Consider the following 288358-nt stretch of genomic DNA (forward strand, 5'->3'; position numbering starts at 1 on the left):
AGCAAAATAGTGCTTAGGATCATCCAACGCAGATTAGAGCCTTACATGAAAAAAGAGATGCCAGATGTTTAAGTTGGCTTTAGAAAAGGTCGAGGAACACAAGACATTATTGCTGATGCACACTGGATAATTGAGAAAGCCAAAGAATACCCAAAAGAAGTCAATATGTGCTTCATTGATTATAGAAGGCCTTTAATTATGTCATTCACATCAAGCTGTAGAAAGTGCTCAGAAAAATGAGAAACCCAGAACAACTTATTGTCCTCATGAGAAATGTATATACAGGTCAGGAAGCCAGAGTACAAACAGAACATGTGAAACAGATTCATTCCAGGTTGGCAGAAGAGTGCAACAAGGCTGTGTACTCTCCCCTTATTTATTTAACCTGTACGTTGAATATATATTAAAGGAAGCTGGATTGGATGAGTGTGTTTTTAAAATTGGAGGAAGAAACATTAATAATCTGTGCTATGCTGATAACATTATGATAGCCAAAAATGCAAAAGATCTGTAAACCCTAGTAATAAAAGTCAAGGAGCATAGTGAAAAAGTGGGACTAAAATTAAACATAAAGGAAACCAAACTAATGACAACAGGTAGAATAACCAGCTTTAGAACTGACAGTGAAGATATCGTGACAATGACAATGAAGATATCAAAGTGGTGGATAGTTTCCGCCTTTTAGGATCAATCATCAACAGTAAAGGAACAAGCAATTAAAAAACATACAACAGACCAGCACTTAGTAGAACAGCTATGGAGATCTTGGGAAAGATATTCAAATGCCATGATGTCTCTATCTTTAGAAAGCTCAGAACTGTGCAAGCCATGGTATTCCCTCTGACACTCTATGGAAGTGTAACTTGGATTTTGAAGGGGCAAGAAAAGAAGAGTATTGATGCTTTTGAACTTTGGTGTTGGAGAAGACACCAGAGAATACCACAGGCAGCCAAGAAAACAAACAAATGGATCATTGAACAAATCAATTCAGAGTTCTCACTCAAGGCACAAATAACTAGGCTCAAATTATCCTATTTCAGACACATTATGCAAAGTTCTAGCTCTCTGCAGAAGGCTGTAATACTGAGAAAGGTGAAAGAAAAGTGACAAACAGGATAACCAGCAGCAAGGTCGATGGACTCAGTTGCAGTAGCGATGAGTGCACTGTTGGAAAACCTGGAGGACCAGGTTAGGGACAGATCATCATGGAGAAAATCTATCCATATGGTTGCTAAGAGTCAACAATGACTTGATGGCATGTAATCTTCAATCATCATCATCATCATCATCATCATCATGCCAGCCTTCCTTCCCAAAGCAATCCAGTTTAATGGGGATGCCAGTTTACTGTCAAAGGACTTCTGTTCAATTCTGATATACTGCAGAAGTCCTGAATGAAGTAGATTGGTATCATACGTAAGTCCTAAAAGATAAAACACCATTAGAATTGTTATGTTGTTATTTTTTAAAAATAAAACTAGATTAAGGTTTTTAAAACAGCTAAACCTTAGCACCAGACATGTTTATATATAAAGTTATGGATCATTGAGAAAGGTCTATCACAGTTTAATGAAAGCTGACATCATCCTTGTGCTAGATACATAGTGGCAGCAGCAGTGCACTGAGTTATTTAAAACATGATGTTTAAATACAGTTTTATCCTTGCCCACATTTTCCTTAAACACAGTATGGCAAATCCAATCACATCAATGTAATAGTCATCCCAAACAATGGAAAATTTGGCCCTGTCAGCTGCAGGCATCTTAAATTGATGAAAGCTCAGTATCTGGCATGCTCAGCTTTCCATTTTCAAGTTTTTATACATACTAGATGCATTGAGTGACTCAGATAACACTAATAAATTACACAATGACATAACTCTGTGCACATAGGCGTTGAAAAGCCAAATGAAAAAGATGTGCCACACAGCAGCTTAGCAATTAATGTTATGGCAGGAGGAAAAAAAAAGGGAAAAAGAAAGAAAGGAAACCTTCACGCATACTTAGATAATACAGGATTTAATAAAGGAAATTAAGTGTTTATGTTTTTGCTACCATCAATAGAGGCTTTCAAAACCAGAAAGGGTGATAGCAGACTATAAACAATGAGTTTAGCAAGAGCACGGTAATTTGCACATACTTCTTATATAAACCTACTCTTTCCTAAGTAAATGTTATGCAATTTATGCCTTCAGTATGCTTAATTTGATTTCGTCCAAAATAAATTTGCAATGCAATACCCCATTCTCCATCCCTCAGTTCTCATAGTAGCTGGAAAAGATTGGGGTGGGGGGTTGGAGAAGAGAATGGAAGGGAAAGAGAACAAACACAGAAGAAAGTAAGCCAAATTACCCAGCATACAAATTGTTCTGCATAAGAATCTATGGATGATACTGCAGATGAATTTTAGAAAACTTAAAATATAAGCAAGCTAGCATGTTTTAGATATGGGCCTTTTGGGCATATTTTCATTCACAGGAGGTGCATAGGAAGCTGGAAACTTTTCTTTCTTTAATGAAAGTTGAACATTTCTGTACAAGGAACTTTGTGAGGAAATGGAATGCAGTGGCATGTGGCTGATTAGGGTTTGCTGGTATTAGGGATGCTTGAATTAGAGAGAATTAAAGGAGAAAGAATGGAGACCAAATGGTATGTAAAGCTGAGTTGTGTGTATCTCTTTTGCATTAAAAAAAAAAAAAAGATGTAGCCTTAGAAGGCTGCCATCTGGTGTACAGGACAGAGAAGAAAGAGAGATGCATTGCTTAAAAAAAATATTTTGCAGGCATTCTTGTCCTGACTATAGAATTAAAGAAATTCCAGAGGCCTCCCATCCCCTGAGATCTTCAGAAGATTGAGGGAAATAACCTCTGCTGTCTGCTCAGAATTCTGCCTTCTCTATCCATGCTGAGATAGAGAATGCTCAATGCTGAGAGATTGAGGAAAAGGTCTAACGCCTCTAAGGAAAGGTATCTGTGGATTTCTAGGGGCAGCAAGGAAGTGGTAGATGCTTGCAGCCTGTTCAAAAGGCTGCTGGTTTAGGAAGTTGTTTTACAAGAATACCTTCTAGGAACAGTTTCAAAATGGGTTGAGAAATGACAAAAAAAGAAATCAAACTGTTGTTTCTATCTCCAAAGGAAGAAAGGGGAAAGCTTTGAAACAAGTGGGTTAGTTTGGAAAAAAGGCTGCCATCACATTGATAGGCTTGCAGAGTGTAACATGGCTTTGTAGGCAAACAATGGATAGGTTAGAATGTGTAGAATGGTATAGAGATTGAATGGAAAGTCTCTTTTTTCCTTTATTTTTCCTTTGAAGGATCATTTATTTATGGGGAAACACAGATCTATTGATAAATGGAACCCAAGCATTTATATCATTATAGAAAACTTGCTTGCTTGCTCATATGTGGTCTCATCCCAGTCCTTCTTTTCTGTTAGACCCAACTTTCTGTCCCTCCCTGTGCCATTCCATATGAAAGTAAGCCAAGGGCTGAAGATTCCTTACCACAGGGAGAGGAAACAGATTTTAATATCTTTCATAAATCTATTTCTCATCTAATCAAGAACCTCGAGTTCTCAATGCTGCTGTGTCTGACCCTGATAGAATCTGAGTGCAAGACTTATGGAAAATGAATTAAGACAAACTTACCCTGAGTACTAATGGCTCTGAATTTCAGAATGTAAGAAAGCATTCATTTGTTTGCTTTCAGAGGGCAGGGCTAAGTCGCAGAAGGCTGGGCTTTGTAAAATACCTTTTGATTACTGCATTTTCCTTTTCTATTTTAATGGAGTTTCATGCCTTGGTTTGTTAGCTGTAATCTCTGACATTCATTTCTTCTTCATTATTATATAAATGCTGTATTGACCATGATCTTGCAATAGCTACAGTCCAGTGAACATATAGCATATATTTAAAAAAATATGATGGGGCTTTGCTGTCTTCCTTCCTATAGACACTGAGAAGTGGATATGCAGAAGATCATTATGTATTCTTCACCAACGGTCAGTTGCTTAGCTACCAGTGAAATAGAGTACTGCTAATAAACGTATGCAGGAATGCTGGCAATGTTTGAGCAGGACATTGTCCTTAGAAATAGTAGCGTATATAAATGATTCTGAAAGTCAACATCTTTAAAAAAAAGGAAAAGCTTGCATGGCATTAACTTGTTTCCGCAGTAATTCAACATCTAATCTTCTTCTTCTTCTTCTTCTTCTTCTTCTTCATCATCATCATCATCATCATCGTCAGTTAAATAGTCCCAAATTCAACTGATCACTCATGAAATTATCCAATGATAAATTCACTTTACAAGAGAAGATGTAGCTATTCTCAGCAAGATAATATGCTGCAGTTATACTTTTAAATACAATCACTGCTCATGTGGCTAGAGTAATTTTCTGTTTGCATAGCTCTGGAACATTTCCGATTGGTTAATTGCTTTGAAGGATCTACCATTTAAGAGGTACAGTTATTATACCTCTGAGGAGGAAACAGCCACCCCAGGATTAGTGGAGGTAGCATTGTCTCCAGTGAGTGCTAATTGCTCAAATTGTTTTATTCAGTTCACATCTTGAGCCAAAGATCAATTTTTAAAGATAATTTCTTTCTGTGAAATAAAGACTATCTGAAACACTAAAGCTCTTTCTCTTCTTAGCATCCTTCAAGGTAGGTGGTCTACTTTCTTTTATTAGGCTGCATCACAACTCTAGGGTCTCTCTGAATCCAATAACGACCTTTTTTTGTTTGTTTCTTTCTTTCCTATATAAGGGCAGTTTCCTTTGCCTGGGTAACAATGTCTAGCTATTCTTCTGCTGTGCACATTGGGTATTAATGCATTCTTTCCTTCCATTGTTAAGGTCCAATGTGAAGTTCCAATCTTTTTGAAAGAGATACTGAGCAGCTGTAGGACCTTTCTCAGAGTTCAGTGATCAACCCTCGATGACAATGTTGATTATTTAATTAAATTGCAGAGGAACAGCTGTGTTTTTCATTGGCAGTACATTTTGTGTGTGCAACTCAAGGTTCTGGTCATTGTTTTTGAAGCCCTAACTCTCTTAGGAACTGTGTTTTAGAATGGCTATATTTTCCCACGCATGCTTTTATGTCCTTCAAGATCAGTCACGGGACTCCTCTTACACAGGTTATTACCTCCAGAGGCCCAGATGATAGTAATGTGTAGGAGGGCTTTCTCGGAACTGAAATGCAGAAACTAGTGCTAGTATAGCCTGTATTTTACAGACACCCCCAAGTTCAGTGTAAAAGCAAAGAATCCTTGATGCCATTAAAAAAAAATCACTTATTATATATTTTCAGCATTTTAAAATCCGTAGATCAGCTGAAACGGAATACATAGAAAGTTGTACTTTGTTCTTTTCAATAGCTTTTTTATATAGTTCCAAGGACACATTAGCCTGCTTAGTCACAGCTCTAAGCTAGGAGCTAATACATAAGTAGATTATCTCCCATGACTTCAATATTTTGAGGAGCTGCTCCTTTCTGTGTAATTCTCTCTAGGCAGCCACTCTTTTCCCATCAATGTAAAATGTTCAATGTGACTATCCTATATTAGTTTGTAGTAGGATGACCAGATTTAAAAGAGGACTGAGTTTCCACTCATTTAACACTTGGGTGGCAGAGGAAGCAGATCTGATTTGGAAGAATAGTACAGAATGTGACACATATTATTTCATAGGCTGAATGAATGCAAGTAAGGCATTTGTGAACTTGAAAGAAAGCATCTTACACTCCTTTGTCTGATATCTGGTGGCACTTTGACCATGAACCCAGAGCTAGGAAGAAGCAGGAAATGTAAGGCATCAAACTCATTATTTTTTTAATGTGTTTCTTAGATAGCTGGCATTCAGAAAAGATCATTAAAAAGGGAACGATAGAAGGCAATGCAGAGAGATCTCAGATTTTAGGAGCATGATCTGTGCTGATCAATTACCATAATAACTAAATTAACTGCATTAATTTACGTCAGCAATGTAGACATTGATAAAAATGTCTCATACAAGAATATTTAATGATTTTGGAAAGAAGAAGACATTAACTTGAGTTATTTGTCCATGACTGTCAAACATGAAATGTGAAGAATTAAATACAAAAGAATTAAATAAATAATTGGGTTAGAAAAATGATACTTGGGGCAAAGCTACTTCCCCTATCCAAAAAAGATAGCTTAATTTCTGTTTTATATGTGTAATTCAAACCACCTGGCAATATATTTAATATAAATCTTGATATAAACATGTTACTGATTTCATGAGACGAATACATTGCTAATGCATCTTTGTAATTTTGGGATACTACTTATGGCATTCTTCTCAGAGAATAATTTAGTGATAAATACCATGTTTCTAAGACCTTGGGAGAAACATTTCTCAGACATGTTTTACCATGGATTTGAAAAGCTCAAACTGTCCAATAACTGATCAGCTAATGGCTTAGTTAGATCAGAATGACACTGTGTGAGATTTTTGCATATAAAGCAACAGCTCACAAAGAAATTGTCCACAGCTATAGCTCGTCATGCAAACTATAGCTCCCTATACTTCATTGTTTTTGGAATCTAGTCACCCATTTGGGAGGAAGAGTGAAAGTCTGAATAAAACAAATTTTGAAATCAGGACTGAAAATGTATTTCTTTGGTGTAGGCATATTACTGATTCCAAAAAGGCTAATGGCCCCAAAACATCACATAACAGATTCCTGTGTCCATATACCTCATTTCTCATCTCAGTCTTTTCTTAATACAAGGTTATAGAACTAAAGGTGGGAACCAGTATAGTGCAGGAGTTAAGGTTTTCTACTAGGAACAGGGAGACCAAGGTTTTCAGTCCACCTTCTGTCATGAAACCTTACAGAGTGATTTTGGGCCAGTCATTTGTTCTCAGCCAACCTACCTAATTCAGCTGTTGATGTAGAGAAAAATACGTCTTGTATTATGCCTAGATGAAAGTGCATACCACATGAAAATACTAAATTCTAAGTGCTTTCATAACAATAATATAGCATTGCCTTCATTAACCCTTTCTGGAGAACATAGATTCTAGCATCTCATAAAAAAATATCATGAAGTTCACCATGCATTTTAATACTGTGACCTGCCAGAGCAGTTCTATGAGGGCAGAGGAAGGAGAATATAAAAGAAATATGGTCACTTTCAAAGCCAAGGCAGGCAGAAGATATGAGAGACTGAAATATGATTATACCCGCTGCAAGGCTGTTGTTTTTGTAAGGAAATTAGAGGGCGTGTAAATATTTTATTTTTTAAAAAAGCCTAATTTGATCTGATTCCAATCACATGTTCCTTTTCTCCTATCTTCATGGGATCACCAGTGGCAAAGAAGGGCAATGACAGAAGCTACTCCTGCCCCAATGAGAAATCTACCAGCACAAGCCAATTTTTGTCAGACATGAAGAGAGAGAGAAAAAAAATTCCCCTATGGTTTTGTAGAAAACCATACCCTAGCTACTATAGTTATGCAAACTCAATGGCATTCTCAATGTCAAGAGATAAAGTGGTTATTTCAATTAACATTTCTCACTGTGTAATATTATTATTTTCCATTATACAACCAGGGCTGCTTTTATGCATAGTATGGCTTTTTAAAATTATTTTTTGGAGCAGGTGTGCCTTCAAGGCATTGTTGACTCCTGGCAACTGCTTGGACAAGTCCCTGAAGTTTTCTTGGCAAGATTTCAGAAGTGGTTTGCCATTGCCTTCTTCCTAGGGCTGAGACAGAGTGACTGGCCCAAAGTCACCCAGCTGGCTTCGTGCCTAAGGTGGGACTAGAACTCATGGTCTCCTGGTTTCTAGCCTGATGCCTTAACCACTACACCAAACTGGGTCTCTTATGGATAAATTTATAAAGAATCCCCCCATGGGGGAGAGATGGGTGGTGAATAAATTTACAAATAAATAAATAAATAAATAAAATTAGTGCAACATCAAATTTCTGCACATCTGGAGATATAACACTTGTCAGTGCTATAGTTTACAAAGTATTGAAATAACCTGCTTGCTTACCAATTTTGTGGAATTCAGAATTCAGTAATATTAATGACTTCTTGCTGTGGTTTATGCCTGAAAGGATTTGTGTTCTACCCATTATCAAGAAAGGACATGTGATACACCACAGGGATATTTACAAAGTATTTTATTATCCCCAGCAGCTCCAGTTTTCTTTCAAGGTATAATACCTCATTAGCAAATCTTTCCTCCACTAGTTTATCCTTTACTTTTATTAATCATACATGCACACTTCAGGTGAGATGTTCCTAGCCAATTTTATAAACATATGGAATTCTGAGATAGGTTAAAATAAATCTAACTAATCCAATATACATTATTTTCTATCATAGGAGAAAAGAATATATATTTTGTACCTGCTCTATGATTTGTTCTGTTTTTCCTTTATCAGCAAACCATTGCAAGATATGAAGATTTTATAAATGAATGTCCTATAGGTAGAAAAGTGAGAGACAATTGTAAAAATAAAATAATGTATACATTGGAAAGCCCCACTGTGCATATTCTGCTAGCTAAACTTCCTCTGTTAAGTAATGCCCATCTCTTATACCTTCACTTGACTTATTATGACTCAAGATCATTCAAGATGAATGTGCTATAACACTAAAAACATGATAGATGATATTCTGCAAGTATATCACAAGAGCAATGAATTCAAGGACTGGTGGGAGGTTAAGTAGCCCACAATGGCTAGATAGTAAGCTGGCAAAGCTGTAGGGTAAAATTAGGTTTGGACCAGATTGGGGAGTAAAAGCTACTCAGCTCTGATCCTCAGAAATATGCTTTTAACTAAGGAACCCTTTATTAGTTGTTAGATGTCCTCTCATCAGAATGACTTGCAGTAGATTAAAGTACATCAGAGTTTTATGGGCCATGTAACGAGGTGCAAAATTTCTCTGATCTATATATCATATACCCTCTCCTATCTCCTACAAGCATGCAGGAATTGATATATTTCCCTTGTTGCTCTTCTATATCCTAAACTTGCTGGTGCGTAGACAGCCTAATAATTGCTTTGCAAGCAAGGCTATTGGTATGCTAGATTTTCCCTAAAAACTAGATATATGATCAATAGTGTTGTACAAATCTTCAAAGAGGTGCTTCACTTCAACAACAGCTTGGGAAAATCTACCCTTCCAAGCAGTTTCATTGAAGCAATAAGATTCCCTGTTTCTTCATAGCAAAGCGAAGTGGCTGGGTTGCTTTGCTCTGCTGTGCTCTGCTGTGCTCTGCTTAGAGGAGACAGACTTTGCCATATGCACAGTAGCCCATTTCTGGCAAAGAGATGCAGCAAAATAGATTATTTAGCACTTCAGCAGAGAAGCACTGTCCCACCTCTACCTCAATAAATGTAGGCAATGATTAGCTTTAAATGTATATGTATCTAAAATCCAAGACTTTTTGTCTTCTACTCAATATTGTCTACTCAAAGTTTGCAAAAGCCAAAGAATATCAAAAAAGAAATCACTATGCTCTTCAGTGATTATAGAAAGGCCTTTGATTGTGTCAATCACATCAAACTGTGGAAAGTGCTCAGAAAAATGGGAAAGCCAGTACATCTCATTATCTACATGTGAAACCTATATACAGGTCAGGAAGCCACAGTATGGACAGAACATGGTCAAACAGACTGGCTCCAGATTGCCACAGGTGTGAGACGAGGCTATATATTCTCCCTTATTTATTCAACCTACTGTATATGTTGAATATATATTAAGGGGAGCTGGATTGGAAGAAGATGAATGTGGTTTTAAAATTGGAGGAAGAAACATCAATAACCTGTGCCTTGATAATGACACTACTCTGATAGCCAAAAATGCAAAGGATCTGCAAGCTCTAGTAATAAAAGCCAAGAAGCACAGTGAAAAAATGGGACTGAAATTAAATATAAAGAAGATCAAGCTAATGACAACAGATATAACAACCAGCCTTAGAATTGACGATGAAGATAGTGAAGTAGCGAAGAGCTTCTGCCTTTTAGAATCAACTATCAGCAATAAAGGAACAAGCAGTCAAGAAATATGCTGCACACTAGTACTTGGTAGAACTGCCATGAAGGCCTTGGAAAAGATATTCCACTGCCAAATGGAATGTACAAATATCAGAGTATGCAAACAATGGTATTCCCTGTGACACTGTATGGAAGTGAATGTTGAACTTTAAAAAGCAGGATAGAAAAAAAAATGGTGCTTTGAACTTTGGTGTTGGAGAAGACTCCTGAGAATATGTGGACAGCCAAGAAAACAAACAAATGGATCGTTGAACAAATTAACCCAGAATTCTAACTTGAGGCACAAATGACCAGGCTTAAATTATCCTACGTCAGACACATGAGTCTATGTGAAGACCCAGCTCTCTGGAGAAGGCTCTAATACTGGGAAATGTGGAAAGAAATAGAAGAGGATGACCAGCAGCAAAGTTGGATGGACCCAGTTACAGTGGTGATGGGTGTATCATTAGAAGAACTGAAGGACCAGGCTAGGGACAGACTGTGATGGGGAAAATCTATCTATGTGGTCACTACAAGTTGACAGTGACTTGATGGGATATAATCAGTCAGTCAGTCAGTCAGTCAAAATTCCATTCTGGCTTTGCTGATATAAGGTTTTGGCATATGTAATCTATCTTTGTTTCTACTCTCTGCCATGCCAAGGTCTCTGCAATTCATCCATAGGCAAGAGATAACGTGGGAACTTTTGTGTTTTCAGAGCTGAGGGGAGCAATCATTTTCTTCGTGTCAGAACAACACCTTTAAACTGACACTGATGGAGAACATTTACAATCAACAAATATATTTAGTCTATAATTTCCATTCGGAGGCTAGCTTTGAATGACAGACTTCATGGCTGGAACATCTGAGCAGTGATTGTATTTTCTTGCTTCTTCCCATGGATGTCCATAGGGGTGGGAGTGGGGTATAAATGGGAAAGTAACAAAATGTGTCTCCCGTCTTCATGATGGAAATATTGCATATTACATATTTGTGTCAGATATGGTGACTCACGTACCTAAGGGGGAATAGGATTTCTGTCATGATGTCATTGCATTCATGCCGTCATTTTTGCCTGCTGTAGAAGCCACTGTTGCTTCCTTTTTTTTTCACATTTGCTAGGTAAAAAGTTCTGAAGAAATTAAAGGTTGTATACCTTTTTATGCAAGCTTTTATGTAATCTTCCACTGGATAAATATTTTGCTCAGCGTTTAAATATTTGTTGCTATTGTTGTGGATCAACATGGCTATCATCTACAACTATCTAAATGCATGATCACTTTCCCTACCATCCTATCAAAGTTTAAAGTCTTTTCTCAGAGTTAAATTACAGGGATTTCTGTTGTAATAACAATATTATAAAATATGCTGCTGTGCAAATGCTAGGATCTGGCCTGCTCAATTTTGTCCATTTCCAAAATATCTGTTCAGTTTTATGCCTGACTGTTATGCAGAACAAATCACTTGTCCAGTTTTGTAAATGATATACTGTACATTATCACAGTGGAACACCTGCAGGACAAAAGACAGGTTAATTTAACTGCTAAGATGCAAAGGAGATCGTTATGAAGTCTGCAGCAACCAAAGTCTGTGAAATATCTGCAGTAGTCATTAACTTTTTGATACTAAAATTCATATAAAACTCAATTAACTACTACATAGCTTTTAATGACTTTTTTTTCAGATGAGGCTGTTGTTTACTAATATGGTTTTCCATCCTGGTTATCTATTCTTTTGTTTCCTTGTTAATATTTGAGAGCTGATTTTCTTCAAAGAATGTAGAACAGTGAAAATCACATTTGTTAAATGCTGTCCTTGAAATATGTTTTTGAAATGTATGCATCAAAACATTGCCTTGTAAAAGTCAAATATGGTCACAACATATAGAAACTGGATAGAATTTGGCCTGTAGGCATAGGGAAATTATAGATATAAAAATAATTTATGTTTAACATGCAGCTGGAGATGGAATCTAAATGTACCAACAATTGAGCATATTCACATTATAGTGGGTTTTACATATAGTGGGTTTTACACTTGGATCAACATCCAAGTAATGTGAGCAAATTACTGGGTTTACACCTTGTACTTAGATACCATGTATTAAGTTGGAGCATTAAAAAAAGTAGCTTGGTGTGTTAACCCAGCCATATGCTTTGATCAACAAACTAGATAACAATGGTTAGTTTTGTCGATTGGTACATTGGCCATTGTTCATACAGACCAGGCAAAATGCAAAATTCCTTTTTATACTTTTAACACTTGCATATAATGTGATGAACCCAAACACTTCTCTGATCTGAAGCCAGGCATGATTGTAGGAAAGGTTTAGCCTGGAATAGCAAGAACATGCTGCATATGCAGAGGGCAGGATCAAAAAAGTCAAGATGGTAGCTGTGGCCACAACTGATGATCCCCACCTTTTTTTACACAACCTCATTGCTGTGACCTCTGTCTTGATTCCCTTCCTCCCACCCCAGATACACCTGCACTTAGAAGCTACTTCCAAAGGATTCTCAGAACAGTTGTCATGAGTAAGGATGGCGAGCAGGGGGCTCCCATCCAGACTGTTAAGCGCATGCGTAGCACTGAGGAATTGGGCAGCCATTCAAAGAGGCACAGATCGGGACCGCCTTAACCCTTTGGGGTTTATATGTCTGGGTTTTTCCCATGCTTCTTCAGTTTGTTAGGATTCCTGTTATGTACAAGCAATAAAACATTAGAGACCAGTTCCTTGTCTCAGCGTGGTTCCTGGCTGTTAGGACAACAGTGACCACTGAGATCACACAAAAGCTTGCAATAAACAAAGGATTGTTACCTTGTCGTGGTGCTGGAACTTGAGCATCTCAATGATGCCATGAGCTAAACCATGAAGGGCCACCCAAGACGGGAAGGTCATGACAGAGAGGTCAGACTAAATGCGATCCCTGGGGAAGGTAATGGCAACCCACCCCAGTATTCTTGCCATGAAAACTAAATGGATCAGTACAACCAGAGATATGTCGGTATACCATCGGAAGATGAGACCCCCCAGGTCGGAAGATGGTCAAAATGCTACTGGGGAGCAACAGAGGATGGGTTCAACTAGCCCCAGACATGCTGACGCAGCTAGCTCAAAGCCGAAAGGATGGCTAGCGGCCGACAGTGCTGGTGGTGAACAGCGAATCCAATGGTCTAAGGATCAACACACCATTGGAACCTGGAATGTAAGATCTATGAGCCAGGGCAAATTGGATGTGGTTATTGGTGAGATGTCAAGATTAAAGATAGACATTTTGGGTGTCAGTGAACTGAAATGGACTGGAATGGGCCACTTCACATCAAATGACCACCAGATCTACTACTGTAGACAAGAGGACCACAGAAGAAAGGGAGTAGCCTTCATAATTAATAGTAAAGTGGCTAAAGCAGTGCTTGGATACAACCCAAAAAATGACAGAATGATCTCAATTTGAATCCAGGGCAAGCCATCTAACATCACAGTGATCCAAATATACGCCCCAACCACAGATGCTGAAGAAACTGAAGCAGAGCAGTTCTGTGAGGATCTTCAGCACCTACTGGACAACACATCTAAAAGAGATGTTATTTTCATCACAGGAGACTACAATGCAAAGGTGGGCAGTCAAATGACACCTGGAATTACAGGTAAGCATGGTCTGGGAGAACAAAATGAAGAAGGACATACGGTGATAGAATTTTGCCAAGACAACTCACTCTGCATAACAAACACTCTCTTCCAACAACCTAAGAGACGGCTTTATACATGGACTTCACCACATGGACAACACCAAAATCAGACTGACTACATCCTTTGCGGTGGCGCTGCGGGTTAAACCGCTGAGCTGTCGATCGGAAGGTCGGCGGTTCGAAACCGCGCGACGGGGTGAGCTCCCGTTGTTAATCCCAGCAAATGTGAGTAGATCAATAGGTACCGCTTCGGCGGGAAGGTAACGGCATTCCGAGTCGTCATGCTGGCCACATGACCCGGAAGTGTCTATGACAACGCCGGCTCCAAGGCTTAGAAACGGAGATGAGCACCGCCCCCTAGAGTCGGATTCGACTGGACTTTACGTCAAGGGAAACCTTTACCTTTACCTTACATCCTTTGCAGCCAAAGGTGGCGGACATCTATACAGTTGGTAAAAACAAGACCTGGAGCTGACTGTAGTTCCGATCACGAACTTCTTATTGCACAATTTAGGATCAGACTAAAGAGATTAGGGAAGACCACAGATCAGCTAGATATGAGCTCACTAATATTCCTAAGGAATATGCAGTGGAGGTGAAGAATAGATTTAAGGGACTGGACTTAGTAGATAGGGTCCCGGAAGAACTCTGGACAGAAGTTGGCAGCATTGTTCAGGAGGCGGCAACAAAATACATCCCAAAGAAAGAGAAAACCAAGAAGGCAAAATGGCTGTCTGCTGAGAGACTAGAAGTAGCCCAAGAAAGAAGAAAAGCAAAAGGCAACAGCAATAGGGGGAGATATGCCCAATTAAATGCAAAATTCCATAGGTTAGCCAGAAGAATTATTTTTAAACAAGCAATGCGCGGAAGTGGAAGAGGACAATAGAATAGGAAGGACAAGAGACCTCTTCCAGAAAATTAGAAACATTGGAAGTAAATTCCAGGCAAAAATGGGTATGATCAAAAACAAAGATGGCAAGGACTAACAGAAGAAGAAGAGATCAAGAAAAGGTGGCAAGAATATACAGAAGACCTGTATAGGAAGGATAACAATATCGGGGATAGCTTTGACGGTGTGGTCAGTGAGCTAGAGCCAGACATCCTGAAGAGTGAGGTTGAATGGGCCTTAAGAAGCATTGCTAACAGCAAGGCAGCAGGAGATGACGGCATCCCAGCTGAACTGTTCCAAACCTTGCAAGATGATGCTGTCAAGGTAATGCATGCTATATGCCAGCAAATTTGGAAAACACAAGAATGGCCATCAGATTGGGAAAAAATCAACTTATATCCCCATACCAAAACAGGGGAACACTAAAGAATGTTCAAACTATCAAACAGTGGCACTCATTTCACATGCCAGTAAGGTAATGCTCAAGATCCTGCAAGGTAGACTTCAGCAATTCATGGAGTGAGAATTGCCAGATGTACAAGCTGGGTATAGAAAAGGCAGAGGAACTAGGGACCAAATTGCCAATATCTGCTGGATAATAGAAACAGCCAGGGAGTTTCAGAAAAAACATCTATTTCTGTTTTATTGACTATTCTAAAGCCTTTGACTGTGTGGACCATAACAAATTGTGGCAAGTTCTTAGTGGTATGGGGATACCAAGTCATCTTGTATGCCTCCTGAGGAATCTGTGTAATGACCAAGTAGCAACAGTAAGAACAGACCACGGAACAACGGACTGGTTTAAGATTGGGAAAGGAGTATGGCAGGACTGTATACTCTCACCCTACCTATTCAACTTGTACAAAGAACACATCATGCAATGTGCTGGGCTTGAGGAATCCAAGGCTGGAGTTAAAATTGCTGGAAGAAACATTAACAATCTCAGATATGCAGATGATACCACTTTGATGGCTGAAAGTGAAGAGGAACTGAGGAGCCTTATGATGAAGGTGAAAGAAGAAAGTGCAAAAGCTGGCTTGTAGCTAAACCTCAAAAAAACCAAGATTATGGCAACCAGCTTGATTGATAACTGGCAAATAGAGGGAGAAAACATAGAAGCAGTGAAAGACTTTGTATTTCTAGGTGCGAAGATTACTGCAGATGCTGACTGCAGTCAGGAAATCAGAAGACGCTTAATCCTTGGGAGAAGAGCAATGACAAATCTCGATAAAATAGTTAAGAGCAGAGACATCACACTGACAACAAAGGTCCGCATAGTTAAAGCAATGGTGTTCCCCGTAGTAACATATGGCCGCGAGAGCTGGACCATAAGGAAGGCTGAGCGAAGGAAGATCAATGCTTTTGAACTGTGGTGTTGGAGGAAAATTCTGAGAGTGCCTTGGACTGCAAGAAGATCCAACCAGTCCATCCTCCAGGAAATAAAGCCAGACTGCTCACTTGAAGGAATGATATTAAAGGCCAAACTGAAATACTTTGGCCACATAATGAGAAGACAGGACACCCTGGAGAAGATGCTGATGCTCGGGAGAGTGGAGGGCAAAAGGAAGAGGGGCCGACCAAGGGCAAGATGGATGGATGATATTCTAGAGGTGACGGACTCGTCCTGACGACTGACAGGAAGCTCTGGCGTGGGCTGGTCCGTGAAGTCACGAAGAGTCAGAAGCGACTGAATGAATAAACAACAAACCTCTTTGATCTCCTCTCACATCCACTAAGATCAGAGGAGGATTGATCCCAGAGCTGCAGCTGTTTCTCAGAGTCTTCTCTGATTATTGTTGCCAAAAACTGGCCAGAGTAGTGCCATTCTGTCTCATGAAATACAGGAATAATATAAGCACCAACAGGTTTAATATAACTTGAAAGGGCAAAGAACTTCTCTCTCACACTTTCTCAAAAACAGGAGGGAAAAGTAGAAAGCACTGACATTGCTCCTGTACATGACATGGTGCCAACCACTTTGTGTCTTTGTCCTACCCATTACATCTCTTGTCTTCCTTGCCCAATTGCTAAGTCAGCCTTTGGAAACCTAAAGGTTGCTGATCCCTGACTTAAAATGCCTCTGTTTTCCTGACAAAATGACAAGAAACCTGAGTAAGTTCAGGTAACAATCCCAATTAACTCCACCTCACTAGCATGCCCTGGTAGCTGCTCTGGTTTTCACATGCCCTGGTGTCTCAGTTGACAGTATTTGCTACTTTTCAACATATGTTGAAGGACTTAAGTTGCACAACACTTGGGTTATGACTTCAGGGGCAAAAAAGCAGTCACATACAGTATGTTCTCATTTATTACCACACAGTAAAGTTAACTTTGAAAGCACCTGTGATATTATTGCTCATAAAAGGAAGGCAGCCAGAAAAAATAGACTCAGCATTTCATTTGCAATATTTGACACAGACTGCATTTAGCTTCTGCAGCCCATAAAGGCCAGACGTGTCAGGTAGTCTGTTATTAGCAAAACTAGATTTGAAAGGGGGCCTTGGAGTTATATTGTGCAAAAAACTCACAAAAACTATCAGGAACGTCACAAGAAAAGTAATGCAGTTTTAATGGTTTTGAATTCATATTAAATCTATATTTTATCCTTTCTTACTCAGATTTCTTCAAAACAGAGAGTTAAACCCACATTTTGTACCATATACAGCTGGATTAGAAACTTCAAATTTAGTTGGCAGCTTTTATAGTAACAAACAATTCCGCGGGAAATATTTGTACAGACAACAGAGTTGTGCAATCTTGTATTCGGCTGGAACTTGAGCTGTCACTGAAAATTTGTCTCCAATAAAAATCAGTGCCTCGGTATTTATTAGGATGGCAAGAGGGTGTTTAGATCAGTAAAAAATCTTAGAATTTGTTCACAATTTTAGTTACTCTTAAATCTGAAGCAATTCTAGTCATCCCGGTTCAGGCAAAACATTTCTGGAATCCTGAAAAATGTATGAGAATCAAAGGCTCAATCAGATTAGCAAGAGGAAGATTTTGTAACTCTTTTTTTATTTTTTTACCCCTGGAAATATGTGCTCAAATAATAAAATGAAAATAGCCATTTCTCGGATAGAAATTCTGATTCTGAACTGCATATTTGCAGATCTGAATCCAGAAAATGCAGGCTTATGACCTCACATTATGACTGATCTTCAAATATAAAACATGCATGAATTTCAAGTTTTACGTAATTAACTGATAAAGAAAAAAGAATGATAATCAAGAGTGTGTTTTATGTTTTAGGATTTTAAGCAGACTTATTTAAAAGGCAATGTTACACTTAGGAGACAAGGATGTGCAAGATGTGCAAAGAGGCAGGACAAAAGCCAGGGTACAGAAGTCAATCAAGTACTCAGTCATTGGATTAAACAGCAGAAAAACCTGACCTCTTTGGAGACTGGTACTGTCAGTGGTGTCTGCAAGATGTGGTGAAGAAGGTTGATATGGTGAGATCAAAATCTGCCTGTTTTTTACATGCACCTGGTTACTGGTTATGAAACAACACAATGACTGCATCTACATTTTGGTAAATATAGCACTGAAAGTCTGTGTAATCCAGGGACATAGTAGACTGAAGTGAGTCCTGAGGAGGAAGTAGAGATGGGCTGTCATGGCCTCTTGCCTTCTTCTTCTCTTCTGTCTATCCCCCACTTGGTGACTTTGCTGCAGAAAAACTCCCCAAAAGACCAAAGGGTGGAACATTCCTGGCATGCCCTTTCTGTCATCAGAGTCCTGTGCAAATAATATCATACACTGTCCATATTCTGATCCACAAACTGCAGCCTTTCACTGTGTTGAGGAGGTAAGAGCAAAAGCAGGCTATTTCCCAGCAAAAAAAAAAAGAAGGGGGGATGTGCCATAATAGTAGGCCAAACAGTGCAGTTATAGTTACTCCCCTGCTGTGTATATTAACAGGTAGTATTGAGACACAGTAGTACAACAGTGTGATTTTGAATAATTAATGACTAATTTTGAATAATTTTCAGAGGGCTTTTGGAAATGATGAGAACTTTTGAAAGGGGATGTCAGAAGAGAGAGAGAGGGGGGGGGGGAAACAGCAACTTGAACAGCAAGTACAAAAATTACCAAGACAGTTGACAGTTATTTCACTGCAGTGGACAGAAAGAAGCCTGATTATCAGAATAGTCAATCAGGCTCACAGCTACCATGGGCAGCCACCTCTCCTGATTATATCAGTGTGAATGACTGCTACACATGAGAAGGTTACAGAGCCTGAAATCCCAGTAGAAGAACATAAATACACAAAGCCCATTAATGATCTTGGTCTCAGGGGTTTCTTGAATGAAGAAGAGATTTCATGCTGGATATATATTTTAATGGTCTTGCATTCATATTAAATCTGTCCTTTTTTTTCTCCTTTGACACTCATATTTCATCAAAGTGCAGTGTTCTGAGGAAATATGATGCAGGGGCTTGAAACTAAATCCTATGAAGAACAGTTAAAGGAAATGGATATGTTTAACCTAAAGAAGAGGCTAAAGGGAGACATGATAGCAGTCTTCCAATACCTGAAGGGCTATTAAAAGGCTGTTGGGCTAGGTTATCTATTGAGCTCTATATATACAGTTGGTTTAGTTTCTTTTCCAATAGTCTGCTAAAAGCCTTTGTCACACTGTATTGTTTATGTGTGCTTAATTATGTTATTCTGGTTATAGATACTTAAATTACATTTATAATGCACTGTTAGCTGCTAGAATCACCTTGTTGAGATGGGCAGCCCAATCAATCAATCAATCAATCTCTATAAGGGTAGGACAAGAACCAAGGGGTGGAAAGGTTAGAGGAAAAGATCCAAATTCAAAACAAGAAGGATTTGATGAATGCCGTTAGAATAGCCTGCCTCCTGGGTTCATGGGTGCTCCATCAGGGGACATTTTAAAGCCAAGGTTGGACAACGATTTGTCTAGAATAGTAGGAGGATTCCTGCTGTGGGTAGGGGGGCTGGACTAGAAGACCTCAAAGATCCCTTCCAACTCTATGATTCTATGACTTGATGATTTGATGATATAAATTCCCTGAAAGTGTCAGCATTGGAACAACTCATTTGAAGCATCAATGAAGGCATACCAAAACCAGATTAAATATTGTTCAAAGAATCTATTTCATTCAAAAGAAGGTAAAAATTGTAAAAAAAAAAAAAAAAAAATACAGCTGGAAGTGGTTGATGTACTTCCTTACAAGGATTTGTATACAAGCCCTTCCCAGCAATATCAACAGCTCCACTAGCTAATGATGGATTTAATGAATGGCAAAGCCATTAGAATTCAAAATCATGAGATCTCAAGATCCTAGAAAAGCTTTGCTTATATATCTAACAAGGTCGTGTGGGTTAACCTTTGCACATGCTGGAACAGAAAAAGGAGTGAGAATACTGGGAACATGTTCCTGACTATGTTATTGTAGTTGTGTGCATATTACAAAACGTAGGTTATCTTTTCTGGGAAGCTGTTCTCAATAAAATCGATCTTTCTTGGCGTGAAGGAACTCAATGCTGAGTTTGATCCATTTCTTCCATATAAAGCATTCATGCCTTTCTAAAACAGAATGTGAAGAACTCATCTAGGTTACAGCTAACAAAGTAAGAGAATCCATTTTAGAGAATTTGAGAAAATGCTTCAGTTTTTTGTTGACCTTTCACATGTGTAGTGGAAATGCCAAAAGACTTGTGTATTTCAAGGAGAATATAATGGCATAGAACCAGTGCTGTTTTCTTGGCTGGACCTTCTGCCAGCTTTGCTACCCAGAACTTTTTTTTTTCCTTTGGGGAGGGGGAAAGCCTTACACCTGTTGCTTGTAAGGCTTCCCCTTTAAAGGGAAAGCACACAACAAAGTCATCCTTAAAGCACACAGCAAAGTTATCTTTCTCTGTGTGCACCATTATACAGGCTGAGAATTTAGGGATGATTACCTAATTATTATACTGGTCACTTGTTACTTGCTAAAACTTTTCTCCTTAACACTGAAGTAATGTACAGTCACATTCAAGTACATCTATTACTCAGATAGCATACAGATGGTATTGCTTAGTGTATATACTGTATGTCTACTGAAATTTTCCCCAAACTGAACCTTAAGTATATCTGAAGGTGCTCCATGTTGGTCACTGTTGTTCCCAAGATGGTCCTGATGACAGAAAGGAGATGTAAGGCATATACCTATGGCCCTGTAGGGAGCTTTTGATGCAAAGGTTTCCAAACACCTAAGGTAGAAAGCTATGCCAAATAAATGTTTATAATCTTCACCAATCAATGTTTTTCTTTCCCAGTCCTTTTAAAAGAATCACTGTCCTTTGGCAATACAACATGCAGATCACATAACTGTTATTTAAAATTTGTAATTTATATATCATATCATATATTACTATATTACACATATGGTATACATATCATACATACATACATCTCATGTACAATACATTGTTAGATACAATACATATCTAACAATGTATTGTACATGAGATGTATGTGAGATATAATGCATATATATGTATTATATCTCACATACATCTCATGTACAATACGTTGTTAGAAATGTATTGTAAGGTATGCCTATGAAGGGGGTTTTCTTGCTGATTGCTTTCTAACCCACTCAAATACCACAGCAGTGAAAGTGTGGCCAATATGGTGCTCAATTATCTATGTAAAGAGTGTAGAGTTGGCTTCAGTAAGAGCTGAGGAGGCATACAATAATGCTGCTAATATGGCAAACTTCTGAGAAAAAAGTATGCTATACATATTCCATGTAATGGGCATTCATTAAATCTTATTGGCCATTGACAATTGCCAAGATGGAGTATAGGTATATGTATTTTTGATATTATGCAACAACAACTATATGTATTTTTCCCTGCCTGTACAAAATGTTCTGAGTTACTCAGATCTCGGGTTCTGATTTCATAGTACCAAATGATTTCTCTGCCATTATGTGGAAAGCACACACAGTGGTGACTTCAGCCATTATTGAGAACTATGATTCAATTATTAGTGTTCTTATTCTTGTTTGTACTTGTCACCATGAGAAAGCTGGTGCAATGAGAGAAGCTGGCATTCTTCAGGATAAAATGGAGGAAAAGAGTTTGTGTTCATGCGACAACTTTGTAACTGCTTGTTAGATAGTTCCACAAAACTGGCAAAGCCCTACTGGATCCATGTTGTTGTTCTTTAGTCATTTCCGACTCTTCGTGACTTCATGGACCAGCCAATGCCAGAGCTTCCTGTCGGTCGTCAACACCCCCAGCTCCCCCAGGGATGAGTCCGTCACCTCTAGAATATCATCCATCCATCTTGCCCTTGGTCGGCCCCTCTTCCTTTTGCCTTCCACTCTCCCGAGCATCAGCATCTTCTCCAGGGTGTCCTGTCTTCTCATTATGTGGCCAAAGTATTTCCGTTTTGCCTTTAATATCATTCCCTCAAGTGAGCAGCCTGGCTTTATTTCCTGGAGTATGGACTGGTTGGATCTTCTTGCAGTCCAAGGCACTCTCAGAATTTTCCTCCAACACCACAGTTCAAAAGCATCGATCTTCCTTCTCTCAGCCTTCCTTATGGTCCAGCTCTCGCAGCCATATGTTACTATGGGAAACACCATTGCTTTAACTATGCGGGCCTTTGTTGTCAGTGTGATGTCTCTGCTCTTAACTATTTTATCGAGATTTGTCATTGCTCTTCTCCCAAGGATTAAGCGTCTTCTGATTTCCTGACTGCAGTCAGCATCTGCAGTAATCTTTGCACCTAGGAATACAAAGTCTTTCACTGCTTCTACATTTTCTCCCTCTATTTGCCAGTTATCAATCAAGCTGGTTGCCATAATCTTGGTTTTTTTGAGGTTTAGCTGCAAACCAGCTTTTGCACTTTCTTCTTTCACCTTCATCATAAGGCTCCTCAGTTCCTCTTCACTTTCAGCCATCAAAGTGGTATCATCTGCATATCTGAAACTGTTAATGTTTCTTCCAGAGATTTTAACTCCAGCCTTGGATTCCTCAAGGCCAGCTTGTCGCATGATGTGTTCTGCATACCAGTTGAATAGGTAGGGTGAGAGTATACAGCCCTGCCGTACTCCTTTCCCAATCTTAAACCAGTCCGTTGTTCCGTGGTCTGTTCTTACTGTTGCTACTTGGTCGTTATACAGATTCTTCAGGAGGCATACAAGATGACTTGGTATCCCCATACCACTAAGAACTTGCCACAATTTGTTATGGTCCACACAGTCAAAGGCTTTAGAATAGTCAATAAAACAGAAATAGATGTTTTTCTGAAACTCCCTGGCTTTTTCCATTATCCAGCGGATATTGGCAATTTGGTCCCTAGTTCCTCTGCCTTTTCTAAACCCAGCTTGTACATCTGGCAATTCTCGCTCCATGAACTGCTGAAGTCTACCTTGCAGGATCTTGAGCATTACCTTACTGGCATGTGAAATGAGTACCACTGTTCGATAGTTTGAACATTCTTTAGTGTTCCCCTGCTTTAGTATGGGGATATAAGTTGATTTTTTCCAATCTGATGGCCATTCTTGTGTTTTCCAAATTTGCTGGCATATAGCATGCATTACCTTGACAGCATCATCTTGCAAGATTTTGAACAGTTCAGCTGGGATGCCGTCGTCTCCTGCTGCCTTGTTATTAGCAATGCTTCTTAAGGCCCACTCAACCTCACTCTTCAGGATGTCTGGCTCTAGCTCACTGACCACACCGTCAAAGCTATTCCCGATATTGTTATCCTTCCTATACAGGTCTTCTGTATATTCTTGCCACCTTTTCTTGATCTCTTCTTCTTCTGTTAGGTCCTTGCCATCTTTGTTTTTGATCATACCCATTTTTGCCTGGAATTTACCTCCAATGTTTCTAATTTTCTGGAAGAGGTCTCTTGTTCTTCCTATTCTATTGTCCTCTTCCACTTCCGCGCATTGCTTGTTTAAAAATAATTCCTTATCTCTTCTGGCTAACCTCTGGAATTTTGCATTTAATTGGGCATATCTCCCCCTATCACTGTTGCCTTTTGCTTTCCTTCTTTCTTGGGCTACTTCTAGTGTCTCAGCAGACAGCCATTTTGCCTTCTTGGTTTTCTCTTTCTTTGGGATGTATTTTGTTGCCGCCTCCTGAACAATGCTGCGAGCTTCTGTCCAGAGTTCTTCCGGGACCCTATCTACTAAGTCCAGTCCCTTAAATCTATTCTTCACCTCCACTGCATATTCCTTAGGAATATTAGTGAGCTCATATCTAGCTGATCTGTGGGTCTTCCCTAATCTCTTTAGTCTGATCCTAAATTGTGCAAGAAGAAGTTCGTGATCGGAACTACAGTCAGCTCCAGGCCTTGTTTTTACTGACTGTATAGGTGTCCGCCACCTTTGGCTGCAGAAGATGTAGTCAATCTGATTTCGGTGTTGTCCATCTGGTGAAGTCCATGTATAAAGCCGTCTCTTAGGTTGTTGGTAGAGAGTGTTTGTTATGCAGAGTGAATTGTCTTGGCAAAATTCTATCAGCCTATGTCCTGCTTCATTTTGTTCTCCCAGGCCATGCTTACCTGTAATTCCAGGTGTCATTTGACTGCCCACCTTAGCATTCCAGTCTCCTGTGATGAAAATAACATCTCTTTTAGGCGTGTTGTCCAGTAGGTGCCGCAGATCCTCATAGAACTGCTCTACTTCAGCTTCTTCAGCATTTGTGGTTGAGGCGTATATTTGGATCACTGTGATGTTAGATGGCTTGCCCTGAATTCAAATTGAGATCATTCTGTCATTTTTTGGGTTGTATCCAAGCACTGCTTTAGCCACTTTACTATTAATTATGAAGGCTACTCCATTTCTTCTGTGGTCCTCTTGTCCACAGTAGTAGATCTGGTGGTCATTTGATGTGAAGTGGCCCATTCCAATCCATTTCAGTTCACTGACGCCCAGAATGTCTATCTTTAATCTTGACATCTCACCAATAACCACATCCAATTTGCCCTGGCTCATAGATCTTACATTCCAGGTTCCAATGGTGTGTTGATCCTTAGAACATCGGATTCGCCGTTCACCACCAGCACCGTCGGCCGCTAGCCATTCTTTCGGCTTTGAGCTAGCTGCGTCATCACATCTGGGGCTAGTTGAGCTCATCCTCTGTTCCTCCCCAGTAGCATTTTGACCATCTTCCAGCCTGGGGGTCTCATCTTCCGATGGTATACCGACATCTCTGGTTGTACTGATCCATTTAGTTTTCACGGCAAGAATACTGGGGTTGGTTGCCATTACCTTCCCTAGGGATCGCATTTAGTCTGACCTCTCTGTCATGACCTTCCCGTCTTGGGTGGCCCTTCACGGTTTAGCTCATGGCATCATTGAGGTGCTCAAGCTCCAGCACCACGACAAGGTAACGATCCTTTGCTGAAGACTGGATTCATAGATAACCCTTACATCTTTCCATGTCATTCTTTCACTTCTTGAAATCGCCCTGTGAAAGCTGAGATGGAATTGACTTGAAAGTAAAAGAAAAGCTGCCTGATACAGACTACCAGTAGGTGAATAAAAGAAAGAAGGAAAAGAAATGTGATGCACCTGAATCTACCAGAAGGCAGTCTGCAAGAGACAACTTTCAAGTGAAGTCCTTCATTCCTCCGTGATTGCCCTTGAAACCAACTTAAAGGAAAAAAAAAAACAACAACAATTATATATGAAAATGTTGCACAACCTTGTTCTTGTTTGGTTCCATTAGATGTTGCAGGCAATCAGTTGCATGAAGGCATAAAACCACTGATGAAGTAACACCCTGATAATGCTACTGTTTATTGGGGAAATAAAGCACGTCCATGGATATATCCAGCAAAATTATCCAAATAAAGATCATTTCCATGATCAGGATCTGTATCAAGTTCAACTGACTTTCCAAAATGTAGAAGTAATATGGTGGCTTTTTAGAAGAATGAACTGTGGACATCAATGCTTTTTAAAAAGCCCTCCTGCCCTAAACATTTTTACATTGAAAATTACTACTTTGTAATCTCTGAGTTGATAACACCATCAAAGACTTTATTTTCTAAAACTCACAAAAGAAAATATTTTTAACTTTTATGTGGAGTGCAAGGCAGATTATAGTGGGATTTTTTCAGTTTAGAAGTATTGAACTCTGTAACCATTCTTGTGCTAGTATCTCTGAAAAAAATTAAGAAATAGTAAGATTGTTTCAGCTAAAAGTGGTGTTTATAATGCAAATAGGGATTTGTCCAGAAAACTGTTTTGTTAGATTATTAGTTTTCCATTATACTTTTACCAAGAGTATGTGAGAAGGTTAAAACAGTATTGCTATTATTTCTTTATTCTTTATTATCTGTTAATTTTTTTAAAAAAAAATGCTATGGGGTTTCAAGCTTCACATAGTTTAAGACCTTAGCATATCTTAATCCAGTCCTAAATCCAGGAGCATCACTAAGACCTTTCTCCAGTAATGTCTTAAACTTGCCCTTTACTGCTCAGGAGCCAATCTCTCTCTCTTCTCCATAGCAATACAACCCTGAAGAATTTCTAATGGATGGCACCACAGCAAATAACTATAATCAAAGCTGCAATAAATAAGCAACACTGACCTAGAAGCTGGTTTTCTGACCTTGGAGTATATGATTACGTTTCCAACAAATGATGCTCTCAGTTTTGGAGCAAATGTGATTTTTTAGACAAGTAAACTACATAATACAGGGAGAGGAAGATGCATTCAGTTTCAGACACTTCATAAACCTTTTGTGTAAATAATATAAGGTAGTCCAACTGTTAATGGGACTCAAATGCTAATGATATTATATAAAATAAATTTCCTTCTCACCCATATGGGTGGTATGTGTCTTCCTTAACCTTGGGTACTCTACCAGAGGCCTGGAAGTATGAGGGTTCTGATCAGCAACTTAGCTGTTCCTAGTACTGCACTCTTCTGAACAGAGAGCTCTGATGGGTTCTGTTGGAGCCACTCTCCCAGTTTGGGGTCACTGCCCGGAGTGCTCCTACCACCACTGGGACACTTTGGCCTTCACTTTCCACATCCCCTCTAGATCGTCCTTCAGGCCCTGGTACTTCTCCAGCTTCTCATACTCCCTCTTCCTGATGTTGCTCTCACTTGGCACTGCTACATCTATCACCACTGCTGTCTTCTTGTCCTTGTCTATTACCACAATGTCCGGTTGATTGGCCAGTACCTGTCTGTCTGTCTGGATCTGGAAGTCCCACAGGATCTTAGCCCTGTCATTCTCCAAGACCTTCTGTGGAATCTGCCATCTGGACTTAGGAGGGTCTAGCCCATACACTGTGCAGATGTTCCTGTACACAATGCCAGCTACTTGGTTGGGTCATTCAGTGTATGCTGTTCCTGCCTGCATCTTATACCTTGCCACTATGTGCTGGACTGTCTCTGAGGCCTCTCTGCACAGTCTGCACCTTGGGTCCTGTCTAGTGTGGTAGACCCCTGAGGAGCTTCCAGCTCTTCACATCGGCAGCCTCCATGTCCTTCTTTAGTCAGCTCACTATACCAGCAGGGTATCTGATGACTGCCAGGGCCTACATGTTGATGGCATGGATCTTGTTCTTCCCACTGAGCTGGCTCTTCAGGACCTGTCTTATCCTTTGGTAGTACTTGGATGTTGCTGTCTTCCTTGCCTCCTTGTCGTGGCTCCCATGTTTCTGTGGGATAGCAAGGTACTTGTAGCTGGTCTGTATGTTTGCTATGTAGCCTGCTGGTAGTTCCACCCCATCAGTCTTAACTACCTTCCCTCTCTTTACTACCATCCGGCCACACTTCTCCAGTCCGAATGACATACCAGTGTCCTCACTGTAGATCCATGTCAGGTGGATCAGTGAGTCGATGTCTCATTCACTCTTAGCGTACAGCTTGATGTCATCCAGGTAGAGGAAATGGCTGATGGTAGTTCCACTCTTGAACTTGTATCCATGCCCAGTCCTTGTGATTATCTGGCTGAGGGGGTTCAAGCCCATACAGAACAGCAGTGGGGACAGTGCAACATAAATTCTGTAAATAACCTTAGAGATCATCTAGCTCTGCAGCGAAATCCACTATTTCATCATCATGTATAGATGACTATCCAATCTCTTTAAATGCCTCCAATGAAGAAGAGTTCATCAGTCTGTTTCATTTGGCTTTTACTGTTAGGAAATGCTTCCTGATAATCAACTGAAATCTGATTCCATGTAATTTAAACCCACTGTTTCTTGTTCTGTCTTTTTGAACAATTCTGCCCCATCTTCTAAAGGACAACCGTTCAGGTATGTGTTCTCTTCTCGTAAGATTTTATTTCCAGACTTCTTATCTTGGTTGCTGCCTTCTAGACACACACATTTGTCAATATCCTTTCTATAATAGAGTTCCCAGAACTAACAACCTATTCTTGGTGCAGTGTAACCAACATGAAACCAAGGAGAATGCAGTCTGGGACTGCATTTTTTCTTTGTTTGTTTCTGCTTGCTTGGTTGTTTTTTGTAGCTGCATTACACTATTGGGTCAAATTCTACTTGTGATCTACCAAGAGACCCAGATATTTTTCACATGTACTGATACCAAGTATGGTTCCCCCTCCAGCCCTATACTCATGTCTTTCATTTTCCCAACCCAGATAAAGGACTTTGCATTTGTCCCCCCTGAAATTCTCCCTGCTGGTTTCTGCCCATACATACATTGCATAGCACACATCCAGGAATGGATCTTTGCAGTATGCCACTTCACACTTCATTCCAATTTAACATAGAGCCATTGAAATGCAGTTACTGGGTGCAACAGTTCAACTAGTTCTTTATCCATCTGGTGGTAGCATAGTCCAGCCCAGTCTTTGCACAACCCCTCTACTGGAATCTCATGGAATACTTTGTTGAATGCCTGACAAAATGCACTATATTTTCTGCATTCCCATGGTCACCTGGTGGCTCCACCAAAATTAAGGAGATCAGGTTGATTTGGCATGATTTATTCTTGATAAAAACCCTGCTGGCTCCTTCCAAGCAATTCATTCTTTTCTAAATAGTCATAAACTAACTGCTTAATAATCTGTTTTGCCCAGCATCATGTCAAGCTGATAATCAGTGTTTCTCAACCTGGCTGAAGAATTCTGGGATTTGAAGTCCACACAACTTAAAGTTGCCAATGTAGAGAAACACCGATCTATAGTTAACCAGGTCTTCTCTCCCCCATTTCCCTTCACTGATCCTGCAGCACTTATACCCATCCTCCTTGATTTCAGAAAGATAACAGAAAGGGACACTGAGATGACATCCACAAGCTTCCTTAGGAATCTCAGATGTAATTGTAGTCCTGAATACTTAAATTCATTAATGGTACTCAGGTACTCCTACCACTTTACTTACCATGGGTCACTACCTCTCAGTTCCATTTGAAGACAGTTTCCCTTTGGGAGAATTAAAAGCACAGAAATATCATTTCCTTGTTACCTGTTATTGTCTTACTGTCTTATCCTAGCAGTGGGCCCAACCCTTCCTTTCTCTTTCTTTTACTCTTGGCATCGTTAAAAAAAAAAAACTTGAAACACAGAATGTCATGTTTTGCAGAGGTTTTGGAGAGTAAATTTCCTCAGCTGTCCTCAGGAAGAAAATAGAGTTTTGTTTTGTTTTTGTTTTTCCCTACCATATTTCACTCTACATTATTTCATAGCATTACCGCACACTTCTAAAATGTGTGGGAGCTGAATGAGGCAAGTCCAGATAATATGACAGATGAATATATTTTGTGAAGAATTGTTTTGGACCTTTTGGGGTATTCCAATTTCAGCCATTTCTTCCAGCTTAATAAAAATTCAAAACATAATTTGAAATTGGTTATTTTCAAAGCTCATGCAGCTGTAATTTGAAGTGTGGCCTCAGGGGTGAAAGGCCATTAAATAACTTACTGATCCATGAAGACAATTTCAAAATTTACAGTAGGTAAAGTAATATGAGATTGTTTCCGTATTTGCATGTTTAATTTGTCTGTGCTGAAAGGCATTATAGCAGATCATCTTGATAGAAGGCTGTGCTTGGCAATAAACTACAGTAGTTGAGTTTTCCTTTTATGTCTACCCCAAATTCACCTTGAATTACTCAAATATACCTATGAATAGCCATTCATTTATGGGATATATATCCTTGCATATTTTGCTATACAAATGTACAGTAGGTTTTTTTAAGATATTAAACTACAAAATAATTATATCTCAATAGCCACCAGTTTAGTTCTTTTTCAGGATCTATCTTATACTGCATGATAATTCAAACAAGAGAGAAAGACAGGTGGGCCATTTTATTCTGAGAGGCTGGGTGAGAATTCCTACTATTCCACAGGAGGTATGTAAGGTCCACTTTTCCGTGGCAATGGAGCTGTCTATTTTGACTTGCCAGCTTTTTAGAAATGACTCTTGAAGGACAGAAGAAGCATGCACTGTGAATCCATCGTTTTATTTCTATTTGGTAGAAGGAGCAAAAATTGTGATAAGGGGGAAGAAGCAGAGAGGCAGAAGGCATGTATGTGTCACTTTAAACAAATAAAAATAAAAACCAAAGCAAACCACCAGTTGCTTAGCCAAGGGTGATGTAAGGTGGTTGCAGTTGCATTGGGGCCCAGAAAAGGGCTTTCCCTACTCTTCATCACTGATCTGTTTTCTTCCATTTTATGTTCCTTTCTTAGGGTCACTGTCTCTCCTTAGGATATTTAAAAGTTACTATAATCCAGTGATAGCCACCAGCCCAATCTGTATCCAGCTCTGCTACCCTCACCCACTGCCTAGACCAGTGTTTCTCAACCTTGGACTTCAACACCAATTTCCCACCTCATTCTAGGAGTTGAAGTCCACACATCTTAAAATTGCCAGAATTTCCCACCACATTCTAGGAGTTGAAGTCCACACATCTTAAAATTGCCAAGGTTGAGAAACGCTGGCCTAAACCATAACCCTCCCTCCCATCTGTTAGAATTCAGGATGAGCTTTGATACATCCTGTACTGTGACCCTGAGCCCCCTGTTGGTACCACTGCCTTGGCTGAGGAGTGCTGGGTGCAGCTGATCCTCTGTCCATGGTACCTGCTGCCTGCTATGCCTGGAGTGGGAGAGAGAGCAAGGAGATGCTATTTAGCCCATGAACAAGCATTTAGACAGAGGCTGCATGTTTGGACTTCGAGATGCTTTTGACAAAGTCCCTTACCAAAGAAGTTTAATAGTTGTGAGCAAAAAGGACAGATCCTCTCATGAGTAGGTAGCTGGCTAAAAGACAGCAAACAGAGGGTAGAAATAAATGGATGGTAAGATATTACATCTAGAAGTGGGGACTCTCTCAAGTGATATTTTTTTCTTTGTTATTCTGTATGTGTCTCTCTGTGTGTGTAGCCTGAAATAGAGGCAATTGCTGCAGTAGGTTTGTAGAAGTGTACAGAACATAAAACAAGGAAAATAGCATTCCAAAAATGGAAGTCGTTTCTCTGTCACTAAAAAGCAATTGGGATTTTAAAAAGTGGTAAGACTTTAGATTTTGTATCCAATGCATTTCTTCTAGATATATCTTTTAACTTTTAGGGCAGTTTCTGTTGATGTTCCATTTCAAATACATAGTTTTAATATCTCATTTTGCAGGAATCCATCTGCATTGTTAAACAAGGGCTGTATATATATATATATATTTGTGGGGGGGTATGCTCTAAACCTAGACTTGCATCAAGTCCCAAAATTCTTTAAACCAACTCTACCTTTAGCCCTAGCATTGCTTCACAAACACATCACAATGTCTCAAATCTAAACTTTGCAAATATTTGCCACTTGCTTCCTTTTTCTATGTTCCTAATATATATGAAAAATCCAGATGCCTGGTAGATATGGAAATTCATGATTTCTACTACAGGCCTGTATGATTGGGTCATTGAATTAGAGATGTAGCTATTGCCATTTCTCTATAAGGCTGTAATTTCTTCAAGGCATCAAAGTCATTTGTAATATCTTCAAAGCATCAGTGTTATTAGCATGTGTTAATAAACAGTGGTTCCCAGATCACTCTGGAGGTCTGGGGGGTGCTACTAAATAATACAAATAGTGGTACCACCTGCAGCAATGGAATAAAATGACAGCTTTTAGCTGGTATTTAGGGAAGATATATTCAGCTACTTTTCCCTTTCATACATACAACTTGAGTTCTTCCTCTATATTAGATAAGCAGTTCCATAAGATATTTAAAATAATTCTTTAACAACACTCTGGTAGCAGAATAGTTTACCAGCTTAAAAATCAGAAATTTCCTTTCATAATGTTGCTTTGTATGACTCTATAAGCCAAAGGCTTTGTTTTTAAGATTAATTGTCCTGGTAAACTTTTAGAGTTGAACGGCCTAATTATTAAAATGAAAGGAAACCTTCACTGAAGAGAGGAGGCTGTTGGACTAGCAATATATATCTATGAAAAAAAGAGAGGGGAAAAAGCCCTGACTGTATTCCTGACTACAAATCTTTTACATGCATCATCTAGCAGCCACTCCTCTTCGTTCTCATCTGTCATCAATTTGTCAGCTTTCAACCCGTCACCTGCTTATCCAGCTGTGCCTTCGAAATTTCAAAGAATGGGTCCCAAGTTCTTTCAAACTCTGCCAACCTACTCTCTGGTGAAAAGGCCAATTTACTCAGTTCTGAATACTGCACATTCTTCACACAACTGAATCCCTGCAGAGATGCTCTGACAGAGATAGCTAGAAAATACAAAAGAATCGTTTTGCCATTCCTGTTCTTCTTAAGTGAAGGGCATTAACAATTGGACTCTGTTTAAGGTCTCAGCCATGTTTTATGCACAATACTGAATGTCTGCATAGTGGCGTTTAAAAAAAAAGAAAGAAATTAGGGTCACTATTATTTTGTCCTCACAGTTGGGAAAAAGTTGTTTTACTCTTTCTATCTTTTTACATCATGGACAGATCAACAAAATGTAAGCATATTTGTTTTCCAACAGAATGAAACAAGAACCTTCCCTGCAAAATCCTACTCCTTAGTAAACTAAAACATTTTTAAGGTGGCTCAAACTTCTTCATTTTTTTTCTGCAACTGATTGTTGGCTGAAGATTGCTGGATCAAAACATAGCTCCTAACTAAGGGGTAAAGGTTTCCCTTGACATGAAGTCCAGTCGTGTCCGACTCTAGGGGGCGGCGCTGATCTCCGTTTCAAAGCCGAAGAGCCGGCGTTTGTCCGTAGACACTTCTGTGGTCGTGTGGCAGGCATGACTAGACGGAACGCCGTTACCTGCCTGCCAAAGCGGTACCTATTAATCTACTCACATTTGCATGTTTTCAAACTGCTAGGTTGGCAGGATCTGGGACTAGCAACAGGAGCTCACTCCGTCATGCAGATTCGAACCGCCAACCTTCCGATCAGCAAGCTCAGCAGCTCAGCGGTTTAACCCGCAGCGCCACCGTGTCCCTAGCTCCTAATTAAACAAAACCATAAAATAACAATGCCTGTTAGGATTTAAAATGTTGCCCCATGTACAGGGTCATGAATAATTTCCTGCACATCTCAATGACATTATGAGTTATACTATCAGAAGGGTATGCACCCAGAAAGATAATCCATCATCAGCTGGTTACAGAAAATGGATATGACTAAATACAATTCACTGAAGTTGGAAATGGGGACCCACACTAATGCTCCGTCAAAATAACCAAACTGGCATTCACAGGTAGGAAAATGCCAACATTATACTGGAAGATGAGTCTCCCAAGTCAGAAGGTATACAGTGAGAAGGTAATTACAAGTAGCACCAGGGCTTATGATGTGGCTGGATTAAGACTGAAAGTTGGTCCAGTTGCTTTTGTGCATAGAGGCAAAAGGAAAGTTTGATGCTGCAAAGACATGCACACCAATGGTATGTAGAATGTCAGAACCATGACCAAGGCAGACGTAATGTTGCTAGAGAAGAAATGTTGATACTGAATAGTGGCATTCTGGGAACCAGCAAACTGAAATGGACTGAAATGGATCACTCCTCATTAGAAGAGCATTAAATTTTTCAGGGTGGGTAAGAAAAGTGTAAAATACATTTTTAACTAAAGGGTGTCAAGTCAATGCTTGGATATAACACAAGATATGGTAGAATGATCTCAAGACAAGCAGTGCTAGAATAATCCAAATCTACACTACAATCACAGATGCAGAGAAAGTAGAAATTCTCTGGCAACTTGTGATGACACCACACCAACAGAAGACGTCATAGGAGACTAGATTAGTAAAGCTGAAAGTAAAATAGAATTTGGCATAATGGCAAATGTGACCTCACTGCATGAATTAAAGCAGGAAGCAGACTGAGTTCTGCCCAGCAAATACCCTTTTTCAACAACCTTAAAGATAACTTGTACAAGAACATCACCAAATTTGAATATATATTCTGCAAGCAAATGTGGAGAAGCTTTATTCAGTCAGTAAAAATAAAACCTAGTACTGACTTCAACTCAGATCACAAACTCCTTGCCAAATTACAATTTAAATTGAGGAAAACAAATAATCAAATCTACACGATGCAGCCCCAGCAATAATTTCATGTGATTATGCAGTGAGGATAAAGAAGAGGTTTAATGGATTGGGTTTGATGAACAGAGTTTCTGAAGAACTCTGATCTGAAATTCATGACATGATTAAAGACAAAGCAAACAGAAATATTTTGATATGCAACAAGCAAAAGGCAAAATGGTGTTCTGCTAATACATTGAATATAGCAGAAGACAAAGAGAAAGCAAAAGGCACCAGAGACTGAGGAAAATAGGCACAACTGTACACCAAGATCCAGAGAAGAACAAAAAGAGACAAGAACTTTTTTTTTAAAGTTAAATAATGCAACAAAATAGAGAATTACAACTGAATGGGAAGATCATAAGATATATTTAAGAAAATTACAGAAATCAAGGGAATCTTTTAGGCAAAAATGGGCACAAGAGTGTAGACAAAGAAGATTAAAAAAAAACATGGCACAGCTATACAGAAGAACTGTACAATAAAGATCCCAGAACTGGTGATACATACAGAGGTTTTACTGCTGAACTAGAACATTCTGGAAAATGAAATTAAATGGCCCTTGAAAATATTGAGAACAACAAAACTGCAGGAATTGATGAAATATCAGTAGAACTGTTTAATATCTTACAACATGATGCAATTAAACTACTACACTAGAGTTGCTTGGAGTCAGACAGCATATACATTTAATAAATTGTTGTTGTTGTTGTTGTTATTGTTATTATTATTATTATTTTGTAAGCAGATATGGATAACCCAGCAGTGGGTAAGCACTGTGTATTTCACTACCAAAAAGACAATGCTAAGGAATGCTCAAAAATTGAACTAATGTACTTACCTACATGCTAGTAAAGAATGCTCAAGATTTTACAATCCAGACCTCAACAAAACATGGAACAAGAACTTCCACATGGAGAAGCTGGATTCAGAAGAAACAGAGGAATCTGATAACACTATCTCACATCCAATAGATAATGAAAAATGCTAGGGAGTTCCAGAAAGATTCTGGTTTTGCTTTTTTTTCATTATACTAAGGCTTTTGATATACAGACAACAGTTATCTGTAAGTAGCCATGAAAATATGAGTGCATTAGGCCATCTCATCTGCCCATTGAAGTATTTATATGATCGTCTGTAAGCAGAACAAAATGTGAAATACCCAGTTAGTTCACTATTGGGAAAGAAATGCACCAAGGCTGTATACATACAGAATATATCATAAGAAATGCTGGACTAGAAGAAATAGAAATGGAAATTAAAATTCCTGGGAGTAACATCAACAATCTCAGATGTGCTGATAGTACCACTTTGATGGCTCGAAATGAGGAAGACTTAAAGGATCTCTTGTTCAGAATGAAAAAAAAAAAAAGAAAAGAATGTAAAAGCTTGGCAGCAGCTGCTGAAAAATGATAGTTAGATAGATATTAGAGATAGAGATAGAGATACAGTAGGTATAGGTATAGGTATAGGTAGATACAGAGTGTAGATAGATAGATATAGATATAGATATGATATAGATGATGATATAGATATAGATAGATGAGAGAGAGAGAGAGAGAGAACAACCTAAGATATTTTATCATCAGACAATGCCAACTGAGTGCAAATAGGCAGAGAAAAAGTTGAAGTGGTACCAGATTTTATCTGCCTAGGCTTGTAAATTCACAGGAAATTGTACCAATGAAATAAAAGCACATCTGCTATTGAGGAGAAACTCTGTCACAGATCTAGACAAAATATTAAAGCACACAGACATCACAATGACAACAAAAGTATATACTGTCAGGGCCATGATTCTGCCAATTATAATATAGTATATAACTGTGAAAGCAGGACCATCAAAAAAGCATGAATAAAATTGGATGCTTTTGAATTGTAGTGCTGGAGAAAATTACTGAGTATTCCTTGGACCTCAAGAAGAACAAATAATTCAATATTAGAAGAAATAAAACCAGACTGCCCATACTTTAAGCTTAGGTATTTGGGATAAATAATGCAAAGCCAAAGTCAATGGAGAAGATTCTGATGCTTGGAAGAATAAAATGCAAATTAAAAAAGACTGACAAAAGACAAGGTGGCTAGATACTATCACCAATAACACAAGCAGGAGGATACAAGAAGTCAAAGAAGCAGTTACTGACAGGATGTCCATTGTGTCATGAAAAGTCCCAAACCGTTGAACTACTGAACAGTAGCTCCGTTTCCCCAGCTAGATGTCACCTATTTTGTAGCATTGTTGATGACATCTATAATCAGCAGGGAAGCCCATTGCCACCTCAGAAGCCCAGTGACCTTTGCATATCCATCTCAAACTGCCTAATTACACATTGTCAAGTACAGCACATTTTTTAAGATTTTCATATTTTTTTAGCTTCTAATTAACAATCTAACAATCTTAGAGGAAAAAAATATATAGAAGCACCATGACATAAATTTACATTGACGTATAACTATTAGAATGTCTTGCCTTCCATGTTACATTTAATTGGCTGCTGCTTTGGAGGCATATTTGATAACACATCTGGACTTCAGCTGTGATTTGTTCTAACCTAGATGAGATGATCAGTGGTGAACTGGAGGACCAGTTTTCTGTCAGTGCATTTATCCTTCACATTTCCCAAGAACATTTATTTGAAGTACTAAATTTGGTGTAGTGCCAACGTTTGATTTACGTTATATGCAATAAATGTATATGGTGTTACCTTACTTCTGTAAAACAAATGGTTAAAAGCTTATTCTAGCTGCTTGGTCTTGTTACTGTTATTGGAGTATATTTACATCAATGCTCACATTATATTTACAAACTTATAGCCAGTCATATCTTTAGTGAAGGAATGGATTAATAACCTTGTAGATTCTTAAAGATCACATAATGAACTTCGAAATAAATGTCCATATATTACTGTATCTCTTGAAATGCATAAAAAAATAGTTGTTAGAATTAACTATTGATTCAAGTGAATCAGGCAGCAGTAATTATTACGCAGTGCAACACATTTTTTTAGATAGTAATTCCAAATACGGAATTCAGAAGTATGATCCGGATCATATGACCTAATAATCCATCTCAACTGATGTGCAGCTATTATTTTTGAATAAATATTTCTCTTACAAAAGTCAAGCTTTATGTAACCTCTGCGTTGTCTGTTGTTTTCCTATCAGTTCTGTTATTTGATAGTGTTTCTGTTGTTCCATGAATATAGAGGATATTTCAGCTTTCATATGGGAACTTAGGACAACAAGGTCACAGATGCAGGGAAGTGGTTTAATGGCTGCTCAATAGCTTAGAAATTACCTTTCCCACAGCCTCTGCAAATGCTGAAACTAATGGAACCAGAGATCTTCATACAAATGGAATTACTGTGTAATTGCACACACTATCAAATGAAGAAACATAACGTGCAAATGGCATGATTATTCATACCATGATCACCAGTAGAACAATGACTTAATTTTAGCCTCTTGACATAGTGATCCGATGGAAGGGAATGGCTTTATAGGGCCATCTATATTAACTGGGGATAAGAATTGCTTTAGAAACTTTGGAAACATAATAAAATAACTATTGGTATTTACAGTATGTGCCTGTACATTCATGCATCCTGTGACTGTAATTTAAAGAAAAAAGATTGCTGCAATGAGTTAATCAGGACTCTTGAAGTTCATTATGACAATGTCAACTGAGATACTGGAGCTGGACTAGTTTTTCATTTCCCCAACACCTGCCAATCTTTTGAACAGTCACTTTGAGGGAGGCAGCTGAGCTACAAGTTCCTGGCTTTCAGCACTAGCTCCAATACCAGCCATTGGCAATTTCCATGTCTGTACAGTTTTTTCTGTCTTGAAAATTTCTGAAGGCAGCATCCATGATGGGCCAGTGGACCTATTACTTTTGTTCAAGTGAGCAACACATACTTCACAAAGATCAAGACTGCTTCTGTAATTAAATGCATGATGTGATCCAGTTCAAGGTTACAGATAGGTAATTTCAGATAAGTATTTAGTGCTGAACAATAGGCAAAAACTCCTCCCATAATTCTCAGGGTGTGTCTACTTATTAATGTATTACTTCCTGACATGTTTCATTGCTTCCCTGAGTCTTAGGGGTAGGCTCTTGTTATATATTACTATTTATTTTTATGAGCATATTGTGCAAAATAAATCCCCAAATATCACATGTACATCTCTGATTGGGGGTAAAGTACCATCTCAGTGCCCCTGATCTGCTCCGAATCTTCCTGACAGGCAATAACTAATATTTCATAACATAAGGCAACATTCATTTTGTTTTTCCCTGTTCCATGGGTTGCTTAAGCTTCTGAAGTACAATTGCTGCACTGCAGCGCACATTAATTTACAACTGAGTGTCACTAGATGCATTGCTCTTCATCTGGATGGTGCAATGAAATATCAGTGTGGAATGGAGAAAAGATGCAGCAACCTGTCCAGAAACCCTTTTCATTATCTTTCAGCACGTAATTGCGCTTAGACATTGCCTGGCACATTGTGCTATTTCCTCCTTACTCTAAATGTATACACATAGAGAGACACAGACACAGACACACACACACACACACACACAGGGCTGGCACATGTGTAATAACAACTCAACATTTTCACCACCCAGCAAGAAGAAACTGATGGATCAATTTCTTAGTAGCCTTAGTTGGTGCTTTGTTGTTATCTGTCAACAATGTGCTGCATTGCAGGCTAATGACTGTGGTTTGGGGAAGCGTTGCTCATGCTAATGTTCAAAGGCTCAGTCATTAGCAAGAGCTCTCAGAAACTAAGAGGAAAAAAGCCATTAATTGACCCCAAGAGGGTATTAAAGTGTAAAAATATTATCTTTGGGTTTGAGCATTGATACATTTCTACTAGAGCCTGTCAACAAAGCTGTCAACAAAGCTATTAACAGTATTATCAGGAAGAGTCTTTTTATTCAGCATCTTCCACAGAGACCAGAGACCACTCTTAAAGTAACAGAAACAAATGTGTCAGCCTCCCTTGGGGTGGGTGGAGGGACTGGGGACTTGTGCTTTTAATTCATGGACACTGCCTTACCTCTAATTGCTGCTGTTTTTGAAAAAAGAGGACACCTTCTGCCCTACAACTTGAATACACTAATAAAAAGAAAAGGTGAGTGCAGAAGCAAAGAAAAGCCTGTAACATGCCATAAATTGTCCACTGTTGCATTCTGAGTAAAAATAAGTCATACGCTGAAGTTCCCCAAAAAGCTTTCTAATACCGCATGATCAGAAAGTAGCATTAGTACCTTTCCCAGTTACTTTTCCTTATTGCTTGACCATCTGAGGGTTGATTCAGACAAACAGATGGGATAATGGCCGAGACAGTAAAACCACTTTAAATGTTATTTTGTTGATATGACTTTTCTGTATAGTTGTGTGTACTGTCTTTTTTTCTTTAATCTTTGCATTCTGCTTTTCTGCTGAACAGTGATTGTAAATCTGTTTATTGACCTTTCACCCTTTAGTCATTTTAGTCACTGCAGAATCTACATTTTTGTTCTTTGTTGAGTGTTAAGATTATTTAACACTATTTGATCTTCAAATTGTATGACATTATTTAACTGATTAACAGTACCTAGTTATTTCATGTTAAATGATCTTTCAGTTATAACTTCTTTTCTCAGAATTATATTGTGTGCACTGTTTGGCTTTCTGTTTGTTTTTGTATGGGACTTCCTATGATCTGGTGGCTCTGAATTTAGCCCAGTTTTCTTGATAATTAAAACAATATCACTTCTAAATCAGGGATAGGGGAACTGTGGTACTCCAGATGTTGCTAAATTCCCAACAGCCAAAGCAGGGCAGTCACTGGTTTATGATGCTGGAAGTTACAGTTCTGGAATATCCAGAAGATCACAAGTTCCTCCCTCCCTTTATAAGAACATATGCATATAACAATAGCCCTGCTGGACCAGGCCAGGGTACATTTTCTTCTTTACAATGGCTAGCCAGATGCTTCTGGGATGCTCACGACTAGGAGATTCAGACATACCACTCTTCCACAATTATTCCTATGCAACTGGTATTTGGAGACATGCTGCTCCCAACTGAACTTAACATTGGCTCTCAAAACTAATAGCCCTTGATAGATCTGTCCTCCATGAATTTATCCAATTCCCCTTTAAAGCCATTTAAGTTAATGGCCCTCACCATGTCTTGTGGTAATGAATTGCACAGGTTAATTATGCACTGTGTGAAGAAGTACTTTCTTTTGTCTCTTCTAAATCTCTTTCAGGTGAACTTCTTTGGAAGACTTCTGGACCTGGTATTTTGAGAGAAGGAGGGGGGAAATCTCCCTGTTCACTTTTTCCATTACATGCATGATTTTGCACACTCTGATCATGTCCTGTCTTAGTCATGTTTTTAATGAGTAAAGAGTCCCAAACATCTAAGCCTTTTTTCTTAAGAGGAGAGTTTAAGATCCTTAATGATTTTGGTTGCTTTCTTCCAGCTGTTTCCAGCATTATTATACTCTTGTTGTGACCAACCAGAAACGTATACACAGCATATTCCAGAATTGTACTGTATATTGACAGTATACTATAGAAATGTATATTGATGTTACAGGATTGATAATTTTATTTTCACTCCTTTTCCTATTATTTCTATTTATCTCTAGCATAAAACTTGCCTTTTTCACACTTGCCACACAATCAGTCAACATCTTCATATCAACTGTGGCCCCAAGATCTGTTTTTAGGTTAGTTACAGATAGCTTAGACCTCATCAGTGTACATGTGAAATTAGAGATAAGAGGATGTTTTGCCCCAATGTACCTCACTTCACTCTTACTTAAATTTGCCATTTGTATGACCAAATGTAAAGAGATTCTTTTGAAAATCTTTACAATTACTTTTGGTTTTTATGCCAAAACTCTAAATAGTTCTGTATCATCTGCAAACTTGCATTCTGGAGACAGTCCAGTGATATTCTGGAATTTTGAAATAAAAAGTGCTGGCTGAAAGAGCGACTTCTACTATATAAATATATGCCTGCACACACAAATGATTAATCAGGATATGGGTTCCCATATTTGCAAAATGAAAGAGTTGGCTATGAATCTACCTACCTACCTACCTCAGATAGATGATAGATAGATAGATAGATAGATAGATAGATAGATAGATAGATAGATAGATAGATAGATAGATAGATAGATCAGATATTTAAAAAATCCATTCTCACCCCAAGGGTAGTATGTGTCTTCCTCAACCTCGGTTCCTCTACCAGAGGCCTGAGAGATGGAGGGTTCTGCACACTATCTGAACAGAATATATGTATGTATGTGTGTATGTGTATGTGTGTATGAGTGTGTGTGTATATGTGTGTGTGTGTGTGTGTGTGTGTGTGTATCAGACAATAGCAAAAATAACAATTCAAAGAACACCAGTCATGGAAGGAGCAGCATTAAGAGAAGTCAGCCGAATAGTTGTAAACAGATTCATTTAATGACATGCCTAAAAGCATGAAATTTCTGCTCTCACTTGGTTGGACTTTTATCAAGATAGGTATTCTTATTGAACAAACCTTACTTCTAATGATTGCCCTTTTTCATACAGCAAAAGAATCTGTAGCAAGACAGTGCTGAATGAACCATACAAAAATGAACTTACGGGAGAAGATAATTCTTGAGGAACTCTGCTTTTAAATTCTTTAGCATTTTAAAGGTGAGTTTCACTGAGCACAGAAAAAACATTGGCAGGGAGTGCAGTTAAGGAAAATAGATACAATTGGTTCTGAGCCATCATTCTAGATAAGACCTTGGCAACTTTTTTTTTATACCAGCTGAACTTTCTGAACATTTTTCAAAAGAAGACCCACACTGAGATTATTACAATAATCTAATCTGGAAGTAATTCTGGCAAAAATAACTCTGGCAAGATCTGACATTGGCAGGAAGTATTGCAGCTGGTATTTCAGCAATAGGTCTGCCAAGGTAGCTTGATTTCATCTTGACAAGGCACTTTGCACTACAGAGGCAACACCAATCCTCTGGTTAAGATGAAGAGTGATGCAATTTGCCTTGATGAAGCATTTTAGTTGACTTCACAGCCTTAACATGGCAATTCCAGCTTCTGCTACTAAAATTGCCAAGTCAAGGCAACACTCAGTCACTTCACCTCACTTTTAGAAGGGAGAGTGTGTTGCCTCATAGATCTGCTTTGATGGAATGATTTGATCGAATAACTCTCAAACTGAATTACTCCACTGAAGTTTTGCACAGCCCAGATAAGCAGCAAATGAGGGGGGAAAAAACACCATGCCATCAGTGCCACTTATGGTTCTAATACAAAGTATAGCTGCACATGCAAATACAAATTAGATGGCCCAACCATCAACAGTACTTTCATCTGATAGTCAACCTTGTTCAGTACTCAGGGTAGATCCCTGAGATAAAACTGAAATATGAGAAAATTGCATTGACCACCTGCAGAAATGTAGCGAAACAGTTACATTAAGATCTCTTTGGAGATTGTGCCCACTTATTTCTCTATATAGGACAAGATAACAGAGCACATGAAACTCAAGTTTATACTACTTGTTCTGAAGAACTGTTATTCTTTTTATGCTGTTTACTTATACTTTTCAATTTATTTATGCAATTTATCTACTGCATCAATCCTCATGAACACTATACTTTTACATGTATTGTTTCATGCTTTGAACATTGCATATTAGCATGACAACCTAGGCAATTGTCAATTGAAAGTGTCCCACTAAAACATCTGGGGAGGTTTTAGCCCACATAATCAAAGCCCTCCTCATGGGAAGACAAAGTATGAGATAGCCTGAAACATCTGGTTGGTTCTTTGCTCCTTCAAAACAACAAGCAACTGATAAGACCCCTGTTCTCTAGCCAGTCTCTACCTTATTTTCTCTTCCCTTCCCTTCCCTTCCCTTCCCTTCCTTTCCTTTCCTTTTTTTCTTTCTTCTTTTCTTTTATTTTTTTGGGAGAATAAATCATCTCAATAATCCTAGTATTCATGGTCGGCTGCATTTTTCATCATTCCCTATCACATCTTGGAATCATACATAATCACATGCATATTTCATCCATAATGTAGCTAGATGTACATCCATTTCATAATCTTGTGATTACAGCCGCCTGACTAATTCTAAAAACAAGGAAATGAACTCACATGATATAAAGGCATATTTGGAGCCTGGCGTCAAATACAAAAGTCATTTAAATCACACTGATTTTAATGGATGGCAGGATTGAAGTTTGTATTTCTAGTTGCAAACCAGTAAGAGTGCTTTGATGCAGGTAAATTGGTCCCCTGTTGATTTGAACCAGACTAAAATGGTTGAACTGGTTTGTGAAACAATCAGAAAGCTGAAGTAGCTTTCTGCATAATACAGAAGGAGAGGAAAAAAGTGCACACTAAATTACACCACTGAAAGTACATGTTCAGAAATACATCTTTGTATTTTCTATTTTATACAAACCTGAAAGAATCAAGCTGTATGCTGATCATCAGGGTGGGATTGGTTATGAATAATACTTGACTAACTGTAGATGCATAGAAACAGGAGGGTTATTTCTAAATAAACAATGAACAGGGACTATAATTAACAACTGGCTCAGTTCACAGATAGCTCTTCTACATGCTGTACCCCCTACTGCTAGAAAAAGAGTTCAGTTACATTTTAATGGCTCTAGATACTCTCAGTAAACTCTGCCTTCCAGTCATTGTAAATCAATGTCATTCCACTCCCACTGAGCCATCTGAAAGCTCCATGCCTAGTAATGAAAGATGTACCCTTGGAATGATTCTGCAAGAATGTGTCCCTTCATCAGAAGGTTGCTTGTGTTATGGGGCATTTGTGGACAAGATGGGACATAGAGAGGGCAGGTCAACTGTGCTGGTGCCTCTGGATGGCCAGGAAGGTGAAAGAAACAATCAGAAGGAGATGCAGTTTGACACCACCATGGAGAAACATTTGACTGGATTTTGTTCTGTGTATGTCTGAGGGCTGCTGACACATGAATACTTGAGAATGTAAGATGTGGATTTGAGTTCACATCCTCTCTCTCTCTCTCTCTCTCTCTCTCTCTCTCCCTCCCTCCCTCCCTCCCTCCCCCTCCCTCTCTCATATAGAGCAGGAGGAGCAACTAACTTATTTCCTTGTAAATAATCTCCCTCTGGCAGGAGTCTGAATGAAAATGTGTTCTACACCTGCAAACTTTTGAGCAAGATCAAAAGTAGGATGTTCTAAACTGCAAGCGAAAGAAATTCATTCAGTAGAAGGTACTGGGACTTGGCAGGAACAGAGGCAGCTGCTTTCTTTTTGTTTTCTGGGCTTCATGGTCTAAACAACTTTTGTTGGTTCTCTTTGTATGTGACTGTTCAGGAAATCCTCCTCATGTACAATGTATCTTGTCAGCCATTTCCTGTATGTGCAAAATGTAATTCGTCACCATGCATCGCCTTGGCAGCAGCTTTGTAAAGGACATACTGAATTAATGAATATTTCATAAAGAGGTGATTTATTAGCATTCTTCCTCCTTTTGCCTTAAAACCAAGCTCACAAATGGCTACCTGCAGGTACAGGAATGAAACTGAACTCCCTGAAGGCAAATTCCAAATTCTTTAATAACCTCTGAGCCCCAAAGCCTTTGAAAGAGATATTCCACTAGTCTTCTATGAATATTTCAGTTGGCAGCACTGTAGTGTATTAAAGGACTCGCCTGTTCATGGCTAACAGAGTTATCTGATGCTCTGCTGTAAGATTCTGACTAATTTACATATTTTGGAGGCTTTTTTCTTACATTCAGAGTGGAAGAGAAAAAGGGAGGCAGAGGTATCTATTCCAGCTTGTCCAGAAGAATGGGCTTGGCTGCAGAATAGCCAAAACTACTAATAATGGTGACATTTTATACTCTGCCATGTTCAGAGATTAAGTACCTCAACAGTTCTGGACCACAAAGATCCATATGACCACTAGGTGACAGCCAAGAGTCTGCATTTCCTCTCTCTTTTTGCTTCTGTTTAGGGGTGGTTTGACTTTTGCAGCTCAGATCTGAGAGCCTTGATATCACCCTCTGTGGATTCTTGGTTTAGACTTAATGCTAAGTCAGGCTTTTTACAAGTATGGTTTGCTGAACAAACCACAGTGGCCTGCTTCATGAATAATGCTAAGCCATATGTCATGCTAAACCAGAGCAAATAGACCACAGCATGCTTTGGCTTTCTGTGTTGAACCATGCTAATTGCTGCACTCTGATCATAAAACATGGTTGGGGCAACCTAGTTTCCTCTGTATTCTGGTTAGTGTGGCCCTTTCCCTGAGCCAGGTGAAGTTCACAATGGTTGAAATATCATTTGAAACCTGGAAAAAAAGGCCAAATTTAAGGATATTTGGTTGACCATGGTCATAGCTTATGCAGCTTTATTCCAACCATAGTATGTATGTATGTATGTATGTATTTAATTTATTCATTTTAATTATTTATAAAGGCATTCATCACACAATAGTGACTCTGGGCAGATGGAACAGTAAACTCTAAATAAATACAAATATTAATACATCTTTCCTGTCTCCTCATCATAGTGCAAAAGGGAGAGAGGCGAGGGGGGGGGGGGAATACATGAGCCCAGAGAAAGCTGCTTCTTATCATGATAAACCATGCTTTCTTTGCATCATGATGAACCATGATTGTGACATCTGACTATACAAGCATACAGAATATGCCAATACCATATTATACCTTCTCCCTTTACCAGTAGTCTCAGATACAAAATGTGTCCAGACAGAAAGGCTTTGCAGCACATCCAAAGAATGCTTAATCCTAAATTTCCATTAGAACTTCCAATTTAATTTATTAATGTAATTAATTTAATTTAATTTAATTTAATTTAATTTATTATTAAATGTATGTGCTGTTCAACTCCTAGTGACTCTGGGTAGTTTGGAAATTGTTAAAAACATTTTAAAAACAAGAAAACAACCCAAAACAAAGAGGAACAAAGATGGCAGAGATAACAAACCCAAATGGAACAAAGAAAAGAAAAGAGGGCTTTATTCATGCTCTCCAAAGATCTGGGTGAAGAGCCAGGTCTTCAGGGCCCTTTGAAACACCAGCAGGGTGGGGGCCATTCAAATCTCAGGGGGAACCACATTCCAGAGGTCAGCTACTGCTATGGAGAAGGTGTGCTCCTAAGGTCCCAATAGATGTCATTGCTTAACCAAAGGAACCTGAAGCACACCAACCCTGCCAGAATGGATCACCTGGGATACTGTGGGAGACAAGAGAAACTGTTTTTAAACATTCCAGATTTTTTTAAAAAAGAAACCTATTTCATGCAAAGCCTTTATCTACCTTTATTTTTTCCCCAAATATCTTAAAACAAAGAGATCTGCTTTTTATATATTTCTACAATACAACCAAAGTAGTAAGATGCAGAAATATTGCTGAAAATTCTGAAGCTCAAGTCCACATCTGCAGAGGGCATTCAGATTGGGGGAGGCTGACTTAGTGTTTCCTTATGGTAGAAAACCATGACATTCTAGAATATCACAGAAATGACATTTTGCTACCTTTTTAGAAACTGGTAATAGGTTAATTATTATCATTACTGGTTGGACACATGAAAACTAAGAAAGGCAGCCCAACTTGAGACAAAATGATATATCAGTTTATCTGGAGAGCCTACAGCAACAGAGCTATTGTTAAAAATAAGTTATTTTCCGTTCCTTCTGAGATTTTAATTTTAATGGCACTGTGTTATACCTACATTTTTTTTTAACCTATGCTGTATTTAAAATCATTATGTGGGAAAAGAAGGAGGAAGAGGCTTCTACTTCAGACTGCAGATTTTTCCATATCTACCTATCTACTACACAGTGTTGGTGGCCTATCTATTAGTGTCTTCCACTGGAGACTCAGAAACCCAGGTTGCTGTGTTGCATAGCTGAAAAAGCAGAAGACTAAATCAAGTTCTGAGAAGCCTCTGCAGCTACAAAACCAAGTGTGGATAGCTTATATAGCTCAGCTGCTGAAGTTCAACCCATCAATTGTTGACAGACTCCCCAAAGATGAAGAACAAGAGAAGACAATTTGTCATATCCTCTATCTCAGAACTATATGAAAGAGCAATCAACCTGTTGTTGTCAATGATTTTTATGTAAATATTGGTCTTGGGATATTCCTTGAATACAGTGGAAACTGTTTTCTTCAGTTTGGATTCCAGGGGAATGGAAGGGTTTCTTTTCTTTGCATGATTACAAGATACAAAGGAATTTTTAAAAAAAATCTTTGTTTTGCTCCTGGTGGAATATCACAAAATACCAGCTTTTAGGGCCCAGAGGATTCAAGTGAAACATTTTCTAGAAGTGGGTCAAATGGGAATTAAGAAGTACTCCAGCTCTAAGGATACAATCCTCAGTTATAAAGAACTGTTTATTTTTATTTTAGAAAAATGTAGTAGATGAACCAAAACATGGGCAAAGTGAGATAGCTAGGGGGCAAATTATGGACACCTTGAAGATTAAGTATATTCCCTTAATTCAGTATAGCTTTACAAGAGCTATTATAGTCTTAAGATGTCTAACAACAACATTTCTAGCATAATGACAGGAGGATATCTGTCAAGGAAGGGAGAGCCTGGGTATGGTTAGGAATGGTCTTGCTACAGACCAGCTGTGTTAAAAATGGGTGGGTTAAAGGCAAGGCTGTCCTTACCAGAAAAAAGACACATAAACGTTATGTCTTCCTGTGGAGAGAATATGAATTATTCATGTAATAGGAAGTCATATTTGGGACAATACTGGGATGCCCACTATACTAAGAGATTCTCATTGTTTAAACAATAAAGTCAAGTCTATTTTCAGAACCCCACAATTCCAGTGGTATCACACTGTCCTGGGTTCTGTCTCTTGGTCATATTACAGTGTGATAAAATACATACATACACCATCAGATAATGTATATCTAATTTCCTTGAAAACATAAGCAGAGGTTTGGGGCATGCATAAGAACGTTTATGGATTGATACATACAGCCTTCTAGAAGCATATGCTTAACTGTATTTGACTGGGAGCAGTGGGACTTTAGGTGTGTTTAACTATTGCTGGATCATGCCTGTAGTTTAAATGTCTGCCTAGATGAAATGAGTGAGATTTACAGCTTAAAATGTTAGCTTAGAACTTTCAAGATAAAACTCAAACTTTAAATACATGACTTGCATCTATATCTACAGTATATAGTGTATATATATATATAGTATATGTGTCCTAACAGCCAGGAACCACGCTGAGACAAGAATAGGTCTCTAGTGTTTTATTACTGCTACATGACAGAAAATCCTAACAAACTGAAGAAGCATGGGAAAAACCCAGACATATAAACCCCAAAGGCTAAGGTGGGCCCGATCTGTGTCTCTTTGAATGGCTACCTAATTCCTCAGTGCTATGCATGCGCTTTACAGCCTGGATGGGAGCCCTCTGCTCACCATCCTTACTCATGACATCACCCTCCCCTCCAGATTCACATTCCATTTCGGCCCCCTCCCCTCCAGAGGCTTGATAAGAGTCGACGTCTCCTTCTAAGGTCCCATGGGAACTGGGCAAGGAAGGCAAGTCTTCAAAGGAAAACTCCTCCAAGGACGAATCAGTGCTGCTCTCCAGGTCTGATAACGCTTCTGGCCCTGGTGGCCGCTGCTGGAAAATAGCTAGATAATTAGAAGAGTTGCCCCCCTCCCCCCTGGGAAATGCGCGCCTGAGGTGGAGGGCTGTGGGGCTCCCCCCTCCTCTGTAACTGGAGTCAAGGCTTCAGGCGGGGGTGGAAGGTGCAAACTTACGAATTCCTCTGCCTGCTCATCCAAGTGAAGAATCTCTGGTAGAGTGTGAGGCTTGGGTTTGTGAGGGAAAAGCTGATGGAATCGATGAACCAGTGCTGGAGCACGTACATCTCTGGCATTCTCCCACGTGCGCTCTTCCTCAGGGTACCCTTTCCAGTGTATGAAATATTGGATGCCCCTTCCCCTCCTCCTAGAGTCCAGAATTTCCTCAACTTCGTATTCCTCCTCCCCCTCCACAATTACTGGAGGTGGGGGGCGCAGTTGCGATCGTAAGGCACTTGGGGGAGGGTCTTTGGCTAGCAATGATCTGTGAAACACTGGATGGACTTTCATGGATGCTGGTAGCTGTAAATGATAAGCCACTGGATTTATCTGCTGTACCACAGTGAAAGGGCCCACAAACTTAGAGTCCAATTTCTTGGAGGGTCTAGTAGAGTTCAAAAACTTGGTAGAGAGCCACACTCTGTCTCCTACCGCAATCTCTGGCCCCTCTTGTCTGTGAGCATCTGCAGCTCTCTTGTAAGCACTCTTTGCCCTGTTCAGCTGCTCCTTTAACAACTCCTGTGCAGCTTGTTGCTCTTTAAGAAAATCAGCCACAGATGGAACAGTTCCCTGCTGGGAGGAGGTGGGCAACACTCGAAGGTTAACCCCGTAGAGTGCCTGGAAAGGGGACATCTTGGTAGAGGACTGTACAGAATTATTATATGTAAATTCTGCCATGGGGAGCAGGGCTGGCCAATTGTCTTGCTGATAAGTGGTGTAACACCTGAGATACTGCTGTAACCTTTGGTTAATTTTCTCGTCTTGCCCATTACTAGAGGATGATGCAATGATGACAGGTGGATCTGGATGCCTAATGACTGGAAAAGGGCCCTCCAGAACCTGGAAGTGAACTGTGGGCCTCTGTCACTCACCAAGTGATTCACCATGCCTCTATACCTAAAAACATGGTCCATGAACAACTGCGCTGTGGCTTGTGCAGATGGGAGGCCCTTGCAAGGAATAAAATGTGCCATTTTTGTGAAAAGGTCCACCACCACTAGTATGGAAGTCAGCCCCTGGACTGGGGGTAAATCAGTGATGAAATCCATGGAGATTGTATCCCAAGGCCTACTGGGGGTGGGTAGGGGTTGCAAGAGTCCTGTGGGCTTCCCTGGGAGAGGCTTGGCTCATCTGCAGGTGTTACAAGAAGCAACGTAACCCTTTATGTCTGCAATCATCTTAGGCCACCAGTAGTCTCTCAGAGCTCTATGGAGAGTTTTGAAAACACCTCCGTGGCCTGCCGTTTGATGGTCATGGCAAAGTCTCAGTACTTCTTCCCTCAATGAAGGGGGAATATATAATCGCCCACTATGCCAGAGGATTCCTGCCTCCACATTGAATGGGGGGGCAGTGTCTTGCGGGCCCCTCTGGAGGTCATCCATCCTGGCCCTGGCATACGGGTCCTGTTGCTGCTGAGCTCTGACTCTTGTAAATAGGTCCTCTGCTTGTCTGCCTGCTGCTAAAATCTCTGTCTGGTTCCCCCTCATAGACTGCTGAAAGCTGTGAGGTTGCAATATAGTAGCCTGCACCTCCTGGTGAGTAGCAGGGGTTGCCTGAATGGATCAAGAGAGGGAATCTGCCAAACAGTTCTGCACCCCGGGAACATAAGAAATAACAAAATTGAAACGGGAGAAAAACTGGCTCCATCTGATTTGGCGTGGGGTGAGGGATCTGGTGTTTTGTAGAAGCTGTAAATTCTTGTGATCGGTGCAAACTTTCACAGGAAAGGTTGCACCTTCTAGCCAGTGCCTCCACTCTTGGAATGCTGCTTTAATTGCCAGCAACTTCTTGTTAAAAACATCATAGTTTCTCTGTGCTGGTGAGAGCATGCGTGAAAAAAAGGCACACGGAAGCAATGTATTCTTGGTTTTGTTTGTATATTGCAATAACACCACCCCAATGGCAATATCGGAAGCATCTGAATGCATTATGAATTGCTTCGTGGGATCAGGGTGTCTTAACAGCGGCTGGGATGCAAAGTGTTGCTTAAATTCTTGGAAGGCTGCTTGCTCTCTCTCCCCCCAAATGAATTTTGATCCTTTCTTCAAAAGCTGTGTGAGGGGTCTAGCCCTGTCACTAAAGTTTTTTATTAATTGCCTGTAGAAATTACAAAATCCTAGATATCTTTGTACTTCTTTAACATTTTGGGGAGGTGGCCAAGAGACAATTGCCTGGACCTTAGAAGGATCCATGGATATGCCTTCTGTTGATACCTTATAGCCCAGGAAATGTAATTCAGTTAAATCAAAGGCACACTTCTCTAGCTTGGCGAATAGCTTGTTCTCTCTCAGTCTTTGTAAGACATTATGTACATGGGTTACATGAGTTGTAGCATCCTCAGAGAAAATTAATATGTCATCTAGATAAATGACCAGATACTTATCTAGTAAATCAGAGAAAATTTGATTCATAAATCGGGAAAATATGGCTCCTCCATTAGACAAGCCAAAGGGAAAACAAGGTACTCAAACTTACCAAACGTGGTGTCGAGGGCAGTTAGATATTCGTGCCCCTCTTTCATCTGGATCAGACTATACGCATTCCTGAGATCCAACCTGGTAAAAATGCGTGCTTTCTGTAAGCAATCCAGCAGATCAGAGATTAGAGGCAGCGGGTAAGTTTCTTTTTTTGTGAGTTTATTTAAAAAACTGAAATCGTGGACCACTCTCATGGGTGTCTCCTGGTTTGCATGTGCCAATGGGTCAGGCTTCTTTGGTACGAAGAAGGTAGGAGCAGACGCTGGGGAAGTAGATGGTCGGATGAACTCCTTTTGGAGATTAGAGTCCAAGTAATCCTTTAAGGTGGCTAGTTCCTTGGGAGACATGGGATATTGTTTCCTTGCTGGCTCCTGGTATCAACTCAATGGTGCAATCACAGTACCTATGGGGGGGGGGGGGTAGTGCTGTGGCCTCTTGTTCACTGAAAACATCTGCTAAATCTGCATACTTGGCTGGCAACTGGACCCCCCCTGCTTCCGTGACTGCGTTGGCTGCTGGAGAGCGGAGAGCAACTTGAATCTTGTGGTGCTGGCATTCCTTAGCTGGGAAGGAGATTGCTCCCATAGTCCAGTTCAGCAATGGGTTGTGGATCCTCAGCCAAGACATGCCTAGGATTACAGGCACATTAAGCGATGCAGTAACATAAAGCTGGATCCACTCAGTGTGGTCTCCCATTGTCAGTTGCACCGGTTCTGTGAACCTTCTAATCGGCCCTGCCTTGAGGGGTTGGCCGTCAATGGTCTCCACTTCTATGGGACATGGCAATTCTATGGTCGGGATGTTGAAGTCTTGTACGGTCTGCACATCAATAAAATTGGTTGAAGCTCCGGAATCCTTGATGGCTTCTAGCTTGACCTGGTGCTCTGGGTTAACGTGCATTATTACTGGTAAGTAGTAAAAGGATTGCCTGGAATCCTCGGAATGAGCCCTTCTTAATTGATTGATGGTCTCCCTGCTGAGCTCTGTGGAGGGAGACTGACGGAGTTTCCCTGGTTGGAAGCAGAGGCGGAGATGGCTCTTGTTTCAGCTGCTTGCCTTGGGGGTCTTACTGAAGTTGCTTGGCCTCTTGCTGGGCAAGCTCTCACCATGTGCCCCTGGGCTCCGCAGTAAAAACAGAGGGCTCTCTCTCTCCTTCTCTGCCTCTCAGCCTCAGAAATAAGCCTCCTGCTCACCCCGATCTGCATCAGCTCCTCTGGTCCTGAGTGAGTGGATGCTACGGAGAGAGCTGGAAATCCTGGAAGCACTCTGAGGGCCCTGTTTCTCCCCAGCTGCATCTGTCTGAGCTCTTCTAGCCTGGCATCTATGACCACAGACAACTGATATAAGGCTTCTAGGTTAGCTGGTGTTCCCTGGCTCACTAATTCATTCTTAATCTCTTCATCCAGCCCCTGTTTGAATTGGTCTTTTAATGTACTCTCATTCCAGTCCAGATCTCCTGCTAACAGCTTGAAATCAGCAATGTAGATTCCCACCCTCTTGTTACCTTGCTTGAGCTTCCGAATTTCCTGGCTGGCAGTGACCTCTCTGATTGGGTCATCAAAGTGTGCTCGGAACCCTGCCAAAAAGTTCTGGTAGTTGTTGAGAATCAGGTCGTTGTTCTCCACCATGGGAATAGCCCATTTGGCTGCTGGTCCCTTTAGCAGACTTAGGATGAAGGTGACTCTGGTTCTGTCTGTGGGAAACTCTGCCGGTCTGCTGTCGAAAAACATTGTGCCCTGTGTGAGAAAGGTTCTCAACTGTCCTGCTTCTCCTCCAAACTTCTCTGGTAGACTGCCCTGGGATCTCAAGACTACTGTCGGAGCTGCTGCTGCTGCTGCTGCTGGCACCGGTTGTGGGTTAATTGGAGCTGGTTGTTGTAACTGCTGTAGCATGGCAGCTTGTAATGTGTTGACCTGTAGATCTACCTGTTGTTGGTGTTGTTGCAGGGCTGCTGCCAATTGTTGGATGGTGAGCCAAATTTCTTGGTTTTCTGAAGACATTTCCAAATGTCTCCCCTTTAATTTCTTTGTTCCTCCCTCTTTCGATGGGAGTAGGAGTTTGTTAGGATTGATGTCCTAACAGCCAGGAACCACGCTGAGACAAGAATAGGTCTCTAGTGTTTTATTACTGCTACATGACAGAAAATCCTAACAAACTGAAGAAGCGTGGGAAAAACCCAGACATATAAACCCCAAAGGCAAAGGCAGGCCCGATCTGTGTCTCTTTGAATGGCTACCTAATTCCTCAGTACTACGCATGCGCTTTACAGCCTGGATGGGAGCCCCCTGCTCACCATCCTTACTCATGACAATATGTAATATATATAGTCACTAATATGGACTACACCTGAATGTGAAGAAGACAAAGATACTCACAAATAGACCAATAAACAATGTCAGAAGAAATGGAGAAGAAATTGAAGTTGTCAACAATTTCAGTCTACTCGGATCAACAATCAATGCCAAGGGAAGTAGTAATCAAGAAATCAAACAACGTATTGTGCTGCGAAAATCTGCCATCAAAGACCTATCTAAAGTTTTCAGAAGTAAAGATGTCAGTTTAAAAACAAAGGTGCGTCTGACTCATGCCATGGTCTTTTCAATTGCCACATATGCCTGTGAAAGTTGGACATTAAAAAAGGAAGATAGAAGAAGAATGATGTATTCGAATTGTGGTATCGGCAAAGATTATTGAAAATACCATGGACTGCCAGAAGAACAAACAAATCAGTTTTAGAAGAAATACAACCAGAATGTTCCCTAGAGGCAAAGATAACTAGGCTTAGACTCTCATACTTTGGGCACATCATCAGGAAAGACCAATCGCTTGAAAAGGACATTATGTTTGGTAAAGTTGATGGCCAGCAGAAAAGAGGAAGACCTTCAATGCAATGGATTGATATAATTACCACAACAATGGATGCAAACATTGAACAGTCAGGCATATGGCGCAAGACCGAACAGCACTTCATTCTATTATACATAGGGTTGCCATGAGTAATAAACGACTCAACAGCAACTAACAACAACAACAGTCTATATCATCTATATCTATATCTATATCTATATCTATATCTATATCTATATCTATATCTATATCTTTTATTTTCTTATTCAAAAGTGTGTGGTACACCCAGTCTAGACTCTAGCAATAAGATAGAGAAGTTTCAGCTCTTTAACTTTGCCCCATCTTGAGGTATTATGGTCCAATGATGCTCCCTCCCCACCCACTTTCTTGGGTCAAAACTTTGAAAGTTCTCAGTTCTACTGGAGGCAATCCTTCTCAATGGTGGTCTTGGTATTATACAACAGCTTATCCTCAGAGGTTCATTAGATCCTTCAACTTGTTGGCTTTTGGGGAGACTATTAAAACAGTCCTATTATATCAATCATTTGGTGCTAGTGGTAGTGTACAGCTGTATTATTTTATTTTATTTTATTTTATTTTATTTTATTTTATTTTATTTTATTTTATTTTATTTTATTTTATTTTATTTTATTTTATTTTATTTTATTTTATTTTATTTTATTTTGGAGGGAGTGGTTGGTGTCATTGCAGTAAGAAATTTTGTGCTATTTTTTATTATTATTTTATGGAAGATTGAATGGTGCCTTTTCATGATCGGTGTGTATTTTATTCTATTTCTTCTTGTAAACCACTTTGAATCTATGTGATTGAGTGATTAATAAGTAGTTGTAATAAGTAAACTCTAGAACATAGTCTCTGGCAGTCCATGTTGCAGGGAAATTCTCATTAGATTCTGTTGTTACAAAACAACCATAGTCAGTTGTTCCTTATGGCTGATGTTCTCTTTGTAATGCACACTAACAAAATAATATCTTGATGACTTCAGATCTTTCACAATCTTTTGCTTGACTTTTGTTGCCAGTAACTGTATGATTTCAGCATGAATTGTTTTACTTGGATAGTGTTGTACATATTTTTGAGATGGTAATCCTCTTGGAATACTACATCAAATTCAGCCACTAGCTCCACAATGTTAAGGGAGTTCCATTGTTTGGCACACACAGCTGACATGAAGTGTCACGTAATGTTAGGTTTTGGGTACCAAGAATTCTCACAGAGGCAATGAGCTTTTCCAGAACATTTTCCAAGTAAAGTAAACATTGCATCAATTTCTCTTGATGGCCTTAACCCTGGCCTCATCCCAAGCTGCAGCTTTCTGGATTTTTTTAGCATATATGCATATCCTCTCTGCTTTGGGGATTTTAGGCCAATAAATTTGATGAGAACATCCATTTTTGCTATCTTTGGGGAACTTGTTATGGCCCAGGCAACAAAAAGAGGTTCCACAGAGTACTACCCAAGAAGGTTCCCAGCCCTAGAGCTAAGACTTTAGTTTCTTAGTCTTAAGGAACTAAACTTGGCAGCATCTCTTTCTTGGGTGTCTACTACATTCTTCTCTGATCTACATTTTTTTGCAGGAATGTGCATGGTTCTATCCATTTGAGATGGAGATATGGATGCTTTAATAGTTGCCAGGTCATTTGCACTCTAACTGATTGATTGGGCATCTTCTCATCACTCACATACTCACTGAATCTGGAAGGCTCACCATGAACACATGTCTCAAGAGTTATCTTTCCTGTTTCCTTTCTTTTTCTTAATGCTGCCTCAGGAGAATGTTTTCCTGTTTCATTCATCACTGCTATTCTGTGCCAACTACATAGGCTTTCAACCCACAGTTGAAAGAAACAAATAAGCAGGCTGGTAACGGCCAGAATGATGGAAGATATCAGCCTCTTAATGGCCTAACTGGTTCTTACTAGCATCTCTTCTCTCTTTGAGATGTTGACTGCTTGTTTTCTTCAAGTGGATTGTTTCTTGTTTCCTCCAAGAAACAACAGGGAGCAGGAAGTTCCTTGAGAATCTTGTTTTAATCAGACCAGGCTCCTGTGCATGCTAGAGAGGTGCAAATTAGACTCCTTCTTTTCTCTCTCTGTCTGCTGTACCTGCTGCTTGCTGTTATTCCAACTCATTTTCTCCTGCTTGCCTGTTATGTCTCTTGTGCACTCCTTCATCCTGATCTGAACTCCATCCAGATCAGGAGTACAACAGGGACCAAAAAGTATGCTTGTCTCTGATTTGTTTTCAAGCCCAACAGAACTTGTACACTTACTTCCAACTAAAAGACACTGTGACTGGCTGCTTCTTTAAAGTAAAACATTTAGTTTAACCTTTACAGAATATACAAGGGATTACCCACAGGTAATGTTTTATAGCCTAGTAATCTAAGGCTTGAGCCTTCTAACCTTAACTGAATGGGAGCCATATTGATTACAATGGGAGTTACTTTGGAGTTATTATTGTAAGTTTGTGTCCTAAAATGACTGGTTCTATAATTACATTCTATTCAATGGAATTTAAATATATGTCTGTCCAATGGCTGTGCCTTTGGACTGCATCACCTACTGCTGGCTTGGGTGAACAAACTGCAGTATTTTTGTGAACGCTTACTTGAATGATGGAGGTGAAAGTGGCATTTCATTAGTCTCCCAGGGAAACCTACAGGGCATGCAATCTTGCTAGAGGATGAAGCAAGTCCTTGTGTAAATATTTTGTGAACTCTACAAAATGTACTGTATACATGAAGTATACCACTTTTAGAGTTCATGTAACAACAGATAGAGCCATTTTTGAATACTTACCATGCAGCAAAGAGGACAAGCACTGCATGCCAAAAATCCAAAGTGAGATTTGAGATATTTCCAGGTGGAACAGAGAAAGGCTCCTCTTTAAAACCCTGGGGATATACTTTCAGAGTTGGAATAAGTTCTGTATTTACAAATCTTTCGGTGATTTGACCTGATCTCTATATGCCATATGCCATGCTTGTGGGCAGATCTATGTTCTGTGGTAAGCAATTGCTGCTTTTCTCACTACTTCTTACTATCATGGCAATATTAGTGCTTTACAAAGGGGTCTTATTGTTCAGATGTGATGAAATTAGGGCAGCTAAGCAAATCTCCAGTTTGGTTAGGGTTTGTTGTTTATTCAGTCACTTCCGACTCTTCGTGACTTCATGGACCAGCCCACACCAGAGCTTCCTGTTGGTCGTCAACACGCCCAGCTCCCCCAGGGACGAGTCCGTCACCTCTAGAATATCATCCATCCACCTTGCCCTTGGTCGGCCCCTCTTCCTTTTGCCCTCCACTCTCCCTAGCATCAGCATCTTCTCCAGGGTGTCCTGTCTTCTCATGATGTGGCCAAAGTATTTCAGTTTTGCCTTTTATATCATTCCCTCAAGTGAGCAGTCTGGCTTTATTTCCTGGAGTAGGGACTGGTTTGATCTTCTGGCAGTCCAAAGCACTCTCAGAATTTTCCTCCAACACCACAGTTCAAAAGCATCTATCTTCCTTCTCTCAGCCTTCCTTATGGTCCAGCTCTCACAACCATATGTTATTACTGGGAATACCATTGCTTTAACTATGCCGACCTTTGTTGTCAGTGTGATGTCTCTGCTCTTAACTATTTTATCGAGATTTGTCATTGCTCTTCTCCCAGGATTAAGTGTCTTCTGATTTCCTGACTGCAGTCAGCATCTGCAGTAATCTTCGCACCTAGGAATACAAAGTCTTTCACTGCTTCTATGTTTTCTCCCTCTATGTGCCAGTTATCAATCAAGCTGGTTGCCATAATCTTGGTTTTTTTGAGGTTTAGCTGCAAGCCAGCTGTTGCACTTTCTTCTTTCACCTTCATCATAAGGCTCCTCAGTTCCTCTTCACTTTCAGCCATCAAAGTGGTATCATCTGCATATCTGAGATTGTTAATGTTTCTTCAAGCAAATTTAACTCCAGCCTTGGATTCCTCAAGCCCAGCATGTCGCATGATGTGTTCTGCATACCAGTTGAATAGGTGGGGTGAGAGTATACAGCCCTGCCGTACTCCTTTCCCAATCTTAAACCAGTCCGTTGTTCCATGGTCTGTTCTTACTGTTGCTATTTGGTCGTTATACAGATTCCTCAGGAGGCAGACAAGATGACTTGGTATCCCCATACCACTAAGAACTTGCCACAATTTGTTATGGTCCACACAGTCAAAGGCTTTAGAATAGTCAATAAAACAGAAATAGATGTTTTTTTCTGAAACTCCCTGGCTTTTTCCATTATCCAGCAGATATTGGCAATTTGGTCCCTAGTTCCTCTGCCTTTTCTACACCCAGCTTGTACATCTGGCAATCCTCACTCCATGAACTGCTGAAGTCTACCTTGCAGGATCTTGAGCATTACCTTACTGGCATGTGAAATGAGTGCCACTGTTTGATAGTTTGAACATTCTTTAGCGTTTCCCTTTTTTGGTATGGGGATATAAGCTGATTTTTTTCCCAATCTGATGGCCATTCTTATGTTTTCCAAATTTGCTGGCATACAGCATGCATTACCTTGACAGCATCATCTCGCAAGATTTTGAACAGTTCAGCTGTGTCTCCTGCTGCCTTGTTATTAGCAATGCTTCTTAAGGCCCATTCAACCTCACTCTTCAGGATGTCTGGCTCTAGCTCACTGACCACACCATCAAAGCTATCCCCAATATTGTTATCCTTCCTATACAGGTCTTCCGTATATTCTTGCCACCTTTTCTTGATCTCTTCTTCTTCTGTTAGGTCCTTGCCATCTTTGTTTTTGATCATACCCATTTTTGCCTGGAATTTACCTCTGATGTTTCTAATTTTCTGGAAGAGGTCTCTTGTCCTTCCTGTTCTATTGTCTTCTTCCACTTCCGCGCATTGCTTGTTTAAAAATAATTCCTTATCTCTTCTGGCTAACCTCTGGAATTTTGCATTTAATTGGGCATATCTCCCCCTATCACTGTTGCCTTTTGCTTTTCTTCTTTCTTGGGCTACTTCTAATGTCTCAGCAAACAGCCATTTTGCCTTCTTGGTTTTCTCTTTCTTTGGGATGTATTTTGTTGCCGCCTCCTGAACAACGCTGCCAACTTCTGTCCAAAGTTCTTCCGGGACCCTATCTACTAAGTCCAGTCCCTTAAATTGATTCTTCACCTCCACTGCATATTCCTTAGGAATATTAGTGAGCTCATATCTAGCTGATCTGTGGGTCTTCCCTAATCTCTTTAGTCTGATCCTAAATTGTGCAATAAGAAGTTCATGATCTGAACTACAGTCAGCTCCAGGTCTTGTTTTTACTGACTGTATAGATGTCCGCCACCTTTGGCTGCAAAGGATGTAGTCAATCTGATTTTGGTGTTGTCCATCTGGTGAAGTCCATGTATAAAGCTGGCTCTTATCTTCCCCAGGGATCGCATTTAGTCTGACCCCTCTGTCATGACCTTCCCATCTTGCGTGGCCCTTCACAGATTAGCTCATGGCGTCACTGAGGTGCTCAAGCTCCAACACCAATGTTCAAATGGTTCAGCTTGCAGAAATATGGGCCAGATTGTTGTCTGGTGTTACTGTATGTCATATAGCAACAGTCCTCAAAAAGCTTTTTGCTTTCCAGCTTGTCTTCAATTCAAGTTTCAGGGTGCTGGGTCTTGCCTATTATGCCAAAAATAAGTTGAGTTGCAATATCTGATCTCAGTGAAATATTATCACAGATAACCATTACTTTACTTTAATAACTGTTGTAAACATTTTGCCTTTTTTCTTCTCTCTTTCCATCCCTTTACTTTCTATGTCAAGTCTTTTATCTTGTTCTGTTTGGTAATGTTTGGGCTAGACAAGAAAGCAAATTTGACTGACTAAATACCCCAAAGCAGCCACATATTGACAATTTGATTTCTAAGTTTTTTGTTTTTTTTCAAAATTGAATATTTGTACATAATCATCTTCAAATTTGTGGATTCAAAGGACATCTGACACTAATTCATCTATTTCCATGCTCCCAAGTATTCCAAGATGCTGTGTTATTTTAGAGAAAAATCTGGAAATGGAACATTTATACAGCTTCTCCCTTAATTGAGAAGAGATACTTATTTATTTTTAAATGGCTAAGGTACTTAACATGCATCTTGCTATTCCTGTTTGGGGTAAGCAACTTCATGCAATCTGCAGAAAAGAAGTAAATACTGATGATATATATCTTCAGACCTTTTATCTTTGGAAGTTATCTTCACCAAATCAAATACAGCTTTTGTTTGTTTTTTATACATTTCATCTCCCTCTTTCTAAGGATCAAAATGACTCTTTCCAACCATGACTTTTTTGGTCTTCCCATTCCTCCAATCCTTCTTCCTTTATACATTTGCTCTGTGATTCAATCCTTATTCATTCTCCAGTATGATCAAACCACTTCAATGTACTTCTTTCATACTGGTCACTCACTTTTGTATTCAATCCATATTCATGCGACTGCTATTCATTCTTGATTACTTCCTAGTTTCTCACACACATTTCTTAAATACCCATTTCTACTGCATTCAACATATTATATCTCTCCTGACAACTCCAACAAAATTGGGAGAAATGCACCCTTATACCGAGCCGTTTTCTCTTCTTCCAACAAGCATTCATTCCTCACAACAGAGCACATGCTGCAAGCCTTTTCACAATCTAAAACTAACTTTTGTCAACCTAACATTTCTGCATTCATTTCCCATCTTTATTAAGCTTTCACACACACCCGCACATGTGTGTGTTTACATATATAAAAGTCCTGTTTATTCATTCATTGATTAAGAGATAGAGAGTAATCAATGAATGAATAAACAAGAATTTTACAAATATGAAAACTGAATAAAATTGAATATATTAGATAAGAATTTTCACTATAGCCTTAGTTTGGTTTTATGTAGCTAAATCGCTTGTATCATTTTAAAAACTGCAGGTCATTATTCAAATCAAATTAGTATCCAAGTATCAACAATAGTAATCAACGCAGAATAAAATGGGAAGCAAAATAGGAAGTTACAGTAATTTCTGTTTAGTCAGCAAAAGATCTATACTCATTTAACAACTCATATTAAGATTTCACGTTAAGGGAAACTCAAGTTTTGGATGTGGTACAACAATCTAACAGTCACTGAAAATAATTTGCATACTTAACCAACAACATAACATCATCTACATACAAAAAGTACCATTATATTTTTGTTCTATCCAACATACCTCTAACAACATCACAAGCTTTCTTACATGTTTATGCATCCACACATTAAACAACAAGGGGGCATCACACATCTTTGACTTACTCCCTTCTCACTGTTGTACTTTTCGCTAAGCATTTCATTTAATCTCACACATGCTTTGTTTCATCATATACCATTCTTACAGCAACTGTCAACTCTTTATTTGTGCAAAACAAACCATAATTAAAGCCTATTCGCTTTATCATATACTTTCTTTAAAGCAAGACATGTACAATAAAGTTTCTTTCTTATATTCATACTTTTCTCTATGATCTGAACAGCACATCTGACCATCCTCTGCTGAACATAAAGCCATGCTGCCTTTCCCAAATTTTGCTTACAGTTACCCTTTCAATCAGAGTTCTGCCCAAGTCCTTCCCAGGCACTTAAGACACTCATTCCCCTGTAATTTTTGCATTCATTCTGGCTGTTTTTGTCTTTGTATATAGGAACAATAACGGCATTATTTCAATTGCCAGGCACAGATGCAATATTTATACACCCATTAAACAAGTTGCATAGACATTCCATGAACAAATTATTTCCATATTTTAACATTTTGCCAGTTATGCCATCTGTATTTGCAGCCTTATTATTTTCATTTTCCTGTATCCATTTTTCCGCGAGACCCATTCTTGACACTACCAGATAATGATCTCATCCCATCCATCCATTCATGTTACCTAACAGAATATTTTTTCTATTAATCTTGAATAATTTTCCCCCGTTTTTTTAATTATCACAGATCATTAGATTGCTACATACAATGATTGCCAATTTATGGAAACCTACTTTCATATACACGTAACACATTTTAACCCTTTCATTAATAATTAAGCCTATACCTTCACTTCCCTGCACGTGATCATTAATTGCTTTCCAGAATATCAGACCACATTCATTCAGTTCTATTATAAATTTCCTCATGAACTTAATTTCACAAGAAACGTATCTAGACTTTTTTAAAATTTCATTCCTTAATTCATGTTCTTTGCCATTTATTCCTCTTATATTTGAAGTCATAAATCTGAAATTTAGTGTATGCAGCATCCTGTGCATGTTTATACTATAAAAAGAGTTAAAATGGTTCATGTTTATACCAAAATGGATGGAATTTGGGGCAGAATGCTTTCCTCAGAACAGATAATTTATTTATAATCAATTGCAGTTCCTCACTTCTCTTTGAATATTAGAAAAAAAAAATACTTCTAACAGTAAGATCAATTTGACAGTGGAACCACTTACTCAAAAAGATAACAGGATTTCCTTAACTGGATATGTTCAGGCAAAGAATAAACAATCATTTGCTGAGAATACATTAAAATGGATTCCTGCACTGAGCAGGGAGTTGGATTCGGTGTCCCCTGCCAACTCTATGATTCCATACACCTTGAAATAGTTACTGAAGGACAGGAACAGAATACCAGATTGATAGTTCTACTTTTTGTTGTCTCATCACACAGCTGAAAATGTTGGGCTGCATGGAGGATCATCTTAAAAGATTTTAAAAAATGGGTATTTCTGCTTGCAGATTTCAGGTAAGGTGTTTGATTTGGTGCATTCTTTGATATACTGATACACAGTTGACCTTCCTTTTGTACCAAAATACTGAGATGACTAATCAACTAGTTTTGCTAAGACAGAACCACTGCAAAATAAATGCTTTCATGGCTAATTCTACTCAACTTGTGCTGGACAGTATTTGTTTCTGCAATATGAGTGTCTCTTTTAAAAGAAACTTTTCAAAGAGAGTTTAAAAGATTGCTATGGAAACCTTTTCTTCGTTTTGAAAAGCTTTCATCACCAGTCTAGCTGCTTTTCTTACGCCTCAAAGGCTTACAGCCATCATCGTGCTTTTACCTGTAGTTACCATTTTGAAGCTATTAATCCTATGTTCCTAAAAATAACTATTTTCTCACTCTCAACATTTTCCTCAGTTAAATGAAAGAAGGTAGGGAGAGAAAAGACCATATTGTTCTATGTTTGTAAAACTCCCTTTTTTCCTATAAATATTGGAAGGAAAAATATCAGCTTGAGTCAGTCATACTAGGTTGGCAACATTTTTTTTTCTCATTTCCCTCAGAATTGCGGTGAAGCGTTTGCCAGAGTCTCAAGCTCTTACCAATATGTCCTCTTTCAAGCTGCGTACTTCCCTCAGGCTGATGATGAATATAAATAAATGACATAAATGGTCCCATCTGCCTGCTGAAAGATGGTAAACCCCTGCTAAGGCCAAAAAATGATGGCTTACTGGACTGCTGTGCTGAGTCCCTACACAGCATTAAACCACAAGTGCTTGGCCTACATTCTGCAGGAAAGCACCTTCTGCCCTTGGATTTAAGGATAAACTGAAACTCATTGGGGATTTCCACCATGCCCACACACCCCTTCATGCATTGCCTTTTTTCTTTAAACTTCTCACCTCTTCCTTTTTGAGGAGCTAATCAGGACTGTCCAACATGACTACTTTGTTCTTCCACCTTCATCTTCACCCATTCATTCTTCCTTCATAAATTTGTTTTTGTGATAGGATCCTCATTCTATATGGTCAAACCACCTCAACATACTTTTTTCATACTGATGCCTTATTTTTGCACTCAGTCCACATACATTCATCATCCATTAATTATTGAGTCCATCTTTTCTTGCTTTCCTACTGAGTTCTTAAATATCCTATTCTCAGTCTATTCAATATACAGTACTTCAGTGTTTTTCCTGAGATATCCAATTCTTACTTCCATAAAACAAAGTGGACAGAAGCACGTTTTCACTTCTTTCAACAAATATTCATTCCTTGCAACAGATCACATACTAGTACCTTTCTACCACTGTTTGGATGTCTAAAAATTTCTCCATTTCTCCACTTTTAATAATCATTGTAACAAGGTACCCAGATTTATCTGCTTGTTCTAGTTTTTTGGATTGTTGTTTTATTTTGCCATTTATGCATAACATAGAATTGTTCACTCCATTTTCTCAAACATAACTACCTTGGTATTTGATGCACTCTTATCACATTAACAATCACATTTCACCTCCATATTTGTGCAAAACATTCCATGATTCAAGTCAATTCACATTTTTAAAACAAACAGACCTTTCTCTGATACTCACACATCACCATTCTCATTCATTACAGAAATATAATATTATAATACAATACAATACAATACAATACAATACAATACAATACAATACAATACAATACAATACAATACAATACAATACAATAATAATATATTCCCCAAAACTCATCCTTGATTCTTCCATTATTACCATTCACGGTATATATGCAACTATCACCAGTCCATGAATTCCTATTTTTATATGGACCATAACAACCTAGATACCAATTCTTAACTTCCTGACAGACAGCCCTTTCATTCATAATCAAACCTACACCTTCAGTTCCCTATATGTATTCATCATCTCTACTACAGAAGATCAGGCAATCTTCATTTAGACCTTTCTCTTTTCTTCTAGTTTCCAAGAAACATGACATGCCTGTTTTTCTTTCCTTCATTTCACTTGTTGATCCATGCTGTTTACTTCCTACTACATTCCAAGTTGCTATTTTCTGTAGCCTATGGTTTTCAGTAGATGGACACCTAGATAGTGATCTCCACTGCCTCTTATAGCTTTGGTCAATTGAGGCTTTCATATAATGTTTCCCATAATATACAGAAGGCATGAACTAGATTAGCAGCTTTGGTCATACCTGTGCAACATGCAGTGTTCCCTGCTACTGTTAAGGACAGTACTAGTAAGTTCTGGAATAATTTGGCCAGTATGCCACAAGTGCAAGCAAAGTTCAGTTTTATCCCAAGCATGTCATGCTATTCTATGCAAGCTAGAATCTCTAATCTAGAGACTACCTTCTTTAACAAGACACTATTGCCTGCATCCCACTATCTCAGAGATTCATGCAATGTCACACATGCAGGATGCAGCAATGAGCTCCTGTGATGGAATATAACACCTGAGACTATTACACAAATGCCCTTCTATTTTACTTTAAAGTTGCCTGAACTGGGGCTTTGATGATGAACCCAAAAATAAAATAGAAGGAAGGGGACAAAACTGTTTAGGAAAAGGGGGAGAAGCTTGCAGTTGCTACCCTTTCCAGTGGTTAAAAAGGAATTGCAAAGACTCAGATGCTGATGCTGCTACCACAAACCCGCCACCAAACATGGAACCGCACATGGAACTTGATGCTGTTTTCTGGGGAGAAAAGGTGGGAAGGGATACAGAGACTCCAACTGTGTGCTCCCTTTCTTCCCCCCAAATCTTTGATCAGTACAGATCACAAACAAGAAGGGAAATTACTGCCTCCAATTCATTGCCTCTGAAAGATGTGGCAAAGTAGAGGAGGCCATATCAGCCATACCCATCCAGCAGTGTGGTTGGCTACCAACTGTATACAGCAAGTGTATTCAATATTTGTGGCCTGTTACCCTTTTAGCAACTAACTTGTGAACTATACTAAAAAAACACCCCCAGGAACCAGATTACTAGAGAACTAGGTTGGGGGCATCCATGGTGTACTTGGGCTCTTGTTTCATGAGCAGCAGTCCTCATATATTTTGGCAAGCCTTTTTTGAAAGATACATTTCTTTTTACATAGGTAAGAAGTTGCCTGCATACCATGAAAGCATTTTTAATTAGGCATATGGTCTAATAAATCTTAAAGTTGTTCATTAGAACTCAGCAATCAACAGAGATACATGTGAGGTTTGTTTCTGAGTTATGAGGGTAACAAGCTGGCATGATGGAATCAGCTGAATTCAGCTTCTGAGTGGTGCATTGGACTACTGGATTAGAATTTGTTTACCGGTACCATGATATTTCAAATTGCATTCAACTCAAAGAACCCCCCAATATTGACAGATTTCTTACCAGAGCTGAATAATAATATGTTTGTGAGGAAGAGAGAGAGACAAATGCAGTTTCCAATAGACGATTTAATATATGCTTTAATGATACTTTAGTTCCTTATGTATTTGCATTGCTAAAATGAAATAATTTTGAGATGCCCATCTTTTCTGTCTTGCAACCCTTCCAAATTCAAATTCTATGTTCCTTTAGCCAACATGCTCAGAACTCAAGAATTGGTAGGTTCTTGGTAGGTCAGATCATTTCCTTCCAAAAGGAACACAGGAGCACTAAAGGCAAGGTTCTATTACACTGTCATGTCAGAGGCAGCATGGACTGCTTAGAAATGGACTCTCCCCATTGGCTCAAAATAACTGAGATTATCAGACCTTTGTGCAATGGCAAGCCTAAGGTACCAAATCTCTGTGGCAAAAATCCAGAAGACTACTATATAGCAGTGAAAAGACGAAGGGAACTAGATAACACCAAAGTAATGCTAGATGATCATCCAGATGTTTTGCAGCCAAGAACTCCTAGTGAAGATGTCATCATGAGGCAAGGGCAGAATTGAAACTCTGTTTCATCATTCCGTTGATGTATTGATGCTTTCCCCAGCCTAACTCTTTCCTGATGTGTCCCAAGTTGGAGAATGGAAGTTGTGAAGTTGTGAAAAGGTGGTTTATAATGACTCATTGATAAATACTGTCCTTCTAGGACTAGTTGTTTGCATAGTAGAACAAACCCTTACTGGATAGCCCCAAGTTAGGAATATTCACATGGAGCAATGAATGTCATGTTATCTTAACTGTGTGAGCAACAGTTAGCATTGACAGGGACAGGGACAGTGAAATTTTGATACAAGCCCTCAGTCCTTTCTAACAGGAAGAATGCACTGTCAAAGTGGCATACAGATATATGGAATTTCTGTGCACATAAGGATTTAAACATTTGGAGCTTTATATTCCCAGTTATTTGCATGGAGTTTAGGAAGTTTTCATTATCCCTTCCTCTCCTTGTCCTAAAAAGCTGCCTAGCCAACATTTAGCTCAATTGGCTGGGTTCCCACAACATGCTAGACTAGCTAAACTGGGATGGGGTAAATTGTGGTTCAGAATGTGATGTGAATCCTGTTATTATTTCTTGTAATGTTCAGTGAACCAAGACCACATTAAGTCATAATATGATGTACTGTATTCTTTGGGCACAAGATGGTATGTGAACAGAGTAATTACGTTAACCTAGGTTGAACCTAGGCATTCAATAGCATATCAGGAGCCCCTAATGCACACATCAGCTCCTTTTTAAAATGTCAGAAGTCAGGTAATTAGATAATACAGTCTAAACAAGGTTGTTAATTTTAAAATGTAAGTAAACACATGAGAGAGGAAAGCACCCTCAAAGTTTGAAACTGGTAGTAGGGTGAAGATATCTTTTGAGTATCTATTACAGGTTACCATCAAGAATGCTGCATTTGTATTCAACTTTTGACTGCCGTGAGAGAATGTTAAGGCAAATAGGTCATTAGGTTCTTATATTACAATACTTGCAGCATCTGATGATCATAGTTAGCAAAACCTCTGTGCTGTGTTTGTATGTGATGTGAGATCACCCCCCACAGGTTGTAATGCATTATAGCAGCATTCTTTAATACTGTGTGATGATTCCAGAAGTGTAGCACCCCAATTCTGAATCCCAGCCCAAGATATTTGCCTAGAAATAAATCTTATTAGTAACAAAAAAATCCTTGCAGGCACATAGGCTGGTCTTTAGAGTTTGTACCCTTCTAGCAGAAGGAACCTATAGCTGGCATGTATGGCAGTTGTCCAGGATTTCCCACAGAAGCTTCCTTTCAAAGAAAGAATGTATGGAGGGAAAATGTTTATTTCATTAGAGGTGAAAGGCCTCATCTTTCTTCCCTTGTGGCTTCCTATACAAAAAGTGATCTACAGAGACAGATGGATGCTTTCCAGCTGGCCCCTGTACACAACATTGTACATTGGCACAAAGCCCTGATGTTATTAATTAATTAATTAATTATATGATTTCTAGGTTGCTGGTTTCATTCTTTGTGGTCTACCAAAAACATAACTATAAACTTTAATATAACATGTGCACAGGATTGTTAACAAATATAATACAAAAATTAAAACGAACAACCTAATAAGAAGTTTTCAAACATATTTTTCTTCTTTAAAATATATTTTCTAACAAATCGACTAATTATGGTTAAAAAAATAAATATGGTTGGTATAGCTCTAATTTGCTCCAAGCTGAAAACTGTGTGCTCAATCCCATCCACTGCATCACCCATACTTAAGGCCCTTATGGTTTCCTGGAAACTGAATAAGGTAATCTTAATTTCCCCTGATGGTGTTCTTCCACTTGCTCAGTAAAAATCCATTCCTGTCTCTTATAATGATGCTGCAATGTTAGTTTTTTTAAAGGTAAGCTAAACATTTTATTCGCAAGTGTACCTGCCATGCATGCCTTGAGTTGTTTCCCAATATAATACGCCAACTAGTCATTAAATTGTTTTGACTCTCAAGGATATTTTGTTGGGGTGACTGTATTTTATTGAGTCATGTGGCTGTCAGAAACCAATGTTGATTCTGAAATGAAAAATCATTTAAGGTTTAAGCTCAAGTTGCACCTTCTTCCAAAGTAAAACAAAACTGAAAGAGGATTTTTGACCTCTCTGGGGATAGTTTGTTTTCAGCTAAGTGAAATATCCCCTGGAACTTGACCTGTTTCACTCAACAAAGAGGCTTGTTCTGCTGGAATGTCTTTCTGTCATGGTTCTTTCCCCTTGTTGCCCAAGTGAGCAGTCAGAAATGCTTCTCTGAGTTCCATCTGCCATAGATTATATGAAAGTAAGGACATTTGCTGAGTCATTCTCAAAGATCATATGAAACAAATAGCCACTTTGTCCGTGAGAGAGAATGATAGGGAACAAATATTTAACAATATATCTAGTTCTCAGTTAAATTGTTTCAAACTACTAGCCCTATATGGATATTTAAATCATTACATGCAGTCCTCATTTAATGACTGCCTCATTTAGTGACCATTTGCAGTAGCAACAGTGATGAAAAAGTAACTTTATGACCAACCCTTGCATTTATGACCTTCACAGGTCTGTAAAGCAAAGGAAAGCTGAAGTAAGATCATAAGCGCAATTGTGGGTTAACTTAGTGACTGCTTCACTTAATAAACAAGTTGCAGGTCCCAATTGTGGTCGCTAAATGATTTAAGTCGCATACAGAAGAGCAGGAACAATTGGGTTAGTTTTCGGTTCTCTGTTGTATCTTCATTACTAGTCCCTTTGTCTCCAGATGTTCATCAATAAGCAGATGAAACTGGTATCTACTTAAATTTTGTCAGCTTCTCATTGCATTCAGAACCCTGAAAGATCACATGGCAGAACACACTGGCAGCATATAAAAAGTGGTTTCCCAAAATATACTTTTATCTCCAACTTTCTGTGAGTTGTAAAGGTAGTAATGGACAAGGCAGAGTGAATGTGTTCTTCCTTGCTTATCCAATTCTCAGTGTGTAGGGCTTGAACTAGGGCTATTGTTTTGGTTAAAGTTTTGTTTTTAATGACAGCAGAAATTTAGACTCGTGATTCCAAAGCACAGGTGGGCAACCTCTGGTCCTCCAGATGTTCCTGAATTACTGATAAGATATTTCATATGGAAACAATATCTTCAAGGAGAGAGAATTTCAGATACGGTTGTTTTAAACCTAATAGCTGAAGACTTGTGAATCATAAAAAGACAATGTTTCCTTAAGCCTTAGGACAATTATAATAACTTTTCAAATTACCAGAAATTAAATTTAATGAAAGTAAAACAATATGTTTATTATGATTTTAGATTAATTTTCCTTAGTTTGTCAAGTTATGGTCAGAATAGAAAATGGGGTATTTTTTCATTTGCACTTTTCCAAAAATCATCCATGAAATCTTCTGCCCAGTTTTCTTGACACAAACCCCACTGAACTCAAGACGACTTCTTTTTGAGCAAATGACAGACATGGGACTGGGCTCTTAATTTATTCTTAAAATGCAGTATAAGGGCTGCTTTCATCATTGCCATTGTACCATACAAGTTCATTCATATAGCATGGGCATGAGCAAATTTTGCCACGGTAGCCATTACTAGAATCATGCACATGTTAAAATACATACCAATCTTATGTTCTGTTAGGAGGTAAAGACATTTTTGATGATGCTGAAACCTCTCTAGCAATTATAAGAATGGAAGCTCCTTGAACTCTATGGTCCTTCCTTTTTTAAAAAAAAGGTTAGCTTCAAAAGGAAAGTGCTTTAGCCACATTGAGATTCGATAAATAGATTTTCCTGCTTGAGAGCTATTCTTCCACAATGCTTGTCAGTATGTTACCTTTATCATGCTGAGACCTGCATAAAAATGAACTGTCATACTTTGATAACCCTCTAGCCACTCATACAGTTTATTTTTCTTGTCCACTGATAGCATTCACAAATTTAATAACTGTCTTTTATCCTTGTATCTATTCTGTTCCAGCTTTCTATTGAGCTTCTTTCTGTGACAGTTTGCAGGAAATTCCTCATCTTACATATTCTACAGCAGGGAGAAAAAAGAGATGAAAGGAGAAAAGAGGATATTAGCTACCATTTAGCAAAAGGATGAGAAGCAATCACTCCATATGAATGGTCAAATAGAAAGCAGGGGAAGAGAAAATTATTGTTATTCTACTGCATCAGTTATAGTCACTTTAGTTATTTGCAGCCTGTATTAATTGAGTAGTAGAAACTGAAAAGTTTATTACGAGTCTTATTATCTGCTGTTCAAATTTTGTAGAGGGAAAAATATAATTTATCAGTAATAAAAAATAATAAGGTTATTTGCAAGAAGTTGGGATAACCCCAGAACAATTTTTCAGCTGATTAAAATATATGACGATGAATTCTTGCCTCTCTGTTTTGATGCCTGAGATAATAATTAAGAATGACTTGGCAGGTCTTCACATGATCTTCAAATGACAATGATATTAACATCAAAGCTGGGCTTTATTATATGGCGATTATTCTCAGAATTTTTATAAGGCTGAATAAAATGAAGTCACATTTTCATTAAAAAGACACTTATCTGAAATGTATGCTTTTGTTAAGCCCTACAGTAGTCTCATGTGATGTTGAGGACTTGGTTGTTTTTTGTTTCAAAAGAAATATTAAACATTCTGTCAAATTGTCACTGGGTTGTACGCCAGAATCCTCGCTAATGGACTTGATGAAAGATACATGTGGACCGATCAAGGCACTGTTTTGTATGTGTACACTGACATGTCCTTAGCTGCTCAAGATATGACACTGTCAGCTTAGGCATGATGTATCATTTGTGCATTGCTGTGCATTTTGTTCTCAAGTCCAGGGTTAAAAATTAAAAGTATCCTAATATTGAAAGGGGGTCTAGATCCTCTTGCCATCCCATGCCCCAGTTTCCACAGAAACTGATTATTGGATTATATCTCAGCACAGAACTGCTGAATTTGCTCAGCCCCTGAGAGGGCAGATGTTGTCAAAGTATCATAAAGTTGAACAAGATATCAAGGGTAGTTCAAACCTCTGTTAATGCAGAATATCTACAACTATAATGTCCCAATAAGAGGGTCATCAACCACTTCTTTCTCTGGTAATCCATTTGATTTTTCAACAGAATGTGCCACCAGGAAATTCCACCTGATGTTTAGTTGAAATCCCCTTCCTTATCTTTTGATATATATATATTTTTTATTGTATTCTAAAATCATGGAAAAAAAACCCCTACCAGGTTTGCTCTATCATCTGTTTTATTAACCTTTGAAATATTTTAAGATAGCTAGTAGATTGCTAGGGAATTCTAGGGCTAAAGGCTATCCTGGGAAGTCAATGGTAATAGCAAACCAGTTATGAATTACTGCCAAGTAAACCACATGGTTATGTCCATGTAGACAACTGGAAAGTCAAGCTCAATTTGAGAATATTGTTATCATTACCTTAGTATCATATTGCCTCTTTAGTGTTCTGTTTCTTACTTCTAATGTACCCGCTTTTCACATTCTCCCTTCACAGAAGTTGTTCTTCATGCTCCAATCAGCTTTGTTATACAACTCTAGAAACCTTACAAAATGTTCTGAGAGATATGCAGAATATTTATTATTTTATTTATTTACCAAATTTATCACCACCCATCTCTCCTGCATTGAGGGACTCTGGGCGGTTCACAATAAAAATACTTAGCCACAATACAATATAAATAATAAACAATAATATCAATAAACAGTAAATTATAAACATATTAAAATATAATAGAATCCAGATGGCTAAAGTTCTCTCTCTGTCCACAAGCAAAACAGGGCAGCTCTAAGGAGCTAACCATCTCCAAGAGAAACTATTCTCTTTCCCACCCCAGGCATGTTGACAAAGCCAGATTTTTAATTTTTTATGGAAGTTCAGGAGCAAGGGGACCTGCCTCAACTCTGGGGGGAGAATGTTCCAAAGGCAGGCACTATTGAAGAGAAGGCACACTTCCGTGACCCCACCAGATGGAACTCTTTAGCAGATGGGATCCATAGCATGCCCTCCCTGCATGCCCGCATGGGACAGGTTGATGTGATGGAGACGAGACAGTCCCCCAGGTAGCCTGGCCCCATGCCATGTAGGGCATGAGTGACTGTTTGAAGGGCCTCTCGATCCAGCAAGGGGCGTAACTGGCGCACAACACGAAGTTGTGCAAAGGCCCTCCTGGCCACAACTGTCACCTGCTCTTTCAGCAGGAGTCATGAGTCCAGGAGGACCCCCAAGTTATGCACTGGATCTGTCTGGGGCAGTGCAACCCCATTCATAACTAAAGATGACAATTTCTCAGAAGCCAAGGAGCCATTAATCAACAGCCACTCTGTCTTACCAGGGTTCAGCCAAAGCTTGTTGTTCCCCATCCAGGTCCCCACAGCCCCCAGGCACTCGGAAAGGGAGGTAACGGCATCACTTACTTCACCTAGAATGGAGATGTATAATTGAGTATCATCCACATATTGATGATACCTCATCCCATGGTGATGGATGATCTCGCCCAGTGGTTTCATGTAGATGTTAAAAAGGAGTGGAGAGAGAACTGAGCCCTGCGGAACTCCACAAAGTAGTAGCCACATGGTGGATCTCTCACTCCTTATTAACACTGACTGAGACCAATCCTGGAGGAAGGAGGCGAACCAGTGCAAAACCATACTGCCCGCCTCCAGCTCCCTTTGTCGGTCCAGAAGGATACTATGGTCGATGGTATCAAAAGCCGCTGAGAGGTCAAGAAGAGTGAGGATGGATGCACTGCCTCCATCCGGCTCCTGCCACACATCGTCCATAAGTGCGACCAATGCTGTTTCCATCCCATAGCCGGGTCTGAAACCTGACTGAAAGGGGTCTAGATAATCTGTTTCATCCAGGATCCTCTAGAGCTGTAGTGCCACCACTTTCTCAACCACCTTCCCCAAAAAGGGGAGGTGGGAGACTGGGCGAAAGTTGTCCAGGATGATAGGGTATGCAGAGTATCTTTACTTTCTTTGTACTTTTCCCCACTTGGTTTCAATATGTAGGGCTCCAATTCTGGTTGTTGAAGTCTGTGGGAGTACTGTATTTTAAGAGGAATCATTTTGTGATACAAAGCCATCCTGCTCCACTTTGGATGCTGAATGAATGCACCATGCAATATAACCACAATCTAAACTATGTATGTAATTATGTGCAGCAGAGGGTATAGCTATATGTGACTGTTGTAACTATGTGTAACTTTGCAATCTGTAGGTTAGTCACAGTCTCCAAGGACACAGGTTTCAACCACCTTTGCTGGTCCATGAAGTCACAAAGAGTCAGAAGCGACTGAACAAATAAACAAGGAAGAATAAAGTTAAATATAGTTCTGCATGCTTGCTCAATATTAAGAAGAATCTTGTTACATTTTCACAAGTCAAAGCATAGTTTGAAGAAGAATGGCCTTCAAAGATGACCATTTTGGTATAAGAATAGGTGTTTATTACACAGTATAAATATAAGTTGGAAATTGCTCTTGACGCATTCTCTCAGAGGCCTTTGATTTATGTCAAGAAATCGCAGCAAGCCTCATTCACCTTTTTCTAATTGCTGTTCATTATCACACCTCTAGAGGGTACCCACACTGAGGAAGGTTGCCCTGGAGAATAGCTGATGGAACAAAATGGAGTGTCCTCCCCTCCATCCATTTTGCAGTCTAAGATCATCACTCTTCCAAGTTCCAAACTCATCTATATGAAGCTGCTACTGGGTGGAGTCATCTGCTAACATGGGATCAGGGATCATAAGTATACAGATCTCAATATTCATACTGCATACATCTCAATATTGGGCAGAATAGATGTGGCAGAGGTCCTGGCCTGGTACCTAGAGGCTGTTACAGAGTTTGCAAAGGGAGGAACAAGCTCAGTCTTAAACCCAGCAAGATGGAGTGGTTGTGGGTATGGAAACTTTCTGTTTCAGGGAAATTCCATCTTTGGTACTTGATGTGGTCATTTTTACTCATGCAGAACTGGTTCATACTCTACAAGTTCTCTTGAACTCACAGCTCCTGCTGAAATAACAGGTGGCAATTGTGGCCAAAGGGGCTTTTGCATAGATACACCTGGGGTGCCAATTATGACATTCCTTGACTGGAGTGACTCTTTAGTCTTTATCACCTCCTCTTTGGATTATTGCACCCAGAGATTTCAATTGATCCAAAACATAGCTGCTCAAGGAGCAATGGGAGCTTCAACAAGGTCCCATGTAACAACTCTTCTCTGAAAGCTGCACTGGTTATTAGTTTGCTTCCAGGTGCTATTCAAGAGACTGGTTCTTACCTTTAAAGCCCTACATAGTTCAATACCTTGATAAATATGGGATCACCTTCTCCCAGTGGCTTCTGTCTGCCCAATAAGATCAGGAAAAGTAGGCTAGCTCGATATCCCTTCTCTCTGGTATTGTCATATTTAGAGGCGACAGAGTTAGACCTTAGCAGTTGCTACCCCTCTTCCTTGGAATAGCATACCACGTGAGATCAGAGTAGCTCCCACCCAGGAAAGCTGTCAAAACTCTGCTTTTTATGAGAATCCTGAGAGTGGGAGAGTCAAGACTAGTGAACTCAATTATGAGTATTTGTTCAATGTTTGATTGTTCTTCAGGTGCCAAAGTTTTCTTACTAAAATCAGTTGTAATTGTCAATTCTTATGTAGTTATTCTATTTTTCTTGCTCTTTTTTTTAACTTTCCTGTAACAGGGGAGTGTAAGCTGCTCAGAGTCCTTTTGGCCTAGCATGAAATATAAGCCCTACTAAATAAATTGCTAAATATGCTAATTAATAAACAAATAATTTGTATTGAAGTTATTTTTTCTTTGATTAAGAAGCACTATATCTGATTCATATTGAAAGATAAAATTATTTGCACATCTGGAAAGATGTGTTCAATGTCCATTTCTTTAAACAATATCAAATACACCACATTACAGTACCTTGAACTAATTAGCTCTAATTTTTAATAAGTTAAAGCCAAAGTCTCTTGCCGAATATCACATGTCCCTCTCCCTGTTGCTACTGCTCCTTCTGCATCCAAAACAAGGAAACATCAAAGTTTAACATAGTGGATACCATGGGAATGGCTGCCAGTGGAATTAATTTTCTGCCATTTCCCATTCTTAGCATGTGTTACTCTGATGCTGAAACATAATGTCATTTTATGTAGTTGTACAAATCCCAGGATTAGATACATTTCATGTTCTTTTTAATAATGGTGACAAATTTCACATTTTTCAGCAGAAAATGGATTTCATACTTATTTAAGTAATGTTATGAGCCTGTGTTTCTTGGGGGGGAGGGGAAATCACATTAGATGAATTGGAGATGGTTTAAGCTTAACTCTTTTCTACTGTAAACATTGTGAAGAGACTAAGAGAGGCTACAGGATTTTTTTTTAAAATGAATTAATATGTTTGGTAAGTCCCTTTACAGCGCAAGAATGCTTTTATGAAGGCAAGGCGCTTGGCTGTGATGAAGAAGCTCCCCAGCAAACCACTTATAGTATATACACGTTCTGCAACTGATCTGAGTTGGAGCTTCAATAAACATGTCCTAATTCACAAGAGCTGACTTGTTTATTGCAGTGGTGCCATTCACAACCTCAACACATGATGCTGAACACAATGATCTAGTCCTGTTTTGTATGCTTTCAGTAGCTTGCCCACTACCCTATTTTCACAGATCTGAACTGTTAGCAAAATCAAGATTTTTTTTCAAGCCGTAACTGGCCATATTTGCATAGTGGGGCATAGAGAATGGCCTAAGCGCATCTTACAGGGCATTCTTGTTCTAGACCAACATGCAAACTAATGCAGCTGAATGTTGTGGCTACACACTTGAACCAGGAAAACAGAGATTCAACTCCACATCCAGGAATGGACACTCCTTGTATGCATCTGGACCAGTAGCTATCTCTTTTGCAAAGCTGTTTTACACAATTGTTTTTCTGTGAATACCATGGGAAGAGGGGGAAACCTAAGTTCGTGAAAGACAGAATGTGAATCTAACAAATTAATATTTGTGTTTCATGCTGAATGGGAATACTAGGAGTTGTGATTTCAGTATATCTGGAGGGCAGTTTAAAACTGCTGTAGCATCCATGGGTGTTTCAAGAAAACCTCCATGAGTTGCCTTATACTGGAGAAGATCACTGGCTACCTTTGGCTAGGATATTCCATTTTTGCTGGTATCGGCTGTCTAGGCTGAAGTTTTTTCTTGTTCTGATTCTTAAGGGGTTTTGAAGTGCTAAGTCCTTCATTCTTGCTAAGTATATACAGTTTTCCCTCATAGACTTCCTCCCCAGCTGGGTGTAGACTAGATTAAATAAGGCACTTTGTACATCTGTTTTCATTGAAGTGTGTTATTTCCAATTATGATTCCATCATGGTATCAGATTAAGGATGGAATAATCTTCTTGTGTCCCAATGTCATACCTTAAATTTCCTTCTTCTCCAGAACCAAATGTATTTGTGTCTTCATTCTTTCACTAATTCCTTAAATTGACAGTTATATTATGGATTTAGCCAACCCTGCATTTTTATTTCTCAGATAAAAGAATATGCTTTGTAAATTAAGGCTTTTGAGCCTGAGATAATCAAAATTCAGGGATCCAACAGTTGAGTAACTGAAAAATCAATTTGGAATTACATTATTTCTTGGGAAAGGGAGTTTGTTAGCTTGTTTGTTTACTCTTTGCTGGAGACATTCTTATCTAGATAAAAGTCCTTTTGAGAGTTGCAATTTGGGATAGTTATTGGTTTAGTATAATTTACAATATATGCATTTGAACTTTCTGAAACCAATAATATATCAAACTTATTAGAAACAACATAAAAACTCAGAGTTAGTTCCAAACATTTGATGACTAAATCAGCAAAGAAATGATAGAATCCTCAAAAACAGATTTCTATCTAGAACCATTGAGAATGACAGTACTGAACCAATATAATTTAATACTGGGGACATATGATGTCCCCTTTAGCAAAATAATCAAAGTAATCTTGAGATGGAGAATGTAATCAGGAAGATATCTAAAGGGAAAAGGACAGCATTAAAGTAGTAATGCTCACAACCACAGCACTGAGCAAACCCAGCTTCCTAAGAGTCACACCTGTGACATCAATTAAAGTCATGCTTGTGATATCAGCTAATGGTAGACATCTTCATGTACAGTGGGATTCAAACCACAGGCTTCATTTCCATACAGTCAGAAACCCCATATTGTCAGGATCTGGACTCACATAGAAGCTGATACAGGTATCCGTGTGTGTGTAAAATCCAACATAATGCAGTGTACATCCATGTGGTATATATGGATGCCAGTCTTTAACTGACATCATAGACGTGATTTATTCAGGAGATAGCACTACTCATTGCTGGTTATGTTTTACTACATTTAATAAAGCTTGAGTAAGTAGACTGTTAACCAGGGTCTAAAGTTGAAATCCAATGAAGAAAAATTAAGGAACCTGGTACGTAATCTTGAGATAAGACAATTGGGAGAGAGAGGAAATTAGCTGAAGGAGTGTCACAGAGAAGAACACAGCCTGCTTTCTATTGTTCTAGGTTGAAAGAAGTTGTTACCGGAAAATAGATTCTGATTAAATGTTAGGAAACATTCATAAATTTTGTTTATGAAGCTAATTCCTCCTGAAAACAAGTACCCAGGGATGGGTTGGGGTTACTTTCGCTGGATATTTTGAAGCAGATTCTGGAAAGCCATTTGTGGGGATACATAAATTTGGATTTCTGCATTGATAAGGGCGGGATTTAGCCTAAATGGGCATGTCCAACTTTATGATTCTAATACAGGGATTGTAGTAATCTCTGCTTGGGAAATATTATACCATTTGGAATTCTTCAGCCCTAGGGGGGAAAAGGTGGGGGGACAAATAAGAGTAGACAACAGAGATATACTGTATAACACTGTAAACCATGAGAAGGAAGTAAATATAGAAATGTTTCTCTTTGCTCATAACAAAAGAACTTGGAATGATTCAGTGAAAGTGCATGTGGGAGAACACTTCAGGTGAGATATATGAAATACAGAATGAAATTTACAACTGCCAGCTCCTGTGTCATGATGGACTGAATCATTCCAATAGCTATAAATTACGCACATTATCAGAGTGGTATGTCTCTAATTGCCACTCTGAACCATTTGGAGAGACTCTTCACAGTACGATTCAAATGTCTCCCTGAATCTCCTGCTTGAACCATCAAGGCACCACATTGTTGAAAGGTTGCTTCGAGGGCCTCCCCTCATCAACTGAGCAAGCTTGTTTGTGTACAGAAGACATTGATGCTGAGATGGTTTCCAAAGAAAAGTGGCAAAGGGAGTTATTAAAAGCTTTCCTCCCCTGCCCCATTAGAAATAGTAGAAGAAGCCACTTCAAATCAATGCTCGAGGACTTGCTGCAGAAAGGTGATGGCTCAGGCAGCATCCCACCAATGACATCATTATATGTGATGGTTAATGTTTAACACACACCAGAATGGCACTGGTTAAGGTGGTTCTAGCCATTGCTGTTCTTCTACTCTTCATCATCCTTTCCAGCTCTTTTCCACTCTCTTTTCTCCAAACAGGCACATAAATTGTGCTGGCATATACGTGTATTACAAAATATTTCCTTCCTGTGACATTGCATACAAAAATACATATATTGTGGGAAGTTGCATACTCTCCCCCTCCCCCCTGGGTTTGATTTAGGATTTTCAAAAACAGATGTATTGGAGATACTTTCCTGCAGATGTTATTATGAAAAAAAAATGCAAACATACTGTATTTTACATAGTTCTCTATGACAATGAATCTCTCTCTCTCTCTCTTTCTCTCTCTGTGTGCACATGCATGTGTGATTTAAAATGCACAAGTTGTCAATAACAGACTAATCTCTGACTTTGTGTCATTGATCAGGGTTAAAATAATCTGCACTTCCCTGTTTCTTTCCACCCTTCTCTTCCTGTTTTGCTTGCATTGTCTCATGGTCTTTCCCTGCTTTAATATTTGCCTCCTTTCAGGATTGGCTTAAAGAATTTAGGGGTTGGTACAAAACTGGGCTTGGAGCCTTTTGTCTCAGCCCTAGATTAACATCACAGATGGATTCCTGCAATATGAGATGGAGGAAGAGACAGTGTACTTTAGAGGAAATAGCTCTTTGCACTAACACAATTACCTGGAAACAGATAATTCACCATACAGTAAAAATCTGTTTATGAGAAAGACTCTCTTAGTCTAATCTACTGTAACAAAGAATGATGTTAACCTATGGGTAAACTGACCCACATGAAAATCACATCACTATAAGCCATCCATTGGCTAACATAGAACTCTGTTAGACTACATTTGGATTGCTGGTTTGAAAACCCATTGGCCCAAGATGAATGCAAGGTGCCTCTTCATCTTTGCACCCTTTTGCCCATAGCCTGTTTCATAACCATAGGCTGCTATGCTTATCCTTTTCTGGCCCTGGTCTGCAACCCCCTTAATCTGGCCCTACCACCACATTCTCTCCTCCTACTTTTCTGTCCCCCATGTTTAGTCTTTTCTGGATTTGGACCAGCATTGGTTGCCTCGCTGTTCCTTCATCTGATCCCACTCTTTATTTCTTTGTGCCTTTGTCCTGTTTCTGGGATGGGCTGGGGGAATGCCTGAATGGCCTCTAAGCAGCTCCTACTGATACTCATGGCTAACCTGGCTATTCCAGTTGAGACAATGTGCTGGCAAGGTGATTGTGGACCATACCGGCATGTACTGCTGACTCTATAGTGAGTGAGACCACATTACAAGGGTTTATTATTGAGCTGGAAAACTGAATTTCTGTGTGTGTGTGTCTTCATAAGATTTGCCTTACTTCATCTTCGTAATCTCCTAATATTTCCCAATTTCAGTAATTCTTTTAAAGAGGGGTGTGATGATTTTTGGTCACAGGAGAGGTTTTTTTTTAAAAAAAAAAGATTAAAGTTTGCTATAGAAAAGGATTTCTGCAGCATAGGTTAAGAGAAAACATAGTAAGTTCTTTTCCAGAAGCCATGAAAGGATAATGCAGATATTCTTAAATAGCATAACATGCTGACAGCAAGAATAAGATATGAATCTTTGTGCATAACATTATGTAAAAACATACCACATTACGTGTAGACTGCAGCAATAAGCTGTTGATCTGATGTGCTTACCACCATTTATACAACAGAACTACTCAGTATCAAAGGGTGGGGAACATAACACTCAATCCATTGAAAACGATAATTGGAATTGGTAAATAAAAAACATGGAAGCCAGCTGATGTATTGCAGGAACAGTTGTGTGTGATTCTTCCATCCATTCCCTGAAAGCTGCAGATTAATATTTTTCTTTCTCCTTCTATTCTTTGCTCATCAAAGATCACTTTGTTGGGTTTAGGAAGAATTAAACCTAATCAGATTTCATGGTAGGAGGATTCAGGCAACCTCTCCAATGTATTCAAAAAGTGCATGAAGAGGGTTAGGAAACAACAAGAGCTCTTCCTGTTTCTCTTGGCACATTCATCATACATCTCTTCATCAGCAGAAGCATCTGACTGTTCAAGGCATGCCTGCAGAGAAAGCTTGCTGAGAGTCCCTATCCTTCATGAATGGATAGGAAGGAACTGGGAGGTAATGGTAAGCATTTTCTGCAGGAGGTCCCCTCTTGTGGAACATACTCTTGCCCATTTAAGAACCTGCTGAAAACTTGGTTGTTCCAAAGACCATTCAGGAGAATGGAATCAAAGGTTGCACCTGTAATGAGTGTGGGATGCCACTAGGAGGAATATGGAATGTATTAGGATATTTTTTCTATCTGTATGGTATTTTATTGATTTCTGTTGTAGATGAGGTATATAGTTTGAAATGTTGCTGTATACCACTACCGTTGCTGTCATATCATTGAAGGGGCATAAAAGTACTTGAAATGAATAAACTCTGTTTGCTGAGATCCATCAGATGGCTGCCAAATGGCCTGGGGGCATTACGTGGGGTACCGATCCTTCTCTGTCCTGAAAAACTTGTGCAATAGTGTTAACATGCCTGACTTTTCTACACTTAACTGTTAGCCAATGTGTTATTACTTGGCTTTTGTGGATCACAGTCCACTTCAGCAGATAAGCTATAATCATTATTTTTTAAAGTCCTTAGGATGCCACAAGGCTCTCTGCTGTCTTTGTTGTAAAAGATTTACATGGCTGCACCTTTGAAACTGTTATTTAGGGACTTAGTACATGTTATGGCAGAAGATTAGTGTATAAACCAACCTCAGTTCAATAGCTGTAAAGCTGTCAAGTGGGAAGGTAATTTCATATTGAGAAATGGTGGCCAGGAGGAAAAGAACAGAAGACTTGCTTTGCCCACCCATTCTCCCCCTAAAGACTTTCCCATCTATTCTTCTCTACATTTCTTCCAGAAATGTAAACTCTCGTAATCAACTCTTGCTAATGCAACTTTCTCTAATGTACACTCCAGTTTTTTGGAAGTATCTGCTGCAGATACCTATTTATGGGGACTTTTGCTTGAGAATGGTGAACCCAGATGGTCATCTTCACTTCTGTTTCACTTCCTGTGGAGGCCAATCTGGCAAACTATGCAAATTTGTTCTCAAATAAATCCATGCTCAATTTCTTATACATTCTTTTCTTTTTTATTTTCTCTTGAAATCATTCCCATCCATCACTTTTATACCTGTTTGCTGGCAACCATTTTTGTTGCCATTCAGTGTTTGCTATGATAAAGAATTGTTAAAGTTTAAGCATAATGGTAGAAGAAAGTATACTTTCTTTGTCTTTGAATCAAAACCCACTACTTTGTAACTTACTAAGTTTATTGGTGGCTCTGGTGAATCTATACTCTGTTTTAATTATATTGACGTCCTCAGTTTACTTCCAAATACCATTGGAAGTCAGCCAAAGTTTATTAAACTAGTCAGCTAACATACGCTGAATTTCTCAATACATATCTTCTGGTGTCTATATACTATTGTTTTACTTTATTAAACTACATTTTTAACTTAATGTTCATTTTTACATGAAATTAGTTTAACCTCATGTATACTAGAATTTACAGAATTGCTGACCACATTAGGAAAATCATCATACTAAGGTTTCTTCCATATGTCAGTTTTCTAAATGATGCTACAGCAACAATAAACAGAAGATCAACTACTGTATAAAAAAGCAAAGTCTTAAATGTACCAAGTAGGATGGCAATGGTACTATATAATTTAAGGGTGATTTGGAAATGTTGGATAGTTTTAGGAGAAAGGCCAAGAAAACATTAATAACATATTGTGCTGCCCTGTCCTGCATTTTAATTGTTCTATTGGAAGCTCACAGTAGGTGAATCTGGACTGGAAGTATTTTCATGGGCTGAAGAAGTCTAATCCTCCCTTGCATCTTTTCTGTTTGTAAAAATTCTGCACCTCTTTACTCTGCTCGTGCACCAGTTTTAAAAACAATAGCTCCATCAGTACCAATAAACCTTTTTTTAACTTTATGCAGGGGTGGGCTGGTGAAGGATTAGGCTATCTCTGCTCTGTGTCACTTGATCCTGATTTAAATTGGCCCTCTGTGCACTTATGATGGAGTAAATAAAATAGGGATCAGCAGGATGGATATTTTCACTTATTATTTTATTGGTCCTGATGTTTATGATATCAAAGGCAGATCTTAATGTAGCACTAGTGTTAAGGTCTACCATTTAACCTAGTTTGGATTTTTTTTTTCAATACTGATTTTAAGAGAAATTTGGGTTGCAGTCTAGTAAAATTCCAAAAGCAAAATAAGAATACTTTTAATTTATCACTCACCCCATTGCCAAACACACTCCTTGGCTGAGCTTATAGGCATGGCAACATTAACTGTGTTTTGAACAAATTCCACTTGTAGTTCAGATTTCATGGCTTCTATAACATCCAGATAGTTTTTCCAGTGTGCATTTGTCTGTAATAAGCTGCACCATTACTTGTCTTTTTCACAGATCAATGCAATATTGATCCATTGGAAGGATTCACTCTTATAATGAATTATTTAATGATTAAGCTCTAAGCTTTAGGGATTTCATGTCTGAAATGGAAGTTTATGGTTTATTCAACAGGCGTGTTCATTGTCACCTTATAATACAAAAAGTAGTCATCACTGAGCACTGTCATGTGCAATGAATATTTGGAATATCCCACCTCAGTAAATTCAAAACCTCCTACTATTCACACATCTGCAAAAAGCTGCAGTCCACTTCTTTTCTCCCCTTGAAAATGGAGTTCATTTTGTCCTCTTCCTGCTTCCACAAATTAAATAAATGTGCACTCTTCCACTATCCATAGATCATTATTTTCTGATTGGAAAGACTCCCCAGCATGGCCTCCATCATACACCCCATGTCTGTCCCACCCAGGCCTCAAATGGTGTACCTCTAGCATGAAAGCCAACAAATGCAGCACTCCCAAGATTTTTAGGGGAAACCCTTCAGCACCAACACTCTTGTTGCACCTGCCAGACAAATGCACATACATATATGGTTTTAATTCGCATGTATTTTAAAGCGCATGTATTTTTTCTCTCTTTTATAAATTCATAAATGGCTGGCAGGAGGGGCAGCAGTAAAAATGGTAAGCATTGTCTCTGAGGAAGAGTGAACACTAGACCACTGGTGTCCTGTTCAGACTATGAGATGGCCAGGCAGAATTACTATTAAATTCTTTATTTACAAATAACTATTTACAACAATGAAAGTCCTCAGAATAGATTAGACAGTGCAGTTCAATCAAGTCCACCCAGGCAGTGGAGGATAACAAGGCAAGGCTGCAGACTCAGAAGTAGAAGGAGATCATGGCAACACAGCAAGGCAGAACTCAGCTAATCCTCTCAATGAGCAGCAAGACCCGGTGTAGCTAGAACACATGGCAAGGAGGAGGCTTGAGGCATGAGTGTCAGGCTTGGCACAGAGGCTAGACTAGGCTTGACAACAGAGGCTAGGCAAGGCTCAACTGGAGCATCAAGGCAAGGCTTGGATCTGGAGACAAGGCAGGACTTGGCTGGAGCATCAAGGTGAGGTTCAGATCTGTAGATAAGGCAGGACTCAGCTGGAATGGCAAGGCAAGGCTTGGAACTGGAAGCAAGGCTGGACTTGGCTGGAATGGAAAGACAAGGCTTGGTACCGGAAGCAAAACTGCTCGGCTCGACTGGAATGGCATGTGAAGGAAGCAGGTCCGTGATGGCAGGAGGAGCTGGCTCTGATTCCGCATCAGCTATAGGCTAGGCTCCTGACTCCAGTAAGGACTCTTTGGCAGATGCTGTGAGCTCAAAGGACCAGTTGTCTCCAGCAGCTTGCTCTTGGCATGTGTGCCCTTTAAGCGATCCTCTCTGCACCGTTTCTCCTCAGCAGGCAATCGGGCTGCCTTTTGCTTCACACGCTTCTCTGCTCTTCTCTCTCGAGCACTGATTTGTCCAATCAGCATCTCCGATTTCTCCCACTCTGCTGAGTCACTGGGTATACATCATTTTGGGAATTTGTGGCATGTAAAACACATTAAAATTATACTTAGGTATAGGTAGAAGTGGATAAAAAAGCTTCAACTTGTATTTTAACTAAGATATTTCCACCTCTTCAAAGAGAACTAGTTCATTTAACTTAATAGAATCAGCTGCATCTCTGCCTCAGCCCAACAGCTGAGGAAAAGCATCTACTTTTAGTGAAAGCTGTCAGGCATGATTCTGCCCTGGCTTCAAACTCTGATTCATGCTGTGCCCCGTTTAGCATTTCTGCTTCTCAACCCAAAGATGATATGTCGAGGAGGTTTGGTGTTTTTATGCCATCCGGATGGTGAAGTCCCTGGATGTGATGCACCTGAGAAGAGCCTGCCATTCCATTGGTTGTTTGTGAATTTGTTGTGCAGATGCCAAAGGCTGCAACTCCAGAAAATCTGGTGCATTTTGAATCAAGCCAATGAACTAAGACACAGGTTTACATCTTTCCAGCTAAGAACAGCATGAAATAGTTGAAAACATTTTCCCTAAATAATTGGAAAGGTATCCCAAACAAAATTCTAAAAATCATAGAGGCTCCCTCAAGTCAAGCTCAATTCCAAAAAAGTAAAGTGTAAAGTGTAGTAAAAAAAAACTTACTTAGATCCAAAATTCTGGCAAGTAACACTTCGAATCTACTCTCTGTTGAGATGTATTGCTACTTGGAGCAATTTTCTGCTTTCTGGCACTTTCATAACTACTTCACTGATACACCCACTGGGTCTAATTTTCCACCTTGAGAAGCCTTCTCATCTAGTCAACAATCCCATCTACATCTAAGGGGGACAGGCAGGAGCACCACTACAAATTACAGTCTGGTTCCCAACAGATCAAGAAACCTCTGTTCAGGAGTTTTTGTTTCCTATTATAGTCAGGTTCTAACCAAAGGATGGGGAGAAATGATTAATCAACAAAGCACAGGTCACTCAGCAACTAACTAACAAATGTAGACTGGAAGCTACAGTACACATGGTAGGCTGAATAGGCCCTTGCAGCCCAGGCTTTAACATCTTAATTGAATATAAGTGTCTTGGATCTGCTTTTTGTATTAAGGCTATTTCTATTAAAAGCAGCAGCAGCAGCATCAACAACAACAGCAACAACAACAAAAGACTGCTGGGGTATAAGGAGAAAAGCAGCTTTGGACTTAACTTAATAAAATTGACATTAATAAAACCACCTAGTACTATTATTTCTATCTATATTAATTTTAGACAGAAATAATAGTATTAGGTGGTTTTATTAATGTCAACAACTCCTTTTCTCTATCATCTGAAATGTTTTTGCCATTTTGTCCAAGACATTACCAAATTCCATTCATGTATAATTACCCACCCTAAGTCTACTGTAGTGGGAAGCCATAACAAGTGTAATTAAGTTAATTAATTAATTAAAAGTATGGGCAAGGTATTGCATGTTGTTCTTCCCCCTTGTCTCTTTCTTTACAGGTTTGTCTGTCAATGAATCCTATTCAGTGTTACCATAATTATTGGCAGTATTCAAAAACATTTTGCATCATCAATAGCTGATGAAATAACAAAATGAGGTTGCTAAATTAGAGCAATTGCTTTGTTCCTTTTTGTTTTGTTTTATTAAAAATAAAGGCAAATAAATAAACAAAGAAAGAAAGAAAGAAAAAGAAAGAAAGAAAGAAAGAAAAAGAAAGAAAGAAAGAAAGAAAGAAAGAAAGAAAGAAAGAAAGAAAGAAAGAAAGAAAGAAAGAACCGTAACTGGTCTGTAAATGTCCAGACAATCACTAGATGGCAGCATAAATATACAGAATTCCTTCTTTGCTACTGTTTGGTGGTCAACCAGAATTTGCAGCCAAGATAAATGAAATGTTTACTAGCTTTCTACAGATTCTATGTGTTTGTGTTGCATAAATATGAATGCACATACTTCCATAAATATCTTACACATACATGATATTTGACCTCAAGAAACAACTAGTTTAAATCCCTAACTGAGACATCAGAAAGTTATCATTATAATATTTCATTGGACCAACATATTTTTTTTTTCAGGAGCAAAAGAGCCTGACTGCTTTTGTATTATATCAATGAAATTCCATAAATCTTGTTTACATCAAAAGAATGTGCATAGGAAGTTCTTTTAATAATCTACTTATGCTCCCCATGAATTTTCTTTGATAGGAACCAGGGGATGGAGAATAAGAATATTAGGTATTTCTAATCTCAAATCCCAATCCATTGGCCAATGGTGAGGAAAATGTCTAAAGAACCATGACACCTGACAGATACGGTCAAGCACTATATATCAGAGCAGTACATACTTCAAAAATGATTTAGAAGACATGCTTTGGTCTCATGTGAGCTCAGCACTTCTGTGCTATTCATAAGAAAATATGTGACTGTTTTAAGAACTGCATTAAAAACACACTCTTTTAACATTTCAATTTATTAAAGCAGAAGCATCTTTTCTCAGGATAATATGGAGCTTGCATGAGGTCTGAAACACTTCTCCCAAATAACTTGTGAAGAGTGAACAGCCGGACTATACATATCCTAGCCCATCCACTGGCACATACACATACAGACAACCTGAACATAATTACTATGGCTCCATATCATAAGAAGAAATCTACAGGATCATATCTGAAGATATTATTTAAGCATGCATATTTGTTCTTGGAAGAATGGTATCCTAAATCAAATTTCTCTCAATAATAAACATACTTGATTAGGAATCACTAATATCTAGCTATGAACCATATATTTCCATGAAGCAGTACAAAGAGCACCAACTAAATGCTACATCTGGATTACTGAAATGATGGTCACCACTAAAGGAGGAGGTGATATGAACCTATTAGCCTGCTTGGAACTAATCCCAAGAGTGGTCTATTAAGAGAGAGATGCAGGTACAATTTTAGGTTAGGAAGAATCATCAAGTAGGAAGTCAAACCTATGAGTTCCAATTCTTTTTTGTTTTTGTTTTACTCTGAATAGCATACCTTTCTAGCTAAGCTACCTAAACAGAAAATTCTTCTCACAGCTAGTCCTTTCTGTGGTTTTATTCAACATACTGTACTGCCATCTCTGTTCATCACTGATAGAACTGGTATATAGTAGGCCAGCATTTTCCACTCAATTCTATCCCCCACTGAAAGGTGAGACAAGCTATTAATGCTTCATATGCTGCCATACTCTAGAGTATATGGTATGGTGTGTAACAGAAGCCTAAACAAAATGGTTGACAGATGTTATCAAGAAAGCATTTCATTTCCTTAGCTTTGTTTTCGCATTGCTGCATCTGTTCAAATAAATTTTAAGAATGTCATCTCATTTCAAAGAGGACAGGACTTTCTGATATCATGCCCTGAACATCTAAGATGTCTCCTAGTCATAGAGGTTACTGAACAAAAGTCAATTAAACTTGATAGAACTATTATATGCAGCAGCATCCCTGACACTGTTTTGTGTAATATGGTTACAAACAAGTAGCTTTTTATTTAGTTGTCATCTGAATTGGGAACCCATTTCTCTGAGTGTCCTGCATCATGACCAAGTTTCCCTATTTTGCAGCCAGACAAATTGTCATGTTTGGATGCCTTATGAAGTGTGATTTCCATGGCATATTGTTCATTTGCTACTAGTGGTATCCATCTGCCAAACTGAAGGGGATTAAGAAGACTTTGATAGGTACTTGTAAAGTTGGATTTGTCTTATGAAAGAAGATAGAGCATGAAGTGGCAGACAGCCAGGCAACAAAAATAAAGGGATTGCTTTTCTCAAAAATACTTTCCAACTCTTCAAAATCTCTATAAGTGAAAGGTTGTGCCTTTCACCTAGGGTTTACATAGCTTTTTTCCTACAAGTCACAAGTTTATATATTCTATTTTGTTGTTAGAATATATATATTCTACATTTCCATGGTTATTTCCAAAGTCTTTTAAATGCCTAGTTGTGCAATGGATATTGTTTACAAGTAAAAATTATTGGGATCAATTATTATATCTGCTTATTTGAGTTTCTGCTCATCTCATTTCTATATTTGTATTATGTTGCATTGTGTTGCATTACATTACACAATTGAATTGCCATATTGCGCTATGCTATACTATATTGATAGAAAAGGACAACCAAAACTACAGCAAGCTGACATGACACACATGTGGCAAAGTCACGACACTCTGTCACACTTGCATCCTGACACAAGTCCCAACAGTATCAGGATATATATGAGTCAGTGTGATGTTAGTGGCTAAGGTGCTGGGCTAGGAACAGAGACATTCAGATGCAGTCCAGATGGCTGACTTTGGGCCATTTACTCTCTTTCAGCCCTAGACTGGGAAGTCAAAAAACATCTATCTACCAACCCATACTGGAATATATATACAGAGGCCATAAAGGGCAGCAGTAATTTTGAAAACTATTTGGGTACTTTGGTGGATCACAAACTTAGCCTGAGACAACAGCGTGATGCAGGTGCAACTGCAGAAAAGAAAAATGCAATCCCAGACTGCATCAACAGAAGTATAGAGTTAAGATCACAAGAAGTCATTGTTCCTCTCTATTCTGTGTTGGTCAGAGTGGATCTAGAATATTGCAGTTCTTGGCACCAAATTCTAGAAAAGACAGTGACACACTGGGGCATGTTTAGAGAGCAACCAAGATTATAAGGAGCCTAGAAGGAAAAAAAAGCATGCAGTATGTAAAATGGATGGAGATAGCGGTATATTTAGCCTGGAGAAAAGAAAACTGGAGAAAGACATGACAGCTGTCTTTAAATACTGTGAGGGTCCTTTGCTTTCCAAGGACTGGACATACGACAGCATAGCAAATCTGCATACAATGTTTTATTGCAGCACACACCTTCCCCAACAGAATATTGCTCTGCACCCATTTAGGACTTGCAAGGTGATGTTGCCATGTAAATATGCCTTTAATACTCAGTTCTTTAATACTTAGTTCAAGCAAAAGTCTTTAAGTCTGTAAAGTGGCATACAACCTTCACCTCCTTCCAAATGTTCTTACTCTATTTGGGATGAGGTGCTGCTTCAGTGTGATTGTTCTTCTTCTAGTTGCTACTGAGCTCCTGACAAAGCTCCAAGCAGGACTCCCACCAGGATATGCTGCTCACCATAACTTGTGGTTCTGGCAGTTGAATGATAGCCTTCTTGCCTGCTTGGAATAGCTTCCAATCTCCAGACATCACCTCCACTTCCCCATCTGTATGCTGTTTGCTTATCACTTTTCCTGCTATACACACCTCCCCATTCTTTCTCAGCATTTGCTTTTGTAAGCTAAGAGCCTGGGTGGGTGAGGCTCTGGACATCGGCACATCCTTGAAAAGGCCAGGGTGTGGCTTAATTATCACAGGCAGCTGGAATGCCGGTGTGGATGCTTGTGAGTAAAGTTGTGAGTGAATAAATGAATTGATGAGGGAAATGGGGTGAGAAGTATTTCTGCCTGGCTGCAGCTACTTTTTCCGAGCATAGACAGCAACCCCAACTTCACTGCCTCACAAATATCTTGAAGGGCAGTCATGTAGAAGACATGGTAACTTTGTTCATTGTTGTTTTAGAAGACAACACAAGAGACAAAGCATCTAAAGAACAAAAGGTTTAAATTACAAAGAAGCAGATTTCAACTGGACAACAGAAAGAATTTCCTAATCCCAAGAGTTGCTCAACAATGGCACAGACTGTCTGGAGGTGAGGGTGAACTTTCCTTTATTGAAGGATTTGAACAAAGACCAGATAACAATTTGTTGAAGATGCTGGGTATGGATCAGATTACGTGATTTCCAAGATCCCTTCCAAAGCTTGCATTCTCTGATTCTTCAAGATTCCCAAAGAAATAAATTATTGGAGTGATACTTAACTGGAGGCAATTAATAGGAAAGTCAAATTCCTGTTTAATGTGCATTGTCCAGTTCACATGTTTTATTGTTCCAAATTCAATCATATTTTTTTTTTCTTAAAAGCCTATGGACACCTATCTCTTTGATACAATTCCTGCACCTCAAATGACTTTTTATACCTGGAAATACATTACTTGTTAATTTACCTTCACACAGTTATTCAACAGTATAGACATAATGGGATAATATTTCATCAGATACACAATGATTGATTATGTGCCATCAAGTCACTTTTTTTTACTCCTAGCAACCACATAGATAGATCTTCTCCATGATGATAGATCTTATCCCTAACCTGTTCTTTCAAATCTCCCAATGGTGCACTCATTGCCACTGTAACCTTGCTGCTGGTTGTCCTTCTCCTTTCTTCCACTTTCCCAGCTTTAGAGCCTTTTCCATAGAACTGGGTCTTCGCATAATATGTCTGAAGTAGGATAATTTGAGCCTGGTCATTTGCACCTCATGTGAGAACTCTGGGTTGATTATTTGATAATCATCAGGTTGTTTTCTTGGCTGTCTGTAGTATTCTCAGGAATCTTCTCCAACACCAGCATTCACAATACAGCCACCAAATTCATATATCTGCAAAAATCTGGATTACCATTAATTATGAAAAAGGATTTTGAAAACTCAACCCCTTAGCTGCCACTTAGTGATCATCCAGGTTTCTATAGGCCAGATCTTAAAGCCCTATTTGTAGAGTAAAACCTGGAATAGATGCCAATGTGCAATTCTATGCCCATCTATATGCAAGTAAGCTACAGTAAACTCAAAGGGATTTCTGAGCATTAGTGCTTAAGGCTGTGCTATTAATGAAGTGAATAAATAAATGAGCGTGTTTAGTCTGTGTCACGAAGTTACAAACAAGAATGTTGAAAAGCTGTTCTACATGGTTTTAGAAAATTGGTTCATCTCCCTTTCTGTTGCCTACTATTAGTAGACTTCTGAGGCCTTGTTTCTCATCACCTACAATTCTTCTTAAGTGTACATAAAAAAAGGACTTTATACATACAAAGCAGAAGGCTGAACAATCCAAATGGTTTTCTAAACTCTTTGGAAGAGTCCCCTACAGTTTTTATGGTAGTCCTGCTTAAGCCTTGATTATCACTTGGAACAAGATCTTTAGACAAATCATAGAGCTAGGTCAACTACTTGATACTCTGTGTTAGAACTGGATTAATGAATACAGTAAGGATGGGAAATAATTTCCCTGTGAATTCCTCTGACAGTGAGCTTCCTGGCAGGATGAGTACTAGCTAAAACTAATGTGTGACTATTATTTCTCATTCCTGAAACAAGAAATTAGGGAGGTGTGTGCTTAGTAGCCTGCCAAACCCAGTTTGAGCCTTATGCTCTGACTAACTTAACATTATAGTGGAATTCAAACTTGGAAAGCAACCTGGGTGCAATGTGGGGTTCAGATAATGAATTTAAGGAGTTACAATGTAACTGCCAATTGCCAACATGTTAGAGTGGGAATGTTTCCAGTTAAAAATTGCCTCTAGCATTGGAATATTTAAAAATCTTATTTTCAAAATTCTAATTGATAAATACTTGTTGACACATGCCAAATTAGATGTCCAAGAAGATAGGGAAGCATGAAAGAAGCAACTGGGACACACAAACACCAATGACATCTGTAAGCTATATTTCTATAGGACTAAAAGTAGGACTGCTGTTCCCATAACAGGACTTTTCTCTTTCTCTGGTACCTCCTGGAATATCCATGTGGCCACCCAATGTTGCACAGTCACTTAATCATTTGTGGACAACTATAATTTGCATTTCTCCTTAATTCAGAAAATGTACTCATGAGAGAATTTGTGTGAACAAATCCCATTCATGAAATGTGATTCAAATATTCCCAGTAAGTTCTTAGTTAGTTGTCTAACTTGCTCTTGCAAATAATGTGGCATGAAACTATGAAATATCAGTATAATCACATTTAGAAAGAGAGCCCTGCCAGTGCCAATTAGGGAAAGAAACCAAGAGAACTTCCAAAAGACACAAAGGAAAGAGAATGAAAAAGCAATTGAATGCTAATGAGCATTTAGAGATTTCACTTGGTGCTTGAGGTGCCATTGATTAGCCTTCCTAGCAAGTGGTCCTTTACTGTTCCCAGTTTGAAGCCAATTGGATTTTTTTTTTCTTTCCAAGAGAAATTCTCCAGGCTAAATTCTCATCTAAGTTACGCCAGGGCATATCAGGAAAAGTGAGCTCTGCTGTCTTTGTGAAATTAATCCCTCTTCAGATGGGAAGAAAACAGGGGCAGTAATTCAGCCTCTGAACTTTGCAAGAAGACATCAAGCTTGGAATGATTTAAAAAAAACAGTTTGAATAAATGAGCTTTTGGGTTGAAAACTGAAGAAAACTGATCTGTACAGAGCTGTTGCTTTAACTTCTATGTTTTTTTAAGGTTGAAAATATTTTAAGTTGACAAAATGTGGCATACTAAAATTAACAGTGTAACCTTTCAATTTTGATTACTACCTATTTATTGTTTATTTTAATCAGATAGGGGGAAAAAACATGTTATTTTCTGATTTCTGAGGCCAAAAGTTTAAGTTATGACTTTCTGATTTTTATATAAGCTGGCACAAAGACATTAAAATGTGAACAATTTCCAAAGAGCCTGTATTATCTTTCCTGGGCTGGGGGTGGGGAGAGAAAAGATAAATACTAAAATACTTTTGCTCTACTGAAAAGTCCTTAAGTCCTTGAACTTGGGGTAACAGCAGCATCTGGGAAAATGCATTTGACCAGGAATTTGAAAGTCCTGACAACTGTGTAGTTAATTCAAAATTAATATCTGAAGGCATAGGTTCCAAGAAATTGTATATCATGGTTAAGTTGCAGACAGAAGGAATTTGAAAAGGAGCACTGAGAAAGCCTAAAGGCTATTCTGATGTTTATGAGATTTTGTCAACAAGTAAACATGCATGGAATAACAATATTGGCACTTAGTCTCCTATTGTAACCATGAAATGCCAGTTCCTATTACAGAAAAGTAATTGCTTGAAAAACAAATAAGCAAGCAAGCAAAAACGAGTGATGGATTAAACCTTCAGAAATACTTTCTGATTCTGCTCAAAGGGATCATGCTGCTGTTCCAGCCAGTGACTTCAACAAGAAACCCAGTTGATGATCATGTTCATCAAATTATCAATGATGTGAAATTGCTCCAATTAAAATATAGCTACCATTACTCCCCTAGGCTGCACTTGCCCTGCTGTTCATTTTCATCTCTCTGCCTGTTGGCTTGCAAAGTGCAGATTTTGCTAATCTTTGCCTGTGGCATGAATAATACCTAAACTAATCTTTCCAAGCCAGCAATATAGTATAGGCTGACGGTGGTTATGACAGAACCTCTGTGCTTAGAAAAGGGAAAAGTGGTTGCTGATGAGGCCTCAGCTGACATTCAAATGATCTTTTTCACCTTAAGTGAAACACTAGAGACCATATTACTTTGCACTATGCCAGGGCTTTTCATCAAAGTTTTACACATTTGAATTAAACACTTCAGCATTCCGTTTTTGGTAAGAATGTAGAATTATCTCCATGTTACAGATGGGACAGAGGTAAAGATACAGACAAGGAAAGTGACTTACCCAAAGGCAAGACAACAAACAGAAGCAGAATTCATCATATGGATTCTTAAAAATCTATGGCCAGACTAATTGTAAAGCCATCAGATAACTGCCTGCCATATTTCATCTCTGAAGAATAATTAAAATAACTTTAAAAAGTTAGTGTAAAAGTCCCAAAAGCTCAGTTTTCCAATGTTTACGACACTGGTTCAATATCCCCAAAGCTCTGAAGAAGAATCATAGCTAAAACATTAACATCTAAAATTGTGATCTTATGAATATGAAAGACAAGATTTAAAAAATCTATTGTAGATTCTATCTATTCCCTCTATTTTATTCTCTTATCTCACTTTGTTCATGTGCTGAAATGGAAGATTTCTGGGATTGATTAAACCATAGATTCTTGTAACAGCTGAACTGGGAAACAGTGACTTAATCACCATCATGGTTATTAAAAGTGAAAACACATTAGAAGTCTCAAATCAGAGGGAATAAAAATCAGATGTTCAGATGAATAAACCTAATGTATTTCAGAAAAAAATATCCTTCACCTCTTCACATGTGCTCCTCCATTACAGTTCTCAACTCATTGATAAGCAAGCTTCAGTAGAAATTAAATCTCAGTTGAGATGGAGAATAAATTGCAGAAGCTTTCAGATCCAGTTATACAGGGTGGACTAAAGTGGATGGGGAGGTGTGATTATGTGCCATTCAGTTGATATCAACTCTCACAGCAACAAAAATTGATTTTATCCAGGATGATCTGTCCCCACTCTGGCCCTTCAGGTTTTTGAATGGTGAATTTACCTCACTGTTGGTTGTCCCTTTTCTCTCTTTCCTTCCACCTTTCCCAGAAGTATAGACTTCTCCAGAGAGCCAGGTCTTTGCATAATGTGTCCAAAATATGATAATTTGAGCTAGGTCATTTGCAACTCAAGTGAAAATTCTGGATTGATTTCCATTTGTTGGTCTTCTTGGCTTTCCATGGTATCCTCAGGAATCTTCTCCAACACCAAAGTTCAAAAGTGTCAATACTCCTTTCCTCCTCCTTCAAAGTCTAACTTTCTTGTCTATAGTTTGTCACAGGAAAAACCATACCCTGCGCTATTCTGAAATCTGTACACATAGACACATCATAGCATCTCAGTATCTTTTCCAAGGCCTTCATTGCTTTTCTAACCAAGTGCTAGTCTATGGTATATTTCTTGACTGTTGGTTCCTTTAATGTTGACAGTTGATTCTAAAAAGCAGAAGCTATACACCTTTTCAGTATCTTCACTGTCAGTTCTAAGGCTGGTTGCTATATCTTTTGTCATTAGTTTGGTCTTCCTTATATTTAATTTAAGTCCCCTTTTTCACTGTCTCCTTGACTTTCATTATTAGAGTTTGCAGATCATTTGCAACTTCAGCTGTCAGAGTGTGACACACATAAAAACTAGGTAGAGTGTCAATTGCATCATTGTGGCTACCATCTTGACTTCTTTATCACACCCTGTGGACACACCACTGTTTCAGATACTGTATAATTGCTTGTTGTCTATTCTAACAGATCTCTGAAATTCTTTGCTAAGTTCTTTCCTGAAAGGTTTGTCTTCCTTGGTTTTGGCTTCTCTTTTCTTCTTGACACTTCTCACAATTTTTTGTTGCCCTGACATCCAGCTTGCTTTCTTCTGTTTCTTCATCTTGGACAGTCTTTTTAACATTCATGCTTAACAACTTCTTTGATGTCATTTCATAGTTCCTCTGGTTCCCTATCATTGAAGTTCAGGATTTCCAAGCAATTCTTGATGTTCTGCTTGAAACATGTGGGTATATCTTCAAGATCGTTTGAGAACTGGTTGCCTTCTTCTTCCACTTTAGCTTAACTTGGAACTTGCACATAACCAGTTTGTGATCTCTTACACAATCAGCCCCTGGCTGTATCTTAGCTGTTATAACTCAGCTCTTTTACCCCATTGTATGAATGATATAATCAATTAGATTTCTGTGTACTTCACCTGGTGATGTCTATGTATATAGGCATTGTTTTAGTTAATTGAAGACTGTGTTAGCACTGAAGAAATCATTGGATTGGCAGAAGTTGATAAGTCATTCTCTTGCTTCATTTCACTTCCCTAGGCCATACAGTCCAGCTACATTCTCCTCCTCAATATTTCCAACTTTGGTCTGACAATTTCAGATTGAACTTGACCACAAAAATCATCCTTTTCTTCTGTATCAACAGATGGAACATAAATTCATCTTCTTCCAATCTAGCATCCCTCAGTGCATATTCAGCATATAATATGAATGTTACAATGGATAATGTTTACTTCACTGCACACAAGCATGCATACACACAGAACATAAAGGTGTCTTCACAAGACCACTAATATATACAAATATATTTGACCAGACTCTTGACACACAATCCTTTTTATCAACTGTCAACAGTTTACAGTAGTAACATCATCTTTCTGACCCCAACGTTATTGAAGAAGACAGAGATGATCTCACTAAAGATATGGTGTTTTTGAACTAGTAACAAAGGTTTGGCATAACATTTCCAACTAGGGTTTCTGCTTCAGTGTTAAGCTGAAGGACGCCACCACCTTCTCCATGCTGTGAAAATAGATTAATAAATGCACACCCACATCTTTTTACTTGTCAGGAATGTTACTACATGTCCTCAGGGTGTAATTTCATTTTACAGTTCTCATTCCCCTAAGCATTTGTGTGGTGACATTTTTTTGACAGAGGGACATGGTTGTGTGCATCTTTATGGGAATTCTCTGCCTAGATTGTAAAATCAATACTGAATCAAATGTAAATGTATCATCATCTCTGAAATACTGAGATGCTATGTTCAGTTTTCCAAGAACTGTCATTTGATAATAAATTGCCATTGACGGCTTTCCCCCTCCCCCAATCATTATTGTTTAAAATGTAAGAAAAATAATCAGTACTATTTTAGATGGCCAGTTAAAACAAACATAGTCTCAATGCCATGTTTGGCAAGCAATGTTGAGTTTTCTTAATTTAATCAATAAATCTGATGCCAGTTCTCCTGTGGGGTTATGTAGGACAGAGCTTGGCAAGGAATAGAACACCAGTGTTCCAAAATCTCCACTGGCTCCTTATTGCCTTCCTGGTGATATTCATGATGAAATTTTTGGAGAAAGGTGAAATCCTATTCATATTTTTCTTATAGTAAGTCCCATTTAGATTTGAGTGCGCATGCATAGAGATGGAGGCCCACTTTCCAACTCATATCCAGTGTGTATACACAGACATACAGTTGTTTCAAAATTTATTTTGTTACATTAAAATAATTCATATTATTTTCCTAATATGCACTCTTCTACAAGCTATGTAATACAAGTTTGTATGCATATATTGAGTGGCAAACTGCATTGCAAAATTTGGAAAAGCATGGATATCTACATATTGTTTTACGTTCAGAAGTGTTACCGAGGAAAGTTTGCATGAAAATGCAAAGCCAAAGAATGGCAGAATAAATGGCTTTTCTTAAGATGTGTTTCATGGTTCTTTCATACGATTGAATCCACCTTGATTTTGCGAACTATGCCTGGGATCTGAATAGGAAGATCATTTAGAGAAATATTTTCAGTTTTTGCTGTTCATGAAAGAAACTCCCTTTTTTCTGATAAAACTTGTCAGACATTCCAGAAGTGCTGTAAGTTTTCTTTGTTGGAAACAGCTGGAGTGATGAGTACTCCCCATCATCATGGGCAGTTTGTTTATTTTTTAAAAAATAACTTTACATTGCAAAAGTATATTGAACTGGGCTTCTTTTGCCAATCTTAATGGAAGCCACTTGGTTTCTGAACAGAGGAAGCTTTGCACCAATAATCAGCTAATCTATTTGCACAAAGGAATATAGGAGTTAGGGGTGCTTCACACAAACTCTTTGCATCACTTCCTTATCAACTTTAGACCTTCTATTCCCATGATCTTAGTGCCTTTCTAGACCTGACTCTGTGCTTTTCTGGTTCCAGGCCAGTTATGTAAAAGCAGAAGAAATCTAGAGGAATTTTTGTAGAACACTGAACCTTCATGAAAGTCTGCTGACTTTAGTTTTGTTTCAATTCATTCATTCATTCATTCATTTCATTCACATACTCAGTGCGTGGTCCTTCATGGAACTACATCTACATGGAGGGAAGTATGTAATGGGATACCTCAGGGTTCTGTCTTGGGTCCAGTGCTCTTCAACATCATCATAAATGACCTAGATAAAGGGATTGAAGGGGTGCTCATCAAATTTGCAGATGACACAAAGCTGGGGGGAATTGCTAACACTTCAGAAGATAGACTCAAGATTCAGAAGGATCTTGACAGAATTGAACATTGGGCCCTATCCAACAGGATGAAGTTCAATGGCAAGAAATGTAAGGACCTGCACTTAGGCAGGAAGAAACAGTTTCACAGGTACAAACAGGCAGTACCTGGCTCAACAGTATTGCCTATGAGAGGGATCTAGGTGTCCTGGTGGACCACCACTTAAGTATGAGTCAGCAGGGTGCTTCAACTGCCAAAAAGCCAATGCAGTCCTGGGCTTCATCAACAGAGGAATAGTATCAAGATCACAAGAAGTGATAGTACTACTCTATACCGCACTGGTGAGGCCACAATTGGAATACTGCATCCAGTTCTGAACACCACAATACAAAAAAAGATGCTGAGGCCCTAGAAGGAGTGCAGAGAAGAGCAACAAAGATGATAAGGGCTCTAGAGGCTAAATCCTATGAAGAATGGCTAAAGGAACTGAGGGGAGACATGATAGCAGTCTTCCAATACTTGAAGGGCTGCCATAGGGAAGAGGGTGTTGATTTATTCTCCAAAGCACCTGAGGGTAGGACAAGAAGCAAAGGGTGGAAGCTCATCAGAGGGAGATCCAACCTGGAAATAAGGAATTTTCTGACAGTGAGAACTGTTAAGCAGTGGAACAGCTTGCCTCCTGGAGTTGTGGGTGCTCCATCGCTGGATTGTTCAACAGAAGATTAGACAACCATTTGTCTGAGATGGTATAAGGATTCCTGCCTTGGGCAGGGAGTTGGACTAGAAGACCTCCAAGGTCCCTTCCAACCCTATGATTCTATGATTAATCATGCCTCCCTGCTCTGGCCACAACAAAGCCCTTGTTCAGCATCTACTACAATCCACCAAATGTTGGCAACTTGCCAAATTTTGGCACCAAAAATATCCAAATCTGAAAGGTTTGGAAGTTGAAATGCCCTTGTTGCTGAAGTAAAAACTCTCTTTTGAGTTCAGAGCAGCTTTTTCAACTTTACTGGAAGTGTTCCAGTGATCTTCAGACATTCTAGAATTTATTCCAAGCTCAAACAAGCCCCTTTGAACATCTAGATGCTTGATCCAAATTTGAAACAGGGCTGTTTAAAACTTGGAATACTTCCAGTAAAAGTCAGAACAACCCATTTTAAATAATCATGATGCAACCATTGTGCAAAGGATCTGGTTGCAAAAACTGGCATGATATTCTTCTGCTTCAGGCCTTTTAGAAGAGGTAGAAGTGGCTGCCACCATAACAACTGCTCATTTTTTGATTGTGAAAGGAGAAGGGCAAGTGTAGAAAGAATGTATGGTAAATGTGTGTGGGGGTGCTAGCCATTTATTTTATTTTTCCTTTCTGTAGAATGGGGAGTGAGTGGATTTTTGTTACTCCAGGAACTGTGACAACTCAAAGGGCAGGATGCTATTTGAGTCCCATTTTTGAACAATCTTATTTTAACAGCTGGGTGGAGAATTGATTGACTCATGATGCTCCTTGCCTATACTCAGGATTTCAGGGTTAATAAAAGTGAAGACAAGCAAAAGTTGGTTTCAAAGTGGTTCATGGGAGATCAGGGACCGCAAACAGAGTAAACCTGTGCCACATGGCCTTTAGCCCAAACTGTAGAACAACAGCAAAGTAAATAAGCAGCATGTTGTAAACAGATTTCTAAACAGTTGTGTAACCTCTGGAGAAGAAGCCAATATAGATCTTTTTCATATAGTATGCAACACAAAACTGTAAAAGCAGTGTAAAGGTACAGCTATTCATCAAAGAGTCAAAGCTGACATGAAGACATCTAAGACTCAGACTTCAGTAGAGTATTGATAGATTTATGTTCCATTTTTTTTCTGGCCTGTTATTCACATTAATCAGCTATTTATTTATTTTTTAAGCTTCAATATGTGTCCTTCAACAGTGTGTGTATGTGTGTGTGTGTGTGTGTATGTATGTCTGTGTGTATATATATATATATACACACACACACACACAGAGACACAGAAACATGCACAATTTTGAATTATTTTCTTACAAACTCTACATTTATAAATTCATGTCATCCCAATATTTTTTATTTGAAGTAAGAATTTGATTTTAAAATTTGGAGAATAATTTAGTAACTCAGTACCTCTTATTTTTTAATGCTCTCTTGTCAAATGTTGGCAATCTTGAGAAGTGGGTGGAGGAGGCCCTTTGCCTGGATTAGAGTCGGCTGGGTCTAGGGTAGGAATGCTGGTGCCTACAAAGCACACAGTCTGCTTCTTGCAATGCTCCTCTGTCCTCTTTTCTGGAAAATTGCTTTGGGTAATTTCTTGTTTAGTTTGCATCCAGCATACTCCCAGTCAATTCCTATATCCAGATTAGAGCAAGTACACAGGTCACTCACTAGTAAACTATAGCGATATTAATTCATTAAACATCAGCAAACCTCAAAACAAATTAACTGGCAAAGCATGATGCAGGCCAGAAAAAAACAGGTGGAGGGGAGAGAGAAACAACAGGCAAGAATTTATATTATCTGTATATGCCTCTAGAGAGCCAGTTTGGTGTAGTGGTTAAGGCACCAGGCTAGAAACCAGGAAACTCTGAGTTCTAGACCTGACTTAGGCACAAAGCCAGCTGGGTGACCTTGGGCCAGTCACTTTCTCTAGCCCTAGGAAGAAGGCAATGGCAAACCACTTCTGAAAAACCTTGCCAAGAAAACTGCAGGGACTTGTGTCAAGGCATTCACCAGGAGATAAGACTAAATTGAAGGTGTGTGCACACACACACATTTTCTCTCTCTCTCTCTCTCTCTCTATATATATATATATATATGTATATATATATAGAGAGAGAGAGTGACATTCATACATACACTATATGTTTGTTTGTTTGTGTGTGCGTGTGTATTCATATTCCACAACCACTGGAAACAATACTGTGGATAATTAGGACATTCTCAAAGGAATGGCCTTTCATTATTCCACTTTAACCCTTTTATATACATAACAGTAGTACAGTAAAGAGTGAAAGTAGGACACCGGATGATTCCTTTTTATTTTTCACCATTAAAGAAACAATCTGGAGGATGGGGATAAGGTAAACAACTTTCTTTCTCATCTGAAGAGGGTTTCTGAGACCATCCCATTGCACCCTATTTCCTTAATGCTCCACAGGGGATTGCTTCTGCCTTACATACTCCTTGTACAGCTAGAGGTCACCACACATTTCAGTTAATGTTTTTAATGAAATTATGGCCATAGTTTCTTATACATAGGTTTCACTTTTCCAGGGATATGACAATATAGTACTCTGTGTAATAATTTAAAAAAGATAATTTCACATATTGTGCTGTAAGCATGCTATGACCAGCTGCAGCTGGGCATGCTTTCTTAAAATATCCATAAAAATGTAAGTAATCTATTTCTGTGTAACTTCAGGATGCCCATATGGAGCCCTTCCCTTTTTTTAAAAAAAAATGTAACCTAGTTCTTGACCTTATTATTCCCTGTCCCACCTTAATAGTGATCAGTTTAATGTTGCTTAGCTTCTAAACCCAGACAAGATCAGCCAGAGGATTACACAGAGAATTTTCTCAGGGCAGCAGTTCAGATCCCAAGTATTCCATGAGTACTTTTCCACAATCATGACAGAATTGAGTATTTATGTTTTAGTGTTTACTTATCAAAGTCATATACCATCTCCCTTGCTTGGCATATTCTAAAACAGTTTTTCAAACTTGGCAACTTTAAGATGTGTGGGCTTTAACTCCCAAAATTCCCCAGCCGGCATGCTAGCTGGGGAATTCTGGGAGTTGAAGTCCACACATCTTGCCAAGTTTGATAAACAGTGTTCTAAAACAACAACAAGAAGAAGAATTTGCTTTGACCAACTGTCACAAATCTGTAAATATATCATCTTAAAACAAAGGACAAGAAAGCAAATTTATTTTAACCCTGTCCAGAATGCTGAACTCACAGATTTTATAAATATATGGTAGATGGCAAAGAAACGGGAGTCTATTTTTCCCTTTACTATTAAGATATTACAAGGTGTGTGAATGCCATGACTACATAAATAAATCTGTTCCCCAATGAGGTGTAAAATATGGGGAATTTAACTGAGTCCAGCCACCCTATGTCGAGCTATGAATCATGGTATGTGAGCTAGCACAGAAAGAATTGGTCTATTAAGTTTTCTGGGAGACTATGGAAAACCAACAAGCCACTTGCATTTTCACTCCAAGCTTTCAGGTGATTCTTAATGCATTGTTTTATATTTGTTTTGTTTTTATTTTTTTTTTAACTTGGGTTTAGACAATTCACATTTCCTCTGTAGGATCTTAATTTTACTTAGCTGTGCAAGAAAAGGTTACTCAACTATTAGTACCTTCTTTGCCCCCTCTCACTGCTTTTCTAGTATGTATATGTCAGGCCTAGCCCAAGAACGATATGGAAGCAATCCAGCCAAATTCCAATTCTTTATTTGCTTATGCTTATATATATATATATATTTATTTATTTTATTTATTTATTCTTCAAATTTAGTTACCGCCCATCTCCCCCAAAAGAGGGACTGTATATAGACAGAACCTTGCTAGACTAAACCTATACTACTGTAACCTAAAGGATATTACCTGTCCTAACAGTCATGAATCACACTGAGATGAGGAATAGGTCTCTAGTGTTTATTGCTGCTACATAAGACAGAAAATCCTAACAAAATGAAGAAGCATGGGAAACACCCAGACAGATAAACCCCAAAAGTTAAGGCAGGTCTGATCTGTGCCTCTCTGAATGGCTGCTTAATTTCTCAGTACTACGCATGCGTTTTCCCCCCTGGATAGGGGCCCCCTCCTGCTCACCATCAGTACTCATGACATCACCCTCCCCTCCAGATTCACATTCCATTTCAGCCCCCTCCCTTCCAGAGGTCTGATAAGAGTCCATCTCTCCCTCCAAGCTCCCATGGGAACTGGGCAACAATGGAAATTCTTCAAAGGAAAACTCCTCCAATGACAAATCAGTGCTGCTCTCCAGGTCTGATAACGCTTCTGGCCCAGGTGGCTGCTGCTGGAAAATAGCTAAATAATTAGAAGATTCTTCCCCCTTCCCCCTTGGGAAATGCAAGCCCAAGGTGGAGGGCTGTGGCTCTCCCTCCTCCTCTGTTTCTGGTCCCAAGTCTTCAGGCAGGGGTGGAGGAAAAAACTTACAAACTCCTCTGTTTGGGATTCCTCTGCTTGCTCAGCCAAGTGAGGAATCTCTGGTAGAGTGCGAGGCTTGGATTTGTGAGGGAAAAGCTGATGGAATCGATGAACCAGTGTTGGTGCATGCACATCTCTGGAATTCTCCCACATGTGCTCTTCCTCAGAGTACCCTTTCCAGTGTATTAAATATTGGATGCCCCTTCCACTCCTCCTAGAGTCCAGAATTTCCTCGACTTTGTATTCCCCCTCCCCCTCCACAATTACTGGAGGTGGGGGGTGGCATTTGCGATCGTAAGGTACTTGGGGGAGGGTCTTTGGCTAGCAAGGCTCTGTGAAACACTGGATGGATTTTCATGGATGCTGGTAGCTTTAAGCAATAAGCCACTGGATTTATCTGCTGTACCACAGTGAGAGGGCCCACAAACTTAGAGTCCAACATCTTGGAGGGTCTAGTAGAGTTCAAAAACTTGGTAGAGAGCCACACTCTGTCTCCTACTGCAATCGCTGGCCCCTCTTGTCTGTGAGCATCTGCAGCTCTCTTGTAAGCACTCTTTGCCCTGTTCAGCTGCTCCTTTAACAACTCCTGTGCGGCTTGTTGCTCTTTAAGAAAATCAGCCATGATTGGAACAGTTCCCTGCTGGGAGGAGGTGGGCAACACCCGAGGGTTAACCCTGTATAGTGCTTGGAAAGGAGACATCTTGGTAGAGGATTACACAGAGTTGTTATAAGTAAATTCTGCCATGGGGAGCAGGGCTGGCCAATTGTCTTGCTGATAAGTGGTGTAACACCTGAGATACTGCTGTAACCACTGGTTAATTTTCTCAGCTTGCCCATTACTAGCCAGATGATGCGATGATGATAGGTGGATCTGGACCCCTAATGACTGGAAAAGCACCCTCTGTCACTCACCAAGTGATTTATGATGCCTCCATACCTAAAAACATGGTCCATGAACAACTGTGCTGTGGCTTGCGCAGATGGGAGGCCCTTGCAAGGAATAAAATGTGCCTTTTTAGTGAAAAGGTCCACCACCACTAGTATGGAAGTCAGTCCCTGGACCGGGGGTAAATCGGTGATGAAATCCATGGAGATTGTATCCCAAGGCCTACTGGGGGTGGGTAGGGGTTGCAAGAGTCCTGTGGGCTTCCCTGGGAGAGGCTAGGCTCGTCTACAGGTATGACAAGAAGCCACATAGCCTTTATGTCTGCAGTCATCCTGGGCCACCAGTAGTCTCTCAGAGCTCTATGGAGAGTTTTGAAAACACCCCCGTGGCCTGCCATTTGATGATCATGGCAAAGTCTCAGTACTTCTTCCCTCAATGAGGGGGGAATGTATAATCGCCCGCTATGCCAGAGGATTCCTGCCTCCACATTAAAGGGGGAGGCAGTGTCTTGCGGGTCCCTCTGGAGGTCATCCATCCTGGCCCTGGCATACGGGTCCTGTTGCTGCTGAGCTCTGACTCTTGTAAATAGGTCCTCTGCTTGTCTGCCTGCTGCTAAAATCTCTGTCTGGCTCCCCCTCATAGACTGCTGAAAGCTGTGAGGTTGCAATATAGTAGCCTGTACCTCCTGGTGAGTAGCAGGGGTTGCCTGAATGGATCGAGAGAGGGAATCTGCCAAACAGTTCTGCACCCCAGGAACATAAGAAATAACAAAATTGAAACGGGAGAAAAACTGGCTCCATCTGATTTGGCATGGGGTGAGGGATCTGATGTTTTGTAGAAGCTGTAAATTCTTGTGATTGGTGCAAACTTTCACAGGAAAGGTTGCACCTTCTAGCCAGTGCCTCCACTCTTGAAATGCTGTTTTAATTGCTAGCAACTCCTTGTTAAAAACATCATAGTTTCTCTGTGCTGGTGAGAGCATGCGTGAAAAAAAGGCACAAGGAAGCAATGTATTCTCAGTTTTGTTTGTATATTGCAATAACACTGCCCCAATGGCAATATCAGAAGCATCTGAATGCATTATGAATTGCTTTGTGGGATCAGAGTGCTTTAAAAGTGGCTGGGATGCAAAGAGTTGCTTAAATTCTTGGAAGGCTGCTTGCTGTCTCTCCCCCCAAATGAATTTTGATCCTTTCTTCAAAAGTTGTGTGAGGGCTTTAGCCCTGTCACTAAATTTATTTATGAATCTCCTGTAAAAAATTGCAAAACCCCAGAAATATTTGTACCTCTTTCACATTGGGGGGGGGGGGGTTGCCAAGAGAGAATTGCCTGGACCTTAGAAGGATCCATGGATATGCCTTCTGTTGATATTTTATAGCCCAGGAAATGTAATTCAGTTTAATTGAAGGCACACTTCTCTAGCTTGGTGAACAGATTGTTCTATCTCAATCTTTGTAAGACATTACGTACATGGGTTACATGAGTTGTAGCATCGTCAGAGAATATTAATATGTCATCTAGATAAATGACTAGATACTTATCTAGTAAATCAGAGAAAATTTGATTCATAAATCGGGAAAATATGGCTCCTGCATTAGACAAGCCAAAGGGGAAAACAAGGTACTCAAATTTACCAAACCTGGTATCGAAGGCAGTCAGATATTCATGCCCCTCTTTCATCCGGATCAGATTGTACACATTCCTGAGGTCCAACCTAGTAAAAATGTGTGCTTTCTGTAAGTGATCCAGCAGATCAGATATTAATGGGAGGGGATAATTTTCTTTTATCGTGAGTTTATTGAGGGAAATGAAATTGTGTACCACTCTCATGGGTGTCTCCTGGTTTGCAGGTGCCAACGGGTCAGGCTTCTTTGGTACGAAGAAAGTAGGAGCAGACGCTGAGGAAGTAGATGGTCGGATGAAACCCTTTTGGAGATTAGAATCCAAGTAATCCTTTAAGGTGGCTAGTTCCTTGGGGGACATGAGATATTGTTTCCTTGCTGGAATCTTGGCTCCTGGTATCAACTCAATGGTGCAATCACAGTCCCTATGGGGGGGGGGGTAGTGCTGTGGCCTCTTGTTCACTGAAAATGTCTGCAAAATCTGCATACTTGGCTGGCAACTGGACCCCCCCTGCTTCCGTGGCTTCGTTGGTTGCTGGAGAGAGGAGAGCGGCTTGAATCTTGTGGTGCTGGCATTCCTTAGCTGGGAAGGAGATTACTCCCGTAGTCCAGTTCAACAATGGGTTGTGGATCTTCAGCCAAGGTGTGCCCAGGACTATAGGCACATTAAGTGATGCTGTAACATAAAGTTGGATCCACTCAGTGTGGTCTCCCGTTGTTAGTTGCAAAGGTTCTGTGAACCTTCTAATCAGCCCTGCCTTAAGGGGCTGGCCATCAATGGTCTCCACTTCTATGGGACGTGGCAATTCTATGGTTGGGATGTTGAAGTCTTGTATGGTGTGTACATCAATAAAATTGGTGGAAGCTCCAAAATCCACGAGGGCCTCTAGCTTGACCTGGTGCTCTGGGTTTATGTGCATTATGACTGGTAAGTAGTAAAAGGATTGCCTGGAATCCACGGAATGAGCCCTTCTTAATTGATTGATGGTCTCCCTGCTGAGCTCTGTGGAGGGAGACCGACGGAGTTTCCCTGGTTGGAAGTAGAGGCAGAGGTGGCTCTTGGTTCAGCTGCTTGCCCTGGGGCTCTTACGTAATTTGCTTGGCTTCTTGCTGGGCAAGCTCTCACCATGTGCCCCTGGACTCTGCAGTAGAAACAGAGGGCTCTCTCTCTCCTTCTCTGTCTCTCAGCCTTGGAAATGAGCCTCCTGCTCACCCCAATCTGCATCAGCTCCTCTGGACCTGAGTAAGGAGATGCTGCGGAGAGAGCTGGAAATCCTGGAAGCGCCCTGAGGCCCCTGCCTCTCCATGGCTGCATCTGTCTGAGCTCTTCTAGCCTGGCATCTATGACCACAGACAACTGATATAAACCTTCTAGGGTAGCTGGTGTTCCCTGTCACACTAATTCATTTTTAATTCCTTCATCCAGCCCCTGTTTGAATTGGTCTTTCAAGGCACTCTCATTCCAGTCCAGATCTCCTGCTAACAGCTTGAAATCAGCAATGTAGATTCCCACTCTCTTGTTGCCTTGCTTGAGCTTCCAAATTTCCCAGCTGGCAGTGACCTCTCTGATCGGGTCGTCAAAGTGTGCTCGGAACCCTGCCAGAAAATTCTGGTAGTCGTTGAGAATTGGGTTGTTGTTCTCCACCATGGGAATAGCCCATTTGGCTGCTGGTCCCTTTAGCAGACTTAGGATGAAGGTGACTCTGGTTCTGTCTGTGGGAAACTCTGCCGGTCTGCTGTCGAAAAACGTTGTGCACTGTGTGAGAAAAGTTCTCAACTGTCCTGCTTCTCCTCCAAACTTCTCTGGTAGACTGCCCTGGGATCTCAAGATTACTGGCAGAGCTGCTGCTGCTGCTACTGGCACCGGTTGCCGGTTAACCGGAGCTGGTTGTTGTAACTGCTGTAGCATAGCTACTTGTAATGTGTTGATCTGGAGATCTACTTGTTGGTGGTGTTGTTGCAGGGCTGCTGCCAATTGTTGGATGGCTTGCCGAATTTCCTGATTTTCCAAAGACATTTTCCCAAATGTCTCTCCTTTATTTTTCTTTGTTCCTCCCTCTTTCAATGGGAGTAGGAGTTTGTTAGGATTGATGTCCTAACAGTCATGAATCACGCAGAGATGAGGAATAGGTCTCTATGTTTATTGCTGCTACATAAGACAGAAAATCCTAACAAACTGAAGAAGCATGGAAAAAACCCAGACAGATAAACCCCAAAAGTTAAGGCAGGTCTGATCTGTGACTCTTTGAATGGCTGCTTAATTCCTCAGAACTAGCATGCATTTCTTTAGCAAAGGATCGTTACCTTGTCGTGGTGCTGGAGCTTGAGCACCTCAATGATGCCATGAGCTAAACCGTGAAGGGCCACCCAAGACGGGAAGGTCATGACAGAGAGGTCAGACTAAATGCGATCCCTGGGGAAGGTAATGGCAACCCACCCCAGTATTCTTGCCGTGAAAACTAAATGGATCAGTACAACCAGAGATATGTCGATATACCATCGGAAGATGAGACCCCCAGGTCGGAAGATGGTCAAAATGCTACTGGGGAGGAACAGAGGATGAGTTCAACTAGCCCCAGACGTGATGACGCAGCTAGCTCAAAGCCAAAAGGATGGCTAGCGGCCAACGGTGCTGGTGGTGAACGGCGAATCCGATGTTCTAAGGATCAACACACCATTGGACCCTGGAATGTAAGATCTATGAGCCAGGGCAAATTGGATGTGGTTATTGGTGAGATGTCAAGATTAAAGATAGACATTTTGGGCGTCAGTGAACTGAAATGGACTGGAATGGGCCACTTCACATCAAATGACCACCAGATCTACTACTGTGGACAAGAGGACCATAGAAGAAATGCAGTAGCCTACATAATTAATAGTAAAGTGGCTAAAGCAGTGCTTGGATACAACCCAAAAAATGACAGAATGATCTCAATTCGAATTCAGGGCAAGCCATCTAACATCACAGTGATCCAAATATATGCCCCAACCACAAATGCTGAAGAAGCTGAAGTAGAGCAGTTCTATGAGGATCTGCAGCACCTACTGGACAACACGCCTAAAAGAGATGTTATTTTCATCACAGGAGACTGGAAGGCTAAGGTGGGCAGTCAAATGACACCTCGAATTACAGGTAAGTATGGCCTGGGAGAACAAAATGAAGCAGGACATAGGCTGATAGAATTTTGCCAAGACAATTCACTCTACATAACAAACACTCTCTTCCAACAACCTAAGAGATGGCTTTATACATGGACTTCACCAGATGGACAACACTGAAATCAGATTGATTACATCCTTTGCAGCCAAAGGTGGCAGACATCTGTACAGTCAGTAAAAACAAGGCCTGGAGCTGACTGTAGTTCAGTTCACGAACTTCTTCTTGCACAATTTAGGATCAGACTAAAGAGATTAGGGAAGACCCATGGATCAGCTAGATATGAGCTCACTAATATTCCTAAGGAATATGCAGTGGAGGTGAAGAATCGATTTAAGGGACTGGACTTAGTAGATAGGGTCCCGGAAGAACTCTGGACAGAAGTTGGCAGCATTGCTCAGGAGGCAGCAACAAAATACATCCCAAAGAAAGAGAAAACCAAGAAGGCAAAATGGCTGTCTGCTGAGACACTAGAAGTAGCCCAAGAAAGAAGGAAAGCAAAAGGCTACCGTGACAGGGGGAGATATGCCCAATTAAATGCAAAATTCCAGAGGTTAGCCAGAAGACATAAGGAATTATTTTTAAACAAGCAATGCGCAGAAGTGGAAGAAGACAATAGAATAGGAAGGACAAGACACCTCTTCCAGAAAATTAGAAACATTGGAGGTAAATTCCAGGCAAAAATGGGTATGATCAAAAACAAAGGTGGCAAGGACCTAACAGAAGAAGAGATCAAGAAAAGGTGACAAGAATATACAGAAGACCTGTATAGGAAGGATAACAATATCGGGGATAGCTTTGATGGTGTGGTCAGTGAGCTAGAGCCAGACATCCTGAAGAGTGAGGTTGAGTGGGCCTTAAGGAGCATTGCTAATAACAAGGCAGCAGGAGATGACGGCATCCCAGCTGAACTGTTCAAAATCTTGCAAGATGATGCTTTCAAGGTAATGCATGCTATATGCCAGCAAATTTGGAAAACACAAGAATGGCCATCAGACTGGAAAAAATCAACTTATATCCCCATACCAAAAAAGGGGAACACTAAAGAATGTTCAAACTATCGAACAGTGGCACTCATTTCACATGCCAGTAAGGTAATGCTCAAGATCCTGCAAGGTAGACTTCAGCAGTTCATGGAGCAAGAATTGCCAGATGTACAAGCTGGGTTTAGAAAAGGCAGAGGAACTAGAGACCAAATTGCCAATACCCACTGGATAATGGAAAAAGCCCGGGAGTTTCAGAAAAACATCTATTTCTGTTTTATTGACTATTCTAAAGCCTTTGACTGTGTGGACCATAAGAAATTGTGGCAAGTTCTTAGTGGTATGGGGATACCAAGTCATCTTATATGCCTCCTGAAGAATCTGTATAACGACCAAGTAGCAACAGTAAGAACAGACCACGGAACAACGGACTGGTTTAAGATTGGGAAAGGAGTACAGCAGGGCTGTATACTCTCACCCTACCTATTCAACTTGTATGCAGAACACATCATGCGACAAGCTGGCCTTGAGGAATCCAAGGCTGGAGTTAAATTCTCTGGAAGAAACATTAACAATCTCAGATATGCAGATGATACCACTTTGATGGCTGAAAGTGAAGAGGAACTGAGGAGCCTTATGATGAAGGTGAAAGAAGAAAGTGCAAAAGCTGGTTTTCAGCTAAACCTCAAAAAAACCAAGATTATGGCAAACAGCTTGACTGATAACTGGCAGATAGAGGGAGAAAATGTAGAAGCAGTGAAAGACTTTGTATTCCTAGGTGCAAAGATTACTGCAGATGCTGACTGCAGTCAGGAAATCAGAAGATGCTTAATCCTTGGGAGAAGAGTAATGACAAATCTCGATAAAATAGTTAAGAGCAGAGACATCACACTGACAACAAAGGCCCGCATAGTTAAAGCAATGGTGTTCCCTGTAGTAACATATGGCTGCGAGAGCTGGACCATGAGGAAGGCTGAGAGAAGGAAGATAGATGCTTTTGAACTGTGGTGTTGGAGGTTAATTCTGAGAGTGCCTTGGACTGCAAGAAGATCCAACCAGTCCATCCTCCAGGAATAAAGCCAGACTGCTCACTTGAGGGAATGATATTAAAGGCAAAACTGAAATACTTTGGCCAAATAATGAGAAGACAGGACACCCTGGAGAAGATGCTGATGCTAGGGAGAGTGGAAGGCAAAAGGAAGAGGGGCCGACCAAGGGCAAGATGGATGAATGATATTCTAGAGGTGACGGACTCGTCCCTGGGGGAGCTGGGGGTGTTGACGACCGACAGGAAGCTCTGGCGTGGGCTGGTCCATGAAGTCACGAAGAGTTGGAAGTGACTAAACGAATAAACAACAACAAGCATGCATTTTCCCCCCTGGATAGAGGCCCCCTCCTGCTCGCCATCAGTACTCATGACATTACCTGGGAGATTCTAGGGCATGGCTATTTTGAATCTCTTTGTCTTCCCACATTCCAGCAATTGGCTGTGTTGTCTCTTATCTCGCCCCCCTTTTTGGAATATGATTGCTCCTTCCTGAGAACCCCTGCATTACTATAGTCCATCACATCATGCTAATCTTACCCAAGCTGGCATTCTCCAGTTCTGTTGGACTTCAACACCTATAATTCACAGGCAGGCTGGTATTGGTTAATGAATTCCATCATTTCTGATAGATATTCAGGAAAAGGTGATCTATTATTTTTCCTTAAGTTCACTGCAGCTGTTCTACTATTCTCTACAGTAGAACCATATCATTTCTGAAAACAGCAAATATCAGTAGGAAATGCCAACTCTGCTGACCATTTTTAATAACGTGGGCATTTCTCCATGATTGCTGATGCAAGGTAATGAGGCTGACAAACTGAAGCAGGATGGGAGGCTGTGTCATAAAATGCAAAATTGATTTGACAGCTCTACCAATTATATTTCTTTGCCCTGTGACAACAATTAGCTGTGAAGAAAATGTATGTGGACATATCTCAAAGATGCTGGTTTTAGAAGTTTACTGTGTAGAGGGCACGCAGGCATAAGTAGCAGTTCTAAATTATTTTACTAATGTCCATTTCCTCTGATGGCCTGCCATTCAGACATTGAAGTATTGGAGATCATCTCCTCTGGGACCTTCCTTCATGTCTAGCCTGCCCTCTACACTGGGGCAGGAAAGCTAATTGCTACAGAGCAAGCAGATGGCTTTATGAAAGATCAAAATGACAGCAAGCTTCTGTTGGTAAATTATGCTCCAATCCAAACCTTCTCCACCTTTTAAGGGTCAGATGAAAATCCCTCATAGTTAACACTAAACAGCTCTTGCTACTGCATACATGGAGAGGAATGTTTGAATTCCTCTCCCCTGGGTGCTAGTCCAAAGACAAGCAGGGTTAGTGTTTGTGTCCCATGTCCAAGGAGATGGATTGTCCATCTCTTTGAGGATAGTTCAAGATGTTCAACATGTTTAATCTGGAAAATAGGCAATTAAGGGGCACCATTGATCTTTAAATGATTGACAGGCTTTCACATAGATGATGGAGAAATAAATTAAAAGTACCCCCCTGCCAAAAAAAAAAGGCATTTTCTCATGTATGAACTCTTTGACTGGGGACCAGACTCTTTTGGATCATGTAGGTTCTTCTTTCTTAGAGGTCTTTTGTTTTGTTTTTTAAAGAAAATTATAGGTGGGTATTTATCTAAGAGCAACACCACCATCTAAATCTTGTATTAGATGTTATGGACAAGTTTCCTTGGAAGTTTCTCCCAGTTCTATGAACCTGTAACAGAAGCAAAGAGTGTTTGTTATCCACCATGTAACTGGAACAATACCTTACTAGTCTGTGAATTGAGTAGTTATGGGAAGGATAGTAATACTATATGTTACCTCTAGTAGCTTCATTGATTATAATGATCACTGATGTGCTACACTGAAGTTCCAGTAGAAAACCAAATGTGGTAAATCAAAATGTACAGGATGAATATTTAATTAAACCATAGTTTTATAAGATGATAATCCCCCCTATAAATTATTAAATATAGCCTGACACAGATGGGATTGGTTGATTGGTCTTTTAGGCTACATTTTAGGGCATGAGAATTTCTCAGTTTCCATGGCAGAACCTGGCCCTGTGTGTTGCCCCCTTCCAAAGTATTTTGAGAAGTACACAGAAGCTCTATCTGAATAAGTTGAGTTTTTAACCAATTCAGCTTGTGTCATACTGTCATCAACTCTGCCTCTATTCTATTTGAATAATTTATTTTATGTTTTCTTCTGAAATGTGAAACCCAGTTGAGAATTCAAAGTGCATTTGAACGCACTTTGTATCTGAATTAACAACTGAGATCCAACCTTTAGCCATAGACCTGAGTTGATTCCTCTGGGAGTTGTAAATGTTTAAAGCACCAAAGTTGGAAGCCTCCTAAGCAGCCTTCTAATCAGCAGTGGGTTGATTCAGTTTGAGGGGGCATGCTTATGTACACTAATGATGCAATGATCTCAGATGGAAGTGGACATTTATATTTCTAACAGTAATACACATACAAATTCTCTTAATAGTTGGTGACTTTTTTCTTAGCTGTTTTATTGTAATTGTATGGCAAAGATACCCATGATATAATAAGGACCATTCTGTAGGCTTTCTCTCAACCTTATTTCAAGATCATTGTGTTGTTATATGTATTCTTCCTTTTTTCCTTATCCTAAACTTGATTTTTTCATGATCCTCCTCCTCCTCTTTCTCCTCCCTGTTGAAAAGCCATGCAGTATAACACACAGGCCTATGAGTCTTTGAAACAAGGATTAAGTGAGGCATTCTATTTTGTAAATAAGGAAGCATTATACAATTGCCATTGTAACATACAAAACAACCTTCATGGTTTGTCTTTGTGGGAAATAGCCATAGCATTTAAAAAAAATCCACCAGCAGTGATATTTCAATATTATTTATTCATATATTCCACATTTTAAGTATTAAAATGAAATGTTAAAAAAAAAAAAGGGAAATTCTGAGAAAATGTAAAGGACTCCCCTTGAATTTATTATAAATTAAATTACAGCCACCCCAAATCAATTCTATGTATTTTAATAGTATCCATAGTGCTTAGTCATACCTCATAATTAAGACAGCAGTATTGCCAGTTGTCATAGACTCTGTTCAGAGGCATAGACTGTCATAGCTTTTCATGGTTGTTATAGATCAGGGATAGTGAATTGTTGCTCTCCAGATGTGACTAAAGTACAACCTGCAGTAGTCCCAATCATCACAACCAATATCAAGATATGCTAGGTCAGCAGTACTAGAAGATCATAGTTTTCCCACAACTAGAGAATGTATTAAGCCCCATGGAACTGGCAAACCAAGGAAGTAAGGTGAAATGAATTTCAGGAAGATATTTTTAACACTAATTTGGAGTAAAAATAGAATCTCGAAAACTGTAAGAGTAAATTCCCAGCCAGACATAAAGTGAGTTAATTAAAACAGCCAGTTTGACATGTGTTCACCTACCATTTTTTATATCTAGGCTGTATTACCTCTTCTTACCTAAACTACAATCCTCTAGCATTTCCTTCCACAGTCTCTCACAATATTGCAGGGACAGGTCCAAGTTTTGGCAGAACCTGAAAATACCTGGTATAAAGTCTCTGGCACTGTATAATTTGAGGAAGGTTTCCAGCAAAAGCACTTAAAGTAAATCAAGAACATTCATGAATAATGTTCACATTTTATAGTCATCACTTCATAAAAAGAGTTTGAACAAAATTTTAGTTGCTCCATATAATAGGTGTATAGGAAAAAGATGGTAGAAAAGGAGTAGAATCAAGTGATTGACATGTTTATCACAGGAAATAGTCCATCAAGAGGTTTCTAACTGCAGTGCTTCAACAAATGGAACAAGCTAAAACTGATACTGAATGTCCATTTGTTGTTGTTGTTTATTCGTTTAGTCGCTTCCGACTCTTCGTGACTTCATGGACCAGCCCACGCCAGAGCTTCCTGTCAGTCGTCAACACCCCCAGCTCCCCCAGGGACGAGTCCGTCACCTCTAGAATATCATCCATCCATCTTGCCCTTGGTCGGCCCCTCTTCCTTTTGCCTTCCACTCTCCCTAGCATCAGCATCTTCTCCAGGGTGTCCTGTCTTCTCATTATGTGGCCAAAGTATTTCAGTTTGGCCTTTAATATCATTCCCTCAAGTGAGCAGTCTGGCTTTATTTCCTGGAGGATGGACTGGTTGGATCTTCTTGCAGTCCAAGGCACTCTCAGAATTTTCCTCCAACACCACAGTTCAAAAGCATCGATCTTCCTTCGCTCAGCCTTCCTTATGGTCCAGCTCTCGCAGCCATATGTTACTACAGGGAACACCATTGCTTTAACTATGCGGGCCTTTGTTGTCAGTATGATGTCTCTGCTCTTAACTATTTTATCGAGATTTGTCATTGCTCTTCTTCCAAGGATTAAGCGTCTTCTGATTTCCTGACTGCAGTCAGCATCTGCAGTAATCTTTGCACCTAGGAATACAAAGTCTTTCACTGCTTCTACATTTTCTCCCTCTATTTGCCAGTTATCAATCAAGCTGGTTGCCATAATCTTGGTTTTTTTGAGGTTTAGCTGCAAACCAGCTTTTGCACTTTCTTCTTTCACCTTCATCATAAGGCTCCTCAGTTCCTCTTCACTTTCAGCCATCAAGGTGGTATCATCTGCATATCTGAGATTGTTAATGTTTCTTCCAGAGATTTTAACTCCAGCCTTGGATTCCTCAAGGCCAGCTTGTCGCATGATGTGTTCTGCATACAAGTTGAATAGGTAGGGTGAGAGTATACAGCCCTGCCATACTCCTTTCCCAATCTTAAACCAGTCTGTTGTTCCGTGGTCTGTTCTTACTGTTGCTACTTGGTCGTTATACAGATTCTTCAGGAGGCAGACAAGATGACTTGGTATCCCCACACCACTAAGAACTTGCCACAATTTCTTATGGTCCACACAGTCAAAGGCTTTAGAATAGTCAATAAAACAGAAATAGATGTTTTTCTGAAACTCCCGGGCTTTTTCCATTATCCAGTGGATATTGGCAATTTGGTCCCTAGTTCCTCTGCCTTTTCTAAATCCAGCTTGTACATCTGGCAATTCTCGCTCCATGAACTGCTGAAGTCTACCTTGCAGGATCTTGAGCATTACCTTACTGGCATGTGAAATGAGTGCCACTGTTCGATAGTTTGAACATTCTTTAGTGTTCCCCTTTTTTGGTATGGGGATATAAGTTGATTTTTTCCAGTCTGATGGCCATTCTTGTGTTTTCCAAATTTGCTGGCATATAGCATGCATTACCTTGACAGCATCATCTTGCAAGATTTTGAACAGTTCAGCTGGGATGCCGTCGTCTCCTGTTGCCTTGTTATTAGCAATGCTTCTTAAGGCCCACTCAACCTCACTCTTCAGGATGTCTGGCTCTAGCTCACCGACCACACCGTCAAAGCTATCCCCGATATTGTTATCCTTCCTATACAGGTTTTCTGTATATTCTTGCCACCTTTTCTTGATCTCTTCTTCTTCTGTTAGGTCCTTGCCATCTTTGTTTTTGATCATACCCATTTTTGCCTGGAATTTACCTCCAATGTTTCTAATTTTCTGGAAGAGGTCTCTTGTCCTTCCTATTCTATTGTCTTCTTCCACTTCCGCGCATTGCTTGTTTAAAAATAATTCCTTATCTCTTCTGGCTAACCTCTGGAATTTTGCATTGAATTGGGCATATCTCCCCCTATCACTGTTGCCTTTTGCTTTCCTTCTTTCTTGGGCTACTTCTAGTGTCTCAGCAGACAGCCATTTGGCCTTCTTGGTTTTCTCTTTCTTTGGGATGTATTTTGTTGCCGCCTCCTGAACAATGCTGCTAACTTCTGTCCAGAGTTCTTCCGGGACCCTATCTACTAAGTCCAGTCCCTTAAATCTATTCTTCACCTCCACTGCATATTCCTTAGGAATATTAGTGAGCTCATATCTAGCTGATCTGTGGGTCTTCCCTAATCTCTTTAGTCTGATCCTAAATTGTGCAAGAAGAAGTTCGTGATCTGAACTACAGTCAGTTCCAGGCCTTGTTTTTACCGACTGTACAGATGTCCGCCACCTTTGGCTGCAAAGGATGTAATCAATCTGATTTCGGTGTTGTCCATCTGGTGAAGTCCATGTATAAAGCCGTCTCTTAGGTTGTTGGAAGAGAGTGTTTGTTATGCAGAGTGAATTGTCTTGGCAAAATTCTATCAGCCTGTGTCCTGCTTCGTTTTGTTCTCCCAGGCCATACTTACCTGTAATTCGAGGTGTCATTTGACTGCCCACCTTAGCATTCCAGTCTCCTGTGATGAAAATAACATCTCTTTTAGGCGTGTTGTCCAGTAGGTGCTGCAGATCCTCATAGAACTGCTCTACTTCAGCTTCTTCAGCATTTGTGGTTGGGGCGTATATTTGGATCACTGTGATGTTAGATGGCTTGCCCTGAATTCGAATTGAGATCATTCTGTCATTTTTTGGGTTGTATCCAAGCACTGCTTTAGCCACTTTACTATTAATTATGAAGGCTACTCCATTTCTTCTGTGGTCCTCTTGTCCGCAGTAGTAGATCTGGTGGTCATTTGATGTGAAGTGGCCCATTCCAGTCCATTTCAGTTCACTGATGCCCAGAATGTCTATCTTTAATCTTGACATCTCACCAATAACCACATCCAATTTGCCCTGGCTCATAGATCTTACATTCCAGGTTCCGATGGTGTGTTGATCCTTAGAACATCGGATTCGCCGTTCACCACCAGCACCGTCGGCCGCTAGCCGTCCTTCCGGCTTTGAGCTAGCTGCGTCATCACGTCTGGGGCTAGTTGAGCTCATCCTCTGTTCCTCCCCAGTAGCATTTTGACCATCTTCCGACCTGGGGGTCTCATCTTCCGATGGTATACCGACATATCTCTGGTTATACTGATCCATTTAGTTTTCACGGCAAGAATACTGAGGTGGGTTGCCATTACCTTCCCCAGGGATCGCATTTAGTCTGACCTCTCTGTCATGACCTTCCCGTCTTGGGTGGCCCTTCACGGTTTAGCTCATGGCATCATTGAGGTGCTCAAGCTCCAGCACCACGACAAGGTAACGATCCTTTGCTGAAGGAATGTCCATTTACTGTGTATCAATACATACTGAATATTTAGCAATGATCCACAAATTAGATTGATTGGTTGATTATATGCCATCAAGTTGGTGATGACTCTTAGCAACAATATAGATAGATTTTCTCCATGTCCACAAATTAGACTGCTTGCAGAAATACTATCATCCTAGCAAATTAGATTTTATTCTGTGCAAAAATCAACAAACACCCAAAAATAATGGGTAAATGTAACTTCTTTTTTTTAATAAGAATTTTATTAGATTTAAGACAAAGATGAAAACTACAAAAAAGAAAAAAACTACAAAAAGAAAAAAAGAAAAAAACTAAAGAGTGAAAACACAAGATAGATAGATAGATAGATAGATAGATAGATAGATAGATAGATAGATATTTAAATTACAAGAAGAGGTGACTTTCGACTTTTAACAGCAAGGATATACAGCAAATTTTCCATAATCAACCCCTTACTCTATATCAAACCAAACTCACATTATTTCTATAAATCATTCCATTGGCACATTATAAAAATCACTAAATATAGTTGTTCCCTTGCCTTATATTAAAAGAAAAAAAGAATATATATATGTATGTATGTATGTGTGTATGTATGTATATACATGTGTGTGTGTGTGTGTGTATGCACACATACACATACACAAACACACCCCTCCAGTCAACCTCCCCCCAAAGATAACATTTATTTAATTATTTCCTTCCTACTACTATTCTATAAGGGACGCGGTGGCGCTGCGGGTTAAACCGCTGAGCTGTCGATCGGAAGGTCGGTGGTTCGAAACCGCGCGGCGGGGTGAGCTCCCATTGTTAATCCCAGCTCCTGCTCACCTAGCAGTTCGAAAACATGCAAATGTGAGTAGATCAATAGGTACCGCTTCGGCGGGAAGGTAACGGCGTTCCGTGAGTCATGCTGGCCACATGACCCGGAAGTGTCTATGACAACGCCGGCTCCAAGGCTTAGAAACGGAGATGAGCACCGCCCCCTAGAGTCGGATTCGACTGGACTTTACGTCAAGGGAAACCTTTACCTTTACCTACTATTCTATACATTCCTGTCTAATAAAGGTCAAACTAAAAAACATATAAATTGTCTGCCATTGTACTTGATAATACAACAATTTTAATAATCTTAATCATATTGAACCCAAAACCAAACATTTTTTATTATACCTTAATAATCTTAATCCAAATAATTAAAGATAAATTAAATCAGCCATACCCTAAAAGCAATCCAGATAAATAGTCTTGAGCCCTGACCCCACTTCAAAGTAAACCACAGCATTTATACATCTCCACAATGCACACAGAGTCTTTTTCATAGAGAAATCAGACAGCCCAACTGCCCCCTTAAGAACTCCAACTTCTCAACAAAAAGCCTCCCATACATGATAACCCCTTCTTTTCTGTAATATTCCATCAGTAATTCAATTTCACTTGTGGCTTGCAATTTGATCTGTCCCTTTAATTTCTTCAGCTCAACTATCCCATATTCATCCAGCATTTCAACAGAAGCCCTGATTTTGCTATTAGAAGAAACATTTCTATTGTTGTTAAGCTCTTCACTTTCTTCCACAACATCCCCAACCAGATGACATATTTTAGATCTCATATTTAACACAAAGTCCTGAATGCCTTGCATAAAGAAGGAATCACAAACGATCTGTTGATAGTTGCAACTTCTTGTGGAACTATCTATTCTTTCTATTCAGTCTCTGAGCACCAGCATCCCATCTTCATACAAAAGAGAAAAGCATAATCAAGATTCAGAAACATGTGAATTCTGTCCAGAGCTATGAAAATGAAACCTGAGTGTATGGTGAGCCCTCAGCATTTGCATAAACAGAATAAATGTGGTTTTGATGGTGGTAATCATATCTAAGCATTTATACGGTGCTTCAGAAGGGTCAGATAGTACCGTAGGACTAAAGTTTAAATTAAAACTGCTGTGAGAATCTAATAAGGTTAAGGTAAATCTGTGCATTTCTAGCCTGGCCTCCCAGAATTGCCCTGGTGAAATTCAGAACAAATCCTCCAAAAATTATCAATTTCCCAAGGAATACCAGAGAAATACAGCCTAGGTTTAGATTTAATGCACCTTCAGCAGAGAGAAAAATAATCCAGGGCACTGAGATAGAAAACCAGGATTCTGTATTTATAATGAAACACAGCTATGTTCAACTCCCTTCTTTGATGGAACTCATTCTGAAAAGGAATCAGACTCTTAAACTAATAAATCCACTCTGTGACTAAGATGGGATGAAATTAAGAACTTCCAAATCTCCTGTGATATATTTTCTACCTGTACATTAGTTGTAATTTGGAATTTTGAATAAGGAATACTTAATAAAGCACACATAACTTTTTTTTAAAAAATGTAGTTACTATTTAACAACTTAAGAACAAGCCCAGAACAATAGAAAAAGTGGAGCAAAGGATAACAAGAAGTTCAGGATAAAATAAATGAAGTAATGGAGAAGATAACTGGGGTTTATAGGTGGTTAACTCTTCTTTCCAATTATTATATTTGTTCTAGTTTTAAGTATTGATAGTTATCCACACAAGACCAAGAGTTTTGATAAAGTTTTCTAAAAATATAATCTGCATGAAATTCAATAGCAGATGAATTTTCATGTGAATAAAGTACAGCATATTTTGCACCACAAAAACTGTCCTTGCAAATATCATATATTTCTCTAGCAGTTATTGTTTTTTCTCTCTGTGTCAACATTGCTCATGTTGATGGGACCATTTTGATCATCCTTGGCTTCTCAGCCATGACATTTCTATCTACCCATTTCTTGTTGGTGCAATGTGAAGTTTCAATTCATCACTGTTTTGTGATAGTAATATAAAATCATGCCCCTTCCTTCCTCAGTGTCTGATTCTTCATCCTCTAAAATCAACAACAACAACAAAATAGCTGACTTGTATTGCCAAGAAATTATGGTATTACTCAATTCAAGCTACTACCACATCAGCTTCTCAGCTGCCCTGCAAAATATGACTTAACCCTAACTTTCTGGGGGGAAAAATGGAAGTATTATATATTATTCTGTTCTTAATTTCTATTATCATTCTGATGAATAATAAAACAATATTCAGAAAGAATCATTTACTGGAATAACAAATTGTTTTAAAATAATGATAGGAAAAGTCTTTATGTAGAATTTGCATTCCTACTTTTCAAACTCAGCTGGATAATTGGATGAATTCTGTAGAACAATATCTGAAGAATAAATCAAAATATGCAGTGGATTCATTCATTCGAATGTATTATAGTTCAATTGCGGTAAGTCAGTTTTTTCCAGTATTAGAACTCTGGAATCAGAATGGGAATAAAGAGGGGATGACAGATTTGAGGAAAGGCCATATATCTGCTAGATCCATGGCCCTCTTAGTTCCTCAATATGCCCATTAAATAGTTTTTGTTTTGGTTTTAATTTATACCAGGGGCTGGAACAGATAGAAATTAATTCTGTCCTACTGATTTTATTTGTAAAAAAATAAACCAATAAAAACGGCTAGCAAGTTGGTCAAGAAGACAGAGAAATTACTCTTCAATTGCTTTTGCTTTGCTGACACAAGCCTAGTGCAACTTTAGAGATTTTGGAGAGTCTGACCTCAGAACCCTTCAAAAGAGAAATTAGCAGTGTCATCTGGCTGCAATCGTATTCATGTTTAGCTGGAAGGAAGGCCCATTGGATATAATGGGACTTACTTCTGAGTTCCCTGGCATAGAATGGCAATGTAAGAGTTAAATCTGCTCTTTCATCTTGGATTATAACCCCACATTCTTAATGCTGTCATGAATTAATTTTTCATATAGTAATATATTTATCCCTTTTTTCAGTACTGTAGTAAGTGGCAGTTTAAATGTGAACCATTCAGTTGGATATTTCAATTATAATTTAAAACTAATGGGTATGAAATATGCATGCCTTGGTGAATTTGAGAATAAATATCTTTGGGAATATTGTACATGCAAAGCAGAAGTATTAATTTGACAGTACAAACTCTGTCACATAGAAATGTTTTCCTCGCTAAACTGTCAATGGACTGTAAATTGGTGCAGACATCTAAGAATAAAGTACGACTAGGGTGAAGGAGCATCTGGGCTTGTACAGAGGATAAAGATACAATTTTGGGCTCAGCATTAAATTTTCTACAATTACTCACACAAAGGAGATTCAAAATAAGCTGTAATGGATCCTCCTGATTTCTGCAAGCTCTTTACATTTCTGTTCAAAAGCATGAGAGGATAAAACAAACATCCAGCATACGTTTCTTAACCTATCTTCTGTATTCCATTATCATAGGTGGATCTATTACGTTCAGCCTGCAACTGCAAAATACTTTTACCATGTTCTGTCTTGCTTGCTTTATTTTTAATTTTATTTATTCATTTATTTAAATTTGTATGGCTGCCTATCTCATTGTTGTGACTCTGGGTGGCTAACAACAATTAAAACATGCTACCTAACAACAGTATAACTATAAATACATAATGATGCATAATGGATTTCCAAAATGTCTAAACTATTTGTACTGCATTATCTGAGTTTGGTGATGGTGAACAGCAGCTAGCTAAATAAATCCCATTCCAATCCAAAATTTTCACTGTAAATAGCTGGCCGTTGCTGGAGAAGACTTAGGACATTGGTGATTTCTTCAACATTATTTGTGTCCTTCAGTAGACATAGTTTTTATCTTCAGCTTTACAGAAAAGGACACAGGAAACAAACATATATAAAACCAGAGTGTTGGTCCATCTAGCCTACACCATCTATTCCAGGTTACCTAACACTAAAAGTGCATGCAAATGCTTTCCTTTGAAATCACTAGGCTTCCTTCCCTATACATTAAAAAAAAACAAAAAACGGAAGCTGATATACTGTCAGGCAAAGTGCTTGTCTTAAATATTATTTTTATTTACAAGAATTCCTCTGAGCTCCATATGGAAACAATTTTAGAAAATAAAAATGGTAGGTGGCTGCAGACTAATGCTTTATTTAGAAATGTCCACTTGTCAATAAAAAAGTAGTAAAGGTAAGTTAGAGTGATAAAGAATATCCTGAGGGTTAGAGACAGTGAGTGTTAAATGATCTTTATTCTGTTAAATAGATACTATTGTTACTGATCACACCCACCATGGAAATCAGACAAGCTCCCTGACAGCTGTTTGGTGAATGCTCCTACAAGTTCCAAATGTATCCACCAGTCCCCAAAAGTTCAAGATCTTTGGTCTATGCTGATGGGTAGTGGGTGTGCAGGATCTCAGGCTGAAACATAGTTTCTATATTTTCCACCCTTCTGACAATTCTGAAAAAAAAATCTGTAAAAAACCAGTAATACTGTTCAGTGAACTATATAGCTTATTCTTCCACCGAGGAGCTCAGATTGTCACACACGGTTCTCTCTCTTCTCCCTTCTTCACTGATTTTATCTTCACAACGTCCCTATGAAGTAGTTGGGTAGAAAGAAGACTCTCTGAAAGTCCTCTAATGACTAAGGAAGGACTTGAATGATGGTTTTACATTCCTAGTCTGTCATACTAATTACTACAGCACTCTGTCTCTTACTCCACTGAAAGCTCAACTGAGTACGAGACAGGTCAAACTCAAGAATTTATTTTGTCATCAAATAATTATCATTATATTTTCCCTACATACTGTATATGAGATACTAATATGTTGAGCTACTTTTGCACATTCAGTATTGAACCAATATGTCAATAATGCCATCATGTTTGCCTGACACTACAGAATTCATTAAACAATTTATCCCACCAAAAAAAGTATTAATAAAAAGTGATTTCTGTATATCAAATTATTAATTGCTATTCTTCTTTCTCAAGGCTGGTCTTTCTATGCTCATTACAAGATCATTCCCTCTTTGTGCCTTTTCAAAAGGTAGTCTAAGTTCTACTCTTTTCCTTTGAATATTATTTTAACCACTTTAGTTCAGCAGCCTGACCTGTGTTGAAGCAATCAACCTGAGTAAGGTATTTAATTTAATGGCACTCGTGGCATTCATTTTCATAACCTCCCCACATATCCATTTATTTATTTATCAATCAAATTTGTTGCCGCCCATCTCCTCCAACCGGAGGGACTCTGGGTGGTTTACAACACAGAATAAATATACAATAAAAACTCAAATAAATACACAATAAAATATGAGCTGCTGGAGGTGTGAATCCGTAGGGACTGGCTCTTCTATACCCATGTTCTACTGACTACAAGAAGGCAGTGGGATGTAGATAGAAAGTTAAGGATGTGTGTCCCTTCTTTATCTATCTCTCTGCTGTATCCTTGTTCAAGAGATTGCTAAGCTCAGGTGACTGCTTTCTGCTTTTCTTCACAGGCACATATGCACAGAACTCCTGCTCATGGACTCGTCTTGGTAGGCTATAGTAAGTTAGATGCTAGGCTTTGCGTTTCCCTACAATGTAATCAGTAAATCCCCTTTTTGTTATAGCTATAAAATCAGCTTCACTAATCAATACTCAGGTCAGATTCTTGCTCACAGGATCACATGCTCACATGCCTCCACAGAACATTTCAACCTCTAGCATGTCCATCCTGTTGCTTTGTCCACAGGCAAGATCTGAGCCCCCAGGCCTCGTCTGTCCCATCAGCACTCTCTTTATAGTTCCCTGAGCCATATCTGAACACATTTGCTAAGAATTGCTGCATGGAGGGTGCTGAAAAACGCTATGATAAGTTTTTTTTTAAACAATAAGTCAACTAAAACAAGTCAATTAAAAATAAAGATGGTTACAAGTAGGGAGAACCAATATACCCCAAAAATGTTAACATAACGTTCAGGCAGCCACCCCCAGAACCTAAACCAGAGCCTAAGGAAAATGCCAGGTCTTTAAGGTTTACTTAAAATACTTCTATGATTGAAATGAGAGTTTATTTCCAGGACACTTTGCCCTCATCTTGCAAACATGATAGGGATCATGCTCAGTTCCCCATTTCACATCATTCTGTCAGACCCATAGGAACTATTCCTGCCTGTAAGCAAAACCCCACCCCCCACTAATACTTTCCTTGCTTGGAAGAAGTATTGCTCATAATCAACAAAGACAGAATGAAATTGACTAGAGGCAATGGAGAGCCAGCCCCCTCTGCAATTGACTAAGGCAGACCTAATGAGGAAATTGCTGCAAGGCAACTGGGCAATAGGTGCTTAATCCCATTAATGTGACAAGAGACTATGGAAGTTTCCAGCACTGCTGCCTCCTTAAAAAACACTGTTTTCCTTATCAATAAAAAGGCTCTTATCTGTTTTTCCTTATTATGATCCCAAGATCCTGACAGTGAATCAGTGCCCTGGAATTTCCTTCTCTACAATTCAAAGTTCTTATATAATCTCTCCCCGCTACCAGCCATAGCAACCACCCCCCTCCCAGGTGCTGGTAACCGTTTTCCACACATCCTGGGAAAGCAACCTTGAACACATGAGATAACCCAAACACATCCCAACCCAGCGGCCAACAGATAACAACTCCCTGACGAGGAATCTTCCCCTCTCCCAAGACCAAACACATATCAGGCAAATGACATGCGAAACGTTACGATGTACCAAGCACATTGAAATGGTGAACATGACAAGGTCTTACTTTTCTATTGTTCTCTGTTCCTCTCCTTGTGAAGCTGGAACCCAATGATAATTGAAATAAAGATTTATGTCTCTTCAATGTTGTACTCTGTCCTGAATTTTTTATAACAGGATACCAGGGTTGTGACTGTTTGAACCTGGCTGGGGGTGGGGGTGGGGGTGGGGGGTGGGAGAGAGAGAGAGAGAGAGAGAGGTTAGGCACCATGACAATGAAGGTATGCCTTCTAGGTGCCATCAGATGTCATTAGTATCAGGAGAATGCCCAGATGGGCAGAAACCATGGCAGAAAGGTGGCCCTCAAATAGTCAGCATCTATGCAATGAAACACTTTGAATCATACATGGAAACTCACAGGAAACCAGTGCAACTCACACAGTAGAGGTGTTTTGTGGAACTACCAAGAAACATTGTATAATTACTCATGCCACTGCATTCTTGACCAGCTATACTGTAGCTTCCAAGTGGTCTTCAAGGGCAGCCCAAAACTGCTTTAGTCCCTACACTTGCTTAACTGAGCATCATAGTTTGATTTTCCCCTTAATAAGAGTAGGATTTTCCATGAGACCAGGAAAAATGATAAAGCACAATTATGTTCAGCAGAACTTCCCTCCAAAAGTTCATATTCAGTGCAGCAAGATCAAAAACTGTGGGGGCAAGGCCAATGTAAATATGCAATATAATAGGGGAGGAGCAAATTAATCCTTTTGGCTTCTAGATGACTTCCTATAGCTATTGAAATTACATATTCCATTAGTTAGTTTTGCCGTATTTCATTTATATACTGGAAAGTCATTCAAGACAACAAGTAATGAATGCATGTTAACTCAATCAATAAAATATATTAGCATATATATTTAGAGCACTCTACAGCCATTTTCAACTGGATTCTGAGTGTGATAGAATTTTGTGATGACCAGAATAATATGGCCAACATATAAAATAAATAATACATATTTGCTCTCTGCAAGACCATAATTTGTTCTTTGTTCAACAAGCCTTTTCTTTAAACACATCTTAGTCCTCTTGTTCTGATTCATTTATACATGTATATCTGTGTATCGTATTTTGTAAAAGAAATCTTTTTGCTACTGTACTGATCTAGTATTGATTTCAGCTGCCACTGTTCTAGAAAGACAACTTTAAAAAAAAAACTCATTTAGGAGGGTTTTTTGGCTGCTGGCACTTTAAAATGTGGATTTCTAATTTTCTTTGATGACAGTTAAAGCTGCTACTGTAGTTGTCCTTGAAAAGGTATGGGCAAAAGACTTGGCTTCTTTGTTTCTTCTATTTTCCATGTACTGTAAACTGGTCCCAGTCCTTGTCATTGAAATGTTGCTTTGTTTTTGTTTGTGTGCTACCATATTAACCTAAATTAATGTAAGCAATTAAAATGCTCATTATCTTAGGCTTGAAAATTAAGTGCTAGTTTGTAGAGCAGCACCTTTGGAGAGCAATATTAGAGCAAGCAACTCACAAACACATTTATAAATGGAAAATGAGAAATGCAGAGGAGTCATTGGGCTGATTTAAAGCCTTTCAAGTGAGCTGGTCAGGAGACTAATGCCTATGGCATCAAATTGTGACAGAACATGTTGAGGGGACAGTTCCCTCACCTGCATACTATTTTTGGAGGTAAAATTAGATCCCTTTCTGATTCATTCCTGCTTTCTACGTCTCTCCATTCAAGAGTTCTGTACACTGTAGAGGGTTCTAATATGTGGAAACCTACCTGCCATAAGTGCAGACGCTTTCTTCTGGAAGACAGCATTTGATGTCAAGTGGGGTAAGGTTTATGGGAAAACGCACCGGGGAATGTTCTGCTTTACAGAATGAGAGATTTATGATTAAGGAAACATGGCTGCCCTTGTCAAAGTTAGTTTAACTCTGAATCTCCACAAAGGAAAAAGAAAACAAATGGACCATATGCAGATGAACATTTTTTTCCAAAACAAGGCATCATCAGAGAAATCACATTTATACATTAGATTTGACAGAAATGTAGAGAAATCACATTTTTAAAAAATTCAAACCACACACTTGTGTTCCAGCTGGAATCACTCTCTTTGTTTCATCCCCATACTTACCTAATGCAACCTGGCTGACTTTTTAATAAAGAAAAAGAAGGAAGGTTTGTCCTATTGCTTTATTGAGTCTAGGATTAAAAAAAAAACACAGATTAATTTATAGTGGAACAGCTGGCTGATCTATGCAGATTATTTGATACGTATTGCAACCTCTAATACTGTGAGCTCTATGAGGAACTAAAAGTGGTCTGTATTGGAATTGAGAAAATAAGATAGAAACATCTGCCAAAAATTAGCCTGCCTGCCTGCTTGCCTGCCTTCCCATTATAATGGCTTTAATAAAAATTTAAATATTGCACAATAACCAAAACATTCATCCTGAATTCAACAAACAACAACTCATTGCTTTCCTAGCGTATGCATGTCTTTGACTCTGGGATGCTTTGGATTTTCAACATATATTTAATTCAAATTAATCTCTAATAATACCATAGCTGGTCATGTTACATACTCCCCACTTCTGACTGTGGGAATTTATTGCCCTGTACCCTACTCATTAATGTGTTTTACAAGGCAACATGATTATGCATGTCTGCTCACCCCGCAAAACATGTGAGCAGAAATGATATTAGCATTTCTGACTTGGACTCTAATTGAGCTCAGCAAATATGTTCAAGTAATACAGTAACCTGGTGCTGCACATATTGTTTTGGGGCAATGGGACTAGATTTCATTTCACATTGCTATATCATCCAGCCATCAACAATGCCTTGTCATTTCAATGTGTCACATATTTTCTTTGCCAACTTTGAAATCATATGTTAGTCTCAATTCCACTTCCATCTGGAAACAGAAGAAAAAAAAAGACACTGTTATACAGTACACAGCTTTGCTACCCTTGTATTTTGCCCAATCTGGGTGAAAGGGAATGAAGAGCATTCAGAGGAGTTCCACAGAAAGGAGTTGTGGGTCAGAGACATGGCTTTGTTGTGGTTCTGCTCCTACCTTTAGATCAGTCTTAGATTATAAATTTGGGGAAGCACTGTTGCTCAAAAGCTGCGGGGTAACAAGATTCTATTCCACCACTACCACCATTTGTATGGAGCCACTAGGAACAATTGTCAGAGTAGGTAGAGCTGAATGTCATCTTTATATGTATGATACTCAGATCTACTTCTTATTTCCCTTATTAGTTCTGCCAATCTGCACAATATGCTCTTCTCTAGGCCAGAATGAAGACTAGATAAAGCTGAATCCAGACAAGAGTGACAGTTGCTGGTCAGAGTCAATAATTGGAAAAGGTTTTGCCTGCCCTTTACACAGTCACACTCCCACAAATGGGTCTGCTGCAGGTGGCACTCAGGAATAAGGCTATAGTCCTTTCCTAAATACACTGGTAAAATGTGGGTTGTGATTCTAGCATGCCTTACTAGATGAGGATACTGAAATAACATGGTATCAGTAACATCTATTGCTTCATAAATACAGTTTATTAGCTATAATTCAGAATCTATTCCACATTGAAGATTGTTATTCTTGGTACTTTTTAGATATATTGCCTTCAATGTATGTACCTTTCTCCTTTCTAGTAAAATGCAAATATTCTGCCTTTTAACGATTAAGTTAGGAAACAGAGACCAGCACAGCATTGCCTTTCCCTGCCCAAAGTATTGGATTATCATTGTGCGGAACAGGAACCGTTTGCAAAGCAAGTAGTACCAGCTCCTCTGCAGTTTATTATCCTTATTATTATTTCAGTCAATGACCACCAAAGTCAAAAAGTCCACTGATTATGATGGTTATGCCATCTGGAGTGCCAAGTCATGCCATTATTTAGCTTCACTAATATTTGCTGGTTTGTTGCCAGCACCCCTGTGGGGTTGTAAAACACCCATCTGGCTTAACTCCACTGATGGAGACCACTTATTAAAATATTCATATTCAGCTCTGGAGAGGCATCAAACCATGTCAACATGAAGCTCAAGGAAAGATTTCTTCTCTCATATGCTTATACATCTATATATAAATTAGATTAGAGCTGTGCAGACTTTGAAAGAGTGCTTTGTTTTGACTGAAAGTTTGTTAAAGCACATTTTCAAAGCAACGTATCAAGCATAGTTGTACTCTGTGCAGGTGGGAATGGTGCAATTGCCTACTTTGCTTCTCCCAGTAAGAAAATTTTCTGATTATATAAATGAAGCCAGTATTATCAAACTGAAGTAGTTAATCTAGTCACCCTAGCCATGCCTCAACATTTCATGAGGGCAGAATGCCTCAATGCTATGAGGTGATGCATCTCACCTATGTGATATGAAAGACCTCTGCAACTGATCAGGTACATTCCCCACAGTTTATTATTCAATTTTGCAGAATCATACCTTAGAATCTTGTGCCACAGAATTCCATGGCAGGTTCTATGTGATGCTGTGCTGTGGCTGCCTGTCTTGGCAATTTAGATAATGGCCTGATAAATCTCCGACTGAACTCAACTGATTATCATGGGGCATCCACAAATATCTGCAGCTTCTAATGAAATAGTGAAGGATAAACAGAAGTTGCTAAAAAGTACTCTAAATCTAGCAATATCTCATGTAGCTAGGAAGTAAATGTCCAGATTTTTTTTTTTAAAAAGAGGATTTTTTTTCTTTTTGACAGATTTAGATTAATTTTATATGCAGAGTCTTCTATGGGTATAAAGCCTGCCAAATTTCAGACAGATGAGTGCAAGATTTTGTGCAAGTTGTTTTATGATTAAAAAAATAGAATTGATAATTCTGTCTAACATTATATGGGCAATTTTATGAAAGCAGTTTTGTACAGCTGCCCCTTGAGAAATTGGAATTTGAACAGGAAGGGTATTATAAAAGAAATTTCCCACTCTGTTGTGCCTGGATATGAATTTAAATATTTTTAAAGTGATCAAAATGTTCAGTTCACCTGGTAGTAAAAAAAAAAAAGATGATAAAGAAAGAATCCCATATGTGCATTGAGCCTGGATGCAAGTGAATAAAAAATTAAGATCATAGATAAAATTTTAAGAATTCCTTTTGGCTGTATTGTAAATATAGGAGAGGAATGCCAAATATTGTTCAATTTGAGACATGCACAAAGAAGACTTTCGGATAAATGTTGCTTTTTACTTTTTTTTTTTTTTTTAATACATTGAGCAATGACAATGGGGGAAACAAACAAATTCCAACAGATATTCAAGAACCTTCTGATCTCCTTTGGCTGCCAGAAGCAAAAATGTAGTTTTAAAGAAAAAGAATTAAAGAAGTTGCAGACATGGACAATAAAGATGTGAAAATGTTACTGCTAGCTCCTGATCATTTAATGTTCTATATGTATAATATTATAGATATTTTGTGATAGGAAAAAAAATGAATTTCACTCGGGAACATACTTTGGGTGGCCACTAATGAATTGCTTCTGTTTCTTTTTCTTTTCTTTTCTTTTTTTCTTTTTTTCTTTTGGTAGTAAATTTTATTATGTTTGAAGAAAAGAAAACAAACTAAAAAAAAAAACCCCAAAACTACAACAAAATAAAAAAAACTAAAAAAGTGTGAAAACACAAAAGATTTTTTTTTTAATTTACAAAAAGATGTGGCTTCCAACTTTTAACAGCAAGGATATACAAAAATTTCCACAATCAATCTCTTACTCTATATTAAACCAAAACACCACATTATTTTTATAAGTCATTCTACTTTAACACATAATAAAAATTACTAAGTATAGTTACTCCTCCCCCCTATATTAAAATACAGGGGGGGGGAAAGGGCCATCAGGTTGGGGATGTGGTAGATGAAACTAAGGAATTTAAGAGGGATAGAAATGTTTTTTTTCAAGACTGAGATTGGGATTTTTATCGAGATGCTGGATGAAGATTGGATAGTGGAGTTGGAGAAATCTAAGGGAGAGAGTGATCTGCAACCCATAAGTAAAATTGATCTCCTGGTGGAACACCATGAAAAGAACCTGGAATCTTTGAGGGGGGCAGTTGGGCTGTTTGAGTCTTTCAAGAGGAAAGCTCTGTGCACATTGTGGGGATATGTAACTGCTTTGGTTTATTCTGAAGTGGGATAAGGGATGAAGAACATTCATCTAGTTTGCTTTATTCCCTTTCAAAGATATGGAATTACTGTTTTGCATTGTTTCTGGTTTTTTGGGGTTTATTAAGATTGGGATTATTAAAATTGTCATACTATTAAGTATAATAGCAGACAACTTATGTGCTTTTTAATTTGATTCTTATTATAGTAGACAGAAATGTATAGAATAGTGGTAGGAAGGGAATATTTAAATATGTTTTATCTTTTGGAGGGGAGAAAGAGGTTTAGGAGGTTTATAAGAACTTTTTTTTTTCTTTATTTGAATCACTTCTGTTTCTTGATAGTTCTGTTTATTCCTCTTTTCCAAGTCAATTTATGGTGAGCTCGTGCCAAGGAGGAAAACAAATATATAAGCAGCAGCATCAGTAACAAGCCATGATGATGTCAAAATCATCAAAATAAAGTCAGAAATGCAATTATCTAATGACGTCATGACATCTGACACAATTATGTAAGTCATGTCATTTGACAGATATCATGATACATGTGTCATAATCGCCCTTTTAATCCTCCTGAGGACACCCAGGTGTTGGTCTCTCATCTGTTGTCCTTTTGCATCCTTATCTCATTCAGAATAGAAATTTCACATTTCCCTCATGCTGGAAATCTTGAAGCCATCCCACATGTAACTGAAGCCATATATTTTCTTTAGAAATGTTTTCACAATAGTAGGTCTGGAATTTTTGTGATTTTTATTTATAAATGACATTTATATCCCAGTATTTCCTTCAGTAAAATCAGTATACCTTATTCTTTCAACCACATTTTGTCCTCCCACTACTCCAGTGAGGTAGATTAGGCTGACCAATAAAGACTGAACCAGTCTCCCAGTATACTTCATGGTTGACTAGGGACTTTAACCTGGATCTTTTCTATAGATGTCCCAGTCAACTCATCTTGAAAGGTTAATTTTAGCCCCAGAATAACTCTCCTGGTGTTTCTAGTCATCTGAATGTCTTACTGGAGAGTTAACTAGCACCTTTCCATTCAGAGATAAAATCTGAGATAGGCTTCATAAAAACAGAGGGGCTGACTAGGTATGCTACCTCAGTTGCCATTTTAATTTTAGTTTTCTCCATCCTAGGCCCCTGACAGAAAAAGAGGTCAGTCAGGTCCCCCAACTGTGAGCTTACTAATCCTTAAATAACAACAGTTTTAAATAAAACTGCTGTTTTATGCTGGTCTATGACTGTAATAAAGGTTTGATTAAAAATGTTGTTTTGTTTAATTTTGCCTAGGTGGGGAGTGGAAGTGGGGAGTGATAATCCCCCAACCTTTTTTGAAGAATCTTGGAGAACTAAAACAAAAGCTATTGAAGGACTAATCTAGTCTTCCCAGATTGCACTCTTCTGGTTCACAATGGTAAGTTGACTTGTAGGTAGGGATAAGTGTGTCATGCTCACATGACTAGCATTCACAGCCTATAAAACGTATTCACTGAATCTCTGCTTAATAGTTCAAGTTGTGTGCTCAGGGAGTTTTTTTCAGAAAGCATTAACTGCACCTGCATTTGATAGAGATTGGAGATTAACAGACACCCTTTTATTTCTTGAAGAATGTTCCATGTGTTAGCAGACGAAAATGGGTAACCATGTTCATGTGATCTACTTTGCTCCAAAATCACAACTTGGCAGTACGTAATCCTTTATAACTGGGGAAAACTGCAAGGGCATCCTTAAGGAAATGAATCTTACTATTCAGCTGCTTTGACATCTTCAAGAATTATCAAAATGCTTAATTCACACCTGGAAAGTTAGGATAGCAGCAGTCCCTGTTGTACAATCTTACAGGAAATATATTTCTGTAAGGAAACCAAAAGAAATGTAAATTGAAACTAAAGTATGTTTTTTTTTAAGCTTGACATCAGCAGAAGGAAATCTCTAACTTTATTAAAATGGGAATGGGGTACTTAAGAAATATGAATGGGATAGGTAGAGATAGGATTAAGATGAATGGGTGTTGTAAGAATCTAGACTGAATGCAAAACTGAGTAACCAGCATGAAAGAGATACATTGAGGAAGAATGACAGTTTAAAAGGAGGGGTAACACTAAGGAAGTGGTGGTGGGATGGAGTTGATGAGAACCTCAAAGGGAGAAAGGTGTATAGATGAGATGGAAGCAAGGATGATTTGAAGGGATAGAAAGGTATGGAGAGATATAATGAATAGTGTTAGTGTTAGCCAGTTTTAGCTATGTTTCCTTTTCTATTTCTTTCACTTACTATTTCTTATTCCTTTTTCAATGCCCTGCACAACTCTGCTTATCCCAAAAGGGAATAATGATTGGTATCCATGTAGTGTATCTAAATGGCCATAAAAAGAGCCATAGCACACAGCAGCAGTTCTGGGCTTGCCTGCAGATCCACACAACTCTCTCATTCGGGGGTCTCCAAACTCTACAGCTCATTGTCCTAATTCATGTAGTGTCAGGACTCTCCCTGGTACCATCTTGCCATTAAAAAAAAAAAAAAAACAAGTCACCAGCAGGAAGGGGAAGGCTGTCATGTTCACTGTTTCAATGTTCTGTTAACATCGTAACGTTTCACATGTCACATCTCTGATCCGTGTATTGCAGGCTTGCAGGCTTGCTGGTATTTTTCCCGTTTCTCTTTGTTTCTTATCTTGCTCCTTAGGAATGTATGTTTGGGTTTGTAACTCTGTTCAAGGTTACTTTCTCAGGCCGATGTGGGTAATGGTTGCTAGCACCTGGGAGGGGGTGGTTGCTAAGAGGGGATAGGGGCAGGATTGGTTTGGAAGCAAGGGTTTTTAGTTTGTATTTGGTGCGCTTTTGCTCATTCTCAGCTTTCTCTGTATTTGCACACTATTCTTATAATAAATCAGTTATCTTTAAGCTCTGGCTTGTGAGACTGAATATTTTGGAGTAGGCAACCATGACACTAAACGTGCCAGACTGCATGGAGCCATCCTGCCATAATGGGACCACTGCTAGCCCACCCCGGCAGAGCACCGAAAGAGATGTAACCATCAAGCCCATTGATGGAAATCAGCAACAAGAAAGGGCAACCAAGCAAAACACAGCAACCCAGCCTTTGTGAAATCACCAACACAGAGACATGTTAATTCAGCACCCTGGACAGACAAAAGCATGTGATCGCTTTGTCAGGGAATTCACATGGAGAGATGTAAGATGGGGAAGGAAGTGGGGTGCCAGAAGCTTTGATGGGAGGGGGGATGAATGTACTTATACTGTCACTTGTGGATTACTAAGTTACTCGGATCTTTAACATGCTTTGAGTAACTTGCTCAATAAAGACTCTTTCATATGCCTAACCGGGCTGTGTCAAGAGTGCCGATTTGTTGGGTTTAGAACCAGAGCCATGACAATGAAGTTTTGGATTGTTCATTGATCCCAAATGTTTATCATATGAAAATAATTCAATAAATACTACTTTAACTAATAGTACTATGAATAACAATAACAACAACAACCCTTTGGATAGTCCCACTGACCCTTGGGGGTCGATATTGACCAATTTGGGGAACCCTGCTCTAACCTATCCATTCAAACATGAATTCCTCTTATAATCTAAGAACTGGGAGATTCTGCTTAGACTTAGTAGGTAACTATAAATAATTATGGTCTTAATTAAATGTCCGGTGAAATTAGTTGTGATAAGTTCTTTCACAGCTTTTTCCCACTCCCCAACCTGCTTCCACATAAGCATAACCTTCTTGTGTTTTTGTTATTTTTACTTTCAGCTGTTTGAGGAAGGAATTCAATTTCCTCATATTCCATTTAAATAATCTCTTTAAAACTTTCTTTAAAAAGAAAAAAAAGCTATTGTTTTTTTTTTCAGGTTAGTGGATAAAAAGCAGTTACCAGGTCTTCAGACAGAGACAGACTGGCTAGCTTAATTCTTTGAAAGCTTTTGTAGCAGTCTATAAAGGCAGCATAGGATCTGGACTCTATATATCAATATCTTCTCAAACTCCAATTCACTTTTCATTTCATGTTTTACCTCTAGGTCCTTGGAATAATAATTTCCCCCCAATATCAAATTGCACTCACAAGCAATTTATAATGGCTAGCTGATATCTATGGACTTCTTTCCAAATAATATCAATAATCCAGTTATCATACATTCATGAAATATGAAGAAGGGAAAGAAATATATTATACTGCTCTAGTAGCAGTCAGTTATTTCCCTATATTGCTTCTTTCTAAAATTCTTGAACTCTCCTATCAGGATTAATGGGTGGAACTTTTTTTCCCCCAGTCAAAAGTAGGATTTCTCCAAGAAATAAAAGGTAATTTTTCCAAAGATATCAAAGAAGGTTTGAAGCATACTCCTATGCTTTCATTTCAAGGTGACACTTAGCTTATACATACGTTCTGCTTAATACTGGTGCTGTTGATGCTGTGGTTGGATGGTCCTGGTCAGTGAGGCAGAAATAACCAACCAACATTTCTTAATTTTCTATTCTTCATCCAGGAACAACTTAGGAGAATCTGAGAAAGAGTGGTGCAAGATGATGACCAGGTAACTGAAGACACCTCTAGCCATAGTCTCACATGGTTGCCTCCCAATAATTACTGACACCTTTAACTTTCTCTTGGCACAGATGGATGTCTAGTATGCATGTACACAAGGGCACAAGATGGTAGCAACAGGCTGTAAAGACAGGATGCAGGACAGTTCAGGGTGTCATCGTTGGTCCTGGCTGCTGCCATTGCTGCTTGTCTGTATTGCTGTTATTGTTCAGAATTACCATCATAGCTAACTGCTGCTGCTCTGTTTGCTGTTCCAGGAAGATGGCCTGGGATTATTCTAGAGCATGATAAGCCCTGGAGAAGAGGTGGATGTCTTCCAGAGCATCCAAAGAACTCTAGTAGATAGAGGACTGTGGCTGAGGGAAGATCATCGCCATGGCCAAGACACACAGAGAGGGTAGACACTGAGCATGGAGATCCAGTTTGCTTGACACAGGAATGAATTGATCAATTCAAAGAATAGAAGCAAAGTTCTTAAGTACCTGATTACCCTTCTCTTGGCTAACACACTAGCCATGCCAGAGAGCATGACAGGAGAAGTAGAAAGGAGGAATGGAAACAAGGAGTTAGAAAAGGCTTGAAGAAATCAAAATCCAGCTGCAAAAGTATTTCTCCCACCAGATGAGAAACAAATTTCTTTGTTACAGGGGGAAGATGGTATAGTGCTGCTGGTTTTAATGGAAAATTGATGGAAAGGAATAGGATAGGAACATGATTTTATATTTAATAGGAATATGGTTTTATATTTTCATGTAATGGTTCAATATGAAGTGCATAATTTTGAGGGGAGGGGAGGCTTTGAGTCAGTGTTGACTCCTGGAGACTGCTTGGGCAAGTCCCTACAGTTTTCTTGGAAAGATTTCAGAAGTGGTTTGCCATTGTCTACTTCCTAGGGCTGAGAGAAAGTGACTGGCCCAAGGTCACCCAGCTGACTTCACACCTAAGGCACGACTAGAACTCACAGTCCTTGGTTTCTAGCCTGGTTATACTTCGGTTATACTTTCTGCCTTATCCTTGGTGAGATATCTGGATGGTCTTTCTCATCTTCAATCCAATTAATCTTGAGAAATAGATACTCCTTAACTTGACATAGTCTCATCACCACCTAGCATAAACAAAGACTTCTTAGCCTTGATGATTTCATTCTTGGCAGGAATCCTCAACCTTGAACCTTAAAGTTCTCATTCTTGGCAGGAGGGCAAAGCATTCCAAGACAAGAGAGTGTTGTCCTCCTTGTCCATGATAAAAATCCAGTGAGATGAGACCATGGAAAAGCAGGTGTGCTTGATGATTGTTCAGAGCCTGTATAATCTAGTTGGAAATGTCCATGGGATGGAACTTCAATGCAAATCTAACTGGGACAGTGCTCCATGTTTGCTGGTTTTGAAGTGATCCACCTGCCATCATCTCTCTGGAGCTCCTGAACTGGCAGAAGGAGTGCAAGGTCTTTCTTTCTTTGTCTTACTGCATTCTTGTATTTTTGAATATTTTTAATTGCTGCCTTGTGTTAATATTCTTTGATTGCTGTCTTGGGTTATACTATATTCTTCAGTATTCCTGTATATTCTTTGATCGCTGTCTCATGTTATATTATTCTCTTATACTTCCTTGGAATAAAGTCTTAAGGACTCTTATGATGTGATCATTGCTTTTGAATCCAAAAGAACCTGTGACCCAACCCTGCTGGGCTGGAGACAGAGCAATATGGATGGGCAGCTTAGAAATACATTTGTTTCATTTGTTTTATTTATGTGATTTATCCCTGCCTCAAACTGGACAGACTCTAGGCAATCTAAATATAATAAATAGAAGGTCATAAGATAATAACAGAAGGTCATAAGAAGGCTTTTAGCCTGGGGAGGAGCTCTCACAGAGACAGTCCACCTCTGAGTCCTCTCCTGCCATGCTTCCTGGTAGGTAGGAACCCTCAGCAGACATTCTCTGGCTATCCTGATTAGATGGGCAGAAACTACATGGGAAAAGTCCTTTTTTAGATACCCAGGTCCCAAACCAGAGAGAGCTTTAAAGGTAGTAATCAGTATATTGCACTTAGAAATATGCCAATAACCAGTGCAGCTCCCACAGCAATTGTGCAATGTGGGAGAATCGTGGCTTCCCAGTGAGCAGGGATGCGGTTGCATTGTGGGCCAGCTGAAATTTCTGGCGTCCCTCAAGGGCAGCCCCTTGTCAACTACATTCAAAAGTTGGTAAATATTAAAGCACTTTAGGAGCAGATGTAGAAGCACACTGTCCATAATCAGCTTCCTTTGTGAATAGTTTTTGTAGTAAATGTAGTTTCTTTGACAAAAGTCTGAGTGGTTTGTGTTTGGGGAATTGAATACCATCCTGAGGAATCCTCCTAACCCCCTTCTAATAAGTAGCAAGAAAAAGGTAAAATTGGAGGATTACAAGCTAGTGTCAAGCCACCAAGTATTAAGGTAAAACTTAAAGTGGTATTGGAACCTGTTTGTAATGGCTTGAAGATTCTTGAACCATGAAGCCTAAGATGCTTGAACGAGGTTTAGATCCTTTCCCAAAGTAGGATGAATGACATATCTAATTTCCTAGGCATTTGGAGTCCCAGTTGGACAATAAGAAACCTTTGTCAAAGCAATTTTTTCAAGGTGCCCACATGTGCTAATGGATGCCAAAAAATGCTTAATTTTTTTTTGCAGACGCACAAAAATCTCACCTTAGCCCATTGATCCAGGAAATTACTAAACAAGAGGCACTGGTTTTATTACAAAGTTTCCTTTCCTGTCGTATTACATGTTTACTAAAGGAACTTTCAAGAATTCTTTGATAACTGCCATGACTTCCTTTTGTAGATATTCTGGAAACCTGTTAGGTGCCATGCCCTGTCTTTTACTGACATGAAACCAAATCTAAGTTGGATTGCTTGTGACATTTCTGTCTAACTTATTATTTCCTTCAGAGTATAATATCAGAGGGCCGCAGGCACTGCTGAACAACTCCTTGTTATCACACTGTGCTATCTGGGCTTACATTTGTCATAGTTCAGTTAACAAGAACAGCTCCCACCACTGCTTTGTGACCAATTCTACACTGCGTTAGAAAGAACTGCTTAGAATGTTTCATTTCAGACCTTGCACTTCCCTTATCCTGGATCTTTTTCAACTCCTTGGACCCTCTGATTCTCCTTGAATCTGTCCTCTACCATCTCTTTCTCCCGTTGTTGCAGGTGACATTTCCTACTCTATAGCTTCAAGCGATCCCTCAACTACAAAGGTAGCTGAGTGAAGCAGCTTCCAAAAATACCAGCTCCCAGGAGTAGAAAATGGGTCTCAAGCCTGTGTAATAAATGAATTCATGATTCTCAATCCTCCGGTGACATTAATAGCAGTGCGAGGAGCAAAGAAGCAAGTTAATGTTAATTTCTGCAGGTAATGCGTGAAAGGAGATAGGGAAAGCTTGAAAGGTCAACATCTGCCGCTGTGCAGGAGGGTTGCAAAATTTGATTGTCCAGTAAATGTCAACACTATAGTCAGGAATCTACATGCCACCGTTCCTATTTAATCTTACTTTGCAGTCTGTTTCACAGGCAGTGATCATGCAGCATTTTTTAAAGAAAACCCTTGAGTTCTAAAATGGAATTGTATGATTGCATTACCATGGCAATAAGACACCTGTAAATTACAAACTTGTCATTTAATCAGCATAAATATGGTTAGCACAAGGCTTGTGATTTTTATATCAATTTTCAGGGAATGTTGAAGAGCCCTTAATGATTATATACCATAAAAAACTGCATTTCCAACTGTTGCCATGGCATTATGTGCTCTCTTTTTTTAAAGACAGTGACTGGAATGTAGAGCAGATAATGAATCTAATTGATTGTCCTCTGCACCTTGCCGAGATGCTTTATTTTATCACTGCTTTTCTGCAGCCTTTTGTTTTACAACAGATCAGATGCAGGACTACAATGTATAAAAGCAGTGATGGCTTTAGTGGAGAAGAAGGCAAATCTGTTTTTCACAGAGAACAAACAGGTAAACAGCTTGAAACCACCCATATTGAAATTTTCTTCTCAGAACAGATAATAACAGCTATTGGAAAAGGAACTGCTGTGTTATGTTTAGATACTGAAAAAATTGTACCAAAAAAAAAAAAAAAAAAACAGAACACAAAATGATGGCTAGTGTTTATGTTCTGTTCATGTACTGGATTTTTCTAATATTTAAAAATGGTATTTTTATTTAAGAATGAAGCTTGAAGTAACCTCCACATTCAGTGTTCTCTATTCTAACCAGCAGCAGCTCCCAATCTATTAATTGGATAACTTGCAAATTGTGATTACAATGTATGGAGAAATAATGCATTAGAAACAAATGTGGTAGAAGTCATACAATAGAAACAAGCAAGAAGCCTGATTATTTTTTTTCAAACAGAGCAAAGAGCAATGATACCGTTTTAAAAAGTATGTTTCAAGGAAAAGAGGTTGATGAAAGGAAGAAATTCCTCAATTAAGGGGCCAGCACGGAGACAGACCTGTTTCCTGTAGCTGCCTAATGTTTTATAAAATATACTGACCAGATGTATTTTTTTAAAAAATGTTATGTTCTATTGTTTTAAAGTAAACAGCTTCAGTTTGATCTGTTCTGCACTGCCTTAATGGATTGTTTTTAACCAGAAGTTAGATTTTTAAAATAAATAAAAATAAAAATTCTTATAAGAAGAAAAACAAAGAGCAGAACTCAGACAAGATCTTGGCTGCAGGCATTCCTCCAGATATTTACTGTATTTATTTATACTTCAACTTTAGTCACCACCCATCTCACTCACTCACTCACTCACTCACTCATTAAATATGTTAATATTTCCCTTAAAAAGATATCCAGATATTTCAGCAGCAAATGTCTATCCTAAGAATTATGTAAGAAAACATTCTAGATTTAAACTCAGGGTCATACAACATACAATCTCTAATGATCCTGTTTGCACTACATATTTATCTCAGTCAGCTACTAATTCAGTCATATGCCCTTTTTGGTGGTTCTGGCAGCATGCAATCTCATTATCTAGATCAAAATCATGATTTCCTTAATTCCTTCAGAAATAATGCTCAGTCTCATGAGCCCAGGCACCCTTCCCCATTGACCAGGCAGATAGAGGTATGTATGGCTTGTGTGCTGCAGCCAATCAAATGAGGGGAGGATGTTCCATGGCTGCCAGGACTCTTAATGATTTTTGTAATGGAGAGCATTTTTTCTTCAGCCGTTCTTCATGCCCATGTTTCCCCCCTCCCCCAATTAATGACGGCTTTAAAACTTCCCTACCCTTGACTGCATTATTTTGTTTGCACAATATGGCTGACTTGGTGAATCCAAAACAATTCTGAAGTTGTTTGGGGTTAAAACTGATCTTCCCCTATTGACTGAGATATGGTATTTGCAGAATATGTTTACCCATTATTTACCAAATTAAGCAGATTGTGTGAGCCCAGCTTTTGCATATTTCTCTATTTCCTTGTTTATTTTTGTAATTGAAGTATGGGGGGTCTTCAGCAAAAACATGGTGTGCCAATATTTAATCCAAGTGGCATGTCTGTCTGTCTCCCACCCACCCTCCTTCCCTCTCTCTCTCTCTTCTTTCTCACATTTAAATGTGCACTCAACTCAAACAATGTGACAAAAGATATAAGGAAAATCAAACCTACAATAGAAGGGAAACTTTATAATTACAAGCAAATAGACAGTAAATGGCGAACACAACTGATTGTACTATAATTCCTAAGAGTGGAAACCCTACTCAATTTGGCTTAAAGGCCAAGGGGAATAGCCAGATTTTAACTGCCTTGCTAAAATCTACAGGGTTGGGGCCAGCAGTATTTTGAGAGGAAGATCATTCCAAAGGCAGGAGCTGCCACTGAGAAGACCCACCTCCTGGGTCCCATAAGATGACTTTTTTTTTTCAAGGAAGGAATCCTGGCTGTATCCTCCCTATCAGAGCATGTAGGATGGGCTGATACTTTTGGGATCAGGCAGTCCTGCAAATAACTGATTAGTCTAGTCCAGGGTTTCTCAGCCTTGGCAACTTTAAGATGTATGGACTTCAACACCCAGAATTCCCCAGCAAGCATGGCCTTGTTGGCATTCTAGCAGCATACATTCAAGATATCTTGGTCAAAAGTAATAATTTTAAGAATACTGAGTGGGCACTAATTTTCTCTAAAAAGTGCCCCATATCTAGGTCTACCATGTCAGAAAAACATGCAAAAATCCAGACTACCATTAGATGACAGCAAAGAGATGGTTTAAAAAATGCTAGTATTTGCTGCCATCTAGTGATCAACAGAACTTTTATAGTTCAGCTGTGATCAGTCTGCCTGGATGTCATGAGCCATTTTATCAGGAGAGTACTGGCAAGGCTTCATTACATCACCTGTCTCTTCCTCACCAGCCATACAGGCCACAGTAAGTGAAACCTGGCCACTGCATCAATCCATTCTTGGAAAGTGTCTTCTGGACTTTATATCTTTATATCTTCCAGGTGTGTCTCCTCCCCCCCCCCAGGGGTGGGGGGAGGACTAGATATGGAGAAGTCAGTTTGTTTAACTGTTCCCATAATATAGCTGACTGGATGGAGTTACTTTAAACATATGGAATATTGGGTCTGTTTAGGGTTAAAGTTAACCCCCAATGGCTAACCCCCAATGGTCAGTCATTCATTCTGATGGTTCCCACAATTCCCTCACTGAGCTGGTTAAGCATACTATGGGAATTTTGCTAATGTCTACTGTTAGAGGTTTCCAACAACCTGAGAGACGGCTTTATACATGGACTTCACCAGATGGACAACACCAAAATCAGATTGACTACATCCTTTGCAGCCAAAGGTGGTGGACATCTATACAGTCGGTAAAAACAAGACCTGGAGCTGACTGTAGTTCAGATCACGAACTTCTTATTGCACAATTTAGGATCAGACTAAAGAGATTAGGGAAGACCCACAGATCAGCTAGATATAAGCTCACTAATATTCCTAAGGAATATGCAGTGGAGGTGAAGAATCGATTTAAGGGACTGGACTTAGTAGATAGGGTCCCGGAAGAACTACGGACAGAAGTTCGCAATATTGTTCAGGAGGTGCCAACAAAATACATCCCAAAGAAAGAGAAAACCAAGAAGGCAAAATGGCTGTCTGCTGAGACATTAGAAGTAGCCCAAGAAAGAAGGAAAGCAAAAGGCAACAGTGATAGGGGGAGATATGCCCAATTAAATGCAAAATTCCAGAGGTTAGCCAGAAGAGATAAGGAATTATTTTTAAACAAGCAATGCGCGGAAGCAGAAGAAGACAATAGAATAGGAAGGGCAAGAGACCATTTCCAGAAAATCAGAAACATCGGAGGTAAATTCCAGGCAAAAATGGGTATGATCAAAAACAAAGATGGCAAGGACCTAAGAGAAGAAGAAGAGATCAAGAAAAGGTGGCAAGAATATACAAAGACCTGAATAGGAAGGATAACAATATCGGGGATAGCTTTGATGGTGTGGTCAGTGAGCTAGAGCCAGACATCATGAAGAGTGATGTTGAATGGGCCTTAAGAAGCATTGCTATTAACAAGGCAGCAGGAGACGACGGCATCCCAGCTGAACTGTTCAAAATCTTGCAAGATGATGCTGTCAAGGTAATGCATGCCATATGCCAGCAAATTTGGAAAACACAAGAATGGCCAACAGACTGGAAAAAATCAACTTATATCCCCATACCAAAAAAAGGGAAACACTGAGGAATGTTCAAACTATCGAACAGTGGCACTCATTTCACATGCCAGTAAGGTAATGCTCAAGATCCTGCAAGGTAGACTTCAGCAGTTCATGGAGTGAGAATTGCCAGATGTACAAGCTGGGTTTAGAAAAGGCAAAGGAACTAGGGACCAAATTGCCAATATCCGCTGGATAATGGAAAAAGCCAGGGAGTTTCAGAAAAACATCTATTTCTGTTTTATTGACTATTCTAAAGCGTTTGACTGTGTGGACCATAACAAACTGTGGCAAGTTCTTAGTGGTATGGGGATACCAAGTCATCTTGTCTGCCTCCTGAAGAATCTGTATAACAACCAAGTAGCAACAGTAAGAACAGATCACGGAACAACAGACTGGTTTACGATTGGAAAAGGAGTGTGGCAGGGCTGTATACTCTCACCTTACCTATTCAACTTGTACAAAGAACACATCATGCAACATGCTGGGCTTGAGGAATCCAAGGCTGGAGTTAAAATCACTGGAAGAAACATTAAAAATCTCAGATATGCAGATGATACCACTTTGATGGCTGAAAGCGAAGAGGAACTGAGGAGCCTTATGATCAAGGTGAAAGAAGAAAGTGCAAAAGCTGGCTTGCAGCTAAACCTCAAAAAAACCAAGATTATGGCAACCAGCTTGATTGATAACTAGCAAATAGAGGGAGAAAACGTAGAGGCAGTGAAAGACTTTGTATTTCTAGGCATGAAGATTACTGCAGATGCTGACTGCAATCAGGAAATCAGAAGACGCTTAATCCTTGGGAGAAGAGCAATGACAAAGCTCAATAAAATAGTTAAGAGCAGAGACATCACACTGACTTCAAAGGTCCGCATAGTTAAAGCAGTGGTGTTCCCTGTAGTAACATATGGCTGCGAGAGCTGGACCATAAGGAAGGCTGAGAGAAGGAAGATAGATGCTTTTGAACTGTAGTGTGGAGGAAAATTCTGAGAGTGCCTTGGACTGCAAGAAGATCAAACCAGTCCATCCTCCAGGAAATAAAGCCAGACTGCTCACTGGAGGGAATGATATTAAAGGCCAAACTGAAATACTTTGGCCACATAATGAGAAGACAGAACACCCTGGAGAAGATGATGATGCTGGGGAAAGTGGAAGGCAAAAGGAAGAGGGGCCGACCAAGGGCAAGGTGGATGGATGATATTCTAGAGGTGACGGACTCATCCCTGGGGGAGCTGGGGGTGTTGACGACTGACAGGAAGTTCTGGCGTGGGCTGGTCCATGAAGTCACGAAGAGTCGGAAGTGACTAAAAAAATAAACAACAATGCGGTTAGAGGTTATTTTCTGTCCAAGTGCAGGTAGCTGAATGAAATTATCTTCTCCCCACGCAGAATGGGTAGAGATTTTACTAAACTTTCTAGTTTAGTAAAGTTTACTAAAATTCTCCTATCCATATCTTTGCTTAATATTGTAGACAGATTTGACAAAGTGGAGGTGGGGATTTTTGTTACTTCCAGTTGCAGTAGGAAGAGTTTCAGAAATTTTGCATTCCCAGTGAAGATCATTCCATCATGTTTATGTCAAAATTAGTTCAGAATCAGTCCCATGCCATGTTTTTCGACCATTATCATTTCAACTGATGGAAAGTAAATTGTTTTCAAAGAAGAAGACTATGTCATGGGTGGTTTTCTTATACTTCTCATGGGTGTTATTCTTACACTTATAATAGTTGCAAAATAGTCAAAAGGTGTGTGTAAATGTTCTTCTTTCATTATATTACCAATGTTCCGGCAGAATCTGGAGTGCCTGGTTTCCTGTGTCTCGAATTCCAAGGGAAGTTATAATGTATGTATATGCAACCAGGGAGACACCAAACTAATGCAGGGCATTGTAATAGGCAGTACAAGATTATCTCTCCTTCCTGTGTTCAATTCATATGCATATGGAAATGAGAACAGAGATATATTGATTTCTAGAGCCAGAAATGATTGAAAAGTCTTGATTTAGTCAAGATCATTAATGTCCAAGCTCCATCCTACACATATATAAAAAAGCTTTATCCAGAACAAATCATGCTACAAATACAGAGACAGTATGCCAGAAAGAGCTCTGAAGTGTTTCCTATAGGAAGATAAGCCATGGACTGCAATGGAAAGCAAACATTTCACAGACGCACTAGCCAATACATCCTGAATTCCAGCTACTGGGTGGGCGGGATGGGTAGATCTTTGGACAGATGAGTGGACAGATTAGGCTCAGAGTTCAATGAAAATCAATCTGTCAAGTCATCCTAAGGAAATTGCATTTGGAGATGAAACTCTACTCCCTGATGTTCCAGAGAAAGAAGAAAGAGGAAATTTATTTTCTCAAACCAATGGTTTATAGTTCAAGCTTTAAAAAAGCAATTTCAAGTAATTCATCATCATGAAGGTGTCCAATTCTCTTTTAAAATACATGTGGTTTCTTGTTCCAACAGTCATTCAAAGGGAACTATTCCAGAACTCTACACCTAGATAATTTTTCCCCCAAATTACTTCACTTGTGAATCTGACAATTTCAATGTGCTTCAGATGTATTACCCAAGCTCTTCTTCTCCAGAGTATTTATTCAACTTCATGACTCTTCCCTTCATCTGGCCACCATTTTGCTCATCAGGGTAGTAGTTAATAATGCAAAGGGGAAAAGGTGCACTATCTCTTAGGTTGTTTTAATTGCTTTCTATATAGGTTGCAAGATACCTTTGTTTTTAATCTAAACCTGCAGTACTTTGCCACAAACAAAACTCTTAAGCAAGATTTCTGTAAGTGTGAGAATTTGAACCTGCAAAACTAATATTCTATCCACTGTATCATATTGAATTGACTGTACAGTCAGTATTCATTTATTTTAAGTCTTTGGATAATCTGTGAGTTGCAATAGTTAGAATGCTAAACTATATGTGGGAAAATTTGAATTCAAATCTCACCTAATATCTGAAACTCCCTGAGTGCCCTGAGCCAGTCATTATCTTGTCTAAAAGGAGAATGAATGTTGGACTAATGCCCCATCAATAAGCACACTGAGTTGGAGATCAGCCAGTTTTCAAGTAGAGACACCTCAAGAAGCCAATCATGAGAGTATCAGGAATGATTCATCCATTGGAAAAGGAGAGATAGATTGCTTCAGTCCACATGTTTATAAGTTACCCTAGAAGTTCTTTATTAAAGGGCAGTATTTTTAAACAAACAAACCAATATTCATTATTTATGTGAGATATTTATTTTCCATTGTTCTGCCAATGTATGATGCTTAAGGTAGCTAACAAAATAAAACAATATTTAAAAGATAATTAAAATATAAAAACAAATAAATAAAAATAAAGACACCACGGCACACATGCATACCCATACATCATGATGTTGACCTTCATCAGCTAAATCCCCACTTCTATGTCAATATAAATATAAATATGATTTTCCTTGAAAGGAAGCTTGAAAATCAGGGCAACTGCTGAGAAAGCTGTCATTGTGCAAATAATAAAACCAGAAATCACTCTGAGTGCCCCCAAATTTGTTCACCAGCCAAACACCATGGTTGGAATAATTAACAATAGTCTATTTGCAGAGGTTACTCTCATCTAAGAATAGTCCTGTCAATTATTGAATTCATTTCTCAGTCATTTTCTCCATCCCACCAAATTATTTCAAGTCAATAACAATAGGAGGGAATTTTGTTTGTTTCTTTTTATTATGGTTGCAACTGTAATACTCTTTGGAGCATGCTTAATTTCCAGAATAACAGACTGCTGTGAAAACCCGGCATCAGAATGAAGTGGGTTCAAATTCACCTACTCTGCCCAGTTTAACTGAAAATCTGTCCCAAATTATTCTCTTCACTGCAGAATTCAGACTTCAGTCCTATCCTATGCACATCCCAAACAGTCATAAAACTTTCTATTCTTCATGGTTTACTGATCTGTAACAGGAGTCGTTGATTTGAGATTTTTATTTTTCTGCTTACAAGCCATTGTGAATCTTTGAGTGTTATAAAAAAGAGTGTTATGACCTGCAAAACTCAGAGTTTTCTGCTGTGAATACAAATTGGACCATCAAAATCCATCCTTGAATGTCTTCAGGCAGATTTGGGACACCAAATACATTTTAGATCCATATTACTAGCTATGACTATATATTGATTTACATGATATTTACAAATAGAAGACAAGAAGATAGACTACAATGGTCAGATTCTTTGGGAATTTTATTTTAAAGTACCCATTTATCATTCTGCATGTTTTATCATACTGTAATAGTGACTGAAATCTTTCAAAAAATTCAGTTGTATTAAAATTTGTAAGGAAACTACATGTTTATGTACTTACTGTAGTATTATGAATAGCACTGCATTAAAGGGGCATTGTTAGGTCCCATTTAGATAAAGAAAACCAGAATGTTTAAAAGTACACTCCATTATAAGCCTCAACTTGTTATTTCTTATAGAAGAATACAATTGTGGCATGTTATAAAGTTTTTTATAGACAATTTCATACACAGAGATAGATAGAATAATCTGGTTGAGAGGGACCACAAGGAGCATCTAACCTGACAATCCACAATGTGCAGGAAAGCCAGTTAAACTATCTTCAAGAAGTAGTTTTCCAGCCTTTTCTAGAGATGGAGAACCCACAGCCTTCATTGGAAGACTGTTCCACTATTGCACAGATGTTTCTGTCGGGATGTTTTACCTTACATTTAAGTGAAATCTAAGTAACTGAAACTCATACCCATTGTTTCTGGTCCTAGTTTCTGTGGCAGTGAAAAATAGGACCTAACTATCTGTCCTAAAGCATATTTTTATCTACTTGAACTTCAGTATCATGTCTCCCCTCAGTCTTCTTTTCTCCAGACCAAACATTCCATGTTCCTTCAGCCTCTAGTCCCTGCATCGTCTATCACACTTCCATAAATCTATTCTAAACTGTCAATATCTTTCTGGAAATGTGGTGCCAAAAATTGCAGGTATGGACTCACAAGTGCAGCGTAGGGGGGAATAGGGACTGCTCATCTTTGATACAATGCTTTTTCTAATGCGTCCTAGAACTTCTTGCAGGTGTCTCAAGTCCTTCTCTGAGGTGGTACATCCAAGCCATGATCCTGCATCTTGTATTTGTGTCCTTTATGCTTCTTCCCTTAAGGTAATACCTTACATCTCCCTCTGTTGAAGGACATCTTTTCTTTGCAGTCCAATCTTCCAACCTGTTCAGATTAGACTGCAGACTCATTTTATCCTAGGTGTTAACCAGACATTTGGTTATCTGCAAATTTGATAAGCAGCTCATCAATCTCATTATCCAGGTCATTAATTAAAAAGCTGAACAATACTGGCCCCAAAACACATCCCCACAGGACTCCATTGGTTATTGCTCAAGTATTTAAGAACTATTATTATTAGCTATTAATTATATTAGTATTTGTTATTAATTCTATTAAATATTATTTATTCATCATTTAGTAACTATTTATTTCAAATGCTTTATGGCAAAATATGCCCTTCTTATTTTTTCCAATGAATCATCAAGAATTGCTCAAAAAATAATTCATAGATAATTCCATACCTCTCTAAATTTATATTATATAAGTTGATGTTTTCCTAGATTTCATTAGAACAGTTGTAATCAAACTGATACATATTTTCATTTCTAGGGGCAGAACTCATTTACAGTAGTTATTGACTGTGATTCAATATTTTAAAGAAAATTGGAAAAACATTAATCAACAAATTGTCATAACCAATCCCATTCCCAAAACATGAATCAAATGTAAAGTTTATTCTGTTACCTGTGAAATTTATAGTTTAAAATTGCTAGAATACCAAAATGTGTCTCTCTTTGTATCAATAATATTTTAAAGGGAGTGAAATGACCTGAAATGTTTAAAACATTAAAATAGCAATGTTTAATCTTTCAAATAAGGCTGTTATATTTAAATTTAGTTTCCATTTTTAACCAAGTTAATGTGTGCTGAGTAAAACAATACTTTTGTTTATTCAAATGTCTTCCTGGATAAAAATCCTGGATATAAACATTTAAGGATATCTACTATATATATATATATATATATATATATATATATAGTAGATATCCTTAAATGTTTTGAAAGATGTTTCAGGGTTGAAACATTCCTATCTTGAAATATCCCATTCCAACCCCAGAACTGTGAAGTTGACAATGAAACAGAGGTTAGACCATTTTCAGTAAGACCACAATTGCAGAGCACTTCCAGTGAAGTTAAGAGTAGAAATTTCTGGATCAGAATGTGTAGATCAAAACACTTCTTTGCATGCTCCTATTCTTTATTGAGTTGTTTGTTTTTCTTCAGTTTTATGCTCCCTTTCAAAACTGGGTTTTCCTAAGCAAGCTTACAAAGGGCTGAAATCAATTCATAAAACAATTTATATGAATAAAACATAGTGATTATAATATTTAACACCAAAACAACAAAAACAGGGGTTCTATACATATGTATTGATGTATACATGAATACCAACTTTTGTTTTGCTTTTGTTCTTCTTTCTTCTTTTATAATGATCAACTGTGCCATTTGATTCAGTAAAAAATAAACTGAATAATTACCATGATATTTTCTTTAATGTGTTTTAAATTTCAAATATATCCATGTACATATTACTACTACTGTTCTCCTCTTCCTTCTCTTCTCCTTCTAAAACAATTCATCTTAAAACATATTATTATTTATTAATCCCATTAATCAAATAGGCTGATTTCAAAGAGATCAGTTTGACATTCAGATTGCCAACATAGTCATGAGAAATCTCTTTTTCAAGTCCCCTAGAAATACAAACTGCATCATTATTCACATTTAGAAAGTTGTAATAATACAGTCTATAAGATTGTCATTTATCTTGTTAGCTATTATATGTGTTATGTGTTTTATTATATTTGTAAAATGCTTCATTTCACCCAAAGCGGCATACAAATATTTGCAATAAATTAAATCAAGAAACCAAGAAAAAATAAGTAATATTAACAAGGAAAACAACTTGCTAATTTTGAGACCAAGATTAGATCTTTCTTATATTGACAGAAGTTCTACAAAGCCAAGAAATTAGAATCTAAAAAAAAAAGCTTTAAGAGATGTATTCATAATCAGTACCTTTTGATTCCAAGCCAACCAAGTGACACTTTTGAAATCCTGACAGTGTGCCTAGAGGCTGTGTGGGCCTAGATGGGAAGGAATAAACTCAGGCTCAATCCTGACAAGACCAACTGGTCGCATTTGTTTGCTCCTCAACCCCAACTGGTTCTGGGGACATTCCATCTTTAGTCTTTAATGGGATTAACTTTGCCATGCAAAGCTGGTACACAATTTGAGGGTGCTCCTGGACTCACAGGTCCTGCTCTAAGTGCAGGTGGCAGCTGTGGCCAAGAGGGCCTTTACACAGGTTCACCAAGTTTAAGATTAAAGATAGACATTCTGGGCGTCAGTGAACTGAAATGGACTGGAATGGGCCACTTCACATCAAATGACCACCAGATCTACTACTGCGGACAAGAGGACCACAGAAGAAATGGAGTAGCCTTCATAATTAATAGTAAAGTGGCTAAAGCAGTGCTTGGATACAACCCAAAAAATGACAGAATGATCTCAATTCGAATTCAGGGCAAGCCATCTAACATCACAGTGATCCAAATATACGCCCCAACCACAGATGCTGAAGAAGCTGAAGTAGAGCAGTTCTATGAGGATCTGCAGCACCTACTGGACAACACACCTAAAAGAGATGTTATTTTCATCACAGGAGACTGGAATGCTAAGGTGGGCAGTCAAATGACACCTCGAATTACAGGTAAGCATGGCCTGGGAGAACAAAATGAAGCAGGACACAGGCTGATAGAATTTTGCCAAGACAATTCACTCTGCATAACAAACACTCTCTTCCAACAACCTAAGAGACGGCTTTATACATGGACTTCACCAGATGGACAACACCAAAATCAGATTGATTACATCCTTTGCAGCCAAAGGTGGCGGACATCTGTACAGTCGGTAAAAACAAGGCCTGGAGCTGACTGTAGTTCAGATCATGAACTTCTTCTTGCACAATTTAGGATCAGACTAAAGAGATTAGGGAAGACCCACAGATCAGCTAGATATGAGCTCACTAATATTCCTAAGGAATATGCAGTGGAGGTGAAGAATCGATTTAAGGGACTGGACTTAGTAGATAGGGTCCCGGAAGAACTCTGGACAGAAGTTGGCAGCATTGTTCAGGAGGCGGCAACAAAATACATCCCAAAGAAAGAGAAAACCAAGAAGGCAAAATGGCTGTCTGCTGAGACACTAGAAGTAGCCCAAGAAAGAAGGAAAGCAAAAGGCAACAGTGATAGGGGGAGATATGCCCAATTAAATGCAAAATTCCAGAGGTTAGCCAGAAGAGATAAGGAATTATTTTTAAACAAGCAATGCGCGGAAGTGGAAGAAGACAATAGAATAGGAAGGACAAGAGACCTCTTCCAGAAAATTAGAAACATTGGAGGTAAATTCCAGGCCAAAATGGGTATGATCAAAAACAAAGATGGCAAGGACCTAACAGAAGAAGAAGAGATCAAGAAGAGGTGGCAAGAATATACAGAAGACCTGTATAGGAAGGATAACAATATCGGGGATAGCTTTGACAGTGTGGTCGGTGAGCTAGAGCCAGACATCCTGAAGAGTGAGGTTGAGTGGGCCTTAAGAAGCATTGCTAATAACAAGGCAACAGGAGACGGCATCCCAGCTGAACTGTTCAAAATCTTGCAAGATGATGCTGTCAAGGTAATGCATGCTATATGCCAGCAAATTTGGAAAACACAAGAATGGCCATCAGACTGGAAAAAATCAACTTATATCCCCATACCAAAAAAGGGAAACACTAAAGAATGCTCAAACTATCGAACAGTGGCACTCATTTCACATGCCAGTAAGGTAATGCTCAAGATCCTGCAAGGTAGACTTCAGCAGTTCATGGAGCGAGAATTGCCAGATGTACAAGCTGGGTTTAGAAAAGGCAGAGGAACTAGAGACCAAATTGCCAATATCCGCTGGATAATGGAAAAAGCCAGGGAGTTTCAGAAAAACATCTATTTCTGTTTTATTGACTATTCTAAAGCCTTTGACTGTGTGGACCATAACAAATTGTGGCAAGTTCTTAGTGGTATGGGGATACCAAGTCATCTTGTATGCCTCCTGAAGAATCTGTATAACGACCAAGTAGCAACAGTAAGAACAGACCACGGAACAACGGACTGGTTTAAGATTGGGAAAGGAGTACGGCAGGGCTGTATACTCTCACCCTACCTATTCAACTTGTATGCAGAACACATCATGCGACAAGCTGGCCTTGAGGAATCCAAGGCTGGAGTTAAAATCTCTGGAAGAAACATTAACAATCTCAGATATGCAGATGATACCACTTTGATGGCTGATAGTGAAGAGGAACTGAGGAGCCTTATGATCAAGGTGAAAGAAGAAAGTGCAAAAGCTGGCTTGCAGCTAAACCTCAAAAAAACCAAGATTATGGCAACCAGCTTGATTGATAACTGGCAAATAGAGGGAGAAAATGTAGAAGCAGTGAAAGACTTTGTATTCCTAGGTGCAAAGATTACTGCAGATGCTGACTGCAGTCAGGAAATCAGAAGACGCTTAATCCTTGGAAGAAGAGCAATGACAAATCTCGATAAAATAGTTAAGAGCAGAGACATCACACTGACAACAAAGGCCCGCATAGTTAAAGCAATGGTGTTCCCTGTAGTAACCTATGGCTGCGAGAGCTGGACCATAAGGAAGGCTGAGCGAAGGAAGATCGATGCTTTTGAACTGTGGTGTTGGAGGAAAATTCTGAGAGTGCCTTGGACTGCAAGAAGATCCAACCAGTCCATCCTCCAGGAAATAAAGCCAGACTGCTCACTTGAGGGAATGATATTAAAGGCAAAACTGAAATACTTTGGCCACATCATGAGAAGACAGGACACCCTGGAGAAGATGCTGATGCTAGGGAGAGTGGAGGGCAAAAGGAAGAGGGGCCGACCAAGGGCAAGATGGATGGATGATATTCTAGAGGTGACGGACTCGTCCCTGGGGGAGCTGGGGGTGTTGACGACCGACAGGAAGCTCTGGCGTGGGCTGGTCCATGAAGTCACGAAGAGTCGGAAGCGACTAAACGAATAAACAACAAAAACCAAGTATACCGGTTCTACCCTTTCCTGGATCAGGAGGCCCTTCAGACAGTCACTCATGCCTCGGTTGATCAGGGGGAGGTGAGAAGTCAGTAGAATATGCTACTTTGGCACAGCAATGATGGCAGTCCAGCAAATTGGGGAGGGGAGGGAAGGAACAGTCTTGTGGAATATTGGGGCAGCTGAGGGAAGATAGAAAGAAAGGAATTGGGAAGATCATGTCCAGACCAGCCTGTGGAATATACTGTACTGCACTAGGAACTTCTGAGAGGAAGAGTGCAAAACACTAACCTCGCCCTCCTTACCCTGTATAATCATTTTGGGATTCCCTTGGGATCCTCCCAGATTTGGTTGAGTACAAAACTCAGAACAACCATGATATTCTGAGCATTGTTTCTGCTGAACCATGACAATCCAAAATGATCTGGCAAAACTTAAACAGTGTGATAGTTTGATCATTTAAAGCAAAATACATTTTCCATTTTATGCACATCCCTAGTCAGGATCAGACATGGTACACATGCTACTTGAATGTCTGGATTTCCAGGATAATTTTCCAGGGTCTGACAGGTCACCTTACCCAATTTGCTGCTGATCCTGTGAACCTCACCCACTGTCAGGGCCAGCCCAAGAACAATGTCAAGTCAGTGTATTCCAAGCTCCAGTTCTTTATGACTTTCACCATACAGACAGAATCTTGCCAGACTAAAGCTACTCTAACTGACCTAACCTGGGAGACTTTAGGGCAGAGCTACCTTGCACCTCTTAACTTTCCCAGCAATGGACTCTGGACTGTGAATCCTCTTATCTGCCTGGAATGCACTCCCTCCTTCCTGGGAATCAGCAACAGTGCCAAAATCCACCACATCCACTAACTGAAAGCTGGGTGGGGGAAACTTGATGAGCACAGTTAAAATCTCTCTTCCCTGCCCATGTTTCAGATCCAATGTTGTTTCCTCTACTGCTAATAGTAGCAGTCAAAAGTTCATCTTCCCTCTCTTGCCCCCTGCCACCAAATCCTGATAACTAGTGTTATTCTTCTGCTATTGGTAATCTTGATCAGGATTACTGTGGGGATGGAGGGAAAAGCTTTAACCTCACTTCCTTAATGATCCTTGTTAAGATACATTCCTTGTGTATGGGTTATGGGGAGGAATAAGTTAAAAGGCTCTTCCCCACCTCCTGGAGAAGGTACATTAATATACGTGTCCGTGCATGTGTATGAATAGATGTGTTTCCTGCCTCCTAGGATGACCACCAAAACCTTATGTAAGGATTGTCATGCTCCCCACTGTCAAAATGTTCCTCATTTCTGATTTACAAAGGGGACAAAGGAAAAAAAGGTGCACAAAGCTGGTGGAACAGAGCTTCTTTATTTTTCTCTTTCTCATGAGTTAATGCTCTATCTTTATAGATCAACGGCAGCCAATGAAGCACAGAAGCTTAATCCCCTTTTAAATAAAATTAGACTTATAATTCTTACAGAGGCCTGCTAATTATTGATTTTCTCCAAGCTTTCATCCCTCCCAAAGTTAGCTATATCAGAAGTGGTACATCTGCTCATACAAACATTTTGACGGCTAATGATTCCTTGCAACATCTGTTATGCTGTTTCTGAACGGTTGTGGTTTCTTTTAGAAGACTCCAGGGACTAGACCTGCAGCACCTCAATCTTGGGTACCATTTTTGGAAACTGTAAGGATCATGCTATTAGGAGTGATTGGTATCCACAAAGTTCAGCCCAAATATTTATCTTCCTAGCTTAATGTTTATTTGTTTTTCATCTGTGTTGGAGCTGATCAGTCATCATGATTACTCATTCCTTTAAGTCTTTACTATTTTACGTTTTCATTTTCCAGCTGGGCACTCACTGCTGAACATAAAGAGATGGCAAAGCCAACGTTCATATTTGATTGGAGGAAATAAGAATCTTGGCTATGAATGTGTTTTTCATATATAGAAGAAAACAAACATCCAATTAACCTATGATGTTATTAACTTTCATTTTTAATAAAAAATTATTATTATTATAGAAGTGCCTGAATCCCTGATTATCAAAATTATTTTTTATATTCAACTTCTTTTTGGAGTTTGAAGTGGAAATTCCAGAAAGGAATAATATTTGCAAATTTATGAGCTTTGTAGATTGTAGCAAGAGTGTTTCACCTGGGGGTGGGGTTCAATTTTTTTGGATTTTTTTGGATACTTTAGGATATTTTTGCAAGTATTATGTTCCATGTTCTGGGTTTTCTTTTGTTTAAACAAATTAAAAGAATTAAATTACCCTTTTTGACTGCTTGATTTTTTTTGTATACAATCAGAGAAATGCACACAACAAAAAGTTAATGCAGGGATAGTTGGCACTTTTTTATGTATGTATCTATGTATGTTTGTATATAATTATATATAGTAATATATAATTACTCCTATCTTTATAGTTATTTATTAATGGTATTTATGTTTTTATATATTGCATTTGTATTTTATATTTATTGTTTTAATCCATTACTCTTGTTTTAATTCATATTTATTGTTTTAATCCATTACTCCCACCAGAGTCCTTCTGGTGGGAGGAGAAGGGCGGTGACAAATTTGATTGAAAAACAAACAAACAAACAAACAAATAAATAAGTAAAATTTCCTTTTTCATGAAGTTTGTTCCAGAATCTGGTGCAACTTGGGTTAGGGCAGTAAGGGGGTATCTCCTGAATAGTAATCTCCATCAATTTTGAGGAAAATCTACCCTCTTCCCCTAAAAAGATCAGTCCAAAGAAAGTTATGCATATTACTTTAGATCAAGGCTTCTCTCTTCCCCTCTTTACTTTGAAGATAGGAAATGAATCCCCTTATATTATATGTGTTTGTGTGTGTGCGCGCACTCATGCACAGGCACACGCCTTCAAGTCAATGTTGACTCCTGGCAACTGCCTGGACAATTCCCTGCAGTTTCCTTGGCAATATTTCAGAAGTGGTTTGCCACTGCCTCCTTCCTAGGGCTGAGAGAGAGTGACTGGCTCAAGGTCACCCAGCTGGATTTGTGCCTAAGGTGGGACTAGAACTCACAGTCTTCCAGTTTCTAGCCTGGTGCCTTAACCACCACACCAGACTGATTATATTACACTTTAGCATTTTTAATTTGCAGAAATTACCTTTTCTGTGTTGAAAAATTAACAGTACTAGAAGAGAAAAGTGTTCTCTCTAGCAACACCTTAACTATTTCAGTGACATTTGAATGTTCACAATTTTACATGGCTTTCAAAGAAAATGAACAGTCAGTATTCTGGTTTTCTAACATTCCTAGTTTATGATCTTACAGAGAAGTAGCTTTTTTTTTTACTTCTCACCAGAGATGCTAATTAATTTTGACATAGGGAAACGGCATCTAAAGAACTCACATTATACAAGCAGCACATCTGTAGTTTGTTAACAAAATTAAATGACAACTAATCTGGTTACAGTCTCTCTACCCTATGTGTAATGTAATTATATGACTTGGCATGAAGTTTAAGAGCTAAACATTTTTCTTCTTTCTACCAAGTTGTTCAATAAAAGTGATATTATACTATTAGATTAATAGGGCAATTATGGGAATCTATTTGAAGGTGTACTTAGGGATTCTGGGAGAGAAAATAAATGGAGTAAATTAAGGAAAACTAGAGGAAATGTGACATAGTAATGATAAAATGAGGACTGGGTTAATAAAGATAATGTCATAACGAAAATATCTAAGTGTTGGAACAATCCAAATTATTGTAGCTGATTAGCTTGAATATTAACTGAAGTATTAACATGTTCATTTTCCCACTAGTGTTATCACTTTCTTTGCTTTTTACTTCATTGACAATAGGAAATATTCTTGGGATAGTATTTTTGAATTAAGCTGGCTTTTTATAACTTCTGAATACAGTCATCTCCTCTTATTTACTGTCCCATTCCAAATCTCAGTCTTGAGCAAAGTCAAATTATTGAGCTACATTTTTTGTAACTCAATATTTTGAGACACATGCCCACACACATACACACAGAGGGAGGGAGGGACGGAGGGAGAGAAATGACCAGGTTATACACATTAATCTGCCTTCAAGTTCTTCAGTTGTTCTATCTAATTGTCTGGTTCCAGATGGTATGTGAACATGCATATATTTTCCATGTTTTTCTGGCTGTTTGTACAAGTTGGATTTTTAAAATGTTTTGTTGTGAGATTATTTTATTTCTTTATTTTTGTTGTTGTTGTTTAGTCATTAAGTCATGTCCGACTCTCCGTGACCCCATGGACCATAGCATGCCAGGCCTTCCTGTCCTCCATTGTCTCCCGGAGTTTACTCAGATTCATGTTCATTGCATCGGTGATGCTTCTCCTTTTGCCTTCAGTCTTTCCTAGCATCAGGATCTTTTCCAGTGAGTCCAATCTTTACATTAGGTGGCCAAAGTATTTATTCATTTATTAGTATACAATAAACAAGGCAGGATACAAGTGGCATACAAATTGAACCATGTCAGATATAATAGCATAAAACCATATATCAGTAGTGTTGTAATTTTTTTTTTAAAAATGATCAGATGCAAGGGCAGCAATGCAAAAGAAACATAAACCAGCATAAGATTTCAAAATCTTCTGTGTGGAAAGCATTTCAGAGATGCGATGCCAACACCAAGAAGGCTTTCTCCTTAGCCCCCACAAAAAAATGGCAAAGGAAATGTGGATTCAGGTTTAATGATAATTAAATGAATCCCCTTACATTACACAAAGATGGACACACAGATTGAAATCAAGGGGATTTATGATAGTTATGATTAAGTGTACATGGGTTTTTTAAATTTTACTTACACTAAAGTCTGAAAACAGTGTCAGAAAAAATGTGCTAGTTAGAACCTTTACCCCAGTGATAATGGTTGTTGCTATCCTAGAGTCCAAGGAGAACTTTTGAAGCAGGGAGCTTCCTTTATCTGAAGCAGTCTTTGTATCATATATAAACATGAGGCCTGGTCTTCTTTGGATGGATTTATCTGATTGTAGTTACCTATGATTTATTAATATTCAAACTGAGTTGCTGCAGTGATTGAAGACCATTCATAGGACCTACTAACTGTAATTAAGCAAACACTGAAAAATGTTTCTTTTAAAAGGCCCAGATATCTGTGGTTTTGTAGAACAACTGGATCAATATAGTTAGAAATCAATCAGGTTCCAGATTTACCTGCTCTAGACTTCTAATGCATTTCTGAAAAAATAATCCAGATCATGACTATTTGATCAAACTATTACCACATTAATGATGCATATTGTTTAAGTGATTAATCTGAAGAAATCTCCCAAAATGATAGTTTCTCCTATTTTGTCTCTCATTATTGTTTTTTTTCTTTTCTTTTTTTTAGAAAGAACTTATGTAAATATGTCCAATTTATGTCCATATATCCACAATATTAGATGTAAGTTGATAAAATCGCTCAGATTCGTTCCAAGTTTGATGCCAAGCGTGTAGCAGGGTCTGAGAAGGTTCCTGGGGAGTGTACTTACCCTGTTATCTGAGAATGGTTTGATCCTGTTGGGCCTGAGGAAGTGGACAGGGTTCTTGGGTCTGTAAACGCTACCACTTGTCAAGTAGTTCCCTGTCCCTCCTGGCTAGTGAAGGCAGCTCAGGAGGTGACGTGTGGGTGGGTCCAGGTGATGGTGAATTCGTCCTTATGGGAGGGAGTGTTTCTGATGCTTTTAAAGAGGTGCTGGTGCACCCCCTCCTCAAGAAACCATCACTGGACCCTACCATTCTGGACAATTTTCATCCCGTCTCCCAGTTAAGAAAGTGGAGGTGTTGCAGCTCCAGAGGATCCTGGATGAAACAAATTATCTGGACCCTTTTCACGGGTTTCAGGTCCAGATATGGGATGGAAATGGCTTTGGTTGAGCTTATGGATGATCTCTGGCAAGAGTGGGATGGGGGCAGTGCATCCATCCTGGCTTTTCTTGACCTCTCAGTGGCTTTCGATACCATCAACCATGGTATCCTTTTGGGGCAGTTCAGGGAGTTGAGGATGGGTGGTGTGGTTTTGTGCTGGTTCACCTCCTTCCTCCAGGGCTGGTCTCAATCAGTGTTGATAGGGAGCAAGCAATCTGGCCCACGGCCCCTCCATAGTGAGGTGCCGCAGGGTTTGGTGCTCTCCCCATTCCTTTTTAACGTCTACATGAAACCACTGGGTGAGATCATCCGTCGCCATGGGATGAGGTATCTGTATTCATTCTGATATGCTGATGATACTCAATTGTATATCTCCATCCTGGATGACCTAAGTGAGTCTGTAACCACCCTTTCCTGGTGCCTGGGGGCTGTGGGGGCCTGGATGGGGAACAACAGGCTTCAGCTGAACCAACCCTGGTAAGACGGAGAGGCTGTGGGTTGGGCACTCCCAGGTATCTGGGAATTTGCCATTTTTGGCTCTGGATGGGGTTGCACTGCCCCAGACAGAACCAGTGCAGAACCTGGGGGTTCTTCTGCACTCACAACTACTGCTCAAAAAGCAGGTGGCAGTTGTGGCCAGGGGAGCCTTTGCACAAGTTTGTGTTGTGCTCCAGCTATGCCCTTTCCTGGACTGAGTGACCCTCTGAATGGTCAGTCATGCCCTGGTCATCTCCCGCATAGACTACTGCAATGTAGTACATGGGGCTACCCTTGGAGAGTATCTGGAAGTTACAGCTGGTGCAGAATGCAGCCACATGAGCAGTCTTAGGAGCCCCTAGAAAGGCACATATAACACTGTTGCTGCACAAGCTGCATTGGGTGCCAGCTTGCTTCCAGGTCCAATTCAAGGTGTTGGTTATCACCTTTAAAGCCCTACATGGCATGGGCCCAGGTTACCTGAGGAACTACCTCACCTCCGCTACAACGACCCATCCCACCCAGTCAGGCAGAGAGGGCACGTTATGGACCCTGTTCATGAGGGATTGCTGATGGCAGGGTCCAGGATGAGGGCCTTCTCTGCTGTGGCACCTGCCCTCTGGAATAAGTTACCCCCAGAGGTGGGGCAGGCCCACACTCTCCCAGCCTTTCAAAGGGGAGTAAAAACATGATTATGCCACCTGGCCTGGGATGGGAGGGGCAACAGCTATTCATGGGGGTGTTTGGCCCCATGAGGGTGCCAAGATAAGATCTTATTTCTCATCTTGAATTTTATATTTTATATTCTGTATTTGTATTTGTATTTATATGCATTTATATTTAGAGTTATATGGAATTGTTTTTAGCAATTTGCCTTTTTTATTCTTTGTAAGCCCCCCAGAGTTGTTGTATATGAGATGGGTGGCAGAGAAATTCAATAAACAAACTAACTAACTAACTAACTAAAGGGGGAGTTTGTAAGTCAGCAAAATCCCAGATAATTTAGAGTTTTGTGTGAAGACCATGCCTTTATTCATTTTGTCCCATTGATCTTTGCATGAGAGCCTGGGTCTGATCAGAAAAACTCACCATTTCTATAAGGAGAAAACATACACATGAACCAATTCTCTGAGGATGAAGCATTAGACATTTCATATGTGCCAGAAAAGAACTGCTAGGGTGAAAACCAAATTGAAATTAAATTAAATGTTAGACGTAGGCAAAACCCACTGAGAGACCTCAGTGAGACCCATACGACCTTAATATTGCAGCTATGCAGGAACTCTGTGTTTCTTATTAAAATAGGGAAAGACATATTAACTTCTGAAATCTTCATGTGCCCTACAAGAAACAGAAAAAAATGGTTATGTTTTACTTTTGTCCCTCTCTGTATACAGCCTTTCCCTAATTTGGTTGTTTTACATTTGTGTGTTATGAACTGAGTATGTATTCAGTGTGTATGGCAAAAGCAGGGTTCATTAAACTGATACAATTTATTTGGAGGTTTTCAAGTCATTTGATCAAATTCTTCATTCAAAGAAGGTGCAGAAGACTCAGCCATAATGAGGGTGAAAGATAAAGTTCTTTTGTGGATTAGAATGTGGCTGCAGAGAGAGCACAAAAGAAATGAGGACAAATGCTTAACTTTCAACATGGAGGGAGGTTAATAAATGAAGTGCCCTTAGAAATCCTGGTATAGTTGGGTAGACACATGTGTGTGGGGAAGAGAAAGAGGTGGTGGGGAAGGAGAGCAACCACAGCTTTCTTTGCAGTATGAAGTCTTAGGAAACTTTAAGATTTTTTCCTGAAGAGTAGAAGGCCCAGGGTCTTGAAAAGAAACATAGGGATGATTGAACTGACCATATCACAATTCAGAGATAGGGATTTGATTTGATTTGATTTGATTTCTATAGTCGCCTATCTCAACAAGTGACTCTTGCAACATTTGCAACACAGAGACACCTCAAGATCATTATATTACAGTGGGTTGGCATGCAAAGTTAACAATGTACTGGGTTGAAATCATAGGATTGCAACAAAATCCATTGGCCTGATTGAGGATGCTAATGAATAATTAATCCAAGTTAAAGCTTTTTTTTAAAGGTGCACTGTCATTAGCCTAATGCAATTCTTCTGGGGACAAGAACTAGAATCTCATAAATTCAAAAATGTATGCTAGAAATCTGTCAGCCTTGGCAAAAGAGACAGAGTACAATCTTCAAAAGGTGCAAACAGAGACTGATGCCTGGGTGTTTAGTCTTCCACCCATATTCATGAGACACAGCTAGACCCCTCATCACATTCTAGTACCTTACTTCAGATTATCTAGTCCTACAAATAAATCCACAAAAAGGACTAGCCTGCTCCAAGCTGGCAGAGGAGGGAATGAAAGGTCCATCTTTGCACAGGAGGAAAGACAAACAAGAATTTTGTTTTGTGTTGTTGTTTCTATTGGTATAAATACAGGCTGCAGGATTCCACTTGGTGAACTAATCTTGAGCTCTGGAAATTTCCTGATTCCCTCTGGACTGAACCACAAGTCATAATCAAAGGAATAATCTCCTGCAACCACAATGGGACTGAGCTGGGCCTCCTCATCTTATTGCCAGATGCATTGTGGTTATCCCTCTTTCACTTCCCTGTCCTCTCGTCCTCCCTCTGCCAGTTGTCAGAGAAAGCTGCTGTTCTTGGCACCCCAAAGACCCAGAAATTAGCAAGTTTTGTAGAAGTCTAAATCTGGACCAAAGTCAAATTGGATCGATCTTGCTTTTACCCCAGGGCACCAAAAGATCTGTCTGGATTACTTTATGATGCCTTTGGCTTGGGGGTTTGCCCAAATCTGATGCACACCACTTCACTTCTATACTGTGCACAGAGAAGCAACCAAATATTCCAGCCCTCCTTTAGCAGCTTACTTGCTTGCATGGAATTCCATGTATTCACCTGCTGAATATTTCTTATCACTTAAATACCTGGCTGTTGTTTGAACTCAAGGGTGCCCTAATAGCTATAATAAACTTTTCCCCAATGACTCACAAAGATAAACCCATTGGAAGTGGCTGCAGTTCAACAGATAAAGTAAATTACAGGATGCAGTTCAAATTATTTCCTAGCATATATATAGAAAAAGAGTGTTAAAGATTTTAAATGTCATTTTTACCCGATGTTCTGAGATTTACAAAGCCCACAGGATCAGTCATTCAATAATTACTTGTAATTAATTTCTATCTGAATCTCTTTTTTCCCTCTGTCTATAGTTCAGAAAGTTTATTTAGATATTTAACTTGATATAGATTCATACCACTAGTAGGAGTAAACATCCCTTTGTAAGTAATATGTGTTGCAGAACTGCAAATAAATATCAAAAAGCTTCAGTGCATGAGCAGAGATCTCTATTTTGCATATTTGCTTCAAGATCTTTAGGGACTATTGATTCTTTACATTGTTGATAGAATGTCTTAGAAGGTCCAGCTCAAAATCCCTTCTTTGTACATACTGCTTTTCAGAGCTGCTACTTAAAAGTAGACATTCCCCCTATACCCAGAGGAAAATTGTGCTGTCCTTTGTACAGAGAATAAGAAAAAAATGGCCAGGGCCATTCAACAGTCTTGTCCACACACTTGATCCCTCCCTGTATGGCTTCAACCAACTGATTCTTATAGGGAGTGTTGGCTCAATAAACTCTGTTTAAGACACTGTCATCATGATGATAGAAACAGGCAAAACTTCTTTTGCCTGTTTCTTGTATTACAAATCGGAATTTTGAGTTCAACAAAAGTAGAAAGGCCACACCTATTTAGAAGCTTATGACAGAAGAGATAATGGATGAATGACCAATGGCAGAAGTTAGAATGAAATATGGCATCAGGTAAATATCAGTTAAAGTGGATAGTTAAAAGGGGCAGTTACATGGAAAGAAAAAGATGTATTCAGATCTTCAAACTGCATTTGAGTTTTTCCTGGTAAATTGATTACTACCACCACTATGGCTCTGTAAATTTCAAGATGTTGATTGAAGAAATGTCATGATGTGATGGGCCCTGAAGACTAAGCTGTTATATGATGCTGAGGTGATCCTGATTAAATCAGTTCTATAAAAAATCCCTAGATATGTCACAGAGATCCCTTCCAATTCTTTTACAGTTTTCTTCCTGCCTATTTTCTTCATCTCATTCCTTTCTATTTATAAGGGGACTGGAAAAAAACTCAAAACAAGAAAGTTCCTCTTTATGAGGGCAAGATCTCCAAGCATCATCAAATGAAAGGTGCAGCAAAAACCATTAAATACACTGAAAGCTAGCAACTTAACCTTTTATGGACTAGACTTTAGAGACTCATTAGAATCACTTATAAATCATAGGAAAATTGAGTCATAAACAGTGAGTCATAAATGCAATCTCTCTCTCTCTCTCTCTTTCTCTCTCTCTCTCTTTTTCCATCAGTCCAGGGTCTCTGATGTACATGGAGGTTTTGAGTATACTTCAAAGCCATCATTCTGACACAGTAAATAAACAGTTATGAAAAAGACATTTTAGGGAGAGAAGGAGAGAACGGAAACCCTGAGGGGGGACCAAAATTTCTTTCTGACAAGATGAACTAAAGTTTGAAAGAAATTTGGCTTTGCTCAAAATAGATTCAGCTTTTCCAAAAGGGAATGTTTCTTCCCCAGACTCTCTTAGTTCCAAAACTAAGTACAGCTCTCTGAGTTGGGTTATATCTTTATCATGCTGAATGCAGAATTAATGTAGGGACCAAACTTAGAGAAACAGCACATTCTAAAATGTATTTCCTGTTTTGGGTTGGGTTGTGTTGTGTTTCAGTTTGTGTCATGTAGTTTCATTTCATTTGGTTGTGCTGCTGTTCTAAAAACCTATCAAGTCTGCTTCTGGAATATTTATCTTCAATTAAGATGTCATGGATCCTGTCTTCTGGAATGAGAATCCTCCTGAAATCTGTGTGGCTCCCACTGTGATGGCCTTCCAGGAAGCCTTAAAGAACTGGGTGTTCTCCCAGGCCTTGGGCAGGGTGGTTGGGGCCCCATCAGATTGTTTGAGGGTATGGGCGTGATTAGCCAGGTTGGCCACCAGTTCTTGTTTTTTATTTATTTCTTATTTCTTTTTAATTATGGTATTTTTATTTTGTTTGGTTTTATTCTACACTGCTCAGAGTCAAACCGGAGTCAGGTAGTGCCTACACTGAATGAATTAAATGAAATGAAATGAAATGAAATGTATTGTATTTGAAGATATTCATAGAGGGCACTTTTTGTGGTACAGTTTAAAGCTGCAGGAATCTGAAAAGGAACTAGCTTCCTGCTAAATTACTGAATTATTAAAGTCTTGTTGTTCATGATATATTGAAACCCAATCATATATTCTGCACTCATATATTTTCAGATAATAAAGCAGCCTTCGCCTTCCTGGGCTCCCTCAGAGAACTGGACTTTAATTTCCAGAACTCCCAGCCAGACTGGCCATTGAAAGAACTCAGGCTGGGGAAGGCTGGGGTAATTCATGGCCATCATTTTCTACTTTCAAATTATTGCATGAACATCTACTCTCAGTTCATATAAACTATCTGTTTCCTTGACAAGTTGTCCAGACTGTAGCCACAGAGTGTAGAGTGGTCTTAGATGCCAGAGAAGTCCTGATATTATATTTTGAAACAAAATCTTGCATGGTGGAATGCTTCTTTCTAGAGAGTTAACCATGTCATCTGGCAGGGTCCTTTACTCACACAGGCTCACTTTTCTGTTTCTGCATCCCAAGCAGATAATCTGGAAGTCCCAACAAATCTGGAAATATCATGATGGAGATCTTTCACAACATACTTGACCTCACAGCTTCCCTTTCATTATGACAGGGGCCTACCTTTTGTAGATCACCACTATTTTGAAAGGTCATTGCTTAAAATGCATTTGTTAGAAAAAATTGTGTTTCTCCATGGTGGTTAAATATCATTTTCCAAAATCTTTTTGCTTGTTTTATTGGCTCCTTTAGATATCTGGGTGCAAATGCAACCCTGGCGTTAGGTAAGTGACATCAGCAACTGTTGAGCTGAGAAGAAATTGGTCCAGTATTTTCCATCAAGATTACAAAGCAAGTGAAGCAGCAAAAGACAATTAAGCTCGTGATGCACTTGCTATCTGAAGTATTCAAGCAATGTGAATGCTAGCATAATTCAGTTCTTACTCACTAGGCATGCAAATAAATCAACTTTAATGTCAATAAAGTCAGCAATGACAGATTTTATCACTAAGATATAACTAAGCACTAATGACTGGGAAGAAAGCAAGCAGCTCCCGGGAGCTGAAGTGGTATTTTATTTTGTCCTATGTGAAGCCAAGGGTAACTGAAAAGCCTGGCCTTTCCCCCCCTCTATTATTAACTGCAAATCATTCTTGTCGTGTTAGAGAGCTGATTGTTTTTTCAAGTATTATTCACCATTAGACTGTGACTCACAATATGACCTCCTTTGGAGATGCTAAAGTCTATTTCCAATTAGCTTCTGCTTATTACCAAGATCCACTTTCACATATTAGAATCTTTTTATCAGTCAGCCCCAAAATTATATTTCCCCTTTCAAAGAGCTGTTTGTTTTCTATGAACGCTGCCAAAGAGAAAGAAGTTCTAAGACTAGAAAAAGAAGCCATCAGATGGATGATATTCCACCATCACAGGCATGACAAGTATGGATTTATTTGAGTAAAAAGAGCCAGTTCTTATCCCAAAGCTAGTTGCAGCATTTGAATAAGCACTTTGGAGACTATATAAACACACACAGAGAGACACACACACACAGACAAGGTCTTGTGGCATAAGATGTCATTGGGCCCATACAATGAGCCTAGGGTTGAAACATTTCTCACTCTTGAGGGTCCTGGCCCTCAAATAGCTCTCTTCAGTCAGACCAGCCACTAGTTCTCCCCAGCAAGAAATGCTATAGAGGCTTCAGGCTTAAGCTGACACTAAGCAGGGAAATCAAGCAACTATGGCTTTCCTTTTCTCTGGTTTTGTGTGAACTGTTTGCTTATCAGTTAGCCTTGATAGGTCTACATATGCTACTTGGTATGCAAACATTATTGGTTTTATAGATAACAAAAACCTATGTGTCTTAAAGGGGGAAATTAACATTTTCTTTTGCATTCAAATGTTCTACCAGAGTTTCAAGTAACATACAGATTATGATTGCCCCTAAAACATCTAATAAAAAATGCCTTAAATAAAATAGTTTTCAGGATGAGAGGATTGTGGGAGTAAAGATTTAAAAAAAGAATTAAGAATTAATTTTGCAGATGACTTGGTGTTAGTTCTGGAAGATCCTTTAAAGGGAATTGAAACATCAATGGGTAAATTAAAAGAATTTGGTGTATTAGCAGGTTTTAAGAGTAATAAACAGAAGATGAAGATGTTAAAGAAATATTTAAAAAAAGATCAAACAGAATTGATGAATAAAATGGGTTTAAAGATTGAGAAGGAGGTAAAATACTTGGCTATCACTATGACAAATATGAATTGTATGTTATTTCAAAATAATTATGTTAAGACCTTAAGTTAAATAAGATATGTTAAGATGGGAGAAAACACAATTGTCATTACTAGGGAGAATTTCTGTGATTAAGATGAATGTTTTACCTAGAATGTTATTTTTGTTTCACTCAATACTTGTTCTGACAAATGATACACCATTTAAACAATGGCAGAAAGATATATTTAAATTTGTATGGCAGGGTAAAAAAATGAGTCAAATATAAGGAGTTACAAGATGCAAAGGAAAGAGGAGGATTGGGTCTACCTGATTTGAAATTGTATTTTGCAGCTTGTTGTTTAGTTTGGATGAAAGAGTGGGTGCTGAGAAATAGAAGGCTTTTGGAGTTAGAAGGACACAACCTGAGATTTGGGTGGCATGGATATTTGTGGTACAGCAAAGTCAAGGTTAATGTGGATTTTAAAAATCATTATGTCAGAAGTGCCATATTGAGAATATGGAACAGATACCAACCCAGGTTGTGCCCGAAAACACCTTATGGCTTTCAGCACAAGAAGCATTTTATAGATGAGAAATGATGTTTGTAACTGCACAAATGGTTAACTTATTGTGATATTAGAATTCATTCAGGGAGAATGTAAAATCAGATCAAGAGAAGATCTGGTAGCAGAGGGATATACTTGTCAATGGTTTTCTTATGTACAACTATTAGAAAGGTTTAAAGTAGACAAAAGAACTTATGGTTTTGATTATAACACTGAGTTTGAAATAGAACTGTGTACAAATGATGAACATGTAATTGCCAAAATGTATAAACTTTTATTGAAATTTGAAACAAATGAAGAACCAGTGAAAGAATGTATGATACAGTGAGCTAAAAAAGTTGGTTATGATATACAAATAGAACAATGGGAAAATATTATGTGGCTGAAAGGATTGAAATTTACATTATGTTATAACCTTAAATAGAATTTTCATAAAAGAATGTATCATTGGTATATGTCACCAGAGAAACTGTCTAGAATGTACAAAGGTAATTCATATCTATGTTGGAAATGTGAACAACATGAAGGGATATTTTATCATGTTTGGTGGACATATAAAAAAGCTAGAAAGTTTTGGATACAAATTCATATACTTATTCAGAGGATCTTAAACTTTAATATACAATTGAAACCAAAGGGTTTTGTTTTGGGATTGATGTACAAACAGCTAGAAAAATGTTGTGGAACTTTGTTTTTATATATGATAAGTGCAGCAAGATTATGATATGCACAAAGGTGGGAAGGTTCGGCACTACCCACAATGGAGGAATGGTTGGTGAAGATGATGGAACTTGCAGAGATGACTAAACTGACTTCTTTGATTAGAGAAGAGACAATATCTATGTTTATTGCTGACTGGAAACCCCTTAGAAACTTTTTGGATGTAACAGAAAAAATAAACTTGTGATTTATGGTTTTGATGATTAGAAAAAATAGATTATAGAAAAAAAGAGAGGGTGGGGTTTTTTTTGTAACCATAGAGTAAGAGGTAATTTTGTAATTGTACTTATAATTGCTATAAAGAAAATCGGAAGCTACTTCTTTCTATTTCTTTTCATACTTTGGCTTCTTTCTTGTTTTCTTTCTTTACTTTACATTAGTTCTTCTTAGTTTTATCTCCTTTTTAGAAATCTTTAATAAAAAAAATATTTATTTATTTTCTATCCTGCCTTTATTACACACACACACACAGACACACACACACACATATATATATATCTAATAGTTTTGACTGAATATATGCATATCTCTGTGGATTCAGCACAGGTGCTCATCATGGACTGCTACCATCGCGCCTCCCTCTCCTAGTCCCCTGAGCCAATCCAGAAGGATGCCATGGTCAATAATAATGAAGCCTGCTGAGAGATCAAGGATGTCTAGGAGGGATGCTCTTTCCACTCTCAGGCCCACCATACATCTTTAAAAAATGTGATCCATGCAGTCTCAGCACTATATTCCTGCCTGAAACCCATTTGAAAAGGTTTCATCTAGGCACATTGAAAAGTGACAGTCTATAGCAGCATTTCTCAACCTCAACAATGTTAAGATGTGTGGACCTCGACTGCCAGAGTTCCCCAGCCAGCATACGGGCTGGGGAACTCTGGGAGTTGAAGTCCACACATCTTAAAGTTGCTGAGGTTGAGAAACACTGGTCTATACGGCTTTGGATAAAATTACTGCTTGGGAGGATTTGGATATGTATTACTCTTTTCTCTGATTCCACAATGAAGCCCACAACATGTTACCATGCATGTCATGAGTTTCTATTCCAGTGGGAGATGGGGTATGTTTTACAATGTCCAACTGCCACGTTTCAGTAGTTTTGGCTGACATTCAACAAATGTCTGAACAGCTAATAATGCACTCAGTCCTGTTAGTCCACCCATCTGCCTGTCACATCTGCCCATTCCCATAAAAATCTATGATTAAGTAACAGGCCATTTCTCAAAATTCCATTCTCTATTTATTGTCAATTCACATGGCTTGGAGAGAAATAATACTTGCATTCATAATGATTCTAGACTGGTAGGCATAATCCAGGATAAACAAACAACTTTTTTCTTTGAAAAACAAAAAAAAAACAAAAAACAACTGACAGACCATTTTCCTTTAAAGCTTTGTTAATGACATTTTAATCCATCAAAACTGCATGTTTGCCAGCAAGCACCCTGTTGAAATAGTACAGCAACCTAGAAATGAAGCCTTTTGATTAGCCACATAGAAAGCATAACCTTAGAAACCCTGTTTCTAAGGAAGCAAGAACTTATTTTAATTTAGATAAATTAGGATCTGTTTCCAAAATGGAATTGTATAAGCAGGTGCAATTGTAATGAAGAGGTATCTGTAGAAAAGCACAGTGGCTCTTATCAATACAATTTTTATTCACTGGGATTTGCAATATTATCAGTCCTATTCCACGTCATAGGTAAAGTGGTAGATGATCAAGAAATGATCTTATTAATAAGTAGCCAAAATCTGTCTATTGAACCATTTTTCCCCCTGCAAAAGTGCCTTCTTGTTCTTCATTGCTTTAAAAATTATGTTGGTGGTGTTTTTGAGACACATCCATCATTCTGCAGCCCAAACTTCTTGATCTGAAAAATCCCATCATCTACTCCAGGAATTTAACTTAGGCATGGGAAGGGCAAGCCACTTGATAGTCAGACTACTGTATCTGAATGCAAAATGACCACTAGATGGCAATGAAAAGTTGGGCTATTCATCTGCTCTTTGCCGCCATCTAGAGGCCTTCTAGTTTTTTTCAGCCCAGGTCTGGTAGGGAAAGGGTAGATGATTATACAGTAAAAGCTGATGGACTCACACATTCCTTATCCACCCCATAATTAAGTGTAAGATAAGAAAATGTTCTCTTTCAGAGAAAAAAATCCAGCAAAAGCAAAAACAGTTTATCTTCCACCAGACTAAATGAAAATGGATTTTAAAGATATTTTCAAAGATAGTCCTACTGGAGAGAAAAATCAGTTGAAAAAGGGAACCATGTGCATTATAGAATTCACTGCCAAGACTGGAAGCACCAAACACACCTCCCAAACACTGATTGATTGCAGTGGCCAAGTCATGCCTTCCCCACATGCTTGGGCAATGAAAATAAACCAGTGATGTCATAAATCTTTGCCAACATACCCTGATATGATTCTTGGGATAGTAGATCTAGAGAAAGTGTTAGGACTCTGTATTCCCCAAATGGTGTTTTTTTTTTTTTTTACCTAGTTAATGTGTATGTTCACTGCCACAACAATTAGTAAGGAGATTTGATTGCATTAATAAACTCCATCTCCTTATGCCAGTTTTCTGAGATTCACCATGTATCCATCTGCCTGAGAAATACCATGAATAAAACTGGTCATCATTTATTTGGTCCAAGTAGTGAAGATACTTTTTTTCTCCATCACTGACACAAGTTCAATGATACACTAAACAGCAGATTATTTCTTTTAAGAATTCTGTTCTATACTGTCCAAAATTAAATTTAATTGTGAGCCTACCCAGAATGAATAGATTGACTGTTTGAAAAATCACTGATGCAGAGAAAATTTGCAATGATAGGAAAAACTTCTGTCCTTTGGCCATATCTTATATAGAGAGGATACCATCTTGGGTGGAAGACCTCAAATCTCATGACTTCAAGTGTGTGAACCATTCACATTTCAAAGAAGTTTCTTTCACCAACCAGGCATAAAATCCCTGAATGACAGATCACAGAAATTCCTTTTTATCTTCTTGGGTCTTTGGGTAATCACTGATCACATAATGTAGAAGGCATAGGGAATGGCCTTGAGGGACAGGAGGAAGAGCCAATACCAAGGCAAAGGTCAGATAAAAGGGGCCTGAGTATAACAAGAATGTAGCATGAGATACATCTCAGGCAAGACCCTCCCTAGTTCACATGAAGATAAAGGGAGAGTGGGGGAAGTACATCCAAGCTTGCAAGATTCTGATACTATAGCTTTACAATCAAAGAAGTACTATTCTACATGGCATTGATTTCCTAGTCTGGTCTAGGCTGAAGGGCTGACACATAAGCCCTTTGTTTTTTTTATTTGCAGGAAAGACTCTTTAGACTTTTTTTACTGTATTTGCTGATGACCTCCATAGGTAGGTACCTGCAGATCTTCTAACCACAGGCACAAACCACTAACAAGTGGCTGATGTCCATATAGTAAAGGTCATGAGAGGAATGGAGTGTCTCCATGAGAGAGGGAGCTGCCCAACCAGTCAGTTATTATTGCCTTTATTTTAATAACTAAAGTGGTGAAATGCTTAATGGATTATCTAAGCCATAGTTACTAATTTCACTGCGGACATATGCTATAAGAGTAGCACAAACTTCTCCGATTTGTTCGTCATAGCGCAAAAACATGATAACCAGGTATGAATACCGCCGGTTGCTAACGGTTGATCCAATACTGGAGACTGAGAACTCCGGAAGTTATAGTCCAACCTATCTGGAGGATATCAGATTGGGGAAGGAAGATCTGCTGAAGGCAGTCAAGGAGGTTCTTCTACCTTTGTACCATATCTCTTTAAAAGTATGAGCATGACTAAGGCTTACCTGTGTGGTGAGACATGATTCAGAACTCAGAATTCACTCCCCTGAAATATCGCAACAGCAGCACTAGAAATACTGCCTCAGCTACTACTAAAGCTACTGGTAGAAAGCTCATTCAAATCAAACTTATCTTTTGGTGGCTTCATGGACTTGCTAATGTAGCTTTTTTGGCATTGATACAGAAGTAGTTGGCCACAGTCTTCTTCCAAGATATTTTTTTCCCAATCTCTGAAACTAGCCTACAGTCCTGGAATTCCCTGGTGGTCTTCCCCAAAGATATTAACCAAACCCAATCCTGCTTAGTATGTGAGCCCAGATTATGTTTTTCAGGTGCTGTCATTTACTACTGCAAACTGTCACTGACAAAAAGGCAAGTGAAAAATATATCATTTTACTTTCTGCTTCTTGGCATCTGCTTGTCTTCCAGCTTACTGAAGAAGCAGACCCTAGAGGTTTAAAAGTAGATGGACAGTGGCATCGGGAAAAAAATTTAGTCTTTTCCTTCTGCAGCTGGAAAAGGATCCAAAGCTTACATTCCTTTGCCAGTGCTGGAGTGAGGTTGGGACCCAACGATTGGGCAAAGTTATCAGTTCAGATCCTAGTTAATTGCTTGGCTTTATACACTTCTGCTCACAGACCTGAGACATCTGGTTAAAAGGTATTTTTAAATGAACACAAGGGGGATTTGAACATTAAAAACAGAATGAGGCCAATATAATTTAAAAGGAGTAAACACATAAAGCAACTGTCATTTCATTTCCCACACCTTTCTCCATGTAACAATATGACACTATAAAATAGACCTGACTGTTGAATCTTACGTGATGTAGGAAGGGAAGGCCTTTGAAGAGTGTTTGCTTTAGCTTTCATTCTTCCCTGTTGCACGCTGGCACTGCACTTGTTATCAGATATGAAATTGGACAAGCTGGAACCTGGGCTATTTTCATTCTTTGCCAGGGCCGCATGCTTGCTTAGACTTGTCAGAGCCTCTTCCTCAAATTATTCTTTTCAGAAGCATCTTTGCGCCGGTGCTGCCTTGCCAGACTGAGCAAAGCAGAGAAGCCAGAGATGCCTTTGTACTGCACCAAGGGCATCCCGTCCCTCCCCTTTTCCCCCACCAGACAAATGGTTAAAAGAACAAGAGGCCCTGTTTGAGAGATAACAAGACTAAAGAACAAGCAGTGTGTGTTATGCACGAGAGCAGGGGCAGTGCTGGGGCCAGTCCAAATGCCCGACTCTATATTGGACCCTGTGAATTCGAGATTGAGAAAACAGATGCCAGTAAAGAAAGTGAATCTTTCTCAGTTCTCCAGTTAAAAAAAGAGGGGGTGCCCTTCAGTCCTCTGTGAAAGATTATAAAAAGAACTGCTACCCAGATAAATGGGACATTGCCTTAATGGCAGCACTGGCAAATGCTGTTTAGCATTCACCGTTCTATTCCCAGTGTCCTCAACTCTGTCAACACAAGCCAGGTAAGCCAATTTCTTTTCACTTCAAACCAGCAGAAACTTACACTCTCTTTGCTTGCACTTCAGATCTGAATCTTGCTACTCAGGGATTTGGCATTCAATGATTCACAGCAGAGGGTATCTCAGGATTCTGGACTTAATGGTCTTATCTGGGAGGGACTGTTTAATAACATGGATTATCATAAATGAATAATGAATGCTGAATTTATATATTTCCAAATGCAATTATCCATCTCTACTACACTGGGGGGGAGGGTGCTTTTCATGTAAGACTTGGGCTTCCACCCAAAGCCACCTATTAGGGCTGCTCGATCTCTTGCGGGATAACCGTTGGCATCCTACAGATGTTTGGATGACAGATAGCCCTGTTTGGAATTATTTCACCCAAGCACACACATTTGATTATCCTAACTTGCAGAGTTTAATAAAATCAGAAGAAATTGGTTCTGTTTGCTTCTTCACTTGAGTGCAGGGGTGATCAGGGACTAGTGAGCTTGGGAGATACTAACTTTAAGGATCTTTTATCTTTGGTGACAGTGAAACTCAACACTTACTTGAAGTGTGATACTACATTGCTATAACTGCTGGAGCTCTGCATAGAGGTATTGAGGAGGGGAATCAAGCAAAGAACAAAGTCAAGATGGCAGCTGCAACCAGGCAGTCGAAGTCCCACCCTTATTTTATATGCATCTCACTTGCAACGTGCATAAAAGGGGTTTGATCACACAGTAATGGCTACCTTTTTGCCTTTTCTTACCTCCTCCCCCATGGACGGCCCTATTTCTACACTAGTTTTATGAGGGACAGAGTCTGGAACAGTGATATGGAGGAAAAGACAAAGAGAAGAAAGAAAACATAAGAGTGGGAAAATGTTTCTTTAAAATCCCCACGTTTCTAAAATGGTCATTCATATGACCGTATTTATTCAGCATTGTTCAAAAGGAATGGTTCAGAGCCATATTAAAAAGAAAATAAGCATTATTTCTCAGGAACTCATAATCAAAAGCCAACAGTGGGGAAATCGGCCAAGGGATGGATAGGAGCGGTAGGTGACTGACCAAGCAAATACTTTTACTGATGGTTAAGCTTGGTTACATTATAAATAAGAATGAGCAAAAAATAATTAAGCCAAAGGCCTTATTAAAAAGATAGTGTTTATATGCAGAATGAATCGTACCTCTGTAGTATCTTAAGAATACCTACATCCTTAAGCATCATGAGGGGGAAGAGAGGATAATTTCAAATAGGAAAAAAAAATGTCAGGTGGAAAAGATTAACCTTGAGCATATCTGCACTACCAATTTATAGCGTCCCCCAGCCATCACTATGGCGACATAAAGCCTGACTGCATTAGTGATTTATTGCTGCAGTGATGGCTGGGGGACGCTATAAATCACTAGTATGGAAATGTTCCTTCTCTTCCCCAGTGCTTCAGTTCCAATTTTGCATTTGAGTGGTGGAGTCTAGCAAGATCCCATCTTATTCCTCGGACAAGGCATGCCATAGCTGGTCTGCACAAATCCTAATGACTGCTGCTGTTTGCTGCCACCTACTGGTCATCTGGATTTGTGCAGACTAGCTAGCCTAGGCTCAAGCTGTTCAATGTCTGCATGAAGCTGCTGAACATAGAGAAATTTGAAGCAAGATTTGATCCTTAGTATGCAGATGACAGCCATACCTAGTTCTTTTTGTTAGCAGAATAGGATAGGGCTGTAAACATACTGAACTACTACTCGGACTCAATGATGGGCTAAATAGGAATGTATAAATTGACACTTAATCTAGGCGTGAAGCTTGGGTCCTTTTGGTTAAGGCAACGAGCTGGAAACCAGGAGACTGTGAGTTCTAGTCCCGCCTTAGGCATGAAAGCAGCTGGGTGACCTTGGGCCAGTCACTCGCTCTCAGCCCAACTCACCTCACAGGGTTGTTGTGGGGAAAATAGGAGGAGGAAGGAGTATGTGGTATGTTTGCCACCTTGAGTTATTTATAAAAATAATAAAGGCAGGATATTAAATAAATAAATAAATGAATGAATATTTTTTTCTTTAGAAACTCAAGAGGCTTCAACGGCTCAGATCATCTACTGTTGGCTTCAGTTGGTTTGTCAGCAGATGGCTTTTCTGGATAAGCAATGTATTATTGTAATAGGTCTGGGTGGGGGGGCACTGCTCTTGAAAACAGTTTGAAGAACTGCAAGAATTCTGATTTGTTGGTCTAAGAGAAGCTGACTTATATCCATCTGAAAGAGCTATAAAATAAGGGTTGCTTATTTACTACTGAAATCAGTTCAAGGTACAGCTATCTGTATAGCTGTCCTAGCTCATCAGAGGGGGCTGTTTTCTTAATTCCTGAAAGAAGTGCATTTATCAAGTACTAAAATAGAGTATAGTGGTAATCCAACTTTACAAAGGGAGGTTGGTCTGGTTCCACACAGCAGTAAGTTAAAATGGTTCTTAATCACTGCAGGCATTTTAATATAATTTTAAACATATTTAATTAATTACATTTTAGCACAGGCTGGTTCAGTTTTTAGCCACTCAATATGCATAGATTTTACACACTCACTTTTTATATGTTTATTAAATTTGTTGATGTATCATCTCCTAAGGCCCTGTATGAGTACACAACGAAAATACAAAATGTGTACTTTTAAAAAAATACATCTGAACGAGCCCTTCCCCATGATTGCATTTGCCATGAAAAAGGTAAAGATTTTCATTATTTCATTAAAATAGCTTCTGACCTTCTCTTAACTGTGGATCTCCTTTTCTCAGATGGCTGGTTGAGAACAAGTGCCCAGCATAGTTGTGACTTCCTGAAAAATGCCTGACCCACACAGCATCATATACCTAATGGACTCTTTTTAAATATTTTTTTAAAAAATCCTGCCTTTATTATTTTTATAAATAGCTCAAGGTGGGCAACATAACCTAATACCAATCAAAGAGAATATTTGTAGCTCAGGGTTGAACTGTGGAGTCCTTGGTGCTCTCTGAGCCTTGTTGTTTCTTGCAGACGTTTCATTGCCAGACTAGGCAACAGTTTCAGTGGGAACTGAACTTGTTGCACTGAAGATGTTGCCTAGTCTGGCAATGAAACAACAAGGCTCAGAGAGCACCAAGGACTCCACATAACCTAATACTCCTTCCTCCTCCTATTTTCTCTCAGCCCTTATAGAAATAAGTGTCGCGAAGTTCTCAATAGCCCCATTTTCAGTGCCTTTTTTACTGACAGTTGTGTCTTGTTGCACTTAAAACTGATAGTCCTAGTTTCAGGGCTATCTCAATTACCTCAATGTAGCAGATTATCTAAGACCCTGGTTTTCTTTTTATTAATGTAACTTATGTCATGAAGCCTATATATCACACTGTGGAAACAAATCCAGATGAAAATGAGGCCTGTTGGTATTTTAGAATCAGTTGTTATTTTATTTTCATAATTATTGTTGATTATGGTAAATGCTCATTTCTTAAGTTCTGTGATATAATTAATTGGTCAAGGTCATTTAGACGCTCTTTTATCTGAAATGTTATTAATTAACAAAGAATATTTAAATAGATTATCATAATAGTGGAGGTCAGACAAATATGAGGTAGTTTTGTGCACTGTGTGATAGAAATTCTTCAGCTGATCAGGAAATAGCAGCTAATTCTGCTGCACAATTTCAAATGAAGGAAATGGTATTTAGCTAAGACCAAAATAGCCTGGTCTCTTCCTGAGATCTAACTCCAGCTATTACAATTTTCCCTTTCTCCCAATACTGTTGATTCTTTCCTGATTAATATAATATTCAATTATATGCTAAAGATGCCACTTCTTCCATGTGTTATCTGCATGAAGCATGAACCAAGTGTTGTAGGACCATGGCCAACTGTTGGCTGTACTCTTGGCATCCAAGGGGCCTCTATAAAATTGCACTAAACACCTGTGTTCTTGTAACACTGTCGAGTGCTGTTGTAGCCAAACTGAACAAGGTTAGCTTTTGTCTGGTAGATGCCACCACACCATGTCATATAAGGGGAAAAAGTGCAATCTTTAGGCAGGACAGGACAGGGACTTGCAGAAACAGGAACTGTGTCATATTAGTTGTTGTTTATTCATTCAGTCGTTTCCGACTCTTCGTAACTTCATGGACCAGCCCACGCCAGAGCTTCCTGTCGGTCGTAAACACCCCCAGCTCCCCCAGGGACGAGTCTGTCACCTCTAGAATATCATCCATCCACCTTGCCCTTGGTCGGCCCCTCTTCCTTTTGCCCTCCACTCTCCCGAGCATCAGCATCTTCTCCAGGGTGTCCTGTCTTCTCATTATGTGGCCAAAGTATTTCAGTTTTGCCTTTAATATCATTCCCTCAAGTGAGCAGTCTGGCTTTATTTCCTGGAGGATGGACTGGTTTGATCTTCTTGCAGTCCAAGGCACTCTCAGAATTTTCCTCCAACACCACAGTTCAAAAGCATCGATCTTCCTTCTCTCAGCCTTCCTTATGGTCCAGCTCTCGCAGCCATATGTTACTACGGGGAACACCATTGCTTTAACTATGCGGGCCTTTGTTGTCAGTGTGATGTCTCTGCTCTTAACTATTTTATCGGTCATATTAGTACTGATAGATAAGTGCTTTAAACTTTCTAAAGCCTTTTGTTTCAGGCAAAAAGGAGGTTCCTTGAGAAACTGAAGGTCTTCCATTTGAATTTTAAGCAATAGTTTTTTTGAGGAGACTGACAAAAGCTGTCTTCAAGTCCACATGGCAATCTACCTAATGGAGTGAAATTTTAAAGATTGGTCTATTACAGTATCTCAGTGTAGCCCTGCGTTTATTGTTTGACATTTCAATTGCATGTTAGAAGAAGTTATCTTGAATTCAACACCAAAGAGTCATCTTTGTCACCGGATGTTCATTCATTTGTTAAAAAAATTTTTTTTTAAATCCCAAGAAAAAAAATAATACGCAGGGTAGGAAACAGCCCTGCTGAAGAACTCTCGCTCTTGTAATTATATAAATGCAGTAACTCAGGACAGTGTAATGTGATGTGCTATCAAAGCCTCCAAAAGCAGCTGTTAGAGTTTCTCACATCCACACCAATGTGAAAACAGTAATATCATAGGCTAGACTCTATCCAGAGATTAATTTTAAAAAAATGAATTTTACATGGGAAGCTCATACCAAGGGAATGTGTTTGTAGCTGTTTCCTCCATTAAGGGAACTGAGAATCTTGCATATAAATTACTAGAATGGAGACAGATTTTTATGAATTCCACAAACATTTTTGCTCCTTTTCTCATGTATCTTGTGAATGTTTCTTCAAAAGGTACATGCATTTTGTATTCAAATATATGCCGGTCCTTGCAAACTAATTACCTTCCAAAAGAAACAGTAGCAAAATAGCTACGGATGATGAGGGGCTAATAATTTTTATGGGTGGTGTCATAATCACTAAGCAATCAGTGTCTTATTATTCTCCAATTTAAATGACCATCCCAGACACTTACAGAATGAGGTTGTGTTTGTTTTGTTTTCTCAGCTTGTTTCCAAGCAGAAAAGAGCTCTATTTAAACTGAACCCAGCAATGGCATCTTCAAACCCTAGGCACACACAGCAGTAGAAAGAAGTCCAAATGACAAAACATGGCTCAGGTACTTGCACCTAACTCCGATGCTTATGTCTGATATCAGGACACAAATAAAAAAAGCCAAGGTCCTGCTGTGATGTCACAATGCACATTGCATCATGTTGACATCATCCTAATTTGTACCAGACTTCAATGGCTCACATAGTCCCGCTGCTCTGAATAGCTGGTTACCCTCGCTTTTCCAGAAGATTTAGAGATGTGCAGGGGGAAAAAAGTTACAAAATAGTCTTTCTTTTCTTCTTTTTTCCTCTAAATCAAGCATTAAGATAGCTTATCAATAGATCATCTCAATAAAGTAGAGACAGGAAACCATTTTCCTCCGCAGGGCCACTTCAGATCTCAGCAAGCATTCTGGGGACCACAGTGTGTAGTAGGTTGACCATCCATCCTGTGACAGGTATCATCCTATAATTTGAGGGCCTATGTACTTGCTTTTGAACACACGCACCTGCACATTAATGTGACATGGAAGAGGCAATGAACTGTAGGTGGTATTTCCTGTTCTCCCATATACAGTCTGCTGTTTTATCTGCTTTACAGTAATAAAAAGCACCTCTGTGAGAAGGGTGTGAACTATAGGGAAACAAGAGTGGGAAGAGAGGTGAGGGACAGGAGGAGGGACAGAAATCTGGGACATGCTGGGCTGGATGAGAAAGCCTTGTGGGCTTTATCTGCCCTGTGGTCTGGATGTTTCCTATGTCTCCAGCAAAGACCTGTCTCTTTTTGTCCCAGCAGAATGTAAAAGAGGAGAGGCATTTGGACAGCGGCTCAGAACGCTGCTGACTGCTCCATGATAAGGCCCCCTGCCCTCCTAGTCACATGACCCAGGGCAGAGCTGCTACTGAGTCTTTTTTCTCCCTTGTTTATATGTTAAAGATTTGGTATGCTATTGGCTGATGACAGGGAATATTTTTCTCGCCGTTAAAAAGAATAAGAACAAGTACAACAATGGAGAACATGGATGGCCAGGGTGGAGTGTCCAGTACTGTGTGCAATAATGTTTTCAAATTATGAAAGAAGAGAGGGAGGGAGGGAGGAATCATGTTTCAGCCTAGGATTTTTGTCAAATTATTTGAGGCATTCAACATAGCAATACTCTGGGCAATGTTTCTCAACCTCAGCAACTTTAGGATGTGTGGACTTCAATTCCCAGAATTACCCAGCCAGTATGCTAAGTCTTAAAATTGTCAAATTAGAAAATACATTGTTTTAAAATATGCCAAGCAAGGGAGATGGTATATGATTTTGGTAAGTAAACACTGATGAGGTTAAGAAACACTACTCTGGGGTATTGCTGATGAATGGATAGCCCTAGAAGGCACTCCAATTTGAAAATGGAAAGCCAAACCCATTTAGACCCTTTCCTCATGTAAGAAAATTTATTTGCAGCCAATGTTTTATTTATAAAAGATGGCACAAGAGTGTGCACAGAGAGAAAATGCAGTTTTTATGTGTTGTTTGGTTCAGTTCGTTGCTGCATCTGCCTTCTGACAAATAAGCACTCAGCTCCTTAGAGATGAGAGATTATATTTAAGTTTTAATATCCTTGATATAAGGATGATGATGGTAAAATCTATCTTATTTCTTACAATATATATTTCCTTCATAATATTATTCTAAATCCCAGGGTGCTAAATAATATATTCCTATTAAATAGGTATTTTGCTAATTAGTGTTTATTATTTCCTCTTTTATTTCAACAATCTTTTGGTAGGGTTTTTTTTTTTCATTATAATAAGAATATACATATAGTCTCTCTCTCTTTGTGTGTGTGTGTGTGTGTGTCTGTGTGTGTATGCTTCCATTTATTTCTATGCTGTCTTTTTAAAGATCCAATAAAGATAAGAAGTTACATTGCTACATTTCCTAGAATAATTTGGACAGTACAAATGAATTTCAGTTAGCTTCCAGACTCTATTAGCAAACCTAATTGAAAATGTTGTTAATGTTCATTCCTTGTCCCTTTTCTCTGACCACTATTATTTTAATCTTCAAACACAGTTAACTGCAGGCAATCTAAGGCCCATCTGCAGATGGCCAAATCTTTTGCAAAATCCTTTACATAAGCATAACGGTTCTCTTGCTGCTCTGTCAATTAAAATGATCCCAATATTGGAAAATGGGGATGTTATTAATGGTGGGCCTTGGATTCAGGGAAATGTCAAGGCATTAAAGAAAAAAAAAATAATCAGTCAATTGCTAGGCCAGATCAGCTAAGTTAATACTGACACACAGCTGCAAAAGACAAGAGACTGGTAACTACAAGGCAGAGCAATGTGGAGCAAAAGCAAAAGAAAAAAAAGACACAGCATTCTCAACCTTCAAGATGCTGTGATTAGGGTGAAATAAATGACAAAACCACCCATTCTTTCTCCCTTTTTTCTTTCTTTGTCTCCAAAGCCTTGGAGAAACAGATTAGATCCTACAATGCTTGAAGCCCAGGATCTGAACAAAGAAGATTCAGATCAATTTCCAACTCAGGAGAAAAATTAAAATCTTGTCTGAACTGTCCTGCTGCAAATCTGAAGTATGTCCCTCAGTTTAATATTTTAAGTCTTTGAGTTAGTTTCAAACTCTTTATGTGAAAGCCTCATTTATTTATTTATTTCATATGTATGTAAGGCCATTCAACTGAAGCAATGTGACTCTGGGAGGCGTGCAACAACCAAAATAAATATCAACAAAAAATAACTATACATCATTCATATATACCATTGCTTGAAGATTTCTGTTTGAACCCTTCATGTTTACATGGTGGAGTTCTACTTGGTTCTGTCAGGTAGATGATTAACATGTGAATGAAACCACTGAATGACATCATTTGGAGATTTAGAATAAAATCACAACAGTAGGCTGATGACATCCAGTTCTATCTCTCGTTTTTTGTGAAATCCAGGTGAGGCAGTAGGTCTGCTTAGTCAGTACCTGGACAGCATTTGAGCAACAACCAAAAGCTCAGGTAAGGCAGAGACACTGTTAGTGGATATTTATCTGTCCAGGTGAGTGGAGTTTAACTTGGGGTTGCATTCATTGCTTGGGGGTGCTTCTAGAACATCTTTGATGTTAGAGGAACAAGTAAACTTTGTCCCACGAAGCACCTTTCAACCAGCTCAAGTAGTTGCAGCTACAGCCTTACTGGGATAGAGGTAGCCTTATTACAGTAATCCACAGTGGTAATTTCTCATTTAGGCTATTTATTTATTTGTTAGATTTATATCCCTATATCCTTTATATAGATTTATATGCCTTATTTCCTTCAAGAACTCCCATCATTTTGTAACAGCAACCCTGTGAAGTAAGAGAGAATCATTGCCCAAAGTCACCCAGTGAATTTCTATAACTGATAGTGGATCTGTTCTTAACTGGCTTTTAGTTCACTTTTGATGATAATTCAAAATTTCCTTTAAGGGGAAGATGTATAGAAGTGTTTTATTTTAAAAAGTGTTTATTTTTTTAATATCTAATTGTTTACATCTGAGCTTACTTTATCCTAGATGCTTCCAAATCAAATCTAAATCTGGATAGCAAGCACACCTTGGCCTTCCTTGGTGGGTCTCTCTCTATTCTTGTTTATGTGACTGGCCAGCTTATTCCTTTCCCACCTTCTTTATAAGCTTACTGAACCTAGGCTGTATCTAGTGGCTATCTGGAATTATGCCCAGATCAGGTAACCCTACTAATATTTGTGTCCTTTATAGTATGAATATGCTTTAACCCCATTCTTGTTGTATCCTCTTGCAATCATTTGCCATAGCTGTGATCCTGAACACCACTAAAACCTGCCTAAAGGCCCTGTTCCAGTTCCCAACCTACCGTCACAACTCACTGGCTTCATTTCTGCAGATACTAATAGTGTTGACTCTCTGAGAGTTTGGCTGCCAGGAGGCCAACATAAAGATGCTAATAAGACTCCTGCTAGTTCAGGGAGCTTGATAGCACTGATAGCACTGGCAGTGCAAATGACATGAACTGCTTGGTTGTGTTTCTCTTTGCAGTAAAGATGCATTATGTTAAAACAAATGCTTATAAAGAGAAGGAGTTGGGCTCAGGGACATCCCCACATAAAAAAGAGTAGAACTTGGAGTGGTGCCCCTGCCAACTTTACATACTCATAGATGCCCTTGGTTTAGGGAAGAAGACTGTTCAGGTGGCTGCTCTAGCAAATACAAACAGCACCAGATAATGTGTGTGTGTGTGTTTGTGTACACACACTTATTCTGAGGGGGAGACAAAGAAGATCAATTCTGTTTCTTTTTATTTAGAGAGAAGGGTCAGAACTTCTTACTGTAGTTATTGATACCAGCTTTAGACTTAATCTGAATGTCCCCTTAGTTATTCTGTTTGACTGAGTTCATATAGCATGTTAAGCCATAGTTTGCTTAATCAAAATCTGTTAAATAAACCAGAGCTCAGCACATGCATGTTAAGTCAGCCATGATTTATAAACTATGATGGGTGGCTTCTTGTAAGCTAAATCTCACAGTGGCTTATATATATGGTGGCTTATATATATATATATATATATATATATATATATATATATATATATATATAATTGTGCCAACTGACTTCTGCAAAAGTGCAGAAAACAAAATTTAGTAGGAGTCTTCACCAACACAGTGCTTCCAGACATTTGGGAAAAACCATGCCAGCTAGAAATTTTAAAAATTAAATTCCCAAAATACCTGGATAGCACTAGGTTGGAAAGATTGGTTTAAGTTGAATATTGGTGGCCAAGTTTCATCCAGGAACACCTCTGTGTGCCGACAGTGATAATTTACTACACTATTTGTGAGCGGATTCAAAAGGTGGGAAGATGCATCTGTCCCCTCTAGCTATGGGAAAGACCATGAGCTAAGCCTGTAACTGTGGAAGGTCAACAGAGATGAGACAAAAAGAAATGCAGATCAGAGAGCAAACAGAGTTCTGAAAGATGTTAGGGAATCTGTTGGAATAATAATAATCCCGTACAACTCCAACTGTGCTCAGTTGACATATATGTAAATAAATGCAAATATTACAAAATGCAATAGCACTCCAATGACTCATTCAAAAGAAATTAAACTCAGGTCTTAATTTGAAGAATTAGGTTGTACATTTTCAACCATGTCAATGTTTTCAGTTCTGCAGTTTTCTATTTGCCATTATTTGGGGAGTTGAATTTCTGTTACACTTAAATGTTATTAACTGAGAATATTTTGAGTCAAGAAAGCATTTTATTCCCTTTCTTAATTATATAACATTTTATTGAGCTTAGGAAAGGGCAGAGGAAAATGTATATAAAATAAAGCAATACACACATTCAAAAACTAAAATATAATATGCGTTTTTAAAGGAGATAGAACACATACCCTTTTCTTCTCCTCAGCTAGACCTTAAACAAGCTGTCTCCAAAAAACATGGTTGTGGAAATGATGGATATATGTAGTATTGCCTTCCCCATAAGGCAGCAAATTGGGAAAGGTTACTGTATAGGATTGCTATTTTTCCAAGTGCAATATGTATATAGATTATAGGATGAATTCAAGGAATGGAATGGAATGGAATGGAATAGAGACAGATAGACAGACAGATAGGTGGATAGATGGATAGACAGATAGAAGGACAGAGACAGAGATTCATTCCATTCCATTCCTTGAATTCATCCTATAATCTATTTCTTCAAGTTCTAGCTGTTGAATGCAAAGCTTATCAGTGCCATTTTTTAAGCTGAGGAGGAGAAAACAGTGGTAGAAATCACCTTCTACTCCTGCTGATCATCTGTTTAGACACGAAAAGCAAATGGAGGGATTCCCACTCACACAATTTAATAGCCATGGCCCTACTCTAATCCAGTGTTTCTCAACCTTGGTGACTTTAAGATGTGTGGACTTCAACTCCCAGAACTGAAGAAACACTGCTCTAATCAAAGTTGCTTATTTCACCATGCCTGCACCAAAAGCATTTGAGAGCTCTCCCCAGATCATCCTGGCTTGATTCAGAAATTATTCCTGTTTTTAAACATGAAACACCACATACCTTTTAGGGTCACTTTTCAGCCAATATAAAGCTTAGAAAGGGACACGTCTTTGAGGCAGCTTCTCTCACCCCAAAACAACATCCTGACTGATTCAGCCACCCCCTGTGCCTTCCACATTTCATAATTACCTGATCACCACTAACAATGCAAGCAGTGACAGAGAGAGGAAATGAAGGGGGAAATGAGCCTTTCCCCTCACAATGTGACATTAAGAATCTATGGACATGAAAATCTTGCCCTTCTTTACAATTCGGTTGCCACTCAACACGATCCATACCATTCTGTATGGATAAAGCTATCATAAATCGTATCCTGGCTTTCACATTATTCAGTATTCCTGGAAGGGAAAGAACAAAAGTAAAACAAAGAGCAATCATATCAGTAAAGCAATTGAATGTTTTATATTCAGACACATTCTCAAAGCAACTGCATTGCTCAGGCCATGAATATATTTTAAAAAATCTTGAGAGTAAACAACAATCTAGTAAAGGCAACTCACTTCTGATCAATGGACTGGGTCATAAAGAGATCTCGCAATTTGGGCCACACTAAACCAACAGAATATATTCCATGGCTCCAGACAGAATATACCTTAAACAAATGCTATACTTCACTTGCTAATCTCCAAGGAAATGAATGATTATGGTAACTGAATAATTAGAAATGGGAATTTGTGAACATTTTATTAACCTTCGATTAATTTTAAAATGAGAAAAGAAAACAAGAAAAAAACTCTTACTCCCATAGGTTTCTCTCCATATTGCTTAAAATGCACAGTGGCTGCACTGAAAAGATGGAATAGCTGAGCACATATGGCTATTGTGATTGTGCTGAGTACTAAAATATATATCATGATATCTGAGCTAGCTAGGAAATATTTCATTTTATGCCCCCAGTTCAGTAGTTGGCTATCCGAGTTCTAATATGCATGGATCTGTCCTGCTTAGAAGAGCTTTCCAATTCATCTGAATTGGGGGATATGAGCTGAAAACAGAGCCACTCAGTCCACTTCAACATCAAAAGAAATCAGCCTGAGGACAATGCAGGCTTAAATAACCCAGCTGCTGGCTCTACCTCCATCTTGCTACCTGTGAAAGCAAGAGGCAATTGCATAATACTCCAATGTCTCTCCAGCCCACTCCCAGATCCTATGAAAAGCTGTTCCCACTGAATGTTACTGCATCAAGTGGCTAGAGTAGTGTTTCTCAAACTTGGCAGCTTGAAGATATGTGGACTTCAACTCCCAAAATTCCCCAGCCAGGCTGCTGGTTGGGGAATTCTGGGAGTTGAAATCCACACGACTTCAAGCCTCCAAGGTTGAGAAACACTGCACTAGAGCATTTTTTTCCCCTCTTTATCAAGATAAGAGGACCCTGTGGATCAGGACTTCCTTGATTTTAAAATTGAAAACATACGACTACAAATTTAAAGAAAAAGTGCTTTGTAACCAACTTTTGCCCATGTTATTTTTCCAAATTAGCAATCAAAATGCATTTTAAGCTTCTTGTGACCTGGTTTACATATTGCCAACAACCTGCAATATGGCTGTTGGCAATATTGTTGTTGTAATTTATATGCTACCCGACACCCAACAACTCTGGGTGGCTACAAATAAAAATGTTAAAAACAAGTTAAAAATACAATGATAGACAAAAATAAAGAGTGAAAAATGACAAGGATCACAAAAAACAGATGGGGACAAAAAGAAACAAACCCACACGATCCAAAGGGGGCTTCCCTCTCCCTCACCAAAGGCCTGGGCAAAGGACTAGGTCTTCAAGGCCCTTTTAAACACCAGCAGGGTGGGGGACATTTGCATCTCAGGGGAACGGCATTTCAGAGGCCAGGCACTGCTATAGAGAAGGCGCACTTCCGGGGTCCTGAGGGATGACGTTGTTTAATCAAAGGAACCAAGAGCATGCAAACCCTGCCAGACCGAATTGGCCAGGCAGCTACTATGGGACACAAGCAGTCCATCAAGTAAGCAAGCCTTATTGATTGATTGATTGATTGATTGATTGATATATCCTGCCTTTATTATTTTTATAAATAACTCAAGGTGGCGAACATACCTAATACTCCTTCATCCTTCTATTTTCCCCACAACAGCAACCCTGTGAGGTGGGTTGGGCTGAGAAAGAGTGACTGGCCCAGGGTCACCCAGCCAGCTTTCAGGCCTAGGGAGGGACTAGAACTCTCAGTCTCCTGGTTTCTAGCCCAGCACCTTAGCCACTAGACCAAACTGGCTCTCAAGCCATGTTTCTTGTGGTTTTGGCTTCATGTTGCATGTAAACTCATCCATTGCAGTTTTTAAAGCTTGATTTATGGCTAGCATCTTATGTGAGCCCAGCCAATGTTAGTTTATTCAACAAATGTTTAGCAAACTATGGCTTATAGCACTGTGTGAACCCAGCCTGTGTGAATATTGTAATGAAACAAACACTGTTCTTTCTTATTTTACTGTATTTTTCAAAGTCAGAGGAAAAATATTTTAACAACTGAAATTCACTTTATTCTATTATGTTGACTTTTCCCAATTCAGAATCACAAGCCTTGTTTACTGAACACCATTTGATTTGATCATCCCCTCCTCCCCTTTCTGTTATACCAGGTGATAAGATATTGATATTTTGCCATAACCATTAAATTTTGTTTGTATTGAAGACAATGGCTGTTGATCAGAGCAAAAAGGAACTAGAAGAAAATGGGAGGAAATTTAACAGGATATGTGACATGGATACCAGATATATAAATACTATGACAATTTCCCCATTAGTGGTTTATCGCATCTTCCTAGCATCACCCAGCCATTTCTGAAGTAATAAAAAGCCTGTCCTCATTATTGTTATTTTGGTGCAACAATCATTAGGGATAGATACTTCAAATATTTCATTTACATTTGATTTACATCATACATTTGTTTACAGAACATCCTGAAATTGCCCTATCTCTTGAAATGGCTGAGAGATATAAACCCTAATTCTGAGATTTAAAAAAGAATGGAGATACACAGAACTTTTCTAGGGTATGCACATCTATCTTCATTCATTTGCTGACAAATTTTCCATTTTCTGCCAGAAAAACTATCTTAGACTCTAATGATATCATACTCTACTCCACTGATTTGGGATCTACCCCTTTAGGTGACACTTGCTGTTTAACAGAAGGTAAAGGTAAAGGTTTCCCTTGATGTAAAGTCCAGTCGTGTCCGACTCTAGGGGGCGGTGCTCATCTCCGTTTCTAAGCCTTGGAGCCGGCGTTGTCATAGACACTTCCGGGTCATGTGGCCAGCATGACGACTCGGAACGCCGTTACCTTCCCGCCGAAGTGGTACCTATTGATCTACTCACATTGGCATGTTTTCGAACTGCTAGATTGGCAGGAGCTGGGACGAGCAACAGGAGCTCACCCCACCGCGCGGTTTCGAACCGCCGACCTTCCAATCGGCAGCTCAGCGGTTTAACCCGCAGCACCACCGCGTCCCTCTGTTTAACAGAAGGCAACAGTAAAAGAAGAGAAATTGGACAAAGTGAGAGTTGAACAATCAGAGAAGACTTTGGGGACAGCCAGTTGTATATATTGAATGAGCTTTGCCAATTTCTTTTTCTCTGTATGCATATATCCAAGCTGCTTCTATTTTATGCGCATGTTGTCTTGACTCCAAACAGACTTAAGAAAATTCTATAGACTAAGGGCATAGCCACACTTGGAGTTTAACTGCTCATGCTGGCTTAATTCTAAACGAGGGCTTGCAAGGTATTCATTCCAGACTCCAGACAACCATGTCCTCTCACTGGGCAATTTCTCTGCTGATGTGGCCTCTCACCTATTTGTTCCAGGAAAGCAATGGCCAATCATATCTCTCTGTGTATGTATGTGTATAGGTATGTGTGTATACATATGCAGAGAGAGAGAATAAAAGAGAGAGAGAGAGCATACACTCAGGCAATCTAAATTGATGCATATTAAAGCATTAAAATGCACATATATGTGGGCACAACCACTACCTTTAGGATAAACATTCCTTTCTTGACAAGCATTTTGCACTCTAATAACATCTAAGCCTTCCTTTTTATAACCAGTACTAAAATATACCACAGTGGCTAAGAACTTTACTTATGTGTGAGGTTGCTTGTTCAAAACCTAGCAGAAAAAAAAAAAAGTGTTCTTGATACATTTGCCATGGGCTATTGGCAAATGTGAGTAGATTAATAGGTAAGCGGCAGGTAACGGCACTCTGTTTGGTCATGCCAGCCACATGACCACGGAAGTGTCTACAGACAAATGCCGGCTCTTCGGCTTTGAACTGGAGATGAGCACCACCCCCTAGAGTCGGACACGACTGGACTTAATGTCAAGGGAAACCTTTACCTTTACTATTGGGGAGTTAGGGTGAAACCCTTCTACTTCAAGTGAATGGTAAAATGATGAAATAATGCACTCTTGGACTTATTTTTAGGGGGGGGGGACAAGGAAAAGTAGGTAGCCTGGGAAAAGGAAAATAATACTTTAGAAAAAAAATGTTTCTGCCACATTTCAAACTAGCAACCTTCTATTTACAAGACAAGTGTTATAACCATTACACTTTTGCAGCATTTCTACTAAATGTAGCTCTAAAAGACATTAGACTATAATAATGATTGGTTTAGATGAGGAGATATTCCTACCTCTGTGAAGTAGCCAGTGAACTGCTTGGGATAGTCTGCAAGAAATGGAAGTGTATTACCCAAAATAGACAAGTACATTTGAGGCACAATAACATGGAAAACTGTACTTCAAAAATAAAGCAGAAAAAAGGACCCAGAGGTCACTTTGATGGTGACTGGGCAATTAATAGAGAGCAATATGATTCATTCTTGCCCTCCAAGAATGCTTGCTGGTTCATTCTGGCAGTGTAGAATCATTTTAGAGGGACCCCTAAATATTGTCTAAGGAATTTGTTGGCAGAAGAATGGAGGGGGAAGGGGAATTTCCTGAAGATTACCTTTCTTATCCTCCCATTTCCAGAGGTTTTTGGTGAATTAAAGAGTCTTCCATGAACAGAAGGACAGTATTGGCTACATCTGTTCAGCATAACTGGAATGAAGGTTAGTTCTTGATTTAACCCTGCCTAATTCATTAACAATATCCTTTTCCTCCGGCATGATTGAACCTTTTGGAGGTGGAGGAGGCAATGAATGAAAAAGTAGAGTATAATAAAAAAAGAGTCATTGCTACACAAAATGGGAGGTGAAGAAATATGATAAATAAAAATAAAAATAAAATAAATATCTGCCATGAACTGGGACATCATCAGACCATGATTTGCCAATCCTTCAAAGTTAGGGTTGCCAGATACCCCATTCATAGAGGGATGTTCCCTCTTTCAGAACATGACATCTCATTAGGAAGTAATGAGTATCCATTATTCAGTCACCAGAGCTCTACAGATAGACACAGCACGGGTTTTGACAGCTAATGACATTTTTAATTTGCAAAAGTGGGGCTCAGTGCCTATTGGTTTTTCTTTGTCCTATAGTTTAACTGTGGGCTAGACTCTGGATGTCACAACTGCCTCAGCATTTCAGACAGGACCCTGAACTTCTGTTACTGGAATCTTCTCTGACTGGCATTTCCAATATTGCCTTTTATAGGCTGTACAAGTGCTGTATCAACCACAAAAGGCAACCTTGAGGGGCAATTTGAGCCTCAAACCAGCAGCAATTTAGGCATGTGTAGGAACTAATAACATATTGTGCTTCTTTCTCATATGCCCCAATTCAGAATATGCTCAATTAGTAGACACAGGTCTATTTTTTGTACATAAAAGTTGTGGCAAGAAAAACAAGGATTGCTGGGATAACCACCAAGGCTGGACCTTAACAGAATACTCATAAAAGTTCTGTCTGGGAGAAAAAAACCAACAACTCTGTTTCTCATGAACTGCTGCTCAGAGCCTCATAATGTATGCTGGGCACAGCATTCCTTCTTGGCCCATCAACCTGCTGCACCTGCTCCCCTCAGCTTACTTCACCTGAAGAGATCGTGACATGAGTATCAAAGTGATATGTTCAAGAGCCCTGCAGTCAGCTCAGCATCACTCACAGTCCACGTCTGCACCCTTATAAATCCTGGCTCTTAGTCAGAAAACACACAATAGCTGTATAGCATCTCCTGTACCACTTGCCCTTCTGTCTGCCAGCTCTGTCATATTCACTGAAAAGCACCATGCTGCTGTTTAGAATATGAGAGGTATCCATTCATTCATTCATCTGGAATCTTGTATAGCCCCCTACAGAGATCAGAGCAATATATACGAAAATCAGTAAAGCAATATGTGAGCAGGAACATTCAGCCCTATTAAGACCAAATATTTCACTTGCAATTGTTCCAAAGCAGGTTTCTAGGTAAGTAAATGTTTTATATTACAGTGACTTGAAAATGGTGATACTATGACATGAGAGGTTATTCCTCTGGAATTCTAGCATTTATACTTCATGCTTTCATAGAAGATTTAAAAATAGGTTGCCTGTCAACTTTAGTAGGTCTTATGCAGACCACACTATACTTCTTTCCTGGAAGATGTCAGTCATGCTGTTTATCCAACCTATTTGGAAAGTTGCTATTATACAGACAGTGGATACTAAGGGAACAATATCTATATAGTACTACAGCAGAGCACTGAATCCTGGACAGATTTATCCATATTACATAGATTCCTAACCACCATAGGGTGTATCATTTTCTGCCATATGATTCAGGAAAAAAAATGGTTAAGTGACATTCAGGCAATTATTACTTTGATTACTTAATATCTTTTGAGTTCACAAGAATAAGATACATGTTTATGCAGATGCCCTATATGTATTTAAGTTCCCAGTCAGAGTCCAAGTTGGAGTGGATCTGAGTGACTTTATCCACCAGATAGCTCAAATATTCCTTACAGTGGCCTTGTAGATGATGCTGGAGGCCCTTATTGTTTCACCACCCTTATTGCCATGAGGTAATCCCTAATATGGATGCTTACCTGAGTTTGGTCAACCCTACTCCAAATCTTCTTCCAACAACACTCTAAGTGTCTCTTCTGGTGCTTCATCTCCAGGAGCTCCTCAGTACACCCAGGTATACTCCAGGGTCAGCACACAGGGAGAGGCTGCATAGGGGCGATACAGTCCAAGCTCCAGCCACCTGCCCATTCCAGGCAGTGATTAATGCCTTGGCCAAACCACTCACCAAGTCCTTGGGGAAAAGCCCATACTTGCTCTGGAACCTCATTGGGTCCATCAGTCACCTGGGGCAGGCTGATCAAACAGGGAGGATGGCACCCATAAACCAAAAGGCAATTAGAGAGTGACCGGCCATGGCAATGATGTTAATGTCCCCCACTACTAGATCTTCTCCCAATCGGCCCAAGGGGGGGGGGGGGACAGATATAACCTGTGGCCACCAGTCTGTGTCAGCCTGTCAATGACTTGGAAGAGGTTCACGGTTGCCATGGAGGTCACAAACTCCTGACCCACCCCAGACTCATTGTCACTAGGCAGAAGATTGAAATCCACAAGCACTAATAGCTAGCCCAGACTTTGTAGCCAGCCCAGCTAAGGAATCCAGCAGCTCAGATAAGAGTGATGCTGGGCAGCAGGGAGGGCAGTACACCAGCAGCAATCCCAACTGTTCCCTTAAATGCAACTTCAACCTGAGTACCTTATATCTGTTCAGAGCAGGGGAGCCTCTGAAAGCCTATAATGATGCACAGATGACAACAGCCACTCCTTCTCCCCTTCTGTAGGATATCAGCTGAAATAAGACCCAAAACATGGGTGGGCACAATTCCAACCCCCTCTGGGCCCAACCATATCTCGGTTAAACAAGCCAGGTTGGCACCCTCATCCATGATAAGATCGTGAATGAAGGGAGCTTTGTTACACTCTGGCTTGGCATTCAATAGCAGCAGCCAGAGTCCAAGACCACCAAAGATCCAGTAGCTGGGCACAGAGAGTGGAAGCCAAAGAGCAGAGAGCAGGACTGCTTTCAAGCAGCAGGTCCAACTTCCCCAAGTCTGTTCCCCCCAGCCTCTCCCCATACCTCCCTCTGCCTGTTTCCATTGTGATGGTCCTGCCTGCACTTGCAGTTCCCTCCTTCCTAATCCCAACCCCCCACCCCCACTCCCAGGCCAAGACACACATACCCATTCTCTCCCCTATCCACCACACACAGACCCAACCCAAAGCCCCACCAGCCCACCTGTCCCACCAGGAACTCAGCCATCCCTGGCCACACCTGCCCAAGCACTTGGTAGTATCAGAGGGCCAAGCCCCTGGGGGAAAGACCACCGAGGCCATAACCACATCCCCCCCCCCATAAATGGGGCAAATCATACCCTTAAAACCTATTTAAAAAAACAACTCAGGAGACATCACCTGAAGACCTCCACACCAACCAACTTGGTCAGGGAGGCCCAGGGCAGCCATATACCCACTGGCCAAATATATGGGGTGGGGGGAGGTATGCAACAGAAACCAAAGGCTGCATGTATCCAATTATTGTGTCTGTTGCCCCTACCATGGCTCCTCAAACTCCAGGTACCCTGCAGTCCTGTCTTCCACTGTGCCGGTTTCTAGTGCCAACTGCAATCTTGGTGTTGGCTCCTCAGCTACTATTACTTCTGCCGGCCCTGGCAGCCCCACCAGATAGAAAGGCCCCTTCCTCAGTGGCCCTACCAACCCAGCACACTGCATACTTCCAGCCCGTATAGCCCCATGCTGCCATCAACTCTCAGGACTCCAAGATTCCGTTTGTGTATCTCACAGCCTCCAAGGCCACCACAATTACTCCCGTGGCCTCCACAATCTCAAAGGCCTCCATCTGTGGCCTCTGCCACCTCCTCAGTTTGTTCAATTCTCAGGCCTTAGATGTTAATCCTCCTATATATTTTGCCCCAATACACCCGTTTGACTGCAAGGCTTAAAAGTACCCCCTCTCTAAAACATCTGGCTACCAGTCCTATTTAACATTGATTTAAGGCAGGAAATCAATATCCTCTTAAGCCTCTGACTAACTTTGGATTTTAAATGACATATTGGAGGCTCCACTTCCAAATGTGGGCTGGGCAGGTCTAAAATTGGATTTGTTTATTTCTGTTGAGTTTAAATTTTGTTAAATAAATCAATCCAAATTTGTAATAATGTTCTTGTCTGTCATATTAAAAATTACAAATCAGCAGCACTTCGGGGGATGGTGCTGTATTTGGCCTCTGGGCTGCATGTTTTCATTCATGTCTCACTGTATAGGTTATTGGAATGCGGAACGATCTGAAGGACGGAATTGTAAGAAAAGAAAAATAAGAACAAACCTTTTGGGTAATGAAACTGTAGGAATATAAAAAGAGGGAGAAACTATTCTTATTAGAGATCATTCTACACCAGTGTTTCTCAACCTCAGCAAGTTCAGGAATTCTGGGAGTTGAAGTCCACACATCTTATACTTGAGGTTGAGAAACACTGTTCTGTGCAAAATGGTATATGAATGCTTTCCTAACACTCAAGAAATATGAGTCCATCGGAGACCTGGTTTGGAATATGTTAGGTTGTTGTAAGTAAATACATTGTCTCATTCATTCTGAGAAGATATATCATGCCACATTCCAAGAATTTCTAAGAGTTCCTCCATATGGGAAGATCTAATGATGTACCATCTTCAGCAAAGGATTGTTACCTTGTTGTGGTGCTGGAGCTTGAGCACCTCAATGATGCCATGAGCTAAACCGTGAAGGGCCACCCAAGATGGAAAGGTCATGACAGAGAGGTCAGACTAAATGCAATCCCTGGGGAAGATAATGGCAACCCACCCCAGTATTCTTGCCGTGAAAACTAAATGGATCAGTACAACCAGAGATACGTCGGTATACCATCGGAAGATGAGACCCCCAGGTCGGAAGATGGTCAAAATGCTACTGGGGAGGAACAGAGGATGAGTTCAACTAGCCCCAGACGTGATGAGTTCAACTAGCCCCAGACGTGATGATGCAGCTAGCTCAAAGCCAAAAGGACGGCTAGCAGCCGACGGTGCTGGTGGTGAATGGCAAATCCAATGTTCTAAGGATCAACACACCACTGGAACCTGGAATATAAGATCTATGAGCCAGGGCAAATTGGATGTGGTTATTGGTGAGATGTCAAGATTAAAGATAGACATTTTGGGTGTCAGTGAACTGAAATGGACTGGAATGGGCCACTTCACATCAAATGACCACCAGATCTACTACTGTGGACAAGAGGACCACAGAAGAAATAGAGTAGCCTTCATAATTCATAGTAAAGTGGCTAAAGCAGTGCTTGGATACAATCCAAAAAATGATAGAATGAACTCAATTTGAATTCAGGGCAAGCCATCTAATATCACAGTGATCCAAATATACGCCCCAACCACAGATTCTGAAGAAGCTGAAGTAGAGCAGTTCTATGAGGATCTGCAGCACCTACTGGACAACACACCTAAAAGAGATGTTACTTTCATCACAGGAGACTGGAATGCTAAGGTGGGCAGTCAAATGACACCTGGAATTACAGGTAAGCATGGCCTGGGAGAACAAAATGAAGCAGGACATAGGCTGATAGAATTTTGCCAAGACAACTCACACTACATAACAAACACTCTCTTCCAACAACCTAAGAGACGGCTTTATACATGGTCTTCACCAGATGGACAACACCGAAATCAGATTGACTACATCCTTTGCAGCCAAAGGTGGCAGACATCTATATAGTCGGTAAAAACAAGACCTGGAGCTGACTGTAGTTCCAATCATGAACTTCTTATTGCACAATTTAGGATCAGACTAAAGAGATTAGGGAAGACCCACAGATCAGCTAGATATGAGCTCACTAATATTCCTAAAGAATATGCAGTGGAGGTGAAGAATAGATTTAAGGGACTGGACTTAGTAGATAGGGTCCTGGAAGAACTTTGGACAGAAGTTCGCAACATTGTTCAGGAGGCAGCAACAAAATACATCCCAAAGAAAGAGAAAACCAAGAAGGCAAAATGGCTGTCTGCTGAGACACTAGAAGTAACCCAAGAAAGAAGGAAAGGAAAAGGCAACAGTGATAGGGGGAGATATGCCCAATTAAATGCAACATTCCAGAGGTTAGTCAGAAGACATAAGGAATTATTTTTAAACAAGCAATGCGCAGAAGTGGAAGAAGACACTAGAATAGGAAGGACAAGAGACCTCTTCCAAAAAATTAGAAACATTGGAGGTAAATTCCAGGCAAAAATGGGTATGATCAAAAACAAAGATGGCAAGGACCTAACAGAAGAAGAAGAGATCAAAAAAAGGTGGCAAGAATATACAGAAGACCTGTATAGGAAGGATAACAATATCGGGGATAGCTTTGACGGTGTGGTCAGTGAGCTAGAGCCAGACATCCTGAAGAGTGATGTTGAATGGGCCTTAAGAAGCATTGCTATTAACAAGGCAGTAGGAGACGACAGTATCCCAGCTGAACTGTTCAAAATCATGCAAGATGATGCTGTCAAGGTAATGCATGCTATATGCCAGGAAATTTGGAAAACACAAGAATAGCCATCAGATTGGAAAAAATCAACTTATATCCCCATACCAAAAAAGGGAAACAATAAAGAATGTTCAAACTATTGAACAGTGGCACTCATTTCACATGCCAGTAAGGTAATGCTCAAGATCCTGCAAGGTAGACTTCAGCAAATCATGGAGCGAGAATTTCCAGATGTACAAACTGGGTTTAGAAAAGGCAGAGGAACTAGGGACCAAATTGCCAAAATACAATGGATAATGGAAAAAGCCAGGGAGTTTCAGAAAAACATCTATTTCTGTTTTATTGACTATTCTAAAGCATTTGACTGTGTGGACCATAACAAATTGTGGCAAGTTCTTAGTGGTATGGGGATACCAAGTCATCTTGTCTGCCTCCTGAAGAATCTGTATAACAACCAAGTAGCAACAGTAAGAACAGACCATGGAACAACGGACTGGTTTAAGATTGGGAAAGGAGTACGGCAGGGCTGTATACTCTCACCCTACCTATTCAACTTGTATGCAGAATACATCATGCAACATGCTGGGCTTGAGGAATCCAAGGCTGGAGTTAATGTCTCTGGAAGAAACATTAAAAATCTCAGATATGCAGATGATACCACTTTGATGGCTGAAAGAGAAGAGGAACTGAGGAGCCTTATAATGGTGAAAGAAGAAAGTGCAAAAGCTGGCTTGCAGCTAAACCTCAGAAAAACCAAGATTATGGCAACCAGCTTGATTGGTAACTGGCAAATAGAGGGAGAAAACGTAGAAGCGGTGAAAGACTTCGTATTTCTAGGTGTGAAGATTACTGCAGATGCTGACTGCAGTCAGGAAATCAGGAGACGCTTAATCCTTGGGAGAAGAGCAATGACAAATCTCGATAAAATAGTTAAGAGCAGAGACATCACACTGACCACAAAGGTCCGCATAGTTAAAGCAATGGTGTTCCCAGTAGTAACATATGGCTGCGAGAGCTGGAGCATAAGGAAGGCTGAGAGAAGGAAGATCAATGCTTTTGAACTGTGGTGTTGGAGGAAAATTCTGAGAGTGCCTTGGACTGCAAGAAGATCCAACCAGTCCATCCTCCAGGAAATAAAGCCAGACTGCTCACTTGAGGGAATGATTTTAAAGGCAAAACTGAAATACTTTGGCCACATAATGAGAAGACAGGACACCCTGGAGAAGGGTGTACTTCTCCAGGGTGTCCATACTTTGGCAGGGTGTCCATACTTTTGCAGGGTATAAATCTGACGAATAAAATGAAAACTCATCCCTGGGGGAGCTGGGGGTGTTGACGACCGACAAGAAGCTCTGGCGTGGGCTGGTCCATGAAGTCACAAAGAGTCGGAAGTGACTAAATGAATAAACAACAACAAACAGTGATGTACCATAGTACATAAAAATCATATATGGCAATGAGGAATTTGTGCAGCGTCCACCAGAATTTCTTTACCACAGATTCTTGATCTTTTACCACAAAGCCTTGCTGCAACTGGGATGTCACACTCTTCCCTAATCTGGTATTTCAGGACATGTTGTCTCCCAACCAACCTACCTTTCATTGTAGAGGTAAACCTGGAGAAAAGTGTTCTATGTTTATCACTCTGAGTTCCTGAAGGAAAGGCAGGGTAAAAATCTGATGAATAAAATGAAAGTGAAAGAATATAGCACATCCTTCTCTCTGTCATGCTGCATGTGTTGGAGGGTGCCTGTGTGCAGAACAAAGCTAGTTATACTTGATTTTCCAAAGTCCAAATAACTCAGGGGCCCTAGGTGAATAGACCTAGTTGCTGCAGGCATCTCATTTTCAACTTAGGGTGGAGGACTAGAGCAGTATATTCATCCCTGCTCTTCCTCTTGGGATCCCTAATGTATGTGGGAAATTAACATCTCAATAGGGCTTCAGTCAATTGGTTTTAAATCTGCATTAACTGAGCACAGAGATGCAGTCTTAAGCATCAGTGCAAAGGAAATACTGGGGAGCAGGTGACAATGATAATAATTCTACTTGAGAAAGAATGTATAAGCAACCAGGATATTATGTATAAAATACACTTAATAAACTGTGTAAAGCAGAAAAAAATCTGAGTAGAACGCACTAAGTACTTTTCAGTGGGGATTGTCCTTCAAACCACTTTGCTTCCTAAACCTGAAAGGGCACAGAATTCTCTGCCGATCACTTCATTTTTTAATATGGGAAGAATCTGAGAACAGGCTGTAGAAGCAGAGACAGCTGTCTGAAACAGGTGTTACAGGAAATTATAATCCTACTTTGATGAATCCTGTTGGGTTGTCATTTAAAAAAAAACAGCTGTCCTCTGGTTATGCCTGACATGAATTCAAATAATCAAATGTAAAGTTTCATAGTGATCGTACAAGCAATTTGCAGGAAGAACACCGGGAATGATTGAAATATGTGATCCAATATAATTTGTTGTTGATGGAGATGGGTTTTTCTAATTCCTTCTGAAATTAAAGCAATTTCTAGGGGGTAAAAGGAAAGTATAATTAAATAGGAATGCCATAACCAGGAATCTTAGGTTACACTGCCACAGAAGTTTATGTACATGGTTTGAGATATTGTTAATTGTAAAAAAAAAAGTATGTTCAAATCAGTAAAAGGTTATTAAAATTATTCCAAGTTAGTCTGTCCAAAATATTGCAGCATGAATCCTCTGGAAAAGATCATGGAAGGTTATTGGAAAAACAGTGTATGGTATATATTACTAAACTATATGTCCTAATGTGCATGTATCAATAATGATTTTAGAAATATTTTTGTTTCTAGACTTTTGTTGCTACATTTTCATGACTAGAATCGCATCCAATTTTGCAATTCAATTGTGAGAGTCCACCATGAAATATGAAGGTTTTATATCAACTTGGACTGGATTGTCCAAGAGTATGGCACTTCAGTTTAGTAGATCATATTGACCTTTAATCCAGTACTTCATCAGAAATTATATTTTGATACAAAACCTGACCAGCTTCTCTTTATTCTGTTTATTTGTTTCCTCTTCTCAACATTTATAAGAGGAACTTTAGATATACTATGAATCCAGCTTGGAAGAACTCATGTTGAATATCTAAAGTCTCCTCTTATTATTCACTTTAAGACTATGATGAAAGACAGGTTATATCACTTCTTCAGTGCCAAACATGTTTGCTCCCTTTTCTTTCATTTTTATACCATCTCTTCCATTTTTTTACCACTTTGCTTGATGAAGATTTTTGGGGAAGTAAAAAGCATGCATACCACATTACGACTTTTACTTGGTCTAATAAATGTATTGTCTACTATGGTTACTATGATACTTTCAAAGTAACTGTCAGCGCTTGGTTATTTCACTGTTTGTCATTAAACAAAGAATAATGATATTCTGAAAACGATGGGTGATGGGAAAGGAGGGAGGGAGGAAAACTCCCTGAAATGCTATTTTTAACATACTTGATTATAATCTCAATTAATGTATCCTGCATCACTATAGTTCAAAGGTTTTCTTTTTAAAAAACAATGAGCTATGATAGTATTTTTGGTAGATAATTGTTCTAAAATATGACAAATCCACAGAAGTAGCCCTAGCCACTTCAACATTTCCCAACTTCTTGTATGAAGGGATATATTTTAGGGGAAAAGTGATTCTCTTTCCCTTTCTCAAGCATTTTTTTTTCCAGGAAACTCACTGTAAACAGAATATATCATAAAATATTGCATTTTCCCCATGCTAAATTATGAATGAATGTTGTTCTGATTTTCCAGATCTGGGCATCACATCAGAGTGGATTACTTCTACAATGAACCGGCCATTTTTGATATGCTGGCTCTTTGCTCATGGCTACTGGGTATTGTGGTTAATTTTCAGATCCTAGCAAATCGTCTAGCAGTTTATTTCAACATCTGACACATGAGTATAATCATAGTCCATCAGGTGATTGTTCAGAGGGAGGATACAATGAAAATTATAGGTTATATTGAAAATTAAAGATAGAAAAGAGTAATTGTAATCATAATCTCTCTCACTCCTGCTCTCTCTTCCCATACAAGAATTTATGCTATGTAACATAATAAACCGTTCGGTTCCCCGCATTCATAGAATTATTACCAAAGAAATCTATCCACACAGCTGTAGGGAGAAAACTTTAAATTACCCAGGGTAATTTACCTCTTATCAATTCCCAAGTATAGAAAATAATTCTATTCTTCATTTCTAGCAGTGTACAATTCATGCGTTTAATATATGTGCAGCAAAGCAGAGACCATGAAATAACAGATCCATTTGTACTTACTCCCATTTGCAAAGTTAAATTAAGATTTATTTTTTTTTTGGTGTGGCTTTATACCACTGGATTTATGTTAAAATCATTTTTGTAAGGCAATGGAATTATGTAGAATTTGAATATTGTATGTATATGTATATTCAAATTCTACATAATATGTATAGACTTTGTATTTCTAGGTGTGAAGATTACTGCAGATGCTGACTGCAGTCAGGAAATCAGAAGACGCTTAATCCTTGGGAGAAGAGCAATGACCAATCTCAATCAAATAGTTAAGAGCAGAGACATCACACTGACAACAAAGGCCCGCATAGTTAAAGCAGTGGTGTTCCCCGTAGTAACATATGGCTGTGAGAGCTGGACCATAAGGAAGGCTGAGCGAAGGAAGATCGATGCTTTTGAACTGTGGTGTTGGAGGAAAATTCTGAGAGTGCCTTGGACTGCAAGAAGATCAAACCAGTCCATCCTCCAGGAAATAAAGCCAGACTGCTCACTTGGGGGAATGATATTAAAGGCAAAACTGAAATACTTTGGCCACAAAGTGAGAAGACAAGACACCCTGGAGAAGATGCTGATGGTAGGGAGAGTGGAAGGCAAAAGGAAGAGGGGCCGACCAAGGGCAAGGGGGATGGATGATATTCTAGAGGTGACGGACTCATCCCTGGGGGAGCTGGGGGTGTTGACGACCGACAGGAAGCTCTGGCATGGACTGGTCCATGAAGTCATGAAGAGTCGGAAGCGACTAAATGAATAAACAACAACATGTATATGTATATGTGTATATTCTAACACACACACATATGAAACTGTATATTAATATTAATTAATATTAATTATTTAATTATTACTTTTATTTTTCCCCTCTCCCAAAGAATTGGCTGACTGAATTCCCTGATGTCAAAGCTAATTAACCCATAGAAAACCCCATGTGCAGCTCTCCATGTCTTTATCTGGTACAAACCTTATTATCTTTTTATCAGATAATACAGAAGGAAAATGATGGCCATACATACTAATAACAATACCCAGGTACAGCAAGTTTAGAAATATTCTGCTCAATTGTCTGGCCATAGCTTCCACCTGCAAGTGCAAGAGATGCTGAGAATCTAAAAACAGCCTCAGATCACACAACAACTCTCTCTGGGGAAGCACAACCCCAGCCAGAACTAAAAATGGTGTTGTTCCAGAATGCACAGTGATCCATCTTTTTAGGTTGAGTTTCAATTTTTTCTCCCCATCTAGGCCTTAGAGCTTCTAAACACTAGAATAAGACTTCAACTACATCTCCCAGAAGGTGTGCAGTAGTGATGTATAACCGGATACCATCAGCATTTTAATACCAAGCCCCAAACTACATGAAGCAGCTTGTAGTTGTTAAAAGAGATGGAGCTAGTTGAGCCCTGAGGCACTTCATCCTGGTGGCTCCTCTGCCATGCATACTAAATGGAATAGTCCTATCAAGAAGGAGCTGAACCATCAAAGAACTGTAGCTCCACCTCCTAACCATCAATGGCAGTCCAGAAGACTATCTTAATAGATGGCATTGAAGTCTGTTGAAAGATTTAGCAGGACTAGTAGGAACACACTCTGCCCATCAAAGCCCTGTCATAGGTCATCAAGGTAACCAACGCAGTTTCTATTCTCTAACTGAGCCAGTACTCTGGCCAAAAGTGGCCCACATAATCTGTTTCTTCTATAGGCCTTTGTAGTTGACAACTCATCATCTCCTCAGTAGTCTTCCCTAAAAAGAGGGGGTTAGAAATTGGGCAAGTTTAAATTCAAAATAGGCAAAATCTGATTTGAATCACTGATTTGATTCAGAAAGTAAGTCCAATTTGGAGGTTCAGATGAAATTGTTGATCAGTTCAACTCAGATTTCTTCTTTCTTTGGAAAGTCCTTTCTGAACATATGGAAGAATAATCTGAATCAAGTAAGAGGTATTCATTTCAATTCAACAGTTGCTGTAACATAGATCTTTCAGAAACAAACACAGTATTTAGGCTTCAAAATAGTCTCTATTGGCATCAATGGAAGCTACTTTAAAGCCACATTTTATTGGAAAGGATTTTTCAAGGTGGGGTTATAGAATTAGGAAAGGCATTGTATGCCCCTTTCTTCCCAGCAATAATTCCATTCTCAAAAATAATTCCCACAGGGAACTTTTAACTGACATCAAGGGAAACTATTTTAAAAGCATTAATATTACTGGAAAGAATTGTACAGTAAGAGAGCCAGTTTGGTGCAGTGGTTAAAAGCTCCAGGCCAGAAACTGGGAGACTCTGAATTCTAGCCCCACCTTAGGCACAAAACTAACTGAGTGATTTTGGGCCAGTCATTCTCTGTCAGCCCTGGGAACAGCAAACCATTCGCAAAAATGTTACCAAGAACACTGCAGGGACTTGTCCAGGCAATTGCCAAGAGGCAAGACTAACTTGAAGACACACACATGCAAAAAAAGTGTGCAATAAGAAGAGTGCAATATCCTCAAAAATGTTCTATCTGCTACAATGAAGTTTTGAATAATTCTCTCCATTGACAAAAGTGGAGGCAATTTCAATTCCATGCAGGCTAAAAACATTATCTCTGAGCAGCTGCTGATTACATATTGTAGCAATAAGTCCCACCAGCTAATCATATTTTGTGTGACTTATTTCCTTTTGTCCGAAAATGCTAGTGTAGAACAAGAGGGTAAGTAACATGCACAATAATGAAGAGCAATTTAATAACTATGTCTTTTATTCTTTCTCCATGACTCAAGTCTGATACAATCTCTACAAATTGTGGGCCCATTTGTTAAATCCAGTGTTTCAGTTGTTGTGATGGTTTGGATAGTACAATCACTGCTGGTTTGATCACTGAAAGTTTGGTCTTCCAAACAAAACCATATTCCATGCCTTCCAGGCAATTCATTTTCAACATAACAACTAATGCTTAAACTAGAAAAGAATTGCTAAAATGAGAGCAGAAAATACAAATCAAAGATAGAAATCTGTTAGGTGCTCCCCAACTGTTACTTGCATGCTCAGTAATGACATAAATAATAGTTTAAAAATAAATTTGAACTTTTCCAGACTGTTAAAATTGATATTATTTCTAATAGTGCCTTCTGAATCAAAACTTTCTTAATACCCTTTTAAAATTGCTCACCATCCAAAAAACTGCAAAAGCTTAGCTAAAAGAGATGCTATGGTCCACTAACCACATTAAATCCAAGTGTGAAACTCTTAAATGGATTTTAAAAGTATCATCCATACAATGTTTATTACAGTTCACACTAAATCCCTCTGATACTTGAATGGAGTATGCTGTGAATCCCTGGCTATAATTTATATATTTGATACAAAATCCTATTACAAATCGTCTTTCAAAATGTGACATTCAACAAAATGAACCTCCTATACTATGTGGAAGGACAGAGTTCCATTAAACTATCCTATTCTTGTCAAAGATTACCACCTTTATGTTATTGTCATTGTGCTTCAGTTAAGTTCATGGTCAACAAGCAAAATATCTAATTCCTCAAGTTCAAGTTCATGCATATGGTAAAAGCAAAAGAAAACACATTTTCCTTCTTGCTAATTGTGCCAACATTTATCAATATCATTTTAGTTCTCTGAATCTTGCCAAACCCATAATATTTATGATTTAATTCAATTTCAATTTCCCTTTCAATTCAATGTGACTTTCCTCTGAGTAGCCAAGAATAGCATTTCCTGTTAAATCATTGATTTTCCCCATTCACTCAAGCAACAGGGCTAGGTTCAAACTGTTTTGAATGTGCAACAACCAGCCAACAAGGTAAGCCATTATTCAACTCATTTATATTAGGCTTTTTTGAAAGCTTCCCCACCTCACCACAGAAAAAAACTTTCACACTCAGCAAATCACTGTAGTGAGTTCTCATAATGTTAGACCTATTTCAGGAGCTTTGAGCAAATTTTGGATTTCACTATGTCTTTATTCTTTCCAATGCTATGGCACTGTAGGATTACTCTCTTATTCCTGTTCATCCCCCTTCCCCCTATCTAAGGCAATAAATGGAAGCCTGGCTTTTTTTTTTCTTTGGCTTAACATGCATAATGTATAATAATGATCCAGCAAAAATGAGAAGCTTTAAGTCTCTGAAATTCATTACAATGTAAATGAGCTAACTAGCTAGTATATGTCCAAAAGAAGCTGAAAAACAAAAACAAGAAAGTGATTGAGTGGAGAAAGGTGGGTTGAGTTTGCTGGTATTTGGTTTAAATATTTTAAACATTTTGCTCAATTAGTTTTGGGTCTTGTAGATTTATGTTGTGTTGCGGGTTTTGACTGACATCTTAAATATCTGCTTTAGTCTCTGTTTACTTCTTGTCATGATACACTTTAGCCCACCTAGCAGAAATTTAAACTTCTATTATTCAGAGTGGCTCCTTTCTTAATCCTCATTGATTGGAGCCAAACACTTTCCCACATACCCAATGGCTAGAACAGTAAAAAATATGCAGTTCCACACCAACATGGGTGAGGTGGGGAACTTCTGCTAGGTAGCAATTCCCCCAGGCTTCTGCTGGTGATGTGTGATAAACTAGACAGTCAAGCTGCAGACGATCAAATGAATAACAAGATCTGCTGGGGGCAATCCCACACTATCAGCGGAGTATGGTGTCCATATGGCTGGATGATTATTAAAGTAAAGGGCTATGCAAATTTTGGAAAACATGGACTCTTTCCACAAGATCATAGCATCTCTTTATTCCATATCTGATCACAAAATTTGCAGTTAGGAAGGAAGTCCAGTCCAGTTGAGTTCCATGTGAATTTCTTAATCCTGCATTGTAAGAATGAGTTTTCAAAGTGAGACAAAGTGTGTCCTCTTGTTCCTTGACCGGTTGTTAGCATTATAAATTACTTTGTCACAGATAGGCATTAACATCTGGAGAATCTGTTTCATTCTAAAGAAATTATTCATTTTGTTTTCATATTTAATGCAGGAAAAGCAAACTTTAATGAATTTCCAGATTGCAGTTGTCCTAAAACAGCTTATCATATATAACTAGACAACCTCTGATGCACTGATTCATTGTTTCAGAGATATTTCCTTTCCTAAACAGAAACAGAATGACCACAGGTGAGTAAAAAAGCAGTGGGAGTGGGAGCGACTTCCAAGTTCCTGCCAGCTTCCCCATTGAGTTTCCGTGTAGGAAGCTAGCAGGGAGCACTGGAAACCTCCCTTCCTCCCTCCCTGTTCCTCCCTTCCTCCCTGTTCCTCCCTCCCATCCCGCCATCCCCCTTTCTGTCTCCCTGTCTCCCTGTCTCCCTGTTTCTTCTTCCTTCCTTCCTTCCTTCCTTCCTTCCTTGCTTCCTTCCTTCCTCGCTCCCTCCCTCCCTCCCTCCCTCCCTCCCTGTTCCTCCCTCCCATCCCACCATCCCCCTCCCTGTCTCCCTCTTCCTTCCTTCTTCCCTCCCTCTCTCCCTCTTCCTTCCTTTCTTCCTCCCTCCCTCCCTCCCATCCTTTCATTCCGCTTCCCTCCTCCCTCTCTCCCTATTCCTTCCTTCCTTCCTCCCTCCTTCTTCCTTCCTTACCTGTGCATCCTCCCCCAGTCCCTCTGTACTTGCACTGTGCTGGCCACTAGCACACCCCCACACCCCCTCTCCAACCCACACCACACCCTCATGCACCCTCCCTGACCCATGCCATAGCCCCACCCATCTTCCCTGATCTGCACTGTGCTGCTCACGCACCCCCAAGCACTGTCCTCAACCCTTGCTGCACCTCTCACACACCTGCTCGCTCCCTCCCCCACTTGGCAGCAACCACTTACCTGCCTGCTGACCTTGGACTTGCAACTTCTTGCTGACTTCCCCACTGACTTTGCTCGTGGGAAACTGGCAGGGAGTGCCAGTAATCACAATCGAGTTTAGACTTCCTGCTGGCTTCCCCATTGACTTGTGGGAACCTGTCAGGAAGCATTGGAAATCATGATCACATGACCATGGCTGACCACAGCAGTGTGGTGATGCTGAAGCAGTGGCAGCCTGGTGGCACTAAAATGGCCACAACTTTGCCAAATTTGGGGATGGGATTTTGGATGCATTCTGTAAATGCATTCTGTAAGTTAGCCCATTTGAGGTACCTTAGTTGAAAAATTGTTGCCCTTTGATGCACCTTTTTGCCCAACTGAAGGTTACAAACAGACAAACAGATAGACATGAGAGTTTTAGTGGTATATAGATATGCAGTATAACATATCTATATCAGTATAACAAGTTCATAAAATCATAAATATTTTTTATATTAAAACTTTATTAAATGTTTCAACATGTACATAAATCTAAAAAGAATGAAACAAGGGATACTACAAGAAAAAAGAAAACTGAAAAGGTGCAAAAGTATAAAGAAAATTTACCAACATTGACATCTGTGAAGGCAGGCTTTCCTACTTCAGGGAACCATATAGAGGAACAGCCTAGAAATGGAGAACTGCAGCCCCTTTTTGTTCAGTTTGTCCTTTCACACAAGGAATGTATGAAAAGGTCTACTAATGCTACCACAAAAGATTCAGAGGCTTACAGGGAACAGAAAAGCTAAAAGATAGCCTTTAGAATCATATACAATATGGGACCAGATGTTGCTTCCCCATCCTGTTGAAACACAATACAGTAAATCTTTTCGAAACCATGAATAGATTTCAAGCCATAATCAGTATTTGCCATCCTCAGAAGGGTTCCTCATTTGCTATAATGTCTGCTGGTAAAGGGACCTCCAGGGGCCAGAAGTGGGGATATTCTGAATGATCTTGCTGATTCTCAGATACTAAAATTGCAAGTGTCAAAGAGATCTTGGCCATTCTAAGATGCGGAGGGACAGATGGAATTGCACAAGGTTGTTCAGTGAGAATTTTCTCATTTATGAATTAGCCTGGGCTCATTGTTAGGGCCACTCTCTATTGGGAAGTGAGGATAACAGCAATCTACATTAAGATCTTCTTGTAGCATCCTTACTGTAGAATGGAGTCTCCAGGAAAGGTTGCCTAGTGCTGAACCTGATGTGTTTTTGATGCCAGGTGAAGACTTTTTTATTTGCCTGGGTCTTTTAAACCTGGTTTTATTTGCCTGTTTGTTTTAACCTGGCTTGGCACTGATATGTTCCAGCTGCTCTGTTCCATTTTTATCGTACCAGTTTTATAGGTGTTTTACTTTGTTTCAATTTTTATTAATTTGTTGTTTTGAGAAGACTTTGGCTGGAGGACAGAATAAAAAAATTCCCAAATAAAGGAATAAAATAATGTTCTAATTACGGAACCTGCCCACACCAGTATGGTCACATTTCCCATCAGACTAGGAAGTTGATCTTTATTTTCTTTGGGGTTAGACACAGATTGCAGATGCAGCTGCAAACTGATCTCACCTTCTTATATAATAGACTTCCCCACCAGCATCCCATGGGAAATATCTCCTGACTAAAACTAAATGGTACTGACTTGCTTGAAATGGAGAACTGTACCTGTATTCCAACTTGTCAAATTAAACTACTAGATTTATTTGAGGAAGCTAATCTGGATTTGTGCATTTGTCAAGGAAATGGTTCCATAAATTTGATTTGTAAACTTTTTTTTTGGGGGGGGACACTAATTATTCCTACACACAGCACTAATTTGGAATTTTTAGACGTCTATACAAGTATCATTGATTTCAAGCACTTGATTTCCTACAGAAAGCAAATCTCGGAACATCTGTGTTCACCACCGCTGGGAATATAACTGTAACAAGAGTATATTAGTGTTCCTTCCACCCCCACAATAGATTGACACATGCACATAATGTGCTACCTGAAATGCTAATATTTGGATAATCAGCATTTAGACATTCATAAACTTGTTGGGGAGGGCCTATTGTTAGTGAAGGGAGGACAGTAGCTTTGGATATAGTAATCTAGTGCTATGGTCAATATCTGAGAAAGTAAGGATATGTTGATGAAAGATTATGTGAAATCACTCATGCCCATTCCTTTGCTATCACCACTTGTGATAGCTCGTGATTATAGTAGCAGCAGACACAGTTTTCTCATTGCTGTAAATATAAGAACAGGATAGTGAAATATTGTACGAAGATATTTTAGCTCAACATTAAAGTGCTCTAATATGGTCCATTCTGGAGAGGAGCTGGACTTAGGGAATCTTTACTTTTGAGAAGCTCCATCTCTGATATGATCCATTTCCCTTATATATGCAAGGAGGAAGTAAGGGATGCAGTGTTTTCATGTCTCTTCCTGAATGCAGAACAATATTAGAATGTGAGATATGAGATGCGCTATTTCATATGATCTATCCTGCATGGGACCCCACCAGATTCAGATCCCCTCTCTTATATATACAGTATACTTTTTATACAATGCAACTGTAGGTCTTGATGTCTGATATCAGAACTTCTGAATATGCTCAACTGAAAATCATTGTCTTGATTTTATTTGTTCTTAATTAGGGTGGCATGTCTATTTCAATTTCAGGACAACAAAGGTTTAGTAATACTTCTAAGCCACCCAAATATATATTTTTCTCTGATAGCAGGATGTGCCACATAATTTTCAAGATCTAACCAAATCTCAGTTTTCCAAAGGGGAAAAATCTAGGGGCCGAGAGCTATCAGCCTGAATACAGGGACAGTGTGCAATGAGCTTTATGATGCTCTGTAAATTGTAAAATATATAAACCACAGTATCCATTTTTCACATCTCATATATTAATCTTTCTTCACTGTTCTTTAGATATACGTGTTGAAATCCAACTCAACTTGCTAGGGCTACAGAAGATCTGTTCAGTGTAATGACAATGCCATTTCAAACAGTAAGGCAGGGAGGAAGGAGTGGAAGAAGGGCTGAAATTAACTTTCCATTTTCTCTCCTAAAACCTGGTTCTCAGGTTAGGCATTCATGTTTCTACTGCCAGAAAATAGATGGAACTGAGATGAATTGTTGAACTTATTTCAGCATATTTTTTTTCATACTTGAACAAACATATGAAGATTAACCTCAGTATTTTAGGGGAAGATGTATATGAAAGGATGCTTCTCTGTAGACATTTCCTGTTGGAGGACATGAAGGGCCTCTAAGTGATAAAGTTCATGTTTTGCATGCTAGTCAGTCCCCAGAAACTCTAGTTAAAAGTTGGCTGGGACAAATATTGCTGGTCAGAGTAGTCCATCTAATTCTAGATATAAAATAGTTTTATTCTCAGGACATCCAGTTTTGATCTGCCAAAATGACAATATTGTATTATTTTCAATATCGCCACCATGGTTTAAAGGAGGAGAAACAGAAGGGTGAAAGCCTTTGATTACTAACCCTTAACATTTAAATATGTCTTATTTAGTGTGCAGAGCTCTACACAGAAATCTCAATATTTCTTACAGCAGCTCTGTAAGCTCAGTCATCAGTATTAATCCTATATTCTAGATGGGTGAGCTAAGACAGAAAGATAGGCGCTTGGCAAAAATTGCCTAATGAGAGTTGAATTGGCAGCTTTCCAGTTCAAAGCTCATTCTCTTAGCTATGATTATTCACCACTTGATTTGATTTTTTTTTAATAAACGAATACTATGAAAAAGTAATTGTTTTTTTTCAGTTACCTATCATTCAAGAGGCTCAAATATATCAATTGAATCTCACTGCTTAGAGTATGAGCAACTGTTATTTTATGTGTACTTCTATTCAAAAAGTACAGATAAATATTTAGTTAATAGTAAAGGCACCTATATTTTACTTTTTAGATGTATTATATAGCTGTACAAATAAATTTTCAAACAATACAGGAGCTGGACTATAATTAATCTAAATATACAACAGAAGCAGTATCATCATTGAAGAAATAAGCCAAGGCAGGTTATTGGGAACACAATGCAAACTTTAATTTCCTACACACACACACAGACACACACCCACAGACACATGGAGATCCACAATTGAGCCATTGCCCCTAAGCCCTGCCCCTTGTCATCAGTCTTGCCTTTCTAATTGCAAGGAAAAAAGAAAGCCAAGTGATAAACTCCAGTACAAAAGGCATTATTTGCAGAACACATAGACTAGTTTGAGGAAGGATAAATAAAAGAAACCTGAATTGGTTTTTTAAATGATAGTGCTATCACAATCGACATGAAGATAAAGGAGGAATCAATACAAATGCAAAATATGGGTGATTACAGAGGAGGAAAGTTTGCTGCAGTGCTAATGAAAAACATTTAACTTTATCACATAATCTTATAGGAAATCTAAAAAACGAAAGACCAAAAGGAGAGAAAATACATGAACTAGAATAGAACTAGGCCTTGCAATGTTATGAACAGCTTGTAATAACTAAAATGCAGAGAATCATTGTTAATTTTATAGGGAAGCCAATATTTTCATGGAAAAGAATTCATTGAACAATCTATTTTTTGTGCACTAGCAAAGCAAATCATTTTCCCTCCCACATAATAAGCCAATACTGTATTTTCTGGTAATTAATGGATAAGCCAGTTATATATCATTGGTATATACCATTCTAAATGTAGCCTCTATATATCCCTTTCTGTGACATTGCTGAGCACCGGGACCTGGGTAACTCCTTATGCCAATGCACTGTACTGTGTAGAGTCATCTAAAAGTACACTGGTCTATGAGCTCAATTCCTGGTAGAGGGGTTGAACACCACAGAAGGATCTGTGGCTACATATGTCTGAAAAGTCCCAAACAGGACAAAACTGATCACATGCTGCCTTCTGGTGATCATTATAGCCAGTAAGACCGAGGATCTCAAACTTAGGGGTGCTATGACCTTCTTAAATGATGAATGTGTGGCACACGTGCCCCCCATCAATGAAATTCTTCACATGTATGGGTGAATGTGTCAACTATAAATTTAACTTTAAATAGATTCCTTATCTAATTCCTTATAGAGCCTGTTTAAACTCAGTCCCACTCCTGGCAGAACAAGGCCTGGTTCTGGCAGCAGCTCATCTTTCTGTGTGTAAGCTTTATTGCAACCGGTGTCAGCCTTACCAGGTAGACCAGACAGGAAACATGACCATATCAGCTAATTCTACTTTATTGTAAGGTTACATTAACAGAATCTTACAAGTCTGAAAGTACAATTCTCCTCCCATCTCCTTTACCACCGACAAATTAGGGAAGGTCTCTTCTGAGTCTCTTGCCTCACCCACTATCCAGCTGCAGACTATGTTATATCTTATCTGACTATTCCCTAGGCAGCATCTCTGGGCCCAGTCTCCCAAGGTCATTTCCACATACCATTACAACCAGTATGTTCAGGTAAAGCAGGATCAAGCTCTCTTAGGCTCCAACCTATACCAGAAAAGCTGAGGGAGGCAGGCTCTGAAGGTCAAAATATTCTACTTTGTCTGTTTTCAGAGCCACCACCTTTCAAGCTGCCCCTCCTTCCACCGGGACCAATCACATCACTTTCTTCCTATTACACTCCATATACACTCCCTATATGCATTCCTAATTTTGCATGACATTGCATATGGCTTCCAAAAGAGAGAGGACATCTCTACCTTGCAACACAGAGTTGCGCAATCCAAGGCAATAATTTCCCATGAGCATCAGCATACTATAATAATTCTCCACATAACAACTCATCAAACTAAGAGGAAAAAAAAGGTGAAGCAATTCTTCCCACCATGCTTACCTGACTGAACAAGGATGCATGATGTTCCCTTGGTTGTTGAATGCATTTTTGAATAAATGTATTGCTTTTGGTGATGTTAGAGATATGCCGATTGGATATCTGAATATAATGTTTACCTTTATATATTGATGATGCATATTGTTGGCCGAAAACCTGAATGATGTACTAGATATTTTCCAATGAAGAATCTGAACCTGAAAATAACAGTATCAGAGGCCAAAGTAACAGGGGAAATAGAATGAACAATCTCCCATTATACTCAAATGACTAAGTATTAGAGGAAGTACATGAATTTCTGGACCTAGCTAGACTGTTTATTAAAGATGGAAAATAGAGAATTTTAAGATGTACCAGAATGGTTGAAAGATAATACTTAGCATGTAGTCTATTGTGAGGAATGAATATTTGTTGAAGGAAGTAAAAATAGCTGTGTATAAATGTGCTTCTGTCCATCCTGTTATAGTGAAGTGAGGGTATGTCAGAAGAAACTTAAGAATGGAATGCAGCGGAAATGAGTTACTTCAAAAGTGTGATAAAACAAGGAGAAAAGGGGTCAAGAATGATTGTGAATTAAATAGAAAAAGGAGTGAAAGATGTATGCTGAGATGGCTTGATTGTAGAGAAAGAATGAATGAGGACCAAAATGCAAAACAGATATATGAAGGAGGAATGAATGGTTTGAGCAGAAAGGGAAGACCAAAAAAGTCATGATTGGATGGACCTGATAAGATCCTTAAAAAAAGAAATGTGAGAATTTTAGAGAACGAATAGCAATGTATGAATCAGCGTATGGAAGCAAGGATGGTTTGCAGGGATAGAAAAGAAGGGGGAAATTAAGGGAATGGTGTTGATGTAAACCTAATCTACCTAGATGCTTTTTCTCACATCCTGCCTCCAATTTCATTACTTAGTACTTCTTGGGGGGTTTTTTCCCCTTAAGCTTTGCTTAGCGCTGCTTACCCAAAAGGGAATACTGTGATGAATATGTATGTACTTTTCAAAATGGAACCTCATGCTGAGTGAAACCAAAATTGACAATTAGTTCACCCCTAATTAAAAGCACTGAAGTTCAGATTCTGAGTCAAGGCGTTTGAAACATTGACAACATTGCTTGACCAACATACTAGATATGGGGGTGGGAGAATGCTGAGGGTGGCAGTGAGAGGCAGCAAGCAAAAAAAAGAAACAGGGACTAATAGAAAAGAAGTGGGGAAATGCCAGCTAAGAATAAAGGAGGAAAGTTATTATGGACTAAATTTTCAACAGAGATGTTACATTAAACACAGAGATGCAGGGGAAGAAAGTCATTTTCATAATATTTTTAATTAGGACATTCAATAAATGGCATTTCAACAACCAATCCATTTCAACACATGAGACATGATTAAGGTTCTGACCCTGCTGTGCCAATTGGAAGGAGTTTTAGCATAGCAGAAAATTTTAATTATTAAAGGGTTGCATAGGTGGTTCTGCTCTGTTTGTCCATAACGATCTCAATATGTTATGATTGTCTCAGTCTTCTGAAACCAGCAGCAGCAAACTGTGCCTCTCACACACTGAACCCAAGTATTTTCAAACAACCAGCTAATTGGAAAATTGTAATAAAGTGAAAAGCATGTTGCATGGCTGCACATGAGCCAAGAAGATGCTAACATCTCCCTCAGTGCTTCTTGATCTGTTCTTTTTAAGCTATTACAGTCAGTGGTATAAACCAGTTCTGACTAATAGGGATTCTTCTAGGCATAAAGAGCATGGCATTTTTCATAGCAGTGTAATCTTCTGCACTCTTTTTTAGAAATGTTGCATATAATAAAAGTAAACTCTGTTCTCCAAGGACCAGTTCTTATATAAACAAATAGCACCATTCCCGTACCAGAGGGAGGTGTCAGCAAATGTGAGAAACCTGAAAATTTGGTAAGGTACTAAAAAAGAGGGAAAAAGAGGAAAAACTCCAAAAGAAGGTAAACCCAGACCATGACTGATTGCACAGAAGAAGGAAAATGCAATTAGTTATGTGCACAACTTCACAATGTGCAGCATATCTTACCTCTAGCAACAGTCCATAAGCTTGTCAAAGATCTTCCGGAACCCATCTATCCACTTTGTCCATTTTGTCTTCTTCTGCTTCTCTTTAGCCAAATGAGTACCTTTAAAAGCAACATAACTAGCAAACTGAAACCTTGCAAACACTTTACACTGCAAAATTTTGTTGCAGATCCCACCTGTCACCGTTTGTATACTTTCCACCGATGTTGGATTATGTAATAAAATTGAAGACAATAGCTGAATTATTAACTAATACACATTTCTAAATGTAGAAATGTATAATGGCAGGTGTATGGTTTATTGCTCATTCAATTGTCTGGCTACTAGCACAAAAGACCATCACACATTATCTGTGGACTGTTGGTCACAATCAAGTTTATCTGATTTTTTTTTAATCTGAATAAGAACCTAATGTTGTAAGTTATAATGCTTTACATTCACAGTATATTTAGCAAAAAGGAGATTGGACTAAACATGGTGCTTGTTCTAGCTTGTAGTTTCACTATAGCTTCTATATTTCATATTGTGGAGTCCTTGGTGCTCTCTGAGCCTGGTTGTTTTCTTGCAGACATTTCATTGCCAGACTAGGCAACATTCTCAGTGCAAAGAGGGAGTGGGCCTTGCTCTCAGCTTATATACCGTGGCTACTTCATATTAGACTTGTACAAGAAATCTGCCAGTGATTTTGGCGGAGATGCAATGGTGCAATCTGGGAGTCCATTGGAACACAGAGAACAATAAATAAAGTCTTCCAGTGTCTTCCATGTTCTGATTTAAAAAAAATTCAGACAGAAATAAATATATGGGAAAAGCTCACAAAATGGAAATTAACAATTCTCAAGCCAAATGAACTGTTATATAATTGGAACAAATGTCTTTGACTTTCAAGACCAGGAAAAGAATTGCCCAAAGTCTGCTGATCCCAAAAGGTGGGAGGAAAAGACCTAGGGTTTAAACTCCAGGGCTGACATACTGTATATACAAGGCTTTGTTCCTGTGTTTTGCAATAGTCAGATCTGTGTATGTGTGACTTTTTTCTTTCTTGCTTTCCTGAAATAAAGCAACTTCCTAGCTGTGTCGAGTCTGCAAAACTTCTCCTAATAGTGAATGAGGCACTGCATTTCAAGGGAGTGTCAACCTCCTGCTACTCACTAACTTTCATCTGAACCTCCATCTGGTTTTGCCTGCAAAATATGTAGACTATGTTGGAAAGGGGGGAGAATAGACTCTGCTTCCCCCTTTGATTTGGTGAATGAACTATTAATTTCATTCCTGGGGCTCAGTGTCCTACAAACACTGCTACTCAAAGTCAAAGACAGTTGACTAGTCTGAAAAAAGTTTATCCTTAGAGAAAGGTTTGGTATGTCCACTGACTTGTGCTCCTTCCTTTTTTGTTAAGAAGGAGGATGGCTCCCTACATCTGGTCCATGATTACAAGCTTCTGAATTCTTTATTGGGGATTGATATCTTCTTATTTCTGAGCTCTTGGAATTTATTTATTTATTTATTTATTTATTTATTCATTCATTCATTCATTCATTCATTCATTCATTGAATTTAGGGGCCACCTGACTTATCAATGACTCTGGGCACCTTACAATTAAAAGGAAAAGAACAAACAGTAAGTCCTTCACCACTGTGAGGGAAGGAGATTCTTGCCACAAAAGTCCATAGCAATCAGAGGGTAATCTGTCCTGAGACAAAAAATAAATCAAGTGTATGTCCTCTCATGTGTCTTAGGTCCTCAATAGGTTGAGTCAGTTCATGGTTGTCATTGTGGCCATGAACTCCTGGGCCACTCCAGACCCCTCACTGAAGGTTGAAATCTCCCACCAAGCAATCAGATCTAGCATTCCTGACAAGAATGCCATGTCGTAGCAGGGGGAATAGTAACCTACCTGGCCCCTTTGGTCCAGCATACATACAGTTATGTGCATATATCTCATTCCAGATAATAGTAAAGGACTAAACTGCCAGGAAGCACACTCCTCCAAATCAGCCTCTAGAACTGTCCATAAGAAACAGAAAGTCCCCACTTCTAAGTCTTACCAAGAAGTTACAGGAAGACCTCTTTCCTCTCCAAATTGTTTTCCCCCCAGGATGAGTGAGAGTGGAGAGTAGATTTCACATTAACTCTTTGTGTCTGAATGCAAAGAAAACAAATTGGAAGGGCCTCCAAATTGTCTCTAGTAATGCCATCAGATGGTGGCAATGTGCTCTAGCATGGGTAGGTAACTTAGTGCCCCAAAGAAGCTTTGGACTACAACTACAATTTTCATCAGCCCCAGGCAGCCTGGCCAATGAAAAAGGGTGAAGGGTGGTCAAAGGTTGTCTGGCTTTAACATAATTGCTAGCTATACTTCTCACCTACTGTCTTCCCAACTCAATCCAGTTATTGTGCAAGTGCTGACTTATGAGATGGGAAGGATCATTACTTGGATAACTGGGACGTGGAGAAGAACCCTTGAAGCTTTTTGAAACTGTTCTCTGATGTTGAAGCTGTGATATTCATGATCTATAGATAAAGAGATGTGCTTCCTGAGTGGTTGAATCATTTTATAAAAAATGCCAGTACCCAATAAGCCTAGAGATCAGGAACTAAAAGTGAAATCTCTGAATCTTGCCAAAGGCATTTTTATGTATTTGGTGAGCCAGTAATAGGAAGCATAAATGTGAGTTGCTATTTCATTAAAACAGTATCTTGTCTCTCAATATTCCAGTTTGAATGAACAGTTAGATGGTTGTCATTTTCAAATCTCATTAGGCTTCAATGAGGAGCTGTTGTTTTTCTTAATGACTCACTTTTTGGTAATATTTAGTTCAGAAAATCCTTCTTGCAACTGCTTGTTAAGCCTTTCCATCAAGATCCATTAATTGGAAAAATATACAGTATGTTGGATTAATTGTTGGACAGTTACTGTGGGAAAGAATTGAGCTTTGTTTTGTTAGACATCCTTGCCTTGAAGCCAAAGCCATTCAAACATCCTCTATTGTTTAAAAATAAAGCTTGTCATAACGAGTGTTGTCTTTTAAGAAGATTATTTATAACAGAACAGATGTTATTCAAATAACAAACACTAATTCTAGTATAGTAAAGCCTGATTAATCAAAATAGATTAATAGGAGTCTCTGTTTTCATTTTTCTTGTACCCACAACAGAAATCAGCCATGCATCCAAATCTTTGGTTAAGGTAGCCATAAGTATTAGAAAGCAAACAATATGGACAGTTGTACCTATGTTCCCATAACACTGGAAACTTGGCAGATAGTGATGTGTTGCTAGCACATTAGAGAAAAAGCAGGCCTCCAGTTACATATCATAAGTCTCCATGGAATTCCTTATAAAATATGAAAACCATTGAAGAAGTAGAAAGAGTGAAAAAACATTTGAAAGCACATTATTGTGATGGAATGCTAGTGGAATGATTGGGTCAAAGGTAGAAAGGCTCAGCTGAGAAATTAGAAGAAGGAGCTGAAGAGAGAAAAAGGAGCTGGTGGGATTAAAGAAAAAAAGAATGAATAAGGGTGGCTAGGCTAGCTGATGAATGAGAAAATACATTTCAATAGAAGAGAATCTCTGTAGCTCAGGGTTGAACTGTGGAGTCCTTGGTGTTCTCTGAGCTTGGTTGTTTGCTTGCAGATGTTTCATTCCCCAACTAGGTAACGCTGCGCACTGATGTTACCTAGTTGGGTAATGAAACATCTGCAAGCAAACAACCAAGCTCAGAGAGCACCAAGGACTCCACAGAATACATTTCTTTTGCTTGTTGCACAGCAATGTTTTTATGCAGCAAAGAGTATAAAATATGCATTTTTAGTATAAAGTTTACTTGATACATTCAATATGGAAATATATGAGAACCATAAAACCAAACAGTGGACAAAACAGAAACAGAACAACAGACCTATAATGGCCTTAGCAGAAGTTGTACTTGAGGGGAAAACATTGTCACCTGCAAGACTAAATTATCAGAAGCAATATTATATATTGCTGAACTTAAAAGGAGCAACTAGACAAAAACACCTCTGTAAAATCCAAGAAGCTACTAAAGTTGGGGTGCATCTCAAGGAATATCATCAAGTATTAGCTTTGTGGGAGGGTCAGGATTTCACCACCAGTATCCTCCTCCAAACAATCTCCAAAGAAGTATAAATAGAGACATCACATGCTTATTATGGGGTACTTAAATGAAAGCACTCCAGGTTATCATAGCAAATGGAAAATAAAATTAATAAAATGAATGCAGGAAGAAGAAAGCTCTTCCTCACCACTACAGGATGTATAAGTTAAGCTCTGATGCAAGATTTTTGTTGCAAGGTCCATTTCTCATTTCTTACTTTTTACAAGATGCCTGCTTGTCCTGAAGGCTTTACTTCATAAGTGTGTGTGTGTATGACTATTTGTATTCTGGTGAGTGCAAAGATCATTATACTATGCTTCTTATGTTCCCTTTAAAGTACACACCCAAGCATTTCCTTGGGGAGCTCCAATTGTTCTTTGTATGTTAGTAAAAAAGGTCATCAGAATAATTTAAAATATATTAAAAGGAAGAAGTCTAATTGCTGTGGAGATACTAAATGAGTAGAACCTTCTGAAGGCCATGGTCATTCTTATCCCTTTTTGTTTTAATCAATTAATACATTGCAAAGCCTTATAGATGAAACTGCAGTCAAATAGCATGGAAACATTGCTGTCAACTGTAAAAGTTGTGAGGCACTACTTCACAGCCCGTCTTTAGTGGAAAGAAGGGAAGGGAAGGGAAGGGAAGGGAAGGGAAGGGAAGACATTAGGTTGTGATTCTTCTTTTTACAGAAACTGTGATCCTGCCTGAACCTTTTTTCCTCATATTGCATTGTTTACTCTGAGTGGATAAAGTAAATTCAGCTTTACTCAGATGACTGTGTATACAAAAGGTTTGTTAAGTAATTACCATAATATAGGTTAATTATGGATCAAGTTATGGTACAATGTGAGACCCCAGGGCCACACAACACCACTCAAAATTTTGGTGCAGCTGGTAAAGCCTCTCCAAATATTGCAGGTGAATTATATCTTTCAAATATATCAGAATAGTGAAATTGTTAAATATTCAAGTAATCACATTCATTCTGATTTGGATTAAATTACTTGTGGGTTGGGTCTTAACTCTGTTCTATTTTTGAATGGGAGGACCCAAGAAATCTGCCACTCAAAATCCTAAATGGGGTGCCACATGATTTTCAAATGAGAGAAATATCAGCAGAATATTTGTAGAAATATGTATATACTAAACTTGAACATAGATGTAAGAATTATCAGACTTTTTAAAGGTGACAGAGGAATATTGATAACTATTTTTATTATGAGTTTATCCCATTATCATGTTTGTTCAGGAAATGCATCCCTACATAAATCCATGGTGGGGTACTGGCCGGTAACTCTTTATGCTTGCTGGTGCTTATATATGAAGAATATCAATAAAGGGTGCATATGCAAAGAAAGTTGGTTCTAGTTTTTTTTGTTTTTTTAAAGGAAAATGAAGAATAAAGAGCATGCAAAAGACATTTGAACAAGTAAAGAACGTTCACCAGAAAGACGGACATTCAAGAATTGGGTGCAAAGTAGTCCATGACTAATCACTGTCTTTGGAAACTGACAGCAACCTGACAGATAGAAGGGGAGATATCTGACTGCAAATGGGTGTGATTTGGAAAGTGATACAAAAGCTCAGGGCCCTTCATTGTTAGTACAAATTGTTTTCCCCGTTAGTTAGGATAAAGGGCACTTTGGGTCCACTCATCCAAGAGCTTTTGACAAGGCAAGATGATGAGGAAAGGGGGTACCCACTTGATCTCCAGCATACTTTGTCCTGGATGAACCAGTTATTGTCAGCTGCTCTCATAGACAAGACGGGAACGAGGAAACAAGAATGACACAAATAGAAAAAAATGGAAGAAAACATTAACAATGTTAATATGATATAATGTGTGTTTTCTTATGAGCAAAGTTAAGTCACAGAAGCATTTATTCCATCATCATGATTATCTTTTTCATCTATTTGTAAATATGGATCAGAATATATGTTCAGATTGAGTGAACCTAGGATTATTAGCAATAACTATTCTTTTCCCATAAGGTTTACCACAGAGGTAGAATGACAGGCTGATGTAGTATTAATATTTCTAAGCATATGACAATTCCCCATAAGATTTTATCTTCTGTAAAAGCATGGAATAAAATGTTGGAAATATATTGAAAACTGATGTGGCAGAAATAAACTTCCTTGTTATCCCCTCTCATACGAAATGCTTCAATAGTATGTATTTTTATTAGGATCTATTTTATTTTTAATGATATTGTAGTCATATATTTTCCAGAGTTAAAATGACCTTGAGGCATACAGTATAAATCAGAGGCATTATCACTCCATACTTGTCCATTGTTACAATGGGAGGAACAAAATACTAGGTAGCTTTAAAAAGAAAGTTAAAGCAAAGATATAAAAAAAATTAAGAAACTTGGATTGACATTAATCTCAAAAAGAGCATTAAAAAAATACATTGAACATTGGTGACTTTTGTAAGCAGTACTGGGTAATATTTAACAAATGCTTGGCTTGTCAATGGATTTACAGCTATTTTCTATTGATTCCTAAGAATCATTCCCAATGATCCATATCTGTAGTAGAAAGAAATACAGGAAAGCTTGAGCACCAGAAAGGTTCTGCACTCTATTTTATAAATTAAATTAAATTGTGTTGTATGAGAGTGAGTTTTAACAGTGTTGTCACATGAATAATTATCAGTTAATACCACAATGGAAGAGAAGTAGCAAATGTGTTCATTTGCCAATAAACACTTTCCTCATCTCAAAAACTCACTATTTTTTCAACTTACTTGCATATGGTAGGTTGATCCTTTTCATATAGCAGTTGTGTCAAATGATCCATATCTTCACGGTATGGCAATGAAACATGCAAGGAATCAAAAGTAGGTGCTTAGGTATTCAAATGATAAATAAGATTTTAAACAAGGCTTACTGAAAGCAAAGAATATAATCTCAGTTTTTCATTTTTACATAATCATATTCTAGACGTGCAGCTTGAACAAACGTTATAATTACTCCTTATGCTTGATTTTCTATGCTTTTTCTCCCTGCCCCCACTTATTGAAGCTGTTTGTTTGCAATGGGTACCATGTGTACAAACATCATTTTGCAACATAATAAAAGAAAACTCCTTGTCCGTAATTAGCTATACAGCTGTAGACCTAGTAGCTTCCAGCCTAATATGTGGCAGAGCTTCCTTGTCCAACTGGGAATACATTTTCTAAGGGTAACACCTCCATTTGCACAATGCGTAATACATTATGATTCAGAAGTGCAAGAAAAGCAATCCCATTGCGATCCTTCCTTTCATTTACCAACACAGTCCAAGAACAAAGGGTATTAAAAAAGTGAGAAGGATTTAGTTGATCAGAATAATTTTCATTTAACTGTTCACAAGTTTGCTGCTACATTTCACTGTTCTACCTGGGTTGCACAAGACAGCTATGTATTTCTATATAACTACTTACAGAGCAGGGCTCAGCTTTCCAAGGAAGGCCATAGGATGTGACCACAATCTGGCTGAATTTAAGGCATATGATTTGTGGGTTTCCCTTGCAGGTTATGATGGAATGTCTAACCTTAAGAACACAGAGGGGGCAGCAAGGCAGTTAAGGGAGGAAATAGGGCTGTTATAGAAGAGGTTCTTGAGTCCATGGGAGTGGTGGAAGTATGAAGGAGACTCAAAGTAACTCTAGCTGAACTACACTAGGTCAAAGTTAGGTAAAGTTTTCCCTTGACATTAAGTCCAGTCATGTCCGACTCCAGGAGGAGATGCTCATCTCCGTTTCAAAGCCGAAGAGCCGGCGTTTGTCCGTAGACACTTCTGTGGTCATGTGGCTGGCATGACTAAACGGAACGCCGTTACCTGCCCGCCGAAACGGTGCCTATTAATCTACTCACATTTGCATGTTTTCAAACTGCTAGGTTGGCAGGAGCTGGGACTAGCAACGGGAGCTCACTCCGTCATGCGGATTCGAACCGCCGACCTTCTGATCGGCAAGCTCAGCAGCTCAGCAGTTTAACCCACAGCATCACCGTGTCCCTCAGGTCAAAGATACTTGGGAGAAATACTTTGGTAGACTTTCAAGATTCTGTTACATTAGCCTACTAGCAATAAATATCTTTCCGGAAATCCAAGTAGTTCATGCTTCCTGCAGTTACCAATCTCTAAGGGCTTGACACAGGTTCCTGAACTTTCCAATACTTTGAGCTTTGCTCAAAAGTTTACATATATCAGAGACTCTGGGCAAGTGGGGAGAGAAGGCATTTAGTGTATCTAAGAAGAGGCAACACAACCCATGTGTGATGCATGGGACAAAAACATTTCAAAGAGACTTTGCCTTATTTACGGACTATAACTGAGGCTGGGGATTTACCCAAACAGTTTTCGAGGTTCTGTATTTATTTCAGATTAGTATTCAAGGTATCTTCTTGAAATCCATGTTGTTTTTGTTGGCAGATTGCTAGGAAAGCCTTTGGCCCAGGAGAGATCAGAAAAGTCACACACCAGGCATTTCTATAAAAATAATTTTATTTACAGAAAGCAAAACATATTTAAAAGCTTCTGCATTCTTACAGGCTCTCAGTGAGAGCAGCTTGACTCTCTACATGCCTACACAGAAGGGAAACTGAAACTAAAACAAGTCCAGGCAAGTTTTTCCCCCCAGGTGCAAAAATTAACATCCAAAAAGGAGACAATTAAATTCAACCTCTTCACCCAGCCAAAATGATTAGTTACCATAGTAACCTTAATCTGTAGTAGAAAACATTAACATTCCCCTTTTTATACTACAGAATAAGATGCAAACCAATTTGCTTTGTTAACTCTTTGTGTCTTGGTACAGCAAGAGGTTTGGTTAAAATATCAGCAATCATGTCTTTTGATTCACAATATTTCAACATTATTTCTCCTTTGCTTATCATATCTTTGATATATTGATATCTAATATCGATATGTTTTGTCCTATTTTTGTAGGCTTCAGATTTTGCCATAGCAATGCAAGCTTGATTATCCCAATAAACAGTTATAGGCTGGTTCACTTCCATGCCTATGTCTTTTAACAAATGTTTAAACCATATAACCTCATTACAGGTTTGTGTTAGAGAATAAAACTCTGCTTCTGCAGTGGAAAGAGCAACAAGTGTTTGTTTTCTAGAATGCCAGCCTAAGCTAGATCCAGCAAATTGAATTAAAATCCCAGAAGTGAATTTCCTGTCACTGACATCTGCTCCCCAGTCAGAATCCGCAAAAGCCTGCAATTTCTCAGTTCCAGAGGCATTTAGCTTCAGCAAATAATTCTTTGTTCCTTGCAAATACCTCATTAACCTCTTCAATGCTTCTTTTCCAGTAGATGTAGGCTTCTCTACCTGTCTACTTAAAATGGCCACAGAATTTGAGATATCTGGGCGAGAATGATTTGCAATGTACAGTAAACTTCCAATTGCAGATCTATATTTCTCTGCCTCAGTTAATTGAGTTTCTCCTATATCTTTCTGAAAATCTGTTATCATTGGAGTAGAGACTCGTTTACAGTCTTGCATATTAAAATCCTCTAGGAGCTTTTGAATTTTACTACGTTGGTTTAACAGAAAGCTACCATCCTTCTCCCTGTGTATTTCCAAACTTAGGTAATTTGTTACAATTCCAAGGCTTTTTAATGTGAAATGGCTTTTCATGCAGGCTTCAAAATCAAGCCTTTGTTTTTCTGTTGGTGTGAACAGCAGCAAATCATCAACATAAATGCACAGATACATACAGCCTTGTTTGTCTTTCTTCATATATACACATGGATCTGCCTTTCCTTTTTCAAAACCAAAATTCTGCAGTTTCTCATCTAATTTTTGGTTCCAGGATCTAGCAGCTTGTTTTAACCCATAGATTGACTTCTGCAGTTCACAGACTAGATTCTCCCCTTTTTCATAGCCAGGAGGTTGCTGCATGTATAATTTGTGGTCTAAATTGCCATAGAGAAATGCAGTTTGAATGTCATAGTGGTGAACTGACATTCCTTTGAGTGCAGCAATTTTTAACAGTAATCTAATTGATTCACCTTTAGTAACTGGTGCAAAAGTCTTGTCAAAGTCTAAATCTTTCCTTTGAGTGAACCCTTTTGCAACTGACCTTGCTTTATATTTTTGGATTTTGCCATCAGCATCCCTTTTCAGTTTGAAAACCCACCTGCAACCTAGACAGCGTTCATTGGGAGGTAGATTTACCAGTTTCCATGTTTTATTTTCTTTCAAGGATGCTAACTCCTGTTGCATGGCAGAATGCCAATTTTGTGCAATCTCAGGTGGTAAAGCATTCACTTGTTCTAAAGACTCAGGTTCTGTGAATACGTGAAAAGCCTTTACTGTTTCAGCCTGAAAACGTGATGGAGGAACGCCGTTATTACTTCTCTGAGATCTGCGAGGTAATACAGGGCTTAAATTTTGACTCCTATCACTTTCCTGAGAAGCATCTGTCTCATCAGACAGATCTTCAGTTTGCTTTTCTGGTTTAACATCCTCATCAGGCAAAAGATCACCATCAGCAAGTCCTTGCTGTTCTCTTGTGGTGGTCAGATCAACTGGAGAGCTAGAATTTAGTCTCCCCCAGTTTTGTTCAGCAAAAGAAGCGCTTTTGCTAATTATTAATTTCTCTCCCATTATGAACCTGTAGCTCCTTTGGCTTTGTTCATAGCCAACAAAGATGGCTTTCTTTGTTGTGGGGCCTCCTTTCCTTCTCTGTTGTTTTGGAATATGAACCCAAGCAGTGCTACCAAACACTCTAAGATGGTTTACCTTTGGTTTCACGTCATAAAACAAATGGAATGGAGTGTCCTCAATCACAGAGTTATACAATCTGTTTTGTACATAACAGGCAGTAGATATTGCCTCTCCCCAATACTTAAAAGATAAATGTGAATCTTTAAGCATGCATTCCATTGCATTTTGCAACATTCTGCCTTTTCTTTAGCAGCACCATTTTGCTGAGGGGTGTAAGGGTTAGAAAGAATTTGTTCTATCCCTTTTTCCACTAGGAACCTTCTGAATTTGTGAGAAAGGTATTCTCCTCCTCTATCACATTGGAGTGCAGATACAGGCCTAGGGAATTTTCCATTTGCCCATGTCACAAAACTTTTAAATTTCTCAAATGCCTCATCTTTATGTTTTAAGATGTAGATAAATGTGTATCTTGAGAAATCATCAATGATGGTCATTGCATACCTTGCTTGTCCAAGACTTGGAGCAAAAGGACCAATAATGTCAGAGTGTACAATTTCCAAAGGTCTAGTTGTAACTCTATCACTATGCTTACTCACAGGAGCTTTTAGTGTTTTGCATTCTTTGCAAACTACACAATCTAAGTATTTGACACAGGGTTTTATCTTTAGGTCAGCACACAGCTGTGGCATTTGTGCTATATACTTGAAATTAGCATGACCAAATCTCCTGTGCATCAGGTGTACACATTGGTCATGATATGGAGTGTTGCCAACTGCAGCCTTGCAGCTTGGCTTCCTTGCATTTTGCACCATGTACAAGGAGTCTTTTAATATACCAGTAGCACACAATTTTCCATGTTTACGTATCTCACAACCATTTTTCTTAAATGTTATGACATAGCCTGTTGCAGCCAGTTGTGCCACAGATAAAAGGTTTGATTGTAAATTTGGCACATACAACACACTTTTACAGTTTCTCCCAAGCAGGATAAATACAAGTCACCTTGTCCCATAATTTTGGTCACAGACCCATCAGCCAAAGATGCACTTTGTCTTTCAGTTTTAGACAGTGACACAAAAGAGCTTTTACAATTACATAAATGACAATTGGCCCCAGAATCTAACACCCATACATCAGAATTCCCCTTCTCAGCAACCTGTGCAATTTGGCTTGTCTGAAGAGCCTTCTTCTGTGTTGCCCTTGTGTTCTTCTTCTCTGTCTTTCTACTCTTGGGTCTCAAGACAGTCTTTCTGCAAATGTCCAGCTGAACCACAGGTGAAGCATTGCTGGCTGGCTAGTGCTGTGGCCTCAGTTTCCTTTCCCTTCTTTTCCCTTGTTTTCTGGTACTGCAGCTTTCCAGAAGAGATGGGGGGGGGGGATCTTTCCTCTCTCTTCTCCCATTCAGCAAGTAAGCGCTGTGTAACAGACGATGGGGTGAGGTCTGCTTCAGGCATAGCCTCCAGGGTACAAATCAGCGTGTCCCATGTTTCATTCAGTGAGGACAGGAGGATATAGGATTTTGTGAGAGGTGTAAATTCCATTCCTCTCTCCTGTAACTCAACAAACAGCTGCTGAATATAATGCAGGTGCTCAGGAAGGCTATCTCCTTCTGCAAGGTAGGCTTTGTACAGCTTTTTCATCAGGGTAACTTTACTCCCTGCTGTTGCCTTTACATACAAGTCTTTTAAAGCATCCCAAAGTTGCTTTGCAGACTGCATACCTCGCACGTGGACTAGCTGATTGTCCTCAACTCCCAGGATAATGGTGGTTCTAGCCCACTCAGCCTGTCTCAGCCATTCAACACTGGGATTTTGGGGGGTTTGCTCACCAATTGGCAGCCAAAGATTCTCTCTGCGAAGATACATCTCCATCTTCAGGGCCCAATTCAAATAGTTGGTCTCTGATAGGCGCTCCAGAAGCATCTCTGAGGGCTGGGAGGTAGCCATGGCTTCTTCCTTCTTTTGCAAGTCACCTCAGCTGGCTTCTTTGTCCTGTAGACCAGCAGTTGCTGGAAAATCTCCAGGTGGTTCCAAAGAAAATCTTCACAGGTCTTTGCTACCTGCCTTTAAATTGTGCATGAGGTGTGGAGCTGATCTCTCTATTCTCTCTGGGTTTTACTGGGCTTACTGGGCTGTTTACTGGGCCCATAACCTGTTGGCAGATTGCTAGGAAAGCCTTTGGCCCAGGAGAGATCAGAAAAGTCACACACCAGGCATTTCTATAAAAATAATTTTATTTACAGAAAGCAAAACATATTTAAAAGCTTCTGCATTCTTACAGGCTCTCAGTGAAAGCAGCCTGAATCTCTACATGCCTACACAGAAGGGAAACTGAAACTAAAACAAGTCCAGGCAAGTTCTTCCCCCCAAGTGCAAAAATTAACATCCGAAAAGGGGACAATTAAATTCAACCTCTTCACCCAGCCAAAATGATTAGTTACCATAGTAACCTTTATCTGTAGTAGAAAACATTAACAGTTTTTGCTTCTTTGGCTTTGCCAGCCTCATGTGACTTGGCAAGAGACTATAAATAAAGTCTTACCCTTTACCTGTGAAAGCATAGTTTACATTAATCACAAGACACTGACCCTTTTAAGAATGTTCCCAGCACTTTAGAAATGTATAAATATTCTTTGAAAGAATTCAGTTTTCTTCATTTCCCTAAGTGATATCAGGGAGCACCATCAAAGCAGAGGCCATATGATGGTCCTACCAAAGGAGACTGTAGCTTTATCAGTGTGTATCTTGGTTGTTTTATACTTACATTAATGTAATAATCTCTTGGCAAATATTCCCAATCCCCTCATCTTAGTCGAGAATAGTGCTATTTGGCCTGTTCTAGACCTTCCATGTTATTCTTATGTCTCATTACAGTGCAGAAATCTTCACTGGCTCCCAGTCTGAGCCAGAGTCCAGTTCAAACTATTGATAGTGTTAGAATTTGTGTTTAGAGTTCTTTTGTCAGATGCCCACCAATATCTGTCTACTCTTATTTATCCCTACCACTCTGTTTGTTCCTTATGTTCCTCTGAGCAAGACCTTCTTTTTGTTTTTTGCTCCAGGGTTGGGGTCTCCAGGTGCCAGGCTTCCAGGGACCCAGCCCCAAGATCCTGGAATCAAAGCCCTCCTTCTTTTTGTCTCTGGGAAGTATCAGTTGCTTTTAAAAGGGGCCTTGTTTATTTATTTATGGTGCCTCTGAGTCAGTGCTGACTACTGGTGACTGCCTGGAGTAGTCCCTGCAATATTCTTGTCAAGATTTTGGAAGTGGTTTGCCATTGCTTCCTTCCTAAGGCTGAGAATGACCAGCCCAAGGTCACCCAGTTGGCTTTGTGCCTAAGGCAGGACTAGAACTTAGGGTCTCCTGGTTTCTCACCCAGTGCCTTTCACCACTATACCAAACTGGCTTTCCAAAAGGAGGTTAAGGGACTTTTAATTTGACTCAAGGATTCATGTAGGCCCTTGGCAGTTCCTAAGTTATTACCTGTTTTATTTTAAATATAAATGTATGTATGTTTGGTCACATCCCAAGGTGTTCTTTTAAACATGCATGGTGGTTGTGTTTGGCTTGTCTTAGTTCTTAATACTTGTTTACTGTTTGGGCAGTTAAACTGTTTTTGGATAGAATGCTATAATTTGTTTTTCTGATTTGTATCATGCAATCATCCTCATCATCTAATTAGCCCTGTACTCAGCCAAAAGTTGGGGCACCTGATCTGTAGTCAACCTAAAAAGAAGGAATGCTTTATCTGTTCTTGCAAAGGGCTCCTCCATGCAGAGTCTTTGAATTGTTCCAGAATTAGTTCTGAACAGGCATGTCATCATCTATTTCCACAATCAACCATAGTCATAGAATACTTGTACAACGTGACCTTCATTGGTTCTCAGTAGGCTTTTGGGTGCAAATCAAAACACTAGCTTTAACCTAGAAAGCTTGATATGGCTTGGCTCATAGGTACCTACAGTACTACCTTATCTGCATAAAAATGAGTCATCAAGTGCATACTTCCCAGCACAATCAACCTCCAGTACCAAGAGGTGAAGGGAACAGGGAGCCTAGTCTGTTTTGCCATTGTCACCCATATGTTGTGGAATATCCTCCTTTTTGAGAGCAGATTAGCACTCTCCCTTGAGCCTTTCGGAAGTTAGTAAAAATGAAAATCATCTGGAGAGCATTTAAAAGTTGATAAGTAGTTGCCATCTGTACCATGGTTTTATGGTAGTGTGGTCTGGTGATATTATTTTGATTTTAAGGTTTTATGTTTTGTGAAATTATGTAGACCAGGCCTTGGGAAGAAAGAAGGGAGCAGTGAACTGTTAAGGGAGTAGAAAAGATTACTCCGTCCTGAGAAAGAGGAAAGTGTAAGAAAGAAACTCAAAATAAACCTGTCTTGATTTTGTTTGGTATAAGATGGGGCACAGAGAAATTTTGACAGGCTTTAAAGATTCCGTTATTGTACCCTACTACAATAAAAAACATTCCTGGAATCCCTGCTGCTTCTGTTTCTTGACATTGCCAACCCAAAAAGGGATAACATGTTTGTATGGATGTAAATCACAGGGAATCTACATAGATAGTGTCAGTATGTAAATTAAATGAAATTCAACTGTGGAGTTAAGGCTATCATATCAAAGGCTGAAAAACTCTGGATGACCACTAGATGGCAGCAAAGTATGTATGTATGTATGTATGTATGTATGTATTTATTTATTTATTTATTTATTTATAAATAATCATCTAGCAATTCTCAGATTTTTACAGCCCAAATTTGGTAGCCCTAAGCAAAGTTGATTATTTTCTGACTCAGTCGCAGGACATCTGTAGTTGCACTAAAGGCAGCCTTTCCATTTGGAAACACTGCAGCTTTACAGAGATTGCGGGCAGGCTATTTTTTTCTGGTGGGAAAAACGCTTACCTCTCCTCCCAGCTCAAAGATCCATGTTCACCTCTCCCATAGCAACTGCCTCACGGTTTCATAAACAATTACAAATTGAGAAGCAATAGCAAAACATAGCTTCTTTCCCATACATGTGGTGTGGAAGAAAGGGGATTTTTCTAGAGTTGCAGGGTAACTGTGTGTCTTGGGATGGCAGATGTGGAAAAAAAAACCCTGCAGGTTAGCTTCAGAATGATTTATAGAGATTAGGCAGTTAGAAACAGTGCTGGTAGAGAAGTGCCAGCAGGGAACCAGTTTTCTATTTCCACCAGTTAGCTGATTAGGCTAATCACTTGGCTAGTGAAAAATCCTCAGGGGGAGCATGTTGACAAGAACTTTCTATCCCTTCCCAGCATCCAGTCCAAAAATCCCTGTCTCTCAATCAAGAAATCAGCAATTTGCAAGCCTTCTCTGGGGTTGTGTGTATAAATAAGGCAGAAAGTAAGGGTTAGCAGAAATAGCCTATGTATATATGGTTGTGGTAAACAAAGGGGAGCAGGTCCCCATGTCACAGCAAGTAACATATAAAGGTCTTATGGAGAAATATCCATCCATCCCTAATAAAATTCTGCATATGGGCAACAAGTTATTTTGCTGACTTTGACTCTGGTCTAGAAAACATCTATGCAAGTTGACTGTCTCATCTCAGTTGGCCTACAGATGTATTACTGCTCTCCTAGCTAGCAGTCACTGGACCATATCTCTGCTTTCTCCTCCCCAGTCAAAGAACCGGTCACTCAAAGCTCTGTAATGTTGCTGTTGCTGTTGTTGTTGCTGTTGCTGTTATTATTATTATTGGCAGTTTAGAACTGTCATTTTGCTAGAGAGAAGTTCCCACTTGTATAGAGATGCACTTTCCTCAATAAGTTCAGAAAAGTGACATTTTCAAAGTATGGGTTTCAAAATAAAATGACATTAAGGTCTTGCCCTTGCTTAATGATCTCAGCAAAAAGCTGACAGTTTTGTATTTAGGGGAGGAAAAAAAAAAGGTAATTCAGCGAGTGCCTGAGCTAGTTAAACTGTTTATGTGAAATCGCCTCCTCTCTACATCCTTAATAGACTTGATTTCACCAGAGGCTAGCATTTACAACTTAGCAGGGTTGGAAAGTGTTATTACCCAGTGTAAAAGTCCAAGTCCAAAAGATTCACCTAAATGGATCAATACACTTGAATTTTAGTAGATCAATGAGATTACTTTCCTCACATTAAAACCAGTGAGAAATTGCCAGGCACAGCCAAGATTATGTTCCCTTTTTCTAAAGCAATGCTGTTGCTTCAAAAAGCCAGAAAAACAGAATTATGGAGGGCAAAGCCCAGCAGGGACAACGCATGGACACCCTGGGTCCCCATCTCACTGAGGACATGTCCCATTGACATGTTTTTTTGAAATGAAAAGGACAGCATGCAACCCTTTCACTCATAACATTGGATCCAAAAACGGGTTTCACTGGAGGAGTTGATGCTTTGTTTTCCTAAGTGACAATCTGTATGGCCATGGTACTCTGCAGCTGGTGTTGCTCTGCAGAAGCTTGATTAACCCTGAAGTGAAAAGTGATGCTCCAACTGCTCCCACCTCACACCCACAAAATAATGGCATAAAGATTAAGTGACAACTCTTGTCCAAACTCTTGTCCTATAATATGCAACAATCATACTCATTCAGAGGGACTGAATTTATGATTGGAAATGTTTGTGTTTGTTGCTGGTTTTAGATCATAATCTGAGAATTATTTTTATGGCATTTGTTTAAATGAGCTTATTTAAAGATGAAAAGTTAAAACTTAAACAAATACTTTGTTCTGCAGTTGAGAAGAATAAACTCCAAGTGCCTCTTTTCCAAAGTATCCTTTTTGATGGACAGTGGGATGGCACTGTTGTTAGTTTTTCTAAACTGATTTTGTGCTGAATTGTTAATTACACCTGACCCTATGGTCTGAATGTAATTATATTCCATTGACTTTCTGTAACAGGAAAAACCTAAACAAGTGATATTTCTGTAAGCATAGTGACATTTTCCAACATCAAGGCTGTTTTAATCCTCAATATTACATGTCACTTTCTAGCAAACTCAACAAAACTGCTTATCACCTGTGGTCAAGGAAAGAGACATGAAGTTCTGGGCATACAGTGAGACTTTCCTCTTCATGTCTTTCCTGATCCAACCTTTTGCAGTCCCATCCATCCTCTTGTTAATTAGCATGGGTTAATTACCATTGGTTCTCAATAGAGATTGGGGCTTTCACTGGAAAACCAGTGTGGGTTTCTCCCCTTCACCTCAAGCTTCTTTATTTCCTTGATAATGAAAATCTGCCTTCTTCCATAGAAATCCAAGTGGGAACATCTGGAATTCCTAGGCAATCTTCCATCCAGGTATTAATTCAGTCATGCTACTAAGTATCAGTGACCCCCAGCCATGTCTTGTTGCATCCTCACCTTCTTCCTTCCTCTCTCACTTTCTCCTCACTTCCTAACACTCCTCTTCCTCTTATTAATATAATTGTTTATTTTCCCCCATGCTACTGCTGCACTGCACTGCTTCCTTCCCTCCCCGTCGTGATTTTGCTCTCTCTCCTATTACTGATGCTTGTCCTATCTTCAGGTGCAAAAAAGGTGAACTGGAGCCATACCCTTGCAATGAATATGCTGAATCAGATACACTGTGCAGGGGAGGGCAGTCAGGATCCTGAAATGGTACTGTTCCTATGAAATACCTGCCCTCTCAGGACTTCTGTGTCCTGAATGACTATACGCTCCTGTCTGATTGGGCCAGCTTGGTATGGTTTTGTTTTTTTGTTTTTTTTAAAAAACCTCATACATACACACAGGTAGTTCTTCAGAATTCTTCATGCTCTCTGAATTTGCTTGTTTGCTTGCAAATGTTTCATTACCCAACCAGGTAACATCATCAGTGCAAGTGAGGGTGGAGTTTGCTGCCAGTTTGTATATTGTAGCTTGCCCTGCCAGCTTTGGTGGGGTGTGGTTTTCTCTTCGGTGGTTCCTTGATTAGAGCATTGTTTTCTCCCTGATTGTTTGTCTGTTGTTGATTCCTGCTTATCTGAGTTTTGGCTACTGGAGGGGATGTGTTCTAGTTTTTCTGTTTCCTTCCTAGGGTTTTTTATTATTATTACTATTGTCTTTTTTTTTTAATCTCACAACCACAGTTTCAACTGGGATACTATTAGCATCTTAGACCAAGCCAAATCCAAAAATGCTAGGGAATTCCTGGAAACTTGGCATTCAGACAAATCAGCCATCACTAGACACACAGAGGTAAATCACATTTACACACCATTCAAAAGAGACAAAAAATGGGTTGTATATTTTAAACAAGCAGATATTAGGAGTTGTTGACTGCAAGCTTCTATATATTAGGAAAAATTATATACAAAATTATATATATAGTATTTGGGGATGTTGACAATAACAACAAATGCAGATATTTCACCAGGCTTTACAAAAAACACCAAATTTTGAAATAACATATCATATTAGATTAAGACTGAGATGAACCACCCTAGACTGAATTGTTCCTTACTTTGAAAAGAGGGTGTTGTGGACATACCCATCTCCCTTGCCTAGTGTTATTGGGTCTCTTCCTCTCTCTGGTGGCTCCTTATTCTCTCCTCCCTGTATCCACCACTGCCATTTCCCAGAGACAGCAAGTCAGAGACTGCAAACCCTTCTGTGCTTGGACCATCCCAGTTGGGTGACAAACATGTCAGAGACATCAGTTGGATCAGCAAGCCCAGATCAGATTACCATGAAGTTGATCTAGCAGCATATATCCTAGCATATGATTTGATGATGAATGAACATTAGAAAAAGAAGAAATGATGGAAGGTGAAAAGAACTTCTGTTCTGAAATGGAAGATCTTACAAAGGGAGGTAATAATGCCAATTCATGAGCTTCTTAGCATATTGATTATGATGTTATTGTACCACTACCAAAAAAAGGAGGAGGAGGAGGGAGGTGAAGATGAGGATAGCAACAGTGGATACAGTGGAAAAAATAAGGAAGATACTATAAAGGATGCATCACATCTGGAGGATGAGACATTATCTTCCAGTGATTATCCAATTTCATCTGCTATAGATTAATAAGCATTCAAACATGCATCTCCCTACATAAATCAGCAGTGTGAGTCCAGCATACAGTGAATTATGTTGTTGTGTAGCAGTCTTATAGAAAACACAAGCATATTGGCTTTGAAGCATAGAAATTGTTCCTTCCTTTTGACTCTGGTTTAGCTTCAAGGCATCCATAAGGATTTCAGAGACATCTTCCACAGTTAGTTTGTCTGAAATCTTTCAATGTTTCCCACTCTACAAAATAGGTTCTCAGTTCACTTGTGGTCATATCTCATGAGGGTAGGACTCATTCCTCTGATATTTATGCATCTGTTAAATTTATTATATCACTGACTCTCAAGGTCTCATGGCAGTTTACAATAAACAGAGTGATCAAAATTAAAACCAGAGATATTAATAACAATAAACATGCTTGTTAGATTTATATCCTACTTTTCTTCCCTTTATTTTTACCTCTATAGCAACAAGCCTGTGAGGTAGTCTGGGCTGAGATAGAGTGACTGTCCCAAAGTCAACCTTGGCTGAGGGTGGACCTGAACCTCAATTGTCCCAGTCCTAGTCTGACATCTTAACTGCTTTACCACACTGATCTTTATAATCAAAAATCCAGTGTCTGTTTTAGGAAATGTATCTTTTGCATAGCTCCATATCTACCATATGATCTTAGAAAAAAGATATAGCACCTTTAAAGAGTTGTAGACACCTGCTAAATTAGTACTCCCACATTAGCTGAAATATCTTTTTGGACTGAATCCAAAGCATTGCAGAATCCTATATTTTAGAACCTTTTGAAAAGCCAACAAAGATATTTGAACCCTCAACTCAGTAGGGATGGAATTCCAAAATCCTGGGGCAACTCGCTCCAACTCACTGTGAGATGAGAACCTCAGATTATCTCAGTTTAATAACATAGGGCTTTAAAAATAAAAAATTAACCCTGTCTGTATTTCACTCAAAAACAAATTGGTTAGCACTGCAGTGTTTTGAGCTCGGAAAGAATCTATGTCATCACTAAGGGTTGACAACAACTTGATGGCACATAATCAATCAATCAATCAATCAATCATTTTGGGTTCTTTGGGTTCTTCTAGATAATAACTTGGCTGCTGAGTTCTGAACTAACTAAAGTCTCCAGGCAAGACACAAAGATTAGAATTAGAGGATATATATTCGAAAGTTATCTTACAGATCATCTAGTCCAACCACCTGTTCAGTGCAGGAGTCCATCCCTGACAGGTGGCCATCTACCCCTATTAAAAATCTCTGCTGCAGAGGATTCTAACAATGTACAAGTTATCCACATAATATCCTCTCCTGCAGTAATCAAGACTATAATAATGAGGTGAAATTATCAGTTATGCATACCACATTCCTTTTTTCAGTTTGTGCGTCTCCTCAATTGTTGGCTCTAGGATATCCCCAATAAAAGGACAAAAAGAAGTAAAATCCCCAACAGGGGGTTAAGATGGAGTAGCACAATCTGCTTCATAATGGAATGGGAAATACTACAGTATTTCCCAAGTCAGATGGGAAGGTCATACACAGCTTATTAAAAAAAAAAACAATACTGGCATGAAACATAGTTCTGTTTGTCGATCCTCAAAGATAACCTCTATGTTACCATTGGAATGTGTGATGGAAATAAGCTAGCCTATGTCCTTTGCTAACTTTTCTTTTTACCTAGTGGATTGGGGAAAAGAAGAAAAAAGAGCTCTAGGGCAACCAGACCAGAAGTGCAAAAATCCAGATTGTTACTAGATGGGAGCAAAGAATTAGTTTCCTTTAACTCTTTGCTGTCAGCTAGTGATCATTTGGAACTGGTTGTCATTAATATCTCATTTCTGAAGTGTTTGTAAGCATGCCTGAACTTAAACTATACATCAGAAGGAGAGGACCCGTTTTGCCTCTGGAATGTCCCAGGCTTGCTCTCCATTTAAAAAGAATGATACAATAAATGGTGGGCAATTTGTCTTCCTGAGATACTGAATTGCCTAGGAGATCAATAATTATACAAACAGTTTATCCCTAATAAGGATTTTATTTAGAAAAAATCACATAACCTCTGATAATCTTACATCCAATACACTGGAGTGCATTACAGTGTTTGGGCTTCTATAACATGGAGATATCCAGCAAATAATGATGATTTGTTCACAGTTACTCAGCAGATCTTTTTGAAGAACAAGAGCAAAGCTTGGGGAAATGGCTATTTGAAAATGCTAGGGGTTTGTTATTTTAAATATGTTGGCAGAATAATCTCTAAATTTCAAGTAACACAATTTAGACCAGACTACCAGAAGAAGAGTCCTCTGAGGTCACTAAAGCTTTGATTTTCCAGTTAGCTTATTTTATAGCTAGTGCTTTAGAAGACATCAAGCCCATAATGAGACAGATCAATCAGTTTGTTTTTATTAGTCTACTGTGTACAATGTAGCCGACAATGATATTCATTGAATCTGATTGTTTGGGAATTTGCATTATACACCATGTTACTTTTAACCTTGAAACTTCAGCCTGAAAAGCTGCTGGTTTAAAATTTATAGTTGAATTATATATCTGTATTAGAAATTGAAAATTTAAGTAGGGGGTTGCATTTTTGCCCTTGGGTGCAGTACAACTGCTGGGATTATTTTAAAGCATCTGACTGATGCCCATGAATATTTCTGAAATTTTCATGTTTTATTAAAAGACCTTGACATGTTACAACACAGGCTTAAATCAGGCATAAATGAACACATTGAGCCATTCTATTGTAGCTGATGAACTGTGTGAATGTCTTTTTATTTATGAGTTATATTGTTTTTCCTGTGCTTCAAAGAATGGCAAGTTGCTCCCTAAGATCAGAGAGCCACAACTAATGGCCTCTCCCTGATGTATATTCACTTTATTGTCCTCCATCTGTTTACAAAGCAGCTAAACAAAAAATTTGCAATTTACTACTCTAGTTAAAGATGGCAGATTTGGGGGACCTTCTGACCACTTTCCTTAGACAATGTCTTTAGTCTAATTTGGTCTGATTTTTTTTTTCTCTAAAGACTTCCCTTTTGATGGTGGTAATGGAAGTTTTTAAATTAGATTTTTGCTACTGTTGGTGGGGGCAGTAGCAATGGAATTCTAGCTTGCATCTACCATTTTATTTTTCTCAGAGTGTCCTGGATAGAATACTTTTCCACAACTTTCTGTGGTGATGGTGGGGGATGGCAGCTCAGCTGGCACAACCTAAATGCATTTTATAAAATCCCTCTCTCCAGTATCACTCCCTAGGTTTGCCATCACCATCTCCCAAAACTCTGACTACCTCCAACCGGATTTCAAGTTGCAGGTTACATATAAGATCTTTCCTTTCCATTTTAAAATTGTCTTTCATTTATTCTTTGTTTGTTCATTCAGGATACACAACAGCATCATGGGCCTTGAAAAGATGGAGGAGACAAATATGCTTAGTGAGAATGCTGAATGGGGGGAAGAAAGAGAGTAATTTGTTTGTCTCTTTGGGGAGGGGAGCCCTATATTTCCATTCTCTTGACTGTTACAATATACAAAGTTTTAGAAGAAAAAATGATCATTCAACATGCTAGAGTGCTAATTCTTTCTAATGTAATTGAAATCCCATAATACACTTCGACCATTTTCAGTGTTCTTCCTCTACTGATGAGTATTTCATAAATGAATTGAAACACTTTCTCCATGGGTATCTCACTACTCTGACTTTTTTCAGTTGTTTGCTTAAGTTATGCACCTTGTTAGATTGATATCCTGCCTTTCCTCCAGGAACTTTAGATGGTGTACACAGCATTATTTCCTTCGGTTTTTACCACCACCAATACCCTGAGAAGTAGGTTGAGCTAAGAGGCAGAATGAAGGGCCCAGGGTCACCCAGTGAACTTGTATGGCCGGAGATACACTTGAATCTGGCTCCCGCTAGTGTCAATCCAATACTTTAATCACTAACAGTCATTTCAGACTATCCACCATTACCTGTTGCTTGTTTATCCTCTGTGTGGAGCTCAAATCAATGTAATTCCAAATAAAATATAATAAAACTGGCAAAAGTTCATGACAGAGGTAATATAACCTTTACCATGCACTAGCTCCTGAAGCAAAAAATAGGGCAGAGGGGTGTGGATTGCCTAAAACAAACAGAGATTAAGTGACAATTGCTATATTATGAATCACAAAAGAGATTAGGTGACAATTGCTATATTGCCTGGGTGGAACCTGTCTTGTCTTTTCTGAACCCTGCTGTTGATGTTAGGAATCTAGAGAAGATAGACATCATCTGTTGACAATAAGAAGCCCTTGACCAAGAAATCTTAATATTCTGTAAGGGTACAATAGTTTTAATTCCACTTTTCAGTGAGCTCTAAGTTCCAGAATGCTGTTTTCCTCCAGGCAGAATGGGGTCAGACAGTGATCCTTTCAAAATCTGACCCAAAGTATTAAAGGGAAACAGGTGAGCATAAGTGGAATTGTCTTCTATTGCAGCAACAGTTTCATATATATACTAATATATATTACGTATATACTAATATATATTTCTCTACATCTTTATCAATGTTCAAAGACTGAGAAAACTGAGAAGAAGATATATTATAAGGCCAGGATAGGTACAACTGGAGTTATATATGGAACATTTCTCCTATTGAAGAATACATAAGCAATTAATTGCAAATGCAGTCCACTGTTTTGTACTCCATAGAATATCATGCAGTATCTATTTGCCAACACTATCTATAACTTTAGGGGAAATTTTTTTCATGCTAATTTTTATGTTTTGCCATCTGTTTTATTGACTATTGATGTGTTGTGCCTTTTGAGGACCATGGGGCCTACAAAATAATAATAATGGTTGAGTTTAAGGGCAACAGGAGAGCCAGTTTGGTGTATGGTTAAGGCACTGGGCTAGAAACAGAGAGATTGTGAGTTCTAGTCCCACCTTAGGCACAAATCCAGCTTGGTGACCTTGGACCAGTCACTCTCTCTCAGCCCTGGGAAGAAGACAATGGCAAGCCACTTGTGAAAATCTTGGCAAGAAAACTGCAGGGACTTGTCCAGGCAGTCTCCAAGAATTAGACCCAACTGAATGGATAAAAATAAAAGGGGGGAAACATGGTCCTGGAAATGTAGCTTCAGCTGCACAGCAGAGATAGATGTCAGCCAGCCTATGTAGACCAGACCATGAAATCAAATCTACAGGAAGGCTAAAACTAATTTTATTGAGATTGGCTATGATAACAAAATCTTACAAGTCTGATTGTGCTGCACCTTCTTTTCATTCTTAGAGTTCAGTGAACAAGAGAGGTATCTGTCTGGTCCACTTCTGAATATTATCTGGATGTTCTGGACTTTTAAAATGTTTCTGCCCATTTTGCCTAGGCAACAGCTTCTACCTATATCTGTCAAGGTCATCTTCTTTACTCTCTACACTGAGACTTGTAGGAGGTGCAGATAAGCGGTGTGACAAATAGATCTGGGAAAATCCCAAAACAGTCCAAATGAATGTTTGTAAGACCCAACCCTGTGATTGTTCTGGAAGCTTGAACTCAAGGAGAATTATAGAATATGTGCAGAGCACTCAACAGATGACACAAAGATGGCCATGACTAAGCTGAGATAGAACATTAAAAAAAGAAATGTCTTATTTGTCCTAACTTTTCTTGAGTACCCAGACTACTCCAGCTGAGTTAGAGTTGGCTATTTAAGTCTTCCAAAAGTTATGTTTCCTTACTTGGAAGTCCTTAGAATAAAGGTGCCCCAGGAACACTCAGGTAATCCTTTAATCTGCCAATCCTTCCAGAAAGAAAGATGCATGAAGATTATAGACAATTTCTTGCCAAGGTTTAGACAGACCAATTTAAGTTTCCCAAATGGAAAATGGTGACTTGATGGTCATGAAGGTATTTGCATTTAGCTGGAGTTTTCTTGCATCTGCTTCTCATAAGAAAGGATCTCCTAATAATTCACTAGAAGTAGGGGACACACATGTCATAAACATTGATTGCTGTACATCAAAGAATATTATCATCGATGTGATTTTAAGTATTGGATGCTTCCATATAATTCTTTTGTTCCTAGCTATCCTTTTCAGCCTTCCAAGACAGTGAATCATATTAGACAAGGCTCTAGGGGAATGCCAAAAAGAACGTGCACACACATATAAAGCCATTAGTAACAGAGGGCACTTTTTTTTTTTTGTAAGAGAGAATGCAATGCAATGCTTTCCCATTTATTTCATGACAGGTAGTATATTCAGGTGGAGTGAATTCTATGCCTTGTTTCTTAAGAATCAGGCTTGGTTAATTTCTTCTTCTGGAGAGGTTCATAGTTAGAGGAGTCACTGAGAACTGAGACAATTGTATTATCATTCTCTTTCCTTATATTTATTGATTCCACAAATTATTGGTCACTCTATAACTGAGTGTCAGGAGAATCATACAGAATGCTGGGAATTGATTTCTATATGCATCCTATCCATTGTACTGCATCTGGTGAATATTCTTTAGCATATGTATTCAGCAATTAGTAGGACAGCTCATATCACAGCCAAGATAGCTGCATCTGTAGATGTGTTTCCTTTGAGAAGTCCATGAGCCAAAATCAATTGGCAATGCCAGGAAGTAGCAAAGGGAGTAGGAGAAATGCATTCCAAATTGCACTGAAACCTTCCAGGCACACAAATTCATTGTGTGCAGCTTCTGTTTTGGCCAGTGTCATATGCTGTAGTATAATAAACATGATAGGTGGTGTGGGATTGATTGGAAGATTATAGTGATGCCTGCTATTAAGTTCCCTTCCTTGGCACAATCATACCCAGCCAGGAGGTTTCCAGCTGCCATGGAGGAATAAAGCAGAATCCCAACCCTCTGTGGCAATGTCTGGATGGCATCGTTTTTTAGCAGGCACAATAGAGAAACATTTTTAGAACTGTTGCGTCTGGTTCAGCTCCCCTTGACAGGCATAGGCATATAGCATGGAAAATCTAAAACCTGCTGGAGTAGAGCTAAGAGCTGTTATCCAAGCTGTCGTATCTGTGTTACAGTGTGTAAAGATATTTCCTGACAAGAAAATTGCAGAAGGGTTCTGGCTAGTAAAATGAAGCCTCTCTCTCTTTCCCAATGGCCAATCAACAGATGCAGTTTCAGTCACAGATGGTACATTTTATAGCCTATTCACTCCCTCACCTTCATCTTGATGATTTCCTTATCTATACCCAAAGTAAAGAACAACAATAAAATTAAATCCTTGTTTCTCTCATACCTTGAATATCCAATACACGGGATATAAAATGCCCTGTTGTGATTGCATGTCCTTTATTCTACTGTCTCACATTGAGCTCTAGTAAATATATTCAGGGCTAGGTAGGATACAAGGGGATCATACATCTTGCAGTGCTTATAGCTTGTTATTGCAAAGGATGCCTAACACAAATATCTTTTAAAAATAGTCTCAACAGAACCTATGGTTAAATTTCCACAAGTTTCAAGTCTGATTCATTTCTTCCTTCATATTAAGGATGATTTAAGGAGATCAGATAAGGAGGCTTAACTTAGAGCTAAGCTTGAGCTCCTCTGATTGAAAAATAAAGAAATTCTCTAACACTTGCAGCTAGGCACACTGAAGTGCGAAAGCAATAATCCAGCCTCCCATGGTCATAACCAGATGTTGCTGTCTCAGTTATCATTACTGTATGTAAATTATCATAGCTTTCAGGTTAGTGTAAATATTTTCTAGTATCAATTTTAGCTGTTTTTCTTCCCTTCTTTTTTGTCTTCTTTCTTCTCTTCCTCTTTTTTTGGATGCAAGGAGAAGTAGAGAAATAAAACATTACAGAGCACCAAAATAAAATGGTTCATAGAATTTTAAAGGCAAGAAAACACTTAAGATACAATAATTGTAAAAAAGACAATGAGGTAGATATCTCATTTCATACTTATTCATTTAAGCAGACTGTAGCATGTTAGTGAAAATAACTAAGCTTTATTGAAAGCATCAGGAACGAGTTAAAATGAATGACCAATTATCAAATGCTAACTTAATTTTTTTTTGGAAACCTATTATAGCTATAGTTATTATACTGTATCAATCAGTAATCTGTCTATCTTACTATCTATTACTAACTGTACCAGTCAGTTATATATTAAGTTAGTATTTGATAATTGGTCATAGGTATATATTCTGCATCTCAGATGAAAACTTTTGGAGACTCAGGGGAGTGGTTATATTATCATCAGGATGCTTACAGAAAGCTGTTTATTACTAAGCTAAAGGCTTGAGGAACTGCTAGATATAGGAACAATATCATGGAGGTGTCCCAATGCATTTCTCCACTGACTGAACTAAAGAATATCATCTTAGAATTCCTTGTACCTGTCACTTTATATTGCCTTCCTGGATTTTGGTCCAACAGCATATATTTTGAGATGTTATTATGTTAAAAACTAGTATCCTTCTTGTAATCAGCAGTAATATGAAACAGAAAATTGTCTGTTTATTTTATCACACATTCAGAGAATTCATTCCCACAAGTGGGTTAATTATAGAAAAATATTTGAATGTCAAAATCTCAACAAACAGCTGTTCCAGGGGCTTTAGGAGATTACTCTAGATGTATACTTCTTGATATTTAAGCATCACTTAATTTATGACAGACACATGTTAAATCCCAGATTAATGAGTTTGACCACAAAATATGTCAGCACATAGATCAACTGCTATAAATAGGGGAAAGTTATGAAGAAGTGGGAGATTTACTAATTTAAACTCATGTTTTGTTGTTTAATTTCATAAGTTTAAGGTGCATAGGGATCAAATATTAACAAAAGCTGTGCAACATCCCATTTCTAACAGACTGTAATTGATAATAATATAAAAGAATAATTGATAATGCCAAGCTGTTATCTTTCCAAATAATAACAGTAACAATAATAACTCTATTCATACAACCTCAGAGAGAATAACAACCTTCATAAACAATGAGATATTGCCTCAGTAAAATATTTTGCACAATCCGTTTTATGATAAGCACTGTTAAGCCTCGTTTACCCAAATCCTATGTCAAATAGTATTATTTTTACTTCAGTGGTTAGGGTTAGGGTTATAAATAATTCTTTATTTTTTTCTTTAAAGCAAACCTTGTACCAATAAATGTTAAATTATGTGATCAAAATGAATAGAGCTAAAACTGAAAGAGGAACGTGCGGTATAAAATGTTGTCTCCTACAAAATACAACCTTCTCTTTCAGTGATTACTCATGAAGAAACTGCAAAATGTTTACTTGTTTAGAACAAAATAATCTCTATTAAGTTCTATAAAAGAGGTGCAGAACAAGATTTTTTTTAATCAATATATTTAGTATACTTATGCTCTGTTCATCCACAAAAATGATTTCTGGATGGTCCACAAATAAAACTCTAGATCAGTGTTTCTCAACCTTGGCAAGTTTATGTTGGGTGGACTTCAACTCCCAGAATTGGAGCTCCTGGCTGGGGAATTCTGGGAGTTGAAGTCCACCCATATTAGACTTACCAAGGTTGAGAAACACTGATTAGACAGCTCACCTTGATACACTAAAGGTAAATTTAAAAAGGTGCTTTGATTCATCATAGAATGCAGCATACTTTTTGGCTGAGGCCATTAAAGGCTTCATAAGTATTTTTGGTAACACTGGTGGTAAACATTAAAAAACAGAGATCTGTTTGTGGGTGCCTGGTGATTTTCAAGGGAATTCTATGCATGGCATTTTTCAGTAGCTCAATTTAGCTGTGTATGTATGTGTAATGGGTCTGACAACTTCTCAGCAGATGAAATTATAGTTCTTACATGGCTGGCACTTCCAGGTGTTGTTAGAGGTCATTTTTTTTAATCTAACTGCTACTTTAAATACACTAGTTCTTCTTCAAATTACAGTATATTAAACTGTACTGCTATAAAATAGAGAGACAGAGGATTCCTGAAATAGTGGCTAATGACAGAAAAATCCAATATTCAGTTTACCAATTATTGAATAATGCTTGCTTGTTCACTGGAGAAAAATGAACTCTTTTTAAAAATTGTTTGGCTAGTCCTTTAGAGACAGAATAAACTCTAAAACACAAAATCTACTCCATCTAAAGGATGTACCTTCTAAATTATTGAAAGATACATTAAATGATAAAATAGTGTGAAATAGAGAAGGCTGATAAAGATTTTAAATAAAATATTTTTCCCTGGCTTGTATCCTGTCATAAGAAAAATCTCTCCCAAGGGAGGGCTTCCAAATAAATATCTGGCTTTACCTTCAACTTCTGTTTCTCAGTGCATGAAGTAAATGTGCTTAAGCAAACTGAAAATATTAAGCTTCATACCATAAGACCACTTAAATAAATTTGTAATATCAAGAAGCTATTCCACAGAGCATAGAACAACTGACAATAGTTGCTGGATGTATTATTTATAATTTAGTAATACCTCGTTTCCATAGCAAATATTATGTTGCAAAGACTCATGTGCATCCATGACAGGAATGTAAGTTGGCTTTGCAAACCTAATTAAAAGTAGCAGATATCATTGTACTTAGATGGGAAATGAAGCAGAGTTCTTAATATAAAACGGCAAAGTCAATCCATCCTACCTACATTAGCCAATAACATTTACAGATGTTGCAGCCAGCAAGTATGAGAATAGATTGCATTGTGTGAGCATTACATATGCTTTGCATAAAACAATACATGGCAACTGGTAATTGGGCTTTATATCCTGAGACTCAAATGTTCTTTTTTCACTAAACATCTTTCTTCACCCTTTGAATCTCATTTCTCATCTGTTTAACCACTGAGATTGGTGTTCCACAATCTCTGATGCCATTTCTCATGCCAGGTTTCTTTTTATAGTTCTTAAACCTTGCAGAGCTCCATATGTCTCATTAGCCTAATTGTAGACTTTTGAATACACACAGACACACACACACACTTCCAAGTCTACTCATTTCACTACAGATCCCCACTGTTTTTAGATTACATTAGTTGACCTCAAGAGTCTTTCCCCTGGTTTATGTACAGTGCTATAGCTACCATCATCAATCACCAAACGGCATAAAAATCCAGCATTCACTGGAGAGGGAATACATGATTTCTTCAACCCAGTAGGAACAAACTTTCAGATCGATTTAATGATAATTGAGTTTTAAAAGCACAATGTAATTTAACAGGATTCTTTTTTAAGCTGCCTTTACTGGAATATCCTATTCGTCAGGTCTAAGGTTAGAGACTTGACTAATAGACATTGATGATGATAAATCAGCATAGCACAATTAATTTTCACAAAGTTGCTTTGGATTGAGCTTCTCAGCTCCCAACCAGTGTGGTTGTAGGAACTAAATCCCTCCTCATGTCAGAGAATGTATAGCAAAGGAATTGAACAGCAGCTTTTGTTACTGTTGTTGCTCTTGGTTTTTGAAAGGATGTCCACAAAGGAAAATTTATTCTGCAAGTTGTAGAGGTGATGCAAGTATTCATTCTTAATTTGGCAGGTTGGAAGGCAGCTGCAGCACCAGCAGGAGCCTGCCCAGAATGTTGCTGCCATTGTCAGCAGCACTCTAGGAAAAATTGCAGTGGCACAGCTGGTATAGATGTTGCCTAGGCAACAGACAGGCAGATTCATTCTTGCCCTTGTCATGGATCATGATAACTGGGCCCACCATGAAGCATCTCCTTATGCATCAGGTGTGATGCATCAAATAGTGATCAGTGACAGCTAGCTTTTGATGGGGAACCAGAGGAATGTGGCACCCAATAAGACTAATGCATTTTGTCTGGCCCAATTTATATTGCTCATATAGAGTTATCACATATAGGATCCAAAAACCCAACTCACCCACCCTCATTGTTTCCAGGAAAACAACTGATTTTAACAACAGCTGCAAAAGAAGGAAAATCCTATGATGTCATTTAAAATAGTAATAGCACCATCATAATTTGTATGCAGTTACGTGGCAGATATTAACTCTTTTCATCTGATGCCCTTTCCTCTGCCTACCAAGACAATGAAAAGTAGTATATTTTGTATAGTACACATTACTTTTCCTTAAACCCTAGACTTGAAATTGCATTTCTTTCATTTTAACAGGTAGGTGGCAGAATTGCCTACATTTCCTCCCCCATTTTTACAGTGCCTCAAGTCATAATTTAATTACCTTTATTCCCCTCTTTCTCCCTCTCCCTCCCTCTCTCTAGTTCCTAATCTAAAACAGCAGCTTTAGCAATCAGTAATCAGTGCATTAAAATAAGACATCATCTTCCATTAGGGGAAATTCTTACAAGTCCACCAGGGTTACCTTTCTATCCAGCACTAATTTGCAGGAGAAAAATCTCAACAGATACAAGAAATGAATATGCCTTTAGCATCCCATTAAGTAACATGAAGCTCCAAACATCATATTATACCTAGCTATCTGTGTTTAAGTACTGGAAGTATTCAGCTGATACATCACCAGGATTTCACATCTGTGAACATCCAAATTGATTCTATTTACAGACAAATGTGAATAATAAGCAGACATCATGTTAGAGTTGCCATGTCATCTGTTTCAAAAATTCAACATCTTTGCTAGGTTATATTTGTACACTAGGAGAATTTAAATTCATACACATCAGACCATGTAGTTTATAAATAACTGTTCTCCTGAAAGATGTAGAAGTTTTACAATTTTTAAAGGAAGTTTATTGGAAAGTAAGAAAAGAAAGAGTTTTTAAAGAACATTTTTGTGAACTATATCTTATTTTAATAAGAAAGTGTTCCAAATTCATGCTTTGCTTATCACTACAAGTACAAGATGGAATCTGTCCTGGAAAAAAAGGCATAACTGAACATATTTTTTTCTACTAGGTGGAACATTCAACCTGTAGTTGGCCATTCTTTTCATATTTGGTATAGGTAGAAAGGGAACCAGCACAAGCTGTGCGCAATGCCATAGGCAGCCTTGTCACAGCTAGGTACATTGAATGAGTGCTGTAGATGTCTTTGAAATCTCCAGTAATAAGCTTTGTGAACATGGGCTTACATTGAAATTCTGAAGTGCCTACAGGTTGTAATATATTCCAGATGCCTTGCTCCTGGTGACAAACTTGTCAAAACAAATCCAGAAAGTATCATTGGTTTTCCTCTCACAATAATTACCACTGTGCATTCACAGAGAACTTCTGTGTCATTCTAGAATAAAATAAAGCACCTAGCATTGAAGTGGCTGTCACCTGCCCTTGTGCATTACAGCTGTGCCAGGCTTCAAAAATCATTCACCAGTGCTTCAGAACTCATGCAAGGACAGCACCTCTGCTACTAATTAAAGCAGCCACAAACTTTTTCAAGCTTCTAAGCAAGCATGCCACTTTAAGGAGTTGAGTCATCAAAACCACTCATAAAGCATCATTATTCAGCTTCATACAGAAGCAGAGAGATAATGTGTTTATGAGGGGGATAAAGTATTTCTTTCAAATCATTGTTGAGGTATGTAGAACACAATGTATATAGCTTAGTCAAGACTGGCCTCTCAATGAAATCATGTGCAATTCTGCTACATATGTGAGCCAATAATTACATACCATCAGCATCTCACAGAGGAAACTAGCACATTCTTATAGCATCCTTGTTTTCACAACTTTTGAATCTACCTCCTCAATTTTCATCTGTTGCTGCAGGCTTTTTCTTTTTCATAAACTGTATTATCAATGTCCTATAAATTCAAAAGCCAAGAGTGCGGTCATTATTTCAGTTCAAGATAACATTGATATTATATTATGAATAGTTCAAGATGCTCCTTGGGAGCTGCAATATGTGAACTGCTGCCAATGCTAACCTATACATGATACCTAATTATTATATGTGTGCATATGTGTATACTAAAACATAAAATATATCCAATCTAGAGAAGCAGGCTAAATTTTACATAATGAAAATGTAAGCAATTCACACAAATTGAAGCAGTGCTAGGAACCATTCACACAAAAGGGACACAGGCTTTTATCAGGGAGAGTAAACAAGCCACAAGAAATTAGGAATGGCCCTAATTTCTCTCAGCCTTCTCCCCAAAACATTGGCCAAAATCCTTCCAGACTGGTGACTTCAGATTGCCCTTAGTGTGCATTCAAGCTGCCCAGTCTGGAAGATATCCAGGATGTAAGAGGGGACTTCAAGTTAGGTAGCTTCAGGCCACACATACTCCATAGTACTCACTGGACTGCTCAGTACAGAGCCATTCTCAGTGTGCACTGAAGGTCTTCAAGGCTATTTGGCTTCTTTGAGTTCTGCAGAATTGTCCATAGTACACAGCAAAAGCAGCCAGACCTGAGGAATTTTAGTGTCCATCAGGGTGGTTCTCAGCTGGCTGATTTTGACATGCACTGGGGACAATCTCACAGCAGTTGCTCAAGCCATTGAGTCTGGATGATCATCAACATGTGGATGAGAAGGATGTCAGCAGCAGGTGAGGCCACTGGCTCTTCTCCCCCTTTACCTCCTCAACATCCACTGGCCAAAATGTACCAAAAGGGCCTCCCGGCTGGCCCCTTGGACTTCCCTTGCTGGACAATGAGGGCTTTTAGGCTGGAAGATCTCAGAATATTCCCCATAAGCTGTGCTAGAGCCATCTAGCCTGGGAGTTCACTAGACCAATGCTACAGAAGAAGGCCCCTCTCATATTTTTCCTCTTGCACAAGTTCTAGAGGAGACTGCAAGAAGGCTGAGTAGGGCTGTCACATAGACTGGAAAAAAAAAAGCAACACAGTTGCTTCACTTTGGCCTCAGAAGCAAGAGGATTGCTTTGCAAAGCAGCTTCTAGGTGGGGTTTTGTTCAAACCTGTATGTATGTATGTATGTATGTATGTATGTATGTATGTATGTATCACATTTCTTTACCGCCCATCTCAGCAAGTGACTCTGGGTGGTTTACAATCAAATTAAGATAATAAAAGATTAAAATATCATAAAAACAGATTCATTATAAAAATATAAATATAAAATATAAAATCCCAGATGGTGAAACAACAGTCTCAATAAAATTTCCCAGGGCTTCATCAAGGTGCGAAACACCCCCATGATTGACTATCAAAGTTAAGTATTTCTTTGAAGCCATACAGAGGTACAGGTCTAAAGCTAGAATTCTCGAACTTGAAATATCACTATGTTTATATCTCAGAAACTCTGTACAGTTTTGTGTATTCAGACCCTGAAGCAATTTTACTTGCTCTCCTTAGCAAGGAGTCTAGTAGGTATGTATAGGCCTTGAACAGACCACAGCAGTTGGTCTTCCTGAGGCTGGGGCAGCTGCCTGAGCTTGCCATCTCCTGATCCCAGACTTCAATCCTGATTAATAGTTTTGCCTTTGGTGGCATCATTTTGCTCCATTTCTTTATTAAAGTTTTACCAATCTCACTGAGTTCATTTCTTGTTGTCTTCCCAAGGGCAGAATGAACTCTCTTATTATTCCTTGCAAACAAAAGACAAGGCATGCAATGGGTAATCTTTATATAACCTAGCATTATTGAGTAAGTGGCAGCTCTAGCTATAAATCTGCTTTGGGGCATCCAGTTCTTACGATCAGCCTATCATTTATGTGTTTGGTTTCTAAAGTCAGCAAAGGTTGTCTTCTTGGATTGTAGTCAAAATCTTTTTTTTTTTAGAAGATTATTGAATCTAAACTGTTAAAAATTGACACACTTGCCTATGAAAAACGAATGTGGTTACCTCAGCATTTACTATAGCATTACTTTTTTTGCTCCTTCTACAGTTTTGAAGAAATATGATAAATATTAATCTGCCCTAGTTACACTGTTATAAAGCTGGCAAATGTTTCTGAAGATTTTTTTTTTTTTCAGAATGATGATTCACATAACAAACCCATTTTTTTAGCTTACACCATGGTGATAAGGGTGATGATGCATTGGTACTGTACTTTTCAACTCTCTCTCTCTCACTGAGAATCAAAGATGTCACCTCTCTGGATCCAGAGGACCAAAAACCCCAAGCCACTTTATCTTACTAGGATTGAGATGGACTGGTTTATCCCCATCCTGAAACACACACACATACACCCCTTCTCAGTGGCTGCTCCAGCAGTATGGAGTACCTTGTCGCCTACTGGAAAAGTGTCCCTCTCCCTATTAACTTTTAGGAGGGAAGTGAAAACTTCCCTTCTTTTGCTGGGCCTTCAGATTTTAATATTTTGGGGAGTGCTGTTGCCATATATTACCAATTAGGATTGGGATGATGATGATGATTGGTGCTGGTGCTGGTGCTAGTGTTCTTTTATGGTGTTTTGCATATGTGAGATTCCCAGAGAGTTATGATTGGGGTGGCATAAAAACAGTGTTAAATAAATAAATCAGGGGTCTCTTTGTCCATCAGTGAAGCCAATGCCTGGACTGAATAACTATTTACTCCTTTTCTTTACAAGTAATTTGAACAGGCCTTAGGCAAGACAACAGATATGCTGTATTCATTGGTCCATCTCTTTGGGGAGTGTGAAGAAATAGATCACGTAAAATTAATAAGGGGTGACTAGAAAAAGTCAACAGATGGTAGCTGTGTTAACTTATATTTTCTCTACTCCCATCTAGCGTATTATAGCACATGTCTTTAAAGGAAATTGAAAGATTAATTAAAAATTGACCATAAAAGGAAAGTTATATTAGTCAGTTAACTTAGAGTTGAAATCATTGGAAAAATAAGGAAGTTCTTTATAACAGTTTACTATCATCCCAGGAAATGTTTTACTGTAAGCTTTTAACAAGCCATAGGTGGACATCAGTAAACCTTTTTATACAAATGCATATTAACTAAAATGAAATGCTGCAATGTTATTTCTATATAGGGACCTGAACACCATTAACAGTTGCAATTCAAAGAGATTTCATCTGAAGACTTTAAGTTTTAAAAACTTCTGAAATAAATTACAGTTAGGTTTGATGAATTAAACTGCCTACTATGATTTTTATCATCTTATATAATCTTTGCATCATTTTTCAAATATAAAATCCACATGGGTAAGGCATGCAACTCAGTGGAAGAACATCCACTTTGGATGTGAAAAGTGAAGGGTTGATCATTTTTTCACTAGAGGTGGTGATAGGCTGCCTTTTTGTTGGGGTTGGATTTAATCCTAATGATAGCTTTTAAATTAGGAAATACATATTTTATTGTAAAATGCCTAGAGCATTGTGATTCGGCATTATTTAATTCTGTGGTAATAAGCAAATAGTACATAACTGTTTTCAAGATAATTACAGGCCAATCACTTAATGATATATAAGGATATTTGCCTTCCTCCTATCATTTGGCACTTTCATTGCACCTCTAGGATTTCTTAGGTATAATGCATCAAAGGTAAACAGCAAGAAGCTTCTTCAGTACCCTAAAATGTAATTAATCTGCCCTGGAGATTTAAATATTCCTTAATAAAGCTCCTATTACTTCAAGGTTCAAATCTGTCCTTTCATCCGGCTCTTCACAATTCAACTGTATTGCAATCCTAATTTTTCATTGCTGCACCTGTATATACATATATACTGAATAAGTAATGTTCCTGCAACTCATCAGTTATAATAAACTATCATAAGCAAGATAGAAAGTTTTTGGCTTATAATAGAGCTATCAGATCTGGACTGCAACAATCCAGATGACCACAAAGCAGCTAAGAATTAGAGAGAACTCTATTTGCTGATGTTTAGTGATCAGCTGGATTGTTGCAGTCCAGATCTTGTAGTCCTATCTTACCTAGGATCTGGACAATTAGTCCACCTGGTCCATTCTTACTGACAGTTACTGTTTAAGCTTCCAGATTTCTGTTTTTTACATCATTTGCTATATGAACTAGACAAAAACACTGGGAAAGCCAAGAATTGAACCTAGGATTCTTTGCTACTGAATTATGGTTCTTCCAAAAGTTAGTAATGCTACAAGTGGACAATTTTCTAAATGTTTGAAAAATCACTTACCTAAAAAATAGTGCTATGGAATTGGGAATAGAATGCTGAAAAGTTTCATCAGTTAATATATTTCTATATTGATTGAAAAACTGTGGATTAAAATCCCATAATCAGCTCCAAATATATTGAAAATCTGGTTCCAGAAAAACTGGCAATGCTAAGGAAACAAATTGAATTTGTCATATCAAGAGAGTATCCGTCAAAGTTTGACTATAATATTCATACCTATCAAAGGGGATAAAAATATTCTCTCTCCAGCACCTATTTGGGTTTGCCAGGGTCAACTGTCTCTGCATATTGTATATCATCAGGTTACACAATGAAACTTTTATTTCAATAATATTTTTTTTCTAAACATCACCTTTACACAAATATTAAGAAAACGTATCCACAGCGTCATGTTTTCCTGTAATAGTGGATATAAATGCAAAGGGGAGGGGGAAAAATCTGTTTGTCAGATCTCCTGACATTTTACCCTTCAAACAAAACAAAACCCTTCTAATGCAGATTTTACTTAAAAGCTGAACATCAGGCAAGTCCATTTTATTTCTTACTCACTGAGCCAGTTGGAAACAATACACAATCTATGCTTTATGCCATAAATTGGCATGCCTTCTGGTTCTGAATGAGTGTGAATATGCCATTCAGTTATCTATGCTTTCTTAAATTAAACTGGTCTTGCAGCCCTGCCATTTTGCTGATATTTCCATTTCTCTCCTTTCAGAAGAGAGAGTTCCAGCCAAATCATCCATCTGGCCGCCTCTCTCATCCTTATTTCAAAGAACTGTATAAACAAAAGTGCATCTCATATTCCCAGTTTACAAGTTACACTTTTGATATAAGTATTAGACATCCATATCTTTCCCCCACCCCCACCCCCTTGTTTTCTTTTTTAGTATGGCATTCATCATAAAAGGCCCTCCGGTTTTGAAGGATGTCTTGCAAATTTTAAAAATAAAATAAATTCACTTTATCTAATAACTGCCTATGTACATTCAGCTGATCCATCTGACAACTTCTTATGTTAATAGCAAGGGAGGAGTGTTCCATTAGATTGGAATAAAATGGAGGCTTTAAAAAATCCTAAGCAGAGGTTTTCAAAGCTGCACAGGAGATTTCACCACATGCCTTCCATTAAAATGAATGGCCCTATTGTGAGGGAGGGAGAAAAAGAGATATAGAGACAGACAAAATGTTCCTTTCCCCTTTTTTCTTTTGCACTCTACCTTCTATAAAAGATAATGACTGTGGAATATGTTCAACAGAATGGTGAACATCCCTGTGAGTACAGCCAAATCTGGCTGAAACACGCTTGTTTTAACTCATGTCTAGAAAATTCATTTTCATTGTATGATATGAAATTACTGAGCAGCTGTCAGGGGTGGGGAGAAATAAATGAGCACCATCTTGCTCAAAGGGATTTTCTGGAGATGAATCATGGGCAAAACAGAGGACCATTTAGCTAAGGTGATAAGCGGTGCAGTAAATATGATTTTTAAAAATGCCTTGACCTTCCTTTCAGTATGTCTGCAGTTCTGCCATAGTATATTTTTAAATGATAAAAGATTGAAATAATATATCGGACTTGAAACCAAAGAGCTCGTATGGATTGCCAGCGATGTATTCTTGCATTAAATAAGTTAAATATTGGCTTGGACATCTTTCTACTAGAAGCCAGAACTTTACATTTAGCATAATTTAAGCCCTGAGAATGCTGAGGACATGAGCAAATTTACAGATGCATAGACTTCTGGCCAATTTTACTGTTAGTGGCAGCCTTAGCACTCCATGTGTGTTCCATAGCCCTCTGGTTTGCAAAAAGAGTGTAAGGACATAAGCAGGGTCCTGCTGGATGAAAGAAAGGCCCAATTCATCCAGCATTCTGTATTGCACAGTGGCCAGCTAGTCATGACACTCACTAGCATGGTGATGAGAATCATAGCTTCCTTCCACTAATCTTCCTCCACAAGTGGTATTTAATGTTTTTAGGGGAACATTGGATGCTGAAGCCAAAATAGGGACCGAAGAGACCCATCGTGCTACAGCGATGAGCTGGATTGGAGCCAATGAGAGTTAAATTGAAATCCCCGCAGAATGCCTTTGCCAGTGGTGAGTTAATTTGACTTAAATCAGCAACCTTTCCATGCCAAGGGCTACAGTATACATACAAGGTGAATGCCAGGAACTGTACAATAAAAAGTAGGTGGGCAAAATCTAATATGATTTAATGAAATTAATACATACTAATTAAATACAGGCAATATGGTTTTTCCCCATGTATTTAATAATTCCCTTCCCCTGTGGCAAAGTTTGGAGGAGTTCTGGAAACTAAACTCAAGGCTTTGGAGATTTGTATGGCCTTTACATTGGGAAATAAGAATTAGAGAAGAAAAAGAAGTATACCTTTCTATTCCTTGGAAGGACAGCATTAGACAGACAGACAGACTTTAGATGGTATGCCCCTATCCTCAAGAAGACATTGATCAACCTGACAATTTTGGGCAACTATTGGCTAGTCTCCCACCTTTCCTTTCAAGAAGGAGGCTGGGCTACAGTTGTAGAAAGCCTCTGAGGAAACTGATAATCTGGACCCTTTTCAGTCTGGTTTTAGGCCTGAATATGGCACCAAATTTACACTGTGTTTGTGCATAACCTTTAGTGAGACCAGGAGAGGACGAATGTGAACTCTTAGTGGCCTTCGATACTATCAATCATGGTATCCTTCTAGACAGCTTCCAAATTTGAAGGAGGAGGGGGATCACTGTCTTGCATTTGATTTTCTCCTTCTTAAAGGGGCAGTTCCAGTTGGAGGTATTGGTAGACAGTTGGGGAGGCCAGAGAACCCCAAGGTTCTCTATTGTGGGAGGCCAGAAGGCTTGATGTCCTTGCCTACATAAAGAGGGGAGACCAGCTTGGGGACTTTTGATATTCTTTCCTACATCCAAGGACAGGCCAGCTTAGGGTCAGATAGAATATTGCAGGATTGTATAATGAAACAGGACTAGAAGTCTTATTTATTTATTTATTTATTTATCAAATTTTATCACTGCCCATCTCCCCACAAGGAGGGACTCTGGGCGGTTTACAATAAGACAAAGTTTAAAATTCAATACAATTATAAAACAATAAATATAAATATAAATAAACAATAAATATACAAAATGTGGTAAAATCCAGATGGCTGAAGATTCTGTATCAGTCCATGAGTGTAAGGGCCATTCTAAGGTACTAGCCATCCCCAGGAATGACTGTTCCCCTTCCCGTTCCAGGTGTGCTGGCAAAACCAGGTCTTCAGCTTTTTACAGAAGTCCAGGAGCAAGGGGGCTTGTCTCACGTCCCAGGGAAGAATGTTCCAGAGGGCAGGAGCTACTGCAGAGAAGGCTTGTTTCCTGGACCCCGCCAGATGGGATTCTTTTACAGACAGGGTCCGTAACATGCCCTCTCTGCATGACCAGGTGGGATGGGTTGATGTGATGGGGATGAGACAGTCCCTCAAGTAACCTGGCCCCATGCCATGTAGGACTTTAAAGGTCATAACCAACACCTTGAATTGGACCCGGAAGCAAACTGGGACCCAGTGCAGCTCGCATAGACCTTGGGCACCTAGAATTGCCTGCACAGCTGCATTCTGGACCAGTTATAGCTTCCAGAAATTCTTCAAGGGTAGCCCCATGTACAGCACATTATAGTAGTCTATATGGGAGATGACCAGGGCATGAGTGACCATTTGAAGGGCCTCTTGATCCAGGAAAGGGCATAACTGGTGCACAACACAAAATTGAGCAAAGGCCCTCCTGACCACAACTGCCACGTGCTCTTCAAGCAGGAGTTGTGAGTCCAGGAAGACCCCCAAGTTACACACCGGGTCTGTCTGGGGCAGTGCAACCCCATCCAGAACTAAATATGACAATTTCCCAGATCCCAAGGAGCTGTTAATCCACAGCCACTCCATCTTACCAGGGTTCAGCCAAAGCCTGTTTTCCCCATCCAGGCTCCCACAGGCCCCAGGCACCTGGAGAGGATGGTCATGGCATCACTTACTTCACCAGGGATGGAGATGTATAATTGCATCTTGATGATACCTCAACCCATGGTGACAGATTAACTCGCCCAGCGGTTTCATGTAGATGTTAAAAAGGAGCAGAGAGAGTACCAAGCCCTGTGGCACCCCACAAGGAAGGGTCCGTGGGCTGGATCTCTCGCTCCCTCTCAACACCAATTGGGACTGGCCCTGGAGGAAGGAGGTAAACCAGTGCAGAACCACGCCATCCAGCAGATGCCCAGAAAACTCCTCAGCATGGCCCTGTAGATGGATTTCTGAATCCCCTTTCCCCAAAAGGGATCGGGTGATCTTAAACAGGACTGCCGGGTGGCATTCCGTGGATGCAATAAGAGCAGAGAAACACTGACATTTTGCCACTCTTACCACCACAAGGTAGGCCTTAATAGCGGTTCTAGCTTGTGTTCGGTTGGATTCGGTCTTTGTCTTAAACATATTTGCTGAGTATTAAGAGACACTGAAATGAATGAGATTTACTCCAGAGTATGAATCCACAGATGCATGCCTGCAGAGTCCAGCAGAAATGCCTGTTCAGTTTTCTGCTAACAGTCCCTTCTCTCTTTCCTTCTCTCCCCTTTCCAGGGCAGCTCCACCTTTCCTTCATCTAATCTCCCCCTTCCTTTTCCACCTTGTCTGCAGATACAGTATACATACCTGAGTGTTTGCCTGTGTGTATGTGAAAGAGGTTTGTCTGTGACAGAGTAAGAATGGTTGATATTGTCAATTAGTTTGACAAATGAGGTGGGTTATTTTACCAAGTTATTTGTTCAAATTATATTAATTGAATATTTTGTTCTGGCTTGACCTTTTTTGAAGAATTCTATTTGCCAAATGTATGTACACACGCTGTCATGAGTAAGGATGGCGAGCAGGGGGCTCCCATCCAGGGTGGAAAACGCATGCATAGTACTGAGGAATTAAGCAGCCATTCAAAGAGACACAGATCAGGCCCGCCTTAGCCTTTGGGGTTTATATGTCTGGGTTTTTCCCACGCTTATTCAGTTTGTTAGGATTCTGTTTATGTAGCGGTAATAAACGCTAGAGAACTACTCCTCGTCTCAGTGTGTGTCTCACTGTTAGGACACATGCATATGCATAAAAAAATATTAAAGTGAAAAGAATCTTCAGGATTGGTTTCAACTGGAGTTGGCATTCCAAGTTTTATAAGAGTTATTTATTGTAACTCTGGGATGGTTATATTTAAAAGTATAAAAAAACTAAAAAATACAAATACAAAAAAATACGAAGCAGGCATCGCATAAGACTTTTGCATGTGTTTGCATTTCTTTTGGGGGAGAAGGGCTTAGGTCAATGGTAAAACACATATTTTTCATGCAAAATGTTTTAGATTCGAACCCCAGTTTTGTGCTGGAAGGACTGCAGAAGACCTATATTTGAGTCCTTAGAGAATTTCAGTACAGTAAGCAGTGTGGGCATTATCCACTACCATCAAAGTAGACAAAACCACATCAGGTTATGTTCCTTAAGACTTGCAATGGATGCTGTAACAGTTGCCTACTCCCAAATACTCAGTCTCACAAGCTCGGGCTTAAAGATAACTGATTTATTAAAGGAATAGTATGCAAATACAGAGAAAGCTGAGAATGAGCAAAAGCGCGCCAAATACAAACTTAAAAGCCTTGCCTGTGAGCAAGTTCCGCCCCATCCCTCGTCAGGGCGCTCCCCCTCCCAGGTGCTAGAAGCCGTTAGACGCGCCTGGGAAAGTAACCTTGAGCAGGAGCGCAAACCCAAACATACATTCCAAGCCCTCAAAACAACGGAGGGTGAAGGAATGGAAAAATCCCGGGTGAAGGAACACGGAACAGAAGAGGACATGTGAAACGTTACAATGTTAACAGCACATTGAAATGAGAACATGACATATTGCCCCCGTAAAAAAAACCCTATGGAGCAGGTTTGTCAGGGTAGGCAGAGTGGAATTGAGCCACGAGTCGAGGGGAAAGGACATCTGAAGCAGCAACCCATTCAGGATGAGGGAAATGTTTCCAGCGAACGAGGTATTGTAATGTGGAGCGCTGGCGTCGGGAGTCGAGGATGGATGTTACCTCGAAGTGTTGCTGGTTGTCAATCATGAGCGGAGGCGGTGGAATGGGTTGTGGATGCCAGCGGTCCGACGACAGACAGGGTTTGAGTAAACTACAATGGAAAACAGGATGTAAACGTTTAAGGTTGTGAGGTAAATCAAGTTTAAACGTAACAGGGTTGAGTTGAGCAATAATTGGAAAAGGTCCGACAAATTTAGGGCCAAGTTTCTTAGAGGGCTGTGGGGACTTGATAAACTTAGTGGATAGGTAGACTTTATCCCCGACAGCAAAGGATGGTTCCGGAGAACGCTTTGCATCGGCATGGCGTTTATAGGTAGCCTGGGCATGGAGGAGAGCCAGTTGGATATGAGACCATGAGTCTTGTAGAGAGTCCGCCCAGGCAGTAAGGGAGGCTGGCAGCGGTTGAGGGTGAGGAAGTTCAGGAATAGGAACAAACTCACGACCAAAAACTGTTTTAAAAGGAACTTGACCAGTGGTTTGATGAACGGCATTGTTGTAAGCGACCTCAGCAAATGGGAGCAAGTCGACCCAATTGTCTTGTTGGTAGTTAACAAAAGCTCTGAGGTATTGTTCCAGTGTGGAATTAACCGCCTCTGTAGATCCGTCCGTTTCCGGATGCCAAGCGGTGGAAAGTGACTGCTTTGTACCCAAAAGTTTTAAAAATGCCCGCCAGAATTGTGACGTAAATTGTGTGCCTCTGTCACTCACCAAACGGGCGGGGATACCGTGGAGGTGGTACACGTGGGTGAGGAAGAGGCGTGCCAGCTGTTGTGCGGTGGGGATAGACGCGCATGGGATAAAGTGGGCTTGTTTGGAAAAAAAGTCTTTGACCACCCAAATGACGGTTTTGCGTTGACTCGGGGGTAGATCAACGATAAAGTCCATGGAAATGTCCTGCCAGGGGACAGAGGGGGTGGCAACGGGTTGAAGGAGACCTTGGGGTTTGCCCGGTTTGCGCTTTATCGCCGCACATACAGGGCACGCAGTCACATATGCCTTTAGGTCTTTGAGTAAAGTTGGCCACCAGAATTGGCGGCGCACAAGGTGCAAAGTTTTGACGTAGCCAAAATGTCCAGCGAGCTTGTCATCGTGGCAGCGCTGGAGTATGGTTTTTCTCATAGCATCGGGTACATAAAGGCGATCGTTGCGCCAGGCAAGATCGTTGGTGAAAGTTAAAACGTGTTTATTGGTTTGTAACCAAGTATCTGTTTTAAGGTGGGAAAGCAACTGTTGTTGCAAATCGGAGGGAATTGACAAATGCGGCGAGCGGCCGGAAGGCAGCACGGCTGGAGGTTGCAGTGATTGCGCTCGGGTCTGGCTGCGAGTCACTGCTGCCAAACTTAATTGTTTGTCGGTCCAGACGGTGCCTTGGACTGTTGGCCCTGGGCCAGCATCTTGGGGTCTGCGGGAGAGTGCATCAGCTAAAAAGTTTTTCTTGCCTGGTATAAATTTAAGGGTGAAGTCGAAGCGGCTGAAAAACTCAGCCCAGCGCAGCTGTTTGGGACTGAGTTTTCTACTGGTGCTTAGAGCTTCTAGATTTTTATGGTCGGTCCAGACTTCAAAAGGGCTTGAAGTGCCTTCCAATAGGTGTCGCCATGTTTCTAAAGCCGTTTTTACAGCAAAAGCCTCTTTTTCCCAAACATGCCATCTTCTCTCCGTTTCAGTGAATTTGCGAGAGAGGTAGGCACAGGGTTTTAAGGCGCCAGATTGGTCAGATTGTAACAAAATTGCTCCTATGGAGAAATCAGAAGCATCAACTTGTACAACAAAGGGTTTAGAGGGGTTAGGATGCTGTAAAATTGGTTCTGTGGTAAATATTTGTTTGAGCTCTTCGAACGCTTGCTGACAGGCAGGAGTCCATTTAAGGAGCGCGCCTGGGTTCTTTGAACGTCGCGTATCCCCTTGTCCTTTAGTTTTTAATAGTTCAGTAAGGGGGAGGGCGATTTCAGCGAAATTTTGGGCGAATGCCCGATAGAAATTGGCGAATCCAAGGAAACTTTGTAATTGTCTCCTGGTACGGGGAGGCTCCCATGCCACAATAGCCTCTACTTTTGCAGGGTCCATTTCAATGCCCTGAGATGAAATTCGATAGCCTAGGTAATCAATTTGTGACTGATGAAATGCACATTTTGACAGTTTAGTGTACAACTCTGCTTTTTTCAATTTAGCCAGTACTTGACGCACCAAGTGGATATGTTCTGACATGGTTTCAGTATAAATCAATACATCATCCAAATATACCAGTACCCCCTTAAATAGGTGGTCATGCAAGACCTCATTGATTAGTTGCATAAAAACCCCAGGTGCTCCGGATAAACCAAATGGTAAAACTTTGTATTGGAAAGCCCCAAGAGGACAGTTAAATGCTGTTTTCCATTCATCCCCTTCCCTTATGCGAATACGAAAATAAGCTTCTCTCAAATCTAGTTTTGAGAAAATTTTGCCTCTGGACAGATGTGATAACATATCTTTGATCAGGGGCAAAGGATATTTATTTAATATTGAGACCGCATTGAGCCCGCGGAAATCGGTACAAAGTCTTAATGACCCATCCTTTTTTGGCCTGAATAGGACAGGAGCTCCCACCGGGGAATTAGCCGGCTCAATGAAACCCCGAGCCAGGTTTTTGTCAATGAACTCCCTTAGCGTAGTTAGCTCTTTGGGAGACATGGGGTATATTTTTGGGTGAGGTAATTTTACATTTGGTAAAAACTCAATGGCACAGTCTGTTTTTCGGTGGGGTGGCAAGCGATCCGCTTCCTTTTCCCCAAATACCTCAGCAAAATCCTGATACTGATTGGGTAGTCCCTCAAGAGATTGAAGCGTTTGCACATTAGTATATGCTACCCCTCCACCCTCCATGTCTTCCAGTAGGTCCTTTTCGGGTACTTTGTAAAATCCATCTGCAAAAGTCACAGTTCTATGCAGCCAGTTGATAAAAGGGTTCTGCTGTACAAACCAAGGCATCCCCAAGATTACCAGAGGACCCCCCACTGGAGCTACCACAAATGGCAGCTTTTCCTGGTGGGAGCCCATCTGTAGGGCGACTAGTCCCATGGAATGATTGACTGCTTTCCCTCCCGCCATAGTTCCATCCAATTGGGTGAAAATCATAGGTCTTGGCAAAGGGAACGTGGGCAGTTCCAGAGCCGCTACGACATCAGGGTGCATAAGGGAACGGGAGCAACCCGAGTCTAGCATGGCCCACACTTCCACAGTTTTGGTTTTTGAGCTCAGTTTAACTTTAACAGTCAGTGTGGGGTAATTTCCACTCACCGAATCGTGGTTACGCCCGGTTTCTTCCACCTGCCCTAGGGCGCTCTTCAGGGCAGGTGGTAGGCTTTTCCCGCCGGCTGCTCGAATTGCAACTCTTCTTCCTCTTCTCCGAAGGGTAGTTCTGGGGGGTCCAGTTCCGCGACGGCTGCTTTCAGTTTCCGCGGTGGAGCAGGAGCAGGCGACTTTACCGTAGGTTTCGTCTGTCGTTCCTCTGGACGGCGTCTCGGGCACGACGTGGCTCGATGCCCTTCTTTCCCACATCTGATGCACTGACCCTTGGAGAACCGTCGCTCCCTTTCCTCTTCCCAGGTTTTCGGTTTGGGGCGGCTGGCAAATCCAGATGTGCGCGCTCCTCTAGCAAGACGCGTTTGTCTAAGCTCTTTGGTATGGGCATAGGTTTGTAGGGCATTTTCTGCGCTGCCCGCCAACTGAATCCACCCATATAGCGTTTTGGGATCATCTCTTCCTAGTGCCCATCGAAGGATTTCGGGTTCTAGCCCCTGTTTGAACAATTCAATTATTGTTGGCTCCGACCAGTCTTCCACTTTTCCTGCCAAAGCTTTAAATTCCAACGCATATTTGGCAACTGAGAGGGACCCTTGGTAGAGTTTCCGCAGGTCATTTTTTGCTGTTTCTTGAGCTAGGGGGTCTTCGAAATGCTGTTTAAGTGCCCACAAAAAGTCATCGAAGTCCTCTAACTCAGTTGCCTCAGCCTGGCATAGTTGCACATACCAATCTGCTGCCCTTCCTCTCAGCTTGTTGGCAATGAAATTGATCTTGCCATGTTCTGACCGAAAGTTCCGACTCCAATCTTCTATATAATGCTTGGCATTAGTGATAAAGAAGGAGAGCGTTGTGGGATCCCCATCGAATTTCACCCCAAATGGTGGGAAGGTTCTCGCCGGCTCAGCTGGCTGTGGCGGTGCCGCGAATGTCAGCGTACGCCGAGTCCCCATGGGTGGTCGATCCCTAGGAGGTCTTGCCTCTCGCTCCCCCCCTTGACGGGCTGATCGAGTCTTGCTTCTCCCCCGGGTTAATAGGGTACTGTGCCTGGGGTACTGTGACGGCTCTTCCTCCCAATCCTCCGGGGTGGGCTCTGCCTCTCTGGGTAGATCCTTAAGGATGGTCACTATTAAATCCATTTTATCCTCTAATGCCCTCATTCGGGCTGGAGTGACTGGCTCTTCCGGAGGTTGGTTGGTTACCACCACCCTCGGTGACAAGGGGACTTCGGGCTCCCAGGACAATTGTGGAGACCCCCTCCCCGGTGCTCTTTCCATAACAGTTCTATGTTCACTCCTGAGACTCTCCTGCATGGATATCAGCAGTTCGTCTAATTGGATATCTCGCAACTCCCGACGTGCTGCTCTTTGCGCTCTCGAGGTTAGCGCTGGCCGGATTCTGGCCGCCTCCCGTTCCTCCTCGCTTCCCTCACTTGCGCGAAGCTGAGGTTCTGTCATCGCTAGCGTTCCCTCTTATCCAACGATTGGATGGGGCTAGCGGAAAATGGATGAAATGATTCTCAGCTTTATGTAACAGTTGCCTACTCCCAAATACTCAGTCTCACAAGCTCGGGCTTAAAGATAACTGATTTATTAAAGGAATAGTATGCAAATACAGAGAAAGCTGAGAATGAGCAAAAGCGCGCCAAATACAAACTTAAAAGCCTTGCCTGTGAGCAAGTTCCGCCCCATCCCTCGTCAGGGCGCTCCCCCTCCCAGGTGCTAGAAGCCGTTAGACGCGCCTGGGAAAGTAACCTTGAGCAGGAGCGCAAACCCAAACATACATTCCAAGCCCTCAAAACAACGGAGGGTGAAGGAATGGAAAAATCCCGGGTGAAGGAACACGGAACAGAAGAGGACATGTGAAATGTTACAATGTTAACAGCACATTGAAATGAGAACATGACAGATGCACAGTCATACAAAAGACTATGGTATTCTGTCAATCAATGGTTGCATTCTAGCAGTGGAATTTCATCTTCTGTTACAACTGCAGATAGCCAGCAGGCTCTTTATCTAGATCAAAATAAGCTCAATATAATGAGAGACCTTTAATATAATCAGCAGTGTTTTTTTCTTCCTTTATCAGTCATGTTTTACTTTTGCACCCTGTATCTGATTTGGAACATTTCCAGTCCAGATTAAACTTGAATTGCAACAATTCTCTATTGTATCTTATCATACCAATCATTTATGTCATAGATAAGAGGTATTTTTATACTGCACGTAGTCATAACAGTTCTTAGGAAAACATGCAGCATGAGATCACTATAGCTTTAGAATTTTAAAAAGCAAAGACTAGACAAAAAAAAATACTTAGTTACTGCATTTCTATACTGCCATACTGCATAAATGTTTTGTGCAGAGTAGGAATGAATATTGCATTTAGTTGAAGTCTGGATCAGGAGTAGAAGTGTGTTAGTTTGGAATAGATTTTCTCTGTTTCTCTCTAAATCTGAAAAATATTTTTTTTTCCCTTTATATAAAACACTATGGTGAGGAAGGGGCTAAGGAAAATAATTGGAATCAGTAACTGGTAGGTTTTCTTTCAAATCTGAGCAATTCTTGCAATCAGGACACCATTCATTGTCCAAATCACAGAATCATGAAGGAATGAGCAGAGAGATATCGGAGACTGAAAGAATTTTACCATTTGCTCCATAATTTTGTCACCCAATCTATCTGCTTGAGTGATAGTGTCAGCTGCTGCAACTTGATCATAAAGGAGTCCATCCATGACAAAAGAGTCACTTCTGACTTTCCCCACCATGAATTACTATTCTCAATACAGAAAAACTGGCCCAAAGTGTGCCCAGCTTGATGAATGGGGACAGATATTAACTGAGACTGGCCCATGAAAATCATGGCAGTCATGAACTTCTAAGCTGTTCCTGAAAGACTTGTCTTGCTATGACTGTTGAAGTCTCTATGAACTGAAAGTTAAGAGGCCTCACCAACAGCTGATCTCGGCTCCCTAACAGTGGTGTTTTTGAGATGTGTTGGAAGGAAGACAGTGAAAAAATTGGATGCTGGGGGGTGGAGAAGGAGGAGGAGGAGGAGATAACCGATTAAAAATTGATAGCAAATGAGATAATATGAATCTTATATTTCTGAGCTTTTTAGAGGAAACATGGGACAACCATGATAATGATCATGACAGTGATAAAGGAGCCAATATACTGTTCTTGCCAGTAGGGATTGAGCAAATCAGTCTAAATCCCTTCTGTACTGGTGTTGCCTGTCTTCACTTACTAATCTGTTCCATCTAGTTTTCTGCACATTATTATTTTTAAACAGAAATAAAATATCCATATTTTTTTCATATTCAGCATACTGTACAGTACATGCTTTGGTTTCAACTTAAAAGCAACTTCCATAATAAACTTAATTTCATCTGAAACTTGCCCTAACAGATACTGTTTTTAAAGTAACAATCTCCAATATCCATGTTTGAATGCAACTTTTGGTAATATACATTTTTATACAACTATATATAATATATCATTATATACTGTATGTTCTTCTTTTTGGAAAGCAACTTGTTTGAAAGCAACTATTCAACTTTGAACAGAGAATGCTGGAATGGAGATTGCATTGTGGGTCACACTATTTTTTCTAAAAAAATGGTTTGTAGCAAATTTGTAGCCCCAATGTGTTTGTTCAATCTCATTTTAAGAATATATGGTTGTGTGGGTCAAGACCACTGCAAGATGGACCTAATATTGTATTAATAAAAAAAACCCTGCAAATTATCAGCAAAACAGCCCTGCTTCCAGCCCTGTGTTCAGAATGAGGCTAGAATCATGCAATGTCAGTTTAATAAACTATGTATCCTCTCTTTAATGCTATATGGCTTCATGTGGCTCAAGAATGCAGAACAACACTGCAAGAATCAATGGATGTCTACAACTTAAATCAGATACTCATTACAATGGGTAGGAGGATAGATAAAATATCTACTTCTTGAATGCCATATCAGATGAATTTTCATCAATGCTGTCCTTCATACAGAAGGGGTTAATAGCCCAAGTCTCAGGCAAATATTATAAACATCCACTTCATATCATAAAAGATCAATTATCCAGGTCCATGTAGCCTGAACAAATTGCTAAGAAGGGGAATGAGAGGGGAGGTGTCAGAGAACAGACTAATGCTAGCATATATTTAGGTATATGACTGAGTCCCCCTATCCATGAATATGTTTCCATGCTTTATTCTCTCTGTGGCACTCTGGGGACTCTTCACAAAATATGGGCCCTTAACTAATAAACTTATACATTTTCAGAAAGATAGTTGCACCAACTATTTCAACAGACCTTCCCTTCTGCTTCTATATCAGTGTATATGTCGTTGATTTTTGACATTTCTATTAAAATAGTATACTTCCTAGTTATGTCCAAATGTTAGAAACTTTAAAAGTTTAAAGCTTGTCTTGGTTTCTGCTGAAAGTTCACAAGTGATTTTTTTTTTAGACCTGTCCATCTTTTAGAATTTCTTCAGTTAAATCAAAGCTAACAGGAAGAAATCATATTTAAGTCTGTCTTTTGTACTCAACTTTTGTCATATCAGTGCTTGGTCTGCAACTTAGGCAGTGTTAGGCATTCCATTCCATACATTATCTAATATATTGTATTTAACCAAAAAGAAGATGACCTTGAATAGAAGACAACTCACTGAAGCCCATTTAAAAAGGAAGGTAGACAGTAAAAAAGGTGATTTTTTTTAATCCATTCAGTCATGGATTCTCAGAGACTGCCTGGACAAGTCCCTGCAGTTTTCTTGGCAAGGTTTTTCACAAGTGGTTTGCCATGGCCTTCTTCCTAGGGCTGAGAGACAGTGGCTGACCCAAGGTCACCCAGCTGGCTTTGTGCCTAAGGTGGGACTCGAACTCACCGTCTCCTGGTTTCTAGCTTGATGCCTTAACCACTACACCAAACTGATAACAATTTTTAAAACGAGGTACCTATAATCAATATACAACAGAATACAAAATATAAAATTATAAAATTAATTTGCAGTAATTTGTTCATCCATCAGTCTTCACACTTTTTCATCACTAACCTTGCTATCACTCTATTCAACGTCTTCCTTATTGCTATTCCCTTCATCATCTTCCCCTTTTTAAACTATCTTCAGTATTCTCAGTTTCTTCAAACTCAGACAAATAAATTTTGGGGCCCATTATGGAATTGGAAATACAGTATCTTTTAAATCCTTTCACTACAACTTCTGTATTTATCAGATCCCATGCTATCTTAATCCAGTGACAAAACAAAGCTATACTATTTTTCCTACATGGTTAGAGAATGATCCCTGCCAAGATCCGTTCTAAGTACTGAGTCTTCAAATGGTCTTTAAAGGTCTTTTTATATATACTGCATCTAGCAACCATATATGTATCTTGTGATGTTATCCACCATAGTATGACAGGATCAGTATTAATGTCTCTAACAGTTTTCTTCACTTCTGATATTAAATGCCCTTTGGCTGCATTCTCTTTTTTCTTAACAATACTTGGTTGACTATTCCAGATAACATCCACCCAATCCTTCATTACATCTCCAGGTATCCATCACTTGGCCTGACACTGAAAAATTAATCAGGGTGGGGGTGGGTGGGGGGGGGGCAGGGGCCCTAGGTAGTAGGCATTGTTTTACACTTTAAAATCATGCATATGACAACTTTGCATTATTTGCCAACACTACCAACATTTGTTTAATGAAGTTCTTCTTTCCCTATACTTTTTTTAAACGATGGGCTTTGCACCATTCTGTTCAATAATATCAATGGATGGCATGTCAAATGAAACTGGTGTCTCATCTGCATTATATAATTGGTTCAGAAGATAATTTTGGTGATGTGCTTTACAGCTGGCATTTTCTGGTCAGTCCTATTCTGACTCTACATCAATTCATGTGAAGTCAATATGCTTTTATACCCCTTTTTATTCTTCTGCTTTTACTCAATGCTTTTTTTTTCTTCTTATATTGTACCACTTCATTATTTACTGTTGTTTAATCTGATGGTCAGTAAAATGACATGGTCACCACACACAATATAATTATAATACATCTGCTGTGAGGATAGCAGTATAGCAGAGATACCACAAACCAAATTCTGCATATTAGCGTAGCCCCAATCTCTTTTTCCCTTTGTCTGTCTGTTTCTGTCTCTCTACACACACACACAAATATACAGAAGAGGCTGTACTGAACAGCTTTGTAGCACTGAAACAATTTGGGGGCATGCTAATATAAATAAACTCTCTATAAAACCCCTAATGCCATAAAATTTTAATTTGAAAATAAAAAGTCACGTCAAGCAACCTAGCTAATATGCATCTACAATATTTAGAAGTGCTTATGAAATCTTGTTGAACGACAGTATACTAACAACAACTTGGCTTTCAGCAAAAGAGTGTTCACTTTGACAGGAATACAAGGTGGCCAAATAAACATTTCATCATTTGATATTTCTGCCATATGGCAAGGCCCTGACAACTTGTGAATAGGCAAGGTGCCATTCCAACAGATGGGGATGCCAAATATATTTTGTCAAGCCAAATATATTTTGTCTACATGGGCAACAGATGTGTGTATTTATTGACAGCATCATTCTCAACCTGTGAAAGCTGAAACAGCTGTCCATCTTGACTCTCTATTCTTGGGTTGAGAGAATGCTGTGCAACCAACACTATAAACTAGATTTTTTTTCTTTAAAAATATGATATTTCTCCAACTCATCTGTTATACTATGATATTGTACTTCATTGACATTGAACTGATATGTCAAACTCAGAAATAATTTTTGACCTGATCTAAAATGAGTAAGTGCCCAAGTGTCATACAATTGTCTTTTAAAGTCAGAAAAATATAAAGGTCATGATAAAACAAAAATTCAAGAGAAAACAAAGTATACCTATAATAAAATTGTTGTTTATTCGTTTAGTCGCTTCCGGCTCTTCGTGACTTCATGGACCAGCCCATGCCAGAGCTTCATGTTGGTCGTCAACACCCCCAGCTCCCCCAGGGACGAGTCCGTCACCTCTAGAATATCATCTAACCATCTTGCCCTTGGTCGGCCCCTCTTCCTTTTGCATTCCACTCTCCCTAGCATCAGCACCTTCTCCAGGGTATCCTGTCTTCTCATTATGTGGCCAAAGTATTTCAGTTTTGCCTTTAATATCGTTCCCTCAAGTGAGCAGTCTGGCTTTATTTCCTGCAGTATGGGCTGGTTTGATCTTCTTGCAGTCCAAGGCATTCTCAGAATTTTCCTCCAACACCACAGTTCCAAAGCAACTATCTTCCTTCTCTCAGCCTTCCTTATGGTCCAGCTCTCGCAGCCATATGTTACTACAGGGAACACCATTGCTTTAACTATGTGGACCTTTGTTGTCAGTGTGATGTCTCTGCTCTTAACTATTTTATCAAGATTGGTCATTGCTCTTCTCCTGAGGATTAAGCATCTTCTGATTTCCTGACTGCAGTCAGCATCTGCAGTAATCTTCACACCTAGAAATACAAAGTCTTTCACTGCTTCTACGTTTTCTCCCTCTATTTGCCAGTTATCAATCAAGCTGGTTGCCATAATCTTGGTTTTTTTGAGGTTTAGCTGCAAGGCAGCTTTTGCACTTTCTTCTTTCACCTTGATCATAAGGCTCCTCAGTTCCTCTTCGCTTTCAGCCATCAAAGTGGTATCATTTGCATATCTGAGATTGTTAATGTTTCTTCCAGCAATTTTAACTCCAGCCTTGGATTTCTCAAGCCCAGCATGTTGCATGATGTGTTCTGCGTACAAGTTGAATAGGTAGGGTGAGAGTATACAGCCCTGCTGTACTCCTTTCCCAATCTTAAACCAGTCCATTGTTCCGTGGTCTGTTCTTACTGTTGCTACTTGGTCGTTATACAGATTCTTCAGGAGGCAGACAAGATGACTTGGTATCCCCAAACCACTAAGAACTTGCCACAATTTGTTATGGTCCACACAGTCAAAGGCTTTAGAATAGTCAATAAAACAGAAATAGATGTTTTTCTGAAACTCCCTGGCTTTTTCCATTATCCAGCGGATATTGGCAATTTGGTCCCAAGTTCCTCTGCCTTTTCTAAACCCAGCTTGTACATCTGGCAATTCTCGCTCTATGAACTGCTGAAGTCTACCTTGCAGGATCTTGAGCATTACCTTACTGGCATGTGAAATGAGTGCCACTGTTCGATAGTTTGAACATTCTTTAGTGTTCCCCTTTTTTGGTATGGGAATATAAGTTGATTTTTTCCAATCTGATGGCCATTCTTGTGTTTTCCAAATTTGCTGGCATATAGCATGCATTACCTTGACAGCATAATCTTGCAAGATTTTGAACAGTTCAGCTGGGATGCCATCGTCTCCTGCTGCCTTGTTGTTAGCAATGCTTCTTAAGGCCCATTCAACCTCAGTCTTCAGGATGTCTGGCTCTAGCTCACTGACCACACCGTCAAAGCTATCCCCGATATTGTTATCCTTCCTATACAGGTCTTCCGTATATTCTTGCCACCTTTTCTTGATCTCTTCTTCTTCTGTTAGGTCCTTGCCATCTTTGTTTTTGATCATACCCATTTTTGCCTGGAATTTACCTCCAATGTTTCTAATTTTCTGGAAGAGGTCTCTTGTCCTTCCTATTCTATTGTCTTCTTCCACTTCCACGCATTGCTTGTTTAAAAATAATTCCTTATCTCTTCTGGGTAACCTCTGGAATTTTGCATTTAATTGGGCATATCTCCCCCTATCGTTGTTGCCTTTTGCTTTCCTTCTTTCTTGGGCTACTTCTAGTGTCTCAGCAGACAGCCATTTTGCCTTCTTGGTTTTCTCTTTCTTTGGGATGTATTTTGTTGCCACCTCCTGAACAATAAATATAATAAAATACTTCCCTGCAATGTGGTCAAAAGGTCAACATTGGGTCATACTGGCACTAATGGCTTAATAATAAAATGTTTTGCATGTATGCATTGCTTTAGAGTGTTCAAAACACTTTAAAAACATGGTCCCGCTAATCTTTTCAACAGTGATGAAAATAAATAATTACTATTGTGCCCTTAAGGCAGATGGAGGTTGAATCTGAGAGATAATGGCTTAGCTAGCACCATCTAGTAAAGTTTCAAACCAGTATTTCTTGGTCTGCTTCACTAGCATTACAGCAACCCAAGCATTGGGAAAGTTTGAATGCTCTAGTTTATGACTTTAATTATTATGCCTCAAACCCTATCAAGTCAATGGCCTGAAAACAATAGTCTGCATGGAAAGTTTTTCGATGATGCTTTTAAGGTTTCTCTCCTCATCAAAATCTCTTCCCTGTTGTGAAAGTTGATCTTTTGCCCCAGTGCCTAATAATGGTAATAATGATGTGGTGATGCATATAGGATTAATATATTTCTATTCTTGAACTTCTATTCCAAAGGAAGTATATAAAAGCAGCAACGGCTCCTCTTAAGAGATAATATAGGTTTGTTTTTTCATATACTGTAACATTTATAATATTCTGAAAACAATGTTTATGAGCTTGTAGTATTATTGAATAATCCAGAAGCCTAGTGCATGTAGGGCATAAGACAGTGGAATTGCCTTGGTTACAGTTGCCATGGTAAAGAGGCTTCAATCCATCTCTTTAAAAAGAGCGGTGAAGGAGTAGGACTGCTCAAGAGATAGAAAGATGGAAGTCATTCCCCATTTCAAGCTGAATAAAATGACAGTTAAGTTAGTTCAGCTCAGGGATTTGCTGGGGTACCAGAGATCAGTTGCCTCTCCCTGCTATTTCCCCCTGAGATGGTTTCCTCGCTTTGTCTAACATGAGGCCAAAACTGACTAGGACAATGTTCTTCAATCTTAGCAACTTTAAGATGTGTGGACTTCAACTCCCCGAATTTTCTATATGGTTAAAATTGGTCAAAGCTGGATTGTAGAAGGCCTGTAAGCAAAATGACTGGCTATGCTTGCTGGCTGGATTCTTTAAAAAGAAATAGGGGGAGGCAATCAGTTTGACAGGTCAGGGGCTAAATGGCACAGGTGTTGATGAAGAAATAATATCTGTTTGGCTTTGAGATGAAGCACAGAGCAGGGAATATAGAGACGAAAAGCTTTCACATAGAATCCTCCCAGTAGAAAACTTGGAATCCCTCACAGATCCTTTTCAAGGGACAGCAAAGACACTTCAATGAGCTGGTTCATTAAACAGTCTGAAGGTCATATGCTAGAGAAAGATGCATTCAAAAAGCAGTGCAGTTTTCTTTCATTTAAAAAACGCACACACAAAAAAATAAAACTTTTTAAAGTTGGATTTTACACTAACTGTGGCAGAGAATTCCATAAACCAGATAAGTTTTGACAGGGAAAAAAAGAATTCATATTTCTCCCCCTTATGTATTTATCAACATTGAGTTAATCCCCCAAATCCTTTCAGCACACCTTCCTTTGCTCTGCAGATCATGGAATGTAGATTCAAGTAGGGTATTCCAGCCCCAGACCTCAATGTGGTAAAACATATTTTCTCTGGCATAATTTACAAGACAAAAGGATTAATCTTATCCCTAGCATAAAGTGACATGTCTGCTGATGCTAGTAGAAAGATCTTCATGTCAGAAACTACAAACTGCTGCTAAGAGAATATTTGTTATGGTGACTGGATGAGAGACAGATCACTGGCACTCCACAGCAGGTATTAGACTCCTCTGAAATTTATAAAGTATTTGTGCAAACATAAGGCACATATTCAACATTGCCACTATCTCACACATTCAAGCTACCGTAAGCTTTCCCAAGGTAATTTAGCATGGACATAATATATCCTCCTGCTAATGTAACCTGTGGTAATAGCTCTCCCATTTTTATGAACAGTTAACAGAATGTTTTGGATATACTCGGGCCAATTTGCTAAATGACAGTGTGTGGTGATTTATCTTCTGGTAATGACAGAAAGAAAATACTGTATAAATAAGATACAAGGATGAAGAAACATTTAGTAGAGGATGATAGGACAAGATTGCTTGGGGAGTGACAAGGATGACATTTTGAAAGAGAAAAATCAAAGCAAATATATGGAGATTCAGCTTTGGAGATGTATCTGATTTATGGCATTATCTCTGGAGGGGAGTGATAAAATTGCCTTTCTGTGGTGTTCCAAGTGGAGGTAGGGGATAGTGAATTTCAGTTCAAGCTACTTGGCTAATTTCCATTTATTGTTTGAATTTAACTTAGTCCAGCTCTTAAATCTTCACCCTCACAACATGTGACTCTTCATCCCACAGGAGTGCCTCCTAGCTATTCAACTAATTAGCCAAGGTCATTTAAATACATTTTGCATGAAGCACCTTAAGCTCAGTGTGCCATTTGGCATATTTATCAAATGACTAATCAATATGCTATACCACAGTTTCTAGAGGGCCTTGAGCTACATGCAGAATGCCACATGAATTCCAATCCATGCAAGCAGTCTCCGGCATAAAATGGAATTAAGTGTGTGTGCTAATCCTTCCTCATGATACAAAAGCCAGAAAAAGGGAGGGGGACTAAATGCTGTATGTATAGCAATCTCTATTTTAACTCAATCTTAACTGTGTGTGCTTGCTCCCCTCCACCCCCTACCATTAACAAACAACAGGTATTAAGCTTGCTTCAATTTCGCTTTCTTTCTTCCAACATATTACCTCCACTCTATTGGTAAAGTAATTTATTCCATCCTCTGTGGAGATCCTGGATCTCATTTGCCAGCATATTTATCTTTTCTGCCACTGCACTGTCATTCATCTGCAATCTCCACAGAATACTGGACTTCTGCAGAATTTCAATTAGGGTTGATGCAACTAAATCCAGGCCAAAGAATTGACACTGACAGGGTGACCCCAAGAGAATTTAATATGCTGAGGAGAGAGAGAGAGAGAGAGAGAGAGAGAGAGAGAGAGAGAGAGAGAGAGAGAAGAAAGACAGACAGACAGACAGACAGACAGACAACAGCAATAACAAATAAAACAAAACACCCACTCATTGATTAAGTCTTCTGTATACTCATTTTAATCTGATTCACAATCAACCTTTTTTGCAAACTCTATCCAGGGTACAATATAGATATACACATCAGCATACACACACAGACACACACACACACACACAAACACTTCCTTTGAGGTCTAATCAACTTAAACTCAGACAGTCTGTAATGAACAGAAGAATGATTTCCACTGAGGTTGAGGTGCCTTAAGCTTTCCTTTCTGTATCTGTATACAATTTAAAATCAATACAGTGTAGGGTAATAGAGATAAAATTGCTGTACTTCTGGCCTCTTGATTGGACAGACTTTCAGCAATTTTTGTCATAATCATTGACAGACTTCATCTATTCATCAATTAAGCAGCCTAATAAAATCTTCTAAGTAACCCCAGGTTATTTGGGTGGCATGGTGTTTTAAAAGACACTAGCTTCAAACACAAACACAAACATTGCTTTTCTATCCATTTACTGGTTAATTCCTTTCTTTTCTTTTCCAGGTTAGCATTAATTCACTTGGAAACAACATCTGAGAGCCTTTCCTCCTATTTTCAGATACCTAGAAGTAGACTGCAAACCATGCTATGTTGTTTATTGTTATATGTTGTTGGTCTTTTTGCTTGCATTTCATTATTTTGTTTTTTATGCCAGGAGCCACCCAGAGTTGATTGGAATTGGGTGGTGTCCAAACTGATTTTTTTTTTCTTTCTTTTTTGGTGCCTTCAAGTCAGTTTTGACTCCTGGTAACTGCCTGGACTAGTCCCTGCAGTTTTCTTCGCAAGATTTTCAGAAGAGGCTTGGTATTGCCTTCTTCCTGGGGCTGAGAAAGAGTGACTGGCCCAGGGTCACCCAGCTGGCTTTATGCCTAAGGCAGGACTAGAATCCACAGTCTCCCAGTGTCTAGCCTTGTACCTTAACTACTACACCAGACTGGCTCTCCCAAGTCAAATAGATAGACAAATAAATAAATGGTCTTCCACAGTTGGGTCAAAAAAGTCAAGATGGCAGCATGCATGATGCATGTAAAAGGGGGTAGGCTTCAATCATGAAGTTACAGGTGACATTTTTATTTTTTGCTCCTTCTGGCAGACGCTCCTGTCTGCATAGTGAAAATTATAGAGCCACCCTATACTTATATCTACAATTAGTCCCTCTATAAATGGGTACATTTTTAATACTTTTGGTATCACTCTGCTAAGTAAGAAATAAAACTCTACACAGTTCAGGGGCAGGTGTGTGCTGAAACAGTGCCTGTAATCATCCCTACCTGTAACCTTTCAGTTGTAACATGCCACTCAAGGAATTCCTTCAAAAACAGAATCTCAATTAACTGGGAGGGACAAAATTACAAGGAATAGTAACCTGAATTAGTGTAACTGTAAAAACGGAAACACTGCAGCACAGAAAAGTCACTCAATAAAAAATGAAATAGTACACTGGGTAAAGGAAGGGAAATAGCCCCTGATGCTTTATTCTCAGGATGAACATGGTTGCTATTTCATATACTGAATGCTATAACCAAAAATAAGAACAAAATCAATGTATTTCTTCTGTATATGGAATCAACTGTGGCATGACCAGGGCTAGAATATTTTCTAAAATTAAATATATTTAAAAGTACTTGATGGGATCAAAGGTAGAGCAGGTACTTACAAGACGGAATCTATGGACCTCTACTTGCCTGTGCTACCATTCAATTTAAAAGGTAGCTTGCAAGCAAAGCACTTGCTCTTTATATAAACTCTTATGCGTACATGTCTCTTCCCTAGATTACAGCAAGGAGCTGAAGGGGTTGTTTGCTGGGGGGCTGCCAGTGTCTACTGATGAGTTTGTTGTTGTTTATTCGTTTAGTCGCTTCAGACTCTTCGTGACTTCATGGACCAGCCCACGCCAGAGCTTCCTGTCGGTCGTCAACACCCCCAGCTCCCCCAGGGACGAGTCCGTCACCTCTAGAATATCATCCATCCATCTTGCCCTTGGTCGGCCCCTCTTCCTTTTGCCCTCCACTCTCCCTAGCATCAGCATCTTCTCCAGGGTGTCCTGTCTTCTCATTATGTGGCCAAAGTATTTCAGTTTTGCCTTTAATATCGTTCCCTCAAGTGAGCAGTCTGGCTTTATTTCCTGGAGGATGGACTGGTTGGATCTTCTTGCAGTCCAAGGCACTCTCAGAATTTTCCTCCAACACTACTGATGAGTACCTTGGGGATAATGGAGGCTCCCACTCTTGCTGAGGGCAGAAGAAATGGAAATGAGACATAAGAATGGTTAATTTAAACATGGTACTAGAACATGGCTACAGAAAGGCTAGCTCTGTCTACAGCAAATCATTAAGGTTATAGTTCAAAACTGTATTAGCCACCCAAATCACTCAAAAGGCCTGTCCCTGTATGAAGATCAGTATGACTAACACATCAGAAACAGGAGGAAACAGTGTTCCCCATTCTCTGTTTTCTTGAGAATTTAATTGGCATTAAGAGATAGCCAAAGGAACTTAGAATCCAGCAGTTCATCAGCCTTACATGACCCACCTCCATCATACAACTCTTGTGGTCTTTCTATCATTGGAAAAATCCCTGGCACAGAAATAGCATGCCTTGGAAGCCAATGGTGGTACACAGGGCAACCAACACGGCCTATGACTATTTCTGTAAATTGCTTCACTTCATTGAGATTCTTCAAGACTAACATGATTCAGCATTGACCATGTGCCAATAGTGTGCAAGAAGCTTTATAGTTATAAACATGGCATCACCTGTACGTAGCTGGCTTAAATTCTAAAAAATATGCATGAGAGCAAGGTAAGCAACTGGAAAATAGTAATTGAAAATAGGGAGCATTAGATTACCACAGAGAGTCTAGAAGAGTGAAACCAAGGTGACTCAAGAAAGATCTGGGTAAGTCATTATCAAATGTTTTTAGGTTGCCTAAAATATTATAATTTTAAAGTTAGATTACTTAAAAATACCTGATCAGCAGGAAACGCACATTACATAGGCTTTGAGAAATTGGAAATTCCCACTTTGTGATACGACTGTAAGAAAGAGGGTGAGGTATAACTCATAATTAGAGGATTATTACACAGCACTTGCATTCAGCACCTATAGTGAAATAAGATCCTTTCTGGCCCTAATTCACAGGAGCTGTTGGCACTGCTGCTATAAAGTACAGAAATGGCTTATTACAAATTTAACAGTGTGGTGTTTAATAATTGCATAGTTACCCAATTTGAGATTTTAGAAGCAGGAATTTCCTCTACGCTTATTACTGTACTGATTATACAGCTGCATAGCCTATACTTCTGTGGTAACCTGAAAGGACAAAGCCACTGGGGGAGCAGCGGAAATGTTCACAAGCAAAAAAACCTCAGATATAGTGAAGGCTAAGTATGAGTTAGGGCAAAGGTGGTTGCATGTTGATACACTACACTGCAGTGCAGAGTGACTATGTCCAAGAGCCTCTAGATTTCTTCTTCAATCTTACATCTAATACAATATAACATAATAAAATGTAGCATGTCTCTATTCTTGTTAGTCTTGGTTCATGTTGATTGGTTATAGAAATAGTCCTGATAGGTATGCAGAAGACTGAGATTATCAAAGACCTTTTATTACATAATTGGACACTATCGCATAATTTTAAATGTAATTGTGTTATATATTCATAATTATTATTTATTTACATAATAAAATCAATGAACATGGCACTTTCCAAACTATGGGAATAGAGGCCTCTACCCAAGGAGCATACTTCTGGAAGTTTGACACACACAAATACACACAAACGGGAGGCTAAAAAATTGACCTGGAGTTAAAAGAGGAAAAACAATGCTTCAATTATAGTTCTAGGTGCTTAGATTTAGTTCAACTAGGAGAGAGGCATCAGTAGAATAATGCACATATTTAAAGTTAAGACATTGAACGAGCAATCAATTTCTATCAGTATGGTACAATTGTCATTTATTTATTTAATTTTTATCCCACCTTTATTATTTTTATAAATAACTCAAGGCAGCAAACATAACTAATACTCCTTCCTCCTCCTATTTTCTCCACAACAACAACCCTGTGAAGTGAGTTGGTTATCACTTGGTCCTGGGCGTTCAGAAATGGTTAATCTAATTCCAGATTTGATATCTCCCTAAAATTATGCTCTTTTTCTTCCCAATCTGAGCTTGTTTATATATATAGAACATAGACTATGATCTATCCCATTTTAACTTTTTGGTTGTCTTGTGGAATTTTTAACATGGAAATCACTACAATGTAATAAAAACAAAGAGGGAGAAGAAAAAAAAACCCACCACGATTAAATTCAGTACAAAATGAAAAGATACAGCCCTAAGCAAGTGTTACAATCTTATCATCTGTAACTAACTAAAATCGACTTGTTTTAGATTCAGGATTCTTCACTGAGACTGAAGGTGCTGGGTTTAAGTAGGCAAAAACATCACAGGCTTTGCTGGTACTGAATCTACTCCTGTGGTAATGGCTAAAAGTACTGCATTATTTTTTAACGTACACATAGATACTGAGATCTATGGACACACTTACCCTGGAGATTTGGAAAAGATAATATTTTAATGAATAGGTCCTGAGGAGTTCAAAGATGACAGAAACATATTGTGCAGGGCTTAAAGTTTGGCAGGAAATGTGGTTTTTTTTTTTCTTTTGACTGATTGGATCACTTCCACACAGATGAAATACATGCTGAATTATTTAAAGATAATTACACTGTTGTGCTGTTGCTAAAATATTAAGACACAGTTGTCCCATAGGAAGAATTGTGACAGGCATTCACACATCAGCTAACGAATAGCTAAAGGGTAACGGAGAAAAGAGCTATCACAAGACCTTGCAATGAAGGAGCAAAGAATATGTCAGAAATTCAGATTTTTTTTTCTTTTTCTTTTTCTTTTTTTAATTTCCTGAACTGGAATAAAGCCATATTAACTTTGGTAAAGGAGAATTATATTTGACCCTATAAATTCTAACTAAGATTGAACTGAAAGGTTAGCACTATAAAAGTGAAATAGCAAGGTATATGTCCAGCATAGTTATGCAGGCAAATTATGTAAAAAAAAAGGCAAATCATGTAATAAAAGAACTTTGATAATAAGTACTCTGCATGCCTACCAGGACTATTTCAATAGCCAATCAACATGAACTAGTATTAACCAGTGTGAGGACATGTTACATTTTAATTATGTTGTAGTTGTTTTATGCTTTTTGCAAGGCACCCTGGTAATAAGATCCTGCTGTATTTCCAAGTGCTGGGATTTACCTATAAACCCAGCTTGACACCAAAGGAGTCTTCAGGAGTTCCTTCTCCAACCAGAATCAATCCAGCCTGTCTTGTCACTGGGGGAGAAGCTCATGGTAACCCCAATTTTTGGCACTGATGCTGGGGAACAGCTTTCCCTTGCCTATTAGGCTAGTACCCCATAGTGATGGCCCTCAGTGAGGCAGTAAAAATTGAGCTGTTCCAGAAGGTTCCAGAAGGTGAAATGTCATCCTGTATGTAATTATGGCTTCAGCAAAGGATCGTTACCTTGTCGTGGTGCTGGAGCTTGAGCACCTCAATGATGCCATGAGCTAAACCGTGAAGGGCCACCCAAGACGGGAAGGTCATGACAGAGAGGTCAGACTAAATGCGATCCCTGGGGAAGGTAATGGCAACCCACCTCAGTATTCTTGCCGTGAAAACTAAATGGATCAGTACAACCAGAGATATGTCGGTATACCATCGGAAGATGAGACCCCCAGGTCGGAAGATGGTCAAAATGCTACTGGGGAGGAACAGAGGATGAGCTCAACTACCCCAGACGTGATGACGCAGCTAGCTCAAAGCCGAAAGGACGGCTAGCGGCCGACGGTGCTGGTGGTGAACGGCGAATCCGATGTTCTAAGGATCAACACACCATCGGAACCTGGAATGTAAGATCTATGAGCCAGGGCAAATTGGATGTGGTTATTGGTGAGATGTCAAGATTAAAGATAGACATTCTGGGCGTCAGTGAACTGAAATGGACTGGAATGGGCCACTTCACATCAAATGACCACCAGATCTACTACTGCGGACAAGAGGACCACAGAAGAAATGGAGTAGCCTTCATAATTAATAGTAAAGTGGCTAAAGCAGTGCTTGGATACAACCCAAAAAACGACAGAATGATCTCAATTCGAATTCAGGGCAAGCCATCTAACATCACAGTGATCCAAATATACGCCCCAACCACAAATGCTGAAGAAGCTGAAGTAGAGCAGTTCTATGAGGATCTGCAGCACCTACTGGACAACACGCCTAAAAGAGATGTTATTTTCATCACAGGAGACTGGAATGCTAAGGTGGGCAGTCAAATGACACCTCGAATTACAGGTAAGTATGGCCTGGGAGAACAAAACGAAGCAGGACACAGGCTGATAGAATTTTGCCAAGACAATTCACTCTGCATAACAAACACTCTCTTCCAACAACCTAAGAGACGGCTTTATACATGGACTTCACCAGATGGACAACACCGAAATCAGATTGATTACATCCTTTGCAGCCAAAGGTGGCGGACATCTGTACAGTCGGTAAAAACAAGGCCTGGAGCTGACTGTAGTTCAGATCACGAACTTCTTCTTGCACAATTTAGGATCAGACTCAAGAGATTAGGGAAGACCCACAGATCAGCTAGATATGAGCTCACTAATATTCCTAAGGAATATGCAGTGGAGGTGAAGAATAGATTTAAGGGACTGGACTTAGTAGATAGGGTCCCGGAAGAACTCTGGACAGAAGTTGGCAGCATTGTTCAGGAGGCGGCAACAAAATACATCCCAAAGAAAGAGAAAACCAAGAAGGCAAAATGGCTGTCTGCTGAGACACTAGAAGTAGCCCAAGAAAGAAGGAAAGCAAAAGGCAACAGCGATAGGGGGAGATATGCCCAATTAAATGCAAAATTCCAGAGGTTACCCAGAAGAGATAAGGAATTATTTTTAAACAAGCAATGCGTGGAAGTGGAAGAAGACAATAGAATAGGAAGGACAAGAGACCTCTTCCAGAAAATTAGAAACATTGGAGGTAAATTCCAGGCAAAAATGGGTATGATCAAAAACAAAGATGGCAAGGACCTAACAGAAGAAGAAGAGATCAAGAAAAGGTGGCAAGAATATACAGAAAACCTGTATAAGAAGGATAACAATATCGGGGATAACTTTGACGGTGTGGTCGGTGAGCTAGAGCCAGACATCCTGAAGAGTGAGGTTGAGTGGGCCTTAAGAAGCATTGCTAATAACAAGGCAACAGGAGACGACGGCATCCCAGCTGAACTGTTCAAAATCTTGCAAGATGATGCTGTCAAGGTAATGCATGCTATATGCCAGCAAATTTGGAAAACACAAGAATGGCCATCAGACTGGAAAAAATCAACTTATATCCCCATACCAAAAAAGGGAAACACTAAAGAATGTTCAAACTATCGAACAGTGGCACTCATTTCACATGCCAGTAAGGTAATGCTCAAGATCCTGCAAGGTAGACTTCAGCAGTTCATGGAGCGAGAATTGCCAGATGTACAAGCTGGGTTTAGAAAAGGCAGAGGAACTAGAGACCAAATTGCCAATATCCGCTGGATAATGGAAAAAGCCAGGGAGTTTCAGAAAAACATCTATTTCTGTTTTATTGACTATTCTAAAGCCTTTGACTGTGTGGACCATAACAAATTGTGGCAAGTTCTTAGTGGTATGGGAATACCAAGTCATCTTGTATGCCTCCTGAAGAATCTGTATAACGACCAAGTAGCAACAGTAAGAACAGACCACGGAACAACAGACTGGTTTAAGATTGGGAAAGGAGTACGGCAGGGCTGTATACTCTCACCCTACCTATTCAACTTGTATGCAGAACACATCATGCGACAAGCTGGGCTTGAGGAATCCAAGGCTGGAGTTAAAATCTCTGGAAGAAACATTAACAATCTCAGATATGCAGATGATACCACCTTGATGGCTGAAAGTGAAGAGGAACTGAGGAGCCTTATGATGAAGGTGAAAGAAGAAAGTGCAAAAGCTGGTTTTCAGCTAAACCTCAAAAAAACCAAGATTATGGCAACCAGCTTGATTGATAACTGGCAAATAGAGGGAGAAAATGTAGAAGCAGTGAAAGACTTTGTATTCCTAGGTGCAAAGATTACTGCAGATGCTGACTGCAGTCAGGAAATCAGAAGACGCTTAATCCTTGGAAGAAGAGCAATGACAAATCTCGATAAAATAGTTAAGAGCAGAGACATCACACTGACAACAAAGGCCCGCATAGTTAAAGCAATGGTGTTCCCTGTAGTAACATATGGCTGCGAGAGCTGGACCATAAGGAAGGCTGAGCGAAGGAAGATCGATGCTTTTGAACTGTGGTGTTGGAGGAAAATTCTGAGAGTGCCTTGGACTGCAAGAAGATCAAACCAGTCCATCCTCCAGGAAATAAAGCCAGACTGCTCACTTGAGGGAATGATATTAAAGGCAAAACTGAAATACTTTGGCCACATAATGAGAAGACAGGACACCCTGGAGAAGATGCTGATGCTAGGGAGAGTGGAAGGCAAAAGGAAGAGGGGCCGACCAAGGGCAAGATGGATGGATGATATTCTAGAGGTGACGGACTCGTCCCTGGGGGAGCTGGGGGTGTTGACGACCGACAGGAAGCTCTGGCGTGGGCTGGTCCATGAAGTCACGAAGAGTCGGAAGCGACTAAACGAATAAACAACAACAATGTAATTATGGGAATTTATTAGGATGATTAATGTAACCATCAGATGAAATTATTATTTTTGATTTGATGGATGTGGAATTTTATAGTGTTTCTGTGGAGGTTTTATAATTTATATTGACTGTGGACATTTTATTGTTTATGATTATGTTATATCCTGGATGTTTCATATGTAAGCCGCCATGAGTTCAAATGGGGTGGCTGGCATACAGTCTGAATGAATGAATAAATGAAATAGCTGAAAAATTGTATTAAAACAATACTTAGAATAAACAGAGAATTATAAAGCTAGCATGTGGGTCTGTTTATTAAACAGAAGATGTCTGTTCAGAGCTCAGAGGAAATTTTGTTCCTGGTTCTTTTTGAAGATGAAGTTTCATCCCTGGGAGAGGGAAAAAGGGATGATTGGAAGGTGTCATGGGGAGATGGGGAGATTCCTTGGATCCCAGAATACTTACCCCTAACAGGGAAGTGTATATCTATTTTGTAGCTGGTGTAAAAGATTATCTACCTACTGCTAGCACTGGGAATAAAGTAGATATCGTATGGCTGAGCAGGAAGGGAAGAAGAATTTTTCTTTTCCTTTTGCTCAGAAGCATAAGTTTTGCAGGGGCTAACCTTAACCCTATCCTGGAATGCTCATTTTCTGTACCGGACAAGTGTTGCACAGCATACCGCATCAGCTATTATAAAATTCTACCATTCCAAAGGAGCCCATTATTTTCCTGCAGCTTGCAAGGTCTTTCACGCTAAGGTAGTCCCTCAGCTTCTCTATGGCTCTCAAATCTGCTCCCTTGCTAAGCTCAATTCTATTAAAACCATCCAAAATAAGTTTATTAGAGCCATACTGATGGTACCAAAAAGTATCAAAAATGCCATCCTATGGCTAGAAACAGGTATAGCTTCATTAGATGCCAGAGGATGGTTCCTTCTTCTTACCTTCTGGCTAAAGTTAATTATATTGCCTATAGGTTTAGCCCCATTAATATTTAGAGATCATTTTAAGTCATCTCGGCTAAAAAAAGCTTTAGACAAAATTAAATTGTTGGGCTTCTCTATGGAAAGTCTGTGCTCGTTAGGATTTGATAATGCTAGAACCGCCGTGAAACAATAAATCTGGGATATAGATCTCCAAACAAATTTAAGTAAGGTGCTACACCCCAATATCTGTCATTTTCTTCCAGAAGGGTCCGTTCCAGCTTCTTATCTATCATCTATCACAATTTCAAAATTTTGCAAAGCTTTCACTTTAGCCAGGCTGGACACACTGCCCTCAGCAGTCCTTTTTGGACATTTCAAGGGTACTCCTATGCACCTTCAACTATGTCCGTGTGGTGACGGCTCAGTAGAAACCTTAAGCCATATGTTGCTATATTGTTCCCTATATAAGGATTCTAGACAGATCCTTATATATCCATTATTGAAGAAATTTCCAGGCAGGGAGAGTGGCTTCTATCTAATGTTACTTCTTTCAGACAAGGACCCAAAAATATCCTCCCAGGTTGCCCAGTTTCGTGCTATCATCTGCACAATACGCCACATCATCACTTATATTTTGGATTGTAGTATATTAATTGTTTTGTTTGAAGCTGAAAACATGCGCAGCTTTTGCAGGACACTCCTCAGGCCACGAAAGTGGGGCAGCATTTCTGACTTAGTTCTCAGGATCACAGAAAGTCTTCACAATAGTTGCCCTAGATCACTGTTTCTCAACCTTGGCAGTTGGAAGATGTGTAGTCTTTAACACCAACTATATTGGCTGGGGAATTCTGGGAGTTGAAGCCCACATATCTTCAAGTTGCCAAGGTTGAGAAACACTGCCCTAGATGGTAGCATTGCCTATGATAAGCAATAGCCACAATTTTTCTGAGGCTGTAGGGAACAAGGTCTTTCTCTAACTGGTCTGAAGCTGCCATACTCCTCTGCTGTCTCTGTCTGAGTATTGCTATGTTAGGATGCTATATCATTCCAGACACATGGTTGGTGGGGAAAGTTGGCAGAGCATGGTAGCAAAGCAATTTGTTAAAGAAAGAAATTCCCTTGAAAAGCCACTACTGTTGTTGCTGTGACAACTATTGCAAAAAAGCCTCCAAGCCAAATTGTTAATATTTTTTCCTATACTGAATGTATTTTATCCCTCCCTATCATTTCCATTGCTTTTGTTTGCTCCTTTGCTTAAGAAAAAAAAAAAGAAGCTAAGCTGAAAATTTGGCTCAGCTAGTGCAAGCAATACTTCCCCAGTATAATCACTTCCTCTCATGAAATGTCTAGTGGTTCCTTATTTGACTTCTTGACAATGGCCTGGCTTAATGACATAACTGGACACTACGCAGTTATAATTTGTAGTGCAAAATATTTATTTATTTATTTATTTATTATTCAAATTTTGCTACCACCCATCTCCCCCAAAAGAGGGAATCTGGGCAGTTTACAATAAAATTCAAACTACAATAATAAACAATTAAAATCCTATAACAATAAAGCAATTTACAAATATAAAATACAATATAAATAAATGTAAAATCCAAGAGGCTAGAAAATTCTAATCAGGTGGGAGGGGCTCTAAGGCATGAGCCACCCCCACAAATGGCTACCTACTTTTCCACCCCATGCGAGACAGCAGAACCAAGTCTTCAGGGCCCTCCTGAAGGTCGGCCCTGAAGACTTGTGAAGGGGCCTGCCTCACCTCTGGGGGCAAGATGTTCCAAAGGGCGGGGACTACTGCAGAGAAGGCCTGCTTCCTGGACCCCATGAGATGAAATTCTCTTACAGACGGGGTCCGTAACATGCCCTTTCTGCCTGATCTGGTGGGGTGGGTTGATGTTGTAGGGATGAGACAGTCCCTCAGGTAGCCTGGCCCCATGCCATATAGGGCTTCAAAGGTGATAACCAACACCTTGAATTGGACCCAGAAGCAAACTGGCACCCATGTAGACCGCATTGCAGTAGTCTATATGGGAGATGATGAGGACATGAGTGACTGTTCACTCATATAAATATACTGTAAGTGGTCTGAATTAGGAAACATTTGGGGTCATACTCGTAGACAGCATAAATAATATTGTTTTAATTATTCTGTTTCTTCTGTTGTAAATTATTGATATGTACTCTTGTTAAGAAATACATAATTTACAGAGCAGGAAACTGGATTTAAGTCAGTGATTGAAACTAGTCTTTTGCATGGTAATGAGTCATCATTTTAATTGCTTTAATTTAAATCAATCAATCTTATGATCTAATCTGGTTTCCCTTAGCTATTAGTGTATCAGCAGTTACAGTATCTATC

This window comes from Candoia aspera, chromosome 1 (assembly GCF_035149785.1).
Source record: "Candoia aspera isolate rCanAsp1 chromosome 1, rCanAsp1.hap2, whole genome shotgun sequence".
In the NCBI taxonomy this organism is placed as follows: domain Eukaryota; kingdom Metazoa; phylum Chordata; class Lepidosauria; order Squamata; family Boidae; genus Candoia; species Candoia aspera.